Here is a 283473-nt window from a genome sequence, read left to right as displayed (position 1 = left end):
ATGGTGGCACAATAATGTGAATGTACTTAATGCCATTGAGCTGTATACATAAAAATGGTTAAAATGGTAAATTTTATTACACTTGTTTTACCATAAGTTAAAAAAAATTTTTAAATTAATAGGCATGGTAAAAGCAAGAAAATATCACACATAATCAGGAGAAAAACCCATCAACATTATAAGATTCATAAGTGACATAAATGGTGGAATTAATAGACATGACATAGAAATAGGTATCATAAATATGGTCTGCATGCTCAAGAATGTAGAAGGTGAGGAGATAAACAGAAGATACCTTTAAAAGAAAGATTAGATGGAATTAACAGCAGAGTAGGTATTTGTATTAGTTTATTCTCACATTGCTATAAAGAACTACCTAAAACTGGGTAATTTATAAGGAAAAGAGGTTTAGGCCAGGTGCAGTGGCTCTTGCCTATAATCCTAACACTTTGGGAGGCTGAGGTAAGTGGGTCACCTGAGGTCAGGAGTTCGAGATCAGTCTGGCCAACATGGTGAACCTCCATCTCTACTAAAAATACAAAAATTAGCCAGGTGTGATGGCAGATACCTGTAATCCTAGCTACTCAGGAGGCTGAGGCAGGAGAATCACTTGAACCCAGAGGTGGAGGCTACAGTGAGCCTAGATCGCTCCAGTGCACTCCAGCCTGGGCGACAAGAACAAAACTCCATCTTAAATTAAAAAAAAAAAAACAAAAAGAAAAGACATTTAATTGACTCACAGTTCCACAGACTGTACAGGAAGCATGTCTGGGGAGGCCTCAGGAACCTTACAATCATGGCAGAAGGTGAAGGGAAATCAGGCACGTCCTACATGGCTGGAGCAGAAGGAAGAGCATGAAGGGGGAGGTGCCACACACTTTGAAACAACCAGGTCTCATAAGAACTCACTATCATGCGAACAGCAAGGGGGAGTCTGCCCCCATGACCCAATCACTCCCCCCTAGGCCCCTCCTCCAACATTGGGGATTACAATTCAACATGAGATTTGGGCAAGGACACAAATGCAAACCGTATTATTCTGCCCCTGGCCCCTCCCAAATCTTATGTCCTTCTCACATTTCAAAATGCAATCATACCTTCCCAACAGTCCCCCAAAGTCTTAACTCATCCCAGCATTAACTCAAAAGTCCACAATCCAAAGTCTCATCTGAGATAGGACAAGTTCTTCTGCCTATAAGCCTGTAAAATCAAAGCCAGTTAGTTACTTCCAAGATACAGTTGGGTACAGGCATTGGCTAAATACTCCCTCCCATTCCAAATGGGAGAAATTGGCCAAAATAAAGGGGTTACAGGCCCCATGCAAGTCTGAAACCCAATAGAGCAGTCATTAAATCTTAAAGCTCCAAAATAATCTCATTTGACTCCATGTCTCACATTCAGGGAACACCAATGCAAAGCGTGGGCTCCCAAGACCTTGGGCAGCTCTACCCCTGTAGCTCTGCAGGGTACAGCCCCCTCAGCTACTTTCATGGACTGGAGTTGAGTACCTGTGGCACTCCAGGTGCACAGTGGAAGCTGATGGTAAATCTACCATTCTGGGGAGTGGACCTCTTCTCACAGCTCCACTAAGCAGTGCCCCAGTGGGGACTCTGTGTGGGGGCTCCAACCCCACATTTCCCTCCATATTGCCCTAGTAGAGGTCCTCCATCAGGGCTCCTTCCCTGCAGCAGACTTCTTCCTGGACATCCAGGCTTTTCCATATGTCTTCTCTGAAATCTAGGCAGAGGCTCCCAAGTCTCCACTCTTGCTCTCTGTGCATCCGCCAGCTTAACACCACATAGAAGCTCCTAAGGCTTATGGCTTGCACCCTCTGGATCAGTAGCCTGAGATGTATCTGGGTCCCTTTTAGCCGTGGCTGGAGCTGGAGTAGCTGGGATGCAGGGATCAGTGTCCCTAAGTTGTGTAGGAGAGTGGGGCCCTGGGCCTGGCCCAGGAAATTCTTCCCTTCTAGGCCTCCAGGCCTGTGATGGGTGGGACTGTCACGAAGGTCTCTGAAATTCCTTCCAGGCATTTTCCCCATTGTCTTGGCTATTACTATGGCTCCTCTTATGCACATTTCTGTAGCTGGGTTGAATTTTTCCCTGAATATGGGTTTTTATTTTCTACCACATGGCTGGGCTGCAAACTTTCCAAACTTTTACACTCTGCTTCTCTCTTAAAGATAAGTTCCAGTTCCAGCTCATTTATTTGCTCACAAATATAAGCATAGGGTGCTAGAAGTAGCCAGGTCAAGTCTTGAATGTTTTGCAGCTTATAAATTTCTTCTGCCAGATACCCTATATTAATACTCTCAAGTTCAAAGTTCCACAGATCTCTAGGGCAGGGGCACAATGCCTCCAACCTCTTTGCTAACACATAACAAAAGTGACGTTGCTTCAGTTCCCAATAAGTTCTTCATCTCCATCTGAGACCACCTCAGCCTGGACTTCACTGACCATATCACTATCAGCATTTTGGTCACAACAATTTAACAAGTCTCTAGGAAGTTCCAAACTTTCCTTTATCTTCCTGTCTTCTTCTGAGCTCTCCAAACTGTTCTAACCTCTACCCGTTACCCATTTCCAAAGTCACTTCCACATTTTCAGGTATCTTTATAGCAATACTTCACTCCCAGTACCAGTTTTCTGTAGTTGTCCATTCTCACATTGCTATAAAGAACTACCTGAAACTGTGTAATTCATAAAAAAAAAAAAGGAGGTTTAATTGACTCACAGTTTCACAGGCTGTGCAGGAAGCATAGTGGGGAAGCCTCAGGAAACTTACAATCATGGCAGAAAGTATAGGGGAAGCAGGTGCATCTTACGTGGCTGGAGCAGGAGGAAAAGTGTGAAGGGGAAGGTGCTACACACTTTGAAACAACAATATCTCATGAGAACTCACTATCACAAGAACAGCAAGAGGGAAGTCCACCCCCATGATCCATCACCTGCCACCAGGCCCCTCTTCCAACATTGGGGATTACAATTCGACATGAGATTTGTCCAGGGACACAAATCCAAACCATATAGGTATTAAAGAAAAAAGACCAGAGAAGAAAAGATCAGAGAAAGAATGAAGTACAGATGGAAAAAAAAATCAAGGATTTTTGTGATAATATCAAGTAATCTGATGTACATGTCATTGGAATTTTAGAATGAGAAAGTGTAAAGAATAATGTTCTGAAATTTTTCAAAATTGCTGAAAATTATAAACCAACAGATCCAAGAATCTCAATAAACCTTAAACACAGGAAACATAAAGAAATACACATCATTATGGTTTTTCTATTTTATAATGATTAAAAAAAGTAAAAAAGAAAAAACCACATCACTGCACATCATATCATAATTCCTTTAAATACAAATGGTCTAAAGGCTGTGAACAAAGGCAGATATCATCAGAATGAATAAGAAAAGCAAGATCTAAAATATGCTGTCTATAAGAAACCAAGTTTAAATTTAAAGACAGGTAGTTAAGAGTAACAAAATGAAAAAAAGATACACCACAAAGTCACTAAATAAAACAAACATGGAATAGCCATATTAATATCAGACAAAGTAAATTTCAAAAGGACTATGACTTATGTTAAAGAGAAAAATTTCATAATGCTACATGCAAAAGGAAGATGACATTCTTAAATGTCTATACAACTAAATAACATAATTTCAAAATACATGAAGCAAACCTGATAGAACTACAAGGAGAAACAGACAAATCCACAATTATAGTAACAGATTTCAACATTCCTCTCTCAGTAATTGATGACCAAATAGATATCAAATCTAAGGGACATACTTAAGACTTGGCAGTGCTATTAATCACATTGACCTAATTAATACTTTTCAGACTCCACCCAACAGCAATTAGAATTCTTTTTAACTGTTCCTTCTTTTCTGTGGCTCCCATACAGAGAGACCCTCTGAATGAGGAACGACGTATTCTTATTTTCTCCTAATTCTCCTAAAAAATCCACTTGGGAGAGACCTGCTGCACAACTTAAAGACAACTATATTCTGTACTTAGATGAAGTATTTGTCAAGCTCCCTGGAAAAGGGAAGCAAAGGATCCTGACTTGTTTACTCTGCGCCTTCTGGAAGAAAAAAGGGATGAGAGAGAGAGTGGCAGTCTCACACCATGCTGAAAAGCCCTCCGCAACCAACCTAGATCCATGCGTCCCTTTGGGCCCTGAGGAATAATACTGCCGGTTTAATTCAAGATAAAAAACCAACAAAAATGGTTTCCCTAAAGGATATGCCACGATAGCCATATGTGAAACAATATCCTTTGTCCTGAGCTCAGAGAGAATCAAACCCACTATAAAAGAATTTGAAATGCCAGGCGCGGTGGCTCACGCCTGTAATCCCAGCACTTTGGGAGGCCAAGGCGAGCGGATCATGAGGTCAGGAGATCAAGACCATCCTGGCTAACACGGTGAAACCCGTCTCTACTAAAAATACAAAAAAAAAAAAAAAATTAGCCAGACGTGGTCACGGGCGCCTGTAGTCCCAGCTATTCGGGATCAAAAGGTCAGGAGTTCAAGACCAACTTGACCAACATGGTGAAACCACTTCTCTACTAAAAATACAAAAATTATCGGGGCGTGGTGGCATGCGCCTGTAATCCCAGCTACTCAGGAGGCTGAGGCAGGAGAATTGCTTGAACCCAGGAGGCGGAGGTTGCGGTGAGCCGAGATCACGCCACTGCACTCCAGCCTGGGTGACAGAGCAAGACTCAGTCTCAAAAATAATAAAATAATAATAATAATAATAATAGATGTGAGATATACATTGGTTCAGTCCCGAAAGGTGAGACAACTCAAAGAGGGGGCTTCCAGGTCATAGGTAGATTCAGAGATTTTTTCTAATTGGCAACTGGTTGAAAGAGTTATTATCTAAAGACCTGGAATCCACAGAAGGGAATATCTGGGTTAAGATAAGGGGTTGGGGAAATCAAGGTTCTTATTATGCAGATGATGCCTTTAGGTAGCAGACTTCAGAGAGAATAGCTTGTACATGTTTTTTTATCAGACTTAGAAAGGTGCCAGACTCTTAGTTAATTCTCTCCTGCATCAGGAAAAATACCTGGAAAGGGAAAGGGATTCTCTACTGAATGCAGATTTTCTCCACAAGATACAACTTTGCAGGGCCATTTCAAAATATGTCAAATAAATATATTTTGGGGTAAAATATTTCTATTTCTTTTGGGGCCTGCTATCTATCATGTTGGTATCTTATTGCTACAAAGGGTCTATTTAAATACAAAAATTAGCCAGGCATGGTGGCATGTACCTGTAATCCCAGCTACTCGGGAGGCTGAGGTGGGAGAATTGCTTGAATCTGGGAGGCAGATGGAGGTTGCAGTGAGCCAAAATTGTGCCACCGCACTCCAGCATGGGGGACAGAGTGAGACTCTGTCTCAAAAAAAGAAAAAAAGAGTCTATTTCATTAGTGTTAAGGTCTCTTGTTTTAACATTAATTGTGGTCAGTTGCGCCTGAGTTCCAAGGGAAGAAGGTATAATGAGGCAGGTCGAACCACCCGTTCCCATCATGGCCTGAACTAGTGTTTCAGGTTTATTTTGGAATCCCCTTGGCTGAGAAGAGGGGTCCATTCAGTTGGTTAAGGGGCTTAGAATTTTATTTTTGGTTTACAATCCAATATGTAGATGATGTGCTGATAGCCTAAGAAACTAAAGAGCAATGCCAAACTGATACTTTTGGCTTTGTTAGAATTCCTCACTTCAGAGGGGGTTAAGGCCTTACTAGACAAATTGTAATATTGCCAAACTGAGGTAAAATATTTAGGACATTTGTCACCGAAGAACACAAAAGTGCTATAATCTAGGAGTTAGCTAAGTTTTCAGATGAAATGGCCTACAACAGGTAAAATAACTTAGAGACAATTTTGGAGACAAGTAGGATATTTTTCACAGTGGACTCCAAGGTCAAAAGACAAAATTACAACAAATTTAAAGACCTCAATTGACTTTATTATGAGCCTAGAATTGTGCAACACTCCATTCTAGAAAACAGAGTGAGTGTTGCCACGAGCTGAGCAGAAGGCGTTGGCTTTATAGACAGAAGGAATGAAGAAAGCATAAGCAAAGAACAAAGAGCGTATCCCTGGTTTCCAAGCTACTTTTCTGGTAAGGCGGGCACAGGGAGACAGAACAACGGAGAATAACTGACTAGTTAACATCAGGTTGTTTCAGGCTGCTGCTTTTGTGTAAGGATTAAAGCAGAGGGAATTCATTATCATGCTGCTTAAAAATGGAAACTGGCCTGTTTGGGAAAATGGCTGTTAAATCTCTCTCCTGTCAGATAACAACTTAGTTTTGGTTTTGTAACCTGGAACTTTAGCACTGGTGCCTCTATTTTGATTTTTAGTCTGGTCCACTGGGGCCTAGTGTAGGAGCTTCATCCAAAACAATGACCTCTCATAATTTTACTTAAAACCAGCTTTTATGGAGCAGGCAAAAACCTCTGATGGAGCATTACATGACAATATTCCAGACTCTCTGATTTAATCCTTAGAACCTGAAGAGGCTTTTTTGTGTTGTTTTGTTTTTGAGACAGAGTCTTTCTCTGTGGCCCCGGCTGAAGTGCAGTGGCATGATCTCGGCTCACTGCAACCTCCTTCTCCTGGGTTCAAGCGGTTCTCATGTCTCAGCCATCTAAATAGCTGGGACTACAGGCGCCGCCACCACACCTGGCTAATTTTTGTATTTTAAGTAGAGATGGGGTTTCACCATGTTGACCAGGCTGGTCTCAAACTCCTGACCTCAAGTGATCCGCCCACCTCGGCCTCCCAAAGTAATGGGATTACAGGCATGAGCCACCGTGCCCAGCCTGAAGAGCCTTTTGAACAACTGAAATTGGCTATAGTCTCTCTCTGTGCTTCAAGAATTCCAAATTTTGAAAAACCTTTCCAAGTGATTTGCCATGAAAGGCACTGCTGGTAGAGTTCCTGGATCAAGCCAAGGGTCTGGCTGCTTACTTTCATGGCCCACTAAGAAGACGCAGACAAACTGGAAAAGAAGAGAGTTTATTTCTGTAAACGGGTACAGGGAAAAGGCTGGGAAAATATCACCAAACCAACTCAAAATTTCAAAGTTTTCTAGAGCTTATATACCTTCTAAGTTATATATGTCTGCATGTAAGTGTGCATTCATCTAAATACATAAGTGATTAACTTCTAATCTATAACTAAGGTCTGAGTCATGAAGACCTTCTTCTGGAGCCTCAGTAAATTTACTTAATCTAAATGGGTCCAGGTGTCAGGCGTGATTACCCTCATCTTGTCTCCTGCTAAAACATGGAGGTTTGGGGAGATCCTTCAGACTCCCAACAAAACTCGTTTAATCTGGCCGGGCACGGTGGCTTACACCTATAATCCCAGCACTTTGGGAGGCCGAGGCGAGTGGACCACCTGAGGTCTGGAGTTCAAGACCAGCCTGGCCAACATGGTGAAACCCCATCTCTACTAAAAATACAAAAAAATAGCCAGGCACGGTGTCTGGTGCCTGTAATTCCAGCTACTTGGGAGGCTGAGGCAGAAGAATCGCTTGAACTTGGGTGGCGGAGGTTGCAGTGAGCTGAGATCATGCCATTGCACTCCAGCCTGGGTAACAAGAGCAAAACTCCGTCTAAAAATAAAAACACCCAACTTGTTTAATCTTAGCCAGACATGGCAGCTCACGCCTATTGTAAGCCCAGCACTTTGGGAGGCAGGGGTGGGTGGATCATCTGAGGTCAGGAGTTTGTGACCAGCCTGGCCAATATAGTGAAACCCCATCTCTGCTAAAAATACAAAAATTAGGCCGGGCGCGGTGGCTCAAGCCTGTAATCCCAGCACTTTGGGAGGCCGAGGCGGGCGGATCACAAGGTCAGGAGATCGAGACCACAGTGAAACCCCGTCTCTACTGAAAATACAAAAAATTAGCCGGGCGCGGTGGCGGGCGCCTGTAGTCCCAGCTACTCAGGAGGCTGAGGCAGGAGAATGGCGGGAACCCAGGAGGCGGAGCTTGCAGTGAGCCGAGATCGCGCCACTGCACTCCAGCCTGGGCAACAGCGTGAGACTCCGTCTCAAAAAAAAAAAAAAAAAAATACAAAAATTAGCTGGGCATGGTGGCACGTGCCTGTAGTTCCAGCTACTCAGGAAGCTGAGGCAAGAGAATCGCTTGAACCCAGGAGGCGGAGGTTGTGGTGAGCTGAGATTGTGCCACTGCACTCCAGCCTGGGCAACACAGTGAGACTCCATTTAAAAAAATAAAAACTAAAACTTGTTTAATTCTAAACAGGTCCTGTTAAGAATTCCTTCGTTATCTTGTCATGCTTCAAGGTCCAGGAAGGACCTAGGCAAGACTCTTGGTGGGCTTCCGTTACATTCCAGCCTTTGTACAGGGGCACTGAGTCTTTCAGCTTTTATTATTTAACCTAACCACTCAGTGCCGAAACAGTTGGCATGGAGGCCTGCCTGTTCAGCTGTTAGTGAGACCTGGCCTGCCACAGTAGAATTTAATTCAAAAGTTGGTATTAGACGATAGACCAGTAGCATATTTCTCAGTTCTTCTGGGTGCCTGGATGCCTTCGAGCTATGGCAGGAGCTGCTACACTTATTATGGGAGCTCATTAAAGGTCTTATTATTAAGACCCTTACTTTGAGTCTTAATAAGACAGATGAAAAAAACAAACTGCTTTTCCTACTCACACCACTCAACACAACACTTCACTTCTGACATCAGATGTGTGTGGGCTTGTCCTCATACACTAAGCAATTCTGCAGTGGACACCCAATGAGAGTCCTCCCATCCAATTCAACTCTGACACTGTCTACCTGGGCATAGTGTCAGATCCCACAGGTTAAGAGCTTAGTTCTATTTTCACAAGACTGGCCTATTTTCAGACACCAATTGCAAGTAGTAGGTTGTCACCTATGCGCCTCACTGAGCAGCTATAAATTGGGGTTCCCGCAACCCCATTCTAATTTGTTAGGAAGATTCATAGAACGCAAGGAAACATTTACTTGTGTTTACCAGCTTATTGTATTAGTAAGGAATATTATAAAGGATGCAGATGAATAGCCAGGCGGCAGTGATCCATGGGGCAAGGTATGGAAGGGAAGGGGTGATAAGTTTCCAGGTTCTCTCTGCAGCACACCCCCGTGGCATCCTGTAGGCCTGCCACCCTACAGCCAGCTCCATCTATTCAGCCATTCAGAAGCTCTCTGAACCCCATCTTTTTGGAATGTTCTGGAGGCTCATTATGTAGGCACGATTGATCAATCATTGGTCATTGGTAATCAGCTCAAGCTTCAGGCCCTCTCTACTCTCCAGTGTTAGCAGGTGGGGCTGAAAGTGCCGATTCTCCAATTGTATGGTTGGTTTCCCTGACAACCAACTCCATCCGAAGGCTATCTAGGGACCCCCAGCCACTAATCATCTCACTAGCATACAAAAAGACACTTATCACTCCAGACATTCCAAGAGTTTAGGAGCTGGTGTGCCAGGAACCAGGAACAAAAACCAAATAGATATTTCTTTTTTTTTTTTTTTTTTTTTTGAGACGAAGTCTCGCTCTGTTGCCCAGGCCGGAGTGCGGTGGCCGGATCTCAGCTCACTGCAAGCTCCGCCTCCCGGGTTTACGCCATTCTCCTGCCTCAGCCTCCCGAGTAGCTGGGACTACAGGCGCCCACCACCGCGCCCGGCTAGTTTTTTGTATTTTTTAGTAGAGACGGGGTTTCACCATGTTAGCCAGGATGGTCTCAATCTCCTGATCTCGGGATCTGCCCGTCTCGGCCTCCCAAAGTGCTGGGATTATAGGCTTGAGCCACCGTGCCCGGCCAGATATTTCTTATTATAAATTACAATATCAAAGCATCTGAAGGAAATCAAATGATTTTACCCTAAAATAGACTTCCTCGACATAGCTCAAGGCAGATATTCAGAAGGGTTGGAGATACAAAAATAACTAAAAAGCTGCCTTTCGTGGGGGAGATTTGCATCTGTAGAGAAATCTGCACTGATGAAGCCAGGCTGTCTCTGAGGCCCTCTCTCATCCAGATCTGGGAAAGATTAACCGAGAGTCTGACACCTTTAAAGTCTAAAAGAAACACTCACCACCTATTCTCTCTGAGTGTTGCTACCTGTGAGGCTTCATCTACATAACAAGACCCTCTTTGCTAGCCAGGCCTCCTCTTCTTCCCCTCCATAACGTGTGTTGCCGCCATAACCTGATCTAACACTGTAATCTGGTTTTGGCCATGCTCTGAGCCCCCATTGTTTTGTTGTTGTTGTTGTTGTTGTTGTTTTGAGACGGAGTCTCGCTCTGTCGCCCAGGCTGGAGTACAGTGGCCGGATCTCAGCTCACTGCAAGCTCCGCCTCCCGGGTTCACGCCATTCTCCCGCCTCAGCCTCCCGAGTAACTGGGACTACAGGCGCCCACCACCGCGCCCGGCTAGTTTTTTGTATTTTTTAGTAGAGACGGGGTTTCACCATGTTAGCCAGGATGGTCTCGATCTCCTGACCTCGTGATCCACCCGTCTCGGCCTCCCAAAGTGCTGGGATTACAGGCTTGAGCCACCGCGCCCGGCCGAGCCCCCATTGTTAATGTAACCTCAAGATAGTACATAAGCTTCGGAACCCCACTGGAGAGTGGGGGTAATCACTCTGCGATTTTCTTTCTGTGCGTATTAGTTTCTATGTCATTTCTCCTATTAATTTACCTATTGTGAGTTGATTTTGCAGCAGAATTTTCCCTTGCCCTATACAGTTTTGGTGCTGTGAGCAGGATACTATTGACAGAAAGGTTACATAACAGGCACTATAACTTAAAGAAATTTAAAGTTAGTTTTATCCCGAGCGAAGTTTGAGGACTAATTCTCTGGGAAATACAGACTCAGAACAAACCAAAAATGTCTTTCAAGTGGGCTACACAAGATAGTATTTATACATTCTGTTACATGGAAATGGAGAAGCAAAGGTGACATTCCTACAATTCTGATTGGTGCTGAGCGATGTTGTACATAAGATAAAGCAAACACATGGTTAACATATATAGGGTGTGAAAATAAGTAATTCGAAATCTAAGCTTTCAGAACCTTAAAATATTTTGAGCCTTAAGGGAATGCGATTATGGGATCTGAGTCACATAAACTGGCAGCTGTAACCTAGGAAGCTGTAACTTCTGTTTCCCTGATTATACATTAGTCTTTTTTCTTACCTAAATTATTCTGTAAAATGTTGTAAATGAATGAAGGATGCCAGGGAAGACCCCTTCCCTCTCAACTATTGATCTTCATGATAAATGAACCTCCCTCTTTCCTCTCTCACACAAAGATTTCATGAGGATCACATTGTCTAAAATGGAATGTTAAATATGCTTTTTGCGTATTTAACATCTAACAATGGAAAGGAAGTGAAAACATGCTGCAGCTAATTAAATTGTAACTAATAAACCAGCCCTGTGTAGAAAATGTTATAATCCTACTAGATTTTTTTTGTTTTCTGCCAATATAAGTGAGATTTTAACTTGTCTTTTTTTTTTTTTTTTTTTTTTTGAGATGGAGTCTCGCTCTGTTGCCCAGGCTGCAGGGCAGTGGTGCAATCTTGGCTCACTGCAACCTCTGCCTCCCGGGTTCAAGCAATTCCCCTGCCTCAGCCTCCTGAGTAGCTGGGACTACAGGTGTATATGCCACCACGTCTGGCTAATTTTTTTGTATTTTAGTAGAAATGGGGTTTCACCATGTTGACCAGGATGGTCTCGATCTCCTGACCTCGTGATCTGCCTGCCTTAGGCTCCCAAAGTGCTGGAATTACAGACATGAGCCACCGTGCCCGGCCAAGACCTTAACTTTTAATTTTGGAGCACTGGAGTCTGTGTTTTCTGGATGGCAATTGCCAGTTTTTCACTTGAATAAACTCTTTAAAACTGGATGCTGATCCTTTCAATTATTTCAGGTTGACAACGGTAAAAGGTTAATGAGCATGTAGGCATCTTAGGGGATGATTGATTCTATACTGTCTTTGTGCTTCGTGGCATAGGCAAGGTTATAATCAATAATTCAGTGAAATATTTGACAAACTCAAGCCTTGCAGGCGCGAGTTCAGCTTTAGTCCATAGGCCCAGTTTCTATTACCCATATGTCCAACTTGCGGCCATCTTGGGCCACTTTTAAGATTTTCATTTTTCTGACAAAACCAAAGCTCTGCTCTTCTGAAGCCACAGCTCAGGGAACCCAGGACCTCACCAGCCTGTGGAAGGATAAGACATTCTCACCAGCCAGGCTCCCTGCCTCTCTTTTTGCAGAATCCAGTCAAGCAGAAGGTAAAAATCACTGTCTCTATTTTTCTCTGTGAAATCTTGATTAACGGGAGAAAAGGATTTGCGTCTAGTATTGGGTGTAGCGACTCTTGTGTACTTTTTGGTATAAGTATTCATATTGTTTGATCTCTTTCCTCAGATGGATCCTTTAAATTAGAAACATTTCTAATTTTAAAAAAAAAAAGGATTTTAGAGATCCCTTATCCTTATTTGTATTTATGAGAAAGTTAAATTAAAAGAAAGACAGCATCGTGGTGTCATGACTGGATTTAGAAATTCTCTTGAGAAAATTAACAATCAAAAATTTGACCTACCCGGGCATGGTGGCTCATGCCTGTAATCCCAGCATTTGGGAGACCAAGGCAGGTGGATCACTCGAGGCCAGGAGTTTGAGACCAGCCTGGCCAACACTGCGAAACCCTGTCTCTATTAAAAATACAAAAATTAGCTGGGTGTGGTGGTGCACACCTGTAGTTCCAGCTACTCAGGAGGCTGAGGCATGAGAATCACTTGGACCCAGGAGGCGGGGGTTGCAGTGAGCCAAGATGGTGCCACTGCATTCCAGCCTGGGTGACAGAGTGAGACTTCATCTAAAAAAAAAAAAAATTCACCTAAAACAAAGTTAAAATCCTTTGCATGCTCAAACTGCCTGCTTTGGATGCCCTGTAGGATTTAGAATGACTGCATTATATCTTCCAGCTTAGAAGTTAAAATTCCACATTTTAATCACCATAGCCTGGATTCAATGTTCAATTCCCAGTCAGGGAATCAGTCTCATTTGGTTTGACATTTGTGTGACTTTTGACTTTTGGGAGCGACCAATTTTTATTGAGGAAGGTACCTTTGGTAAAAGAGTTCAAAAGCCAGGAGTATTAGCTACGTGTTCTGAATAAAGTCTGATAAGAGATTTGCAAGATTTTCTTAAAGAGCTCTGTGGTCAGAAGTCAGCTTAATTAAAAGCTGATATTCAAGCTACATACATATTTTTTTAAAAGGCCGTTCTGCTTTTTTGGATCCTGTTTTGGGGACTTTTTTTCTCCAGTCAGCTGAAACTCTGTGTGTGTGTGTGTGTGTGTGTGTGTGTGTGTGTGTGCGCGCGCGCGCGCATTGTGTTGTGTGTGTTTCTTTTTTTTTTCTTCTTTTTTGAAACCCCTTTTTGAGTTATGTGCTTGGTCTCTCTGTTTGCTTCCTTTCTTGAGAACTGTTCTCCCATTTACTTCCTTTTTTTTTTTTTTTTTTTTTTTTTTTGATGGCATCTCGCTCTCTTGTCCAGGCTGGAGTGCAATGGTGCAATCTCGGCTCACTGCAACCTCTGCCTCCTGGGTTCAAGCGATTCTCCTGCCTCAGCCTCCCAAGTAACTGGGGTTACAGGCACGCCTGGCTAATTTTTGTATTTTTAGTAGAGACGGGGTTTCACCATGTTGGCCAGGCTGGTTTCAAACTCTTGACCTCAGGTGATATGCCTGCCTCGGCCTCCCAAAGTCCTAGGATTACAGGCATGAGCCACTGTGCCCAGCCTCTCCCATTTACTTCTAATCCTCCCTGCTTCTCCTTGTTTTGTCATCTTCAGTACCACATAAAGGCATCTAGAAGGAACTTCTAATGACTCTGAGTGAGACCCTTGAGGAAAACAGAAAAAGGCTCCACTCACCCTCTTTCTAAGGTCTCCTGTTTTCCTTGAGAAATTCTTCCTCCAAAGAGTTGCGGGCAGGTTCCCCTCAGTCTAAAGCTCTGCTCCCTCTTGCATTGCATTGCATGATCTCTTCGGCTTTGTGGGGGTAGCAGTTCTCTCTGTGCTATGAGAGAACACAGCCTGTGTGTGCGTGAGATAGCTGGCTTGTCACTGGTGAGGGCTGCGGTTTTGGAGGTGGCTGACTGCAGTTGTTTGCAAGGGGCTACTCATTTCTTTGGGTGTTTAGATAAGAAAGGTGCAGTGTGGACACTTGGAGGCTGTGGAAACACTCACCACCAAGGCATAGGACTCTCATGAGAATGAGCTCAGCACAGAATGGGCTGATTGGCATTGGGTCGCTCTTGCAGTAAGGTGCACTGTAGAAGCATGTACAAGACTTGGTCCTGGCCGGGTGCAGTGGCTCACGCCTGTAATCCCAGCACTTTGGGAGGCCGAGGTGGGCAGATCACCTGAGGTCGGGAGTTCGAGACCAGCCTGACCAACATGGAGAAACCCCCGTCTCTACTAAAATTACAAAATTAGCTGGGCATGGTGGTGCATGCCTCTAATCCCAGCTACTTGGGAGGCTGAAGCAAGAAAATCACTTGAACCCAGGAGGCATATGTTGAGGTGAGCCAAGATCGCGCCATTGCACTCTAGCCTTCGCAACAAGAGCGAAACTCTGTGTCAAAGAAAAAAAAAAAAAGACTTGGTCCTATGGAGTGTCCCTCTTTGGGGGGACTTGGGATTCAATGCTAAAATGAGATCCCTGGCTGGGCGCGGTGGCTCACGCCTGTAACCTCAACATTTTGGGAGGATCACTTGAGGTCAGGAGTTTGAGACCTGCCTGGCCAACATAGTGAAACCCCATCTTAACAAACAATAACAAAATTAGCCGGGCATGGTGGCAGGCACCTGTAATCCCAGCTACTCAGCAGGCTGAGGCAGGAGAATCACTTGAACTTGGGAGGCATAGGTTGCAGTGAGCTGAGATCAAGCCACTGCACTCCAGCCTAGGCGATAGAGTGAGTGAGACTCCATCTCAAAAAAAAAAAAAAAAGAGAAATCCTTGATTTTTGGGGATCTAGATGCTTTGCCTTCCAGCTGTGTTTGCTTTTCACATATTTATTTATTCATTTAATTTTATTTTTTTAATCGAGATGGAGTCTTGCTCTGTCACTCAGGCTGGAGTGCAATGGTGCGATCTCAGCTCACTGCAACCTCTGCCACCCGGGTTCAAGCAATTCTCGTGCCTTAGCCTCCCGAGTAGCTGGGACTACAGGCATGCACCACCACGCCCAGCTAATTTTTTTTTTGTATTTTTAGTAGGGAAAGGGTTTCACAATGTTGGCCAGGCTGGTCTTGAAACTTCTGACCTCAGGTCATCTGCCTACTTCGGCCTCCCAAAGTGCTGGGATTACAGCTGTGACCCACTGCGTCTGGCCAGTTTATGGGAATCTTAACTTGTGATGAAAGCTGAGATTGAATGAATGTGTTTGTAAGGTCTTATTAAAATAAGCTCCAGCATTAATAATACATGGATGCAAAGGTAGCATTTAGTTTTTTCTTTTGAGCAGATTTTTGTGTGGTATTAATAAGAGATAGTAGAAGATTTTTGTTTACCTTTTGAGCAAACCGCAAAAAACGGGAAGGGGAGAGGGAGAGACAGATCCACTTCATGTTGTTTTTATTAGGTATCTTCATTAGCTGGGAAACAGTCCCCTCTCTATCACAGAGTAAAGGCTTTTACTTTTTGAAATCTTTTAATTATCACTTTGGCTAAATGAATATAATTTTACAGTGACCTACAATCCTATTTTGATCAAATGCTTTAAACCATTATTATTTTAGTATCAAGTGTTTTGAGCCTTTGTTATATGACAAACTTCCCAAAATCAAATTTCTTTTTTTTTTTTTTTTTTTTTGAGACGGAGTCTCGCTCTGTCGCCCAGGCTGGAGTGCAGTGGCGCGATCTCGGCTCACTGCAAGCTCCGCCTCCTGGGTTTACGCCATTCTCCTGCCTCAGCCTCCTGAGTAGCTGGGACTACAGGCGCCCGCCACCGCGCCCGGCTAATTTTTTGTATTTTCAGTAGAGACGGGGTTTCACCGTGTTAACCAGGATGGTCTCGATCTCCTGACCTTGTGATCCGCCCACCTCGGCCTCCCAAAGTGCTGGGATTACAGGCGTGAGCCACCGCGCCCGGCCCCAAAATCAAATTTCTTTTCTTTTTTTTTTTTCTTTCTGAGACTTGTTCCCACTCTATTGCCTGGCTGGAGTGCAGTGGCGCCATCCCAGCTCACTGCAACCTCCACTGCCTGGTTCAAACAATTCTCCTGCCTCAGCCTCCCGAGTAACTGGGATTACAGGTGCCCACCACCACATAGGGTAATTTTTGTATTTTTAATAGAGATGGGGTTTCACCATTTTGGCCAGGCTGGTCTTGAACTCCTGACCTCAAGTGATCCACTGCCTTGGCCTCCCGAAGTGCTGGGATGACAGGCATGAGCCACCTCGCCCAGTCTTCTTCTTCTTTTTTTTTGAGATAGGGTCTTACTCTCTTGCTTCGGCTGGAGTGTAGTGGCATGATCATGGCTCACTGCAACCTCTGCCTCCTAGGCTCAACTGATCATTTCCCCTCAGTTCCCATCACAGGGACTACAGGGGTACGCCACCACACCTCGCTACTTTTTGTATTTTTAGTAGACGCAGAGTTTCGCCATGTTGCCCAGGCTGGTCTTCAACTCCTGGGCTCAAGGGATCCACCTACCATGGCCTCCCAAATTGCTGGGATTACAGGTGTGAGCCACCACATACAGCCCCAAAAGAAAAAAAAAAAAAGAAACTCTAGAAGTCTAAGACATATTAGCCTTAGTATGTAAAAATCACACAGAAAGCATTTTTAACTTTCTTTGAGTTATATTTTTATAAATGTGTAATTAATCATGTTCCAAAATTGTATGAGATTCTTAAAATTCTATCTTGATACGTTTTGTCAGTCATAAATATGATTATTTTGTTGTATGCCTCAGAAATAACCAAATTTCCTTGTCAAGTATATCTTTAATCATGGCTATTCTAAGTATTTTGCCACTCACAGAAAGCTATTGCTTTACTTTGATTCTTCTCAGAAAGCAGTTTGTAATCAACTGCAGTCCGGTGCTGGGCCTCCAGGCCTGGCGTGAGCCTGCTCTGCAGGGAAGGAGGGGACAGCTGGCTTCGGCCAGACTCGGTGGACACCCTGGCCCTCTCAGGGCAGAGCCGCCAGTCCCCAGTGTTTCTCAGGGATGTGACTGAGGCCCAGGAGGGACCCATGAGGGTCTGTTTACAGAGGCTGGGCAGGGGCTGCTTTGCTTCGGAGTGCGCACTGCCCCAGCACCTGCTTGCCCTCCGTGCTCACCCAGGGCCTCAGCATGCCTGTGGCTCCGCTTCTGGCCAGGAGCCCTGAACACGGGTGTGCAGACCCACCCTAAAGGGTGGCCCAGCGCCCACGCTAGGCAAGGCTAGCGAGAGACTGAAGGCAGCGTGCGAGGCATCCCCTGGGAGTGGGGGCTGTGTTTCCCACAGTGGCCTCAGCTGGGCCCCCACTCAGGTGAGCCCACCGGCGGGAGCTGGGAGGCACTCCTCCCAAACACTCCACTCGGACCATAAAGCACTCCTGTTCTCACTCTGGGAAAAAAAAAAAAATCAACTGCAGTCCAAAATGTCTTCTAGGACATTAATGGTAAGGACCTGACAAGGACTTTTGAATATAGGTTTATGATAACATTGGTCATCATACCATTGGATTAGGCAAAAACTTCTCAAACTCTAGTAAAAAGCTGATGTGCTCATGAGGATTGATATCCCAACATCAAATACAACAAAATTACATGAGATTGAACTAATAGAGTGCTGAAATATATTTTTTTAAAATAACCTATTTAAAAAATAAAACACTGGTGATTCTTTTTATGTTTTGTTTTCCAGAGTTAAAAAAACTTTTTTTCTTTTTAGGTATTTAGCTTACAGCAATTGGGTAAAGTATGTTTTTATGAGCAAAACTGAAATATTTACCTTTCTCTCTACCTGATTTCTCCAGAATTTGGAAACTATTTGTAACTATTCTTAATCTATGGCAATATAGTTATTTACATAAGTTCAGTAAGAATCTGTTTTCTTTTGTAACAGGACACAATTGGATACACTCGTTATTTTACTGAGGCTTTGACTGAAATGGCATATTTTCATTATGACCAGACTACTTTGAGGAATCGAGGTTAACTTTACAGAGCCTATAAAAAGTCCCTTGGAGGCCAGGCGTGGTGGCTCACGCCTGTAATCCCAGTACTTTGGGAGGCTGAGGTGGGCGGATGACTTCAGGTCAGGAGTTCGAGACCAGCCTGACCAACATGGTGAAACCCCATCTCTACTAAAAACACAAATATTAGCCAGGCATGGTGGCACATGCCTGTAGTTCCAGCTACTTGGGAGGCTGAGGGAGGAGAATCACTTGAACCCAGGAGGCGGAGGTTGCAGTGAGCTGAGATCACGCCATTGCACTCCAACCTGGGTGAGAACAGCGAAACTCCATCTCAAAAAAGAAAAAAAAAAAAGAGAAGTCCCTTGGAAAGACTGGCCTAATAACTAAAAGGAAGGTGAGGCAAAATTAATATAGACTTTATTTGGGCTGAAGTTGAGGAATGCAGTCCCGGACACACTTTCAGGTTGCCTTGGGGAGTATTCTAGGAAACAAAGGAGAGGCTCAAGTTTTTAAAGAAAAAATGACAACTCAGGAGAGGGAGTGATTACAAAAGTTGTTCATCAGGAATTCTCATTAGTGTACAGAAATAACATTAGCTAGTGATTGGTATACATTGTTGAAGTGTAGGGTATATGGCATGTTAGGGCTATGTGGTGGCAGTTAGTCCCGAGTATGCACAGCAAGTGGCTTCAGAGTAATTATTTAGATCAAATGGGAGTGAGATGTGACTGCTGTTACTTTTTTTTTTTTTTTTTTTCAGACAGGGTCTCGCTCTGTCACCCAGACTGAAATGCAGTTGTGCGATCGCGATCTTGACTCACTGCAACCTCCACCTCCTGGGCTCAAGCGATCCTCCCACACCAGTAGCTGGGACTACAGGTCTGTGCCACCATGCCCAGGTAATTTTTGTTTTGTTTTGTTGTTTTTGTTGTTGTTTTGTTTTGTTTTGTAGAGAGGAGGTCTTGCCATGTTGCCCAGGTTGGTCTCAAACTCCTAGGCTCAAGTGATCCACCAGCCTTGGCCTCCCAAAGTGCTGAGATTACAGGTGTGAGCCATCATGGCTGACCACATTTTAAATGTCTCTCTGGGCCTGATAATTTATTTAAAGGGGCTCACATTACTCAAATAGAAAGGCCCTTTTTGTCTTTCTCACTCGTCTACATTGTTCCCTTGCAAGGTTCCTGATTTTGCAGTAAGTAAACAATGTCACTTTCTGACAGGCCCAAGAACCTCGTTTGAGGGATTTCAAGAAAAGAGGAGCTCATCCAGTTCGTACAGGTATTGTAAGTATAGTCCGATGGCAAATTCTTAGCTTAGCTTCTCAGCTTCAGGAAGCTTTTAAAAGTCTAATCCAAAATTCTCTATGAAAAGTTCCAAAAGAGCCGATTTGAAAAAAGCCTATATGGCCAATCACTAATCTTGCTGTACTTTGTGCAAATAATCAGGCCAAGTTTTAATAAGACAATAATTTATTTTACAAAATAGATTGGTCCTACTGTGATCTGTCTTTGGTAGAAAAGGGGGACTAGAGACAGAAAAATTATATTTCAGAAGAAAACCGTAGAACACCTGCTATTATTATTATTGGGTTGAATCCTGAAATCTTTCCAGCTATAAGTCTCCAAACTAGTGTTTTTCCATTTTTCTCTCATTTTTCTGACTTGGACTCACTAGAAATTAGAACTGTTTTTCTTGAAGCCCTGCATACTGAAGCTAGACAACTTGATATAAACTTTGGGATAAATCACCAGAGCAAATTAATGTAAATAGCCTTCATGCCTGCTGGTGTATGGGCTACTCAGAAACGTTACTTGAACACCTGGTTTGAACTACAGTCCAGAAAAAACTGTCAGAATGCCACCACAGGTTGGGCGCAGTGGCTCAAGCCTATTGTAATCCCAGCACTTTGGGAGGCTGAGGCAAGTGGATCACCTGAGGTCAGGAGTTTCAGATCAGCCCCGACAACATGGTGAAAACCTGGTCTCTGCTAAAAATACAAAAATTAGCCAGGCATGGTGGTGTACGCTTATAAACCCAGCTACTCAGGGGGCTGAGGCAGAAGAATTGCTTGAACCCGGGAGGTGGAGGTTGCAGTGAGCCAAGATTGTGCCACTGCACTCCAGACCTATCCCATCTGCAATGTCACCTCCTAAAACTGGACAAAGCTGTTTAACCAAACTGACTTATTCTCAGTATGAAGAGTGATTTAAAAGAATATGGGGAAAATGTATATAATTTGCTCTTTTCTTCTTATCTCAATTTGTTTTTCCCCTCCTTTGCCTATTTCTTTTTTTTTTTTTTTTTTTTTTTTTTTGAGACGGAGTCTCACTCTGTCGCCCAGGCTGGAGTGCAGTGGCCGGATCTCAGCTCACTGCAAGCTCCGCCTCCCGGGTTCACGCCATTCTCCTGCCTCAGCCTCCCGAGTAGCTGGGACTACAGGCGCCCGCCACCTCGCCCGGCTAGTTTTTTGTACTTTTTAGTAGAGACGGGGTTTCACCGTGTTAGCCAGGATGGTCTCGATCTCCCGACCTCGTGATCCGCCCGTCTCGGCCTCCCAAAGTGCTGGGATTACAGGCTTGAGCCACCGCGCCCGGCCTGCCTATTTCTTATCTAACGTCTAACTCAAATCTCTCCAAAGCTATCAACTTACCTTTTTTTTTTTTTCTTGAGACACTGTCTTGCTCATCACCCAGGCTAGAGTGCAGAGACATGATCTTGGCTCACTGCAGCCTCCACCTCCTGGACTCAAGTGATCCTCCCACCTCAGCCTCCCAAGTAGCTGGACTATAGGTGCATGCACCATCGTGCTTGGCTAACTTTTGTATTTTTTTTTTTTGAGACGGAGTCTCGCTCTGTCTCCCAGGCTGGAGTGCAGGGGCCGGATCTCAGCTCCGCCTCCCGGGTTCACGCCATTCTCCAGCCTCAGCCTCCTGAGTAGCTGGAACTACAGGCACCCGCCACCTCGCCCGGCTAGTTTTTTGTATTTCTTAGTAGAGACGGGGTTTCACCATGTTAGCCAGGATGATCTCGATCTCCTGACCTCGTGATCCACCCGTCTCGGCCTCCCAAAGTGCTGGGATTACAGGTTTGAGCCACCGCGCCCAGCCACTTTTGTATTTTTTGTAGAGACAGGGCTTCGCCATATTGGCCAGGCTGGTCTCAAACTCCTGAACTCAGGAAATCCACCTGCCTCAGCCTCCCAAAGTGCGGGATTACAGGCGTGAGCCATTGCACCTGGCTTCAACTTGCCTTTCCATATGTGAAATTTTCTGAAGGTAAAAGTCTCAAAGTGGGGACTGAAGAAAATAAAAATATTTCACCCCAAAATATACTTCCTTAATAATAGTTTAAGATGGCTATTCAGAAGGGCTGGAAATACAAAAATAATTTAAAAGCTGCCTTTTGTTGGGGAGATTTGCATCTGTAGAGAAATCTGCGTCTCTGAGATCCTCCCTCATCCAGATCTGGGAAAGATTAACTGAGAGTCTGACATCTTTAAAGTCTAGAAGAAATATTCACCATCTATTCTCTCTGAGGGTTGCTACCTGTGAGGCTTCATCTACATAATATGACCCCCTTTGCTAGTCAGGCCTCCTCTTCTTCCCCTTCATAACTGCCACGATCTGATCTACCACCATAATCTGGTTTTGGTCATGCTCTGAGCCCTGATGCTTTCTGTAACCTCAAGAGGGTAAGGAAGCTTCTGGATCCCATTGAGGGATTGGGATAATCACTCTGCAATTTTCCTTTTGTGCACATTAGTAAATTTCTATGTTATTTCTCATATTAATCTGCCTTTTGTGAGTTGGTCTTAAGGCAAACATTCAGAGGGTGAAGGGGAAGTTTTCCCTCGGCCCCTAGAGTCATTTGACTTATTTTTATGTCCCCCATACCGTGATAGCTGTCTTACCAGTGCATAAGACCTGGCACTTGTAGGTGTGCCATGGGACTAGCTGTGAACAAGCATTCTTATCCGATGCCTATAGTGTGCCTGGGAGATGCACTCTCCTAAACTCTGCTATCTCAACAGACTTTGATCAAATAGATGATCGTGGTTATACAATGTTGATTTAGTTTGGATATTTGTCCTTGCCCAAATCTCATGTTGAATTGTAATCCCCAATGCTGGAGGTGGGGCTTGGTGGAATGTGTTTGGATCTTGGGACTGGATCCCTCATGGCATGGTGCTGTCTTTCTGATAGTGAGTTCTTGAGAGATCTGGTCACTTAAAAGTGTGTGGTACCTCCCCCAAACCCCCTCCACTGCCCGCATGCGCCCCCACCTGCCTCACTTGCTCCTGCTTTTGCCATGTGAGGTCCCTGTTTCCCCTTCACCTTCTACCATGATTGAAAGTTTCCAGACCTCACCAGAGACCAGGCAGATGCCAGTACCATGCTTCCCGTAAAGCCTGCAGAACCATGAGCCAATTAAACCTCTTTTGTTAATAAATTACCCATTCTCAGGTATTTCTTTAGAGTAATGCAAGAACAGCCTAACACAAATGGTAGTAAGACACTGGGCTCCAATGTGATTTTCCTGACTTTTCTGTTAAAAATCCAGCTTTGACCTGTTAAATAAAATTTATAGGATGCAATTAGTCTGGAGTGAGCTTCTGCGCTAGGCCCAACAGATCAAACCAAAATAGAGTTCCTCATACTGAAGTTCCACGCCAACAAGCCAAAACTGAATTGTTTATCTGACCTTCCAGGGAATCAGGACACAGAGGGATAATAGCCAAATCCCCAAACAGGCCAGTTTTAGCCAGCATGATAGGACGTCCCCTCTGCTTTAAACTTTGCAGATGCTCCCAATAAACCCATCCTAAATTAAAAATATTACAAATGAAGTCATTTTCAGTTGGGGACCAACGTACAAGGAAAGTCACTTTGAAACCACTCATCTGCTTTTTGTTCTCTCTTTCTCTTTCCACAGACCTTTTCTCCCTATCAAGCCAAACCTCCTCTGTTCAGCTCATCGGAACACTCATTCTATTTTACGAGAATGAGTTATTGCACAATTCTTGAGTCACAAATAAAAGCCAATTAAGATTTTAAAACTTGTTGTGCTTTTTGTCTTTTGACAGATCAGAGTTTGCTGATGGATCACATACGGGATGCAAACAGCCAACTTAGGCTTCCTGTGCCGTGGTAGCTGCTCATGAAATTGTGGGAGCTTATTTTGCCTGGAATTAAATCAGCACAATTTGAGTTAATGAATAGCTTACATTTACTAGGGCTTGGCTCAGGACTTAAAACGAATGGACGTACTGATAGTAAATGTCTGTTTAGTGTCAGTCATGCAACAGGGAAGATTTTGAAAAATAGGAGATTCTTGACTTTGATAGGAAGTAAACTCTCAGAAAATTAACAGCTGAGGCCAGGCATGCTGGCTCACACTTGTAAGCCTAGCACTTTAGGAGACCAAGGTGGGAGGATTGCTTGAGCCTATTTCAAGTCTACAGCGAGTCATGTTCATGCCAATGCACTCCTGCCTGGGCAACAGAACAAGGAGACTCCATCTTAAAAAAAAAAAAAAAAAAAAAAAAAAAGCTAAAGAAAAGAAAATTAAGAACTGAGTGTTTAGAGGCATTACACTGTAGCATTCACATGGGCAAAATAATCCCACTTCTAAAGGAAATAATTTTACTGAAGAGCTGCAAAGGCCACTCTTCAAATATGGCAGACCCAAACTTAGAAGTCTCACTTTTTTTCTTTCTTTCTTTCTTTTTTGAGACAGGGTCTTGCTCTGTCGCCCAGGCTGAAGTGGAGTGGTGTGATCTCGGCTCACTGCAATCTCCGCCTCCTGGGTCCAAGAGATTCTCCTGCCTCAGCCTCCCAAGTAGCTGGGACCACAGGCATGCGCCACCAAGCCTGGCTACTTTTTGTAGTTTTGGTAGAGATGGGATTTTGCCATGTTGCCCAGGCTGGTCTTGAACTCCTGGACTCAAGTGATCTGCCTGCCCCGGCCTCCCAAAGTGCTGGGATTACCGGTGTGGCCCACCACTCCCAGCCAGGAGTCCCACTTTTAACACAAGTAACTTCTATCTACTTTCAAAACTATGCATCACAAAAGGAAATTGACAAATGGAATAAGAAAGGGGCTAAAAAAATCTGACTGGACTATGGGAATTAGCTAACAAAATAATATTGTACCATGGTTCCCATTTACTTGATTAGTAATGTGTCATCAACAAAACCATCCCCCAGTGAAAAAGGATCTTAAAGGCACTCCACTTCACTATGCCTGCTAAGCAGGTGGTATCATCCAAAACACGCTGATGTGCGGGTTGTGGGCAGGATTCTTTAAGGCCACTCCCAAGGTACATACAGAAGGTTCTTTTCCACCAGCTTCACCAGGGACCTCACAGCAGCTGGATTCTGTAGAACTAAGGCCTTTGGAAGATTAGAGATTTTTGTCGTGTTCTGTTTTCCAGGATGTCCACATAGCCCATAGTCTATTGTGGTTCAGGAATGATGCAAATCATGCTGTCATACTCCCTGTTACCCTCAGTTCTCTGGACAAATAGAGCAGATGAATTGGACTCTAAAGCCTCATTTAGAAATCTGCTGGCCTAAAATGGCCTCATGCTTTAGTGCTAGCCTTGTTAAAAATGAGAGCAACCCTGCAAGCAAGCGCAGTATCACTCCCTTTGAAATTCTGTTTGGCAGGCCTAGGAATTGGGTCTGGGACCATGTCCTGGGCCCAATTTAACTGAATCCTCTCATAATCATGTTCTTTACTTAAAAGGGCTCCTCTCTTCCCTGGAGACATAAAATCAGAAGGATTCAGAAGGATCTGCCAGAGGAAATCTGACACCCCACCAACGATCAGGTGATTTTGTGAACATAAAGGTGTTCTAGAGGAAAGATGCTGTCATCACCCTGTGAGGGACCCTTTCACATGTTCCGAAATGATTATCAAGGTGAAAGAAAAATCCAGCTGGATTCATGCTTTCAACTGGACTTGGGTTCCCATGAGGACTCAAAACTTAAATCTTCTAGAATAACTGATATTGGTACTGAATTCAACTGAAAAGAACTATTTTCGTGAACTTATTATTACTATTATCATAAACAGCCTTGCTGGCCTATTCACAGCAGTGATGATTTCAATTACTTTAAGACTCATAATTGACTAGAAACAAATATGTTATTTGTAACACTACTTTTCCTTCTGTACTCCCAGTAATGGTCCCCACAATTATTTACTTCCCATCTGCTCTATATTGTGTTTTCAGGATAGATATGGCCCAAATTTATAAGACCAACAATCTGATTGTCATCAGAGTGAAGGTGGGACCATCTTCTTTTTTCTTTTTTCTTTTCTTTTTTTTTTTTTTTTTGAGATGAGGCTTTGTTCTTGTCGCCCAGGCTGCAGTGCAATGGCACCATCTTGGCTCACTGCAACCTCTACCTCGGGGGTTCAAGTGATTCTCCTGCCTCAGCCTCCCAAGTAACTGGGATTACAGGCACCTGCCACCACGCCCAGCTAATTTTTTTTTTTTTTTTGAGATGGAGTCTTGCTCTGTTGCCCAGGTTAGAGTGCAGTGGCCCGATCTCAGTTCACTGCAACCACCACCTCCCAGGTTCAAGCGATTCTCCTGCTTCAGCCTCCCAAGTAGCTGGGATTACAGGTGCCTGCCATTGCACCTGGCTAATTTTTGTATTTTTAGTAGAGACAAGGTTTCACCATGTTGGCCAGGATAGTCTCGATCTCTTGACCTCATGATCCACCCGCCTCGGCCTCCCAAAGTGCTGGGATTACAGATGTGAATGTCCGGCTAATTTTTGTATTTTTAGTAGAGACGGGGTTTCAGCATGTTGGCCAGCCTGGTCTCGAACTCCAACTCCTGACCTCAGGTGATCCACCTGCCTCAGCCTCCCAAAGTGCCTTTTTGGTAACACTAACATAACTAATATGCATCACAATATTCAAGCCCTAAGTTTGACACGAAATGTCTGAGGCTAAAGTAGTTTGCATAACCAGAATTTCATCCCCTAGGCTCTCCCACTATGAAATCTGATTATTGGCCGGGCGCGGTGGCTCAAGCCTGTAATCCCAGCACTTTGGGAGGCCGAGACGGGCGAATCACGAGGTCAGGAGATCGAGACCATCCTGGCTAACACAGTGAAACCCCATCTCTACTAAAAAAAATACAAAAAACTAGCCGGGCGTGGTGGCGGGCGCCTGTAGTCCCAGCTACTCAGGAGGCTGAGGCAGGAGAATGGCGTAAACCCGGGAGGCGGAGCTTGCAGTGAGCTGAGATCCGGCCACTGCACTCCAGCCTGGGCGACAGAGCCAGACTCCGTCTCAAAAAAAAAAAAAAGAAATCTGATTATTAAGGGGCTTATTTGAGGTCATACAAGGACAAAAAGAAACACGAAATACAGTCCTTAGAGGAATAGAAATAGACAAGTGTAGCTAAAGCTTGTTGATACTGATACTTTCAATAATAAACTTAACGCTTTGAGACAATTACAAAAACACATGATACAGTTGCAATGGAAATGGCCAAAAATTCAGAATTGGACTATTGAGAAACAACGTAATGCCCAAACAAAAATTCACCACAAGGATCTCAGAGGGACTCAGCAATAAAGCAGCTTAGCAATTAGCTAGAAAAAAGCTCTGAGATTTCATCACTAGTTCAGCATGACATGCTGCTATAATAATATAACTATTGATTGGACTGATGTGGAAAATGGCAGATGGGTGGGTTTGTCCTCAAGACTTAACATAATAAGAGCCATGGACATGACCAGGCATGGTGGCTGACACCTGTAATCCTAGCACTTTGGGAGGCCGAAGTGGGCAGATCACCTGAGGTCAGGAGTTCGAGACCAGCCTGACCAACATGGTGAAAACCCGTCTCTACTAAAAGTATAAAATTAGCTGGGTCTGGTGGCACATGCCTGTAGTTCCAGCTACTCAGGAGGCTAAGGCAGGAGAATTGCTTGAACCTGGGAGGCAGGGGTTGCGGTGAGCCGAGATCGCACCATCGCACTCCAGCCTGGGCAACAAGAGCAAAACTCCGTCTCAAAAAAAAAGAAAAAGTCTTAAAATTTTAGATGGGTGCTGCAGGTAAGCCACTCCTTAGGCTTAGATTGGGTAAGACTTTGTAAGCAACTACAAAATGATACTCAAATAGTTAATTGCATGAAAGGGCAAGTGATAAAGACAGCACAGCAGTTTGTAACATTAATGTGTGCCAAAGGAGAATTTTTGCACATTGCTAATCAAGTTTGCTTTAACCAATCGCCATTAGTATGATGCGTTTAGAGGTTTTTCCCTGAGGTGCGTATTCTACTGACTGTTAAATTCATCCCATGGAGATCCTGATCATTGTTTTTACAACAGGCTGAATGTTTATGTACACCCAAAATTCATATGCTGAAATCCTAACTAATCCCAAGGTGATGGTATCAGGAGGTGGGGTCTTTGGGAGGTGATTCGGTCATAAAGACAGAAACCTCATGAATGGGATTAGTGCCCTTGTAGAAGAGAGTCCAGAGACACCCTCCACTCCTTCCAGCATGTGAGGTGAAAAAGAAGACAGAAGTCTATGAGGAAGCAGGCCCTCACCAGACATCAGATCTGCTGGAGCTTCGTTCTTGGAGTTCCAGCCTCCAGAACCATAAGAAATAAATTTTTCTTGTTTATAAGCCAGCCAGTCTACGATGTTTTGTTCTAACAGCCTGATCAGCTTTACTGTTTTACTGTGGGCTCGCTGAGTATTTTAATGGCTTCAAACTGCCCAGAGAAAGGTTAAAAAAAAGCAATGGAGATCATTAGCAAATTATAGTGTTACTATAAAATAATAACAAAGTGGGGAAACTGTAAAGGTAAATAAAACTAAGATGGCATTTGTCTTGTTTCCAAAAGGAAAAGAAACCCCTTCTCCCCCTCCCTTTTCTTAGAACATTTCCTTGAGAAAGCTTGTATTTGTAAATCCTTCCTCTGTTCCTTCAGATACTTATGCAAGTCTTTTAAAAGTTTAAATAAATCTTTTACCAGAATTAAAACCCAAAACTGTTTTTCTGAAAAGCCTGGGAGCCCCCTCTCACAAGTGTAACATCAAGGACGACAGTGCCTCATGTTGCTGTCACCAAGGGTGTGTCAAGGTGCAACTAGGTGCCTTGACAACCTGCTTTATTTTTTATTTTTATTTTTTTGAGACGGAGTCTCGCACTATTGCCTGGGCTGGAGTACAGTGGCGTGATCTCGGGTCACTGCAACCTCTCCCTCCCGGGTTCCAGCAATTCTCCTGCCTCAGCTTCCCAAGTAGCTGGGATTACAGATGCCCGCCACCACGTCTGGCTAATTTTTTGTATTTTTAGTAGGGACAGGGTTTCACTACATTGGCCAGGCTGGTCTTGAACTCCTGACCTCATGATCTGCCCACCTTGGCCTCCCAAAGTGCTGGGATTACAGACGTGAGCCACTGCCTGGCCAACAACCTACATTTCCTAGAGATTCAAGTTGCTTTATTTTCCCTACAGAAAAAGGCACTAATTAATACAGATGCCACCCCAATCACCAGGTGAATTAGGTAAGCTGTGAGCGCATGTATAGCAAACAACAACGCCGTGGAGCTCTCTCTCACCTGAGTTCAAGTCCTCATACACGACAGCATGTGTGTAATGGGTTGTAGCTGCTTGACTACATACATGGGGGGATTTCTGTCTTTATGATGGTGTTAGCTGATTACACGTAATACATCCATGTGTTTAATGCTTATTCAATCACAGAACTAGTATTTTCTTTATTTTCCACATTTGTGGAGAGAATATTCTGGGTTGGCAGGAGATTTTATTGAAAATAATTTTTTTCTTCAATAGCACAAGGTCTGTCTTCCAAGTTGCCGTAGGCAACAATTTTAGCAAATGTTCTGCTACGACCTAAAATACCTTTCCTTACTGCCCAGCCCCCAACTGGTGATACTTTACCTGTCTGTTAACAGCATCACTCCATTTCAAAGAACCCATTTCTGTGTGTGTTAGAGTAGGGTGGGCAATGGTGTACTAAGTCAACCTAGATGTCGCATCCCCTTCATGCAGTAAAAGTTTATTCCTTGCTCACGGCGTCGTTTGATGAGAGCCAGTGGAGTCGGGGGCTTATTCCTGCTCCAAGCGGTCAGGGGCCTTCAGGATGCAGGCACCTCTTGTCTTGTAGTACTGCCATCTGCAACATGAGGGAGGCCTCAGAAACGGGAACCACACGGCAAGTCACCAAACCTCCAACCCAATCCTGGAACCTACCAATCTTGGAACCTTCAGTGGGTCATAGAAGGGAAAGCAGCCAGACGTCAGCATGCTGCTGAGACCTCGGTCAATGAGTCGCCTGGGCTCTTGTGAATTACAGAATCAATGTTGGAAGCCCAGGAAGCCAACAAATCGGGTTTAGAACCCAGAAGCTTGGTCGTCTTGGAGTCTGGAGAGGTTTGAAGGTTCCACTGAGCCAGGGATTTGGCACCAGAACTCTTGGGGCCGACTCCTGGCCTACCTCTGACTAGTTGTTTCCACTGAGACACATTATTTCTCTCAGTTTCAGTGTCCTCCTCTGTAAAACTGTGTGTTCTACATACTGCTTGAGATGATTTCAAGGCTTAAGGGAGACAATGTTTGAGGAAATGTTTTGAAAGCTACAAGGCACAAGACAAACACCACTTAATATTACTCATCTTGTCTCTGCAGAGACATCCCTCGCAGGGCCAACCTCTTCCCATCTGTGCACAGAGTGGGGAGAGGTAGACACGGAACTGATGTTCCTTCCAGTGCTGCCGGGTGGGATTCCAGCCATGTAACACCCTCCCTCTGTGAGTCTCTGGCCCCTCATCCTGAGCCTCCAAAGTCTGGACGGTTTCATAGCTCATGTGTCCACCAGATGACAGTGGAAGGGCTCAGAGAGATGCTTCCAGAAAGCCTTTCTCCACAAACACTACACAAAGTTAGGACCCTGTTCCCACCCTTGGCTCAGACCCTAAAAGAGAGAGTCACTCTTATTTGTCTTTACCCCACTCAACCCCGCCCTGGCTTTGGGATTTCTCTACATCCTGTATTTTGTACCCAGCCTGTTAACTATAGCTTCACTGCTGAGCCATCTGTTCTAGACCATGTTCCTGCCTCTGCCCACCACACACTTCCCTGGAGCTGGACCTGATCAGCCAGAAGCAGCATCTGAAAAGGAGCATCTCAATTTCAGCACAGTTGACCTTAACAAAATGACTTGGGGAAGAACACCAGCTTGGGAACCAGGACTTCGGGGTTTCCCTGTGTCACTGGCAGCTGCACAGGCTTATCTGAGACTTTCTCTCTCTGGGTGTGCACCTATAAAATGCCAGGATTGGATGCAATGACTGCTGTTGTGATTCTCAGATGGGGAGCTGGGGAGCGGGGCTGGGAGGAGAATCAGTCGGGTGAACTCCTGGCTGGCTGAGCCCTGCAGAAGTGGTCCTGGGCTCCTCCTTCCTTCAAGGCTTGACCAAGTTCTCTCTGCTTATGCCTCCATTCTGTCCTCTCGCTGGGACAGATGCTTGTTGACTGCCTGTTGACAGGATCATGGGAAGCAGTTTCTCAGAGAGGAGACAAGAGGAACAGAACCCCAAGTCCTAGTGGAAGAGCCTACAAAGGTGGCCATAACCACTTGGCCTTGGCCTGAGCCCTCTCGCAGCCACTGAATGGGGACCTCTTACATTCACTTCCTCGGATCTCCTGAATTCCAATCTCCCTCTTCCCATCTGTGCATTCCATCAATGGATCTCATTGGTTCACCTGCTCCCACCATGAAGTCCTCTGAGGGTTAAATTCTGTTTCAATAATATACTGGGAAGCTGACATTCACATACACACATTTTATTTTTCATAAAATAAAGGATAATGTGCCCACCCATACCCTGTAAGTTTCATAGCCTAGAAGTCAGTTTCATATCCTAGAAGTCAGTTTCACAGCCTAGAAGTCTTCCTAGTAGTCAGATTTTCTGTCCCCCAGAGGGAGAACTCCTGCACCCCCAGTTCCCAGGGGACCTGGTGTTTGAGGAGCTGCATCAAGCCGCATCATCTTACAAGCCCAGGGGAGAAAGGATGTGTTTAAGAATAGAAGTTGTTCATTTTGTTCTCCTTTGCAAGATTTTGATAGAATCTAGTAGAAAGGCTGTCTGGCTTAGCTCAAAATGCAAGAAAAGGTGTTATTCTTTGGCATCTGGGCATTTCACAGAGGGCATGGGCACTCCCCCATCTAAACAGGCTTGAAAAAGGGCATACACCCAAGAGAGGTCCTCGGGGAGGCCCAGCACAGAGTGGTTCCGGATGCACAGACAGCCTCCCTGGGGCTGTGGGCCAGGAGGTGGGGAAGCTACCTTACTCGGGCTGGAGCAGATTTGGGAAGAGTCATGGGAGCAAGTTTCTCTGCTCTGGGGTCTGGGCCACAGCCTACCATGTCCCATCTCTCTGGTTCTGCCCAGTGTTCCCTCCTTCCTTTTATCCCCAGCACCTCATCAGTGCTCCCTGCTCCTGAACACCATGGTCAATCATCCTGGGGCTTCTCACATCTGTGAAAGAAAAGGTCTCTTGATCACCCAGGTGTAGACTTCCAGGATGGTGCCTGCTTAACTTTCCTACAATCCAGGGTCATCAGGGAAATGAGCCAGGCGGGGAGGGTAGAGCCTCACTTGCAGCCAGAAACCCTGGGATGTAGCCTATCTGTGACAAGGGCAGATTGGCAACCATCTGCAACCAGAAACAGGCCAGGTATTCTATCCACTGCCCCCAGATGCTGCCTCCCAGGTTCCTAGAGCCACCTTGAGTCCCAGCTCAGCCGCTACCCAGACACTGAGCATTCAACCAGGGCAGTGCAGTACATGGGGGCGCCTTGGAATCCCTGGCATCACCCTCACCCCTCTTGCCTCTCTTCTTCGTCCCCACCTCACATCTCTCCCGTCCTTCAACATCTCCTGGGGCTGTTACTCTTCCTGGAGAAGGGGCTCTCGGTCCCCTTCCAGCACCCTCTCATCCTCCTCCTTCTCCATGCAGCCCACTGTGGCAGCCAACCCAGCGCCCACACCACCCCCAACCACGGCGGCCCCTGTGGCGCCCACGGCAGCTCCAGCAGCCACCATCCCGGCCTCTGCAGCCAGTGCAGCTGCTGCCATGCCAGCACCCACCACGCCCCCTGCCAGACCCATGAGCCCGGCCCCCACAGCACCCCCCACAGCAGCCAGGTGGCCACAGAAGCGCATCGTGTAGGAGTCCATGAAGGCCTTGGCCGTGGCCTGCAGCTCAGCTTCCAGTGCCTCCAAGGTCTGATCTCTCCCCTTGCAGAGTAAGGCCACACCATGGCGGGCCAGAATGGCATCTTTCTGGGTGGAGAGGAGGTTCCGCATGGTGTCTGGCAGGACCCGCAGCGCAGAGAATATGCGCTTGGTGGCTATGTCCTGTGACAGGGAGGGGAAAAGAAGGTGCCCTGACCAGGAGCCCCAGGCATCCTCTCCCTGACCTGGACCCTGCCCGGACCACACCTGCCCCCCGAGCACGCCCCAGGGCTCACCTGCTGCCTCACGTACTCCTCGAACTCCCTCTTGGCAGCTTCCACCTTCCTCAGGTCGTGCAGCTGAGCAGCCATCTGTCCACGGGAAAACCCAGGCTGCCTCCTTCCTTCCTCCTCAGCCAGGGGCGCCGCTTGTTTCCTCATCTCCACTCCCAGGGCACACAGACCCCCACCCCGGAGGCCTCGGCACAGCCCCCACCTCCCTGCCTCCCCTGCCTCCCTGCCTCCCTGCCAGAATTCTGGATCCCCCAGGGGCTCATACCTCATCCGGAGAGGTGAAACCGGGCCCTGTCCTCCCCATCCATCCTGAGAGGTTCTGCGGAGACACCATCGCCGGGGTCAGGGAGAGCAGGGGCCCAGCCGAGTCGCCTGGGTCTCCAGGGAGTTTTCACACCTTGATTTCCTGAGCTAGCTGCTGCCCCGTGAGCAGGCGTCTGTCCCCTCTGGCCACGGCGCGCCCCTCGTTCCAGTACCCCTGGCAGCGGCTCTTAGCGTGCTGAGGGGCCGCGCTCAGCACATCTGAGACGTAGGCCCCCAGAAGGTGGCAGAAGTCATCATCTGTGTCTGAGGGAGAGATTTGCATGCTGAGAGACTGCAGGCTTTGGGAGGAGAAGGGGTGTCAGAGGCCAGGAGAGGCGGGTGCTTCGAGGGGCTCGGTTGCCCAAGGAGGGGAGCTGGGAGCAGCGCAAAAGAGGTCCAGCTCTCGGGGACACTCACCACCAGGGCTTGCATGGCCTTGGTTCATCCACCGCCTCCCTGGGGCAGGCAAGAGGCAGCAGCGGGCTCGCTTCCCTTGCAGCAGCTCCTGCACTTTGGGGTATCTGCCAGACAATCTCTGTGAGGCAGCAAGAGGAGCGCTCTGAGCTAGGAGGTCCACCCTCCCATGCTTGGGTCCCTACTGGGACCCCTCCCAGCCTTCCCCACCTCTGCCCTGTCCATGGCCCCTCCACCCCATCCCCTTGCACCACTCACCTGGAAGATGTTGCCTACATGCCCCTGCCCTGCCTTGTTGGGGTGGGACGAGTCACGAACTAAGAGGTCCAGATGCTGGAAGAGAAGGGGTCCTGACACCAACAACTGGGGGTATGGGGCCTGGGACCAATGAATCCAAAGATAGGTATCTCACCTGGATGGGCACCATCCCATAATGCTTGCCCATCACCTCGGCCACGTGGACAAACATCTGGGGGTGGGACACAGACAGCGTCAGGGCTGCGCCACTTTGAGGACTATGGTGCACCCCAAGCCTGTCTCCCCACCTCCCTATGCCTGCTGTAGGAGCCAGGCTTCCCGCTTCACAGCCTGGGGTTCTCTTGCCTCTCCCCAGACCAGGCATCTCATGCTTTACTCTCCACCCTCCCCCTTCAACCCTGTTCAAGTGTCATAAAACCCTAGGCCAGACCAGGAGGGCACCTAGTTCCTTCGGGTCCAGCCCCTGGCCTAGTGGGCAGGGCAGGGGTGGGGGTGACCCAACATCAGAGGTCTCTGTACCTCCAGATAGTCCAGGTCTGTATCCTTCAGCTCCTGGCAGGTGTTGAGGATCTGGAATCAGAGAGAACATGTACGAGGGATTACAGAGGCCAGGTGACTTCACTGGGGAGGGCCCTGGTGAGTGGGGAGCTTGCAGGCAGCCTGTAGGTCTCCGAGCACGGGAGAGGCCAGTATGGGGGCCTTGAAGGCTGTAGGGCTGGGCTGGCCTCAAGGCTGGAGGCAGACCTGGAGGGTACTGTGATCCATCAGGCCTTCAGCTGCCCCAGGGACCACCAGCCCACCTTTAGGAATAACCCACGTTCCCACCTTCACCAACTAGAAGCACCTTCCCCCTTCCGGGGCAGCCCCAGAACCTGTGAGGACCCCAGACACCAAAGCCTGTGAGATGCTCTGGCCTTGAGGAAACTGAGCTGGAGAAGGGTGTGTGGGGTGGGGATGCCAACATCAGTGTCCCCCATCACCTGGTAGGAGCTCAGCATCGTGGTGAGAGCACAGAGCTTGATCCTTGTTTCCCTGCTCAGCTCAGGGCTCATGGCATCCCCTGTATCCACCAGGAACACCGCCACCTATGCAGGGGGTAGGGGAAGACCCAAGGGGCCAGGCCTGCCTTGTTCTCCCACATTCTTCCCAATCCTGCCCCGTCCCATCCCCATCTATCCTCACCCCAGAGATGCCCTTCTTGATTCCCCTTCCCATCCCTGACCTCCTTCTGCCACTTCCCCCCTCACCTTCTTCCCTTCTTTCCCCAGCAAGAAGGGGTGGCTCCACATCCATATGCCTCTGGCAAGGCCATTGGCACCCCACCTACACCCCTGCAAGGACGCTTCTCCTCCTCTCGGCCAGCCGCCCTCACCAGACTCCTGCAGGGGAGAGAAGGGAGAGCATCAGTTGGTCGGTTCCTTGTCCCCACAGACCAGAATAACAGATCCAGCTTCCCCCAAGCAGGGATTCCCATCCTTGCTCCCCGCCCCCCTCCTGCTCCGCCCTGCCCTCACCAGGCCCGGCAAGCCCTGAAGCAAGTGGTTGAGGAGGAAGGACTTCCCTGAGTGCTGCTCCCCCAGGACAGCGAGGAGGCAGACCGGGGTGTCCCTGGCCAGGGGGTGCTTCAGGCAGCGGTTGATGGCCCCCATCCTAAGGATGAGGCCCCCAGACGCATTGACGCGAACCAGCAGCAGCGGCTCCGCCCTCACAGGACAGGTCTCCTGGGCCAGGAGAAGAAAGGGGCCCCTGAGCATCCAGGACCAGCTCCTGACCCGGGAGTGTGTCCAGCCTGGAGCTCTGGGTGCTGTCCTGATGTTCTAGAATAGGGCCAAAGCCACCCCCTCCTCTTGGGTCTGACTGATTAGGCCCAGTCCCCAGACCTGCAGCGCAGGGGGCAGCGGCCGCTGCGGCAGGAGCTTCATCTTCTCGCCCAGGCTCCGGAGGCCCCTCTTCTGCTTGCATATCTTCCGGCACTCAGGGCAGCAGGGCGGCTCACAGCCCGGGACACGGTGCGTGCTGAAGCACCGTATGCAGAAGTCGTGGCCACATTCTAGCGAGATGGGCTCGCGCAACCTCTCCAGGCAGATGGAGCAGGTGGGGAGCTCCCGGGGTGCCATGGGCCGGGGCCCCAGACCCAGCTCCAACTTGGGGAAAGGTGTGTGGGACCTGTGGGGCAAAACAGGCCACTGAAAAGCAGGATGTCTATTGGGGGCAGGGGGTACCAGCCAGGGTTGTGGTGGAAGACTGATGGCTTGGGAGTGGAGTACCCTTTGTGCCAACCCAGTTTCCATTGGTGCCTCCATGGAAAGGCGGAGCTGCTTCCAGAGAGGCCAAGCTCTGCCAGTTCCTCACTGACGTGTGTCCTAGGACCTGGGGGCCTCAGAGTGGGGGCAGCAGAGCAGTGGTGAGAGAGTCTGAGAGGGAGAAAGTCTGGGTAGAAGGGACTCCACCACATCCCAGCCATGCAAATGTGAGCAAGTTCCTTCCCCTCTCTGGGCCCCAATTTCCTAACTGTCCCAATGGAAAGGATAGCAATACCCCTCATGGGGCCGTTGGGGTGACCATCCGAGAGGAGGCGTGTGCAGCTGTCTGCACAGTGCCTGGTGCAAATGCTTGGGAAGAGCCTCTCCCGGCTTTCTGCAGGGGGCTGCTTCTATGAGGTGCTGACTTCAGCCAGGCCCCCAGGCATGATGCCCTCCACAATACCATGCTGCAGGGACAGTGAGGAGAAGGCAGCAGCCTGTGCTGCAGTTGGGCAGATGGCTCTGGATCTTAGAAGATTCCTTCCGCTCTCTGCTCTGAGCTGGCATCTGCCTCCCTGCAGCACCCACCTGCTTCTTCCTGTCCCTCCCTCCACAGCCTGGCGGATCCAGCCTCAGGCGGACAGCCCTCCTGGCTGGGCTGCCGGGCTCTGTGTTCCGGACCGGCCATTTCAACTGAACTGCCTGGTCTCACTGCACCCATCCCAGCCTGGAAGGCCCCGCTACATACCAACTGTTGCCGCTGTTTCCCATGAAGCTCTGTTTCCTCTCCTTGGAGAAAAAAATAATAATAATAAGATTTAGAACAGAATCCAGACTTCTATCTTCATCCTGGGTTTCCAGGGACTCCTCATGCTCCCCCACCCCGCCCATCACCCACCCCAAGAGGGCTCTTCCCACCCCACTCTCTTTCCCGATCTTAGGACTGAAGACTTGCCCGTTTGCCAAGCCGATGACAAAAGGAAGTGACTGACAAGGCGGGCCTCGGCATGGGAGGCTGGGATGGGGAGAGGGTCCGGATGCAGAGGGGGAGGCCCCGAGACCTTCAACCAGAGGTAAGGATGCCTTTTCTCCCGGAAAGGCTAGCGGGCTGCGGCAGGTGGAAGGTGAGGTTGGGGGATGGTCTCCCCGAGGAGCTGACTCCCGGGCAGAGCTGGAAAAGAAATGTGACAGCCGGGAAAGAGGAGGCTGCTGCTGGACTCACCCCAGGGGGAGGAGACAGGGCTGCGGGTAGCAGGGCTCCGAGGAGGGAGGGATGGAGCCCGGCTCAGAATCCCTGGCAGAGGCTGGGATGCAGGCAAGCCGAGGTGGTGAGTCGCCATGGAGACAGAAGGGAAAGATAAGGACAGGGAGGGGGAGGGGGACAGAGAGGGAGAAGGCGTGCAGTGCACCCACAAACATGGAGGCGCCCTTCGGCGGAACCATGGGCCAGCACTGCCTCTACTGGGCCAGCTGAGGTCTCCCCAGGGCCACAGGACAGGGTGGGCAAAGAGAAGAGGTGTGGGAAACAGGAGAGGGTATGACCAGAGCTGACCCAGAAACAAGGAGCTATTCATCCATTCATTCAATGAACAGTTACTGAGCACCCACTATGTACAGAGCCCCCGAATGCCACCCTACTTCACGTGGCCCTGCACATGCCCCTGCCCTCCCTCAGGTTTATGTCACTGATGCCCGACCCAGCTGCAGCCTTCTTCAGCACCCATGGGCCCTCCATGTCCTCTGGTGTATTTCCCTCTCAGTGGCTTTCACCCTGCCTCAAACTTGAGCAGGGTGAAATCTATGAAAACTATGAGCCACCTCTGGATCTTCTAATGGCCTCTTGACTGGGCTCCTTGACTCCCTTCCACTCCCCAGTACACAGCCAGCATAGACTCCCCCAGCACAGATGACCTCACACTGCTCAAACACCTTCGGTGGCTCCCTACTACCATCAGATCAAAATCTAAACTCTCCAGCCTGCTGTCTGGGCTGAACCTTCCTTCTACTCTTCTCTCTCGCCCCACTCTTCCCTGCCTCTGCACCCTGGCTTGGTTGCGCTGCTCCTTCTCATTCCTCCTGGGACACCCTCCCAGGCCCAGCGCAGGTGCTGTGGCCTCCCTAGAGCCTCCTTCCCTCACCCCTCCCAACTGGGTGCAGTCTTGTTCTCAGGCAGTTCCGGGCTGGGGACGTCTGATATGTGATAAGCTTGGCGCAGCTCAGGCTTCAGAGCCAGGCAGATCCGGGCTTGATTCCCTGCTCAGGGGCTCTGGGACTCCAGTGCACCTCTCTGTGCTCTGAGGAGCCACCATTACCTACCTAAAGCCACTAGTCCAGGCAGCGGAGTCATTTGTACATCTTAGGAGCTAGGACGCAGAAGGGTTGGGGTGAGGTGGGATTCAGAACCTAGAAAAGTTCAGCAGAGACCACCTTCAGCAGGTGGAGACACCCCTGAAGCTGGGGCTGGATCTTGTTCATTTTGGTGTCTGGAGGACCTGAGACTGTGGGCTGAATCCATCAGATTCAGAGAAGCAATGCCATAGACTATATCTCCTCCTGCCCCAGGTGGTACAAGCCCCTGTGTGTTGGCGGCAAAGCCTCACACTCAGGGGATGAGGAAGCAAGCCTGAGCCGTGCCACAGCTCTGCCTTCAGGGCAGAAGGGAGGGTTTTCTCAAGCCCTGTAGCCTTTCATCCCTGCAGGAGAGAAAGCGTGGGCGCTAGACTCAGATTCAAGCTCTAAACCTGCCTCCATCCCAGCATGAAATGCTGGTGAGTCATTGCCCTCTCTGAGCTTCCATTTGCTCATCACCAGGCAAAGATGTGAGGAAGCAGATGGGACAATCAGTCTTCACTTAACGATACTTACTGAGCACCAGGCAGTGTGTCTCACACTGGGGTACAGCTGGAAAAAAGAGAGACAAAGCTCTGTCCTCCCCAAGATCCCAACCGGACAATGAAAAGGCACTGCTATGATCTGGGTGAGAACCGGGATGCGGGGAGGGTGAGGAGGGGTGTCAGGCTGTCCTGATAAGCAAGGAGGTAGAAAAAGGCTGTCCAGGCAGGGCAAACCACATGTACAGGGCCCAGAGGGGAGGGGACACAGAACCCATTCTGGGGAATGAAGGAGGTCTGGCTAGCCTGGCAGGAATATTTGATGCTAAGATGGGTGCACCAAGGTGAAGGGTAGAGAAGGCCTGGGTCATGCAGGCCCTCAGGGGCCAAGGGAGGGGATGGGAACTTCACCAGTCAGTGTCCCAGGAGGGATCCCGCAGGGCAAACATGTATGGTAGAAGCCTCACTCTTAGGGCTGGCTATATAATTTTATTTATTATTATTATTATTATTATTATTGAGATGGAGTTTTGCTCTTGCCCAGGCTGGAGTGCAATAGTGTGATCTCAGCTCACCGCAACCTCTGCTTCCTGGATTCAAGCGATTCTCCTGCCTCAGCCTCCTGAGTAGCTGGGATTATAGGCATGCACCACGATGTCCGGCTAATTTTTGTATTTTTAGTAGAGACGGGGTTTCTTTATGTTAGTCAGAAATTCCCGACCTCAGGTGATCTGCCTGCCTCGGTCTCCCAAAGTGCTGGGATTACGGGCCTCAGCCACCACGCCTGGCCAGTTTGTTTTTTTTTTTTTTTTTTTGAGACAGGGTCTTACTCTGTCACCCAGGCTGGAGTATAGTGGTGTGATCTCAGCTCACTGCAGCCTCCACCTCCTGGGTTCAAGCAATTCTCCAGACTCAGCCTCTCCAGTAGCTGGGACCACAGGTGCACACCACCATGCCTAGATACTTTTTGTATTTTTTAGTAGAGACGGGGTTTCGTCATGTTACCCAGGCTATTCTTAAACTCCTGAGTTCAAAGTGATCTGCCTACCTCGGCCTCCCAAAGTCCTGGGATTACAGGCATAAGCCACAGTGCCTGGCCAGGATAGTTATACAATTTGCGGATTTGGTGAAAAACGTAACTGCAAAGTCCCCATCAGAAGCAAGGAAGTCCACTGCCTCTTCTCACGGCACACTGTCTCCACCCATGGCCAATAGGCAGCCCCTCCAGATTGCCACAGTCATTTTAGGACACGTTCAATACCTGGATTGGGGGTCATGGAGAAGCCTATGCTAAGTTTCAGCCCGGGGAGGGGAAAGTCACCACTTTGTCACATCCTAAGATGCCAGGGGCCAATCCAGCAGTCCCCAGTCCTCCTTGAGCCCACATTCAGGCCTCCAGATGGAGGGGGCCAGCCATGGTGGGGCAGAGGTGGGGACACCGGGAGCCTGGGAGTGGGCAGCCGAGAGCCTGTGCTGGGAAGGCAGTGGGACATGGGACACACACAAACCAGCTTCCAAATTCCCAGTGAAGGCGCTGTTTTCTCATCAGACTTCACTCACAAAGCACAAATTCAATGCTAACATGTTTCAAGATGGTGGCCAGAGCACTGAAGCCCAAGCACATGGCCCTTCTGACCTCTGGTCTTGAGTGGCTGCACTGGATGCATAGCTGTGAAGCTGGCCCCGCCCACTCTGGCTGCTGTATGGACAACAGACTAGAGGGACAAGCGGGGAGGCTGGGGGTGCTGTTGGGGAAGTCAAGGCTACAAGTGGAAATAGAGATCCACCTGGGATCATACTCAGGCACCTAAAAGAGGGCACTCCTCAAGGCACGGTACAGGCCGATCAGGTGGATAGGAGACGGGAGGAACACCAGGTTTGCTCCTGGATAAAGGATGGGCCCTGCTCCTTTGCAGCCAGAGGCCTCTGATGCTATCTAGGGCTCCAAGGGGAACCCCTGGCCCAGGGAGGCCAGCTGTAGTGGTCATGGGTCCATGTCTATGGGCAGCCCCACTTTATCCATTATGCTCCACAAGTCTCTGAGTCTACGGTCTATGAGAATGTTAGAAACCTAATGGAAAAATGAGAGTCTCCAAACCACAAAAAGAAAATTTCAAAATCAAAAGTAACACCCACTTAGTTTAATGTCCCAGTACCCCTTACATGATGTTAGCTGGTAAACCCAGCTTGAGTTATCATCTGTAAAGTCAGATTCAAGTCATGAATGCACTGATTCAACACATGTTTACTGAGCACCTACTAAGTGCTGAGCACAGTGCTAGGTTCTGAGAAGTCAGGGTGACCAAAACAGAGAAAGTAATGGCAGTAAAGTGTTGAGACATCGACCAGGCATGGTGGCTCACACCTGTAATCTCAGCACTTTGAGAGGCCGAGGTGGGTGGATCGCTTCAGCTCAGGAGTTCGAGACCAGTCTGAGCAACATGGTGAAACCCTGTCTCTCTACACACACACACACACGCACACACACACACACACACGCACGCACGCACGCACACACAATCGGCCAGGCATGGTGGTGCACAGCTACTCAGGAGGCTGAAATGGGAGGATCACTTGAGCCTAGGAAGTGGAGGTTGCAGTGAGCCAAGATTGTGCCACTGTACCCAGTCTGGGTGACAGAGTGAGACCCTGTCTCAAAAAAAAAAAAAAAAAAGTGTTCAGACACCAAGATAAATAGTGTGTCTTATCAAAAGATGATCCTATCCTTTGAAAAATATTCATGGCAAAAAACTTCAACTCAACCTGGGCTGTGGATGCCCCATGTTTTAATGTGTTTGCTCTGATTATAGAGAGAGTCCTTCAGACAGTCAAAGGGCCCAGCGCCTGCAAAGTTCTTGAGCCTGGCAGCTGAGGCCCTCATTGGAGGATGACTACCCCACGTGGACTGCAGTGAACCTGAAAAGGAATGGAAGAAACTCCACTCTGCCTAGTTGCTTGCTTTCTAACTATGGTGAGGCTACCACTCAGGCTTCCCATGGTGCCCCTAAGTGGCCTCTGACCTTCCCCAGGGACTCAATGGGACAGGAAGAGCCACACTGAGCCAGGCCTGGTCCTGCAAGGTGGACAGGCCCTCAAGGTGCTGTTGGGGGCTGAGCAGTGACTTGAATGAGAGTGGAGTCCACAGAGAGGGTTGCGGTGGAGGGGAAGTCCTGGGTTTCAGGGGTGGAGCTTGAGCTGTGGGAGGGAGTGAACTGCAGGCCCTAGAGACAGACTTATTTCTCATTTCACCTGTTGTCCATTCATTCACCAACAAATATTGGCCGAGTTGGTGTGAGGTGCTTCTACCCAGCAAAGAAATGCCAGGAATAGGGCCATAACTCACCCAGACAGGATCACTACCTTCAAGACCTTGCACAGACTCAAGGAGTATGGACCTGGGAGTCCCAACGCCCACTGGGCTGGTCCTGCACCATCAACTAGCTCCATGCCGTCCACCCTGTCAGACCTCTGCCCAAATCCAGCCCTTGGCCTCCAGATCCTGAAGCTGAAAGCTCCCAGCACCTGCTCTCCCTCTGCCTCTTCCATCCCTGTGAACCAGGCTCCTGGTGGCCCAGCTCAGGCTGCTGACCTGACTTCCTGACCTCTGGCTCTAGCTTCCAGGCTGGGAGTTGGAGTGGAGGTGGACTCATTTTTTGAATAACCAGCCTCAGGAATCAAAAATACAGTTTTCCAGACTGGGACCCTGTTTGGGGAGGTTTCTGAGTCCCTTGATGTGGGCAAGAACCAGCTTCACACACGAACACACATGCACACACACATGCATGCATGCACACACCTGGTGAGCCCTCCCCCAACATACCCTTCCATGTAAATCCTCACACATACCATATACATATGGTCAAAATATTCCATGTATCCCACACTCTGCTCACACGCTGTGCCACATGCACATCCATGACTCCACCTTGCCTGATACAGACCCACAGTGCTCGCACACACACACAAACACATGTACACAGTTACATCCTCACAACTGCACTTGCACATCCACATCCATTCACATGCTCACTCCTTCATACTCACACACAAATACGTGTGTACCTTCAGGCCTCATGCTCATGCACATTTACACACGGGCTCACTCTTACTGCCTTACATGCACAGGCACACATCATACATCCTTACCCAACAGGTGCTGTTCCAAGCACTTTATGTGATAAACTCACCCCGAGTAACACAACCTATGAGGGAGGTACTATATCACTTCCATTGTATAGATGAGGGAACTGAAGCACAGAGAGGTTAAGCCACTTGTCTAACACCACACAGCTATTAATGGCAGAGCTGGAATCCAAACCCAAGCCATCAGGCTCCCCAGTCCAAGCTCTTAGCCACTACATTCCATGGTCTCTTTGGTGGCAGAAATAAAGTTAGTTATTACAATAAGCCTTAGAAAGAGTTTGTAGTTTTGCTGTGTCTCAGTTTGCAGTTACTTGCCTCAGAGGGGGATAAAAATCAGTCCAGCCTCTGTCTATGCAGAATATTGGAAACAAGCAACTGAGTTCTGACTGGTTCTAACCCCAGCTAGATGTGTGACCTTGGGCAAGGCCCTGATCTTCTCTGGGCCTGTTTCCTGATGTGTAAATGTTGGAGAGAGGGGCAATGAGATCAGAGGTCCCTTTGGGTGGAATGCCCCCAGTCCTCTCCCACCTCTTAGCCTGGAAGCTGGCCTTCATGAAGCCTGGCATTGTGGGCACTGCCCTGGTAAGCACTGGGTCTTAGCCCGTTTCTGCTGCAATAACACGATACCATAGACTGGGTAATTTATAATGAGCAGAAATGTATTTGGCTCAAGGTTCTGGAGGCGGGGAAGTCTAAGAACAAAAGGCTGCATCTGACGAGGGTCTTATTGTTGTGTCACCACATGGCAGAAGCCATCACAGAGACAAGAGAGAGAGGAAAGGAGACCAAACTCATCCTTTTATAAAGGAACCCATTCCCGAGGTGATAGCATTAATCCATTCCTGAGGTGACCTTTTTTTTTTTTTTTTTTTTTTTTCAGACATCACGATGAAAGTTTTATTGGAAAATAGCAAGAATTGCATGACAGTCATTGGTAAATGAGTATCTGTTAAAAATCAAAGAAAAATAAATATAATGCATGATAGGCATTTTACAAGAGGATAATTTATGTATCAAATTATTAGGTAGATGTTTTGAGAAACAGATGAAGCCCTCATAAATATTTTTGCAAAACTGCCTTTTTTATTTTTGTGCCGTGGAATTTAAATGTATAGTGAGGAATATAGTAGAATATCATCTTTTTTTTAAATTTATTTATTATTATTATACTTTAAGTTGTAGGGTACATGTGCATAACGTGCAGGTTTGTTACATATGTATACTTGTGCCATGTTGGTGTGCTGCACCCATCAACTCATCATTTACATCAGGTATAACTCCCAATGCAATCCCTCCCCCCTCCCCCCTCCCCTGAGGTGACCTTTAACCACCTCTTAAAGGTCCTATCTCTCAAACCATTGCACTGGGGACTACGTTTCCAGCACTTGAACTTTGGGGGACACGGTCACCATCTTGTTCATCTACCCACTCACCCATCCATGCATTCATTCATTCTCTATTCCTCCAACCATCTATCCACGCATGCACTGATTATCTACCTATTTATCCATCCACTCAATCACCCATGCACTCATTATCCATCCATTAATTCATTTATGTATCCACCATTCATTTCTCTATCTTTTTTTTTTTTTTTTTTTGAGACAGAGTCTTGCTCTATCACCCAGGCAGGAGTGCAGTAGCACAATCTCGGCTCACTGCAATCTCCATCTCCTGGGTTCAGGCAATTCTCCTGCCTTAGCCTCCTGAGCCCTGGGATTACAAGTGTGCGCCATCACACCCAGCTAATTGTTTTGTATTTTCAGTAGAGACTTTTGTATTTTTAGTAGAGACGGGTTTTCACATGTTGGCCAGGCTGGTCTTGAACTTCTGACCTCAAGTGATCTGCCCACCTCGGCCTCCCAAAGTGCTGGGATGACAGGCATGAGCCACCACACCTGACCTCATTTCTTATATTCTTTCATCCATCCATTCTCCAACTACCAATCCATACATGCACACATGTATGATTTGCTCCATCCATCCACCCAGACATGTACAAATCTTTTCATCCATCACTCCTCCACCATCTGTGTATCTACTCATCCACCATCTACTCTTACTCTTATCTATCCATGCATGGATTCATCCATCTGTCCATGTTACAAACATTTATTGAGCAATACACCAGACATCATACTAGGCTCTGGGAGTAGACTGATGAGTCTTCAGGGTGCTTCCAGTCTACTGGGGAGACAGAAAGGTCAATAAACAAGTACTGGGTGATGAGTTCTCTGATTAGGTAGAGTGAGGGGAGACGCACAAGGCACAAGCAAAGGCACCTTGCTCTGACCTGGGCACTTAGGAAGGCTTCTCACACAGGCTGCATCTGAAGGATGAATATGAGGTGGCCAGGCAAAGGAATGGGGACAGGCAAACAACATGTGCGGCAGAGAGATGAGCTCATGCAACGACCCAGAGCTGCAAGATAAACAGCTCACCTGGAGTGTAGCATGTGAAGTGAGGAGAGGTAAGGGTGACGGGCCAATCACAGAGAGGTGTGTAAGCCCTCCCCTTGGTGTCATCCGTTAGTCCATGCCCGTATATTGCTTTCTTGCAGGGCTTGGGACACCTCCTGTCCTGCTGAACCAATGGCCTCTGGGTGCTGCTGGCTGCGGTGAGCTGGTGTCCATGCCAATATGGCTGCCTTCCCCATCTGGGTCCTGACCCTGGCCCCAAGGTGCAGCAGCATGTGCTCCCTGTGGCTGCCCTCCTCCTGTCCCCCAGGCCCAGTGGCCCTCCTTGCTCTCACCAAGGCTGTGTCTGTGCCAGGTCCCCTTGTGTGAGCATCAGAGGCCAGGCCTTCCCATCAGCAGCTGGAAGGAAGTCAGAGCTCCCCAGCTTTACTTCTGAAGCTCCCCACCATCAATCTGGTACTAGGCATCCTGAAACAATTAATAATAGTACAATTATCCAACATTTGCTTAGCAATTTAGGGTTCACAATGTGTTGTCATGCGCCCTACTACCTCAACTGATTCTCATAATACAGTGACTATTAGCCCTGCTTTCTGAATGAGGAAACTGAGGCTTAGAGAGCTAAGGAAACCTTCCAATGACAGCCCTGGAAGAAATAAAATGCCCTGACTCCCAATCCTGGGCCATCCCCTCCTTTCTGGCCTGCTGCGTGCTGTGGTCTCCCAACATTCACACCTCCACACCTTTGACCCAGCCACTCTCCTTGCCTGGAATGCCCTTGCCAGTCTCTGCCTGCCTACATGAAACCCATCACCCAGGCCCAAGTTGGCTCAGAATTTCTACAGGGAACCCTTCCACATCCTTCTCTCTCCTCCCCTTTGCTCTTCAAACTTTATGAAATGCCTCATATATACCAAGCATGTGCCAAGAGTGATGCCGGATGCAGAGACTACAACAAATAACAAGATTTGGTCTGTTAAATAAGATTTGTAGGAGGGTTATTGGTCTGGACTGAGCTCCTGGATAAGCTCCAACAGACCAAATCAAAATGGATTCACTCATGCTGAAGTTCCATGCTACAAAGCCAAAACTAAATTGTTTATCTGATCTTCCAAGAAATCAGGACACAGAGAGATAATAGCCAAATCCCCAAACAGGCCACTTCTAGCCAGCATGACAGGAAGTCCCCTCTGCTTTAACCATTATAAGGAAAGCAACTTTGAAATCAGTCTGCTTTTTGTTCTGTCTGCTTACTTCAGCCCTTTCTGCCTATAAAGCCAATCTCCTGCCGGGCGCGGTGGCTCAAGCCTGTAATCCCAGCACTTTGGGAGGCCGAGACGGGCGGATCACGAGGTCAGGAGATCGAGACCATCCTGGCTAACACGGTGAAACCCCGTCTCTACTAAAAAATACAAAAAACTAGCCGGGCGCGGTGGCGGGCGCCTGTAGTCCCAACTACTCGGGAGGCTGAGGCAGGAGAATGGCGTGAACCCGGGAGGCGGAGCTTGCAGTGAGCTGAGATCCGGCCACTGCACTCCAGCCTGGGCGACAGAGCGAGACTCCGTCTCAAAAAAAAAAAAAAAGCCAATCTCCTCTGTTCAGCTCGTCAAATGATCATTCTATTTTATAAGAATGAGGTATTGCCCAATTCTAAAATTTCAAATAAAAGCCAATTAGATCTTTAAACTAAATGCATTGTCATTTTGTCTTTTGACAGGTCCCTGCCCCGAGGAGCTCAAAGACTATGTGCAAACAAGGAAGCAGCTGCCTCGCAGCACAGCCCCTGCTATATAGGAGCTGCCCAGGGAACTGTGGGAGCCCGGAGGAAGCCCCTCACTCAGACTTGGGAGTCAGCAAGGCTCAGTCTTGCAGGATAAGGGAGTTAGCAGGGTAAACGTTGTTGGGGGCTGGGACTGCAGACACAGGGCACAGCACATGCAAAGGCCTGGCAGTGAGTTGGCAGGGCAGGTTCAGTGCGGGTGCAGCTGGAGCACAGGGTGAGGGCTGGCAAGAAGGAAGGATAAAGGTAGGGTAAGGGGACCAAGGTCAGTCAGCAGGGAACAGATAGATGATGGAGGGCCACGTGACAGATTTTTGGATTTTCACTGCATGTCAGTGGAGCCATAAACTATTTTAAGCAGGGATACAGGTGAACAGATTTGTGTTCTTGAACCATTACTCTGAGCATCCACTGGGACAGACTGGACGAGACACCTTGCTACTTTCAACAGCCACTTTGTATTAGGCGCCTTTGAGTACTGACCACATCGTCGAGCTAGGCCTCTAGGGATAGACATCTAGAGCATTGCTAACATTTTGCTATAACAAATAGCATTGCAGCACATATTACTATTCTTACCCCGTTTCCACTTGGGTAAGTATAATTGAACGATATCTTGTGAACACAGAGCAAAATCATACATATTGATCTTTGCCAATTTTGGCTATAAATGTTAAAGGATGATTTTTATCTTTTATTCAGGGAGTTTTTGGGTTATCTATCTGCCATGTCAAAAACAGTTTTATTTTATTTTATCTTTTTGAGATGGAGTCTTGCTCTGTCGCCAGGCTGGAGTGCAATGGCACCATCTTGGCTTACTGCAACCTCCGACTCCCGGGTTCAAGCAATTCTCCTGCGTCAGCCTCCCGAGTAGCTGGGATTACAGGCACCTGCCACCAAGCCCAGCTAATTTTTAGTAAAGACGGGGTTTCACCATGTTGGCCAGGCTGGTCTTGAACTCCTGACATCAGGTGATCCACCGACACTGGCCTCCCAAAGCGCTGGAATTACAGGCGTGAGTCACCGTGCCCAGCCTTGTAGAATTTTCAGATGCTCATCGAGCAGTAGGCACAGTAGAGATATCAGAAAGGGGAGAGAGAAGCTGAGGGTGAGGAAGGAGGGGCAGGAGGCACCTGGAGACTGGAGCCCTATCTTTTTAACCCTCACAACCCTTGAGGTGGGTATAAGTTCCCCACTACCCCGCACACACACAATTTTACAGATGAGAAAACAGAGACTTAGAGAAGTTAAATTACTTCCCCAAACCTCATACCATTATCTCATTTGAACCTTCAACAGTGAAAACAGGCCTGGGGTAGCCCCACAAACATTTGCTAGATTTATTGACAAAAGTGGGAAAGATGAAATGCAAATATGGGCTGCCTCTCCAGAGTTATGAAGCGTGGGGCACAAGAGGTGGGGTGGGGGTGGGTGAGGACAAGAAGGTGGGCTTCAGAGGCAGGGTGGAAGCAGGACATACAAGTTGGGAGGCACTAGCTGATGGGGACAACAGGGGAGAAGGAAGTGACAAGAGTCAAGTTAGAAGACACCTTGAGCACCCTTCTGGATGTCCACGCTGGCGAGCAGTCCCTGGCTGCTGGCAGCCAACCTACCATTATGCATCATCTCCTCTCCTCCAAGTCAGAATTGAGACCAGGCTCCAGACCCCTCTCCTCCGCTGTACTACCCCCATTCCAACTTGCATACTGCCCATTAGGATCCTGGGACTGGAGTATCCAGGCAGTCAGCCAGGAAGTTGACAGATGTGGCCAGCTGGCCCCTGTGGAGGAAACTTCCCCCCACAGACTATGCCCAACTGGATCCAGGCCCCATAGACCCCTCTGGAGTGACAGGCAGCCCCTTGCAGCTGGTTTGATAGGCAGAAGGCCAGTCTGAATAGAGCCAGAGGCCCGCTGCAGTCCAGGCCTCTGCATGTAAGCCTCTGGTGGCCCGCTGACCTACGCCATCCTTCAACCTGACTGGCAAGGTTATGTGTGTCCTGGGCAGCACCCAGGCTTTGGCACCAAACAGGCCTTGGTTCAAATACTGGTTCCACTTAACTCACTAGGCAGAGTCACTTTTCTCACTCAAGCTCAGTTTCCTCAGCAGTAAACCTCAGCAGTAAAACTGAAGATATAATTACTCCCATGTAGGGTCAGTGCAGAAAGCTTGGTGAACAGTAGGCGCTCAATAAATGCTAGTCTGCTTTTGTTTTTTGAGATGGAGTCTCGCTCTGTTGCCAGGCTGGAGTGCAGTGGCACCATCTTGGCTCACTGCAACCTCTGACTCCCTGGTTCAAGTGATTCTCCTGCCTCAGCCTCCCAAGTAGCTGGGATTACAGGCACACGCCACCATACCCAGCTAATTTTTGTATTTTTAGTAGAGACGGGGTTTCACCATGTTGGCCAGGATGGTCTCAAACTCCTGACCTCGTGATCTGCCCGCCTCGGCCTCCCAAAGTGTTGGGATTACAAGGCATGAGCCACTGCGCCCGGCCAATGCTAGCCTGTTAATCAGCCTTGGAAGCAAGTCTGGGCCACTTACCTCAGTGTACCCAGATCTCCCCAGGAATCAGCCCTGCCCCAACTTGGATCTCAGACCAACCCCCACAAGGCCTCTCCTCTTTTTTTTTTTGTCAAAGGAAAATCCAAGAGATTCTTACAGAAGGACTTTTTACACAGTAGGCCTGAAGACAGATATTCAACAGATAAAGAAGTACAGTTTTCCATTAGTTTATTACAATGATAATAATGATCATGTCTATTTACTGGGCTCCTACTATATGCTGAGTCCTTCTAACAACAGAATCTCCGATCCTTCCCACATTTCTCTAAAGGTGAAAATATTGGCTCCATTTTACAGATGAGGAAACTGAGGCTATCCAAGTGACCTGCAGCCAAGCCTATCTCCTATCTAGTCTCTAGCATTTCTTTCTCTCTTTCTTTCTCTTGCAGACACACAGTGTTTCTTCTTCCTCTCTCTCTAACCCCATTTGCTCTCCCCATCACAACACCATAATCTAGGGCCACGCAGAGCAAAGCAGCCACAGCAGTCATGTCCTTAGCAATCCATAATACAGCATGTTTGCTGACAAAATGAATGTGGAGTACAGTTAGGCAACAGGAAATTAACACCTGACCCCAGAGGTCAGGAAAGAGGGCATACAAAAGCTGAAATGTGCTTCTGCTTCCTGACACTGAGTCTGATGCCAGAAAGAGCAGAGGTTCCCCACCCACATCAGGCAGCCCTGGACTGCTTGACCCTGACTGATGACCCAGTGCCAAAGAGGAGGGAGGTGACTATGGAGCCCAGGCCACCCCACCCCACCCACAGAGGCCATCAGGGACAGATGATGGTGTCTGACTGAGAACACTCAGGCCATCAGTCCCTCCCCTGCCTCCCACTAATCCATTTTCCAACTGGCAGTCAGCCCGGTTTTTTTAAGATGCAAATAAAAATGTGTCCCTCCTCACAGGAAGCCTGCTGTGGTGCTAGGAATCTGGGTGGTAGTTCCTAGGTACATGTTTGGAAAGACCGGTCTACGTCACTCTATGTAACTTATGCCTCATAATTCTTTTTAAGGAACTTCCACTTGTGGGAAGATGGAGTAGGTATATTTTTTCCTATACTTCCTGCTAAGTACAACTAAAACCCTGGGACATCACATACAAGACAGACATGGGAAGACTCTGAGAGGTGGAGAAAAGAAGGCAAGCAGGGACCTCAGGACTGAGGATGGTGGTGGTGACTCTCCTGGGCTTTCTTTTTGTCTCCTTATCCCAGAATAGGTACTGGAGAAGCTGGCAATCTGGAAATGCCAAACAGCCACTACAAAAAAAAAAAAAAACAAAACCTCAACAAAATCTGCTATCTGAAGGACCAGGAAAAGGGTGGCCTGGCAAGACAGAAAATTCCTAGGCAATAAATACCCTACTGCAGCCAAACGCCACAGGAAAGCATGCAGCCCCACCCACCCATGCCACAAAGGCTGAATGGGGAGCCTAGACCTCCCCCTCACAAGGCAGTAACGAGGGGTCCCAACATCCCCAGCTGGGTGGTATCAGAGAAGGCCAAGTAGGGAGCCAGAACTTGTATCCCAGCCATTACAGGTGCTCCCCCTGACCTTACAGTGTTAGTGGAGACCACGTGGGGAGCTGAAACTTGCACCCTGTCTAGCAGTAACAGGGAATCCCCCTCTTAAGTGTCAACAGAAGCAAAGTGAGGAACTTGGACTTCTACCCCCACCTGGTGGTACTGAGGCAGTGCCACCCCTCTCCCGGCCAGAGGGGTGTCAGAGGAGGCCAGCTAAAACAAGTTTAGGCCGGGTGTGGTGGCTCACACCTGTAATCCCAACACTTAGGGAAGTCAAGGCAGATGAATCACTTGAGGCCAGGAGTTCCAGACCAGCCTGGGCAACATGGTGAAAGCCCGTCTCTACTATTAGGTTGACGCAAAAGTAACTGGTTTTTGCCATTAATGGCAAAGCTGCAATTACTTTTGCATCAACCTAATAAAAATACAAAAATTAGCCAGGCATGGTAGCATGCCCCTGTAGTCCCAACTACTCCGGAGGCTGAGGCAGGAGAATGGTTTGAACCCGGGAGGTGGAGGTTGCAGTGAGCCGAGATCACGCCACTGCACTCCAGCCTGGGTGATAGAGCAAGACTCTGTCTCAAACAAACAAACAAACAAAAAACAGGTTTCAATCAGACCCAGCATTTCATAACATAATACAAAACGTCCAGGTTTCAATAAAAAAGTATTAATCATATAAAGAACCAGCAAATCTCAAACTGAATGACAAAGGATAACTGATAGATGCCAACACTGAGATGACTGGGATGTCAGGATTAGCTGACAAAGATTTAAAATGGCTGTAATAAAATGCTTCAATGAGCAACTGCAAACACACCTGAAACAAATGGAAACATAGACAGCCTCAGCAAAAAATAAATGAATGAATGAATGAATAAATAAATAAAAATAAAAAAAGAAAAATTAAAAAAAGGAGCTACAAAGAACCAAATGGAAATTTTAAAACCAAAAAATACAATACTCAAAATAAAAAACCTCAGTGGATGGGCTCAAGAGCAGAATGGAGAGGACAGAGGGAACAATCAGTGAATTCCAAGACAAAACAATAGAACTACCTAATCTGACAACAGAGAGAAAAAAGACTGGAAAAAATATGAACAGACTCATGGACCTGGGCAACTATTGTACCACAAAGATCTAACATTTGTGTCACTGGAGTCCCTAGAGGAAAGAAGGAGGGTGAGGCAAAAAGAAGTACTCAAAGCAATAATGGCTGAAAACTCCCCAAATTTGACAAGAGACATAAGCCAACAACAGATTAAAAAGGTGAGCAGGCCGGGCGCGGTGGCTCATGCCTGTAATCCCAGCACTTTGGGAGGCCAAGGCAGGCGGATCACGAGGTCAGGAGATTGAGACCATTCTTTCTAACACGGTGAAACCCGGTCTCTACTAAAAATAAAAAATTAGCCGGGTGTGGTGGCAGATGCCTGTAGTCCTGGCTACTCAGGAGGCTGAGGCAGGAGTATGGCATGAACCCAGGAAGCAGAGCTTGCAGTGAGCCGAGACTGTGCCACTGCACTCCAGCCTGGGCGACAGAGCAAGACTGTCTCAAAACAACAAACAAACAAACAAAAAAAAAGTGAGCAAATCCCAATCAGGATAACTCCCAAAAATTCATAGCAAAACACATTATAAATTTCTGAAAACTAAAAACTAAGAAAAAATATATAAAGCACCTAGACAAAAATGCTTTATTTATAGGAGGAAAGCAATTTAAATGACAACAAACATCTCTTCAAAACCCATGGAGGCCTAAAAGATGTATCACAATATTTCTCAGGGAAAAAAAAAAAATTCTCCAGGCCCAAGTGATTTCCCTGAAGAATTCTACCAAACTTTTACAGAAGAATTAACACAGGGCCAGGCTCAGTGGCTCGTGCCGATAATCCCAGAACTTTGGGAGGCTGAGGACAGAGGATCGTTTGAGTCCAGGAGGTTGAGGCTGCAGGGAGCCATGATCACACCACTGCACTCCAGTCTGGGTGACAGAGTAAGATCGTGTCTCAAAAAAAAAAAAAAAAAAAGAATTAAAACTAGTTACATACAATATCTTTCAGAAAATAGAAGGAAAGAGAAGGAAGTGCTTCCCAATTCATTACAAGGCTATTATGACCCTGTATCACAACCAAAGATGGTACTAGAAAGATAAATATCCAGACCAATATCCCTCATGAATAGGTGCAAGAATTCTTAACAAAATATTACCAAATAGAATTCAGCAATATAAAAATAATTCTACACTATGACCAAGTGTAATTTATTCTAGAAATGAAAGGTTGGTTTGACATTTGAAAATCAATCAATATAACCCACCAAGTGAATAGGCTAAAGAAGAAAACCCATAGGATCATATCAATTAATGTGGAAAAAGTATTTGAAAAAATTCAACACCTCATGAATGATAAATTGTCAGAAAAGTAGGAATACAGGGGAAATTTCTCAACCTGATAAAGAGCCTCTACAAAAAAACTACAGGTAACATTATACCTAACAGTGAAAGACTGAATTCTTGCTTTCTTTTTTTTTTTTTTTTTTTTTTGAGACAGGGTCTGACTCTTACCCAGGCTGGAGTGTGGTGGTGCGATCACAGTTCACTGCAGCCTCCACCTCCTGGGTTAAAGTGATCCTCCCACCGTGGCCCCCCAAAGTATTGGGATGACAGGCATGAGCCACCACACCTAGCCTTGGATGCTTTCTTGCTAAAATCAGGAACTAGGCAATGATATCTGCTCTCATCATCCTTATTCAACATAGGACTAGAAATTCTAGCCAGTGCAATAAGAACAGAAAAGGAGATAACAGGTACACAGATAGGAAAGGATGAAATAAACTTCCCCCTATTTGCAGATGACCTAATTATCTATGTAGAAAATCCTAAGGAATCTACAAAAAGAAGGGGGAAAAAAAGAACTTGACTTCTATAAATATTAACTTAAAGTGGATCACCAACTTAAATGTAAAATTATAAAACTAGAAAAAAATAGATCTTTGGGACCTAGGACTAGGCAAAAAGTTGCTAGATATAACACCAAAAACGCAAAGTTGATTAATTCAACTTAATCAAAATTTAAAACGTTTGCTCTATAAAAGACTGGCCCTGTTAAGAGGATAAAAAGACGAGCCACAGAATGGGTAAAAATATTTGCAAACCACATAGCTGACAACGCACTAGTATCTAAAATACATAAAGGTCTCTCAAAACTCCAGCAGAAAAAAGCAAATGGTCCAATTAGAATATGGGTGTGGGGAGTGGGTGCAGTGGCTCATGCCTGTAATCCCAGCGTGTTGGGAGGCTGAGGTCAGAGGATTGCTTGAGTCCAGGAGTTAGAGAGCAGTCTGGGCAACATGGCAAAACCACGTCTCTAAAAAAAATACAAAAATTAGCCAAGCGTGGTGGCACATGCCTGTAGTCCCAGCTACTTAGGAAGCTGAGGTGGGAAGATAGTCTGAACCTACGAGGTTGAGGCTGTAGTGAGCTGAGATTGCACCACTACACCCAGCCTGGATGACCGAGCAAGCCCCTGTCTCAAAAAAAAAAGAACATGGGAAAAGAAACGAACAGATTTTTCACTGAAAAAGGTATACAGATGGCAAACAAGCACATGAAAAGATGTTCAACATCATTTGCTATTAAATGATTCAAATTAAAATCACAAGATATCATTACATACCTATAAGACTAGCTAAAGTAAAAAATAACGACAATACTAAATTCTGGCAAGGATATGGAACAGCAATCATTCATTGCTGGTAGGAATACAAAATGGTACAGACACTTTGGAAGATAGTTTAGCAGTTTTTTTACAAAACTAAACAAAGTCTTAACCATATGACCCAGCAATCATGCTCCTTGTTATTTACCCGAGTTGAAAATGTACGTCCACACAAAACCTGCACACAGATGTTTATAGCAGCTTTATTCATAATCACCCAAACTTGGAAGCAACCAAGATGTCCTTTATTAAGTGAATGGATAAATAAACTGGGGTACATCTAGACAACTGCATAGTATTCAGTGTTGAAAACAAGTGAGCTATCACACCATGAGAAGACATGGAAGAACCTTAAATGCATACCATTAAGTGAAAGAAGCCAATCTGAAAAGGCTGCAAATTATTATATGATGCCAGCTATATGACATCCTGGAAAAGATAAAATTATGGAGACAATAAAAAGTTCAGTAGTTGCCAGGGGTTTAGGGGGAGGAAGAGATGGTTGGCAGAGCACAGAGGATTTTTCGGGCAATATATAACATAGGATCAACTTAAGAGATCCAATATCCAACTAATAAAATTATCACAAAGAGAACAGAGAAAATGGAGGAAAGAAATAGCCAAAGACGTAATAGAAAATAATTTTCTCAGAACTGAGGGAAACAAACCTCCACTTGCTGGCCAGCACAATGAAAGAGAAAAGACTCAACCCCAGGACTCATCAAACACAGGGCTAGGGACTGCTGTTTCTCCATATATGGCCTCCAAGTACCCCTTTTATCCCAATTATACACATGCATTTGTTTATTTAACAACAAAAAGACCTCTAATCTGTATGCTTTCTCCCCAGTTATATAGCATCTACACATCAAAGTAAAATCAGGAACCTAAGTTACATATCTCAATATACCCTAATCCCAAAGGCCCTTGGGATCAAGTTCAAATGTTTTAGCCTACATTCAACACCTCTCCATCTCTAATCTGCCTCTTCTCTCTGCCACACCCTGAACTCCATCAACTGATCTTGTCCCAAACTATAAAAAGGTGGGGAGAGATACCAAATCCCTCCTAAAACCTTCCCCCATGTTAGAGAAATAAGATACAGTGTTCCCCACCACAACATGTCTGTGTCTGCCCTTGGACCCAGAGTTCGCCATTACCATCTCCACACTACGGCCTTCTGGACATGCCCTGTCCCAAACTTTGGCCCCACTCCTGCCACCTTCCTGCTTCATTTTTCATAGTACTTATCATCATTTCACTTACTTTTCTTTCTCTTCCGTAGCTCCAGGAGGGCTGGAGATTCTGTCTTGTGCACGGATGCCTACAAAGGGTTAAAGAGTGCCTGGTGCTTTGAAGATGCTTGTTATGGGATGCATCGTGTCCCCCAACATTCATACTGAAGCTGTACCATGCAGTACCTTGGAATGCGACTATATTTGGAGATACAGCCTTTAAAGAGGTAGTTAAGGTAAAAGAGGTTACGAGGATGGGCCTGATTCCAATCTGACCTCATATTCCACAGCACCCACTCAGAATACCACATCCGTGTCCTGCCAAACGATGACTGTGCGAGCCCCTGCCCTCTCTCTTCTCTCCACTTCGGGCAGCCCCAGGCTTCACCCCCCGGTCTTCCAAACAGTTGTTCTCACTTTGCTGCAGCAGCGGCCTCTGGGAAAGGGCCCTTGGGTTTGGGCAGCTCAGGGAAAGTCTGTCCTTCTGGCAGACAGCTCCTCTCTCGGAGCTGCTTTGCTTGGCCTGGGTTGGGGGGACCCACCGTCTCTTCTCCCTAGGTGTTCTCTGCTTTGATGAGTTTCCTTCAAACCTCTCCTCAGGCTTCTCTAGCTCCGGATACAGGAGGGTAGATAAAGGAGCAGTCTAGCTGCCTGCCAGCAAGACACACAGGGAGGTGTCTGCACCCGCAGAGAGAATAGAGGTCTTGTCCTTAGCTGTTGTCCGAAACAACAGAAAAAGCTCCACTCCACAGGCTGCTGTGCTTTTAGAGGAAACCAAAGTAAGACCTTGAGTCAGTCAGGGTCCTCTCAGGAAACAAAGGGTGAACTCAGCCTTTTGGGTTTTGTTTTGTTTTGTTTTGTTTTTCTTCAGAGAATTTAATGAAGGGACTATTTACTTGGGTGTGAACATTAAGAAAACCAACATGGGGCATTGAGGCATCCTGGGACTAGCAAGGATGAGAGCCCTCATCATCCCAGCCTGAGGGGCAAGGGGAGGAAACTGGGTTACTGGAGACAGTGAGGGAGGTTGTGGCAGGAGATGTCATCAGGAGGTGGGGGGTGGAGGACAGCAGGCACAGCTACAGCCAAAACTGCAGTGCCTATCAGGACAGGAGCTGGGGAGAAATACTTCAACCTCTCTCTTCTCCCATCTCCTGTTGGTGTCTCCCATTAGTCAAACCCAGCTGGAAGCCAGGGGCCATGGAAACCCAGTGATGCCTTCCCTACAGGGCAGCCACCCGGGCATAGAGGAGGATGTGGGTGGATCAGGCAACGCGGAGAACAACAAGCACAGGCCTAACTCAGGGGCAGGAGCCACACCAACTTGAGCAAATGTCCTACCAAAATGACATCGAGGAAGCACAGGGGGTCATCCGTTTTTACTGAGCCATCTGGGTTTGACAGTATTACAGCGTACCTTACAATGACTATGACAGAGGGAGATTTTTTTGTGCACCTGCAGCCACTTCCCCTCCTAATCTCACACTCGTTTTCTGTATTATCATCAGGGATGCCTCTCTCCCCGAATCAGTCCAATTTCCATCAAGTAACACTCAGATTAGGACAATTTGAGTAGCAATTAATAAAAGGACTATTTGCTGAGGTGTGAGCAGGAGATGGCCTCCTATCTCTGGGCTGGTAACACCAGGGCTATCAACACCCCTAGACCTGAAGGGGGCAGAGGAAGAAGGAGTCGCCCACAGTGAGTCAGGGGGCTGTTATGGAGATGGCTGCCTGGCAGGACTTGAGACTGTTGGCTGAGAAACAAAGCCAGTCTGTGGGGACTCTACAAGGAGGAGAATGAATATTCCTACTTCATTCTCCTTTTCACTGAATCCTCCTAGGCTCCTCATTGGCTGGACCCAATCAGAAACCAGAGGGTGAGGCTGGCCTCCCGGGGCCCAGGGCAGTACGGAGAAAGGTGGGGAGGCAAATGAAAGGCGTCCAACTGCAACCCCCTTTCCAAGGGATGTGTAAAACAACCCAAGCAAGGCCGGTGGGATGGGTCTTCCCCACTCCTGGAATCTGGCAGACAGACAAAGCCATAGCCCTGTGCACTGAGCAGCATCAACCCGACATTGTCCCACCACAGGACCCCCACTGAGGGCCTGCTTTCCAGAGCCCAGGGCAGCCTCAGCTCCCACCCACCCCTAGTCTAGACTCTCAGCAAAGCCTCCCAACAAAGTCAGAGTTAGCGTGTGTTGTTGGCAATGACAGAATCCAGACACAAACATCTTCATGCATGTGAGTTGGGGGTCTCTTTCAAAAACATTAGTAGGCAGAGCAAACTGATCACTGGGAGGGCTGAGAACCAAGCTCTGGGCTTTGCAGCCCGAGACTAAGCCAGTGTCACTCAGCATTGCGCTTGCCAAGCCACCACCAACCACCCAGAGAAACTAGGACCCAGACAGCACTGGGGTCACCATCACCCCAGGAATGGATTGTTCCTGCTCCTGCTTCTCAAATCACTTTCTCCCAAAATGAAGCCCAGGACCGTGCATTTTATCAGCTAAACCAAGGCCATGTGCCTTCAATCAAACTGCAAGGAACCCTGGGAATGTGAACACCCAGCATTCTAATTAGGAGAGGAACACCCTAAACGTGGGAAGAGGTTTCCCATGCTGGGCAGCCAACAAGTAATGGCCCCTAACTGTATCTGTAGCCTCTTCAACATGTCAGAGTATTTCCTCCAGACAACATCTTAGAAGGATTACCGACTCTGGGTATATTATTACCAAATTTCTTTCCTGCAAAAGTTAAACTAATTTCCAGCCACATCCAGTGAACACAGTGCCTGCTTTGCTGCACCCACACACATGATTACATTTTTTAAGTAGAAACTAATTGGCAAAATGCAATTGATACCTCATATCTTAATTCTCTCTTTTTGAGGAGGAAGGGGAGTTTCTAGGTTTGCTCATTAGTGATATTCTCCAAAAGCCTTCAATACTTGACTTTGGACCATTTTATTATTTGCTTTGATGACTGATTTTTTTTTTTCATTATTTTCCCTTTTATAGACTTGTGTTAAAATTAGCTGGCATTTGCTGAAAGAAGAAATCAGGATTAGATTCAGCTGTGTGTAACAGAAAAAAAAAACCCACAAAGACTTAAAGTACACAGAAGTTTCTTTCTCTCTTGCATAAAAAAGGCCTAGAGGAGGGCAGTCCAGGGCTGTTTTTGGACCCACTCCACAAAGTCGTGAGAGGCTTTCCCAGTTCCTCCTCTGCCATCCGCTGATGAGGCCTCATCCTCCTCATCCCCACTGTCCAAGGTGGCAGCTAGAGCTCCAGCCATCACATTCAGTAGGACAGAGTGCAGGATGAAGAGGGACAAGCCACCTACCTTTACAACAATAAGTTGGCATCTTATTGGCCAAAATTCAGATGTGTGATGTCATCTAGCTACAAGGGAGGCTGGACAATGAGCCCAGATAAAAATCAGATCTTACTACTGAGGACTAAGGGAAGAACGAGTATTGAGAGCCAGCTAACTGTCTCTTCCACAGGCAAGAATACAAGCTGTGTTGAAGACAACCCATTCATATGAGAATCATGATGTTTATTATGACGATGAAGATAGCTAATATTTACTAAATAGTTGCCAATTTTAGCACTGTTCTAGGAACTTGATATGTATTACTTAATCCTTACCACACCCCTATGAAGTAGATACTATGACTATCCTCATTTTACAGAGGAGGAAACCAAGGCACAGAGAGACTAGGTAATTTGTGCAAGGTCACCCAGCTAACAGGCAACAGAACTTAGATTTGAACTGAGGCAGCCTGACACAAGACACAACTATGAACAGAGGCAATCACAGAACCAAGTCAGGGAGGCCAGCTGGGGCTTTTCCAAGGGGCTTATCTATTGACTCAGGAGTGGAGAGATGGGACCTAAGCCAGAGCTGCCTCATCACTTTGCCTTTGAATCTTTCATCTGTTTATCCATTCAATACAAATGTCCTTTTGTAACACACCTTACATTTGCAATTCACTGTCCAAAACCCGTGCTTGCCACTCCGCAGGGCAGATACTGTATCCTCAGCAGCCAGCATAGCCTATGGCACACAGGGCTCAAAACATACCTGTGAGCCAGGTGTGGTGGCCCTATAGTCCCAGCTTCTTGGGAGACTAAGGTGGGAGGAACACTGGAGGCCAGTTCAAGACCAGCCTGGGCAACATAGGGAGACTGCCCCCCCCCCCATCCTCTACAAAAAAATTTAAAAATTAGCTGGGTGTGGTGGCACACCTGTAGTCCTAGCTCCTTAGGAGGCTGAGGTGGGAGGATCACTTCAGCCCAGGAGCTTGAGGCTGCAGTGAGCTATGATTGCAACTGGACAACAGAGCAAGGCCCCGACTCTAGTATCTTACCTATATATAAAAATATATGAGTGACTGTGCATGTACATATCAAGCCTACCTTGTGCCAGGCTCTGTGATGGGCACTGAGCATGCAGAAATGAGACCCAGACCCTGCTCACTGGCCCTTATGGCCAAGAAAAGGAGGCAGATGAGTGGGCATCACGGGGGGCAGCACAAAGGAGTGGGGACCTCCATGGTGAGAAGTCTGGGGTGGCTGCACTGTAGTTTGAGTCACAGTAATAAGGGACAAGGTCCTCAAGGTAGGCCGGAGACAGACTTGAAATTCCTTTCATGTCCAAGGTGAAAAACCTAGCCTCAGCCCTGAGGCAATAGGGAGCCATGAGGCTTAAGCAGGGTGACATAATCTGAGAGGCCATCTAGAACAACTCTCCTGGTAGTGTGCCAGGGATGGGAGGAGAGAGCCCAGAAGCAGGGAGATTCAGATGAAGTAGAGTCTGGGAGGTGTGGGAGCCAAAGTGAAGGGTCTGGAAGAAAGAAGGAGGGGTGGAGTGAGGAAAAACAAAAGAGGTCCCATACTCTGTGCATGTGAGCCAGAGAGATGGGCCAGGGAACTGTGGGAGGGGAAAAGAGCGGGCCTGAGGTGGCCAGAGTGAGGAGGTGCTGGCGAGGGGGTGCTGGAGAGGGGCCCTGCCTGGCCTGAGCTGGGGCAGACAGAGCAGTTGGACGCCAGCAGCCTTGTGCTCATGGCTCAGAAATGTCCCAGGCCTGCCAGGAGACTGCTGCCTCTGTCCCCCCACCAGCCCCAGCCAGGCTCCCACATCAGGAGCTCTGAAGCTGTCCCCTCAGCCTTCTGCTCCCCCAGAGCAGGCCTCCCCTCCCCAGAAGCCAGGCATATGACACCCCCTCAGCCCTCCCCCTCAATGGCTGATGAAACGCAGGCCAGGGAAGGAGGGGGAAAGAATAAACAGACATCTGCAGGGGGGCCCATCAGGAAGCAGGGGACAGGCTGCGGCAGGCTGGGGCTGCCTGGGGGTGCCAGGGGGCCCACAGATCTAGCGGGGCGGGTGCCGGATGGCGGATGGAGTGGGATCCAGGGAACAGTTGGAGCCAGCAGGGAGTTAACGTCTGCAGTACTTTGCCCGACAGGCCTAATGAGACACAGGTGGTCCCCTGGCTCTGGCCCCACCTCCCAGCCCCCTGATAGTGTAAACTGATGCTGGTTGTCTGGGGTGGGGAGAGGGGGGTTCTGCAGCTACGGGAAGGGGGGCGGGGCTGGAGCGGCTGGCGGGGGCCCAGCACATAACTCTGGGCGGTTGCAGTCTGGGGCCGCAGACACCCAGCCACTCTGAGCAGAACTGACAGCATGAAGGTACGGGGCCCAGGGTAGGGGGACTCATAGCACTGGGGAACTGAGCCCACTCCAGAGGCCCCTGGCCACAGAGGGGACTATGAAGGCACAAGGAGTTCTCTTGAAACTTGTAAGCGATGAGGGTATATAGCCTGTCCCAGAGAGTGGGGTGGTTACTTGGCCGGAGGGGGGGTAGGGTGGGGAAAGAGGGGCCAAATGGCAGGAGAGGGATTCAGGCAAGGGCAGCATATGCACGCATGGTGGGGGCAAATACAAAGAGAACAGGGGGTCTCGAGCTGGGAAGGGGCTGCGCTGACCCTGTCTGCCCATCGCCAGGCCCTCCTGGCCCTGCCGCTGCTGCTGCTTCTCTCCACGCCCCCGTGTGCCCCCCAGGTCTCCGGGATCCGAGGAGATGGTAAGCAGCCCCACACTCACAGACGCGGCCTGGCCCACAGGTTGGGCAAGGAGAGGCTGGACTGTCAGAACAGACTGTCAGGGCTGAGCCCCAGCTCTGCAGGACTCAGGTTCCTCCTTTACTAAATGGGGCAGATGGATGACATGAGCATTGCTCATCTCCCTTGAAGAAACCTTCCATGACTCCTTGTGTCAAATTCCCCCAGTCCCAGGGACTAAGGCAAGTCTTGGGGTGCTGAGGTGTCAGTGATGCCATAGTCCCACTCTCCTCACTGTCCCCATGTCCCCACCCCCAGCTCTGGAGAGGTTTTGCCTTCAGCAACCCCTGGACTGTGACGACATCTATGCCCAGGGCTACCAGTCAGACGGCGTGTACCTCATCTACCCCTTGGGCCCCAGTGTGCCTGTGCCCGTCTTCTGTGACATGACCACCGAGGGCGGGAAGTGGACGGTGAGTGGGAGGAGGGAACAGAGGCCAGAGCTGGTTCTAATCCCAGCCCTGTGACCCTGGGCTTCACATCTGTGAACCTCAGTTTCTTCATCTTTAAAATGGGGATAATGATACCCACAGCACAGCTTCTGAGCAGCTGCCAACACTTAAATTCTAAGTGCCTGAGGTAGGTGTTTGTCTGTTTGCTTTGAGGCGGAGTCTTGCTCTGTCATCCAGGCTCAAGTGCAGTGGCTCCATCCAGCTCACTGCTGCAACCTCCACCTCCCAGGTTCAAACAATTCTCCTGCCTCAGCTTCCCAAGTAGCTGGGATTACAGGCATGTGCCACCACGCCCAGCTAATTTTTTTATTTTTAGTAGAGATGGGGTTTCACCATGTTGGCCAAACTGGCCTCGAACTCCTGACCTCAGGTGATCCGCCCACCTCAGCCTCCCAAAGTGCTGGGATAACAGGCGTGAGCCACTGCGCCCGGCTGAGGTAGGTTAATGCATATAAGCCTCACAATAACCCTGGGAAGTACTGAGGAACTAAAGCCTCAGAGAAGTGAAGGAACTTGCCCAGGTCCCACAGCTAGGCACTCGAACTCTAGAGCGCCCCCCTCTTAGCCTCTTTCCTGCCTCTATACGAAACTGGGTATGAAGAGCCCAGGTGGGTGCTGGCAGCTGCTCCACAGGGGGCCTGGTGCCAATGTGGACCTTGTTTTAGCAACCCCACTCCCACTACCCCCCACAACTCAGTCCTTTAACAAGCTGGCCACAGCATCACAGGGTCCATGCTTGAGGTGGGCAGGGCAGGCCCAGAACCCTGCCCACTGGACCCTTGATGGTCCAGTCTCATCTTCTCTGCTCCAGGTTTTCCAGAAGAGATTCAATGGCTCAGTGAGTTTCTTCCGGGGCTGGAATGACTACAAGCTGGGCTTCGGCCGTGCCGATGGAGAGTACTGGCTGGGTAAGGCGGGGACCAGGTGGGCTGAGGGGCTGCCCCAGGGCCAGGTCCTTGTTGACCAACTGCCCCTCCTCCCCAGGGCTGCAGAACATGCACCTCCTGACGCTGAAGCAGAAGTACGAGCTGCGAGTGGACTTGGAGGACTTTGAGAACAACACGGCCTACGCCAAGTACGCTGACTTCTCCATCTCCCCGAACGCGGTCAGTGCAGAGGAAGACGGCTACACCCTCTATGTGGCAGGCTTCGAGGACGGCGGGGCAGGTATACCCCGCCGTTAGCTTTAGGAGGGGCTGTGAGGGGAAAGAAGGCAGGGCTGGCCCTGCCCAGTCATCCCCAACCTCCTTCAGGCCCCTCCTTCAACCCTCCTGGGTCTGGAAGGGCCAGAGCTGGCTCCAAACCAGCTCAAACCAGCTTGGGCCTCAGCCCTGGGGAGCAGCCATCCTGGCCCTGCTCCAGGCAACTCTGTGGCGGAGCAGCTGTTTCTCTTCATTGCAGAAGCACATCTACCCAACATCTGGCTCAGGGAGGGTGCCCCCATCCCGCCAGGCTGCCACGTGATCTCTCTCACAGTCGTCATTGTCACCCTCTCCCGGCCAGCTCGGAGCTCAGTTCCCTGCTTCAGCAGCCCCAACCCTTCTCCCCTCTGCCAGGTGACTCCCTGTCCTACCACAGTGGCCAGAAGTTCTCTACCTTTGACCGGGACCAGGACCTCTTTGTGCAGAACTGCGCGGCTCTCTCCTCAGGAGCCTTCTGGTTCCGCAGCTGCCACTTCGCCAACCTCAATGGCTTCTACCTAGGTGGCTCCCACCTCTCCTATGCCAATGGCATCAACTGGGCCCAGTGGAAGGGCTTCTACTACTCCCTCAAGCGCACTGAGATGAAAATCCGTCGGGCCTGAGGGGCTGGCCCCCTCAGGCCCCTTTCCTCCCCTGGACACGCATGGTCTCCACGAGTGCTCCCTCTGCTGCCCCTGATGCATGCTTCTGCTGATTCCCGAGCACCAACTCCTTACAAGGGGGCCTGTGGCTCTCAGCCATGCCTCATCCCTGTCATACACCCAGGGCATCCATTCCTAAGCCAGACCCGGCTCCCCTACACCTGAAGTTACGCTGCCAGCAGCTCCCCAGGCCTTTTCCGAGAGGCACATGGTTCTAGCCTGGACCTGGCTGGGCTCCATGAGAATGAGTTGCCTCCACCCTGTCCCAACAGCTGACAGCCAGGAGCCATCCTCCCAGCTGCAGGCCTTTGTGTGCCATCTTGTCCTGCTTCCTCACTGTGGACCCCTGTCTGGGCCACCCTAGTGTGCTAGGCTGAGCAGTACAGTGTGAACAGGGCCATGGTGTATTCTAGGCCACAGCCCAGCACTCCTCTGGCTGCTCTCAAACCATGTTTCATCCTCAGCCTTCCTCCCACCAACTTAATCCCCTGTGGTGAGTACCGTGGAACCCCAGCCCATCTCACTATCATACTCAGCTTTCCCTGATGACCCATCCCAGCCCCCGAAGCTCTATACCAAGACCACAGCTACTGCACACCACCCTGAAACAGCCACAGCCAAGGTAGGCATGCATATATGAGGTCTTCCCCATACTCTCCAGGGGTTGAGAGGTTTGGCCACATGAGGGAGCAGAGGACAATCTCTGAAGGGCTGGGAGTGGGTAGGGACTGAAGGTCTCAATAAACCTTCAGAACCTGAATGAACTGGCTTCACACACACAAACATATTTGCTTATTTCCCCAAATGTAGGCACCTGGCTCCTCCTTGCTCCCCTACTGATGGTGTCCTACCCCGAACTCCAAAAATTACACCTGGAGTCAGGTGCAGAAGGGAACCTTGTATTTCACAGGCCTCATTTTGATGGCAAAAAGACAGTGTAATAATAACATAATAATAATAAAAATATAATACTGAAAAGGATTGTACAGGGGGAGTCAGAGTCTCCCAATCCTGTCATGGCTCGGTGGTGGCTCAGGTGGCTGCTTAAGGCTGAAAGGTGGGTCTGAGATGAACCTGCAGAATAATCCAAGCCGAGCCTCACCTGCTGGGTCCAGGGCTAAAGCCTTTGAGAATGTTCCCATGGATCTTGGAACTAGGTCTACCGTGGCAGCAAGGCACAGGCTGTGGGCCTCAGGGGTCCTGGAGGTCAGGCAGGTCAGCCAGCAGCATTGGGGAGTCCATCTGGATCTCACGCTGCAGGGACTCAATATCGGCAGGGTTCATGCCATGGCCTTCAAGCCAGTCAGCAAGCAGGGAGGCTGAGAGTGAGGCTGAATCTGACTGGCTGCAGGGGAAGGGAAGGGAGGGGTGCTATTAGCGTAGGCTGGACTCTCACCCATCCCACAGGTGCATGCTTCCTGCACCAGGAACCTCTCCCCACAGCCCCAGTCTAGGAGCTCAGTCCAGCCACCTTACCCATCCTGTGGCCCATCAGCCACGCCCATGTCGAAAGACTGGTTTAAGAATTCCTCCAGGTCAAAGCCAACACCGTAGCCAGCCCCACTGCCCTTTGGTGTGCCTGAGAACACAGGGGGCAGGGGGTCCTCCACCTGCAGAGAATGACAGATTACAATGCAGGCAGACTGAGGTCTGCAGGGCACCCTGTCCCAATGCTGCTGACTACTCCGCCTGGATACCTGGGAGTGCTAACACCAGTTTTGGCCATCAGTGAGTGCTAGCTGGCCCCGCCTCTGGGCCAGGCACTTTCCAATATCTAACTTGTCTCCTAACAACCTCTTCATCGCCATTATGCTCCTTCTGTGAGCAAGGAGACATGTTCAGAGACAAAGCCCCATCTGCTGCTCGGTTTTTGTGGAACAGGGACCACTCCTGAACCCATTTTCCTTTGGCCCGGACCCAGGTGTCCCCATGGCCTGGGCCTCCCTCTCACCTGTGACTTAGATAGCTGCTGGGTCACTAGGTTGACATCAGGTGACTCTGACATGGAAGACTGAGGGGCTCCCCCGGTGTCTGTAGGTGGCAGGCCAGGTGGGAAGTAAGGCAAAACTCCTGGGGTGTTGGAGCCAGGCAACCCAGGGGGTGGCACAAGTGACTGGGGAGCCAGGAGGCTGGTAGAGGTGGCAATCTGGGGTGGCGCAGGGACAGGGATGGGCCTAGGAGGGCCGGTGGGGTGGGCTGCAGGGCCAGGGGGTGGGCAGGCAGGCTGGGGTACAGGGCCAGATGTGGAGCCCACAGGTTGTGGTTGTGGTTGTGGGCCAGTGGGCTGGGCTACAGGGCCAGGAGGAGGACTGGCAGGTTGGGCTGGGGTTGGCGTTGGCACTGGGGCAGGGGCTGGCACAGAGGTCGGGGCTGGGGCTGGGGGTCGGGCCATTCGAGTCCAGCGTTCCAAAAGGCTTCTGTCATTGTCGCTGAGCACTAGTCCAGCCAAAGGGTCAGTGGAGGGGCCCCCAGAGGCCCCGGCCCCCCGTTCCTTTCGCTCCCGCTCCTGCCGCCGTTTCTCCCGCTCCTTGGCTCGCTCTTGCCGCCGCCGCCGCTTCTCCTCCCGCTCCCGCTGGCGCTCCTGGGCTGTCACCGGCTTCCGAGGCTCAGAAGCCTCCAGGGGTGCGCTGGGGCCATCTGTTGGGCAGGGGAGAAGGTAAAAGGCTGAAGCCTTGTCCAAGTCCAAGTCTCCCCTCTGCCCACCCGACCTGCCCACAAGGCACCTCTGAGCCGGCTTCTCAAAGACTTGAGCAGGGCAGCTTTAAGGGCAGCCTTAGTGTTGTCTGAGATGGCACCCTCTTTCTTCGGTGGGGCAGGCTCACTGGCTGGTGGGGGTGGCTGCAGGGTCAGATCAATGGTGTCAGGTGCAGGGCCAGGGCACGGTGGTGGGGCTGGTGGGGGAGACTCCATGGCACAGTCCCCACTGGGAGCCCAGGGACTGGGCATTTCAACATCTGGACAGCCAGGTTCACTAGCCACAGGCTGGAGAGAAGGCTGGAAGCGGATCTGCTGGCGGATGCCCTCGCGCCTTGCATGGAAGTCCTCAATCTCAGCCACGATGGCCTCCTTAATGCGCTCCCGAGTGAGGGCTTCACGATCAAAGGCAAAGTCAAAGGGCGGGGCACAGTCAGGCTCATCATCAGGATCATGGTACTTGGCCAGGAAAGGGTGGCGAAGGGCAGCAGCTGCTGAGATGCGGGCGCTGGGCTCAAAACGCAGCATGCGACCCAGGAGTGATAGGGCCTGACGGTCGGCACCTGGGTACACTGTCTCCCAGGGCACAGGCTGGCGTGGTGGCAAGCTCTGGATATAGGCCCGCACCCTCTCAGCCCCCACAGCCTGAATTACGGCTGGTGATGGGGTACCCAGCACCATCATGATGAGCTGTAGCTGGTGTACATAGTTTTTGCCCGGGAAGAGCTGGCGCCGGGCCAGCATCTCACCAAAGATGCAGCCCACAGACCAAAGGTCAATAGCCTGTGTATACTCATGCAAAGAGAGCATGAGCTCAGGGGCACGGTACCAGCGCGTGGCCACATACTCGGTCATGAAGTACTGATGTTCAGCGGGCGAGGTGCACAGGCCACGAGCCATACCAAAGTCACCAATCTTGAGCTCACAGTTCTCATTCACCAATAGGTTGGAGGGCTTGAGGTCACGGTGGATGACCTGAGCCGAGTGCATGTACTTCAGGCCCCGCAGCAGTTGGTACAGGAAGTAGCGCACGTGTTCCAGTGTGAGGGGCTGTGAGGAGTGGATGATCTGGTGCAGGTCACTTTCCATCAGGTCCAGGACCACGTAGCTGGAAGGGGAAAGAAGGAGAGAAGCATGGGTTGGCCTGATCACACTCCAGGGACAAGCCCCATCCTCACCACACCCTTCCGATTCCAGACAGGTAACAGCCTTACCCTGGGACCCCGTAGGGGCTGACGGCATGGTATGGAAGAAGAGCATCACGTTTTAGATTCTCTACGACTTTTCCATGAACTTGGTTAAATCACTTTTGTCTCCAGACCTAGTTTCCCCATCAGATAAAAGATGGGGTTGGACTACACCAGGGCTGGCCAATAGGTTTCCTTTTGGGGCTATCTCCATTGTTTGGTAGTGGCAGCTTGAAGAACTATGATGAAAATTGATCAGGCTTGTCCACTGTCTGTAGGAAAGTGTTCTGTGATTGATTAGTGAAGTCTGCTATGGGAATAGGAGGGTGTGGTCATAGTAGGAATGTCCTACATTTGACATCCTACATACTAAGATTCTATAAAACTGTAAAATCATCTGTACATTTCTTGAGGAATAACAGTTGTCCCTGGCAAAACTCTAAAGGAGAACTGGTCCTAGGACTGCGGGAATTTTCCCAGCCTGCTTCAGATTAGATTCAGCTGCCCTTCCAGAACTTCAGCAATATGAGTGCAGCCTTCAGAAAAGTCCCAAGTCTGGCTCCCTCTCCCATCCCGCTTCTTACACAGATTTGAATTCGCCATAGGGCACAGTGGGCCTCAGGATGTCCTTGATGGCGATGATGTTGTCGTGCTTAAAGTGCTTGAGGATCTTCAGCTCCCTGAGGGTTCGCTTGGCATTGGTCACCACATCAAAAGCATTAGGGATCTTCTTGATGGCCACCTGCTGGCCTGAGGAGCAGGGAACAGGGACACACCAGAGGATACCTTGGAGAAACTGCAGAGTCGACCCAGCCCCTATCAACACCTCCCTTCTAGGATGCAAATGACAACAGCTACCAAGTACTGGGTACCTACTATGTGCCAAGCATGTTACCTACATTATTAAATGTGACCTTCACAACTCCCCTACAGGGCAGGTCCCAATAGGTCAATGTTAAAGAGAAGGAAATATGGCTTAGTAACTTGTTGGAGGTTGCACGGCTGCCCAGTGGTGGAGTTCAGTCTCTAATGCCTACACCCTCTGCATCTCAGACCTCACCCATCCCACCACCAGTTCCTTGTGCCAGTGTCTGGCTCCAGAACACATTTGTCTCTTAGACACGAAGGAATGGCTCTCCATTCTGGTCTAACTGGGACTGTCATTTTTCTAAGGAGGAAGTAGGCAGGCAGGATGGCAAAACCCCCAGGCCAGAGTTTCAGAGAACCGAGCCTCCCCGGAGCCTGGCAGGCAGAGGGTCCTGGTCAGCGTGTGTTGACTGGAGCCAGAACTCGCACCCCGCTTTCCTTCCCAGCTGTCTGGGACGGGCCGGTTTCCCACTCCCTGCGACGCTGCCACATCTGGGAGGCGACGGCTCAGGAAGCTCACCGGTGAGGCGGCGGCGGGCGGAGGACACCACTCCGTAGGCCCCGTTGCCTATGGTCTCGATGATCTCGTACTCGTCGCCCACGTCAAAGGTCACATCGAAGGAGCGGGCTTTAAGCAGGGCCAGGTTCTTGGCCGCTACAGAGGCAGCGGTGTGGGCGGGTTCGGCCTTCACGGGCCCGGGGGGTTCCGCAGAGCCGTCCTCGCCGTCTTCCTCCTTCAGGGGCTCGGCCATGGTGTCTGCGTGGAGACTCGGGTGAGGAGGGGACCGCCTCCCGTGGGCCTCAGCGTCCCCTCTGCGGGCTGGGGAGCAGGACCAGGGAACTTCCCAGTTCCCTAAACCGACAAGGGCCAGAAGCGCGCGGTTGGTTCGGGGAAAACACGCTACCCCAGGGGTCGGGGCCCAGCAGGGGCCAGGCCAGGGTCGGGGGATGGGGAGGCGAGGCGCGGGCCAGGAAGAAAGGGAGGGGCGGGGCACCTGGGTTTCCCCCGGGCCGCACTCACCCCCGCGCCTCCTCAAGGCTTTCAGAGGTCCCGAGGCTCACCGGCCTCCCGTCCCCAGCGCGGGAGTCTCCGAGGGTGGCTCACTTACTTATTCAAGGGCCGCGGCCACCACCTCAGCGTCGTGAGCTGCCCTGTCCGTCCCCCTCCGCCCCGCCTCCCAACACCACGCTCCCTCCAGCTCCTGGCCAATCGCTGAGCTATTTCTGCGAAGGGTCCTGCCCCTTCTACCTGCTGCGCCCAATCCTAGCCCACCGGCCGAGGAAGCCACGCCTGGCGCGCGCCGCTGTCCAGCTAGCCGGCGGGAGCCGCCCAAAGGGTGCCCGGCACTTCACAGGGGTGTGCTCCCCGCCCGGCACCGCCTTCAAACGCATGCGCACTGGCAGTCGGGCGCCAAGTGAATGGAAGGCAACGCCCATGCACGTAGCGCGCGCGTCCCCATCTAGCGCTCGACCTCGTCCGGCCAATCACAGCTAGTCCCATGAGCTCGGGCAACTGTCCGGACTGAGATGCCCGGGACTGGGACTGTTATCTTGGCTACTGGGTCCCGAAGTCCCCCTCCGCCCCGGGAATTGTGCCCACCATTTTCTCGGTCCCAGGAGCTCTGGGAATGTGTCATCCCCGGTAGAGGGTGCCCGTCACGGCCAACCACAGAGATCCCGGTCCTCCAGGATTCTAGAGCGGCCGGCCGAACCCTCCACTGACTTCCGGTGGCTGAGTCTCTCCGCAGGTTCCGGCCAAGTTGGACCGCACCTGGGGGTTTCCTGGCCTGCAGGTGTGTTACCTCCGCTCGTTTGTTTGTCCCGCGTTTCCCGTGCTTTGGGCTGCAGCGGAGTTAACCGAGGCGGCCGCCCGGCCTCTGTCCCTCTGCGGAGCCCGCTGGTAGGCGGAGCCCTCGCTGGAACCGAGCTGCGCCGACCCACCCCAAAATCCGATGGTTGATTCGTTCATTCATGTAGCAAATGTTTCTGGAGCACCGCCCCTCTAAGGCTCAGTGCCAGGAGGCGAAGATGGATATGGTGGATAGTGTGAGCTGGAAGGAAAGGTTTTTTAAAGGGAACGGGGTAGGGCTGAAAGAAGTGAAGAATTTTGGTTTCACTCCTAGGCGGCTTATAGAAAAAAGCAATACAAATACATATTCGTACCCACCTTCCCTTTCGTGTACAAAATGTAACATATTCTCTTTTCCTGAAGATCATTCCGTATCAATAACTGGAGGGGTCCCTCACTTTTAAACAACTTTTAATAACATACCATATATAGTGTACAATTGAGTGTTTTTTGGTGTATTCACAGTTGAGCAGCCATCAGCACTACCTAATTTTAGGTAGAGTGGTTTATGGAACATTTTCATCGCCCCTAAAAGAAACTTATGTGAACCAAGTATCTGAGACAAGTCTCAAGTCAATTTAGAAAGTTTATTTTAGCAAGGTTAAGGACATGGTGGTGACATAGCCTCCAGAAGTCCTACAACATGTGCCCAAGATGGGGCACAGCCAGCCTTTATACATTTTAGGAAGACATAATACATAAATCAATACGTGCAAGATTGACATTGATTTTATGTGCTTATTGGCCATTTGTCTCCTTTGGGGAAATGTCTGTTCAATGTCTATTCTGAAAGGGCAGGACAACTCGAAGAGGAGGGGCTTCCAAGTCACAGGTAGATTTAAACATATCCTGATTGGCAGTTGGTTACAAGAGTTATTATCTATAGAAAGGAATATCTGGATTATGATAAGGGGTTGTGGAGACCTAGGGTTTTTTGGGTTTTTTAAGTATATTATTATTATTTTGAGAATGAGTCTTGCTCTGTTGCCCAGGCTGGAGTGCAGTGGAACGATCTTGGCTTGCTGCAACCTCCCCCTCCTGGATTCAAGCAATTCTTCTGCCTCAGCCTCCAGAGCAGCTGGGATTACAGGCGTGAGCCACCAAGCCCAGCTCTTTTTTTTTTTTTTTTTTTGTATTTTAGTAGAGACGGGGTTTTACCATGTTGGCCAGGATGGTCTTGAACTCCTCACCTCAAGTGATCCACTGCCCTCCCCTGGCCTCCCAAAGTGCTAGGATTACAGGCGTGAGCCACTGCGCCCGGCCGGGAGACCTACGTTTTATTATGCAGTTGAAGCCTACCAGTAGCCAGCTATAGAGAGAATAGACATGTTTCTTATCAGACTTATGGTCTGTGTTGATGTTAATGTTGGAGGGGTATAATGAGGCATGTCCAACTCCCATCTCCCACTGTGGCCTGAACTGGTCTTTCAGGTTAAATTTTAGGGTGTGCTGGCCAAGGAGGGAGTCCATTTAGATGGTTGCAAAGGGCATTCTAATTTTATTTTTGGTTTATACCCATTAACAGTCACTCCTCATTCCTCTTTCACCTGAGCCCTTGCAACCTCTGAACTACTTTCTGTCTCTATGGACTTGCGCATTGTGGACACTCTATACTAATGGAATCACACACTGTGTAGTCTTTTGTGTTTGACTTATTTCACTTAGCATAAAGTTCATGTTGTCATATTAGCACTAATTTTTATGGCCAAATAGATTGCATTGTTTAGATAAAACATTTTGTTTGTCCATCAGTTTATGAATATTTGGGTTGTTTCCACTTTTTGGCTATTATGAATAATGCTTCTGAGAACATTTGGGTACGAGTTTTTTTGTGGATATGTTTTCATTTCTCTTGGGAGTGGGATTGCTGGGTCACATGGTAAATTATAAACTTCTTGAGAAAGAGCCAAGCTGTTTTCTCCAGCAGTTGCACTATTTTACAAACTCATCAGCAATATTTAAGAATTCTGATTTCTCCACATCCTCACCAACACTTCCTTTCTTTTTTTGATACTGAGTCTCACTCTGTCGCCCAGGCTGGAGTGCAGTGGCGCGATCTCGGCTCACTGCAACCTCTGCCCCCCAGGTTCAACCAATTCTTCTGCCTCAGCTTCCCGAGTAGTTAGGATTACAGGTCCCCACCATCATGCCCGGCTAATTTTTGTATTTTTAAATAGAGATGAGATTTGACCATGTTGGACAGGCTGATCTCAAACTCCTGACCTCAAGTGATCCATCTGCCTCAGCCTCCCAAAGTTCTGGGATTACAGGCATGAGCCACGGTACCCAGCCTTATTATTATTATTATTTTTAAATTATAGCCATCCTAGTGGGTGTGAAGTGATAGGTCATTGTAGTTTTGATTTGCATTTCCGTAATGACTAAGGATGTTTTCACGGCTTATTGGCCATTTGTCTCCTTTGGGGAAATGTCTGTTCAATATCTATTCAAATCCTTTGCCTTTTTTTTTTTTTTCTTTTTTCTTTTTGAGACAGGGTTTCACTCCAGCCCAGGCTGGAGTGCAGTGGCAGGATCTCGGCTCACTACAACCTCCGCCTCCCAAGCTCAAGTGATTCTCCTGCCTCAGCCTCCCAAGTAACTAGCACTACAGGTGCACATCGTTGCACCCAGCTAATTTTTGTATTTTTGGCAGAGACAGGGTCTCACTACATTGGCCAGGCTAGTCTTGAACTCCTGAGCTCAAGTGATCCGCCCACATCAGCCTCCCAAAGTGCTGGGATTACAGGCATGAGCCACCGCACTCAGCCCTTTGTCCATTTTTAATTGGGTTATTTGCCTTTTTATTGTTGAGTTGTCAAAGTTCTTTATATATTCTAAATAAAAGTCCCTTATCAGATGATTTACAGATACAGATATTATCTTATTAGATGATTTATAGATATTTACTTACCATGATTTACAGATATTTACTTCCATTTCTCAGGTTGTCTTTTCACTTTCTATGTCTATCACTTGATAACATCCTCTTTTCCACAAAAGTTTTAATTTTGATGGAGTCCAGTTATGTTTTGTCTTTTGTCACTTGTGCTATTGTCATATCTTAAAAAAAAAAGCACTCATTTTTATAGCTGCATAATATTCCTTTACAAATGTAATCTATTTAACCAGGACCCTCTAGATAGACATTTAGATTAGTTCAGTTTTTTCACTATTGCAAACAATGCAGCAGTAAATTTTCTTGAACATATCATTTTGCACACAGCAAGTATATGTGCAGGAAGAATACCAGAAGTGGGAGTGTCAAGTTAAAGAGTATTGCTCTTACAATTTTAGTAGCTAATGTCAAATTTCTATCCTTAGAGATTATACTGATTTAGACACCCACCAGTGGTATGAGAGAATGACTCACACGGTGCTTTTTAAAAGCTTGGAATTATTTGCCTGTCAAAAATGGGGGGATATGCCATAAGAATCCTGATTTTTGCTTTCTTTTGGAAAATCAGGTCAGCATTTCTGCATAGCCATCGAGCTGTGACCCCACCATTGAAAGATCATGTGCTCTAATTCACCACAGTCCCTGCCACTCCCTAACAGCCTCCCCAGCATAGGCCGAGGGTCAGATGCCACTTAGCATTGTGCTTTCACAACTGTTTTCTGCATCTTATTAAAAGCAGGAAAACAAAAGAGGCTGAGATGACATGTGTTTCAGGAAAAGAAAGACCAAGTATATCTCTTTGTGGGAACAAAGACAATCTCATGTGTTATATACAGATACTCCACTCACTTGGCTCACGTTTCCTGCGTGGCCACGGTGGGCATTTGAGTTCAAGATTTCTGGTTTAGGTTACCGAAAGCCTCTGAACTAATCTAAATGTCTACCTAGGATTTTTGAGTAGGCAAATGCCCTTCAGAGCTGCCTTCCTGAAAGGTATTTCTGGCAGACATCATGGAGGGTGTACTTGAAGGCAGAGCATGCCTTGATTAAAAAATAGATGTGGGATTGGGTGCGGTGACTCACGCCTGTAATCCCAGCACCTTGGGAGGCTGAGGCTGGTGGATCACCTGAGGTCACCAGCCTGGCCAACATGATGAAACCCCGCCTCTACTAAAAATGCAAAAATTAGGCTGGGCGCAGTGGCTCAATCCCAGCACTTGGGGAGTCTGAGGCAGGTGGATGACCTGAGGTCAGGACTTCGAGACCAGCCTGACCAACATGGTGAAACCCTATCTCTACTAAAAATACAAAATACAAAAATTAGCCGGGCGTGTTGGCAGGTGCCTGTAATACCAGCTACTCAGGAGGCTGAGGCAGGAGAATTGCTTGAACCCAGGAGGTGGAGGTTGCAGTGAGCCGAGATTGTGCCACTGTACTCCAGCCTGGGTGACAGAGAGAGACTCTGTCTGAAAAAAAAAAGTTTAAAGAGAGGTACATAAAGAGGTAAATGCAGGACATGTGATGGTGTCCGTTTCTAGTAGACAGTGGAGATGTCACCAAGATGAGGAACCAGGAAGCAGAACAGGTTGGGGGGTGCTAATGTGCTTTGAGGCTCTTTTAGTCATCTGTGACATGGTAATTATTATCTCTAATCCAGGCCCTGGAGACCTTCCTGAGCCCCAGAACCTTACCCTCATTCAGGGAGGTCCATCACGGCAGTCGGCCTCCCTTTTTGTCAGTCCCAGCATGGGTTCCAGGGTAGCCTCCCATTGGACAGGCTCAGCATGGGGGAGAGGGGTATGCTGATTGGCCAGACCCGAATCACCTGTCCACCTCTGGAAGTGAGGCAGGGAATCCAGCTCAGCCAAACTCCTCAGACCAAGTGTGGATGAGGGCCATTTCCCCACAGGAAACCTGAGCTTTCGGGAAGGTGGATGGATGTGGGTCAGCAGAAATAACAGATGTGCCCGACTGTTTGCGCCCCTCTGCCACAAGAGCAGGTGTGGTTAAAAACTTTGAGGAGCGTCCACAGGCACGGTGGCTCACGCCTGTAATCCCAACACTTTGGGAGGCCGAGGCGGGCAGATCACGAGGTCAGGAGATCGAGACCATCCTGGCTAACACGGTGAAACCCTGTCTCTACTAAAAATACAAAAAAAAAAAAAAAAAGTTAGCCAGGCGTGGTGGCGAGCACCTGTAGTCCCAGCTACTCGGGAGGCTGAGGCAGGAGAATAGTGTGAATCCAGGAGGCGGAGCTTGCAATAAGCCAAGATTGCGCCACTGCACTCCAGCCTGGGCGACAGAGGGAGACTCCATCTCAAAACAAACAAAAAAAAACTTTGAGGAGTGCAGTTGGATTGTCCAAGTGGAGTGCCGCTCTGCTGATGTTACTGCCTCCCTTCCAATCCCTTGCTCCTACGTTTTACAGAGCCGCACTTTGGTTTCAGAAACACCTGGGTTTGAATCCAGCTCTGTCACATGGAGGCCAGGGCATCCTTTCTTGTCTGTGCTGTGTGCTGGGGTCAGAGCCATGAGCACGAGTCCCAGCCTTCTCTGATGAGGGAAATCTGTGACAGGCACCGAGATGGGGGGCCAGCCCTGGGGAGCTAAGAATGGGCCCTTTGCCCAGCACAGGAAGTCGGGAAGGGGCCCTGGAAGTGACATTTAAGTCGGGACCTAATGGACGAGCATGTGGCAGCAGAGGGACCGTGGGGGCAAAGGACACAAAGCTGATGCAGGTGAGAGTGTGGCACATCTGAGGGCCACGAGAAGGCCAGAGGGAAGTGGCAGGAGGGAGGGGGTCACATGGAGACATGGAGACTAGAAAGTTAGGCAGGGGTGAGACCATGCAGGGCCCCAAGGCCATGGAGGTAGCCAAGACCGACAGCCCTGACCCCGAAGTTCCTCATCTGTGAAGTGGGGATGTTCAGACTCACCTGGTTGCATTGTTTTGTGGACTTGAGGAATTTTACCTGCAGGGGCACCTGACACAGGGTCTAGCCCTTCACCGGCGCTGCAGCAGCTGCCCTTGTTAACGCTGCCGCTGCTCCGCCCAGCCCCTGCGGTGTTCCAGCAGCATCTTCAGTGTGTGAGCGTTTCTACCTTCATCTTGCTCCAAGGGGGACTCAGGTCCCTGGTTACATCATTGTCCCTGGTTACAGGTGACAAAATGGGCTCAGCTGTGGGAGGGGCCTCTGTTTGTAGGACTCCCTGCACCAGGTTGTCCTTTACACACATTCAGCTCTCTGATTAGTGCCAGCAGCCACGAGTAATCCAGTTCAGTCACCCAGTGCGTGGCTGGGGCATCCAGGAGGAAGCCCGAGTGGTGAAACCACAGCCCACGCCCACGTCTGCGGCAGCCTCTCCCACAGCCCACACTCTCAAGGGCAGGCAGTTGTCTTTCTGTAGGACCCCCACCCCTTCCCCTTCCCTGCCTTCCTTGGCAGACCCTCCTGCTCCAGGTGTCATCTTACCTGCTAGGACGGTCTTGGAAAGGATGGATTGTCCCTGTCTCATGAAGGAAGGCCAGTTTAACAGATGAATCTGCCAAGGACACGCTGTCACTTCCCAACAGGGGTATTGCAGGCACCAATGGGACAGGTTGGGGAGGAGAGTTTGGGACCAAGAACTCCCATGAGCCCTTAGAAGCCACCATAGAGGTGAGAACTGAATTGTCATCCCATCGGCTGGTGACCTTAGGCAAGCCTCAGCCCTCTCTGAGCCTCAGTATCACTTCTGCAAAATGGAGTAGTGATCTGTTCCCCTGTCGTGCAGGAAGGAATCTCCCCAAGGCTGAAAGTGGGATGTTGATCTAAATCATGACTGGTTGCAGGCACCTGTACACGCACATTCACACAGAGACAACACTCTTAGGTACACGTTTACATTGACACACAAAGATCTGCACAAACACGCACAGAGATTTGCACAAGCACACACCCAGGGCACAGGTACGCACAAGCTACTGGAACATACACCCTAGGTACACACACGGGGACTTGCACACTCAAACAAATCCACACACAGGATGCACAGACACACACACACTCCTCCCTCCCTCCCTCCAGTGCTGCTGCCTGTTCGCTCTGCCTCAGCACACAGAGTGGCCAGGGCCACGTGCCTTCCTCTCCCTGTATCAGGAAAATCGGAAGGGATGGTCGCTGCCTGAAAGTGCCTTCCATGCAGGGACTCAGCTCACCCAGAGAGGCGAAGGCACCAAAGCAGGGGAAAGCAGTGGGGCTTGATGGGCAGGATGGGCTTTGTTGTAGCTGACCTGCCCAGAGGACGTGGAGGATCCAGGCCTCCAGCATTGACCCCTGCCTTGGCTCAGCCCAGTGTGGCATTTGCATGCGGCCCTCCCCTTGGGAAAGGGACTGCCCCTGAGGCCAGCCTATGAGTTGAGTGTGGTTTTGGTGGAGGAAAGGGCCGGAAGCCGCATCTGGGAAGTGGCTTCCCATGGCTTCCAGAGGCCTGGCTGAGTGGCTGACCTCATGGCCAGATGGCTCCAGACACCTCGCGGGGCCTCACCCCTGCTTCCACCATTCAGCACAGCCAGGCTAACCACAGACCTGGGTGGGGGAACCTGGTCACCTCCTGTCACCATGCCTGGAGTTCCACCATTGGTGCTGCAGTCCTCGGTGGTCCCAAGAGAGCCCAGCAGCTGAGCAAACACACTGAGGCTGACATCACCCATCCCAGAACATTCCCCAAGGCCTGTGTTTACCTGCCAGAAAGATCCCAAGTCTGTGAGGGACACACATAGCACATGTCATCGAGATGTCAACCACACGGCCACACGCCCTTCCTCCTGGCCCTCTGCTCTTCTCTGGTACGGTGGCATCTCCAGGCTCAGCCCGGGGCCCTCTCCTCTGCGGGTTGTTCTCCCTGAGCTCCAGATCCAACACCCAGGTGTCCTAGACATCTCCCCGCTGGGCACCCTGAGAAGCCACTCTGCACAGTAGCCAGAGCAATCTTTCAAAAAACTTCAAATCGTGTTCCTGCTGTAGCTGACCCATCTCATGGAATAAAATCCATCACCAAGGCTTACAAGGCCCTGCCCAGGAAGAATGAAAGGGAGATGGGAGGTGGCCGTCGGTGAAGTGCCCAAGTTCTCTGAGTCCAGGGCGTGGTGACAGCTCTAGCTTGTCTGGTTTCCTGTGAGATCATCATTTCACCCATCAGTGATGTGCTCCCTGCCCAGTTTCCTCTCTCAATCTGCAGGAAAAGCCTATAGGAAATGACTGAGGGGCAGGTGTGGTCCAGGGTGAGTTGGGGTGTGGGCCATGTTTGGCGGGGCACGAGGTAGGGATCCTGCTCCGAACATCCCAGGAGGAGGGATTGGCCACGGGGTGGGTAGAATCACACAGCGAGTCTTCCAGAAGCAATCATGAATCTCCATCTTCTCCCACCTGCCACCTGGATTGCTAGCTAAAACACAGGATACCCAGTGTTTTAAATTGGAATTTCAGATAAACAACAAGCAATTCTTTAGTTAGGTATGTCCCAAGTAGTGCATGCATCCTGTATTTTTCTTTTCTAAGTCTGGCAAAACTACCCGGATGACCACATCTGCCTGCTCCTCAGCCTCTCAGCTTTCCCCCCACGTGCACACAGAGGAATCCTGTAAAAACCCAAGTCACTTCACCTCCAGCCACTCAGGCCCTGGGTGATCTGGGCCTGGCAAGTTCTCTGACCTCATCTCCTACCCCCAGTGATGTGCTGGTAAAGTGGCACATCCCGTTTTCTGAGAAAAAATAAAATATAAAATAGTAAAGCCCTGACTGTAGCACTGGCCAATTTCCTTGGTTTAAATATTCCTTCCGTGGCTGATTGCAAGCTACCAGCATTGACACGCCGAACGCAGAGTTGGGAAGAGGTGCACAGTTGTCTCAGTGCAGGCAGGCTCCAGACTGCCCCTCCCTCCACGCAGGGCCTTTGCACTGACTGTGCTCTTTGCCTGGATGTGCGCACCCCCAGATCCGTGCATGACTCAACCCTTCACTTCTTTCTGGACTTTGCTCCACTGTCTTCTCATGAAAGGAGAATTGCTTGTCTACTATAACCCTGTATGCCCCCCATCCCTCGCTATCTCGCTATCTCTTTGCCATGCTTCATGTTTTTTCTTCGTAGCAGTTCTCAAAAACAAAAAAGGCATGTCACCCACTTCACTGTTTCTCAGAGGGGGAAAATGTAGCTCTTAGAAACAAGCATCCTAGAACTGTCAGAGGTGCTTATATTCAGCAACATCCAATGTAAGAAACAGAACTCATGGATCTGGGTTTGTTTTTGTTTTGTAAGAGCTGGGGTCTTGCTCTGGCACCAAGGCTGAAATACAGTGGCGCCATCAGTTCACTGCATCCTTGAACACTGGCTCAAGTGCTCCTCCCGCCTCAGCCTCCCAAGTAGCTGGGGTCACAGGCCCACACCACCACGCCTGGCTAATTTATTTATTGTATTTTTCTTAGAGTCGGGGTCTCGCTATTTGCCCAGGCTGATCTTGAACTCCTGGAGGCTCAAACGATCCTCCTGCCCCAGCCTCCCGAAGTGCTAGGATTACAGGCATGAGTCACTGTGCCCGGCCCCAAAATGAATGATTTTTAAAGACCTACAATTTTTTTTTTTCAGAATTTGGCCAGCAATTCAACTTGTCTGTCTACAAGTAAACTGGACTCCAATCATGTCATCATCTTCCCTGTGGAGACCATTGCTGACATTTACTGAGCCCTACTAGTAGGGACCTTATGATCCTCATTTTCCCAGAAGCTGAGACTCAGAGAGGTTAAGCAAACAGCCCAAGGTCACACAGCCAGTGAGAGGGAGAGTTTGGATTGGAACTCAGCTCTGTCTGCTGACTAACTCCTAGAAGAAGCTACTCCAAGCACTTTCTCCCGTGAGCTTCAGGGGTAAGCGGGGCGTGCCTAGCCCCTGAGTCATGGTTTAGAGAGGCCAGGGATTCCCGCAGCCCTTCAAATGACTTAACAAGAGAGTGAGATAGTCCAGGCAATGCCCTCTTCTCATCAATGAAGATTTTGAGGCCCAGAATACAGCAATGACTGGCCTGGGCTCATAGTGCAAGTTGAGGAAAGGCTCTGCTTGCTATCCCGCCTCGGACTCTGCCTCAGACCCAGACTGGGTTATTCTGTTATGCTGCAGGAGGTGGATCCGAGTTGTCTCTCCCCATGTCAGACTCTAGGCCCTCCCTGTGGCTGGAACCCCAGGGCCCTCCAGAGTGCTCCCCAAAGACCTCCACTCACACATTCACTCAACAAGCATTTAGTACATGATCCCAGGGCACCCACCCTCCACTGCATATGCTGGGACTTTGAGTCTGGCTAGGGAGACCAAGTCAGACCACTAGTGTGGAAGTGCTGTGACCAAGGGGCTGAGGAAGCCCAGGGTGAGCCCTAGACCAAGTTGGGGATCCGAAGAAAGACATCCCAGAGGAAGGGGCATTTATCTGGCTCTTGAAGTTAACAGGAAGCTTCCAGGCAGAAATGGCAGGAAGGACTTTCTAGAACAAAGGAACAGCATTTGCATTTGCAAATGTGATATACAGAATGCTCCTGAATTAGACACATAAAAAACGGTTGATTGGCTGGATGTAGTGGCTCACGCCTGTAATCCCAGCACTTTGGGAGGCCAAGGCAGGTGGATCACTTGAGGTCAGGAGTTTGAGACCAGCCTGGCCAACATGGGGAAACCCTGTCTCTACCAAAAATACAAAAATTAGCTGGGCCTGGTGGCGAGCACCTATAGTCCCAGCTACTCGGGAGGCGGAGGCAGGAGAATCGCTTGAACCCAGGAGGCAGAGGTTGCAGTGAGCCGAGATGGCGCCACTGCACTCTAGCCTGGGCAACAAGAGCGAAACTCTGTCTCAAAAAAAAAAAAAAAAGATTGATTTTAGGTTATGTGAACTTCCCCTCAAAAAACAAACACACAACATTGTTGAGAACGTCATGTGCAGGTGCAGAGGCCAAAGCGGCTCCGTCTCAGAGGCGAATCCGCCATGCTGGCTTCTGATTGACCCCAGTTCCAGAAAGGCCTCTAAGATTTCTCCTTTATGTACTGTCACTGGCAATGCCGATCAATTGTCCTCCACACCCCTTCTGAAGCACGTATGTCCTTTCCCTATGCTATACATGCCCTGACTCTGGGTGTCACAGTGTGGAGACCTACGTGTCTCATGACTGCCCAAGACATAGCTTCTGTTCGTATGCCTCTATAAAATGCTTCTTTCTGAGAAACCGGATTTGTCTGCCTCTTTCTTTGGCCTCTCAGCCCACGTGGCTTCCGGTTTGCATAGACCTGCCCACCGTAGAACCGCAGGCATACAGTACTTCAAGACAGAGGGGAAGGGTGAGGTGAGGCCTAAGGAATCGTCAGGGACAGGCCACAAAGGGTATTGACTTAGCACCATTTGTGAAATTCAGCCGAATTCATTTCAAGCAACAGGCATTCCAAGCGTGGCCCCTCCACTGAAGAGCCGAGAGGCAAAGACAGAAGAAAAGACCTACAAGGCCTTTGAGAGAAATGATTTGAGGTCTCGGAGTTACAGGGACCCTGATTTGAATCCCAACTCTGCTTCCAACTCACTGTGATCTTGGGAAGTCAGTTTGTCTCTGAGCCTCGACTTCCCCATCTGTAAAAGGGGGCTAGGAGGCCGGGCGCGGTGGCTCACTCCTGTAATCCCAGCACTTTGGGAGGCCGAGGTGGGGTGGATCATGAGGTCAGGAGATCGAGACCACGGTGAAACCCCATCTCTACTAAAAATACAAAAAATTAGCAGGGAACGGTGGCAGGCGCCTGTAATCCCAGCTACTCAGGAGGCTGAGGCAGGAAAATGGTGTGAACCTGGGAGGCGGCGCTTGCAGTGAGCCGAGATCGCGTCACTGCACTCCAGCCCAGGCGACAGGGCGAGACTCTGTCTCAAAAAAAAAGGGGGGTGGGCTAGGAGCACTGGTCTGGGGGGGTCACTGTGAGGAGCCCAGAGCCACAGGTGCTCAGGACTTCAAGAGGTGTAAAGAGAGGGCACGTGGGATTATCATTACTGTTGGTCTCAGCCGGCCGCCCTCTCTGCCTCTTACCTGAGACAGGAGGCAGAGTAGGACTCTGAGAATTCCCCTGCCCCAGGACCCAGGACGAGCTCCTGGGAGGAGGATCTGGAGACCCCAGCGCCGAGTCTGTATGCAGGATGCCTGCCCCTAGTGTGCACCCCAGGACTGCCCATCCCGAGTCTCAGGTCAGGCCCTGCTGGGCAGCTTCCTGTACTCCAGGCCGCTTCCCCTTTGCCCAGTGACACGAGCCTTATGGGGGTGGTAGGGAGGGGCACCGGAGAGGTTAAATCTCCTCCACCGACAGGGCAGAGGCCAAACCCAGCCGGGGACAAGGTCCAGGCCTGCTCTGCAGATGTGATCACTGCTGCTGCTGCTGCTGCTGCTGCTGTTTGATAAAGAGTGGTGGGTTAAGACCGGGCATGGTGGCTCACGCCTGTAATCCTAGCACTTTGGGAGGCCAAGGTGGGTGGATTGCCTAAGCTCAGGAGTTCGTGACCAGCCTGAGCAACATGGTGAAACCCAGTCTCTACTAAAATACAAAAGAAATTAGTCGGGCATGGTGGCGTGCGCCTGTAGTCCCAGCTACTCAGGAGGCTGAGGCAGGAGAATTGCTTGAACTCGGGAGGCGGAGGTTGCAGTGAGCCGAGATCACGCCATTACACTCCATTCTGGGCAACAGAGCGAGACTCCATCTCTACAGAAAAAAAAAAAAATGCTGCAGGTAGAGGACTTGGAGAATAGAGAGGAAGGGGGGCTGCCTTCCATCCCTAGAAGGCCAAGGGTCAGGGCCCCAGTTCTCTTAAAACCGGTAACCCAGTCCTGGGTTTGAGCAACAGGAACATGGGTCCGACACAGAGAAGGCGACAGGCAGCAAGGGTCTCGGTCTTCAGCCTGCAGGGAGGAGCTCCATGCAGATCAGACAGGACCCTGGAAGGCGCTGAGGGTGGACCCCGATGACCAGGGCAGAGCAGATGGAGGGCTGTCCTCAAGGAGGCCCAGCTTCCTTAGAGATGAGTGAGCTCCCTGTCTAGAGAGAAAAGCAAGCACAGCCAGACACCCACTTATAATGAGCGTGTGGGTGGGAAGTGGGGAGCAGACTGTGGGGCCAAGGGGAGAGGCGTTCAAGGAAGACTTCACAAGAGTGGGCTCTGAAGGCTACATAGGAGTTCTCTGGGCGGATAGGTAGATGATGAGCTAGGTAGAAGGAACGGCCTGTGCAAACCAGGAGGCATGAAAAAGCAGGAGCATCCCAAGAACTACTTTAGCAACAAGAATTGCTGCAATGTGGCCGGGCGCGGTGGCTCAAGCCTGTAATCCCAGCACTTTGGGAGGCTGAGACGGGCAGATCACGAGGTCAGGAGATCGAGACCATCCTGGCTAACACGGTGAAACCCCGTCTCTACTAAAAAATACAAAAAAAATCGCCGGGCGAGGTGGCGGGCGCCTGTAGTCCCAGCTACTCGGGAGGCTGAGGCAGGAGAATGGTGTGAACCCGGGAGGCGGAGCTTGCAGTGAGCTGAGATCCGGCCACTGCACTCCAGCCTGGGCGACAGAGCAAGACTCTGTCTCAAAAAAAAAAAAAAAAAAAGAATTGCTGCAAAGTATACACCTACTATGTGCCCACAAACTTTTTAATTAAAAAAAAAAAAAGAATAGCTACAAATATATGGAACTTTGACATATATTATCACATTTAATCCTCACAACAACCCCCTGGGTGTGATGAGGAAACTGAGACTCCGAGAGGTTAAAGGATTTTCCCAGAGTCACATAGGATTCCACTGCAGGCAGTCTGATTTTGAGCTGGAGGGGCGAGGGGTGGAAGCTGGGCTGCAGAGGTCACAGGGGATGGATGGAAAGAGATGCATGGCAGACCTGCAAGGCCTTGGGACCCGGAGCTGAGCTCTGAGGCCTCAGTCTCCTGAGGTGCAGGGTCCAGGCTGGCTGAGGCCTCCAGCAAGAAGGGCCCAGACAAATGGCTTTGCCAGGCCAGCATCTTCCTGGACACCGGGTGCTGCTGTGAGGGGGCCTTCATCTTCCAAGAGTGGGTGCTCACAGGCGCCAACTGCTTTGACAGGTGGGTGCATAGCTAGGAGGGGTGGTGGAGAGGGGCTCCAGGAGGGTGGCCCCCCAGCTTCTCCACCTCTCCAGCCTCTTCACTTCCCCTTTGCCTCTTCTCTCCACAGTTGGCCTTGGTCCCGCTTCAGTGTGACCTTGGGTCCAGCTTGACTGCAGATGGACTCTTGTGAGATCAAGTCACCATGGGGGAGCTGCTCTTGTCCTCAGCAGGGCCCGAGGGCTCTGGGTTTGGTAGCCTGGCCCTGGCACAACTGGCAAGGCCTCTGTCGCTCACCAGTGCTGTAGAGCCTGTCCCCCCGGCCACCCAGTCCCACTGTTTCCTCTTCCTGAGACAATTCTGCTGAGGCCAGGGATTTAAACCCCATTTCAGTAAGGGCGGGAGCAGAAGCCTGGGATGGTTGAGAGACTGGGGGAGGCAGATGGCCAGGGTGCTTGGGACCCTGCAGGAGTTCTGGCCAGCTGCCTGGCAGCACCATGGCCATAGGCACATGCAGGGAAGAGGGCTGGCGCTGACACCTGCTCTGTTCGAGCCAGCTTCCAGCCTCACCCCTGCCCAGTGGCTGACAGCCCTGCCTGCCCAATGCGCTGGAAGCTTCCCTGAGGGGACTGTGTGGGAGTGCACCAGAGGACAGAGCTGTACTGAGAGTGAGGTGGGAGCAAGGAATGTCTAGGAGCCCAGGAAGGCATCTGGGGGTGGAGAGACTTGGCACAGGCACAGGCAGGGAAGCTTGGCAATATATGTTCACAACCAGCATGGCTGGACTGGTGCAGACCTGCTGGTGTCAGCCGGGCTGAGGGTCGGCCCCACCCCATTGCAGATCCCTACATCCCCAAGAGCTGCGGAGTGTCCTGCTGAGATCGCTGCATGTCAGCATCGGCAGACTACCTTCTCCTCCAACCTGACTGTCCTGACCGGAAGGACAGCCTGCCCAAGGACTTCTAGTGCACCAGGCTCTCCACTGGGCCCCCTGAACTGGTGGTCAGGATTCCAGCAGGCCCTATGCAAGTCCCTGAGACCCCCTCCCCTGAAGTCCCTTCTAATGCCACTAGACTTGTTAAAGTTAGGCCTGGTCACCCTCCCATCCTATCCTGGAGTCTTTCATTCCCCAAGAACCAGGGTTTGGGCTTATTTGCACCCCTGAAGGCCACCCTAGAACTTCCTACCCCTTGGGGAGACTCCCCCATTGTGTCCTATTCGAATGTGGGGCAGTCTTTGGTATAGCCAGGTCTTAAACTACTGGGAGCCCCTCCAGTTATTCGATAACTACAAGCATTTTGCTGAAAACTAACTTTTGAGCAATATCAAGCCTCAAAGGCCAAAGGGAGGAAAGAATTGAGTGAGACTGATAGAATGTGTGGGAGAAAGCACTTTAACCAGAGAGTGAAAGCACTTTAACCAGGGGTGGAAGAAGGGAGTATGACCCCCCTCTCTAGGAGGGGAAATGGGCCCTGTCTTGAGCTTTGGGTGCAGCACTTGGGCCATCAGCCCACCCGCACCCTCCCCCAGCTGCTCTTGTCAGATGTGTGAACCTGGTTACCCACCGCCCCCCGTCCCCTGATCAAATATCTTTGCTCACCAGGCAGGGGATGGTTCGGTGAGTGCAGGCTGGGCTGAGACTGCTCCTTCTCTCCCTCGTGCAGACGGCTGATGGGACTCCCCTAGTCTGCTCCCAAGCTGGCAGCTGCAGGGTGTGATGACCTGAGGTCCCTGCTTGGAGCCTGGCCTCCCGGGAGTCTACACACCTGTGAATCCCTTCATTTCCTGGATCTGAGATAATGTCTCCAACATCTCCTTTGACATCTGTGCCAACAGATGCTCTTGGGCTGGCCCAGGACAAGACAGAGGCGGTGGGGGTTGTTAGCCTCCGGAGTCCTGGGTTTGAATCCTGACTTAGCTACTTACCTGCCTTTGCCATCTGAATCTGTTTCCTCCTCTGTAAAATGGAGATGTCTTCAGTTACTCATTTATCAACAAGTTAGCAGTTACCAAGTGCTTACTATGTGACAGGCCACGAAGATTCAAGACTGTATCTTGACAGATTTCGTGAATTCTAGCTAGCAACTCCCCTGAACGCTAGCTGATTGGAGTGCCAGGCGCCGCCCACTGCGGGCCTCAGTTTCCCCAGCTTCAAACTAAAGCGATGGCTTGGATGTAAGGATTCCTTTTTTTTTTTTTTCTTTTTTTGAGACGGAGCCTTGCTCTGTCGCCCAGGCTGGAGTGCAGTGGCGCAATCTCGGCTCACTGCAAGCTCCGTCTCCCGGGTTCACGCCATTCTCCTGTCTCAGCCTCTAGAGTAGCTGGGACTACAGGCGTGCACCACCACGCCTGGCTAAATTTTTTTGTATTTTTAGTAGAGACGGTGTTTCACCGTGTTAGCCAGGATGGTCTCGATCTCCTGACCTCGTGATCCGCCCGTCTCGGCCTCCCAAAGTGCTGGGATTACAGGCGTGAGCCACAGCGCCCCGCAGGATGTAAGGATTCTTGAGGTCCCTCCCAAGTTTGTTTAATAAACTTTTTCGAGGGCGAGGGTCTCCAAGCCACAAGAGCGCGTCCCTTTCACCTGCTTGGACGCTGCTTGGCCCCAGTTGGGGAGCCTGGTCCGAGCACCCGGCTTTCCAGCCTTAGCCGGGACAGCTGTGGTCACGCCGCCGCGCTCCGCAGCACCTCCCTCCGCGTCCTCGCGGTGGGGCCACAGCGACATCTAGTGGCTGAATGCATTTTAAACACTCGGCTTGCCGCGGGCGAGTCGGGGCGCTGCTCCCCAGGACTCAGCTCTCATTTGCCTCCGCGCTTCGGCGGGGAGGTGGAGACGGGCCGAGTCAGAGTGAACACACACTCCCTGAGGGTGCAATTGAGTAGAGCGGTAGGGCTGGCTTTACCCCACAGGTCAACGCTCCCGCCCCAGGTCTCGGTCATATCTGCCCCAGGAGGGGTGGAGCCTCGGTGTGGAGCCCCGCCCCCTTGTACCCCGCCCCGCAAAAGCCTCGCCCCCTTATGACGGCGCCTGCTCACTGCGCCTGCGCTTGCCACACACCGACACCCACACCCACACACACACACGCGCGTGGCCTTCGCGAAGGTGTCGCTGCCAAGAAACGTGTCCTGCGCGCTACGCCGTCTGTTTCTAGGGCAACGCCGGCGTCTCTTAGCAACCGCGCGCGGCCTAGGTGGGTCCCCCCGGAACCCCCAGCCCTGCCATGGCGACCGCGAGTCCTAGCGTCTTTCTACTCATGGTCAACGGGCAGGTGGAGAGCGCCCAGGTGAGCGGCCGTGGACCCCGCTGGGGCCCGTCCCCCAGCGTCCCCCGGGGCCCTTCCCGCAACCCCCCGGGTTGCCCCGTGGCCCCCGGAGAGCCACGTCATTCCTCTGAGCCTCTCGATTAGGCGGGGGAGGGGAGCCAGCATTGGAGGGCTTGGCGCGAGGCTGCCGGGATCCTGAGTCCCGATGGGCAGGAATAGAAGCAGACCTCGAGATGTTGAGCTAGTACGGAGGTCACACTCGGCCAAGCCTGTGGACCCTCGCACGGATCATGCCCACTTGGTTGGATCACTGGCAGGAGCCTCCCAGGGTGTAACGCGAGGAGCCTAGGCTTGGCTGAGTTTCCAGCATTTGTGCCGTGTCCGATGTGGAGCTACTGTCCTACGTTCTGAATCCCTAGATCCTTGGACTCGGGTTCGAATCCAACCATCCAACAATGGTGGTGGCCTGGAATAACCCAAGGAAGGTGTGCCTGCCAGGCCTGAGGGACGCTACTCTCCATCCCCCTACACTTTAGAGGAATCATTTATTGTAAATATAAACCAACGCTCACCAAGTCCTCAATATGTCCCAAAGTTGGTGCTCGGCACTGGTCCATCCTTACAATCTTGCCAGACAGTCACTACTAACACCCCCATTTTACAGCCGGGGAAACATACCAAAGGAACTATTCTATCTGGAAATTGAACCCACGCCTATCTGACCTCAAAGCTTCACTACACTGTCCTTCCAGGCTGTTGGAGGTGGTGTTTACTATTATTTTATTATATTATTGTGAGGATTGACTGAGACGGTTTGGGTAAGGCTCTGACAGGGCCTGATGCTTTGTAGGTGTCTCCTGCCTTCCTGTTTCATCAGGGATACTACTCCGTGCTCCCACCCTGTCCGCCTCTGCCTCAGCCTAGTGCCTAAGACCGTCTTTCCACACTCTCCTGTTCTATCCCATTAGGGGCTCTCGGCTGGGCTGAGTCACATGTGTCTGTGCTCTCAGCATCATTGACCCCCCCCACACACACATACTCACAGTCACACTGTTCCTCCCTCCTCTGCTCTCAGCACCTCCCTCTCTTCGGGCCTCAGCTCCAGTCTTGCATATGATGGCTTCTCAGACCTTTCTATTCAGCACCATTCCCTTACACCAGTGGTCCTCAACCTTTTTGGCACCAATTGTTTCGTGGAAAACAATTTTTCCATGGACAGGAGGTGGCGAGGGATGGTTTTGGGATGATTTGGGGACGTTACATTTATTGTGCACTTTATTTCTATTATTATTACATTGTAAATAATAATGAAATAATTATACAACTCACCATAATGTAGAATCAGTGGGAGCCCTGAGCTTGCTTTCCTGCAACTAGATGGTCCCATCTGGGTGTGATGGGAGAGAGTGACAGATCATCATGCGTTAGATTCTCATAAGGAACATGCAACCTAGATCCCTCACATGTGCAGTTCACAGTAGGGTTCGCGCTCCTATGGGAATCTAATGCTGCCAGTGGTCTGATAAGGAGGTGGAGCTCCCATGGTCATGCGAGCAACGGGGAGCAGCTGTAAGTACAGATGAAGCTTTGCTTGCTCGCCTCTTGCCCACCTCTTGCTGTGTGGGCCCGTTCCTAACAGGCCACGGACTGGTACCGGTTGGGGATCCCTGCCTTAGACCTTATCTGTGCCCAGCCCTGTGTCAGGCAGTGGGGACACAGAAAGGCATTAAATCTGTGCTCTGCTCATGGTCTAGAGGAACTGACAGACTTAGACACAGGCAATCATTGCTTTTATGGAGGGAAGCACAGGGCTAAGGGAGCCAAGAGGAGACCTTAAACCAGCCTGAGAGTTAGGGCAGGCTCCCTGAAGGGTAAGTTTTGAAGGGTGAGCAAGAGTTTCCCAGATGAAGAAGTAGGAAGGACAAATCAGACAGAAGGCAGAGCCTGAGCAAAAGCCAGGGGCTGTGGCACTTGGGAGTCTCCCATGGACTCCCGCATCTTGGTCCTCAGCCTCTCCTCTGAACGCCACGTGCACATCTCCAGCTGTCGCTTAGACCCACTCCCAGGTGTCTGACATTCAGAATTCCTCTTGGCTGCACCTGCCTAGCAAATGCGTTGGCCTTAGCATGAATACCACCAGTCGACAGAATCTGTCTGTGCTTTTTTCAGTTTCCAGAGTATGATGACCTCTACTGCAAGTACTGCTTTGTGTACGGCCAGGACTGGGCCCCCACAGCGGTAAGCTGGACTCTTGGGCTTCCCTTACTGCCTTCATGACCTTTGGGGTTTCTGAAGGTGTCATACCCTTCCCCTCCCGATTCAGAACCAGTTGAGAGGTAGACATTGAGTTCAGGGGAACCCAAACACGAGTGTTCCTGGTAAAGCAGGAGCAGAGGACATAGCCACGGTTGGACTCCCTGATCCAGCCACCAAGACTGCACTCACACGCCCTACCCTGTGAGCTTGCCTGGAGCAGCAAAGAGCAACGCCTGCAGCAGGAGGCAGGCCCCAGTAAGCCAGCCTGGCTGTGGCTGAGCTGTGGACACTGGCCAGTCTGCTCACCATTTGGCCCCTCCTCAGCCAGTGGGGAGGACCTGGAGTCAGAAGACAGAGTAGGAGCTTTCCTTCCAGGACTTTCCAAGGCGTAGCTCGCCTCCACCAGGTGAGGGACTATGGTGACGACTTCAGCCCACTGTGCACTCTGCTGTTTGCAGAGCGCTTGTTTCACCTTCATCGCAGTTTAAGAAAAGGAGGCTGGCCGGGCACGGTGGCTCACACCTGTAATCCCAGCACTTTGGGAGGCCGAGACGGGCGGATCACGAGGTCAGGAGATCGAGACCATCCTGGCTAACACGGTGAAACCCCGTCTCTACTTAAAAATACAAAAAACTAGCCGGGCGAGGTGGCGGGCGCCTGTAGTCCCAGCTACTCGGGAGGCTGAGGCAGGAGAATAGCGTAAACCCAGGAGGCGGAGCTTGCAGTGAGTGGAGATCGCGCCACTGCACTCCAGCCTGGACGACAGAGTGAGACTCTGCCTCAAAAAAAAAAAAAAAAAAAAAGAAAAGAAAAGGAGGCTGAACTTATTTAAGCCCTCTGAGCTTCAGTTTCCTTGTTTGTACAACTGAGATGATAATCCATCTTTTCCCTTCACTGATTGTCTTCTGGGTGCCGGGGATGCAGGGGTGAGCAAAGCCAAACCGGAAGCCCCTGCCTTTCCGGAGTGCATGTTCTTGCTGGGGGTCAGATAATAAGGAGTGCATATTCTAGGATGTTAGTAAGCCAGAAGTGCCAAAGGGAGACCAAGCCAGGAAGTGACAGGGATGAGTGATGAGAGGGAGGCTGCGATCTTGCTAAGGCTGCCAGGGAGGGCCTTGCCGAGAAAGTAACTTTCGAGTAAAGACCTGAAGGAGGTGAGGGAACAAGCCATGTGGAAACCCGTAAGAACTGTCCAGGCAGAAAGAGCAGAGAGTGCAAAGGCCCTGGGGCAGGAGCTTGCCAGGCATGTTTGAGGACCAGAAAGGAGGCTGTGTGGCCACTGGAGAGCAAGCCAGCAGGAGAGTGGCTGGAGCTGGAGCAGAGGGGCACCTGGGCAGGTCTTGTAGAACTTAGAAGGTCAGAGTAAGGACTGTGACCTTTACTCAGAGGGAGATGGGATCCCATTGGAGAGCTTTCAGCAGAGAAGAAAGTGATCTGACTTATATTTTTAGAAGATTCCCTGGCTTCTACGACAAGAATAGACTCGGGGAAAGGGCAAGAGCGGGCAACCCAGTTGGCTCTGAGAGCAGTGGAGATGGGAGAGTAGGGCAGCAGCAGTGGGGTGGCGGGAGGGGCTGGACTGCAAGTATACTCTGAAGATAGAGCCGCTGGCTTCTTCTGATAGATGTGAGGTCTGAGAGAAGGAGCAGTTAGGATTCACAGCAGGGCTTTTAGCCTGAGCACTTAGAAGTGGGCAGCTGCCTTTCAGTGAGAAGAACAGATTGGGGAGAGCTACCTGGAGCTCAGCCTGGTGTGGGTTAAGGTTGAGGCACCCACTGGATATCCAAGAGGAGGTGCTGATCCAGAGTGCAGAGGCGAGGACCAGGCTGGAGACCTGAATTTGGGAATCATCGACATCTAGAACACATTGAAAGCCATGGGACAGATGAGATCACCAAGTACAGGTAGACAAGCTGGCCAAAGATGCAGCCTTAGGACGGCAACACTGAGAAGGAACCAGCAAGAGCCACAGAGCAGGGGGCACCCTGTGCGGTGGAGAGACCCAGAAGCCAAGGGAAGACAGTGTATCAAGGAGTAAGCAGCTGCACCAGGTGCCGCCGATGAGTCAAGTAACACGAGGACAGAGAAAGGACCATTGGATCTAGCACTGTTGGTCACAGGCGTTATTGGAGAAGACCCTTTGGTAGCGTGCTGGAGCCAGCAGTCACATTGGAGTGGGGTCACAAAAGAATAGCAGGGGAGGAATTGGAGCCGGTAATTGTGGCAGCTCTTTGAAGCAGTTTTGCTATAAAGGGAGCAGAGAATGGATTGGTGGGTGGAAGAAGCAGCGGAATTGAAAAAGGACTGTTTTTGATGGAGAAAATACATCTATATTTACCGATGGGGATACTCGGGTGAGGGTGGGGATGCAGGAGAGTGCAAGCACTGCTGGACCATTTCCTTCAGGGGGGCAAGAGCTTGGGAACTGATCTAGTGCCCTTGGGCCCAGGAGAGTGGCTGGCCTCCCAGGGTTGTCATGCTACGGCATTGTCATAGAACAGGCTTAAAAGGTACTCCATCATCTCTTAGCCCCCTTTGTTTGGAAGTTAGTGTATTGGGAGAAGATAGCTGAGGAAACAGCCCTCCCAACTGCCTGCTGAAGATAAGGGGAGGAGGCGCAGCAGCTTGGCTCTGCTCCGAATCCAGCCGTCTCTGTCACTGTCCCCACAGGGTCTGGAGGAGGGGATCTCACAGATCACGTCCAAGAGCCAAGATGTGCGGCAAGCACTGGTGTGGAACTTCCCCATTGATGTCACCTTTAAAAGCACCAACCCCTACGGCTGTGAGTCTGCAGGGGCCCTGCGGGGTAGGGTGGCAGAGCTTTCACACAGCACCCCCAAGACAGCCTCTGCCTCATCCAGCCCTTGACTGTTCACATTCAGATTGTCACCTGGGCTCCTGAAGCAGCCCTCAACGTTCTCTCTCGCCATCTGTCCCTTTGCCTCCTATTCTTCCTCATCCCCGCTCACCCCCTTCATCTGCTACGGGCTGTGCAGCTGGCCTTCTGTAAGTTCAGAGTGCATCAGGCCTAGTGGCCACGCCTGTAAAAGGCAGGCTCCCCACCCTGGCATGCAGGGCTGCGGCTGTCTGGCCTGGAGGCCTGACTCTGTGCCTGCTGACTTCCCATGGTGTGTTGTGTTCCGGCCAGACCCTGGCACTTGCTGCTTCTGTGCTAGTCCCTCAAGTTCCTTCATCTGAGCTTTATTCACGCTGATCCATCTGTCTGGATACCGTTCCCGCGTCCTGTATCTAACCTCTTTCCCAAGGGCTTCCTGGCTGGCATTGCTTACTTTCTACCTTGGCTGGTGGTTATTAACCATTCTGATCGTTCACTTGCACTTCATAAGTGCCTACTGTGCACAAAGCCTGGGCTTAGTCTCCATGGGGACTATGAATACTTTCACTGTGTGGACTCATCCGAGCTTCCCAATCATACCCGCTGGAGAGATTTCTCTCCATTTCTTTTCCCATATGAGGAAACTGACACTCAAAAATGACATCATTTGCCTTCTGCTTTCCATCTAGTGGCCAAGTGTAGATTTTAATTCAGGCCCATCTGATTTCACAGTCTAGGCCTTTCTACTGCACGTGGCCTGGGCCTAGGCTCACCACGGTGTAGAGGGTCTGGAGCAGAAAATGCCTAGTGGTCCTCCTGAGCAGGGAATTCCATCCTGCTGTCATCATCCATGAGCAGGAAGCTGCAATCGACTTCCTAGAACAGTGCAATAGGTACTGTAGGTACTGGACCAGTCTTCTCCTGCCGAGGACAGGTAGGAGAGGTAAATGAAATACACAAAAGCAAAAACAAAAAGCAACTACCTCAAAGGCATCAGAGAGCTAGCAAAGTAGAAGAGATTTACCAGGCAAGATCCAGGAGAACAGAAATCCAGAGAGGTTACCCCAATCCTGTCTCCTCTGGGAGTGTTTGCTGATTTCAATAGAGGTGATTGAGAGACTGATCAAGACTTTTGACAGCCTCCCTGGGCCCAGGACACAAGAAAAACTGATGTTCAGAGCCTTCCAAGGGGTTGGGAGGAGGGCCTCAGATAAATCTCTCCAAACTGGGTTAAGACCTCAAAGAGCTGCCCTAGGAATAAGGGAGAGATAGAAGCAGAGCAGCCTCACAGGGCTTTCAGCTCGGCCCCTGATGATTTCAACCTCCTGATTTTTCTATTCAGCTCCAAGATTGTTACAGCCAAGGCACCTGACAAAAGCAAATAAGAAACCTCTTTGGGCTGGGCATGGTGACTCATGCCTGTAATTCCAGCACTTTGGGAGGCTGAGGCAGGCAGATCGCCTCAGCTCAGGAGTTTAAGACCAGCCTGGGCAATATGGTGAAAATCTGTCTCTACTAAAAATACGAAAATTAGCCTGGAATGGGAGTGGGCGCCTGTAATCTTAGCTACTTGGGGGGCTGAGGCAGAAGGATCGCTTGAGCCCAGGAGGTCGAGGCTGCAGTGAGCAGAGATTATGCCACTGCACTCCAGGCTGGGTGACAAAGTGAGACCCTGTCTCAAAAAAAAAAAAAAAAGAAAGAAAGAAAACTCTTTGGAGAAAGATAACATCTCATAGACATGAAATTATTTCTATATATTTTTTCAAATGTAATATCTGGCATATAATAAGGCACACAAGAATCAAGACAACATAAATGATAACCAGCAAACATAAGGCAATAAGGCAACAGAGATAAACAATCTCCAGACACTGAAATTGTCAGATACATTTTTACTATGATCAAAAGAGATAAAACACACTGAGAATTATGGCAGAGAACTAGGAAGCCTGACTTTTTTTTTTTTTTTTTGAGACAGAGTCTCACTCTGTTGCCCAGGCTGGAGTGCAGTGGCAAGACCTCGGCTCACTACAAGCTCTACCTCAGCCTCAGCCTCCTGAGTAGCTGGGACTACAGGCGCCTGCCACCGTGCCCAGCTAATTTTTTTTTTTTTTTTTTTTTTTTTTTGTATTTTTAGTAGAGACAGGTTTTCACTGTGTTAGCCAGGATGGTCTCGATCTCCTGACCTGGTGATCTGGCCGCCGCGGCCTCCCAAAGTGCTGGGATTACAGGCATGAGCCACCACGCCCAGCCGATTTTTTCTTTTTTTTTTTTAATTGCAGACAGAGTCTTGCTCTGTCTGTCTGAGTGAAGTGGCGCCATGTCAGCTCATTGCAACCTCTACCTCCTGGATTCAAGCGATTCTCATGCCTCAGCCTCTAGAGTAGCTAGGACTACAGGCACTCACCATCATGTCCGACTAATTTTTTGTATTTTTGGTAGATACGGGGTTTCACCATGTTGGCCAGGCTGGTCTTGAACTCCTGAACTCAGGCAATCCTTCCACCTCGGCCTAAGAAAGTTCTGGTGTTACAGGCTTGAGCCCCATGCCTGGCCCTATTTTTTAAACATTGTAATAGAAATTCTAGAATTGAAAAATATGATAACCAAAAGCAGGAATTCAGCAGATTAAACACAACTGAAGAGATAATTATATACTGAAAGCTAGGTCAAAGGAAAATATCTACAATGAAACCCAAGAATAGAAAATATAGACGAGAAGGTAGGAGACAGAGAATACTGAAAGTCGGCCGTATGGAATTGGCATCCTGGAAGAAGAGAGAGGACAAAATAGAGATAATATTGGAAGGGATAAATAGCTACAATTTTTTTCAAAAATGATGAGAGACATCAAGCCACAAATTCAAGAAGACAAACCTCAAGCAGGATAAATGGAAGAAACCCACCCCTAGGTGCATGATAATAAAACAGTTGAAAACCAAAGACAAAAAGAAAATCTTTTTTTTTTTTTTGAGACAGAGTCTCGCTCTGTCGCCCAGGCTGTAGTGCAGTAGTGGGATCTCGGCTCACTGCAACATCTGCCTCTCAGATTCAAGCAATTCTCTGCTTCAGCCTCCCGAGTAGCTGGGATTACAGGTGCCCGCCACCACGTCCGGCTAATTTTTGTGTCTTTAGTAGAGATGGGGTTTCACTATCTTGGCCACGCTGGTCTTGAACTCCTGACCTCACCTCAGCCTCCCAAAGTGCTGGGATTACAGGCATGAGCCACCGTGCCTGGCCAAAAAGAAAATCTTGAAAGCAGCTAGATTTGGGTTACACAGATGTATGAATTTGTCAAAATCCATTGAATAGTACCCTTAAGATTTATATTTCATTATGCATACATTTTATCTCGAAAGAACTGTGAACAAATATTGAGCTCTATTTGCTGACACACATAGTGAACTATTTTGGGGAAGGTGTCCAGAGATCTGTAATTTACTTTGAAATTCCTCACAAGTAGAATGAGTCGACTGAGGCATGGGGAGAGGCAATAAAGCAAGTAGACTCAGCTGTCAGTGGTGATCCGGTAGTGAGTCAGAGCCAGTTCACTGGAACTCTTTTAACTTTTCAGGGGGAGTGGAGTATTTTCTTTGACCACAGTGAACTTAAGCTAGGAACCAATAACAAGGATCATGAGAAAAATCTCCATATGTTTGAAAAATAAGAAAACAACTTCTAAAAATAACCCATATGTCAAAGAAGAAATACTAATGGAATAATGGAATTTTTAATTGAATGATAATAAAAATACTGAGCTATTTAAATTTACAGGGGGCAGTTAAAGTCATGGACAAAAGGAAATTCTATAATTTTATTTTATTTTTAAATTGTATTTATTTAATTTTTTGAGACAGAGTTTTGCTCTTGTTGCCCAGGCTGGAGTGCAATGGTGCGATCTCAGCTCACCGCAACCTCCTCCTCCTGGGTTCAACCGATTCTCATGCCTCAGCCTCCTTAGTAGCTGGGATTACAGGCATGAGTCACCACGCCCAGCTAATTTTGTATTTTTAGTAGACACAGGGTTTCTCCATGTTGGTCAGGCTGGTCTCAAACTCCTGACTTCAAGTGATCCGCCCGCCTCGGCCTCCCAAAGTGCTGTGATTACATGAGCTGCCATGCCTAGCCTTATTTATTTATTTTTTGAAATGAAGGTTTGTTCTTGTTGCCCACGCTGGAGTGCAATGACATGCGGTCTTGGCTGACTGCAAACTCTGCCTCCCAGGTTCAAACGATTCTCCTGCCTCACCCTTCCGAGTAGCTGGGATTACAGGCACTCGCCACCACGCCCAGCTAATTTTTTTGTATTTTTATTAGAGACGGGGGTTTCACCATGTTGGCCAGGCTGGCCTCGAACTCCTGACATCAGGTGATACGCCCACCTCAGCCTCCCAAAGTGCTGGGATTACAGACGTGAGACACTGCACCCGACCAATTTTGTAATTTTAAATGCATGTTAGAGAAGAAAATAGGCTGAAAAATTAATGATTTAAGCATCCATCTTAAGACATTAGTGGCTGGGTGCGGTGGCTCACGCCTATAATCCCAGCGTTTTGGAATGCTGAGGTGGGTGGATCACGAGGTCAGGAGTTCAAGACCAGCCTGGCCAACACGGTGAAACACCATCTCTACTAAAATACAAAAAAATTAGCTGGATGTGGTGGTGCGTTCCTGTAGCCCCAGCTACTTGGGAGGCTACGGCAGGGGAATCGCTTGAAACCAGGAGGTGGAGATTGCAGCGAGCTGAGATCACATCACTACACTCCAGCCTGGCGACAGAGCAAGACTCCATCTCAAAAAAAAGAAGCTAGTAAAAGAAGGCTGTGTGCAGTGGCTCACGCCTGTAATCCCAGCACTTTGGGAGGCCGAGGTGGGTGGATTACCTGAGGTCAGGAATTCGAGACCAGCCTGGCCAACATGGTGAAACCCCATCTCTACTAAAAATATCAAAAATTAGCCCGGCGTAGGCTGGGTGTGGTGGCTCACGCCTGTAATCCCAGTACTTTGGGAGGCTGAGGCGGGCAGATCACCTGAGGTTGGGAGTTCGAGATCAACCTGGCCAACGTGGAGAAACCCTGTCTCTACTAAAAATACAAAATTAGCCGGGCGTGGTGGCACATACCTGTAATTCCGGCTACTCGGGAGGCTGAGGCAGGAGAATCACTTGAACCTGGGAGGCAGAGGTTGTGGTGAACCAATATCATGCCATTGCACTCCAGCCTAGCAAAACTCCCTCTCAAAAAAAAAAAAAAAAAAAAAAATTTGCCAGGCGTGGTGGCGGGCGCTTATAATCCCAGCTACTCAGGAGGCTGAGGCAGGAGAATCGCTTGATCCTGGAGGGTGGAGGTTGCAGTGAGCCGAGATTGCGCCACTTCACTCCAGTCTGGGCGAAAGAGTGAAAGTCAAATCTAAAAAAAAAAAAAAAGGCCGGGCGCGGTGGCTCAAGCCTGTAATCCCAGCACTTTGGGAGGCCGAGACGGGCGGATCATGAGGTCAGGAGATCAAGACCATCTTGGCGAACACGGTGAAACCCCGTCTCTACTAAAAAATACAAAAACTAGCCGGGCGAGGTGGCGGGCGCCTGTAGTCCCAGCTACTCGGGAGACTGAGGCAGGAGAATGGCGTAAACCCGGGAGGCGGAGCTTGCAGTGAGCTGAGATCCGGCCACTGCACTCCAGCCTGGGCGGCAGAGCGAGACTCCGTCTCAAAAAAAAAAAAAAAAAAAAAAAAATTAGTAAAAGAATAGCAAGTTAAACCCAAAGAAATCAGAAGAATAGAATGAGAAAGAGCAGAAATTAATTCATTAAACAGAAAGCACATTTACAACAGAAGAGATGAAAGAGGCAAAAGTTGGTTTTTAAAACTGAAAACCCCAAGTTAAGACAATGAAAGAGAAAACAGCCTAAGCGTGGTTGCTCACACCTATAATCCTGACACTTTGGGAGGCTGAGGCGGTAGGATTGCTTGAGCCCAGGAGTTTGAGACTAACCTGGGCAACATGGTGAGACCCTGTCTCTACAAAAAATCCAAAAATTGGCCAGGCACAGTGGCTCACACCTGTAGTCCCAGCTTCTTGGGAGGCTGAGGTGGGAGGATTGCTTGAGCCTAGGAGTTTGGTGGTGTAGCGAGCTATGATCATGCCACTGCACTCCAGCCTGGGTGCCAGTGCTAGACCCTATTTCTAAAAATGAAGAAGAAGAAAACAGGACAGAAATGGCAGGAATGAAAAAGGAACATGTTACAGATCTTGCAGACAGTAAAAAGATAAAAATATATAAAGAAAAGCTATTTGCTATCACTTTGGCAAGGTAGATGAAATGGTCAAATTCCTAGAAAAAGATAACTACCAAAACTGCAAAAAAGGAATACGAATCCGAGTAGTCCTATATCTATTAAATTGAATCTATAATCAAAAATTTCTCAGAAAGTTCCAAGTCTGAATGTCTTCATTACTGAGTTCCACCAGGCATTTAAAGAATGACACCTTCCATGGCAGAAGTGCAAGAAAAAAAAGAAGAGGAAGTAACAGCAGACTTACACAAACTCCTACAATTGAAAAGATTAAACATCCCCAACTTTTTTAGGTCGGGATAGTTTTGATTCCAAAGCCTACTGAGGACATTAAAAAGAAGAAACTCACTCATGAACATAGTTGCAAAACTCCCAAGCAAAATATTCAGAAACTGAATTCAAAACTCAAAAATGAAGTATTCAGAAACTAGCAAGATAAAAAAAAAAAAAAGGATAATATAATACGTCATGAGATGTAGGGTTTATTCCAAAAATACAAAGGTTTTATGACATTTAAAGTTGGCCAGGCACAGTGGCTCATATGGAGGCTGAGGTGGGAGGATTGCTTGAGGCCAGGAGTTTGAGACCAACCTGGGAAACATAGCAAGACCCTGTCTCTAAAAAAAAAAAAAAAAAAATCTAAAATTGATCAGTGTCATTCATCACATTAAAAAGAAGAAAAGGCCGGGCGCGGTGGCTCAAGCCTGTAATCCCAGCACTTTGGGAGGCCGAGACGGGTGGATCACGAGGTCAGGAGATCGAGACCATCCTGGCTAACACGGTGAAACCCCGTCTCTACTAAAAAATACAAAAAACTAGCCGGGCGTGGTGGCGGGCGCCTGTAGTCCCAGCTACTTGTGAGGCTGAGGCAGGAGAATGGCGTGAACCCGGGAGGCAGAGCTTGCAGTGAGCTGAGATCCGGCCACTGCACTCCAGCCTGGACGACAGAGCGAGACTCCGTCTCAAAAAAAAAAAAAAAAAAAAGTCAGAGTCAGGCCGGGCATCGTGGCTCACACCTGTAATCCCAGCACTTTGGGAGGGCAAGGCGGGCAGATCATTTGAGGTCAGGAGTTTGAGCTTGGCCAACATGATGGAACTCCATCTCTACTAAAAATACAGAATACAAAAATTAGCCAGGTTTGGTGGTGCATGCCTGTAATCCCAGCTACACAGGAAGCTGAGGCAGGAAAGTCGCTTGAACCTGGGAGGCAGAGGTTCCCATGAGCCGAGATTGCACCACTGCACTCCAGCCTGGGCGACAGAGCGAGATTCCATCTCAAAAACAAAGAAAAGAAAAGAAAAGAAAAATCATGATCATCCCCATAAATGGAGAAAACACATGGTAAAATTCAACTCCCATTCATGATAAAAGCTTAGTGAACTAGGAATAGAAGGAAACTTCTCTAACCTGATCCAGATTATCTACGAAAAGCTTAGAGCAAACATCACTTTCACTAGTGAAATGTTGAAAGATTTTTCTGAGATCAGCATGCTTGTTATCACCATCAATGCTGTACAAATAAAGGGTATAAGAATTAGAAAGGAAGAACAAAATATTCATAGACAACATGATTATGTAGAATTTCAAAATAATCTATAGATGAATTGTTAGAATTAATAGATTAGCGTGATTCTGGATATAAGATCAATGTATCTTGACAGAAAGTTGCTTTCTGTGTGCCAACAGTAAATAGAAAATGATATTTTAAAAATATATTCTTGGCCGGGTGCGGTGGCTCAAGCCTGTAATCCCAGCACTTTGGGAAGCCAAGGTGGGCGGATCATGAGGTCAGGAGATCGAGACCATCTTGGCTAACACGGTGAAACCCATCTCTACTAAAAATACAAAAAATTAGCCGGGCATGGTGACGGGCGCCTGTAGTCCCAGCTACTCGGGAGACTGAGGCAGGAGAATGGCATAAACCCGGGAGGCGGAGCTTGCAGTGAGCTGAGATCCGGCCACTGCACTCCAGCCTGGGCGACAGAGCGAGACTCCATCTCAAAAAAAAAAAGCTCCGCCTCCCGGGTTCACGCCATTCTCCTGCCTCAGCCTCCTGAGTAGCTGGGAATACAGGCGCCCGCCACCACGCCCGGCTAATTTTTTGTATTTTTTAGTAGAGACGGGGTTTCACCGTGTTAGCCAAGATGGTCTCAATCTCCTGACCTCGTGATCCGCCCACCTCGGCCTCCCAAAGTGCTGGGATTACAGGCATGAGCCACCATGCCCAGCCAAATATATTCTTTATAATAATATCAAAATAAAACTTGTTCTACCAGATAGCAAACTTCAATTATAAAGCACAATACTTAAGACAATGTAATTTTGGGACAAGGAGAGACAGATTCATAGAGATCCCCAAGACTGACTTAAGCACATGTAGACCATCAATTCAGACAAAGGTGGCACTGCAGAGTAGGAGGGGAAAGAGGGGCCTTTCTTTCTTTTTTTTTTTTTGAGACAGAGTCTCCCTCTCTTACCCAGGCTGCAGTGCAGTGGCGCGATCTTGGCTCACTGCAACCTCTGCCTCCTGGGTTCAAGCGATTCTGGTGCCTCAGCCTTCCAAGTAGCTGGGATTACAGGCATGCGCCACCATGCCTGGCTAATTTTTGTTTCTGTTTTTGTTTTTGTTTTTCTTTTTGAAATGGAGTCCTGCTCTGTCTCCCAGGCTGGAGTGTAGTGGCACGATCTCAGCTCACTGCAACCTCTGCCTCCTGGGTTCAAGCAATTCTGCCTTAGCCTCCCGAGTAGCTGAGACTACAGGGACATGTCACCACACCCAGCCAATTTGTGTATTTTTAGTAGAGATGGGGTTTCACCATGTTGGCCAGGCTGGTCTTGAACTTCCATCTTCAGATGATCCGCCCGCCCCAGCCTCCCAAAGTGTTGGGATTACAGGCATGAGCCACTGCTCCCAGCCTGTTCTTTTTAATAAATGGTGCTGGGACAATTTGATACACATAGAAAAAAACTTCAGCCTGTCCTCATACACACAAGTCCATTTCAGATGGATATGTAGCATAGAGGACTATAGCCATGATATCAGGGGAAGAGAAGATTTTCTGGGAGGACTCCTTAAAGGAGAAGATCAATGACGTTGACTACATTAAAATTAAGGGCTTATGTTCATCCAAAGACATCACTAAAAGTGAAAAGATAAGTACCAGGATACACACACACATACACGCTATAAATCAATAAGAAAAATTGGAAATAAGAAAATAAGAAAAAGGAATAAGAAATAAGAATAAGAAAAATAAGAAAAAGGCCAGGCCAGGCAAGGCGACTCACGTCTGTAATCCCTGTACTTACAGGAGGCTGAGGCTGGAAGATCGCTTGAGCCCAAGAGTTTGAGACTAGCCTGGGCAACACAGTAAGACCCCATCTCTACAAAAAATTTAAAAATTAGTCAGGTGTGGTGGCATACGCCTGTAGTCCTAGCTACTTGCGAGGCTGAGGCGGGAGGATCACTTCAGCCCAAGAGGCTGAGGTTGCAGTGAGCCCGTGATTGCACCACTGCACTCCAGCCTGAGCAACAGAGCAGGACCCTGTCTCAAAAAACATGTTTTTAATGAAGAAAAAAGAAAAAGACCATCCAGTAGAAAACCGGGCAAGAAACTTGAGTAGGTTCTTCACAAAAGAGAACATCCAAGTGACCAAGAAACAGGTACAGGTCTCAACCTTATTTCAGTAAGAAAAATTTAAAATGAAGGAAAATGTAATTTAAAGCTACAGTGAGCTACCACTGTTCACTCACTAGGATGGCCCAAATTTAAAAGATTGGTAATGTCATGTTTTGGTGAGGTGTAGAGGGGCAGGCATCAGACACCACTGCTGGGGGAGTGCTGGCTGATAGGGCCATGCTGGCAGCTTGCTGTTACCTTTTGGGAGGGAACATACATGGGCCCTGTGCAGTGTCCTTCTTGGGTGTGTGCGCAACAGAGATGTGTGCACGCAAGTACCGAGAGCCTGCACCATGGTGCTCAGCACTGTGTGCGTGGCCCCCACAGGAAGGGCAGCCCACGTGTCCCTCAGCACTGGAATGAACGGCCATTGTGGCAGATTCCCACGCAGAATGTTACCTGGTATGGAACATGAACACACCCCTTTACAGGAAACCATTTGAGAAAATCTCGTGGACATAATTTTGGATTAGAGGCTGGGCACAAAAATCAACATACTGTATAATTCCTTTTGTATAAAGTTTCAAAAAAAATTGGTAAAAGTAAAGATGCATTCTTTGGGATGCATTCTTTGGCAGTGAAGTCTTAAAGAAAAATAAAGAGGTAGTTTCATAAAATTCAGAATGATGGTTAACTTTGGTGGAAGGTAGTAATGGTAAGGGCACAAACCTCTCCCTCACATTTACTGAGCAGTTACTATGCATTAGGTTCTATTTCGTGTGTTTTAGAGATGACGAAACGGGGCAGAGAGGTTGGCCAACTTGCCTCAGCCGCAGCTGCAGGATCAGAGCCTGGCAGGCTGGTGCCTCACCTGAAACTGGCGAGGTGAAAGCACCTCATGCACCTCGATGGCAACACAAAGCGGTGTTTCGATGGTGAAAACAACCACACCTATTATAATACCTCTAATATTTTAAAGGAGAATGCCCAGAAGGTTTTTGTTTTCTCTCTGACTTCTCCTAGACACCCCCAAAATGAGCCCCCGCCACCCCAGTCCCATGAGCCTGCCTCCACCAGGAAGGGAGCACCCAGAGAGCAGAGGCCCTTAGTCAGCCCTGATCATAGCTGGGGCCCTGGGCCCACAATAAGGCCTCCGGAAGTGCCTCCTTGTACACGGAGTGACTGAGTGGGCCCTGACTCCACAGTGGTGAGAAGGGGTATGGGCCAGGCGTGGTGGCTCAGCCTGTAATCCCAGCACTTTGGGAGGCCGAGGCGGGCGGATCACGAGGTCAGGAGATCAAGACCATCCTGGTGAACACGGTGAAACCCCGTCTCTACTAAAAAACTACAAAAAAATTAGCCAGGCGTGGTGGCGGACGCCTGTAGTCCCAGCTACTAGGGAGGCTGAGGCAGGAGAATGGTGTGAACCCGGGAGGCGGTGGAGCTTGCAGTGAGCACCACTGCACTCCAGCCTGGGTGACAGAGCAAGACTCCGTCTCAACAAAAAAAAAAAAAAAAAAAAAAAAAAAAGACGGGGTGTGGAGCGCATGCCCAGGCCTCAGTGGAGACAGAGGAAGTACCAGGGTGAGCAGAAGTCTTTGGCAGAGTCTGGGTTCCCATGCCTGCTCCTGTCCCCTCTCAAGCCTGCCGTCCCAGGACTTTGAGCTCCATCCTTTGAGCCCCCTCAGCTGGACACACCCTGTTGTCTGCCCTGTACCTCCCCTGTGTGTCTTCACGTGCCCACCCCCTGCCTTGTCCTTCCCAAGGGCCACAGATCGTGCTCAGCGTGTATGGACCAGATGTGTTCGGGAACGATGTGGTTCGAGGCTATGGGGCCGTGCACGTGCCCTTCTCACCTGGCCGGTAGGTCCTCACTCTGACCTGGGCCCTGGGCAGGGCTTGTCCTAGGACAGACCTCACCTCGTTTTCTGTCTTAGGTTCAGGCTGGGAATGCTCTGGGGTCCCCAGGGGCCTGGGCAGCTCAGTCTAGTGGCTGGGGGGGGTGTAGCCTGTATTTGGGAGGAGAACCTTTCGGATGGCTGGTGCCAGCCACACACCAGGTGGGGTGGGGAGGTCATGGGCCCCAGAAAAGAAAAGACCCCGAGGGACTCTGTTCTCCATGAGGCTGTCTCCCGGCGCTCAGCACCTGGCCCAGACACAGCGGTGCTCAGCACAGGTTGGATTCATTGGCATTGGCCCTGACTTGGCCCACACTGCAGCTGCACTGGCCTGATGTGAGTGTTTCTTCTCCCTGGAGGCTCAGAAAGGTCTGTTACTCAGCACGTCTGTCTGCAAAAACATTTGTTTCAGGCACAAAAGGACCATCCCCATGTTTGTCCCAGAGTCTACATCCAAACTGCAGAAGTTTACAAGGTGAGTCTTACACCCATCACCCCAGCCCCTCCTTCTGATCTACTGGATGAACGGATGTCCCATCCTACCCCTCAGTTTGTGCCTGGTCGCCTCCTCAGATCTGCAAGCTGCTCCACCCACTGGGGACAAATAGAAACAGGTCCCCTGGGAGTGCTGAGTCACGGGGCTCCCTTCAGCCCTGTTCTAGCAGCAGGAGGCCGGGCAATTTTAACCTGTGCCCTGTGAAAAATCTGTGTGTCAGATGGAGCAGAGGAAAAACTCTTGTCAGATGGGAAAATACTCATGACATAATGTGACATTAAAAGGTGGGAAACAAGAGGATATAGCAGTATGAGTCAGACACCTTGGAACAGTAATCATGATCAACGGCTTTACATGTGGGAGTCTCTGGCTGGGGCTGACATTTGTGCAGAGGCTTAGTGTGGAGGGAAGAGCCGGGGAAGAACACCAGGCACAGGGAACAGTGCCTGCCAGGCTGAGGACAGCATGAGCTTAGCATGCTAGGAGAAGCCAGGATGGCGGTGTGGCCAGGATGGCAGTGTGGCCAGGATGGCAGTGTGGCCAGTAAGTGGTAAGCCAGGCAGAATGAGGGAGACATCAGGGAGGCGGGCAGGGACCAGGACACAAGGGCCTGCAGGGAGGGGCCAGGACACAAGGGCCTGCAAAGAGGGCCCAGGGGATGCCGGGATGCAGCCCCAGCAGGAAGGCCTCTTACTCCTGCCCACATCCAAGTGGGAGCTTAGAGGGCCAGCTGGGCCCTGGCCTTCTGACTCGAGGCCCATTAGCACAGTTGGGCAGCAAGCCTCTGCCGCCCCCCAGCAGATCAGTGAGGCACAAGGGGAACATGGAGGACTCCCTGGGTTCCAGGGCAGCAGCCAGCAAGCAGCCCCTGCGAGCCTGGCCACTACTGGGCGTGAGACCAGGCCAGAGCCCTGCTGGGTGGAGGGACAGCATCATGCCTCAGGGCCGAGAATGCCTCACTGAGCTCTGAGAGCCGTGGAGGGGAGGAACGGCAGGGTCTCCACTGACCTCAGCCTGAGAATTTGTGTGCCCACTGCCCCAGGAGTCCTTCTGGGAGGCCACCCTGTGGCAAAGGACTTCTTTCCCAGATGACCTGGGCCAGTATCACCTGGAGGTGACAATCCCCATGCCACAGGCTGTCAGGGAGGCAGCGAGACAGTGCCTATCAGTGGGTTGGGAAGGCCTAAGGGATTAGGGACCCACACAGCCATCCGGGCTGGGTTGTTAACCCTGTTCCACCGCCCACAGCTCCAAGGAGGACTTTGGGCCTTCAGGGAACAGCTCACTGAGGAAAGGGTTTCAGAGCCCCTGTGGAGGGGCTCACAACTGGGCAAGGCAGTATGTGCTTGGATTACAAAAACGGGGGAAAGGGTCTATTAGTGAAGGCAGTTTGATTGGCATAATCTTCCCAAATGTGGAGGCTCCTTGCTCAGACTGAGGCCTCGGTCATCCCCACCCCTCTCCCAGCCTCTCCCCACATCCTCCAGCGCTGGCCCAGGGCCTGCCTCAAACACTCTTGACCCCTGTATTCGTTTCCCACGGTGGCTGCTGCAACAAAACACACAAATGTGATGGCTGAAAACAGCAGAAATGTATGTCCTCACAGTGCTGAAGGCCAGAGTTCAAAATCCAGGTCACTGGGCCCAGAAAGGCGCCCCCGGGCTGTGCTCCCTCCTTAGGCTCTAGTGGAGACTCTGTTTATTGCCCTTTCAGCTTCTGGGGGCCCCACCCTTCCTTGGCTTATGGCCTCACCACTCGAGTCCCTGCCTTTACGGTCACAGGGCCACCTCCTCTGTCTCCCTCTCTGATAAGGATACTTGTGATGGCCTTTAGGGTCCACCTGGATAGTTGCCTCAAGATCCTTAGCCTAATCATATCTGCAAAGTGCACGTGACCCTGTTTCTCAATAAGGTCACGTGCACGGTTTCCCAGGACTAGGATCTGCTGTCTTTGAGGGGCCGCCATTCAGCCTGCTGCAACCCCTCCAGTCTAGTCTTCACACAGCAAGAAAAACGGTGTTCCTAAAACACAATTGGGGTTGCACCCCTCGCCTGCTAGAACCCGCCCAGGCTGTGCCTCTGTCAGGATGAACTTCAACCAGAATGCTGCCAGGCTGGTAGTCGGGCCCTGCCCACGCCATGGCCTCTGCCCACTTGCTTCCCATCCGCCTCAGTTCCTCCAGCCTGAGGGGTCCTTCCCTGCCTCAGGTCCTTGCCTGGAATGCCCTCCCAGAACAGTCTGTCTTGTCTCTCCCACCCCAGCCAGCTAAGCAGACCACCCAGGTGGACCCCAGGAAAGAAATTCAGTGGGAACGGGAGCTCCATGTGAGCGCCGGGCTGGGATCTGCTGGGCACAGTGGGGACGCTTCCAGGCCCCTGTCCTCACACACAGCCTCCTGTGAGGTGGGTGCTGTGACAGCCTCACTCTCCCGAAGGAGAAACTGGCGCAGGGGTTGTGGCTGCCCATCCCTTCCCCCTGGGGAGCGCCCGCTGGCTTTCACTCCCTGGCTTCCTCCTTGGGGTTGGGGGCTGGTGGGCAGTGCTCCCTGGCTGTGGTCTCCACAGGCCAACTCTGCAGCAGCCGGGAGCCCCTTCCTGCCCTGGGCCCCTCTGCAGCAGCCCCAGGTGAGCGCTGGTGCCCACCTCAGAGACAGGAGGGCGGTGTGTGGGCTGTTGCGTCGCCACGGTTGCCAGTGACCCTCGGGGGCTGGGTGTGTCCTTGCGGGGGGCCCTGGGAGCTGTGGTGCAGGGGAGGCGGGGCCGCGAGTCCCGGCGGGGCGAAGCCCGCGGCTGCCGGACCCACCCGGCCGGGAATAGTGCTCCTGGTTGTTTCCGGCTCGCGTGGGTGTGTCGGCGGCGGGGCCTGACACCCCCGGCCTCCTGGCCTCCCGCCCGGCCCGACTGGGGTCTGGGGCTAGGGAGGGCACATGCTCAGCCTGGTGGCTGTGGGCCACCCCTGGCAGGGCCTGCGGTGGGTGCCAAGATGGGAAGTGACATGTCCTGGACCCCACACTAGTGGGAGGCAAGGCTGAGGAGGCCAGTTCGGGCCCTTCTGCCCACCCCACAGACTCTCTGGGGTAGGGTCCCCCCTTCCAGGAAGGCTGGAGGGTCACACTGTCCCCGCCCCTCCCCCACCTCAGCTGCTGTCACTTTTCTGGGATTTCTGGGGGTTCAGGCAGCACCCCCACCCCAGAATCTCCCTGAGCTCTCATTCCCAGTGAACCAAACCCATGGAAGCCAGAGACGGAAAAGCCTAACCGGCCAGCGGAGGCAGCGTGGCCCACAGAGCGCCTGAGGCCTGGCTAGGCTGTGTGACCCCGGCAAGGGACAGCACCACGCTGGAGCCCGGCCACCAGGAAGGCTCTGCTTAGGGCCTGACTCCTGGTGGGGGTGGGGTGCAGCTGGAGCAGGAGTACTGGTTTCTGAACAGAGAGCCTACATCCAGCGTTGTCCAAGGCCAAGAATGCCCGGGTGGGGCCCTGCTCACCTGTGTTCTTCTGTGTTCCCAGCTGGTTCATGGGGCGGCGACCCGAGTACACAGACCCCAAGGTGGTGGCTCAGGGTGAAGGCCGGGAAGGTAAAGCTCCCTCCCCTCCTCTACCCTCAGCCCCCAGACAGGTTAGAACCTGGGAGTAGATGGGCCCAGGGTTGGGGTGAATGCCGGGGACCTGCCAGGCACATGGGAGCTAGCCCACAGATGTTCCCAGATGAGGGCCTGGTTGGAGCACAGAGGGTTTGTCATGTCTGCCTGTCCTGGCAGCCCCTTTACCTCCCAGTGAGGGACATGGGTCAGGCGCTGTTGTCCCCATTTTACAGATGAGAACACTGAGGCTGAGAGATTCCCAGATCAACCTGGGTCTGTCTCTGCCCCATCCCAGCCTGACTGATGCTGTCCTTCTGTCCCCAGTGACCCGTGTCCGTTCTCAGGGCTTTGTCACCCTCCTCTTCAACGTGGTGACCAAGGACATGAGGAAGCTGGGCTACGACACTGGGCCTTTGGACACACAGGGTGTGTCGCGGCCCAGCCCACCCCAGGGCTTCCCCCAGTGAAGGCTCCCCAGGCTGCAGAGTTTCTGATAATGAAGGGCTGCCTTCCCGGAGTCAGGCGGCTGGCCATCAGCCTGAAGGGCAGCCTGGTGGTGGGAGCTGGGGGCACACAGAATAGTTTTATATAATAAAGTCTCATTTTCAGAGAGCCTAGGCCTGGGGCTGCCTTCTCTCCTGTTTAGCCCCTCCCCCACAGGAGCTGGGAGCTCTTGGGCCTTTCCTGGCCCCACCTCCAGGGCCCTCCCTGTCCCTACCCCTTGTGCCATGGAAGCTGCCAGAAGACCAGACCGTGCAGCAGGATGGCATCTGGGATGGGAGCTTTGACATCACCAGGTTCTGCCACTCACAGCTGTGGCCTTTTCTATACCTCAACACATTGTTCCTTGAACTGGGCATGGCACCCTCCTTGGAGGCTTGGGGGTTAAGTAGAATCACCCACTCAGCCATGCTCCTGGCCACCAGCCTCCCTTGGCAAGGAGAGAACCCTGTTATCGGGAGCTGGATGGTGAGGTACCTGGGGGACAGCAGACCCTCAGGCTGCCCACTCCCCTCTCTGCTCCTCCCTACCCACAGTCCAAGGATGGGGGCTCGAAATCTCCCAGAGGTGGGAGGCTGCTGGCTGGGGTCGCAGGAGAGGAAGGTGAGCCCCCTGGCTCAACACCCTGACCTCTAAGGTTGTCCGGGCCCTTCTGGAAGCAGAACCCCTTTAGCATTACTTTGGGGGCCCTGGCCCTGGGCCTCCCTACCTTCCCAAGAATCCCTGGCACCTCACGAGGCAGCCCTGGGCCCTCTCTGTCCTGCCACTGAGCTTTAGGCAGACATGGTGCCCCAGCCTGGATACTGCCCTCAGCGGGATCCAAAAGAAACCACAGGCTCCTGGCACACCCCCACCTCCCAGCCTCGCCCATGTTGCCCTGGACTGTCATGGGCACTTGCCCTGAGACCATCTGGGCTGACCCTCTTCTGCTCTTTGTCTCACAAACACTCCCGTGCCCTCCCCAGAACTCACTGTGCGTTCTGGAACTCACGGTCTGTTGGCAGCAAAATTCCTGTGATTCCCACCATCTTCTCGGAACAGGAAGTTCCCTCTGCCTTCTGGCCTTACTGAAGCCCGCTCAGTCCCCTGCAGCCCTCTTAAGTGGAATCTTTTTCCTCCCACTCCCCATGTGCAGTGAGCCTAGAGCAGGGGTGTGTCCTTGCCTCTTCCTCAGCCTCCTCACTTGGAACGATCTTCACCTCTACCCCTCACAGCCAGGCATATCTCCTGTTACTGGTGAAGGCACTGCCTCCGAGGTCTAGATCGAGGCATCCCTCCCTCAGGCCGGGCCCTTCCCCATGTGGCACTTCCCTGTGCTCTTCAAACCACCAGGCCCTCCAAGCCCCGGGACCAGCCCCTTTTTCCTTGCTTTCCTCCCAACCCAGTTTAGAACTCCTGGTCATCTGCATGCACTGCCCCATAGTGGCCTCCATCCTTCGTTTATGCTCACCCGGCAGAGTCTCCACCCTGGTGACAGCCAGCTGTTCCTTCGCCTGCCCTGCACCTGCCTGAGCCCCTAGAGCCACAACGGCCCACGTTCCATCCATGGCCCAGGTCTATGTTTCCTTAGACAACTCCCTCATGCATTCTCTGAGGAAACTTACAGCCTTTGTCTCTTCAGACCTCCAGCACCCTCCCTGCCAGCTTAGCTGAGGCGCTCCCTCCCGTTCCCACAACGACCCCACATTAGCTGCCTTCCTGACCCTACCTGAGGACAAGGCTCGGGTATATGGGAGATGCAGCGCTCTCAAGGGTCTTCTCCCCATCTCCCTCCATCGTGAGTTTTCCTGCACAGGCTCCTGCACACCAGCCTCTACATGTGCCCCATACGTGTCACGGGATGACACAGAGCAAAAGCCCAGCACCCCCAGCTGCTCCTGTCCTCTGCCCCATTTTATCACAGCTCTCCAGAAAGCTGTTTTCTCTGTCCATGGCCTCACCTCACCCAGGCCACTGGCCTTGGTCCACATAAAGGGGACCTGAAACTTCTTCCCTGAAGCCTCTAGCCTGTGGCGTGCCTGTTCAAGCGTCAGGCCCATTTGTCCAGCCTGTCAGCAGCTGGGAAATACTAAGTCACCCTCTTCTAGTTATGTTTAATTTTCCAGTTTTTCTCAACATTACTGAAATGTCTAAACCTGGAAAAGTTGACATCATTTTACAGTGAACACCACATACCCACCACCTAGATTCTACCATTACCAATTTCCTGTTCCGTACTTTCATATTCACATCTATCCAACTATTCATCCCTGCTTCAATCCATCCTACTTTTATTGCATTTCAAAATAAACCATGACATCAGGACTCCACCTTCCGTATGTTTTAGCACACTTACCATTAACCAGAATCCAGTGTCTGGCTTTAGTGTGTTCTTCTGAGAGGACATTTACATATAACAAAATGCATAACTTTTTTTGTGTGTGTGTGAGACAGGGTCTTACTCTCTTGCCCAGGCTGGAGTGCAGTGGCACAATCCTGGCTCACTGAAACCTCTGCCTCCCGGGTTCAAGTGATTCTCCTGCCTCAGCCTTCTGAGTAGCTTAAAATTACAGGCATGTGCCACTGCAACTGGCTAATTTTTGTAGAGACAGGGTTTCACCATGTTGGCCAGGCTGGTCTTCCACTCCTGACCTCAGGTGATCTGCCTGCATCAGCTTCCCAAAGTGTTGGGATTACAGGCGTGAGCCACCACGCCTGGCCCAGAATACTTTAAGAATGCACAACCAGGCCGGGCGTGGTGGTTCACGCCTGTAATCCCAGCACTTTGGGAGGCTGATGCAGGCGGATCACCTGAGGTAGGACTGTAAGACCAGCCTGGCCAACATGGTGAAACCCCATCTCTACTAAAAATACAAAAAGTTAGCCAGGCGTTACAGGTAGCAGGCGCCTGTAATCCTAGCTACTGGGGAGGCTGAGGCAGGAGAATCGCTTGAACCCCGGAGGCGGAGGTTGCAGTGAGCCAAGACTGCACCACTGCACTCCAGCCTGGGCAACAGAGGGAGACTCCGTCTCAAAAAAGAAAAAGAATGAACAACCCAGCCCCAAAGGCACAGAAATGTCACTGTCACTTCACAAAGCTCCTTGCATCCCTGCCCAGTCAAGGCAAGAGATGATGCAGTGAGATTTAGAGGCTGAAGGCGTGAGTGCCTGGGAAGCTGGGGTTGGGGGGTGGTTGGGCATGTGGGACCCCCTCCATTAGGACAGTCGAGGCATACGGCCCGCAGGTCCGCGCTCACTTGCTGTCCGTGCTGTCAGCCACTGTCACAAAGCTGCATGTTCACCAGACTATCTCCCTTTTCTCCTGGCACACCCGAAGACTACATTTCCCAGGCCCGTTGCATCAACGTGGGTCCATGTGAGTAGTTCTAGCCAAAGCAAAGTATGAAAAGGATGTTCACCACTGAGAGGTCTGACCCACTTCAGTGTCGCACGAGCACTTCTCCTCGTTCTTGTCCATGGCACCCTTTGAGGCACACGTTGAAGACAGCAGCATCGTAAGGGAGGAGCCTGGGTCTGGGCACCCCAGCTTGCAGAGCACTGCCAGGAACATCTCCATCAGGCTTTTTGTGAGTGAGAAATATTCATAAGATACTGTGCTCAGCCAATGAGAGCTTGGGGTTATTTGATCCTGCATAGCCTATTCTATTGCAAATGATATGGAAATAAGGAGTGGGTTTCTGCTGCAGCCAAAAAACAGAAAAAACAAACAGTGTCATTGGCTAAGCAGCTGCGTGGCAGGCAAAAAGAATACAGCTCATAAGCTGGACAGCAGGAGATCCGTATTATGCAAATACAAGACATTTGCTAAGACTCTCTTGCTAACTTGGGAGGCAGGTTATGTGCCCCAGAGCCAGCAGCTCTAGGGGAAAGGGACAGACCAGAGAGGATGTGCAGTGTGAGTTGGCTACTGTTGACTGCATTTTGGAATGCTATCACAGTAAGGAGGAAAGAACTGGCTAGTTTGCAAGCAGAAATGAAAGGCCACAAAGAATCTAAAAAAAAAAATTAGCATCAAAACATTGCAAAAGGAGACTTTCTAGAACTCTAATGAGATAAGATTGAAAATTGCTTTGAACAATAAAGGCGTAATAAAACTTATCATCTGAACAAAATAACTTGGTCTTTTGGTAAATATGGAATTAAGGGGGTGGCTCTCCCGTCATGATCCCAGATGGCCTCATGGTAGCTACCATTGAGAAGCATGGAGGTAAGGCAGCAAGGAAATAAGACAGCTTATGTCTAGGAAATAATTTTGTGTGCTTGAGTTGTCTATTGCTGTGTAACAAATTACCCCAAAACTGTCATTTAAAACCACTATCATTTATCACTTATGATCCTATAGGGGACTGGGCTCAGCTGGGCAGCTGTGCTACACTTGATTCTAGCTGGAGCTGTTCCACTGAGCTGACCGACATGATTACTCACCTGGTGGGCTGTTGTCTGGGGCTCATGGGGGCTACTGACAGAACACCTCCGTTCTCCCCCATGTCGCCTCTGCCACATGTGTTTGAACTTCTCATAGTACGACAGGTGGGCTGCCAGCGGAACATGCCAGGACGTCGAGCTCCGTGTGCAGGCGTTTATCAAACCCCTGCTGCCATCATGCCACCGGCCCCATCTAGTCATATGGCCATGCCCATCAGGTAAGGGAGACCACACTGGGAGACAAGGTCCATCGGGGGCCACCAAATAACACTCTGACCAAAATAATGCAGTTATTTGCACATGGAACTGATGAGAAGCACAAAGACTGTCACATTTTTGAGGGAACTGTGCCTCTACAAGGCCCATGAGCCTGGACTGAAGCCTCTGGCTCACTCAAAACAGGTCCTGGCCCGGAACCATCCACCCACAGGCAGCAGGTGAGAAAGCTGAGCTTGGCCCAAGAGCTGCAGCCAAGGGAATACAAAAAAGGCCAGCTCCCCACCAGGGGGCAGAGCCCAGAGCAGGGCACCATTAGGTCCTTTCCCTCCTCACCACAAGGCGACCTCCGTCTGCTGCAGCTTCCAGCACTGTGGGGCCTCTCCCATTCTCTGCTCCTCCAAATGGAGTTGGACTGTGGGGACCGACCCCTGCCCGGCTTTGTTGTTATTGTTGGGGGAAGGGCACAGATCATAGGTCTTTCTAGTTTATAGGCTGTGTCTGCCTTGCTGGAGAAGGCTCTATACCCCACAGAGCCCAGGACACAGGACCTTATGGTCTGTTTGAGAAGAAGACTGAAATAACTCTCTGGGAGCCAGAGTCCGCTGTGACCCGGACTGGCAATGTTAACCAAGCCCATTTCCCCCACTCCTGCCCTCCGCCACAAAGAAAGCCTGCACTTGCCCATCCCCCCACATCTGGATGGGGGCCGAGGGCCTAATTCTGGCACTGGTGTGGGTGGCAGTGCGGCAATTCCAGGGCTGGCTGTAAGAAATCTATGCTTGGCCCTTGTCCATTTTTCCCTTCATAGCTACCTTCAGGGCTGTCTGTCAAAGCAGTGTCTCAACATGAAAGAGGCTTGAGTCCCTGAGTCACTGACTTCTGTGAAAAACTTGTGGGAAGCCGCTGAGACCTGGAGATGTGTTACTGCAGCGTAAACAAGAGCATCCCACACACCCTTCTCTCTCTCCTGTCCCCTGCACTGAACGGGCACCCCCTGCCACCAGCTCCTAGCCTCCTAGCTCTCAGTCAAGCTTGTCCGTTTGTCCTTGCGTGGACACTGGGAGCCAGGCACTCACACAGAGAGCAGAGGGCTGCAGGGCAGTCCCTGGTCTCCCTCCAGGTTCGTCTCAGGGCCTCTCCAACCCTTCCCATCAGCGTCTCCCAGCCGCCTCTGCCTCGGCCTTGCCTCCTCCCATGACCGGAGCACCTCTTCCACCTCTGCTGCCTGGAGGTGCATGTGTCCTCTCGCCGCTGCCCTCCTCTGGTCAGTGGCTCTGAGGCACAGGCCCTCTGTGTCGGTCAGCTGTTGCACAGCAAGCCACCTAAGAACCAGTGGCTCCAACAGGCCCCTTCCTCTCAGGAACACACAGTTGGCTGGGCAGCTCCACGCACTCCCTCCCTCCGCTGCCCCGGCTGACAGGTGGTGGCTTCCCAGAGCAGCTCTTCTGCAGCATGGACACGAGAGGATGTAGAGCACAGGAAGCCTCTGGGGACCTGGCACACTGTCACTTCCACCTCATCCAAAGCAGTCTCCACCAGTGACCAGGCCACATTAGGAGGGCGGATGCAGGAAGGGTAAGGGGCAGTGGCTAGGACTTCCCCCAGCACACCCGTGCAGGCCACCAGTCTCAGCACCTCACCAAGGGCAGGCCTCCCGCCCCCTTTCCCTGAGGTTCAGGGGCAACCAAATGCCTGGCTCACACGGGTACTAGGACCAGGCTGGTGGCCTCATTGACTGCAGACCAAGCTCCACAGGAATCGGCTCCCTTACCTCCCACCCCCCTCCAGTGGAACAGGACTGATGAAGATAAGGTGGGAGAAGGACACAGCCAGAAACCGCATCATGGTACAAATGATAAATTATATTTATACAGTAAATAAGTATCAACAGTCAACACAAGTTCAAAACCAGCCACCGGCCTCTGGGACTGAGAAACAGCTGGGTGACTTCCTCCACCACAGTGCCCATCAGGAGGGAGCATGATGGCACAGGCGCCAACACGCGTGGCAGTGGCCGGTGGCTTCATGATCAGTGCAGTGGGCAACAGGGACATGCACTCGGGATGGCCTGTGCCAGAAGATGGGGTGGGGGGCTGTCTTCTTGGGTCCTGGTGGCCCAGTGGCTGTCATGTTGGGGCCTCAAAGTCGTGTCATGAAGGGCTCTTCTGTTACAAAAGAATCACTGACCCCAAGTAGTCGAGTCTGGTCTACTGACCTGTAAGGCTGGCCCAGACCCTGCACCATCTGAAGGAAAGCACCTTTCTGGGCAAGCATCCCGCCTCCCATCCCACTGCACCTCCCCACCCACCCTTCCCCCGGCAGAAGAGACCAGCCACCGGCTTACCCGAATGGCAGCGGGAGCCTAAGGCCCAGCCCCAGGCCTGCAGTTCTGGCAGAGGGTGGCTGGTCAGGAACTCTCTACATGGCTCCTGGGACTGGAGAGGTCGGCCTCAGGAACAGCATGAGTGGGTGCAGTCCTCACTCACAGCCTGCATGTCCCAGCAGCCCGGAGACCATTTAAGATCTCTCCTACACTAGTGCGAAGGGTTAGATCTTCTGGAACCAGAGAGGGGCTGGCAGGTGGTCGGCTGCCCTTAGAACTGGAGGTGAGAAATTCCCATGGTGGAAAAGGGGCCAGAAACGTCCACCAGGCAAGCTGCCCAGACACAGGATTGGGGGAATGTCTCTTCCCTGGGTAAAAGCAAGTTTTTTCTGGTCTTTAATGCATGACGTAATACTTTTACAGTGGTGGGTGAGGTGAGGACAGCAGGAGTTTAGAAGAGGGAGGTAATATTAACGCATGTTTGTTAAAAATCTGTCCCGGGTGAATGACTTTTTTCTTCATCTCCAAAATACAAGAGAATTATTTTTAGGTCTCCAACTTAAAAATAATGTCTGGAGTTAGCAGGTAGGTGGATCAGGGCCAGCCCTGGTCCCTTAGGCCCCCACTCCCGTCTTAGCCTAGGGACTATTGCCCAGGGACCCGTGGGCACAGAAACACCCCCACCCCCATGCCCTCAGGACAACTGCCATTTCCACATTATCCCCATCTTTAGCCTGAGCGTGGATTAAGACAGAGGAGATCACAGACAAACAAGGTTAAAGATGTTTCTTCCATTTCAGATTTCCATTGTAAACAGAAGTCCTTGTTAATCCCTGCATGCCTTTAATTAAAAAAAGGAATTAGTTGATAAAAACTGGTGAGTCACATTCATACATTAGGTTTTTTTCTTTAACTTTCAGGATGTTGGTATATCAGTAAGAAAAATAGCCTCTCGCTCAGGATCTACCCAAAAAGGCTGAAAGTCAATCAGTTTAGTAATTCACCAAAAACAGGAGTTAAAGAAAGGAAAAGGCAACTGGAGGCTAGGATTTTTTGTTGCTGTTGTAGTTTTTTTTTTTTTTTTTTAAATAAACATCATCTATGTGTAATCAAATTCCCATATTTTCTTCCTATAAAGAATTTGCTTTAGTTTTTCAATAAGGCATTTTTTTTTGTCATCCAAACATCTCTTCCTTTTAAAATTTTCTTAGAGTTAAAACCATAAATAAGAGGATTTAAACCACTAAAATAACACGTGCCAATATCTTCAATCAGCCAGACCTGGTAAATTCTATCAAAACTAGACAGTTAAATAAGAACCACGTTATAAAAATATTAGCCAAAAAAAGACTATTAGATAATTCTGCAAACTCAAATATGAAACTGTACTAAACAAAATATGTGCAAAGGTACACAAGCATAGAGCCACGTTGGGGGTTATGCTCAGATTAGTTTTAAAGCTCGCTCTAGTGGATTTAATTCAAGAGTTGTCCACGGTGGTGGTGTTTACTTTGAACTCACACGAGTCAAAGAAAAATAAAATATGCACAACCACTTCCCCAAAAGGTCAGTGTCTTATGGAGCAGGTGCTTCATTGTGTCCACACCCAGGACTGCCTGGGGTGTCCCTAGGGCTAGGGGGTGGGGAGGACAAAGATGAGGCCACCGTCCCAAGTCCTGGGACAGGCAACGTCCTGGAGACCCTCTGGCTGAGGCTGGGGGCAAGGGCAACACTGATGACTCCACCTCCTCATCCAAGGCCTCAGAGGGGCCCTGCCAGGGCCTGAGTACTTGGGAGGAGGTGGTGAGAGCAGGCCAGGCCAAGTGGGCCCGCCTTGGAAGGCGAGGGTCTGAGGGTCGGGGCTGTAAAGGCAGCCCTTTCACCAGGAAGCTGGAGCTGAAAAGCCCTAATACCCCTAATCCCCAAACTCTTGGATCCCGTCCCACAGACGAGAGTCCCTGCTCGGCATCCTCCAGCACAGGTGCTCTGGGTGGGTCCCAAGCCAGGCACTAGAGAAGGAAAGGGTTGGTTGTGCCGGTGGCCTGGGCTGCAGATGGGGGGATACCCACACTGCCCACCATGTTCATCGTTGCAGGGCCCAGTGGGGTCAGAGAGGAACCAGTGGCCCCCAGAGCTGGGTGTGGGGCCGTGGAGGTCATCGAGGCCACAGCCATGGACTCCACTCCTGGGCCAGGCCCAAAGGATGTGCTGGTCCCCAGGACTGGGCTCCCCCGAAGCTGGTTCAGCGTCAGCGGCTGGGGCTGGTTCACCTGGAAGGGGTTAACAGGGGCCGAGGTGGCGGGTGCACCTGGGGAGACAGAAGAAGGGGCAGAGGCTGAGCCGTCAGGGTGCGGCCTTCTGAGCTCTCAGGTCAGGGACTGCATGCGGGTGTTCTGGTCCCTGCTGTGCCCTCAGAGCCCGTGACGGTGCCAGCCGAGTCCATGGCAGACATTAGCAAATATCTGCTGACTGCATGAATCTGCACTTTAAGGATGAGGAGATAGAGGCTGTGAGAAGCCAAGTGATTTGTCCAGCATTACAAAGCTGAACAAGGCCGTGCCAGGAACACAGCCATCTCGGGGCACCCTGGCTCCTCTGCAGGGCTGGCACCCAGGACACCTTCACCAGCCATCAGCTGCCACTGCTCCCTCATTCTGTTTGCTGAGGGGGACATGGGACTGGCAGTGTGTGGCTCGTGTGGCAGTGCCCACACTGCACCCAGGGACCCACATACGACATCGCGAAGGCTAGAAGTCCTGCATTCAAGAAGCTGATGCAGCCTTGTCTTTCCCAGTGTCTCCAGAATTTACCTCACACTAGAAAGCCTTTTCTTTGCAAAAGTGTGTGTGCTGCCGGCACCAACTCTTCCAGGCAGCCTGGCCCTACCCTGAGTGGCCTGGAGAATGGCCCTGTATGTCCAGAAGAGCTGCCCAAACCTCCTCCATCTTGGCTGCAGCCCCCAGGGACCATGACTGGTGTGCAGCCAACAAAGCTGTCTCAGGCCTCCAGCCAGGCGCCTACCAAGAGCTGATGGACACAGATGACCACTAGAGCTCCTGCAGGGCCTTCAAGGGCTCTCTGGGCAGAAGAGGCATAAGGCCTCCTGGGGCAGACACAGACTCCTGGCTGGCTGAGGAGCCTGGAAGCTAATCTAGTTCCACCCGGGGAACCACCTCCTCTAAGGGCAGTCATGTCCTCACCCATCGCAGGACCTCGGGGTTGGCCAGGACCCAGGAACTCCAGACACCTCACTTCTGTCCAAGGGTCCCCAACCTCAGCCTCTGTAAGTTCAGTGGTCATTCTCCTCTGCAAGATACTGTCAGGGACGGTGGCCCAAGATCCTCAGATCCCTACATGGTGGGGCCAGTCAGGGGCTGAACACTTGAGGGTGACACATTCCTGCCCTGGGGGACACCCAAGGCCTTGGGAAACATGTGAGGAAGGGGGCTGGGGGGACTTCCTAGAAGGGGGGTCATCTAACTGGGTGTCGAAGGAGGAGTAAGATGCTTTCATTGGGGAAGAGGAGGGAGGACATTCCAGGCAGGGGAAACTGAGTGTGTAACAGCCTGGGTTTGAGGAAGGGCTCTATAGGTTGAGGGGTGCCAAGGGGCTGGGTGTCACAAGGGTTTCATGCACACAGGCAGGGAAGAGGAGAGTGGGGCCAGGCCATAATGGCCCTGGATACCCAATTGAACAGCTGGGGGCTTGTCCAGCAGCCAACGTGGAGCCTTGAGGGCAGGAGGCAGACTCTGGCACCAGGAGTGTAAGCGAGGGACCTGGAGGAAGGCTTGTACCCAAGGGCTAAGTTACATTTTTCCCAAGAGAGGTGTGCTACACGTCAAACCCTGGCTCTTCCTCACCCCTAGCAGCCCACCCAACTCCACCTGCCTTAGAACTGACACTCCCTGAGGGTCTCACAACCGGGGGGCACCAAGTCAGGGACAGCTTCTGCTTGGCAGTCTCAACTGAGAGGAAAGGAGCTATTTCCCACCCATACCCTCCCCACATAACTGACAACGGCTTCCACACCCCACCCCAGGCGGCCCCGGCAAGGGCATGTGTGCTAATCTAGAGTTTCCAGCTAGTCCCACCCCTTCCCTGTCACACAGTGGGAAGAGCCCCCGAGAGGCCTGCTGCACACCCATTCTCAGGCACAGCAGGCAGCCGGATGAAGCCTGGGATGAGAGCCTACCTGGTGCCAGGAAAGGGTTGAGGGACTGGGCTGGTGGGGCGGGCCTGGTCACCAGTGAGTCCAGGTTCACCAGGGCTGCGTTGGGGCCCAGGAAGGACTCAGGTGTTTTCCGGGCACTGCTGGGCTTGCTTGAGGCAACGGTCAGGGGTTGAGACTCAAAGGGGTCAGGGCTGGTAGTTCCATTGTTTTGGGATGGCAGAGAGGTCACAGATTCGGCTGCAAGACAAGGACACATATGGCAGGGTGAGTGTGGCAGGGAGAGCCTAAGACTGTGTACTTAACACAAAACATGGCCTCCTGGGAACATGCCTGCCTGACAGTGCCACGTGACGACACACAGCCAGTCATGGGCTGGGTTAGATAAATCAAGTGTCCATATAACCAAACACCAGAATGCAGGGACAGAAGAATACCTAATGATGAGCAAAGAAAGCTTATCAAAATACTAAGTGGAAAAAAACAGGTTACAAAAGAGTGTGTACAGCTCATTCCTCCGGAATACCAAGATGTCATTTTGGGTTGGAGGCTAGGCATGGGCAATTTACTTTTTTGTTTTTTTTAAACATTTTCCATTTACTAAATTTTCCACAATAAACATGAACTTCTTGATAGTAAAAAGAAAGCAAATTGTTTTTTTTTTTTTTTAAATTCAGCCCATAGAGGTGACACAGGCCAATAGAAAAGCGATTGCCATGACAGGATGCTTCATGGTACAGGAGTTCTTAACAACAGTCATTCTCTCCCTCAGTAACCCCATTTCTAGGAATCTGGTCTAAGCAAATAATGTAAAATGTGAACAGGGTTGTAAGCACAAAGAGCTTCACAACAGCATCACTTACAGTAGCAAAACTTGAAATCAACCTAAAGTGTCCTCCCCCAAATGAATGAATTATTGCTGAGCCATACAAAGATTATATAGCAACAAAGTATTTTTAACAAATTTTAAAGTCATGAGAAAATGTTTTCAAACTGTTAATCCATAAAAGTTGAGGCAAGGGGAAGGACAACTCTATCTGACAACGTGAACTGAGCAAAGAAGACTCAAAAACAAACAAACAAAACAAAAAACAACCAATAACGCCAGTGCACTCCAGCCTGGGCGATCAAGGCTCACTGCAGTCTCGATCTCCTGGGCTCAGGGGATCCTCCCGCCTTAGTCTCTTGAGTAGCTGGGACCACAGGCAGGTGCACACGACCACATTTGGCTAATTTTTAAATTTTTTTGTAGAGACGGGGGTCTCACTATGTTGCCTAGGCTAGTCTGAAACTCCTGGGCTCAAGCAATCCTCCCACGCTGGCCCTCCCAAAGTGCCAGGATTGCAGGCATGAGCCACTGCACCAACAGGGGATGAATGTTTCAAAAGCTGACATGTAACAATGGCCAAGCTGCCTTCTCACTGAGGCACGGAGTGGGAGGCAAGGACAAGTTAGGCTATACTTTGGCCTGCAGAGAAGACACATGGAATCTTATTAACTCAGCAAAGACCCAGAAAAGCAGCACATTCTCAAAGCTGCCTCCATCTCCTGGCGGGGAGCTCCTCAACTGAGAGGCGTTGGAGGAGGTCAAGGGGGTCAAGTGGGGTCATGGGTGCCAGGTTGCTTGTACCTCACACCAGGGCCTAGCCAGCCTTGTGGCTGCAGTTGGTAGAGAGGGCTAAAAAAGAAGGGAGAGAAGGAAGAGACTGGGAGAGAGGTGGGAGGGAAATTGGGGGGGGCAAGCAGCAGAAGCCGACAGGAAAGAAAAAAGAGAGACATTGCCATGCATGGCTGGGAGATGTGGCCCAGAGATGGACAGAGGCTGCCACACCGCAGGCCAAATAGGGTGTGTGAAGAATGCATCCCAGGCCTTCTCCCTCCAGCCTCCAGGCCCACCTTGGCCCACACGCCCCTTCCTTCTGCATTCACCTGATACCCTTCCATCCCAGGGGCACACAGGGAAGGAAAACAGGTCTGGAGACTGGACTCTGGGTCTGCTGGGCTGGAGCTGTCACCTGAGAGGTGACAACACAGGGCAGAGGCGGGCCCCACTGATGCCCAAAGGTTGCTGTCTGGGAAAAGGAGGCCCTCTGAGGACTGGAAGTTAGCAGGAGGAAGGTGAATGGAAGTGCTGGATCAGGCCGGACGTGAGGCCCACTGTGAGCTGGGGAGGCTGGGGCTGTGGAATCTGCACGAAGTCTTGGGGCTTCCTAACCTGGAGACACAGTCCTGGGGGACTCCACCTTGTGATTTTTAACTATTGATGTACGACTTCTTAGAATGAGAAGCTTCAGACTCCCAAGATCAAAATACAAAGAACATGCAGAAAGTTGAAGGGTTTTGAAAACTATTATTTCTGCAATAACTGAGCTGGTCAAATGCACGGAGGATCACAGAAACCACCATCACCTGTACATACCTGTTCTTTTTGAAGTCCGAAGGTTGTCAAATTCAGAAAAGTCATCTTTAATTGTACCATTCAGATTACTGAAGAGCTCAAAGGACCCTGGGTGGACATAGAGGCCAGTGACTGGGAGCACCTCACAGGACTTCGTGGCAACTCCACTGCCCAGTGCACACCCTCAGGATGGGCTGGCAACAGGGGCCTCTCCCCGCTTACCCTGCCTCATGGAGGAGAATTCTGAGAGCCAAAAAGGCAAGACAGGATCGGGTCACCAGTGCGCTGGGAGGGAAGACAGGGAGCCCGGCCTCCCAGGATAGGGTGTGGGATGCTCACCTGCTAGTGCTTCTACCACCCCCACCCCAAAAGGGAAAGGGGTGCTGGCAGTGGTGGAGGCGCATCAAGCTGGGTCTGGTTGCTTGGATAAGGGTCTGTAGGAAGGCACCAGAAGGACTGCCCAGAGGCCAGCCTGCCCAGTCCCCCAGGGGTAAGGACAGGACCCACAGGCTGTGGACCCAGGGCAGTCTCCTCTCTCAACACCCCATCAGAAGCCCCCTCAATTTGGAGGGAGGTACCAGTGCACAAAACCTGGGAACTCGCTCGCACTCACTGTCACACTGGGGTGCCTGGGATCTGGGGATCAGGAACAAAGGTTAAGGGGGAGGAGGGGAGCAAATGCAAGCAAAGCAACAGGGCTGATGCCTAGGAGCCAGGAGCGGCTGCAGGGCCCATGGGCTCTCAGAGGCCAGGCAGAAAAGTGGGTGAGTGAGGGGCTCACCAGAGGCAGACACGGGCTTGGTGGAGGAGACTGCACCCCATGCGTCAGAAGCTGTTTTCCCGGCACTGGAGGCAGGCTGCTGTGAAGCTGCCCAGGGGTCCGAGTTCTTGGGGACAGACTGTGTGCTGGCTCCAGCGGGCACCCCCCATGGGTCAACAGAGGCAGCTGGCTTGGTACCTGTTGGAAGGCAAGGTCAGGGCTCAGAAATGCCTGCAGAGGGTCTGGGCAGCTGGGGTGAGGAGGGAAAAGGATACTGCCGGCCACACCAGGGTCTGTGCCCTGTGCCAGGAGAGACAACCATCGAAAGGGTACTGTCCCATGCCAGCAAAGAGGGACACAGCTGGGGCCCAGGGCCAACAACCCTGGGAAGGGAGCATGCTAGGTCAGGATGTCCCAGGATAGCCTCTCCCTGTCCTCCAGTACTGATCAGAGGAAGCAGCTGAAAGAGGTCTTCTCCAAGGTCCCCACCATACAGGGCGCTTGCAAAGGGCTCCTGAGTTCAACCCCACTTCAATGGACTACCTGAAACAAACCTATCTCCCCACAGAATCCAGGCTCCCTCCCCAGACAAGGGACCCCAGGCAGCCCTCCCAGCTCAGCCCAGGCTCTCTAGAGGCACAGAGGCATCCTCTCCCCACGTGCTTTGAGTGGTTTCTGCTTTCTGACAGAAGCGTACATAAAATGGATGAGTCCTGTATAAAAAGCAATAAAACAAACAGCTACGTACTTACCACTCAACTTAAGCAATAAAACACTTTCAAACAGGGAGTGACAAAATCAATTTAGTGGGTCACAACTGGCTTTAAAAAAAAGAACAGAGAAAAAAATTTAAAAAAAAACCTACAAAACACACACACACACACACAGACTCTAAAACATCTGAGTGCATCTAATGTTAAGTGTCAGTGCTGTGACGTGCATCTTTCATTTATGTGTAGACAGATCTGTGTATATATGAGTACATATAAAATAAAACCCACATCTCCTTCCTTCTTGTGGAGCACTGCAAGTGTTCAGACACCACTGCTGCCTCACAGGGACCAGAAAGTGCCTCCCCAATGACATTCCTACCCCAAACATTGTGAACTATTAGCCTTTCTCTTGCTTTTCCTTCTAGTTTATCTCGTAGGAATACCTTTAGCTAGTTGTGCCTATTTTCTGAATACACACACACCACACATGTATATTATGTGTATGTATGTGTGTGTTTTCATTTATCAGATAGGGTCTGATAAATAAATGTCACCCAGGCCGGAGTGCAGTGGCACAAGCACAGTTCACTGTGCCTCCATCTCACTGCGCCTCCACCTCCCATGCTCAAGTGATCCTCCCACCGCCGCCTCCCAAGCAGCTGGGTCTATAGGCATGTCACCACGCCCGGCAAATTTTTTTTCTAATTTTTGTTGAGATGGGGTATCACTGTGTTGCCCAGTCTGGTCTCAAACTCCTGGGCTCAAGCGAGCCTGCTGCCTCAGTCTTCCAAAATGCTAGGATTACAGGTGTAAGCCACCATGCCAGGTCCCTATTTTCTTAACTTAATATGAATAGAAGCATATTGTACACATTCCTTTGTGGCTGGCTTTGTTCACTCCACATTTTGAGAGTCATCTGTGTTGAGGTGGAGCTGGAATTTGTTTTGTTCCATTCTATGAAAAAAAAAAAGTCATGATTCCTGTTGAAGGATACTCATTTGGTTTTGCTGCTTGTTCTTGTTCACATGTATACACAAGTTGCTGGGTCATGGGTACCTCTGCCTTCACTGAGGAATGCTACAAGTATTTCCACATGGTGGCACAAGTTTATGTTCCGTCCAGCAGTGGGTACCAGTCTTGCTGCCCCAGGAGTTGTCTCATAACCTCTCTGATGCTTAGTATTAGCTTACTTTCCCATGTGTGCCAATCTGGTGGGCTGAAAAGTTATTTGATTGTGGTTTTGATTTGCATTTCCCTGTTCTTTAATGAGGCTGTGCATCTTTTCATATACTCATGGGTCACTCATGATTCCTCTCCTATGAGGTGCCAATTTGAGTCTTTTACCGATTGTCCCTTATGATTATTTTCTTCTTGACTCATCCCGGCAGCATGGACTAGAGTCCATCCACTCCTCATGTCATGGTATGCAGGGCCTCCTCTGTCGTAGGTCAAGTCTTCGTGGGCTTATTACTGGGCTCCCTACATTTATCTATTTCCATCCTTGCACATTTTTTTTTTTTGAGACAGTCTTGCTCTGTTGCCCAGGCTGGAGTGCAGTGGCGTGATCTCGGCTCACTGCAAGTTCCGCCTCCCGGGTTCACGCCATTCTCCTGCCTCAGCCTTGGCCAACTTTTGTTTTTTAACTTGGTAAGATTTTAAGATGACTAGAGCAGAGCAGAGGGCCAAGAATAGCCAAAACAAGATTGTGATTTGCTGTATCAGATATCAAGAATTCTCATCAGTGTTTGTGAGGATAATTAAGAATGTGCAAGGGGCCAGGTGCAGTGGCTCATGTCTGTAATTCCAGCACTTTGGGAGGCCAAGGAGGGTGGATCACGAGGTCAGGAGATCGAGACCATCCTGGAGAACACAGTGAAACCCCGTCTCTACTAAAAATACAAAAAAATTAGCCAGGCGTGGTGGCAGGCACCTATAGTCCCAGCTTCTAGGGAGGCTGAGGCAGGAGAATGGCGTGAACCTGGGAGGTGGCGGAGCTTGCAGTGAGTGGAGATCATGCCACTGCACTCCAGCCTGGGCAACAGAGCGAGACTCTGTCACATACACACACACACAAAAAGTTAAGAAACAAGAAAAATTAAATATTTTGGGGATTTTGGCCAGAACTGCATTGCATTCCAGATCAATTTGGGGAGAAGTGTTATTACAATAGCGAGTTTTCCAAACCAAGACCACATGATATCTCTGCATTTACTTAAGTTTTAGTATCTTTTGGTGGAATTTAATCTTTTTCATTTTTACCCTTTATCTCCCATAGAGATTTGTACGATTTTTGTAAGATTTATTCCTAGGAACTAAGTATTATTCCTAGGAAGTAGTATCTTTTAAACTTTTCATAATCTATTTTTATGCAGAGAAACAACTGTGTATACTCATTTACACCCAACAATCTTGCTAAACTGTTAATTAGAAGTCATTCCAATTATTGATTCTAATAATAATTCAAATAACTCTTAATTCTAATAACTTATCTGTAGAAATTTTTTCATATTCTATGTACAGTCCCATCACCTGCAAATGATGACTGTTTAGTGTCTTCTTTCTAGTCTTTTATACTTTTTCTTTTTCTTGTCTTACTGCATTGGCTAGGATCACCAGTTACACCATCAAATAGAAGTGCTGGTAGTCGGTATCCTTGTCTTGCTCTTGATGTTACAGGATCAATTTTCAATATTTTACCATAAAGTTCAGTGTTAGCTATAGGCTTTTTTCCTTTCAGAAGCCCTTTATCAGGTTATGGAAGTTCCCTATTATTCCAAGTTTGCTAGAATTTGGAAATGAATGGCTAATGAATTTTATCAAATGGTCTCTGCCTCTAAGATAACCAAATTTTTTGTTTTAATCTGTTAATATGGTACATTCGTAAATTTTCTAATGAGTTGGTTCTTGCAAACAAAGTTTTTTTGGTTTTTTTTTGTTTGTTTGTTTTTCTGAGACGGAGTCTCGCTCTGTCGCCCAGGCTGGAGTGCAGTGGCCGGATCTCAGCTCACTGCAAGCTCCGCCTCCCGGGTTTACGCCATTCTCCTGCCTCAGCCTCCCGAGTAGCTGGGACTACAGGCGCCCGCCACCTTGCCCGGCTAGTTTTTTGTATTTTTAGTAGAGATGGGGTTTCACCATGTTAGCCAGGATGGTCTCGATCTCCTGACCTTGTGATCCGCCTGTCTCGGCCTCCCAAAGTGCTGGGATTACAGGCTTGAGCCACTGCGCCCGGCCACAAACAAAGTTCTTCATGAGGTACTACAACTTTTAAAATATTTCCCTGGCTTGGGTTTTGTAATAGTTTCTTATCCTTAAGATTTTTACATCTATATTCATAACCAGATTGGCCTGAAATGTTTGTTCTCACACTGCACTGCCCTTGTCTGGTGTTGCCGTTAGGCTTATGCTAGTCTCATACAATGAGTAGGAATATTCTCTATTTTCCTGTTCCCTTAAGGAGTTTGTGTGAAGGTAGGATTGTTTCTTGAATGTTGTTAGTATTTACCAGCAAAGCCCTCTGGGTGGATTTGCAGAAGGGGAGGATTTTAAAATACTGATTCCATACCTTCCATGATTACAGATTTCTATTTATAGGTTTTCTTCAGTTAGTTTTGCTGTTTCCTTTTTAATTTTATCCATTTTATCTAAGGTTTTGGATTTTTAAGCACAGAGCTGATCAAAGAGCCAGCCTCTCACCCGACGTGAAATCCTGAGCGTGCCGCCAGTTATGCTGTTTCATTCCTAATGCTATTTGTGCCCTTCCTCTTAAAAAAAATTGCTTGCCAGAAATTTGTCTATTACTCTTTTCAATTACTGACTTGTCTTTATGGATACTATTATGTGTTTATGTTCTTTTCATTAATTTCTATCTTTATCCTTATAATTTCCTTTTACTTTATGTCAGTGTAATGCTATTCTAACCTCATTGTATCTTTCTTCTTTACTAATGTGAACATTTAAAGCTATACATTTATTTTACTATTGCTTCAGTTGTCCCACAAATTCTTATGTAAAAATATATTACTGGCCAGGCACAGTGGCTCACACCTGTAATCCCAGCACTTTGGGAGGCCGAGGCGGGTGGATCACCTGAGGTTGGGAGTTCCTAGACCAGCCTGATCAACATTGAGAAACCTCATCTCTACTAAAAATACAATATTAGCTGGGCCCACGTGGTGGCACACGCCTGTAATCCCAGCTACTCAGGAAGCTGAGGCAGGAGAATTGCTTGAACCCAGGAGGCAGAGGTTGCGGTGAGCCAAGATAGCACCATCGCACTCCAGCCTGGGCAACAAGAGCAAAACTCCGTCTCTAAAATTTAAAAAAAAAAAAAAATATATATATATATATATATAAAATATATATATTTAATTTGGTTTTAAATATATTTGATTTTCCTTATAATTTTTTCTGTGATTCAAGAATTTAGAAGTGTTCTTAAAATTTTAGATGTATGAAGTTTTTTTGTTTTTTTTTTTTTTTTGAGACGGAGTCTCGCTCTGTCGCCCAGGTTGGAGTGCAGTGGCCGGATCTCAGCTCACTGCAAGCTCCACCTCCCAGGTTTACGCCATTCTCCTGCCTCAGCCTCCTGAGTAGCTGGGACTACAGGCGCTCGCCACCTCGCCCGGCTAGTTTTTTGTATTTTTAGTAGAGACGGGGTTTCACCGTGTTAGCCAGGATGGTCTCGATCTCCTGACCTCGTGATCCGCCCGTCTCGGCCTCCCAAAGTGCTGGGATTACAGGCTTGAGCCACCGCGCCCAGCCAAGTTTTTCTACTTATCCTTTTGTTAACTGATTTTTTACTGTGATCAGAAATTCTGTTATATGTGATACCAATTTTTTGAAATTTGTTGAGACTAGCTTTTCTGTCTAGGACATCATCAATTTTTTCCAAGTACTCTCCATGTGACTACAAAGGATGTGTATTCTCCAATTGCTGGGAACAACAAATTCACAAGCTTGTGGCCTATGCTGCTCAAATTTTCTTAAATCCTTATTACTTCTGAAATGCTCCCCCACATTATTTCCCATTTCCGACACTCTTCATTCTGTCCTGAAGATCTGAGTTTCCATCTGGTTTTCCCTCCTATCAGCCTGAAGAACTTCTTTTAGCATTTCTGTGGTACAGATGTGCTGGCAACGATTTCTCTTAGTGTTTTACTACCAGATGTCATCCTTTCACCTTTATTCTTCAAGAACACCTTCACTGAATACAGAATTCTGGGGGTTGGCAGTTTTTGTTGTTGTATCCAAACTTAAAATCTGTTTTTAAAAAAAATTATCAATTCTTGGAAGAAAGATGATTTTGCTAGCAATGGCTTTCCAGGTTGACCATGTTTTTCTTGTAGCACACTGACGACTCTATGCCACTCAGACATCTACTGTTGCTGTCAAGAAGTTAGCTATCCATTTAGTTGCCATTTTTTTGTAATGAATGGCCTGTTCTCTGTAGGTTTATTTAAGTTATTTTCTTTTCTTTTTTTTTTTTTTTTTGAGACGGAGTCCCGCTCTGTCGCCCAGGCTGGAGTGCAGTGGCGCGATCTCGGCTCACTGCAAGCTCCGCCTCCTGGGTTTACGCCATTCTCCTGCCTCAGCCTCCCGAGTAGCTGGGACTACAGGCGCCCGCCACCTCGCCCGGCTAGTTTTTTGTACTTTTTAGTAGAGACGGGGTTTCACCGTGTTAGCCAGGATGGTCTCGATCTCCTGACCTCGTGATCCGCCCGTCTCGGCCTCCCAAAGTGCTGGGATTACAGGCTTGAGCCACCGCGCCCGGCCTATTTAAGTTATTTTCTTCCTCTGTCGTTCTGCAGTTTCCTGATGGATACGTCTCGGTGGGGATTTCTTTGATTTATCTTGCTTAGGATTCACCAGGCTTCCTGGATCGGAGAAGTAGCATCTTTCCAAAATTCTTGAAAATCCTCAGTCATTTTTCAAATATTAGCTCTTCTGAAACTCCAAACAGATACATGTTAGATATCCTCACTCTGCTCCCATGTTTACCCCCAGCCACCCTGATTCCCAACTGCTTCCCAAATGCCTGGCACCTTCTGGGCCTCTCCGGCCCTCGTATTTTCTCTTCCCACCTTCTCTGACTCCTCTGGAATCCTCCCCTTGACTTTCTTTTAGATCATTTATCATATAGCACCATAACTATTATTTAACTACAAGTCTCTCATGGACTGTAAACTCCCTGGGGTGAGCGCTACCTTCAGCCCTGGCATCAGACATGAGGGTGGCACCCAGCAAGCTTGTGACAGCCTGGCTGAGCTCTGAGGCTTAGAGAAAGGCAGCAGAAGGTGGCAGCGATGTGTCAATCTCGGAAGACTAGGGAATGCTCCCCTGAGCCTCCGAGACAACTAGTCTCTCTCCTCATTCCTACTCTCATTCCTACAAATGCTTCTCTTAAAAGCCCCAGCTCTACTGCTCAAGGATGGACAGGTGAAAAGGAGACTCCTTGGCTTTCAAAAAGATGAACCAACTGCTAGCCATTCTACACGTAGCTTCATGCCTTCTAGTCTCTGAAATGCTGAATAGCCTTAGGAAGGGACTATTAAGCCATACCAGTCACTATCTTTTTCTTTTTTCTTTTTTTTTTTTTTTTTTAGAGACAGGTTGTTGCTCTGTCACCCAGGCTGGAGTGCAGTAGTGCAATCACAGTTCACTGCAGCTTCAACCTCCTAGGTTCAAGTGATCCTCCCACTTCAGCCTCCCAAGTAGCTGGGACCACAGGCACACCACCATGCTTGGCTGATTTTTTATTTTTTTGTAAAGATGGGGTCTCCTTATGTTGCCCAGGCTGGTCTCACAGGCATGAGCCACTGCACCTGGCCCACCAGCCACTATCTTGGTGGCCTTTTTCACTTTTGGCCAGGATCAGCTACTGGCTAGCTGTAGCAGCACAGGGAAGGAGAGGAGGAGAGTGCTGCCTTCACTCCTTCCCAAGCTTGCCCCGGCGATAGGGGCCATGCCAGGCCAAAGCAGACGTCAATCTGCAAGCTTCATTCCCAACATCCCATGGACACCAGTGCCTTTTGTTTCCTTGTGGCCTGTCCACTCCTGTTTGGACTCAGGGCTTCTCCTGCTGCTGCCCCGGAACCCACAACATTCTAGAGGCTCCAGAAATAACTGTTTCTATCCAGAAGCTCCTTCTGACACTTCACTCCTCATCTTCCAGCGTCTCATGCAGATCGCCCTCCTCCGGGACTGAAGCTGCCCTTGCCAGGTCCACCTCTGCTCGACATGGGGAAGGGGCTATCAGGAAGCTGAACCTGCCCCCTGCTGGAATCACACTGTAGAGAGAAGCCCTCACTCTAACCCCCTGCAACAGGACACCTTGTGGGTCCTCAGCTCTCTGTCCCAGCTGGAGGTAAGTGGTATGGTGGAAATGATGAATCAGGGAGAGAGCTGATTGCAAGCTGAAGAGCTGTGGTGTGACTTCAGGACTGCCATGACACAACATAGAGGACACGGGAGGCCTGAGGCTCGGTGCTAGGCTGATTGTGGCCCCTGTGGAGCCTGGGGGAGTCAACATCCCTTCCTCACTGCCGATGTTCAGCAGCCCAGCTGTGCCTGGATGACACAGACTGGAGCCTCGTTTCCCCTGCAGCCCTGACCGTGCATCGTCTCCCCTTCACACTATTCCACTCCCCAGCTACTATCTCTTCCCACTTGCCTCTGTCAGGGGACATGCCACGGTTACTTCCAGCCCCCACTCCTGCTTTCTCCTGCAAGGATGCCCTGGTCCTCCTTGGAAGAATTCTCCCCTCACCCACTTCCAGTCAGTCTTGAAAGGGACAGACCCTCCCCTGGCAACAGAGAAGGGTTCTCACTGGTTAAAGTCAATCTGCAAATTGTCCCCAACTCCAATCCCCCATCCCCAAATCCCAGAAATGGTACTGGAGCTACAGAGAAATCTGTTCTCTATCCCCCAGGCTGTATTAACTGGGACTATGAGGTGGGCACCCGAGGCAGCCATTATACTTGCCAGAGCAAAGGCTTGAGCTTCTGAGGTGAACAGCACAGCAAAGGGGGTCTGAGTCTTGGTGGTCACCTCCTAGCCACTGGGTCAAGCTGAGGGCATCCTGACCAAACTGGCTCCCCTGACACACTGTGGGGGGGGGGGCACTTGCTGGGAAGGCCCGGCCCCCACCCTGCAGCCTCCATGCCAGCCTGCCATGCAGTTCCCACTCTAAACCCAGCTCAAAACCCTTCTCAGGGCACTCATGCTGCTTGTGTGCATGTAAGACTGCATCTATCCCCCTTGCCAAAGCATGTGCTCCATGAGAACATGGGCTGGGTATGCTTTGCTCCCTGTCCCTGAGAACCAAGCCTGACACACGGAGGGCGCGCTCCATCACTAACTAGTGATTGAAGAGAGGTCACAAGGATCAAGGGAACCACAGGACTTCAGGCTGGCAGGGACTTTGTAGTTTATCTGCATTTCTGCACACTGGAGTTCAGTGACCACTTCTAACAGGTTCTGGATAAATGTCCACTTCAGGGGCTCAGAAACACAACCAGATTAGAGTGGCCCATAATCTCCATCCTGATGATCTAAGACATGGAGATCTCAAGTGTCTTAGACTAAGTGGTATTCAGGCACCCTGGGCCAGGGGGCACCAGACTAGTGGTTCTCAACCACGGCTCTTCTTGAGAAGCTCTTAGGGATTTTAGTAAAATACTGATGCTGTCCTCTTCATACACACAGATTCTGGGGTGGGCCCAAGCATTTGGGTTTTTAGAAGCTCCTGAGATGACTCAAATGGGCAGCCAGGATGCATAAGAAACACTGAGCTCTGGGTGCACCCAGACCTCTCACCAAGCCCTCCCCACAAGTGAGGCCCCATCTGAGGGCCCAGCTCAGACTCACAGGCCTGAGTGGGCAGATGGGTGGTGGAGACAAGCTCTGGCCTCCCACAGTCACCTTGTTCTATCCAAACAACATTTGGTCAGCAGTATCCAGGCCTGGCCCCAGGATGGCCCCTCCCTCTGAGATAAACAGACAGCCACTACAGCCAGTATGCAGGTCACAGGCAGCCATCAATGGCGAGAGACAGGGCAAAAGGCAGGCCTGAGGAGAGGGTGACCACATCCCCAAGTAGAGATGTCTGAGCCATGATTTCAAAAATACGTAAGAGTTTGCCAGGCAGACAATGAGACACAATATAAAGATTAGGCATTTAAGGGAATCCAGGATGCCTGAGCCCCTGCAAAGGCCCTCACCAGAGAGGAGTCTGAGCTCTGCTCCGAGCCCCAAGTCCCTCAGGCTTTGCCTTTCTGACTTCAGCCGCTGCACACCCAGGCTGCCTACAAAAGTAGAATCTGTCCCCAGGCACGGTGGCTCATGCCTGTAATCCCAACACTTGGGGAGGTCGAGACGGGTGGATCACAAGGTCAGGAGTTCGAGACCAGCCTGGCCAATATGGTGAAACCCCGTCTCTATTAAAAATACAAAAAAATTAGCTGGGCATAGTGGTACACGCCCGTAATCTCAGCTACTTGGGAGGCTGAGGCAGGAGAATCGCTTGAACCTGGGAGGCAGAGGTTGCAGTGAGCCAAGATTGCGCCACTGCACTCCAGCCTGGGTGACAGAACGAGACTCCGTCTAAAAAAAAAAAAAAAAAAAAAAAATTTTTTTTAAAAGTAGAATCTGTCCTTCCATCTACACGTACTCTCAGACAGTGAGGTTCTAGACACCTTTTAAACTAACAGGTTTGTATCTTTAAGAGTTAACACAAGGCATTTTAACATTTCTGGAAAAACTTTTTTTTTTTTTTTTTTTTTTTGAGACAGCGTCTCACTGTTGCCCAGGCTGGAGTGCAGTGGCGTGAGTGCAGTGGCGTGGTCTTGGCTCACTGCAACCTCTGCCTCCCCGGTTCAAGTGATTCTCATGCCTCAGTCTCCCAAGTAGCTGGGATTACAGGCACACACCACCCCACCTGGCTAATTTTTTGCATTTTTAGTAGAGACGGGGTTTCAGCACATTAGCCAAGGTCTCGAACTCTCGGCCTCATTTCTGCCATAACTGGCCTCCTAAAGTGCTGTGATTACAGGCGTGAGCCACCATAGCTGGCCATTTCTGGAAGAATTCTTTCTACCGTGAGCTCTGCAACATGTGCAATGTCTCCACTACATGAGTTCTGAAGCACTCTCCATGAGCCAGCAGCACGCTGACCCACTATCCAGGACTCAGGGACCAGGTTGCCACGTGAGAACCACACACTCCAGTGGAATGCCACCTGAAACTATTCCAGAGACTCTTCTGACACCTCCAGTTAGTTCTTATGGGCCCTGCTTCCCCTTTAGAATCTGCTATTAAAATAACAAACAAAAGCACTGCTAAGAATTTTAAAACTCAGCAACTGTATCATGCCCAATGTTGAAACTAACAAGTTTTGGCTGAGAAAGACTCTTTTTTCTCTTTTTTTTTTTTTTTGAGACAGAGTCTTGCTCTGTCGCCCAGGCTGGAGTGCAATGGCGCGATCTCGGCTCACCGCAACCTCCACCTCCCAGGTTCAAGCGATTCTCCTGCCTCAGCCTCCCAAGTAGCTGGGATTACAAGTGCATACCACCATGCCCAGCTAATTTTTGTATTTTTAGTAGCGATGGGGTTTCACTATGTTGGTCAAGGATGATCTCGATCTCTTGACCTCATGATCCACCCGCCTCAGCCTCCCAAAATACTGGGATTGCAGGCATGAGCCACTGCACCCAGTCAAGAACCTCTTACTCTTATAGCCTGCATAGACAAAGTTGGTCACAGCTCAGATAGCTTTGAACACAGAGTGAAGTATGTGCTTGGATCAAACCCTGACCACCTCCAAATCATCCAGGTAATCATGGACAAGCTGTTTGGCGTGGGTGGGCTCTGTGTAGTTTGCATTCTGCAAGTGACACTGGGGACCCATGTGTGTACAGGACACCGCAAACTGCTGGGCTAAATTCAGACTATACAAATGGGCAAAGCCCCCCAGACACATACACAGTCCCATGGCCAGTGTGACCTTCTTTGCTGTGTACAGGGGAGTCGTGGAAGGCCACACACTGTGGCACCTTGCTTTCTTCAAATGTGACTTGGGACAAAGTCACAAAGTCATCAGCGTTCCCTGAGGGCCAGCTGTGCCCTCAGGGAACGCTTGCTGGCTCGGGGAGGCGCTGGACATGCTCCTCCTCTATGAATGGATAGTAGATCCGCTGCAAGGCTTCTCTCTGTGCTCTCCCTCTCCACGTCCTTGGCAGGGTCCAGGCCATGCCACATACCCAATCAATAAATGCTTGTTGAAAGCTCAAGTGAATGAGAGGAAACGAAGATGGAACCAAGGTTTGAAAGATCAAGCAGTTTCCGGCCTCTTCCTCTGTGGGGCCCATTCACAGGGAGCCTGTGTCCCGGTCGCCTCCCACCCGCCAGCCTGGCTCATCCCGAGCCTCACAGATGCATATTCATGTGCACAGGGAGGCAGTCACAACTGGAGGGTCACAGAAGAACTGAGCTGTGCAGAGGTCACCAACAAGCCAGCAGCACCACCTGCTGCTGCCAGGGCGGAAGACAGTCTCTGTCCCAGCCCAGGCAGTGGGCGGGAGTGCAGAGAGAGGGCTCCAGCCAGCCACGGTCTTCTGAATCAGCAGGCTGTGAGCCCTCCTCAGACCAGGTGGCTGCTTTGTGGGTCTGGAACAGAGGAGGAAGTGCCCCACTGACCTGGCAGGCTCCAATCTCCCTCCTTTCAGCCCTGAGCATTTCCTCCCAAGGCCACTTGGCCAAGCTGCTTCTAGTGCTGCTTGGAAAAAACTGGTAATGATGGTAATGATGGGGTTCACTACAAATGGTGGCTTTCAAAACAGTGTTTCTTTCATCCAGAGGGCACAGCTGACAGTGTTATGGGAAGGGACTCCAATCTTTCTAATTTATGAATGCGTCTCAGGATGGAGGGGTGACCCTGAAAATGTGCACTATTGGATTTAACTAGATGCTAAACAATAAATCCGATACCACACTCTTGCTCTGAGGCTATGCTGACGAATGTGGAAGCAGAGGGTGTGCTAACATGCTTCAGTGAATGCAGGAGCTAGCGGAGGGCCATTCTCCTGCAGAGCTGGTCAACACTACCACTGAGAATTACAAGAATCTCAGAATTAAATCACTGTGATTTTAATGTATTTTTCTACTGAAAGTAGAGCGCTAGAACTGCAAAACACCCCTATGAACATCACTAGGCTGCTTAGTAAATGACGGTACAGCATGGTACTGCTTAGAATTCCTAATGATGCCTAAAAATGCTCATGACACTACAAATTGAAATATACACATACACACACACACACATAATTATATATACAATATAGCTTCAACTAAGTAAAAACATAATGCCCATAAAAAAGACAGGAAGCAGACAAGCTAACATTTTAACAGTGGCTATCTCTCCATATTGGAATTTGTGGTGACTTTTCCAGGACATGCCAGGGCCACAGAAGGGCCTCGCAGCAGTCCAGGATGGTGTGACAAGTACAGGACATGGTGCCATAAGCACTGAGCCTGCCCCAAACCTACTAACAATGTCTCTGGGCTTTAGTGGCCTGTCTCCTCCCCAAGTCACTGGTAATAACGCCAAGTGCATCAGAACCAAGAAGGTCCTAGGTTGGGCAAGTGGCAAGAGATGGCAAACTGGCAGTCAACAAGCCACATGTGCCCATCCTCAGATAGCTTTTAATTAGCTCCAACCATATTCTTAATTTTTAAAATTCACAGCCAACATTTAAACACTAATAGATTTCAAACATCTAGGTTTCTATCTGTTCTTTAAAAAAACTGGATTCATAACAGCCAAAATGTGGAAACAGCCCAAATATCCATCAATTGCTGAATGGTTAAACAAAGTGTTACATATCCATGCAATGGAATATTACTTATCCACAGAAAGTCATGAAGGACTGACACATGGTATAACATCGATGAACCTCGAAAACATGATGCTAAACGAAATAAGCCAGGCACAAAAGCCCACATAGTGCATGACTCCATTTCTACGAAATGTCCAGAGAGGTGAATCCCTGGAGATAGAAAGCACATCAGTGGTTGCCAGGGGCTGGGTATGCGGTTTCTTTCTGGGGTGATGGAAATGTTCTGGAATTAAACATCTGATGGTGGCTGCACAACATTGTGAATGTGCTGAAAACCAGTCAAGTGTCCACTTTAAAATGGTTGCAATGGGCCAGGCGTGGTGCCTCATGCCTGTAATCCCAGCACTTTGGGAGACCGAGGCAGGCGGATCACTTAAGGTCAGGAGTTTGAGACCAGCTCGGCCAACGTGGTGAAACCACGTCTCTACTAAAAATAAAAAAACTAGCCGGGTGTGGTGGTGGGCGCCTGTAATCCCAGCTACTCAGGAGGATGAGGCAGGAGAATTGCTTGAACCTGGGAGGCAAAGGTTACAATGAGCTAAGATGGTGCCACTGCACTCCAGCCTGGGTGACAGTGAGACTCTGTCTCAAAAAAGAAAAAAAAAAAGGTTGAAATGGTGAATTTTATCTCAAGTTCTTAAAATTTGGGAGGGCAGATTCATGTGGGCAGCATTCTTAGGTGAAGCAGCAGCCCACCAGGCCCACCAAGCTGCCCCCATTCATTAGGGGAGACTCCCCCGCTCACACTCCCTGGACTCCTGTACCGAGTCTCATCCCAGGGTGCTCTCAACACAGTATTGCTATTACACTGTGTTCTTAGAGGGTCAGGTCAGGTCCTTGGCTCAGCCCAGGACACTTGGGTCCAGGGCACAGCCCTGTCCACCAGCCAAAAGAAGGGCTGGGCATAACTTGGTCATTTAAAGATATTTCGAGATTTTTTTTTTTTTTTTTTTTTGAGACGGAGTCTCGCTCCGTCACCCAGGCTGGAGTGCAGTGGCCGGATCTCAGCTCACTGCAAGCACCGCCTCCCGGGTTCACGCCATTGTCCAGCCTCAGCCTCCCGAGTAGCTGGGACTACAGGCGCCCGCCGCCTCGCCCGGCTAGTTTTTTTGTATTTCTTAATAGAGACGGGGTTTCACCGTGTTAGCCAGGATGGTCTCGATCTCCTGACCTCGTGATCCGCCCGTCTCGGCCTCCCAAAGTGCTGGGATTACAGGCTTGAGCCACCGCGCCCGGCCAAGATATTTCGAGATTTTTGTCTCTCCTGACTGGGAAAAACTTACCCCTGGTAAACAAGTCAAACAATATAAAAAGGTAAAGTGTGAAAACTAAGCCTCCTTCCCACCACTCTGATCCCCAATCCCCTCCCCAGAATTTAACTCTATTAAACCCACCTGGCTCCTGGTGTGACCACTTTCTTTTTTTTTTTTTTTTTTTTTTTGAGACGGAGTCTCACGCTGTTGCCCAGGCTGGAGTGCAGTGGCACGATCTCGGCTCACTGCAAGCTCCGCCTCCCAGGTTCCCGCCATTCTCCTGCCTCAGCCTCCTGAGTAGCTGGGACTACAGGCGCCCGCCACCGCGCCCGGCTAATTTTTTGTATTTTTAGTAGAGACGGGGTTTCACTGTGGTCTCGATCTCCTGACCTTGTGATCCGCCCGCCTTGGCCTCCCAAAGTGCTGGGATTACAGGCTTGAGCCACCGCGCCCGGCCGACCACTTTCTTTACAGGGCACTAAGATAACTATCCAACAGTTTAATGAACAGTCTTTCCTGAAAACACCCTAACCGTAACTTCCAGTGGCCATCACTTCACAGACTACTCATTCTTCAGATTTAAAAATAAAGCCAAAGCCACTGTCTGAAAGGGTCTGCCAGCCCTGGGGCACCACAGTCCCCATGTGTGGTGGTAAAACCTTACCACAGGCTCCCTGGGGGTACCACACACAGGTGACAAACCCTGTGAACCAACCTCTTGAGCTGCCCTGGAACTGGCCTTCAGTGAATGAAAGCTGTGGGCAATTTTGCCTGGGGCTTTTCCCAAGGCCCAGAGGGCTCCTGCCAAAGGGGGTATGAGGCCCTGCCTGGGTTGCAGAGGCCACCATCAAGCTATCAGAACTCACCACATGCTAAAGGGCATCTGGGGCTGACAGTGTCTTCTGGACCAAGTCCAAGCACTTTGTAAGGCTGAGTGCAGGCCCTGAGTGATCTGGGCCCTTCTCCCCTGCTTTCCGGTTCACATAGGCTGGTTGCATCTGCACCCACTCCACCACTCCGTACCCCTCTGCTTCTCACACTCTGAGTCTTCTGCAGGGAACTCCCTGCCTCTTGTTGCCTGGCCACCTTCTCTTCCCTGGGGACTCGACAGAAATAGCCTTCCTCCAAAATGCTTGCCTCACACTCCCTGGACTCCTGTACTGAGTCTCATCTCATCCCAGCATGCTTTCAAACACCCTCCATCGAGGCCTGGACTACGCAGTACTGCTATTACACTGTGTTCCTGTCCTGCCTGCTCCTGAGCAGGGCCTTGACAACAGACAACAGGGACAATAATCATCTGTTGTCTCAGGGGTCATGCACAGCAGAACACAGCCTGTCGTTTGGTACATTTTAGTAAACATCTAAGGAACCAAGTTGAACATGAGACGGTTCTGAAAGAAACAAGAGACTCCAGGAGATACAGGCAAGATGCCACAACATATACAAAGTTCCCAAACAAAAAGCCCACAGGTCAGCCATGCCCAGTAGGGTTTAGTGCACCAGGAGGGGCCCCCCAGGGCACCAGACCAGGAAGCCTTCACAAAGCCTGCTGGGCCATGCTCCTGCCCAGTGATTAAGAAACTCGTGGGCCCATATCAAACCAGTTGTGTCATGCTCACATTTTGAACTTCCCACCACAATTCCTCTTACATCTCATGTTAAGCAAAACTTTAAAATATTCATTTAGCCTATTAAACGGATTTTCTACTGCTTTAAGTAACAAGCAGAATTATAGCACATGTATCCCCTTTTCATCAGCAGTGGCGGTAAGCACATCATAATTTCCAGCTAATTACAGCAGCTTGATTTGGATGCTCCGCGCTGTGTATTATGGTTCCTTCAGCTGGGGCACTGGGTGCAATGCTGAGGTTGAAAGAGTTGAAACGTGTCCCAGAGAAGGCACAAGGCATTCCTGATGCAAGTGGGAGGCTGAGGTGAAGTCGACTTTCCTTCTCCCAAAGCAGAAAACCACTCAAAGAGAGAACACCATGCCACCATCCTCACGGAGGAGGGCGAGGGCCAGTTGGATGTAATTGACGAGGGCTAGAGGAGCCTGGACACCCACTACAATCGACCAGATCCAAGTGAGTGAGAGACAGCAAGAAGCACTACCCTGCCCCTCACCCATCCAGCAGGCAAGCACGGGAGACCAGTAATGGGGTCTTTACCAAATGATGGCCAGGGGTCTGAAGCACTCGCAGGAGCTGCTGGCCTGCCCCAGGGGTTGGTCTGGTTAGTGGAGGCCGACGGGCCCCAGGGCTCCGCTTTCTGGGCCGGAAGGCCTGAGCTGGGGAGAGCATCCATTAAATCCAACAGCGTAGTCTGCTGTGGGAGAGAGCCGTGCTTTTAAGACAAAGAGAAGGGGATAGGTTTTACTATGCTACAGTTACAGCAAATACCCATGAACTAGCCATAAATATCAACCACCCATGCCTCGTCCTCCAGTGAAGCCCTCTAGGAGAGGCTGAGAAGAACTTCGAAACTGAGCTGTCCCATCTTCCTCCTCATCCGGCCAGCTCTCCAGTCACAACAAGCTATTTACTGTTTGCCAAACCCCCCACCAGACTTCACAGACCTCAGGGCTCCACAGACTTTTCCAGGCTAACCCTAGCTTCTGCCTGGGCTGTGGACATCCTCTAAAACGCCATCCCTCCCACCTGCCAGCCACTATCGAGGACCAGCCTGAGGGCCCTCCTCCTGGGGTCGCCCGCATGCTCCCTACTCTCAAGACCACCCCATGTGTCATCAGGGATCATCACCATCATCCAGTCAGGAGCCAGGGGCTCCACAGGCCTCAGCAGCACTGTAAGAGGGGAGGCCAATGGAGCCCCGGGGCCTGTGGGGTGAGGAGGGGTCTGGGTCTCGACAGGATGATGATGAGTTTGTCAAAAGCACAGCCATGTCCTGGTCACCTCTACATCAAAGCAGGAAGCCTGGCACAGTGATGACGAGGCAACCAGCACTACTGGAGGCACACCCTGCTGCAGGAAAGCGTTTCGCAGCCCCTGGCATGTAGCTCACTTGACAGCTGCCACAGCCACAGAAGCAGGAGGCAAGCGCTATCATCACCTTCATTTTACAAACGAGCAGACTGAGGCACTGGGATGTTAAGTGTCTCCTGGTTAGTTCAGGTATGTTTTCAGTCGCCTGCTCACCTAGCCCTCGCCCACTACAGGCATGAGCGTTATTTGCTGAGGTTGGAGAACTCACTGTGCATCATGCCAACAAGGGAGGTTGGGTGGGGGACACTGAGGCAACAACTACAGGACAGGGTGAAACATCTGCCCTCCCAGCAAGCTCTTACCTCTTTCTTTTTTGGAATTTTAACTGTGTCCCTTCGGCTTTCTTCCAGGGCCATCTGTAATCTGAGGTCATCACCCCGCCTGAGGCGTTCTTCCTGTAGAGGGACAATGCAAACTGGTAATTGTAATAACATCACTGGACAGAACAAAGCCACACTGGCCAGAAACAGGAAATGCACATTGTATGATGTAGTATTTCAAAGGAAGATTTCAAAACTACTTGTAAAACACAATTACTTTCAAATTCCAAATGTGTGTGTACCCAGAAGGCTCCTCCCTCATTGCAACTCCTGTGACTTTGACCCCCTTGGGGTCACACCAGGGAGACCATGGCTCAGGTACCACCAAACTGGGGAAAAGGAATGCTTAATCTAAAATTTTTTTTCTCGAAATGAAAGTGGCTTTATAAATTCTTTCTACTTATAGAAGCAATACGTGTCCTTATAAAACACAAATCTGACAACCCAAAATGGAATTAGAAAGAAGATAAATATCACGTATCATTCCACCTCCACTGTGTATGCTTCCGGAAAATGGTTGCATATTTCTATGATTCCTAACAGAAATGATTCACTATCTTTATTTAAGGCAAAGTCACCATATGCAAAAGACAGGGTTATCCTAAGCTTTTATGTAATATAATAATTAAATATAAATAATATATTCCTTGTATTTTTTTCTTTTCTTGTTTTTAAGAGACAGGGTCTCATGGTATTACCCAGACTGGCACACAGTAGCTATTCAAAGGGACAATCCCACTACTGACCAGCATGGGAGTTTGAACTTGCTCCCTTATATTTTATTATAAATATTAACTAAAATGGGCTCAAACTGTCCGTCTGTCCCTGTGTTTCTCAGTGGATGCTACCATGCACCTTCTTCCTGGGCTGCCGGCCATGGAGCCTCATGCATCCACGTGGGCAGTTACTGGCGGCCTGTTTCCCACTGCAGGGAAAGAGAGGCCACAACTGAGACTGCCCGCTGTTACTGAGCTTTAGAATGTTGCCAATTATAGACACACAAACAATGCCAGGACAAACCTGTCTGTTCTCAAATCTACGTATCCCTAGTATTCCTCGCTGAACATCAACTTCTAACAGAGGAGAGGAATCCCTGTGCTGCCCCGGTCCCATCTACCTTTTTTAACCAAAGGTCAGTGGACACAGCCCTGATAACTGCAACCAAAGGCATGACAATTTGTAAGGCCACTCTAATTGCTCCTTTCCCTCCTCCCTATTGTAAAGTAATGCATGCTTACTAAAGAAAAATGGGGGACAGGCGCGGTGGCCCACGACTGTACTCTCAGCACTTTGGGAGGCCGAGGTGGGCAGATCACTTGAGGTCAGAAGTTCAAGACCAGCCTGACCAACATGGTGAAACCCTACCTCTACTAAAAATACAAAAATAAGCCTGGCATGGTGGGACGCGCCTGAAATCCCAGCTACTCGGGACGCTGAGGCACGAGAATCACTTGAACCCAGGAGGCGGAGGTCGCCGTAAGCCAAGATTGCACCACTGCACTCCCGCCTGGGTGACAGAGCAAGACTGTCAAAAAAAAAAAAAAGAAAAAGAAAAAAAGAAAAGGAGAAGAGAGAAAAGAAAAGGAGAAGAAAGAAAAAAGAAAAAAAGAAAAGAGAAAAATGGGACCTGAAAAAATTAAAACTATACATACTTCTGTCATCGAAACACAAGCACTCTCATTTTGCGAGCATTTTTTCCAGTCTTTGTTTTTCTGCAAATCTCTTGCTACAGGTCACCAAAGTGCTTGGGAAGGGCTAGGCTGGCTCCTGCCCCTCAGGCCTGCATCCCTGTGCCCACCTTGCATGCCACCCTTCAAGGAGCCTGGGCAGGCTCAGCTCACTCAGGGAAAGCCCAGACATGGCTGTGTCTGCACAAGTGTTTCTGGGAAGCATTTTTAACTGGTTTCTCTCCTTGGCAATGACTTCCTAGAAAATCTTTCCTAAATGTAACTTTGCATGGGATCCCTCCCTGACTGGGAGGGACATAGGGTGACAAGGATACACACTGATGGCAGCACAAAATGCCATCTCAGCAAGCATATCTGAAATGTTTTGGAGACAGGGCTGTGTCTGCCATCATCCTCCCAGTGAGCCACACTCCACCCCGAGCACGGGCAGTCAATGCAGTGCAGACCTGCCTGGGGCACTGACCTGCTCAGCCACTTCTCTGCTCATGGCAAGTGCCAGCTGCAGCTGAAGCTCCTCTTCTCCACTAGTCTGGGGCCGGGCTTGCTCCAGCTCGGAGGACACTCGTGGGGAGGTGGCTGTTGAGGAAGAACAAGTCATCACATGCAAAAGACAAGGCTGATACAGCTCCTGCATAGCGGTTTCCTGGGCAGACCACATCCCATTCCCATCTCAAACCCATAAAGTCCAGCAGTAGCCCAACAATGCAGGCAGAGGAAAGGAAAGGCTTACAAATATTTGAATGTTAAAATAAGTGACAGCCAAATGTAGCTTCCCAAATACAGAAGCCCCCTAGTACCAACCAAGAGAAAATGCCTTTGGGTGTGCAAGCCCCAGCCATCAGACCTCACAAGGATCAGAACCTCAGTCTTCACTGCAGATCTGCAGTGCTCCAAAAATGGAACTAACTCAAGCTGGACCAAAGAGCATCCTTCAAACAAGTGCAGGGCATATGGAGACCAAAGACTCCACTCCAGGCACACCAACGCTCAAGAGTTGACTTTTGAGACCAGGCACGCTGGCTCACGCCTATAATCCCTGCACTTTGGGAGGCCAAGGCGGGCAGATCACAAGGTCAAGAGATTGAAACCATCCTGGCCAACATGGTGAAATGCTGTCTCTACTAAAACTGCAAAAATTAGCTGGGTGTGGTGGCGTGTGCCTGTAATCCCAGCTAGCAGGAGAATCGCTTAGAGACCCGGGAGGCAGAGGTTGTAGTGAGCCGAGATCTCACTACTGCACTCCAGCCTGGTGACAGAGTGAGACTCTGTCTCAAAAAAAAAAAAAAAAAAAAAAAAAAAAAAAAGAGTTGACCTTTGCCTCTAACAGTGTTACTACAAGATCATAGAAAATGAAGCCTGCCCATTTCTGCAGTGACCCCAGACATTTTCATTTTGTAAGCAGCTTTGTACACTGATTAGAAAGAAATAGAGATAAAAATGCAGACACACATGCAGACACTTTTGCTGTGCACTTAGCTAGTTTAAATACTTCTAAGCAGCTCCTGGAAAGACAGTTTTTACTGAATGAATGAGATGTGAAGTCGTAGCCGATGTAACAAACCCCACTGGAGTCTTGACATTCACACCATAAACCATGGTGCTGGGTGCTGGGACTTACACAGTCATTAGGATGTCTCATGGATCAGAAAATCTAAATGCCTCCAGAAATTATTGTAGAGTTTTGGAAGTATGCGCCAACCTCTGCCCCGTTTCAGGAAGGATCCATAGCTTCTCTAAAACTCTCAGAGCAAGATCTGCCCACTGAGAGATTTGGAGCTACTGCTTTAGATGGTTCTTCGCCCTGTCCTTCTCCTGGGTCTCTGTGCATGCAGTTCCCCCAGCGCACCCACCTCCTCTTTCATATTCAGAGCTCAGCTTCCCCGACTTGGTCCTTCCCATCCATCCTGATGCTGTATCAGACTCTGCACCTCTGCACCTCTCCCGTGTAGCACTCACCCCTGGCTGACAAACACCTCTTGGGTGGAGGCTTACATGCAAGAATGGACAGGTGCATGCACAGGTCGATAGATGGACAGATGGACAACTACAGAATTCAATTTCATGGTTAACGGGTCATTTTAAAATGTTCTAATTTGCCGGGCATGGCGGCTTATGCCTGTAATCCTAGCACTTTGGGAGGCTGAGGCGGATCACCTGAGGCCAGGAGTTCTAGACAAGCCTGGCCAAAATGGTAAAACCCGGTCTCTACTGAAAATACAAAAATTAGCTGGGTGTGGTGGCGGGTGCCAGTAATCCGAACTACTTGGGAGGCTGAGGCAGGAGAACTGCTTGAACACAGGAGGCAGAGGTTGCAGTGGGCCAAGATCAAGCTACTGCACTCCAGCCTGGGCAAAAGAGCAAGATTCCATCTCAAAAAATAAATAAGTGTTCTAATTGTGTATTAGTTTACTTCCTTCTTTCATTACATCTATTTTAGGAAACCTAACTAGCAGGATTCACTCACCTAGGTGTTGCTTCTGCCTTACTTTCCAGTCTATATTTGATTCTTATGGTTTTCTTCTTTGAAAGAAACTAAAAGGTTGGGAATAATTCTTGGCAAAGGAGGCTTTCAGATGGCTGGGCCACAGCTATGTTGAATAAAACAGGGGAAGAGGCCTAAATGCAATTCAGGCCACAGATGTGATCCACAGAAGAACCAGGGCAGGTAGAAAGAGGCTGCTTCTGGGCAGAGGGCTGAGGTGGGGCCGGGCAGGAGACTGGGAATTTCTCTACCACGTGAGGTTGCCAAGCAGAGGCATCACCCTGTCTTGAAATTCCTAAAGACACACAAAACATATAGCAATAAATTTACTTTGGAACAGACCGGGCGCAGTGGCTCACGCCTGTAATCCCAGCACTTTGGGAGGCCGAGGCAGGTGGATCACGAGGTCAGGAGATCGAGACCATCCTAGCTACAAGGTCAGGAGATTGAGAACATCCTAGCTAACATGGTGAAACCCCATCTCCACTAAAAATACAAAATAAATTAGCCAGGCGTGATAGTGGGCGCCTGTAGTCCCAGCTACTCAGGAGGCTGAGGCAGGAAAATGGTGTGAACCCGGGAGACAGAGCTTGCAGTGAGCCGAGATCGCGCCACCGCACTCCAGCCTGGGCGACAGAGCGAGACTCTGTCTCAAAAAAAAAACAAAAAGAAAGAAAAAGAAAATTGCAGCTATAAAAACACAAATGTATTTTTCTAAATAAAATCAAGTCAAATCCCATCTTAGTGTTATCACCCAATTATATTTCCCAAAGTATCTCTTCAGAAATAAAGTTAGAGGGTGATAAAAAGTCCTCAATCCACCTTAACAACTTGATTTCTTAATAATACACCAAAACAAAAAGTATATTTTTTTGTGGGCTTTGTTCTTAAACTTCACCTACGCCAATCAGAACTCTCAAGTTTGGGCTTTTCTATGTTCAAAAAGATGTCACCATCCACATGGAAGAGAATAAAGGAAGCCAGACAGTTCCAGGGGACTCTTCTCAGTTGAACAGGGCACTCCCATCCAAATCATTAACCACTCCAGCCACCTGTTCCCAGCCTCTTTCCTGATAAGGAATCTCTGAGGGTTGGTTCACAAAACCCTTGCTTTATAATATTGCACTTCTGACGCATCTCATTTACTACCAAATGGAAACCACAAATGAATCAAGTAGAAGGCTCGTATCTCACCCCACCCCGAAAAACGTGCTCTGGAAAACAAGCCCCATCCTGGCAGGGAAGCTGGTACTGGGTTGCACAGCTACAGTGACTGATACAGCCAGGTTGGAGGGGGAGAGTGGGTGCGGGAATCTGAACTGGACCTGCTGGAGAAGTGAGGCCTCCTTTGTCCTCTGAGCTTTCTAGCACATCTGCAAGGCCAGACTAGCTTCAAATGCAAACGTACATGTTTATGTCTACCATAACTGACACTGTTACAATAATGCACAGCTGGCACATACCGGCTCACCACATCATAGCTCACCACATCAATGTGGAAATTAAAGACAAAGGGTATTCCCCTGAATGTTGTGGTTTTCATAAACGGATGTACAGCTTTCAGTTCTGCAGATGGCAGAATTCTTGGCCACCAACCACTGAACATCAGCTGAGCTACACACAGCGGGTCTGAACTTCGAGGGAGGATTCCAGCAGAGATATTCTTGCCTTGGTGACAGCAGCTCAGCTCCACAAAGGGCCTCTTGTGCCCATGCACATGACAGTGAACACAGTTGTCGTTGTGAGACAGGCCTGAATGGGCCCTTCTGACCACCTGAGCCTGGCTTTGGCTCAGCTCTGAGGATCTGAAGGTTCAGAACTCACAGGGACCGAGGGAAAAAGCAAGTGCTGGAGGATGTGCCACTCACTCATTGTTGCAGGTTGCTTTCTTCCCAGACACTCACTGGAAGGAAGAACGGGAATTGTTCGTTTAAGCTCATCACTAAAGTTGCACCAAATGCATGGCCCTTCTTCCGTGAAGGCGGCCTTTTGCATTATGAATCCCACTGGAAGAGCTCCAAGTCTTCACTTGCTGTGGCCAAGAACTGTAACCACAGGTAGGCCTTATTTCTATCCTTTCCAGTCTGTCACACTGGCTGAGAAAAAGCCTAAGCGGGAGAGGCTCAGTAGGAAAGCTAGAAAAGCCCAACATTTCCGTCAAAATACAATCTAAAAAGAAGATCAAGAAAACTCTCCCAACTCAGACAGACAAGGGTCTCTCCCGCTCAAGTCTGCCCTGTCTGCTCCAGGGGCCGCCCCGCAGAGCCTGGGTGCCTGAACTCTGCGTAAGGGAGGGACATCCTTTCCCAAAAGTGCTCCTAAAACAAAGGGTGAAAGATTTTCTAATAAAGATGCTTCAGCGGGCCACTTTCAGGTAACTGTGGAAGAAGGCAATCGAGTTGGTAGAAAAACAGGAAATTGATTCTTATCAACTACATTTTGCAATTTTCCTAGAAAGTACAGAAGCAGCATCTGCCAGCCACACAGTGCTGATTAAAGAGCCTCCTCTAATCTACATGGATAGGTCAAAGAGAAAGAAAGCGGCAGTTGCAAAAAATCCAAATGTAGGCTAGGCGTGGTGGTTCATGCCTGTAATGATGTCACAGCACTTTGGGAGACCAAGGTGGGTGGATCACTTGAGGCCAGGAGTTCGAGATCAGCCTGGCCAACCAGGGCAAAACCCTGTCTCTACTAAACATACAAAATTTAGCCAGGTGTGGTGGCACGTGCCTGTAGTCCCAGCTACTCAGGAGGTTAATGCATGAGAATCACTTGAACTAGGCAAGTGGAGGTTGCAGCGAGCCAAGATCGCACCACTGCACTCCAGTCTGGGCAACAGAGCAAGACTGTCACAAAAAAACAAAAACAAAAACAAAACAAAACAAAAAAACCAAAAACCCCACAAGTGTATTTTTACATTTTACAGCACGTGGGACAGGATTCTACCATCAAATGGCTCTGTGCAGTGGGCAGCATGACTGTACAGGTACGTGAGCGTCACAGACCCTGTGGGGAAGGCAGGGTGAGGTCCTGGTCTTCGTATGTCCCTGGGCCTAGTCTGGTAATGCTGGGTACACAGGCATGTATGACAACTCAGCAAAAACGAAAGGTGGCCAGGCTTGGGGGGTGTGAGAAGACCCCACATGGGCCCAAGCGCTGTCACCACTCCTCACACCCTGTGCATGTCAGCCAAGAGAAGACCAGATAGTGGAAAGAGCACTGGACGGACGAACCTTGTCTCCACCACTGACCAGCAGTGGGAGTCCATGTGATAGCCTGACCTCTTTGAGCTTCTGCTCCCACATCAGTGAAATGAAGACAGTGGGGCCTGTGGGAGGAGGTAAGCAACTGACCTACAAAGGGGTCAGGAGTGCCGGGATGCAGGTGGCTCTTCCCTGTAGATTCCAGCCCTGTCCTGAGCTGGTGCTCTGTCCTCCATCCATGGAGACCAGACCACCTGAGGGTTAAGCTCTGTCAGGCACCCAACCCTCCACCTCACACACAGAAAGCATGGCCCTTCCCAGGCCTCCAAGGAACAGGCCTGGGGCTGCTTTCTGCTGGGCTGGCCTACTTCGAGGGAGGGGCTAGGGAGCCAGCGCTGAGCCCAGGGTCAGCGTCTACTGTCCAATGGTCAGTTCTCCAGTCCAGCTAAGTTCCTTCCTCGTTATTGAACAGCAGCAAAGTGCTTCCTCAATGTAATGACAGCATCCTGTGGTTCCAGGGGCCACTTCCTGAATCAGCAATTATCTTGGCTACTGAGGACATTCCCACCACTTCTCAACACAGGAGAGCCTCCAGTGCCCTCACTTTACCTCCCTGCAGGGAGGGGCTGGGAAGGCTGCTTTTAGTCTAATGAGGTAAATCATAAAAAAGTTAAGTTCAGATTATACCAGGTAATTTTTTTTTTTTTTTTTGAGATGGAGTCTCATTCTGTCACCCAGGCTGGAGTGCGATGGAGTGGTCTCGGCTCACTGCAACCTCCGCCTCAGCCTCCTGAGTAGCTGGGACTACAGGCACGAACCACAACACCCAGCTAATTTTTGTATTTTTAGGAGAGACGGGATTTCACTATGTTGGCCAGGTTGGTCTTGAACTCCTAACCTCATGATCTACCCGCCTCAGCCTCCTGTGTAGCTGGGACTACAGGCACGAACCACAACACCCAGCTAATTTTTGTATTTTTAGGAGAGACGGGATTTCACTATGTTGGCCAGGTTGGTCTTGAACTCCTAACCTCATGATCTACCCGCCTCAGCCTCCCAAAGTGCTGGGATTACAGGCGTAAGCCACCCCACCCGGCCTACACCAGGTAATATTTAACAGGAATATAAATACGTGGTGCAAAAGCCAAAAAGGTGTATAATGAAAAATGCAATGAAGCATGACCACAGCCAGATCACTGTCCAGCCACAAGGGGGACGTGACTTTACAACACAGGGACAAATCACAAAGTCATTTTGTGCTGTGGCCAACGCTGGCACTATCAGTGGTGGGAGGGCTGCCTATCAGGTGACATCATATCCCCACCCACGACAGTCCCAGCAAAACGCTGATATGCACAGAATCCAGACTCTAGCCGTGATTCCGATTCGCAGGAAGCTCAGGTTGAGGGCCAGGCTGAGCACTGTGAGAGGCAGCAGACGGGCAGATCCAAGCCAGGGACAGACACCCCAAAGGAAGGCTAGCCCCGAGGAATAGAGAACGTGCTGCCATGACACAGACTGCAGGGACAGGATGGCTAGACTCAGCCTGAGGTCCTGGGGTGGCCTCACATTAGGCTGATCAGCAGCAAGACACTTCCAGACAACTGGAAAAATATGACCATGACACCTCAGTGTGAGATGATGCTGCTAATTTCCGACTTTGCGAGGTGTGTGAGTGTGTGTGTGACAGTGGCTGTGTGTATGACTCTCCAGGAAAAGATGTGTACTGAAGTATTTAGGGTAGGAATGTGAGGATACCCACGACTTACTCTTAAATATTTCAGCATAAAAGGAAGTGAGAGCCACTCCTCTCATCCTGCCCCACTGCTCTCCCTGGAGGAGACAGCTGTTCACATTTTCTTGTGCTTCCACCCAGAAAAGCTTCTGAATGCACACTGTGTGTGTAGAAAACTGAAGCGCACTTCCCTCTCTGACACTGGCCCAGAAGGAACCCCTCCTCCCTGCCCTATGTGCTTCTCCCACCTGGGCCTGACCCCAGGCAGAGCGACATCAGCCTGAGAGGGCAGCCCAGTGTGGCAGACAAGAGCATGGGCCCTTGAGTCCATGCCTGGGCTCAGATCTGGGCTCTGCCACTTCTTAATGCGTGACCTTGGCCTAGGTCAGCTGTCCACAACCTTTCTGGCACCAGAGACTGGTTTAGTGGAAGACAGTTTTTCCACGGCCAGGAGTGGGGAGGGGGATGGTTTCAGGATGGTTCCAGCACATTACATTTATTGTGGACTTTATTTCCGTTATTATTACATTGTAATATAGAATGAAATAATTCTACAACTCACCATAATATACAATCAGTGGGAGCCCTGAGCTTGTTTCCCTGCAACTACACAGTTCCATCTGGGGGTGATGGGAAACACTGACAGACCATCAGGCATTAGATTCTCATAAGGAGCATATAACCTACGTCCCTCACATGTGCAGTTCACGATAGGCTTTGTGCTCCTATGAGAATCTAATGCCACTGCTGATCTGATAGGAGGTGGAGCTCAGACAGTAATGTAAGTGATGGGGAATGGCTATAAATACAGGTGAAGCTTTGGGTCTGTGGCCCGGAGGTTGGGGACCTCTGGCCTAGGTGATTACCTTCTCAGTGCCTGTTTTCTCATCTGCAGAATGGGGATGGAGAACCGTCTCCCAGGGTTGTTGTGGGGAACAAACAAGAAGTAATATGAAAATCACCCACTGCCTCTGCAATACTGTCTCTTGAGGAACCCTCCATCCATAAAGGGGTGCTGCCCTGCTTACAGTCCAGGCTGAGGCCAGGGGTGCAGTGACTGTCCCAACTCCACCCAGCTGGGGCAGGTGGAGTCTGACCCTGAAGGTCTGGCTCTTCATTACCAACCCTTCCCACTGATGGGGACACCGGGGCCCAGAGAGGGTAAATGGCTGCGGCTCACAGCCATCCAGGGGCAGGATGAGAACTCAGAGCCAAGACTCAGGACCTATGCCCCATGCTTGCTCCTAGCACCCTAAAGGGGCTTTGCCCCCTCAGTCAGTTACATGTGCACACCCACACCGAGCACAGCCTCCTCTAGGACTGAGGAAAGTCTCTGCTCCCATGAGTTTGTGTTCCAATAAGGAAAGACCATAAACAAATCTAAACCGGAGGGACAGGGCAGGGCAGGGTGGAGAAGAGGAGAGCCTGCTCGGCTATGCTCTGACAGGAGGCGCTGGCACAGAGCCCTGGAAGGGCTGGCAAAAGGGCACGGGCACTTCTGAGAGCAGGTGACAGGCTCTGAGGCTAGTGTCAGCAGAGGGCACCCAAGGGCACATGACCAAAGAGTGGTGGGGGTTCAGAAGCCCTCAGAGGTGCTCTGGAGAGTCTAAGTGGGGCAGTGATGCCACTTGACTGGTCTAGGGAACATGGGCCAGAAAAGTAGCTATGAAGGGTATGAGAAGTGGCTGGAGTCTGGACACATTTAATTGGGATCCTATGTATGATACCTGGTTCCTGAACCAGCTGGTACAAGGTGCTGCCACATGATGTGGACTCAGCACTTCCAGTGCCTTCTTCTGACCAGGGGCTAAGGGCAGAACTGGGTGCCCATAGGAAGTAGGATGAAGAACATGACCTTATTTGTAAACAGGATAGCTACAGATGTAATTAGTGAAGATGTAATTAGTGAAGATGAGGTCATACTGGAGCAGGATGGGCCCTAGAGTCAATAGAACTAGTGTCCTTAGAAGAGACAGAAGCACAGACACACCAGGGGAGACTGCCATGGGACCCTGGAGGTAGAGACTGGGGTGACACAGCAGCTAGCCAAGTAACACGGGCGTCTGCTTGCTTCCCACCCTCCCCGGGCACCTGCCATGCAGGCTCCTTCCTGCCTCGAGCCTTTGCCTGACTGCTGCTCCCTCACACTGTGTGTGCTGCTCATGGTCCTCAAATGGGAAGGAGAACCACATCCTCACCCCTAAGTAGCAGCTCTAAGGCAACCTTCTCACTGCAGGGGAGCCTGGCTTTGTTTCTCATCAGACTGGGAGTTCAACAGAGCAGGGGGGCCATTCATTTTATTTGCTATTGGTACCTGGAGCTGGCCTTGGCGCACAGAGAGCACTCAGTGGATGTGGAGGCCAAAGCAGCTCCATCTTAGAGGCTAATTCACCAGGCTGGCTTCTGATTAATCCCAGTTCCAGGAAGGCCTCCAAGACTGACAGTTTGCCAAGCGCGGTGACTCACGCCTATAATCCCAGCACTTTGGGAGGCCGAGGCGGATGGATCACCTGAGGTCAGGAGTTTGAGACCCGCCTGACCAACGTGGAGAAACCCCGTCTCTACTAAAAATACAAAATTAGCCAGGCATGGTGGTGAGCGCCTGTAATCCCAGCTACTTGGGAGGCTGAGGGAGGAGAATTGCTTGAACCCGGGAGGCAGAGGTTGCAGTGAGCCGAGACTGCACCATTGCACTCTAGCGTGGGCAACAACAGCAAAACTCTGTCTCAAAAAAAAAAAAAAAAAAAAGATTTACAGTGTTTATTGTTTTTATGTAAGAGCACATACTTACCTTAAATCCTGTCTTTAGGTCAAACTACCTTAATGTTATCGTACTTCAAATGTTCTATACATTCCTTCTGAACCACCCCTTCCCTATGGTATATAAGCCCTAGCTCTGGGGGGTAATGGCGTGGGATCTGACATGTTGTCTCACCACTGCCTGAGAAAGACGTGGCTTCTGCTCATAAGTCCCTGTTTGTTTGTTTGTTTGTTTCTTTCTTTCTTTCTTTTTTTTTTTTTTGAGATGGAGTCTCGCTTTGTCGCCCAGGCTGGAGTGCAGTGGCCGGATCTCAGCTCACTGCAAGCTCCGCCTCCCGGGTTTACGCCATTCTCCTGCCTCAGCCTCCCGAGTAGCTGGGACTACAGGCGCCTGCCACCTCGCCTGGCTAGTTTTTTTTGTAGTTTTTAGTAGAAACGGGGTTTCACCCGGTTAGCCAGGATGGTCTCGATCTCCTGACCTCGTGATCCGCCTGTCTCAGCCTCCCAAAGTGCTGGGATTAGAGGCTTGAGCCACCGCGCCCGGCCTGTTTCTTTCTAAGAAACTGAATTTGTCAGCCTCCTTCCTTGGCCCCTGGACACTGGGGGTAGATGTGCATAGACCTGCCCACCACAGAACCGTAGGGCAGCTGGGCGGCACCTAGACTGCAGCCCTGATGCCCTGTAGCTGCATGTTCTAGTCTGTTCAACTACTTCCAGCCGGCCATCTGCCCTAGCGGGCAGAAAGCAGGCGCTACATCAGCTTTGCTTCTGGCACAGAGTAGGTGCTCAAACATCCATCAGATAATGGTCAAGTTTAGTTTCTGGTGAAAACGAATAATGGCTATAACTTCTCCACTACCACTCTGCAACACTGGTACTGCTACCTCAGTTTACAGACAAGGAAGCTGAAATCCCGGGTGAAAAAAGGCAGAGCCCCAACAATGACCATGTTGAGGCCCCAATGCAGGGCTGGTGAAAGACGGGGGAGGGTAAAGCAGAGACAAAAGGCAGTCCATCCATTTGTCTGCATGAGCCAAATTCCATCCTCAGTCAGAAATAAAAAAGCAAGTTGTGCCATTATCTTTGGGCTATTAAACCCTCTCCTACAATAAGAGCACCAACTTGTTGGGTGGGAAAGGAAGGGTTTAGTCAAAACACTAAGCAGCTTTTTCTCACTGCCATTTACCTCAGGAGTCCCTGAGGTTCCTGCTGCTTCTGTCCACAGTGAAAGTAACAAAGCTACAGCCTGTCCTTCTCTAGGCGGAGTGCGGGGGCAGGGGTCTCATAATCGCTGGGGACCAGCAGTAAGGAGAAGAGGACCTGTAGCCTCACCCTGAGCCACCCTCAGCTCTCCAGGGATGAGCTAGAGTGGGAGGAGGGGTGCTGAAGCCCAGGCAGTGCCAGCTGAGGTGAGCGGGCACTTCAACAAAGATAATCATTTATCTCTTTTTTAATTCAATCATGAACTTCAAAGAAGTTAAATGCCTGCAACAGTTTCTTAGAGTAATACTTATAAACAGGAAACTCATTTTTAAAATGAGTATTCTGATAATTTTCATCTATTCAATTGGAAATAATCAATTATAAAAGTATAGCACCTGCTGTGGGCTCAGGGCCTACCAACTGGGCACCCTCCCCTACTGCTGGGGGTAAAGCATTTGTTTGGAAACAGTCTGTTTGGAAAACATTGTCATGCTTCAAGAAACAGAATGTTCATACACTTTTCCCACTAATCTCACCTCTGGGAATTCTATATTGAAGAAATAATCCAAAGAATCCTTAAAAACAGAAAAAAACAAGCTTTCTGTTCAAAGAAGTTTACCACAGCATTATTTACACTGGTGAAAATCTGAAGCAAGTCTGATCATAAGAATTACAGTGACAGAGTCACTTCTGGAGCATTTCCTGTGTGCAAGGTGGTATGTGAAGTGCATACATTATTAGCATATGTAATTTACACAAAAACCCAGGACAGAAGCACTATGGTTATGCCCATTTTACAAGTAAGCTGCCCAAGGTTTAACCTTTAAAACTAAGTGTTGCTAGGCTTGGTGGCAGGTGTCTGTAGTCCCAAACTACTCAAGAGGCTGAGATGGGAGGATCCCTTGTGCCCAGGAGTTCAAAGATACAGTGAGGTAGAATCACAACACTGCTCCAGCCAGCCTGGGTGACATAGCAAGACCCCAACTCTAAAAAAAAACATAAATAGGCAGGGCGCAGTGGCTCACACTTGTAATCCCAACACTTTGGGAGGCTGAGGTGGGCAGGATCACCTGAGGTCTTGAGTTCGAGACCAGCCTAGCCAAAATGGCGAAATCCCGTCTCTACTGAAAATATAAAAAATTAATTGGGCATGGTGGCGCACACCTATAATCCCAACTACTCGGGAGGCTGAGGCAGGAGAATCGCTTGAACCTGGGAAGTGGAGGTTACAGTAAGCAGAAATCACACCATTGCACTCCAGCCTGGACGACAGAGCAAGACTCCGTCTCAAAAAATAAATAAATACATACATACATACATAAATGAATTGATAAATAAAACTAAGTATCTAGCAACATGGAAAATGCATAGAGTTAGACTTTTTCAAAAAAATCAGACTGCATAATTGTCCTATTTCTCACGGAAATGAGAGGCACCCTCTGTGGCCGAGCACAACAAGGTCACTGCTACTGCCCTCCTAGTTTAGGCCCCCCCAGTGGCTTGCCCTCGGCCTCATGCTGTCTCACAAACTGAGATGACGACAAGTGAAGGGCTAGAGCAGCTCCATAGTTTACAACTACTCCACACTGCCTGCCTGAACACCACCTTCCCCCACATCCAGCGCCACATGGTGTCGGTATGTCTGCCTCTCTTAAAAGGGGCCTGCCAAAAACAAGATCTTAGCTACCAGCTGCAAGCCCCTGGAAGCTTAGGGCTGGCCCTCACACACAAGCGCAGAAAGTGAGCACATGAATACACTTTTTGGAAAATATGCTTTGAAAATGTCACATGGTTGTGAATGACATGTCCATAATACTGTTGTACTATCTGTATAATATAAAATGTTAGATCAGCTTTGTTTTCAGACCTATGATTCAGATCTGTCAGCACAACTGCCTTTTGGGGATGTGGGTCTTGCCCTGGCCTTCAGTTCCTCTCCAGATTAAGAACCTGCATGCTTTGCCCCCAGACAGATGGCTACAAGAAAACTGCACAACTTGGTGGATCCCAATTGCCAGTGGTCAGTCTATGCAGCCAGGGCCCTGTCACTAAAATCTGTGGGCTGTTCAGTGTGAACATGAGGAGTGACTGACAGTCCAACATCAGGGCAAGGATGACTTAGGGATCTTCACCCAGAGGAGTACTATGTGCAGCTGTTAAAGTGTTTATAGGGCTGTGCAGGAACCACAGAAAATGCTTCTGTTTCAATGTCACAAGACAGAAAGCAGGAATGCAAAGTTGCATTCACAGTGTGAAAAAGAAAATCCTTGGGAAAAAGTCCAGAAGGAACTACACCAACACGTGGCCAGGCATGATGGCTCAGTCCTGTAACCCCAGCACTTTGCTAGGCCACAGCAGGAGAATCACTTGAGGCCAGGAGTTCCAGATCAGCCTGGCCAACATAGGAAGATCTCGTCTCTACTAAAAATCAAACACTTGGCTGGGTGTGGTGTGTGCCTGTACTTCCAGCTACTAGGCGAGGCTGAGATGGAAGGATTGTTTGAACCTGGGAGTTCGAGGTTGTGTAGGCCATGATTGTGCCACAATGTTCCAGCCTGGGCAACAGCAAGACACTGTCTCCAAAAATAAAAATAAAAATAAATAGACCAACATGTGAACAACAGTTGTCTTTGTATGTTATAGTTAAGATTGCAGCATTTTTTTTTTTTTTTTTTTTTTTTGAGAAGGAGTCTGGCTCTGTGGCCTGGGCTGGAGTGCATTGGCCGGATCTCAGCTCACTGCAAGCTCCGCCTCCCGGGTTCACACCATTCTCCTGCCTCAGCCTCCCGAGTAACTGGGAACACAGACGCCCGCCACCCCGCCCGGCTAGTTTTTTGTATTTTTTAGTAGAGACGGGGTTTCACCGTGTTAGCCAGGATGGTCTCGATCTCCTGACCTCGTGATCCGCCCGTCTCGGCCTCCCAAAGTGCTGGGATTACAGGCTTGAGCCACCTCGCCCGGCCCATTTTTTTCTTCTTTTACTATTTCTATTTTTTGCATTTTCCCAACTATCATGAATGGACATACATTACTTTTGTACCAAAAATCTAGCAGGAGTCGGGCGCGGTGGCTCACATCTGTAATCCCTGCACTTTGGGAGGCAGAGGTGAGTAGATCACCTGAGGTCAGGAGTTCGAGACCAGCCTGGCCAACATGATGAAACCCCATCTCTACTAAAAATACAAAAATTAGCTGAGTGTGGTGGCGCGCACCTGTAGTCGCAGCTACTCAGGAGGCTGAGACAGGAGAATTGCTTGAACCCGGGAGGCAGAGGCTGTAGTGAGCCGAGATCACGCCACTGCACTCCAGCCTGGGTGATAGGGTGAGACCCTGTCTCAATTTAAAAAAAAAAAAAAAAAATAGCAGAATGAATGACTTCATGCCCTCACTGTACTTGGAGAAGTAGGTCGTGGAGTGGACTGGCGGGAGGGGCTCTGGTTATCCCACTGTAAGCTGGACTAAGCTTTCCATTAGAAGTCAGCAGGAGATTAATTTGATGTGTAATATCAATCTCCAAGGTGCTCCAAGTTGTAGTGTCACATGGCTGCCTGTAACTCAGTGAAAAGACACTGCTATGGGCCATGAGTTGAGGAGAGAGTGGAGGAAGAGCCCTTCAACTGATTAAAGCCTGACAGGGAACCAGCAGCTCCCAGCACACTGCTGTCAGTGCCACCTCGGCACCTGAGGCCCTCCCAGAGATTCTAATTTGAGAGGTATGGCAGAGGTGTGGCCTGGGATTTGGGACATTTTGGGAGATTTAAAAGCTTGAGAGCTAATGATTTAGGGAAAAAAGAAAAGGCAACTGTCAAAATGAGGAACTGCCTTGTATCAATAAACAAAAACTAACAACTATGAATCATACTGTTGACAAATTCAACCTCAAAGCATCGAGAAACCACACAAATATATAAGGCATTTCTATATTTCTGGAATTGACCTCAAATGTATTTTTTTTCTTTTTTTTTGAGAGGTAGTTTCGCTCTTGTTGCCCAGACTGGAGTCCAAAGGCACGATCTCTGCTCACTGCAACCTCCGCCTCCTAGGTTCAAGTGATTCTCCTGACTCAGTCTCCCAAATAGCTGGGACTACAGGTGTGTGCCACTACACCCGGCGTTTTTTTTGGGTTTTTTTTTTTTTTGGTTTTTTTGTAGTTTTAATAGAGACGGGGTTTCACTGTGTCGGGCAGGCTAGTCTGGAACTCCTGACCTCAGGTGGGGAGACAGGAGAAGAGAGGTTTATTTAGCACTCACGCATGAAGAATGTTCTGAGCACCTTTCCTGGTTCAGGTGTTGTGCTAGGGACACTAGGGATACAGCACGGGGCATGAACGGGGCTCCTGTTCTAACAGCTCGTTTTAGTGCAGGTAGACAAAACAAAGTAAGAGAATTTCAGGTAGTGAAAAGGACTCTGAAGACAGTAAAAAAGGATATGATACAGAGAGAGATTTAAATTATATGGCCTACTTTCCCATGTGAAGAGAAATCTATCTGTATGCCTTCCCTCCTGTTTCTAGTCATATAATTTTTTTAATGCCTCCTGGAAGTTGGCTATATGAAACTAGCAACTGCTGTACTGCACATCCATGAATAAAGACACCTTCGGCAGCTGTGACTATGCCAGCCAATCTGACTTAAAACACCTCCCTTTTCCCTCCTACACTTATTGACAGTTTACAAACAATAGTTTGTTTACCTATACTACAAAGGATCCTTTAAAAACAGGTCAATATTGTATTGACCCATTTTCTATGGTACACATCAATGTCAACCATTTAATCAATAATGGGTTTTTTGCTTTTCCTGAGAAAGGGTCTCACTTTGTCACCCAGGCTAGGATGCAGTGACACAATCTTGGTTCACTGCAGCCTCAACTTCCTGAGCTCAGGCGATTCCTCCCACCCCAGCCCCCCAAAGTAGGTGGGACTACAGGTCCCTCCCTCCCTCTGTCCCTCCCTCCCTCCCTCCCTTCGACAGAGTCTTGCTCTGTCGCCCAGGCTGGAGTGCAGTGGTGCAATTTCGGCTCACTGCAACCTCTGCCTCCCAGACTCAAGCAATTCTCCTGCCTCGGCCTCCTGGGTAGCTGGGATACAGGCGCTCACCACCACACCCAACTAATTTTTTGTATTTTTAGTAGAGACAGGGGTTTCACCATGTTGGCCAGGCTGGTCTCAAACTCCTAACCTCAAGTGATCCACCCGCCTCGGTCTCCCAAAGTGCTGGGATTGTAGGAGTGAGCCACCACACCCGGCCTTGATAGCACTGTTTCAATTCCAAGAACAATCCCATACTCTGACAATCAGAGGAGCTCTTTAAGATCTGGGACCCAATAAAATAATGGTTTAATTAGGTATTCCTGGCTGAGTGTGGTGGCTTGCGCCTGCATACCTGTAATCCCAACACTTTGAGAGGCCGAGGCCAGAGGATAGCTTGAGCCCAGGAGTTCTAGATCAGCCTGGGCAACATGGCAAAACCCCATCTCTACAAAATACAGAAAATTTAAAAAAAAAAAAAGGCTGGGCATAGTGGCATGTACCTGTAGTCTCAGCAACCCAGGAAGTTGAGGTGGGAGGATCACTTGAGCCCTGGGAGCCTGGGAGGCAGAGGCTGCAGTGAGCCACAATCACACCACCGCACTCCAGCCTGAGCAACAGAGCAAGACCCTTTTTTTTTTTGAGACAGAGTTTCGCTCTTGTCACCCAGGCTGGAGTACAGTGGCACGATCTCGGCTCACTGCAACCTCTGCCTCCCAGGTTCAAGCGAATCTCCCGCCTCAGCCTCCTGAGTAACTGGGATTACAGGTGCCTACCACCATGCCTGGCCAATTTTTTTGAATTTTTAGTAGAGATGGGTTTCACCATGTTGGCCAAGCTGGTCTCGAACTCCTGACCTCAAGAGATCCACCTGTCTCGACCTCCCAATGTGTCGAGATTGGGATTATAAGCATGAGCCACCATGCCTGCCCGACCCTATCTTAAAAAGAAAAAAATAATAATAATAAAGCACTATATAAGATGAACCATATAATCTTGAAATTGTAATAGGTATATACTGCATTTGTCTATTTTGCAGAAAAAATTTTAAAGCAATTTCAAAAACTGTCAAGTAGAGGAAAGAGAACCAGAGTTCTTCAAAATCCCAGTTCAAATTCTAGCTTCTTCACTTACAAATGAGAGGATTTAGGGGAGCAAGTTCATGTCAGTTTCCTTACTAACCTCATCTGCCCTGCCTACCTTCTTCACAAGTGTGAGAAGCAAATGGACTCCTTCTACGTGAAGGCAAAGGCCCGGGAGAGGTGATCCAGATGCCTTCTGGTTGTGCTGGGCAACTGCCTGACTTCAGCAGCTCAGCCATTCAACAGCCTTCATGAACCACATTCAAATCCCACTTAAAACCCAAGCCCTTGTGGCAAGAATGAGCATCTTTTATACCTGACACTTGGATAGATGTGTCAATAAATCTGCCACCTCTGAGGGTGTGTTCATGTTACTAATCAGCTTCTTCGTGACTCAATTTTCCACTTGAAGAGATTAACTCTCTCTAGAGTAAGCTAGCGCTGACAGCCCTGCTGTGCCTCTGCCCCCAGGACTGACCGCCAGCCAAAGATACAGGGCTCCCCTGACTTACAGAACACATTTATTCCACCAAAACAAGATGCCAAATGAATCTCATCTCCCACCAAATTCCTGGTCCATCCCCAAAACCCAATGGAAGGCCCCTGAGGGCTGGACACACTCCCCATAGGTAGCTATCCCTGGCCTTTCTGACACTAGGAAATACCTGGCTGGCGGCCACCAATCACCTTCTCAGACCCAGGCGTGCCCTGTTGCCCCCCTAGTTCCTGACAGCATCACTCAGCCCCGTACCTCGGAGCTTCATCACCTCCTACACTCTCAGGAGACCTCAGCTGGCCCAGGAGCCTTCCAAGGTCCACCTCAGAAGCACTTCTGACATGCTGGCTTGTTTGGCTTTTCTTTTTTTAACAATATATTTTCCCACATCTTTGAGTTTTCAGAAGTAGACCTGTGTAGGACTCCCTTTTCAGATGCCTACATCTTATCAAAACACTCTCCTTCATGTGTGTACATGTCTGGTGTAAGTGCACATGTGTCTGTGTGTGTGCATACTCCAGCTCTACTCCCAGAGTCGGGCAAGCAGGGCTGAGGCCATGACAACTCTGGTTCACCCCTGAGGTTCCCTTGCTATGAAGACAGCTTCCGTAGAGTCCTCTGAGGGCCCACTGTGCCTGGGGACTTCCTGGACATACTCATGAAACGCACAAGAAAGCTTGCAAATTCTACCAAGTCCCTACTGGGTTTAAGAATGAATGGCTGATAACCGTGGATAGCCCTGCCACTCTACTCCCTGAGAAATCCTATTTCCCCTTAGATTCTTACCAGGCCACTAGAGAGTGGAGGCACGGCCCGAAGGCCTGGAGGAGAGCAGCAGCAGCTGTTGGGGTGATGCCACAGGACAATGATCATGGCCACTGCTCCATGAAGTCCCGGGCAGGCTGCTTGACACTCTGGCCTTCCCAGCTGCACAGTACCAAACCAAATTTGGATTCATCTCTAGCCACTGTCTGCAATCCTGGCTTTTCTTTCTCACCTCTATTTTCCTTTTGCCCCAATTTCTTCTGGTATCTATTTAATCCTGTGGCAATGCATGTGTTTTACAAGCCAACTCAAATCCTTTCTAGAGTGAAGCAGGGCAAATACATTAAATGGTCATAATCTCTAGTAATCACTTGGCAAACCCTTGCTGGGTGGGGTGTGAGAGGAGCAGCCTCAGCACAAGGGGCTCTCAGACCAGAGGACCAGAGGACCAGTGACCCAAAGGAATTCCTGCCATTTCTCTGGGAGCAAACCTGAAGCATACCACAGCCAGGGCCAACGGCGTCAGCAAGACAGGAGGGGCCATGACGAGAGACAAGAAGACCCAGCTGCAGGCAGCAGCCCCCACCTGGTATAAAGCCCACCACTGCTTACTCTGGTTTCAGGACCCAAGTTGGTTCTGATTCACTTTAGTGAATCAGAAGGCAATGAAGATTTCTATTCTGTCTGCCTTCCTTTTTCTTTTTTTTTTTTTAAGAACAGGAATGCTGGGCAGTTAAACTCCCACCAAGAACTTCAAGGTACCAGGCAACTCGGGACTTGCTCAGGGAGCATCAAGACAGCTGTAGCTTTGGCTCCACAGATTGTACTTCACGGAGCTCAGCAAGGGGGCTGAGAACACCAAGGTGGGCAATCCTTCCTTCCTTTACCAGCCCTCAACAAAGGCCAGCCAGGGCAAAAGATCTGGCCCCTGGCCTTAGAGTGTCCTCGGTGAGAGGACAGCAGCAATCTTTCTTTCCAGACCTCCACCTTGACTCAGGAATGCTTTTCCCATCCCCATCTGCCTTCCTTTGATGTAGGGGTTCCCTCTACCCCAAGAACTTCTGTAATTTCTCCAAAGCCTTTTGACACCGTGGCCAGTCCTGCAGAACAGAACAGGAAATGATTCAAAGAGTCCTGGGGGTGGGTAACAAGTGGGCTGCTCACCTCCACCAAGTTGCAGTTCAGGCCAGCAGCCATCTCTGTGTGATCTTAGGCAAATCTCTCAACTCCCTGGGCCTGAGGGTCCTCATTTGGGCTGCGCAGCTTCTACCCACACACAACAGTCCTGAGCCCTGACTACAGGCAAGGATCATGTGAGGGTAGCCAACACGGGTAAGCCTTAAGAGGCCCAGCCTCGGGAGGGCAGCTGGTGTGTCAGAAATTACAAGACCACGAAGTAAACATGAGCGCCAGAGGCTAGGTGTGGTGGCTCACGCCTGTAATCCCAGAACTTTGGGAGGCTGAGCTAGTCAGATCACTTGAGGTCAGGGGTTTGAGACCTGGCCAACATGATGAAACCCCATCTCTACTAAAAACACAAAAATTAGCCAGACATGGTGGCATGTGCCTGTAATCCCAGCTACCCAGGTGGCTAAGGAAGGAGAATCGCTTGAAGCCAGCTAGGCAGAGGTTGCAGTGAGCCCAGATCACACCACCGCACTCACTCCAGCCTGGCCAACAGAGTGAGACTCCATCTCAAAAAAAAAAAAAAAAATCATGAGCACCAGGTGAGGCCGAACAGCGGACGGTCATAAGCACTGTCCATGCCCTGACAACTCCCAAAGCATGTCTGCAGCCCAGAATTCTCTCCCCAACTCCAGACTTCTCAGATCTTCTTGACACCTCCACTTGTGTGTCTAGGAGACACTTCTTTGTGTCCTGAACTCAACCCCTCTGCTAACCTGCTGCACCTACAGCCGCCCTCACTTCAGATGATGGCAGCTCCGCCTCCAGCTGCTCCACTCACAGACCTCAGAGTCATCCTCAGCTCCCCTCTCACTCTGCCCAGTCCTCTAGCAAGGCCTGTCGGGTCATCTTTTAAACATACCCAGAAACCGGCCAGGTGCGGTGGCTCACAAGGTCAGGAGATCGAGACCATCCTGACTAACACAGTGAAACTCCGTCTCTATTTAAAAAAAATACAAAAACATTAGCTGGGCGTGGCAGCGGGCACCTGTAGTCCCAGCTACTCAGGAGGCTGAGGCAGGAGAATGGCGTGAACCCAGGAGGCAGAGCTTGCAGTGAGCCGAGATCGTGCCACTGCACTTCAGCATGGGCGACAGAGCGAGACTCTATCTCAAAAAAAAAGAACCAGCCAGGTGCAGTGGCTCACACCTGTAATCCCAGCACTTTGGGAGGCTAAGGCAGGCAGATCATGAGGTCAGGAGATCGAGACCATCCTGGTTAACACGGTGAAACCCCGTCTCTACTAAAAATACAAAAAATTAGCCAGGCGTGGTGGCGGGCGCCTGTAGTCCCAGCTACTCATGAGGCTGAGGCAGGAGAATAGCGTGAACCCGGGAGGTGGAGCTGGCAGTGAACCGAGATCATGCCACTGCACTCCAGCCTGGGCGACAATGCGAGACTCCGTCTCAAAAAACAAAAAAAAACAACCAAAAAAAACCCATACCCAGAACCTAGCCACTGCCCAGACCTCTACAGCCCTGCTGGGTCCAGACCCCTACTATCTTCCACCTGGATGGGGACAGTGGCCTCCTGACCCAGCTCCCTGCTCCCACCCTGCCCACACACAGCCCAAGGGATCCTCCCAACCCTCGTGTTCCCCTACCTCGCTGTGGGTGAGTGTCAAGAAAATTTCTGACATAAACCCAGAAGGCCCAGCACCGGGCCACTGAGTGCATGGTCTGCAAGGTAAGCACAGTGAAAGTGTTTCAAAAGCTCCTGGCAATGACATCGGCACAACATCTAAACATGGACACAAAAGTACCCGTCTGGATGGACTAGGAATTCAAAGCATGCTCTCAGCCAGATAGAGTTGAGAGGCCCTGCCCCACACCTCCTCCAGGCCCACCTCTGCCACGCTCCACCCCCATGCACCAGCCATGCTCAGTCACTCATCGCCACCTCACTGGCTGCCTTTTCTCAAACACCTTGAGTACACTCCCACTTCAGGGCCTTTGCACAGCTGCCCTTCTGCCTGGAAGGCTCTTTCCAACCTCCACACGGCTCACCTCCATGCTCATTCAATGCTTGATCCATTCATACTACAAGCCACCCTCCCTTACCTCTCCAAAGACACTCAGCAGGACTTTTTGTCTTGCTGTTTTCCAGAGCACTCGTTACATAACATGCTGAATAATTTAAATTGTGTTTTTCTTTCCCATTACCATGTAAGCTCCATGAGGGTAGAGGGCTCTGTTCTGTGCTCAGTGCCTGGTGCCCCATGGGAACTCAATAAATACAGAGCAAAGGGCAGGTAGGGCAGGCTTCAAAAGGAAAGCCCAGAGCTGCACCTGCAGGCGGATGTCAGCAGGCCTGGGAAGGTCTGGAATGCTTCTGTGGGAACAGGAGGACCCCCAGACTGAGGGCAGGGGACACAGCTGGTGGAAGCAACTGAGGTCTGCAACGTCAAAGGTTCTGGGATGGCAGGGCCTGACATCTAAAGGGGCTTTCTGAGACTCAGGACCAGGGCATCCTTTATAAAGACGGACGGTGGGTGAGACTGGGAGAGGCTGACAGCAGGAAATTGGTCAGAAGGCAAGCACTGAATTGAGGCCATGGAACACGATGGACAATTCGAGAGACTTCCAAGGTCAGATCTACAGATCTATGTGGGAGGTGAGAGAGAGGGAGGGGCACAGGGAGAATGAGATGAAATATGGCACATGAAAGAAAGCTCTCCTCAAACATCCTCAGATTATTGCCAGTCACACAAGAGGCCTTCCTGGCTGTGGCTGCTCTCACGTGAAGAGGGCTTCCGAGCAGTCTGCCTCCTCTGCCTCTGTGGGGTCTGCGGTCTCAAATGTACCCCTCACAAACACCTCTCCTGAATCACAGCCTGCATCTCACCTGACAGTTTTCTGAATGGCTGGCATCATTCTGACTTTTCCACTGCCGATTTCCAAGAAGGTGTGCTCAAAACAAATCCACTGGTGTGCATAGATTAAGCACTTACCTTATACTCAACGCTTTGTGAAGCATCAAGAAAGAACAGAGAAGAAACATGGCCAAGGTCTTTGCCCCCCACTCCGACAGCCCCCTACCCTCTGACGGGGAGGGAGTGAGATGTGAAGAGGATGCCACACCCAACAGTTAAAGGAAGAAAATGCAACCCATATAACACTTGCTTGCTCAAAACTCATCTGGGGCATGAGAAATCTTCGAAGAAAAAAATACTCATTTTTATCTTCAACTCCTATCAGGGCTCAAGGACAAGAGAAATCCACATGGGGTGGATACCTTAAGCAACTTGTCAGGTTGGAGGAACAGGGGGCAGGTGGTAGGAGCGATATCCAAGCAGAGAGAACTGAATGGCACAGGCAAAGGTGCAGAGGCAGGGCCAGAGACAGCTGTAGCAGGGGGCAACGGCTAGCCTGCAGGCCTGCCAGGCCGTATTTAACACGCCAGGAAAGCCAGTTTACCAGCAGGAGAGCTAGAGGGCCAGGGGAACACAGAATTAGCCACCAAGGCTCAAAACAGACCTTGTCAGTTACCAAATGGGTAGAACACAGGAAAAACAAAAAGGGAACTCCATGGAGGGTTCTGCGGGACCTGCTGAGAACAGCAGCCCCTGACTGTCCGGGTGGGGTGAAATGGGCATGTAACTCCAATGCCTCTGGGTGACCCTTTAACGCATGGTTTTATCATTTACATTCTTTACAGTGCAGAGCTGGCCTTCCTTACATTTTCTAATGTCAGTTTAGAAGAAGCCAAAATCCTGTATAAACTGTTAGGGGAAAACAGGGGCATGAAGGGAAATATCCTAGAGTTAAATATAGTTATCACACAAATACCCAAGTCAAACAAGCTGTAATATTAATGAGGCATGAATGAACAGTAACTGTTTCCAGGGCTGAATAAAGGCTGGCCACCTTATCAGGGAAGTCGCACAAAAGCTCTCTGTCGTGCCCCTTCTTGTAAGAAGAGTAGAAGAGAACAGACACCTTTCTTCTCTGTAGCAGAGACCCCACTTGGGACCAAAGGTAGATTAGACTGAGAGCATTTTCTTGTAGGCAACAGTGAAAATCTGTTTTCAGTTTAACCTGCTACAGTTGTAGGGCTCTGATCAGGATGCATTATTAATTAGTAGAAAGAGAAGCCCCATTTTTAGTTACCCATTGAATTAGGTATCTTCAAACACCATGACCTAGAATTGACAGTACAGCTAACTCTCTGTTTTCCATGGTAACGGGGATTTCAGGAAGAAAAGCAGTTAATTGGGAAGCAAAAAAAAATCCCATTTTATTCAGGGCAAGGCATACATTACTGCATTAAGGATGATGGCTTCCAATGACCATCCAGTGAGGATCTTACATTGGTCTGGCGTTGTGAGGTTTAAATCACACATTTCCGGTCCAACAAGCCAAGGTGTCTGACCCACCACCATGGGTGGGCCAGACAGGTAGCAGAACCCCCTCCAGTTTGTCAGGGAATGGGAGCATGGGGAGAGCATGGGCCATCACCCCATGCCTTACCCAAAGAACAGCTCCCCGCTAAACCTTTGACAGAACTTCCAGCAAGTGACATGTGATCCTGGGAAGGGAGCACAACCAGGCCACAAGCTCCCAGGAGAGGGGAAGAAAGGGCTCCTGGGCCTGCTGGAGGCCAAATTGCCAGGCCCAGAGGAGACAGGGAGAGAGTTGGCTGTACTGGCATGGCAAGCACACCCCCAGCAAGCTGCCCAGCATTTCTAGTAAGGAAAAAAGCAAACCGCCGTCCCACCTCGGGCTGCGCGGTCACAAGTGAGGCAGGGCTGGGACCAGTCACCATTTGGGCGGGAGGCTAGCCCCAGGTGCGGCAGGAAGGGGTGGCGCTGGCTCAGTGGCTGCAGCTCCTCACTCTGACCCAGCGGGGCCCCTGTGCGGTGCTGGGGGCACAGCGAGGCCTCAGGCGCTGTGGGGCAGGGACACACACACACACACACAGAGAGAGACACGCCATTAGAGGGTGCGCAGCAGCCCCTGCAGGAGGTGCAGGCCAAGGTTGCTCGGGGTCAACCCCGCAGCCCACTGCGGTGGAAGCTGTGAAAAGCCCGCTGACCACATTCTGACCCTGAACATGCAGCTCAAGCGTAAGGTCTGAGGGAACCAAAAACGTCAGAGCTGGAACTGTGGCAGTATCATTTAGCCCAGCAGGACCTATGGCTACAGGCCCTGGACTCAGTATGAGGAGGAGGGGTGGATCAAACCAGGTTCCTACACCCCCACTGTCCCACCCCTGCATCTGCAATGTTCCACAAATTGTTCATGGAACATGAAGCTGTTTCAGCTCCTTGCTTAGCATCCTCTGGATTCTTGAGAATAATGACTGTGAAAAACACATAAAAAGAATGGCAGCTCCCCTTGGCCTGCATCAAAGCCACAGTCACAGCCATAGGAACAGAGGAAGTCAAGACAGTTTGGGACCAATTCAAGCCACAGGGAGCCTCTCTGGGGGTTTGTGAGAGGGTCCTTGAGAGAAATAAAACAATTTCACTTCTTAAAAGACAATCTTCATTTTTTTGGTGCAACTTAACCCTACGTTGAGGCTTCTGGAGATTAAGGTTAAATTGTTTTCAAGAGGTTTAACCAAGGTCACAACTTTTGCTTAAGCAAAGCAGTTCAAACTAAGAAGGAAAAATGACAACTACATATGGGACACGAATATGTTAACCTGCTCCGAGCTCGGTAATAATTCAGAATTCCTAGAAGCAGGAAATCTGACTTTAATATGCAAATCTCTCATTTAACACATTTCTCAAAATGCTAGTGGTGGCAGTACAATGTCAAATCGAAACCTGCAAAAGCAGGAAATGTTAGTAAATGGTCTGGTAACAGAACACTGACTAAGCAAGGGTTGACTGAGGTCTGTCAAACTACAAACAACTTCCTCTAAAAAAAAGTTTTCTGCTATGCTGACATAGCGTTACTAGGGATCTGCACTTTTGTTTCAGCAGCCAGAAGATATAATTTCTACAACCCCCACCTCCATCCTCACCCTGTCCCCCAAAGGCCACTAGGGCCACCTGTCTCTTTGAGTGTGGGGTCCACACTGTGGCTGGCACAGCACTGTGAAAATGGAGAAACACTTGCTGGGGGACCACTTCCAATGAACCACCAGGACGCCAATGTGGCTCACAGAGACCAGCTTCCATCAGGCCCTGAACTCCACTCTGTTCCCTGAAACCTCTTCTGACCATAGGACAAAGACCCGTATTAATCCAACATGCAAAACTAGAACTAGACCAGCCCCACTCAATGCAGACCCAGCCATGCAACCAAATCACCAGGAACTCTCATTTGCATGTTTGGAAGGGAGGACTTGTTCACACTAGCAACCTGTACAAGTTTTTTGCTGAAGTAGAATAATACTGAGCCATTCAAGAAACCTGTAGCTCAGTCGGTAGAAAAACATTTAATATGAGATTAAAGAAACAAGATTATCAAGAAAGAGCATTTGTTTCCTCCTGGCTACCAGAGTCAACTCCCCATTGTATGTGCAGCAGGACAACCCTCTTTGCTGCCAGACCCATTCTGACAAGGAAGCAGAAAAGACCTGCCTCTGCCCACCTTCTGCCCAGATGTACAGAATGAGACCCACAGAGCAGCAAAGGGTGTTAGAGACCCCTGAACCAGAGCAGCCAAGGGACTAAAATAAAAGTCCCTTTATAACCAAAACTCAATCCAGACCAAGAACAATTTGCCTGGGCCACCAAAAGCTGGGTACTCAGGACAGGTTCAAGCTCTGCAGTGGTCATCACTCCCTAAGCCCAGGGACACCCACCCCACCTGTCACCCATTGCTGCTGCTCTGGCAAAGGGTGAGAAGCACTTCCATTACTCACAGCCATGGTAGGAGGCCGGGGAACCCCCAGCCTTGCCATACTCCTGCTCCGAGTGGCTGGTGGAGAGGTTGGGCTGGCTGGAGCCTCGCCCAAAGGTGATCTGGTTGCTGCCCATGCCAGTGGCAACCTGGGCCATGCGCTCTTTGGTTTTGAGAGCCTGGGCCCTCTCAGCCTTCAGCCGTTCCTCATCCTTGAGGAGGGCCACCAGTTGCTTTGACTTCTCACGCACATTGATGCCCTGGTCCTTGCCATCTCGGTCAATGTACTGGAAGTCCTTCAGGGTCTGGATGGCGAAGATGTTCTCACGGCACTGCTGGGCCACACGTTCGGAGCCTGTCTTGATGAGGTAGTCCAGCAGGGTCAGCGCCTTGTACACATGCCGCCAGTTCTTGCCATGGTCATTGAGCCGCTTCCACACCATGCTCATGATCTCCGAGAAGGCCACCACATTGTAGGTCAGGTCGGCGATCTCGGTCATCAGAGAACTGGATGGGCCCCACGGGTCATTGGAGGTGGCTTCCCGGACTTTGATTTCTGCCTCCGAGTAATTGTTCACAATGTTTTTCATCTGCCGTCTGATAGACGAAGTCGTCATTTTTATTTTCTTTGTTACAAGTTTAAAGCCCTTCAAAGAGAGAAACTTTCCTGTCCTTGGTAAGTGCGCACCCTATGAAGGTTCAGTTTCCGTAATCAAGCTGCAGTAAGATCCCTGAATGGTCATTTCCTCCTTTGGAGCGTCAGATTCGAAAAGCTGGAAGCCATGACCTAGAGAAAGAGAAAACCCACTCCACTGCGACGTAAGCCCCCTGTGAGGGTGGGAGACTGGTCCAGCAGCAGGTACTGGGTAAAACTGGGGAGCTGAGTGGACATACCCAGCCTCCTCAGGATGAACCCAAGATAAAATCAATATTACCAGTTAACAATGAATAAAATTTACACTCAAGTTTAAGCCTTTAGGAGAAAGGAAGTAAACATCATGACTATTGCTCTATTTTCAAAACACTTCCACTGGAATGGCTATTTTATGGGTTGTCTTTTCACTGCCTGGCAAAAGTCAGTTGGGGAAGAATCGGAAATGCTGGGGGAAGCTGATCTTGGCAGATTTAAAATTATGTGTGAGACCAGATATGGTGGCTCACACCTGTAATCCCAGCACTTTGCGAAACTGAAATGGGAGGATTACTTGAGGCTAGCCTGGTCAAAACAGCAATACCCCCATCTCTATTTTTTTTTAAGTTTATTTAAATTAAAAAAAAAATACACATTATGACAAGAAAGAGACTAATTTCAGGTCTATCTTAACTCAAAAATGCCTGTCAATACCTTCAAAACTGCTTTGGTCCATTGTGCTTCCAAATGTCCAGAAAATTCTCCTTGACAATCACTTTTCGCCTGACCTTCCCTGCTCAAGAATTTATAAAGATTCCTAACAGCTCTTCTAGAAAAAGGATAAAGACCTCCACTTGGCTTTCAGAAGCCTCCAGCATCTGGCCCAAGCTAATACAGCCTGAAAACTAATCTGGTTATAGCCCAGCCCCTCATTCACAAAGAAAACTGAGACCCCTGGCTAGCCTTTAACTCGCTCCAACCAAACACATCATCTATCCCCTCTCTTTCTCCAGATAACACTCACTTACCAGGCTACAGTGAGGTCCACGTCTGTGACATGAGGCTCCTGTTCACAAGTTTGGTAACCTTCATCTGCCTCATCACCAGCGAGCACCCAGCACTTAGCACTGTGCCCGACACAGAAACGAACACTGTTAAATAAATAAATGTTACAGGTTAAAAACAGAGTCCCTGCCCTCAAGAAGGCCACAGTCTGGCAGGGGATGAAAGTTCCTTACCTATAAAATGGGAAAACTGAGTCCCTAGAAGTCTCCAGGGATTGCCCCAGGTAGATTAGGACAGCTGGGGCCCAGATAGGAAGCAAGGCGCTCCACCCACCATCCTGACCACCTGCTTGGCTGTCCCCGCAAACCCTCAGGGGAAGGATTATTTTTCCCACTATACAAGTGAGGAACCTGAGGCCTGGAATCACACGGTCAGCTGACTAAGGTCACTCCAGGCCCAGAACCTGCACCTCCCTTTCCTCCTGTGGTGGTCTTTACTCTCAAGATGTTTCTGCCACAGAAACAACAGGTAGCTCCTACCTTCCTCATCTAAAGCCTCAGATGGGTAAGGGGCACATAAAAAAAAAAAACAAAAAACAAGTAAACAAAAGGTGGCAGAAGCAAGGAAAAGCCACAGGAAATGCAATGACTACTCATCACAATCACACAAAAAGGAGGGTTTGCTATTGTGAAATATGTACTTGGTCTTCATCCCTGTCACTTGGCAGGGATTCCAAACCTAAAATCCTCAGAATCTCCACAGTGATGTCTTTTTGCATGTGAATGATTGACTGAGGGCTGGCAGTCCCTAGGCAACTTCAGGATGGGGCTGGTCACCAGAAAGACCAAGGCAAGATCAGTCCCGGGAAGGGGAGAGGGACTGAAGATTATCACCAATGGCCAATCATTTAGTCAATCATGTCTCCATAATGAAGCCTCCATAAAAAGACATAAGGACAGGCTCAGGAAGCTTCTGGATGGCTGAACACATGAAGGTTCCTAAAGGGTGACACCGAGGTATGGCATGGAAGCTCTGCATCCTTCTCCTCCACCTGGCCTATGCATCTCTTCATCTGTATCCTTTCTAATATCCTTTATAATAAATAGGTAAATACAAGTCTATTTCCCTGAGTTATGTGAGCCACTCTACCGAATTAACTGAACCCAAAGAAGGGGTCTCAACTTGAAGCTGGTTGGTCAGAAGTTCCAGAGGCCTGGACTTGCACTGCTGGGAAGGAGGGAGTGGTCTTGTGGGACCCGAAGCTACCTCCAAGTAAATATCAGAGTAGAACTGAAGGATACCTAGCTGGTGTCCTGCAAAACTGACTGCTTGCTTGTTACGTGGGGAGAAAGTTACAGAAGTCTTCTGTACTGATTGCTGTTTAGTGTTAAATGAGAAAATAGGAAAAAGTACTTTGTATGATCTTCCACACACAATAAGGGGGCAGGTCGTAAAATTTCACACTGGTAATAACCCATACATCTGCTCTGGCCAAGGAGACCTTCTCTCCACCCTCAAATATGTCAAGGAATCTGACTCTATCTGAAGTCACAGAACAGGGCTTCAGCTAAAACCAGGCATATTCTGCAAAGGCTGTGAAAGGACCAGGGATAAAAACTTTTTCACGGTGGCCTGCACATTTGACGTAATTAGGTTTTTCATTCATGATCCAACATTTGCTGCTGGCAAAGATACAACGGGCCTCACAAAGAAAAAAACAAAAGGGCCGGGCGCGGTGGCTCAAGCCTGTAATCCCAGCACTTTGGGAGGCCAAGACGGGCGGATCACGAGGTCAGGAGATCGAGACCATCCTGGCTAACACGGTGAAACCCCGTCTCTACTAAAACATACAAAAAACTAGCCGGGCGAGGTGGCGGGCGCCTGTAGTCCCAGCTACTCGGGAGGCTGAGGCAGGAGAATGGCGTAAACTCGGGAGGCGGAGCTTGCAGTGAGCTGAGATCCGGCCACTGCACTCCAGCCTGGGAGACAGAGCGAGACTCCGTCTCAAAAAAAAAAAAAGAAAAAAACAAAAGAACATTTTAATTTTTAATGAATATTTCCCAGCTTAAAGGGCAAATATGTGTCAAAATCAGTAGTAGTAGTAATGATCAGAGGTACTTAATATTCAGGAGCCTTACAATGTGCCAGGGACCACCAGGCCCTTCTATTTGTTGTTCCATTTGATGTAGAGCAGGTATGACTCTTCAGCTTCTCAGAGAAGTGGGCAGAGCTAGGATTCACCACTGACGAAGACTTTGGCTGGGCATGGTGGCTCACACCTGTAATCCTAGCACTTTGGGAGGCCCAGGCAGGCAGACTGCCTGAGCTCAGGAGTTCAAGACCAGCCTGGGCAATGTGGCGATACCCTGTGGTGATACACATCTGTAATCCCAGCTCACTCAGGAGGCTGAGGCACAAGAACTGCTTGAGCCTGAGAGGCGGAGGTTGTAGTGAGCCAAGAGCATACCGCTGCACTCCAGCCTGGGCAACAGAGTGAGACCCCGTCTCAAAAAAAAAAAAAAAAAAAGAAAAAGAAAGAAAAAAAAGAGGACTTCGGCCACATCCTTCCCAGTAAAATGGTATCAAATGGTTGAGAATGTCCTAAGGAAAAAAAAAAAGAACACTTTCCTAAGTGAGAAACAATGCCCTGGGCTCTGCTGCCCTCCCCTATCTGGTGACTTTGTAGGTGGAAGCGGAAGACCTCCAGCTGGGCCCAGTTCCCAGGGATGCTGTGAGGCCCAGTCAGGGCTCCCAATGAGCCTCCTAGACCTTTGGCAGCAAAGAAAAGGCAGTGATTCCTGTGAGCAAGGGCCGAAGTGTCGCTGCCCTCCCAGACACAAGCTGGGAAAGGAACTCCAAACGGGCTGTTGACCAAGGCAGGGGTTTTCTCTAACAGACTAACTTACAAGGACATCTGTTGATGGTCTCTGAAATACTTAAACTTCAAGACAAATGAAAAAGCTAATAAAATAATAAAATACTAGTTATAGTCAAAAAAACAAAATAAGGCCTATATAATTTGTGTGGCTGCCTGTTATTTTCTTAAAGCTGATAGACAGGAACAGCTTTCAGCACAGGCGGATGGTGAGAAGTGAGAGGTATGGAGCTAAGAAATCCTCACTAGGGCCTGGCGCGGCGGCTCACGCCTGTAATCCCAGCACTTTGGGAAGCCGATGCAGGAGGATCACTTGAGGCCAGGAGTTCAGCAACAGCCTGGCCAACATGGCAAAATCCTGTTTTTACTAAAAATACAAAAATTAGCCAGGTGTGGTGGTGCACACCTGGAATCCCAGCTACTTGGGTGGCTGAGGCATGAGAATCACTTGAACCCAGGAGGCAGAGGTTGTAGTGAGCTGAGATGGCGCCACTGCGCTCCAGCCTGGGTGACAGAGCAAGACTCTGCCTCAAAAGAGAAAAACAAAAAGAAATCTTCATGATATGGTTTGGCTGAGTCCCCACCCAAATCTCAACTTGAATTGTGTCTCCCAGAATTCCCATGTGTTGTGGAAGGGACCCAGGGGAAGTAACTGAATTATGGGGACCAGTCTTCTCCATGCTATTCCTGTGATAGCAAATAAGTCTCACAAGATCTGATGGGTTTATCAGGGGTTTCCACTTTTGCTTCTTCCTCATTTTTCTCTTGCTGCTGCCAGGTAAGAAGTGCCTTTCACCTCCTGCCATGATTCTGAGGCCTCCTCAACCATGTGGAACTATAAGTCCAATTAAACCTCCTTTTCTTCCCAGTCTCGGGTATGTCTTTATTAGCAGTGTGAAAACAGACTAATACACCTCACAAGGGCCAGGTGTGGTGGCTCATGTCTGTAATCCCAGCACTTTGGGAAGCCGAAGCAGGCAGATCGCTTGAGCTCAGGAGTTCAAGACCAACCTGGGCAACATGGCGAGATCCCGTCTCTAAAAAATATAAATAAATAAACAAACAAATAAATAATTCTCACTAGGAGAAAAGTCACTGGAGGCTTTTTTTTTTTTTTTTTTTTTTTTTTTGAGATAGTCTTGCTCTGTCGCCCAGGCTGGAGTGCAGAGGCGCAATCTCGACTCGACTCACTGCAAGCTCCGCCTCTCTGGTCCACACCATTCTCCTGTCTCAGCCTGTAGCTGGGACTACAGGCGCCCACCACCATACCCAGCTGATTTTTTGTATTTTTAGTTGAGACGGGGTTTTACCATGTTAGCCAGGATGGTCTCAATCTCCTGACCTCGTGACCTGCCCGCCTCAGCCTCCCAGAGTGCTGGGATTACAGGCGTGAGCCACCGTGCCCAGCCGAGGCTTTTCATTTTCCAGGCCAACTGGGCTACGTACCTCACCTAAGCAAGACTTTGGAGGCCGAAACTAATGATTCCAACCATAAGACAGTCCATGATGCGTGGGCTATGAGGCAGGACTCTAGCAGTGCCAGTGGGCACAAAGCTCTAGCTATTCCAGCTGAACATCTGGACTTCCATTACTTTGCCACACTTGGCCTTGGATACCTCAGGTCCCCATTTTTCACTGTTTCCCCTCAACCACAGGATTGGCTGTAAACATTTAAACATCTCCCAGCAAACATCTGCCATGAGTCCATCCCAGGAGCAAGCTCCAAGCTCCAAACATCATATACCACCCTCCACAGCACAACCTGTTATTTATGTCAGTTTCTTTTTTTTTTTTTTTTTTTTTGAGACAGAGTTTCGCCCTGTTGCCCAGGCTGGAGTGCAGTGGCGCAATCTCGGCTCACTGCAACCTCTGCCTCTCAGGTTCATGTAATCCTGGTGCCCCAGCCACCCAAGTAGCTGGGATTATAGGTGCCTGCCACCACACCCAGCTAAGTTTTGTGTTTTTAGTAGAGACAGGGTTTCACCATGTTGGCCAGGCTGGCCTTGAACTCCTGACCTCAAGTGATCCACCTGTCTCGGCCTCCCAAAGTGCTGAGATGACAGGCGTGAGCCAACCGCGCCTGGCCACGTTCTATTATTTCTAGAATCTGAGTTTTGATTTGTTCTCACTCTTTTTCGCACAGTTCGCACGCTCCACTTTCCAAACTTTCCTTCTCAATTTTCCAATTTTCTTGCTTCCAGCTTGTTGAGACTGAACTAATGCACATGCAAATGCAACTAAAACAGGATCATTTGTTACCTTCTGGGATCCTCACTCAAACCTGAGGAAGTGTGTGATTAGCTCACAATCACTTCTTAAGAACCTCCAGGCCAGATATGGATGTTAGAGGTGGAGGTGGGAGGGTTGTCAAAACAAGGAAAAACAACATTAAACTCTGTTAAAAGTTTAGACTCAATACAGCAAAAAACAAAACAAAACAAAACAAAAACTTATTCTCATAAATTACATACTGACAATTGAAAGGATCCTCAGTAACTAGATATGCCTTTAGAAATCCAGTTCTATCATCATATCAGGTATTACCTAGAACTATTTGATGCTAACTGATAAATGAAGTACATGAACTTATACAATTCTGTCAAAACTTTAAATATTTTTGAATGAAGACAGCAAGATGTAAAGTGGGATTCATTATTCAAGGCAAACAAACCTTTCTGTGCCTTCCAAGAGAGCTGTCACAGGGATAGGGCCAGGTGGAGTGGCTCACGCCTATAATCCCAGCACTTTGGGAGGCCAAGGCAGGAGGATCCCTTGAGCCCAGGAGTTCAAGACCAGCCTGGACAACATGGTGAGACCTCATCTCTACAAAAATTAAAAAAAAGGCCGGGCACAGTGGCTCAAGCCTGTAATCCCAGCACTTTGGGAGGCCGAGACGGGCGGATCACGAGGTCAGGAAATCGAGACCATCCTGGCTAATACGGTGAAACCCAATCTCTACTAAAAAATACAAAAAACTAGCCGGGCGAGGTGGCGGGCGCCTGTAGTCCCAGCTACTCGGGAGGCTGAGGCAGGAGAATGGTGTAAACCCGGGAAGCGGAGCTTGCTGTGAGCTGAGATCCGGCCACTGCACTCCAGCCTGGGCGACAGAGCAAGACTCCGTCTCAAAAAAAAAAAAAAAAAAAAAATTAAAAAAAAAAATTTTTTTTTAATTAGCTGGGCATGGTGGCGCACGTCTGCAGTCCCAGCTACTCAGGAGACTGAGATGGGAGAATTGCTTAAGCCCAGGAGACGGAGGCTACAGTGGACCATGATAATGCCACTGCACTCCAGCCTGGGTGACAGAGCAACTTTGTCTCAAAACAAACAAAAAAACAGGCTGAGCAGGCCCACAGAATAGGCCACTTTATTCGTGGGATGAGATGACCAGGCAGACGCTCCTGGTCACCACCACACCAGCCACACCTTCCTCACTCCAGCCCTAGCCCTAAAAACTTGTTTTGAAATTATATTAATTAATAATTCATTTTACTAAGAAATAAGGGTGCGGATGCACGTTAGATAACAATTGTTAACCACACAGAGTCAATAAAATTCCAACAAACAGCCAAGAAACTAGGCCGGGCGCAGTGGCTCACGCCTGTAATCCCAGCACTTTGGGAGGCTGAGGTGGGTGGATCACAAGGTCAGGAGATCGAGACCACGGTGAAACCCTGTCTCTACTAATAATACAAAAAATTAGCCGGGCGCGGTGGCGGCCGCCTGTAGTCCCAGCTACTCAGGAAGCTGATGCAGGAGAATGGCGTGAAACCGGGAGGCGGAGCTTGCAGTGAGCCGAGATCACGCCACTGCACTCCAGCCTGGGCGACAGAGCGAGACTCCGTCTCAAAAAAAAAAAAAAAAACAGCCAAGAAACTAAATGCTTGAGGTGGCTTGGGGAAGTAGCACCGTGAGCAATGCAGAAATTGTCAGGCCTTCTGAAATGCCCTGGGAGCTTCAGAGCCTCCACATTAAAAGCCGTATCTACTCAATATGAAAGGGAATACTCATTTTTCTACAGTTAGTCCCCAGAACTAGGTAAAGTTCTTTAAACCAAATATTTTATTTCCATTCTGAAAACTGAATCGTTGATTTTGCCTATGCAACAACCATAATCCTCCTCTTCTTGGAAAGAGTACTTCAGTCATCCTTGCGGAACTGGCCAGGAGTAGGCCCAGGACTGAGATCAAGCCAATTAAAGCCCCACAGTTTCCCCCACCCAGTAGCTAGATCAGTGATATGTTAAGAATCTAGACTGGACCACTTGTAGACCCCTCAGGATGGTTCCTAATACTTCTGGGAAACCAGCAGGGTTGCTAAGCTGCTGGAACACACCCCAGGGGCAGAGTCAGAGTTTACCTATGATTGAAGTAGCCATAGAAGAAAGCAAGAAGCCAGGACAGAAGAAGGCATAAGACATAACAGCATGTGGTCTGCACCTCTAGGTCCACCTGTGCATGAAGCCATTTATCCCCTGGAATTCTCATGCTGTAACCTACAGCAATGTGTGCTTTTGACACCTCCAACTGCAAACCCTGTGCACGAAGCACCTGAGAGAACCAGAGGTAGAAAGGCAGCAACAGCCAAACAACAAAAGGACAGAGAATAGGCCCTTCCCTGAACCTCCAATAGGGCCTCAAGTAGGAGTGCAAAGACATCAGCCAGGCTCTCCCCAGCCACAGGTGACCCACAGCCCCAGACCAACCAAGGAAGAACCGCATCCTTCCCAGGAGGGCTCGGCACTCCCTGTGAATGAGGCACCCCCAACCAACGTCTGGGATCATCTGCTCTTTTTTGAGAGTGACTCATGATAGGAATGATAAAATAACAGCTGGATCATCATACATGCAGGGGACAAGCTGGGGGAAAAATTTCTGGCATAGTTGAAAACACAGAATTCAAATCAGAGTAGAGACTGGAAAGAAACTAAACAAAACAGCAAACAGAACAAAACTGGAAAAAAAAAAATTCCAAGGCTAGGGTTATGCCCCAGGAGGTAAGAAGTATTCCATAAAAATGTGCTCCAACGGCTTGAGGAGCTGGGTGGGGAAATTCTTTGCAAATCTAGAGTTCCCTATCATGAGAGACAGAGGCTTTTCGCAGTTTCAAACAGCACAGGTGGGTCTGTGGTGAAGGCACACATCTCTGTACCCCGTGCCTCTGTGCCACCAAGGTGTGGCTGATCGTGTGCTGACAGAAAGATGCTCACCTTTCAGTTGGGGTCTATATCAAGTCCCTAAGGAAACTATGGGGAGTGGCTTTTCACCAGCCATCACTGAAGATCAAGCTCGGCTGTCAGGGAGCTGTCTCTCCACTGCCCTCCCCAAACCTAACGATCACAGGTCAATCAACATTGTGAAAACCCAGTCCCAGGCCAGGCGCGGTGGCTCACGCCTGTAATCCCAGCACTTTGGGAGGCCGAGGCGGGCGGATCACGAGGTCAGGAGATCGAGACCATCTTGGCTAACACGGTGAAACCCCGTCTCTACTAAAAACACAAAAAAACTAGCCAGGCGTGGTGGCGGGCGCCTGTAGTCCCAGCTACTCGGGAGACTGAGGCAGGAGAATGGCGTGAACCCAGGAGGAGGAGCTTGCAGTGAGCCGAGATCACGCCACTGAACTCCAGCCTGGGCGGGCAGAGCGAGACTCCATCTCAAAAAAAAAAAAAAAAAAAAAAGAAAAGAAAAAAGAAAACCCAGTCCCAATCAATAAATATGGGTGAATTAATTGACCTGAACATCTTCACTTCAGATGGCAGCTCCACCTATGTATGTCTGGCAGCCTCCTATGTTTCTACATGTACTTTATTTTTTTAAAAGCAGATGACAGAGAATGCTTGGGAAAGGGGTACACCCCACCTTTCCCACAGTGTTCCATCAGTGTGGTCCATCAACCAGATATATCAGAACTTCCTGGGAGTCTGTTCAAAAACCCAGTCATTCTGGGGGCAGAGCTGAGGGGCTGCCACTCTCTTAACAAGCCCCCATGGTGATTTCTAGGCATGCTGAAGTCAGTGTCATGGTGTCCACTGCAGGACACTTGAACGTGTGCAATACTCCACAATCCTCAATTCACTGGCTTTATCTTTCCTGAGGTACAGTCCATGAGTGAGGATACATCTCCATCTTCCTACCGGACAAAAGGGTACAACGATCATTACAAGGAGGCCCAGTTGGGGTAGCTGAGACCACAGATCACTTAACCAAACCACACGGGCTCTCCGGAAGACAACAGGCCAGTTAGGACAATATGGACAGTGCCACATTCTTTTCAACAGTCATCATTTCAGCCAAAAGAGAAAAGACTATTATAACTCCGTTTCAGCCATGCTAACAATAACTTAAAGTCTAATAACTGTTGCTCATCCCGTAGAAAAATGAAAAGAAAAAAATCCTTTATTTCCCTCATACCAGAAAAACAGTAAGACATCATCTTCATCATCTTCACTAACTGAAGGTGGCTTCCTGTTGGTTAGAGAAATCAAATTTTATATCAGCTGGGCAGGGTGCTACACTCTTGTAGACCCAGCTACTCAGAAGGCTGAGGCAGGAGGATCACTTGAGCCCAGGAGTTCAAATCTAGCCTAGGCAACCTAGCAAGACCCTGTCTATAAAATGAAGTTTTTTTTTTAATAAAAAATTTATCAGTCTCCAAAAAGTGGGCTAAAAAAACCTTTATACTCATATACTTAAAGAATTTTGAAGAAAAACAAACATTTCAGACTTGACTTCTAGATGGTAGACCAGGAAAAGGTAAACTGCCCATGTGCTTACTTGTCTCCCCTGGCACTTTCTTCTAAGGAAGAAAGATCCCTGCAGGTGTCAGTTAACCTGCTGCCAGGAGGGAGCCAGGAAGGGCTGACTGCATAGGAAGAACCAACCCCTAAGCTGGTCCACGCCACCCTCCCGGGGAGTAGGAGGTCCCCCCTCAGGAAGTCACCTAGGCAGCTTCTCCCAGGATCTGACAGTCACTGAAACAGATACAGCAGAGCTCAAATTAAATGTCACTTGGCCTCCTAGAACTTGATATGTACTTAATTTTCTTTTTTTTTTTTTTTTTTTTTTTTTTTTTTTTTTTTTTGTTGAGACAGAGTCTCGCTTTGTCGCCCAGACTGGAGTGCAGTGGCCGGATCTCAGCTCACTGCAAGCTCTGCCTCCCAGGTTCACGCCATTCTCCTGCCTCAGCCTCCCGAGTAGCTGGGACTACAGACGTCCGCCACCTCGCCCGGCTAGGTTTTTGTATTTTTTAGTAGAGACGGGGTTTCACCGTGTTAGCCAGGATGGTCTGGATCTCCTGACCTTGTGATCCGCCCGTCTCGGCCTCCCAAAGTGCTGGGATTACAGGCTTGAGCCACCGCGCCCGGCCCTGTACTTAATTTTCTAAAAGCAGAAGTCAAGTATCAAAACATACACAAGGGATTTAATTTGTTATCAACATGCCCCTACTATTTAGTCTCTGGGAGGAGCAGCTTGTGAGTGCAGACTGCACAGGCAGGTGGGGAAATGCAGTCTTTCTAAAGACTGAGTGAAGAAAAGATGGGGTCTGGAGACCTGGTTTTGGCTGTTCCTGCCAATACAGGAAAACAGGGGTATGGCAAGGAGCTGCACCTCCCCCTCAGTGTACAGGATCAAACACTGTGACTGCACAAAGGGCAGGCAGCAACACTTCATAAAGGCATATGAGAATTCTTGAATGCTCCCCTACCTCTCCTATTCCTCAAAGCAGTCTTACAAATGACCAAATTATGAACAGCATTCTTTTAAAAATCATGCCAAAATGCAAATAACGTGATGTGGCAGAGAGAGGAGATGGGAATCCAGGGACCAGGGTCAATGCTGTGACCGCTCTATGGCACCAAGAAGCCAGTACCCAGGGTCCTTGCTTCTAAAACCAGATGCTTACTCCAAACCCTTCAGTCCCAAAGGCCCCCATTCTGACCAGTGATTCAATTCCTTGCCATCTCCATGGTGTTATGAGAAACCCAAGCTTCCGATCAGCCCAGCCACAGGTCACCAACTGAGGGAGTGAATCCCAGCCACAGCCAAGCAGCAGATGTTTTTGTTAGCCTGTGGGGCTTCATGGTGGGCAAAAAAGTAGCACTTCCCTTCAGGCTTTGGAAATGTGAAAAGCAGCCTTCAGAACCCTTCCCTCCTCTGAGGATGGCCGCTGTGATCCTTAGGCAGAGATTCCCCGTTTCTAACACACTGTGGCTCTGCTAGAGAAAACACTGGCTGATGGGAGACGACGAAGTCAACCGGAGACTGGACACAGCAAACGGGAGCCTTTAATGGCTACTCACCCCCACCGCACAGGACAGGCCGAGCTATGAATTACCATTTGATCAGTATAATTTTCCAGCTTGAGACATCTGAAAAACATGCAGAGCTGCATGGGAAAATCTACATTCCCATGATCTCGTGCTTAATTTAGACCTGGCTGGTGGATGTGGTGGTGCTAACTGCTAGGCTGTAGCCATCTCGCGAGGAGCCTGCAAGAGTGTGGAAGGAGGGGCAGTGGATCCCCTCAGGCAGGGCCTGCTGACTTCTGGTTTCAGGCACAGTAGTGACATAACATATTTTCTCAAAGAGAGCTCCAGAGGCTGGCCAAAGAACAAGTATTTTTACACTGTGCATGTACAAGTGCAAGACCACAGCTGCAAGAAAAACAAGTGGTTTGCTCACCTCTGCCCTCCCATCTGTGCCTCCAGGAGGTCACATCTGACTTCCCACAGCAGCTTGGGAGGAACAAGGCAGATGTCGGAGGTAGTTACTTGCAGAGACTGGTAGCAGTGATGGTTGATGTCCGCTGAGCCTCATCTGAGCAGTACTGTGGGATGGGTGGTGAGCCAGGGTCTTAAGAGACCACAAGAGCAGGCTCACCTCAGCTGAAGCTCAAAGGATGAGCCCCTGCATCCCAGAGGTGGGCCCTGAGGGGTTAACTCTTTATGTGTCACTCACATGCTGCACTCTCGTTTCCAATCACTTTCCCTATGACCGGAACCGGCTCCTGCCTTGCACTCTACCCACCTGCCATTTCCCCCACCTAGCATCCTTCCTCTATCTGTCACTAGACTGGCTCCTTGTCACTCAGATCGCATGGCCTCCTCAGAACCCATCAGGCACTCTCTATCAATGTCACCAGCTGTCTTCTGGAACAGGGCTCCTCCTCTATCTGACATTTCTTACATGCCTGTTTTATCTGTTTCTCTCCTGCCCCCACACCACCCCTCTGAGAGCAGGGCCCAGCCTGCCTCTTTGCCACTGTCTAGAACAGTGCCTGGCACACACTGAACCCTCAACAAACACCTTCCATGTGACACACAAGCAAAAAATAAGAACACTGTTAAAGATACCCATTATCTCGCCACTCAGAGACTGCCAGAGTTCACACCTTGAGGCTGTTCTCCCAGTTCCTGTTTCCCTTTTGGTCTCCATCTCTTGAGTTAAAGGGCAGCTGCTGTATTGTCTGCCTAACAATAAACTGCCTGGGAACAGGAACAGCCCTACCAGTGCTTAACACATGCTCCACATGAACCAGCACCTGCCGAAGCCCAGGCACCACAGGGCCTGAGAATCCACTGGATGCCTCTTACAGCTGGACTCAGGAGCAACACCAGGAGCCTGGGCAGCAGCCTAGGGCTGAAATATGTGGTTCTCACTCCGGCCACAGGGATTATGTCCTGCCTTTCCAGCTGCATGGTCTGAGGCAAGCTGAGCTTTCCTGAGCCTCTGTTTCCACACCTCTCAAATGGAGGTAACAGGTGCTGCTCAGCCTGGCTGTGAGGGTTGGTAAGAGTAGGACTGGCAAATAAGAGGTGTCCAAATACCTGCCTCCTTTCCTATGTCCTGCCAAGGTGCATATGTCTACAGGGATGTTTCTCAGCAGGTTACTGAGGACAGCTCGGCAGCAGATGAAAGCCCACAGAAGTATCCCTATGAGAACACACTGGGTGGGAATCACCTACCAGAGGAGTGGGTGGCATTGTCTACTACAAGCATCTCTCTCCAGACTATACACACAACCTGTTTAAAACCATCACCAATCTTGCTTGTTCTTCTCCTCTACAGCTGGCATTTCCAAGCAAAGTTTCAGATGTGCTCTTTGATACTAGTAACAGAACAGAATTAAAACAGCAGTAAGAAACAGAAGAGGCTCTCTAAGCAGAGGCTGGTGAATACTAATTAGCAGGTCACATGTGTCCACTGATTGAATCTTCGTAACAGTCCTATGGAGGAGTGATTCTTCTTATTCATATCTTACAGAGGAGGAAAGTAAGGTAAAGAGAGGCTAAGTAACTGACCCAAGGCCGCACTACCAGCAACTGGTGTGACTAGGATTTGCTCTCAGACTCTGACTTCTGATCCCATCCTCTTCATCCCTATTCTTATTCTCATTCTTTGTAGCTTTAGACAAATTCAGTGCTCAAAATCGTGAGAACAAGGAACTTTCCTTTGCTGAATCTGCAGGCCTAGAAAGGTACCTCTTGTCTAGATGTTTGAGGCCAAAAGATGGCATGGAAACAACTGTTTTCCGACCTCACGTTCTGTGAGCCATAAGAGATTCTTTCCCCAGCCTCTCACCAAGTCAAGCAAGCAGGAGCAAAGATGCTACAGCTAGAAGGGCTTGGAAGTCAACCACGTGCAGATGCCAGGACCCAGAGCGGTTCAGTGCTAAGCCAGGATAGAACCTGACATTCCCAGCTCCCTTCAGTGCAGTCAGCAAAAAGGAAGAGGCTTTAACGCTATTCAAACAAACTTTTACCTTGAAATGTGGAAAGTTCTACACACTGGCAATAAAATGGAGTCAGTCAGGGTCAAGGTCCAAAATAACAACACAGAGACTCTAAAACTATTCTTAAAAACGTGTTCTTCAGAACTCACATCCTTAAGAAATGATGCCTCTTTGGCTATTAACAGTGTCTTCTACTAAATCAGTCACACTGACTTTAACACCCTGAGAAACCTGCACTGTTCCTTTGAAATAGCTGTTGTCATCTGAAATACCAATCAGGAAAAAAAGTCTCTTCATGTTGAAAGGTAAACTTCCTTTTTTGGTGCAGAGTAAAAATACTACTTCCCTCTTTCCTCCTCTGCTGGAGACATTCCCAGTGTTTTATTTACTGTGCAACACTGACTGGATACATTAGGAGGAAATGTTCCTTCCTAACTCTTAAATGTCAGAGTCTACCCCACAAAAGGAACGAGCCAGCCCTAATGTTTTCTTGTTGTTCCTCTGTCTTCTTAAATGTTTTATTAGGTAACATTAGGTATATATAAGAGAATATGTGCAAACCACATGTGAGGACAAACAAAATGAGTCCCCATGACTCCACAGCTCCCTCAAGGCCTGGAACATGACCACCATGTCCAGCCACCTGGCCCCTCCTCACTTCCCTCTCCCCACCTCCTTGACCCCCAAGGCAAACAGCCCTGGTACTGGGTTTTCAGTCCCTCACTTTAAAAAAAAAAACATAACTGTATTGCACACTAGTAAAACTGAACAGTATGCCGTCTTCCCCGGGCTGCCTGTGGCATTCTATACTGCTTCTGAAGTTCTCTCTATTGCTATGCACAGCTAGCTGCCACTCACCCACTGTCACCACTGAGTGCCATGTGATCATGCCAATACTGAACAATGTGCTTACCCGTGTTTCTGTCCATGGACATCTGGGTTATTTCCAGATTTCTGCTACTGTGAAAAGTGCTTCTATAGCCGTGCATGTCTCCTGGGATACATGGGCCAGTTTTTCTAGAGTCTGTTCCTAGAACAGCTCATTCACAGGATATACAAATTCTCTCTGCAATACATTTTTAAAATATTTTTGCCTGATTTATAACATCGTTTTGTCATCACAAAGATGTATTAAGGCCAGGTGTGGTGGTTCATGCCTATAATCCCAACACTTCTGGGAGTGGGAGAAGGAGATGGAGGATCGCTTGAGCCCAGGAGTTTGAGGCTGCAGTGAGCCATGATCATGCCACTTCAACATGGACAACAGAGCAAGACTCTGCCTCAAAAAAAAAGATGTATTCATAGTTTAGTTGACACCGGTTTGACAAGTACTTTTCACACACTCACTGTGTGTCCAGATCCCCATGCCAGCAGCCACAGGGGATCTGGACAAGCACAGATGTGGCATCCTGTCTGGACTGGGGGAGCAATAAAACGACTCCAAACTGGGTGCTCCAGGCAGCTCCTGAGAAGACGAGGACAAAACTGGGGGCCATCAAGGGCACTGCAATGAAGAATGAGAGGGATGAGTGCCTGAGTATGGAAGAGGAGGCCTCTGCGGGCAGAGTGAGAGCTCTCAGCGGGAGTTGTCTGCCACTAAGGTAGCTGGGAACGCAGAGGCTGCAGCAGGCTGAGGCTGCACCAACAGGGCCTCACTAGGCACACAAGAAATCTGCACTTGCCAACTTGGGTTGTCCACCTTCAAAATTTTTGCCAGCTCCTCCCAATAGTAACAATGACTAACACAGAGCACCCACTATGTGCAAGCACTGTCCCGGGAATTAGTCCATTCATTCAATTCTTACTATAAAAGCTTCTCAGTCGGGCACGGTGGCTCATGCCTGTAATCCCAGCACTTTGGGAGGCTGAGGTGGGCGGATCACGAGGTCAGGAGTTTGAGACCAGCCTGACCAACATGGTGAAACCCCGTCTCTACTAAAAATACAAAAATTAGCCAGGCATGGTAGTGCGCGCCTGTAATCCCAGCTACTCAGGAGGCTAAGGCAGGAGAATCGCTTGAATCCGGGAGGCGGAGGTTGTAGTGAGCCGAGACTGCGCCACTGCACTCCAGCCTGGGCGACAGAGTGGAACTCAGTCTTAAAAAAAAAAAAAAAAAAAGCTGCTCTACTGTTTGCTTCCTATTTTTCTTCATATCAATTTACTTTTAAATTCAAATACTCACTTTCAGTAACATATATAAAATCAGGTATTACTGCTATGGCATATGGGAGGATTTTTTGTTTTGTTTCTATTGAGATATAATTCACATAGCATTAAATTCACCATCTTAAAGTATACAACTCAGCGGGGTTTTTTTTAGTACATTCACAATGTTGTGCAATCATCACTATTTCACTATTATTCTAAAACATTTTCAACACTCCAAAAATAAGCCCCATATCCATTAGTGGTCACTACCCATGTCCTCACCCCCAGCCCCTGGCAATGATAAATCTACTCTCTATAGATTTGCCTACTCTGGACATTTCATATAAATGAAACCATATAATATATGAACTTTTGTGTCTGGCTTCTTTCACTTACGTGAAAGGTTCAGTCTTTTCTTTTTTTCTTTTTTGAGACAGAGTCTTGCTCTGTTGCCCAGGTTGGAGTGCAGTGGCACGATCTCAGCTCACTGCAACCTCCGCCTCCTGGGTTTATGCCATTCTCCTGCCTCAGCCTCCCGAGTAGCTGGGACTACAGGCAACCGCCACCACGCCTGGCTAATTTTTTTGTATTTTTAGTAGAGACAGGGTTTCACTGTGTTAGCCAGGATGGTTTCGATCTCCTGACCTCGTGATCCACCTGCCTCAGCCTCCCAAAGTGCTGAGATTACAGGCTTGAGCCACCACGCCCAGCAGGTTCAGTGTTTTCAAGGTTCATCCATGTTGCATTATGCACCCAGTATTCTATTACTTTTTATGGCTAAATAATATTCCATTGTATAGATGGACCACATTTTGTTTACCCATTCATTAGTTGATGGATATTCCGGTTGTTTCTAATTTTTTACTATCGTGCCATGAAGATATTAATATATTCATATTCATAATGCTGAGATGTCCATCTATGTAGTGTTTGTGTGGATAAGTTTTCAGTTCTCCTGGGTAAATACTGAGGAGTGAAGCTGATAGGTCATATGGTAACTACACATTTAACCTTTTCAGGAACTGCCAAAATACTATGGCATTTCTAAGACAAAGATTAAAACTAAGAACATTCAGCTGTATGCCACTTAAAATTATTTTGGGAAATACTGGGGAAGGCAAAGTTACTAAAGTTGATTTTTTATTTTTGTTTGGAGCAGGGAACTCACATTGTCAGGATGGTATTTTTGAATCTTGATCAAGCAGCAGTGGGAGAAAGGATTAGGGCAGAGGCGGGAGAAGGAAGATAGAAAGATGACTGAGAAGCTATACAACATGATGAGCAGAGTCCAGAGCCTGAATCCAGCTGCAGGGGAATGGGAAAGGCAGGCGATGGACATAAACACAGAGTGGGAACATGAACCCTGACAAGCAAATGTCAGTGTGGGTGGGGTAGAAGGGGCTGAATAGCCAGGAGGATGGACGCACCCTTAACAGAAAGGGAAGGTGGAGAGGTTCCAAACGAAGGCAGGAGGCAGCATACTCAGTTTTACTTCAAACAAACATGGCTGGAGGTGCTGACAGGACAGGCCTGGAGAATGAAAACGGCCTAGTGGCAGCTGGTGCCTAGGTCCAGGGCTCAGGAGGGGCACCGTGGCGAACATGTTCATCTCAGAGGAGCATGTGAGAGGACCAAGGGAGAGAGAGAGCAGAGGAAGATGGGGACAAGAATGCAATTAAGGAGGAGGCAAATAGCCATCGGCCAAGTCCAAGAAAGGGCCAAGAGCAGTAGGGGACACAAGAGAACCATCCAGTGCCAGGGAAGCAGAGAATGAAGAGGTCATGCTTTTCTGCCCCATGCAGAGCAGTGCATGCTTGGGAAGTGCCTTCTCCTTCTGATGACCACCAACAAATAGTTCAGACCTTTGTGTGAGACCACATATAACTTCCTAGACATTCTTTTTTTTTTTTTTCTCCTGAGACAGGGTCTTGCTGTCACCCATGATGGAGTACAGTAGCACAGTCATAGCTGATTACAGCCTGGACCTCCCAGGCACAAGTGATTCTCTTACCTCAGTCTCCTAAGTACAGGTGTGCACCACCAAGCCCGGCTTATTATTTTTTGCAGAGATGGGGTCTCCCTATGTTGGCCAGGCTGGTCTCAAACTCCTGGGCTCAAGCAATCCTCCTGTCTTGGCCTCCCAAAGTGCTGAGATTGCAAGTGTGAGCCACCATGCCTGGCCACTATACCTTCTTGGTCACTGGTACACACCTCTGCACCATGCCACCCACATTCCCCTCCAGTTTCAGGACAAAACTGAACCCACTGTCCCCAACTCCACACCTGCCCCCTTCTCCTTCCCTCCAGGGATGCTCTGCCCAGGATCCACCACCTGCTGCCCAGCTGACTGAGCCAGAAGCCTTGGAGCTCGCCTGGGCTTCCGGCTTTCCCTCCACCCTCCTTCCTTCCTCCCACGACCTCTGGACTACAGGCTCTCAAGGGACAGAGACCCTGACTGTCTCCTTGCTGCTGCATGCTGGGCCTGGCACAGTGCCTGGCACACATCTGCTGCAAGAATGAATGACTCCACAGGGCACCGAGTCCAGCCCCACCTGCTCACACACTCCCCGCTTTCTCTCTCCCTTCCTCCAAGCTTTCTGATCCTCTCTATACCCCTACCAAACCACAAATGCCCTCACTGAACATAAAACATGGCCTATGAATATTGGTAAGTTTTAAAAGAACTACCTGGAAGAATGAAAAGATCACTGCTCTACCCAGCACCTTTTAGTCACCTCACTGAATCTCAGTTCAGTTTCCTCATTTGTAAAATGGAAATGGCAGCCTGCGAGGATCAGCAAGATAAGGAACATGAGAGGAAATAAGGCCGCACTTTCTGCTTTACTACAGGTTTCCCCACACGCCTCACATGCTTTTGATGGGCCTTCTTCAGGTCCCACTAGTCCTTTGACCATGCCTCTCCAAGAAAAACAAAAATGGGAGCAAGCTGACATCCCAACAGGAGGGGAATTTTTGAGTCTACTTCGCACTAAATTTAACAGCATAAACAAACTGGAGTTCACATACCATATAATTTTTTTAATTCCTAAAAGATTAGAAGTATGTTACCAAATGTCAAAACACAAAAACCAAAAGGAAATCAAAGTTATTATTTTCCTTTTGGTTTTATCTCCATTGGCCAAATGCTTTTTGTTCAAACAATGTTTATACTGCCATTGTCCTGCTTTGTTTAGAAAAATAATAATAAAGGGGCCCGTTTCCAGCACTGACAACTGAGTGCGTGTGCAGATCTCCCCAGCTACTCCTATACTCAGAAATTGCTCTACTTTAGAAACTTGTGCCGAGGCCAAGGAAGAACTGTTTACTTGCCCTCCAAATATACACTGGCTACAACTGTGCCCCTAACCCCACTCCTCGCTCCAGCCCCCTCTTTCCTTCAGCCACCACACGGATGACCAGGCCAAGAAAACAGGGATGTTCTTAAGCACATTTATGCCTCATAAGGAAAACAAGCCCAAGGCCTCAGGAAGGCCAGGTCTGGTGACTCAGTGACTGCAGACTCAGCTGCTGTTGGTCAAATGCACCAAGGTGACAGCTGTAATTTACTGAGTGCCTACCATGTGCCAGGCACTGACCCAGGGGTTTCAGAGCACTGATCTTGCTGCACTTTTGCAACGGAGGCATTGCACAAGAGAGAGGGTAACATATAGCAAATCACAGAGCTGGGATGAAGCTCTGGGCCACAGTGCCTCCTGTGAAACTCAGAAGTGCTCAATCCTAAGCCTCCGTTCTACTTAATATTACTTCTATGTGGTTGCCCTTCTCTGTTCCAATATCATCATATCCATCTAAGACACTCCTTGGAAGATATGAGGTTTTTCCACCAACCAGCTTTCAAGGCCAACCCATGTAATTTCTATCCTGGAACTCCCTCCTTATTAATGGACGCTTTCCAGAGTGACTTATCCAGACAAAACCACTCTCCTGGGCCCCAGGGATGTCCATTTCTCTTCTCTTCTATAGTACTGATTCCAGCCACCAAGTATTTCCAGTTCACCCACTTCTAGACCTACGACAGAAGGTCATTTTCCCACCTCCTCTGAAGTCAGCCATGGCACTGCAATGAGATGAGATAGAAATGATGTGTGTCACTCTCTGCTGAACAGTAAGACAGGTGCCATATTCCCTGTGGCGGTGACAGTGGGTGCCTATGTCAGGATGGAGCCTCCGTATCTATCCAGACACAGGAAAGCATGTCTACACAGGGACTCGTGTACCATGTTCACAGCTGTGTTACTCACGACCGCCAAAGACTGGAAACAACTTTATCTAATTGATGAATGAATCAACAACATGTGATCTATCCACACAATGGAATATTATTCAGCCTTAAAAAGGAAGTTCTGGTCCATTCTACTACATGGATGAACCTTGACAACATTACACTGAATGTAAGAAGCCAAACACAAAAGCCCACATACTGTGTGACTCTATTTATGTGGAATGTCCAGAACAGGCAAATCCATAAAGACAGAAAGTAGACTGATAGTTGCCAGGGTCTGGGAAGAATGGGAGCGGAAATGATTGCTTAATGGGTACAGGGTTGCTTTTGGGGGTAATAAAATGTTCTAAAATAAGATTACGCTGATGGTGAACTTTATTGCATAGCAAATAAATTATATATCAACAAAACTGCTTTTGTTTTGTTTTGTTTTGTTTTGTTTTTGAGATGGAGTTTAAACGTGCCTGTTGCCCAGCTGGAGTGCAATGGCATGATCTTGGCTCATGGCAACCTCCACCTCCTGGGTCCAAGTGATTCTCCTGCTTCAGCCTCCTGAGTAGCTGGGATTACAGGCATGCACCACCATGCCCAGCTAATTTTTTATTTTTAGTAGAGACAGGGTTTCTTCATGTTGGTCAGGCTGGTCTTGAACTCCCAACCTCAGGTGATCCGCCCGCCTCGGCCTCCCAAAGTGCTGGGATGGCAGGCATGAGCCACTGCGCCTAGTCTATTTTGTTTGAGACAGAGTCTCACTCTGTCGCTCAGGCTGGAGTGCAGTGGCGCCATCTCAGCTCACTGCAACCTCCGCCTCCTGGGTTCAAGCAACTCTCCTGCCTCAGCCTCCCAAACAGCCTGGACTACAGGCATGCACCACCATGCTCAGCTAATTTTTGTATTTTTCATAGAGATGGGTTTCACCATGCTGGCCAGGCTGGTCTCGAACTCCTGACTTCAAGTGATCCACCCACCTTGGCCTCCCAAAGTCCTGGGATTATAGGCATAAGCCACCACGCCCGGCCAATAAAACTGTTAACAAAACAAAATAAAACAAAAGTCTTGTGCCACCATCATCCTGGGTTCATGAGTGGCTATGATGAGTGAAGTCTCCTGACCACATACACTGGACATGCAGCATGAAAAAGAAATGAGCCTCTGCTGTTAGGCCACTGAGGTGAGAGGGGATGGCTGTTCTCACATCATGTAGCCCACCCTGATACAGCTCAAATACATCTACACTATCGTAAGTTCATACTGAAAATGTGTCTAAGGCCAATTAACTTAAATCCTGGAAGTAAGCCAAAGGTGTGGTTCTGTCCCAAAGCCACTGCCCGAATCTTTAAACTTCAGGAGATGGGGCAGAGGGAAGGGGAGGAATGGAATTATTTAAAGACTCTGCCTAGATCAGAATAATTCCTAGCCTGAAAACAATTTATAACTCATAAGACAACGAACTAACCTTCCAAAAATATAAAATACAGCTCACAGAAATTGAGAAAAAACCAATAACCCAAGAGAAAAACCAAAGAACTGTCCACAGAAAACTATAAATGGTCCTTAAACATACGACAACATGATCAACTCCTCTTCAGAAAAATACAAATTAAAACTATACTGAGATATTACTTACAAACGTCAGGCTGGCAAAACTCCAAGCATCTGACTACACCTTGTGTTGGCAAGGCCGTGTGGAATCAGGCATCAACACTGCTGGTGGGAGTGCAACATGGAACAACCCCTGTAGAGGGCAACTGGGCAAAATCTGTCAAAGTTACAACTGTGTTTCTTCTTTGACTCAGGAATGTCCCTGTGGGATGCCACCCTGCAGGACCACTGCAATGTGGGAAACGATGTGCATGTGAGACAACTGTTGCCGGCATGTCATGAAACAGCAAGCTGGAAACAGCCAGGCGCCTTTCCTCAGGGGTAAGCATTCAAACAGGGACAACTTCACAGTACAACACAGCTGAAAGAGAATGACAACCATTCTCTATGCACTGATACAGAAAAATCTCTACAATAAGTTAAAAAAAAGCACAAGGTGAAGAACAGTACACACAGAATGCTACCCTTCATTTACTGAAAAGGGAGAAATAATACTATACAATTTGTGTTTGTTGTACTTGCATTAAGAAAAACTAGAAGGGTATTCAAACTGCTACAGGTGGTTATCAGGGAGTAGGGAGAACAGAGATGAGATCAGGAGTGAGGGGCAAAATTTCTTAAAATATATTTTAACATTTTCATTTTAGAAATGACTGTATTGCCTATTCAAAAGAGCATTTCATTTAAAAAAAAAAAGTTCCATTCTCATAAAAAAGAAAAAATAACACAGCCACACCAAAGCCTTTGGCCAACAGGTCTCAGATGGCAGTGCCAAGAGCAGCCCAGGAGTGACCACCAGCCCAGGTCCACCTGTGTCCTTCTGCCACCAACCCGTGTAAGAGCCCAGTACTAAGACCTGTGAAGCCAGAGGGCAGGGACCCTGGACCCTACCACGTCTGTTCCTTCCTTTCTGTGACTCTCTTCCAGGCCCCTCCAGCTTCACACTTGGAAGGATGTAAATGGCCTTTAATGCTTCCCCCACTGTCAAAGCCCCCCATCCAGCCTGCTACTCACTCTGTCTGGGTTTCCTTCATCCTGGCCCTCTCCCATGGGCTGCCCAAAGCATCGTGCACAAATCCAGCACAGCCCGGTGTCCCTCCCATCATAAGGTAGTAGATTCAAGGAGGGAAGAACCAGAGCTCCTGGCATCCACTTGTGCAGCAAGCCTTTCCTCAGCTCCTGCTTTCCTGCTGCCAGGCACTGGGCTGGTGCTGAAGGATGGAGGTCAACCAGACATGGTCCCTGTCTGCAAACAGCTCCAGTGGCACAGTCCACAAGGAGTGTGGAAACAGATGATAATGCTACAGTGGAAGTCTAAAGGGCACAGGACAGCAGACTGGGCTTTCAGGCCAGCCATGGAGTGTGCAAGTGGGCAGACAAGGTGGGTACGCAACAGGCGAAGCACATTCCAAGCAAAATGAGGAAAAGCAAGTGAAGAAAGGCCATAGACCAAAGCAGTAAGGCGGAATGCCCATGATAAAGAAGTCCGTCCCTTCCTCTGGGGATTTAGGAGCAAAGGGTCGCTCTCTCAAGGACCATCTGCAAACAAAGTCCCATCCACCTTGCTCTAGGCACCCTTGGCCTTTTCCCTGGAACCAGGCAAGCCTGGCCATTTAATCAGGGAACAGGGAGAGTGTAAAAGAGAAAAAAACAAAAACTGCAAGCAAAGATCAAAAGTTTTGACCCCTAAAGACCCAATACTCGGCCTGGCGCGGTGGCCCGTGCCTGTAAACCCAGCACTTTGGGAGGCCAAGGTGGGCAGATCACAAGGTCAGGAGATCGAGACCATCCTGGCTGACACGGTGAAACCCCGTCTCTACTAAAAATACAAAAAATTAGCCGGGCGTGGTGGTGGGCGCCTGTAGTCCCAGCTACTCGGGAGGCTGAGGCAGGAGAATGGCACAAACCTGGGAGGCAGAGCTTGCAGTGAGCCAAGACCGTGCTACTGCACTCCAGCCTGGGTGACAGAGCAAGACTCCATCTCAAAAAAAAAAAAGGCCCAACACTCAAAAGATGCCAGATCAATGAGCTACGACTCTCACATTTGACAAAAACAGCAGCAAAAACCATGTTTCCCTATCACCAAAAGGAGAAACACCTGAAGCTAATGGATTCCAAACTATATTTCCATGAGCTTTACAGGGCGGTTTTCAAAAATCACAAATTTCCAAGATCTTGATTCAGTAGCCACTATGTTATATAATGAATTTTTTCTTTTAAGGCAGGTAACATTTGTTTCCCCATTCCAAATTATAAACTGATTTTTTTTTCCAAATGGAAAAAAAATGCCTTCACAGTAGCCTTTTAATTCTATCAATTAGATTTCTTAGATATCCACCAGTTGGTAATATGATGTGGCACACACATACAGACTTCCAGTGTGTATGGGCCACACATGTGGCGGGCCCTCAGTTAGACTCACTGACACAGCGGTCTCACCTCCATGGCTGCAGTCTTGTGGGAAGGCTGGGGTTGGCTCTGCGACCAGTCAGGTGGGCCTAACACCACTGGACAGAGAACCAGAGACCTTTCCCTCTGTGGGAACCCTGCTCACAGGGTCTCACAAACCATTCTGTCCACATGTAGCATTGATGCCAAGGGCTCCCAGTAGGAAATTACTAGACACTGGCTAGACCCACAGCCTGGACTAGCTCTCTAGGTTAAATCACAGTTAGCTGTTGAGTCTCAGGCAAACACATTTCCTGAGGAATTGGCCTGTTTTCCCTTCTGAAAACTCCTGACAAGAGAGGCAATAAACTGTGTGGAAAGAATATGCTGACACCCACTGCCAATTTCCCATTGTCAACCCAACCCAGTGTCACCAAAGGGAGAAGAATACGCTCAGAAACAACCAAATAGCTGCCAACAGGAATGCGACTCTCACCCAGGATGGCAGAGTCTTAAAAGACAGAATCAAAGCATGCTGGCATTGGGAAGGACCTGGCAACCACTTAGTCCCACTCTCTCATTTATATCATAGATGGGGAGAATGAAGTCCAGAGAGCATTAAGTGTCTCTGCCCCATTCTGGAAGCCTCTGAAGTGCACACAGGGCTAGCAGTTTTTGGTCCCATTGTCCAGCCCTGAAATCATCTTCCTCACCAAACCAATTTTCTCCTCCATACTGTCTCAGCATCAGCACCAGCACCAGCAGCCACCTGAGTCAGTGTTTATTGCTCTTCCCTCACCCACATCTAACTGGTTAACACACCCTATCAGTGCAGCAAAGCCTCTCCCCTACCAGACAGATCGCTCCCGGCCTCCCAAAGCCTCTGACAGGCTGCGGACACCTACCACCTGGAACATGGGAGACTGGGACCAAAAGCTTCCTTGAATAGAAAACAAATCGCAGGGTATAGCTGACCTCTTCCCAGCATAGCCAGTCAAGGGAAAGCTCTGAGCCATCCTAATCCCATGATGGCTATAGAGACCATAAAGACCCCTGAGGACTAAACAAACACAATCTACTTAGAGAAAATAAACCAGGCTAGGTGTGGTGGCTCACACCTGTAATCTCAGCACTTTGGGAGGCTAAGGAAGGTGGATCACCTGAGGTCAAGAATTTGAGACCAGCCTGGCCAACGTGCAAAACCCTGTCTCTACTAAAAATACAAAACATTAGCCAGGCATGGTGGTGCATGCCTGTAGTTCCAGCTACTCAGGAGGTGGAGGCAGGAGAATTACTTGAACCTGGGAGGCGGCGGTTGCAGTGAGCCAAGATCACGCCATTGCATTCCAGCCTCAGTGACAGTGAGACCCCGTGTCATAAAAAAAGAGAGAGAGAGAGAGAAAATAAATCAAAATATTAACAGTGATTACAAATCAAACTAGGACTTGACCTATAGGTCCTAAGGCTATAGGTCAAGTTCTAGTTTGGTCCATCCTACTTAGAGATATTTTCCGAATTTTCTCTGATGACCATTAAAACAGGCATTCTACGCCGGGCGCGGTGGCTCAAGCCTGTAATCCCAGCACTTTGGGAGGCTGAGACGGGCGGATCACGAGGTCAGGAGATCGAGACCATCCTGGCTAACACCGTGAAACCCCGTCTCTACTAAAAAAACACAAAAAACTAGCCGGGCGTGGTGGTGGGCGCCTGTAGTCCCAGCTACTCAGGAGGCTGAGGCAGGAGAATGGCATAAACCCGGGAGGCAGAGCTTGCAGGGAGCTGAGATCCGGCCACTGCACTCCAGCCTGGGCGACACAGCGAGACTCCGTCTCAAAAAAAAAACAAAAACAAACAAACAAAAAAAACAAAACAGGCATTCTAAACAATCTCCATGGGACCTAGTACAAAAAAGAAATGCAGCCTGCAAACACCATGTTGCATATACTCTGTTTTGCTAGACCTGACTTTTACACAGTCTTTGGAAACTACTGATTATCAGAGGGCAAAGGCAAAGAACGGGGAAAAAGCAAGATTTTTGTTCAAAGACAAAATAGCTAAGTGAAAATCTAGGGGGTTTTTTGGAGAGGGAAGGGAGAAATTAGGGTTTCATTTGTTTAAAGAAACATTTTTCTTCAAATGTTAAAATCTACCCAACACTTTGCAGTCAGATTACATAGCAATTTCTTGTCCTACTTGCTATTTTCTTCTACCAATAAAATATATTCTTTTAAATCAACAAAGTGTGTGTTTTCTTTTGTAATTTGTTTCTCTTTAAAGCAGGGACAGTGGGAATTTTTTTCTTTTTTAAAGCACAGGAAGGACCAGATTAGTTGCAAAGACCATGTTTTAAATGTTCTCTTTATTTGTCAAGTCTTCTCTATAACCACAATATACAGTAAATGATATTAAGCATAAATCAGGTTCCAAGTGTGGGACCTGGGTCCTGAAAGGCCCAGAAGACCCTGTTACAAAGCTGTGCCACCATTAGACAGGCCCACGGACTTCACAGCTAAATTTTAAGTTGCTCAGCTCCTGGTCCAGGGAGCTGAGCCTCTTTCCTGTGGTTCTTTCTAGACAAGGAGAGGAGCCCCTCAGAGCTTTCCCACTGGGTGCCACCAGCCAAAAACCACTGGACACTATATAATCCCCTTTACAAGTATTCTCTGAGCTCATACCACTAGGCTTTGGTCCCGCTATCCTCCCAGACTCCATCCTTTTTGATTACTTATCCCTGCCTTGAAGCTAAAAAGACATGAAATGGCCTAAAGCAGCATTTCGCAAACCTGGCCACACATTCAAATCTTTAAGGAACTTCTTTCTTTTTTGAGACAGGGTCCTGCTATGTTGCCCAGACAGGCCTCAAACTTCTAGTCTCAAACAATTCTCCCCTCTCAGCCTCCTGAGTAGCTGGGATAATGGGTGCAGGCCATCACGCCCAGCTTTTGGAGAACTCTGGAAACATTTTTGCTCAGGCCCCATCCCAGAACAATTAAAACAGGAGGGATTGGGGCCAGGCACGGTGGCTCATGCCTATAATCCCAGAACTTTGGGAGGCAGAGGTAGGCAAATCACGAGGTCAGGAGATCGAGATCATCCTGGCTAACATGGTGAAACGCTGTCTCGACTAAAAATACAAAAAATTAGCCGGGCATGGTGGCGGGCGCCTGTAGTCCCAGCTACTCGGGAGGCTGAGGCAGGAGAATGACGTGAACCCAGGAGGCAAAGCTTGTAGTGAGCCGAGATCGCACCACTGCACTCCAGCCTGGGCAACAGAGCAAGACTCCATCTCAAAAAAAAAAAAAAATTAAAAAAAAAAACCAAAAAAAAAACAGGCGGGATTGGGTTTAGTGGCTCATGTCTGTAATACCAACATTTTGGGAGGCCAAGACAGAAGGATTGCTTAAAGCTAGGAGTTCAAGATCAGCCTGGGCAACAAAATGAGACTCCGTCTCTACAAATAAATAAATAATTAGCCACATGTGGTTGAACATGCCTGTAATCCCAACTACTCAGGAGGCTGAGGAGGGAGAACTGTTGGAGTCCAGGAGCTGGAGGCAGCAGTGAGCTATGAGTGAGCCACTACACTCCAGCTGGGCAACAGAGCAAGACTGTCTCAAAAAACATCAATCCAATCAATCAAACAGAAGGGGTGGGGGCCAAGCACAGGCACTTTAAAAAAAAAACAAGAACAACTCTCCCTAGAGGATGCTGATTAAAGTACAAAGTTGAGACTCACTGGGTTAAAGAAATCAGGGAACAGGCCGGGCGCGGTGGCTCCAGCCTGTAATCCCAGCACTTTGGGAGGCCGAGACGGGCGGATCACGAGGTCAGGAGATCGAGACCACCCTGGCTAACACCGTGAAACCCCGTCTCTACTAAAAAATACAAAAAACTAGCCGGGCGAGGTGGCGGGCGCCTGTAGTCCCAGCTACTCGGGAGGCTGAGGCAGGAGAATGGCGTAAACCTGGGAGGCGGAGCTTGCAGTGAGCTGAGATCCAGCCACTGCACTCCAGCCCAGGCGACAGAGCGAGACTCCGTCTCAAAAAAAAAAAAAAAAAAAAAAAAAAAAAAAAGAAATCCAGGGAACATAAGAAAAAAAAAAGTAAATGAAGAAACTCAAGCAATAAGGAAATAGGGGGTGGAGGAGTTGAGCCAGAAGGCCAGGTTAGAACCCAAAGTGCAGGTCACATTACAGCTGGGAAATGATGGCTATGAACTGAGCTTCCTAGTGGCCAGAGAATTCATACTGTCCACAAGATAAAAAACAAACCAGATTCACTAGAGAAGATTCTCCTTGCCTTGCACCCTCCAAAAGAAGACATACAGCATGATGCAGCGGAGTATGCGCCCCAACACTGGGACCATATCTACCAAAGACGTGGCACAGGCCACTTTTTACTGTATCTCTCAAAGCACGGTTCCACAGAAGTAGCCCTTGAGAAGGGTGCCCACCAGTCAGCACTTGGCCACTCATTAGGGGCTGCCCTCTTAACTCCTAGCTGGAAACAAACTCTTAACTAAAACCAGTGCCCTGTACACGAAACACACCACCAAATCCACTTCACTTTCCACACTGACAACCACGCCGTGAGGACAATGCAAACGTAAGACAGGCACTCTATGCCTATGTCACTAAGGTACATACACAAAGGCACTGACTTGGTATATAGGAAAACAAGCTCCTCTGTCAATGACTCTCATGAAAACAGAAGTCTGTCCCTGTAACTCAGGAGTGGAGCAAAGTCCCAGAGGCTATTGATCACCCACCTCCATTCCAGTGCTCAGAAAGGCCACTACTTATCCTCAAACCTGGAGCAGCGCCCTCTCAAGACTAAGAAGGGTCGGGTTTGCCCATCAGACTACCAGTCTGTTAAGCAGGCCTAATGGTTACCAGAAACAATCAGAAGAGGTCTCTAAGCCCCTTATGTACTAACATTATATATAGTACACTTTTGTTATGTTTATTTTATTTTTTGAGACAGAGTCTCACTCTGTCTCCCAGGCTGGAGTGCAGTGGTGCGATCTCAGCTCACTGCAGCCTCCGCCTCCTGGGTTCGAGCGATTCTCCTGCCTCAGCCTCCCAAGTAACTGGAATTACAAGCGTGCATCATCACGCCTGGCTAATTTTTGTATTTTTAGTAGAGACAGGGTTTCACCATGTTGGCTAGGCTGGTCTCGAACTCCTGACTTCAAGTAATCCACCGGCCTTGGCTTTCCAAAGTGCTGGGATTACAGGCGTGAGCTCTGTTACATTTATTATACTTCAGTTATAAGTTCTCCTTTCTCCCTCCCTCTTCTCTCTCTCTCTCTTTCTCTTTCTCTCTCTCTCTCTCTCTCTCTCTCCAGGCTGGTCTCAAACTCCTGACCTCAAGTGATCCTGCCTCGGCCTCCCAAAGTGCTGAGACTACATGTATGAGCCACCATGACTGTTACATGTTACAAGTTCTTTTAAAATGTGTTTACTGCAATAAACAGAGTAAAGAGTCACTATCTTGCCCTCTCACATGTGACATTTTCTTTTTGATCCAGGCAGCACATCACCATATTTCAAATTAAGCAATGACAAGTTAAATTAAAATGGCAACTATTGGCCAGGCACAGTGGCTCATACCTATAATCTCAGCACTGTGGGAGGCTGAGGCAGGACAATCACCTGAACCTAGAAGTTCAAGACTAGCCTGGGCAACACTAAAACATTGCCTCTACAAAAAATACAATTAGCCAGGCCTGTAGCCCCAGCTACTCAGGAGGCTGAGGTGGGAAGATCCCCTGAGCCCAGGAAGTCAAGGCTACAGTGAGCCATGGTCACACCACTGCACTCCAGCCTGGGTGACAGAGTGAAATCCTGTCTCAAAAAAAAAAAAAAGCAACTATTTACAACAGTCAAATGACGTGGAAACAACCCAAGTGTCCACCACTAAATAAATAAATTGTGGTATATCCATACAATGGAATACAATTTGGTCATAAAAAGGAATGAAGTTTGGATCCATGCTACAACATGGATGAACTTGGAAAACATGCTAGGTGAAAGAAGCCAATACAAAAAGCCAGATATTGTATAACTGCATTTATATGAAATGTCCAGAATAGGCAAACCCCATATAGACAGAAAGTAGGTTAATGGATACCAGGGGCTGGGGAAATTGAGGAGCAACTACCTAATGAGTGTGGATTTTCTTTTGGAATGATGAAAAAGTTCTGAAACTAGATAGTGGCACAACACTATAAATGTACCATATGCCACAGAACTGTTCACTTTTAAATCCTTAGCATGGTGACTGGGTGTGGTGGCTCATGCCTCTTGCACTCAGGAGTTCAAGACCAGTCTGGAGCTAGGCAACATGGTGAAACCCCATCTCTACAAAAAATACATAAAATTAGCCAGCGATGGTGACACGCACCTGTAGCCCCAGCTGCTCAGGAGGCTGAGGTGGGAGGATGGCTTGAGCCTAGGAGGTGGAGGTTGCAGTGAACTGAGATCACGCAACTGTACTCCAGCCTGGGCGCCAAAGCAAGACCCTGTCTCAGTCAATCAATCAAGATTTTGTGTAAATATAATCATTATTCCACAACTAAAAAAAATCAGCTTCAAACACAGAAATACGAAAATCAGAATTAGGAGAGCTGGTGGTCAGTCTTCACTTAAAAATAAGTTTATAAAGAGTCCATTATCTGTTAGAGATATATATTGAAGCATTTGCCAATAAAGTGAAGACTGGGATTTGCTTTAAAATCATCTAAGGTGCAGGAGCCTAGAATTAACTGTTGAAGCTAAGTGATGGGAGTTCACTAAACCATTCTACTTTTCTGTTTGAAATCCTCCATCATGAAATGTTTCATTTTGCTTTTAAGTAAGTTTCCAAAGATCTTTATCATGTTAATATACTCTGCAGATAAAAGGACAGGCTGCCCTTAAGCTGTTAAACTCTGGTGGCTCAACCAGGTATGCTCCACCCTGAGCCCAACAGTGCAGACTCACTCAATGCAAGCCCCTTCAAAGAAGGCAAATAAAATGCCCCTCAGAAAATAATCAGAGCCCCAGTTCAGACCACCAAGCAGCAGTGCAGAGAACTGTGTGGCCTAGTCTGTCTCACATTAGGTATCCCTAACGTGAAAATCCAAAATCCAAAATGTTCCAAAATCAGAAACTTCTTAAGCAGCAACATGATGCCTCAAGTGGAAAACTGCACACCTGACTTCATGCAACAGGTCACCATCAAAATGCAGTCAAATCTTTGTTTTGTACACAAACTTACTTAAAATATTATATAAAATTATCTTCAAGCTATATGTGTAAGGTATACACAAAACATAAACGAATTTCACGTTTAGACTTGAGTTCCATCCCCAAGATATCTCATTATACATATGCAAACATTCCAAAATCCAAAAAAATCTAGTATCTAAAACATTTCTAGTTCCAAGCAGTTCAGACAAGGGATCCTCAACCTGTATGATATCCAAGCCTCCAAGTTGCCTGCTCCAAACTCAACTATCTGGCCAGGTGCAGTGGCTCACACCTGTAATCCCAGCACTTTAGGAGGCCAAGACAGGCAGATCACCTGAGGTCAGGAGTTCGAAACCAGCCTGGCCAATATGGTAAAACCCCATCTCTACTAAAAATACAAAAATTAGCCAGAAGTGGCGGCGTACACCTCTAATCCTAGCTATTCAGGAGGCTGAGGCAAGATGATCGCTTGAACCCAGGAGGCGGAGGAGGTTGCAGTGAGCTCAGATTATACCACTGCACTTCTCAAAAAAACAAAATTCAACTACAAGCTGGGGGTCCAAGTGATGTCTGCAAACTCAGGGATCTTCCACTGAAATGCTTTTAACAGAGCCCCACAAACAACCCCACCTAACACACAATGCAAAGAGAGCTCACCTCCAGGCTTGGGGCCTGAAGGAAGCAAGATCCTGCCTCTCCAGATGCAGTAAGACGCTGCCATGTGATTGCCTACCCATTTGTTTCCCCTATCTCTCTTCTAGAACTAGAGGCAGGACAGGAGTCCCCATGGCATTTCCAATGTCTAGGAGAGTGCAAGGCACACAGATGTTCAACTACATGCTTGTTGTGTGATCCTGGTTTTTAACGGGTATTGCTCTAAAGGTACATTATAAAGACTTGATTTTCACCAACACCAATGCAAGACATAAAAGGGAAGGCATCAGAATGTACTAGTGTTGGGTGCCAGAAAAGGAGGGGAAAAGAGACAAGGAATCATGGCACAAACAATCCCACCTAAAATAGCACCAGAGATGCTGTGGAATGTAGAGCCCTGGGTCAGAGAGAGAAGGGCACAGAGAGGAGGAGGGACAGTGTGTGCCAGACAGAGCCAGAAGAGGCTTCAGGGAAAGGGTATAGAGGCAGCGAGGGGGGAGGGGCAGAGGGGCAAGGAGCAGGGCATGAACAGAGAGGCAGACAAACCCAGCCACCCTGCATTGGGGATTCTGCCCTGACTGGACTCTGTGTAAGCCCCTGTGTCCCCAAAGCAGGGACCAGACAACCAGGGGAAATGAGCAGGCACCATGGGGAGGGTGGAGGTCTGTGGAGAACTGGCACCCGCAAGCCCCAACTAGAGATGGCGCCGACACTGGCTCTGACCCACTGTTGCCAGGCAACAGTACAGGCCCCAGGCTGCCAAGTGTTCTGATTTGTCAATGAAGCTGCAAGACTGGGAGGCTATGTAAGATCTCCTGATTTTAATGTTGGCAACTATGACCAGCAAATAGTGGCCTCCCAAAGATAACCACATCTTAATCCCAGAACCTGTGAATATGTTAGGTTTTGTGGCAAAGGAGAATTAAGGTAGCAGTTAGAATTTAAGTTTCTAGGCAAGGCATGGTGGTTCACGCCTGTAATCCCAGCACTTTGGGAGGCTGAGACAGGTGGATCATTCGAGGTTAGGAGTTGGAGACCAGCCTGGCCATCATGGCGAAATCCCATTTTCTACTAAAAAATACAAAAATTAGCTGGGCATGGTGCTGCACACCTGTAATCCCAGCTACTCGGGGGGCTGAGGCAGGAGAATCCCTTGAACCTGGGAGGCGGAGGTTGCAGTGTGCCAAGATGGCGCCACCGCACTCCAGACTAGGTGACAGAGCAAGACTCCATCACAAAAAAAAAAGAAGAGGAATTTAAGTTTCTAATCAGCTGATTTTAAAACACAGCATCCTGGATTATTCAGTGTGCCCAATGTAATCACAAGGATCCTTAAAAGTAGAAGTGGGAGGCAGAAGAGTCAGGGTCAGAGAGAAACCACGTGGGAAAGAGTGGAAAACCGAATTTGGCTTTAAAGATGGAAGGAGCATGAGCCAAGGAACACACAAAGGCCTCAAGAAGCTGGAAAGGCAGGGAAACGGGTTCCCCCCAACAGCCTCCAGCAGGAACCAGTCCTAACTACACCATGACCTCAGCCCATTAAGACCTGTGTTGGACTTCCTGCCTATACAACTGTATTGTTTTAAGTCACCGCATTTGTGGCAATTTGTCACAGCAGCCATACGAAACTGACAGAGCAACCAATTTTAATGTTTAGAAAGGCACAAACAAAACAGATCTGTGAGCGCAATCCACCCAAGGACCACTTTTCTAGTCCAGATTGGGCAGAGTCAAGGGCGAGGACCATTTCCTGGGTACCCAGAGCCTAGCACACAGCAGCTCTCTGACATTCATCTGAAGTTAATGCAAGGTCCCTTACCTTTACCACATGGTCATAAAATTATCCAGGGATTTCTGGAAAACAGAGCTGCTTAACTAAAAGTTCTATTCCTAAGGGACTGTTAGGAATCACATATATGTTACCCAGAGGCCTTCAGAAACTGGTCTGGAGTAGAGGAGGGAACAGGAACACTTTTCATCTCCATTCATCTCATTGCAAACAGAAAAAAGTGAGGGCTCTTCAGGTCCTCTGGAAGAAACCTCTAATCTCTCCCTCCCAGCCACCCTCGGGGTACCAGTTTGCTCACTGCAGCTCCAGATAACTTTGGTTGTTCTTCAACGGCAGAGGAACACTTCTCAAGCAGACTCTTTTTAGCTCCCCACTTTCACCAGCACAGAGGTGCTCTGATTAGAGGTGGGGTGCAAGTCCCACAGTCCTGCCCACTCACCGCCAAAAGGCTATGTGAAAACCACAGCTCATGAGTCAAACCTCACCAAGCTCTCGTCTGTCCTGCCTGGAGAGTCTGGTCAGCAGGCAGCTGGGCCTCTGCCACATGTCCAGCTTTTCCTCCTCCACACCCTCCTTGCTCAGCTCAGGCCTCTGCATAATGCAGCTCCCTCAGCCAGGGATCCTCTCATCTCTGTCCCTGAGAACTCCCACTTTTCCTTCAAGACTCGACTTACATACTATTTCCTCTAAGCCTTCTCTGGTTCCCAGGTTCCATTCTAATGTTTGACACCACTTTCTAAACTTCCCTCCCCCAGCTATCTCCCAAAACTAATATTACTTGTTACTGAGGCAAAAGCCACCATCTGCAGACCAAAAACTATTTTGAAATGTAAGAGGAACTTAAATTTTATTCACTCATGTGTTCCCAGCCAACAGCACATAATACATATGTGCTCAATAAGCATTAAGAATAAATGAAGTGGGCCGGGCGCGGTGGCTCAAGCCTGTAATCCCAGCACTTTGGGAGGCCGAGACGGGCGGATCACAAGGTCAGGAGATCGAGACCATCCTGGCTAACACGGTGAAACCCCGCCTCTACTAAAAAATACAAAAAAACTAGCCGGGCGAGGTGGCGGGCGCCTGTAGTCCCAGCTACTCGGGAGGCTGAGGCAGGAGAATGGCGTGAACCCGGGAGGCGGAGCTTGCAGTGAGCTGAGATCCGGCCACTGCACTCCAGCCTGGGCGGCAGAGCGAGGCTCCATGTCAAAAAAAAAAAAAAGAATAAATGAAGTGAACTATAAACTCATTTTTTGACTGAAATGCCATATATTACAATGACACTGTGACATGCATTAACTGTACCATGTAAAATCTCACTTCTAGACTTTGAATAAAGTGAATCTATCTAAATTAGTAACTCTACATTACAACTATCTTTAATAAAATTAAAGAAATGCCATTTAAAATTTTACATGTACCATCTGCTGCAGTCATTACAATTTAGGGTGTGGGGAGGAACTTGGCTAGCAAGCTTGAGAGAACAGATAAGAACCTGCTGTGCCTGCTCTGTGGCTAAAATGCAGGTTGAAAGGAGGCTCGCCAAATAGGTGGATCACAGTCTCTTCTGCCCGTCCCCTGTTTAAACTTTCTGCTAAGCTGTCCTTTTCCAAGGTAGCTTAGAGGCGTATTTCAGCCAGGGTGATCATTTCTGCCAGTTCCTCTCCAGCCCTGATTCCACCAGTCCATCCACAGTCATTCTACAATTGCTCAGGAATCCAGTCCCCACACCACATTACTTCAAAGGCTTCTTCTGGCTCCAGTTTTCCCCTTCCAATCCCTGACACTCCCAGCAGCTCCTCCGAGCACACAGCTCAGCTTCTCCACCCACACAGACTATGAGAATTATCTGGGGGCCCTTCGAAAAATTACTGGTTCCCCTTTGATTGGTCTGGGGTGGGGCCCCATCATGGGCATTTTTCTAGCTTTCCAGGCCACATGATTTGCAGGCTCCCGGGGTGTCGAATCCAAACTTCCGAGCCAGCACCGAGGCCCCCTTTACTCCCTAAACACAACTCAACTCTGGCCTCTCTTCACTCTCCATCTCTAGAACTGCTATCTAGCCCGTCTTAGGAAGCCAGTCTGAGCCAGGCCCCTACCCACAGAGATTACTCTACAGGGCCCCCTTCTCAAACACTTGAGGTGGCACCTACTCCTCAAGACCTACCCTGCTCTCTACTACCCAGAAAACCAAACCCCAAGGCTGCTGCCTCATCAGAGCCAGTGGCCATCTGGCCACCTGGGAGCTCACTGCTCCCAGCAGGCATCCACCCAGCGCCAGCTGCAGGAGTCTGCACACACTCAAGGCACCTACCCCATCCCATCTCAAGCTTTAACTCCTGCCGTTCCTGAGATCCAAAATACTTTCCCATCTGCCTTCCATTTAGGGATACCATTCGTTGTTCTTCAAGGTCCAGCTCAAATCCTACCTGCTCCTGATGCCTTCCCTGACTCTTCTAAATTTTTTCTCCATTCTTGACCCTCTGACAAAGAATCAAAATCATGGCTCAACAAACTGCTAGCTTCTGTCTCACAGATATTAACTTTGTCTTCTCAATTAGACTAAGTTCTTGGTGGCATTTCATTTATAACCATTATTTGCCTCTAGATCACGTATTCCATATTTTTCCGGTTGACACTGGCCTCAGTCATTAAACTGTCCTTGAAATGCCCATACTTCTACATCTCCTAGTTGCTTCTCATAAAGTGACATACAAATTCTTTCCCCAATCAGATGTTTCCCAAATTTTGTCATCCATAGTATAGTCATTATATCCCAGGACAGCTCTGAGTATCAAAAAGGCACACAGGGGCCCGGTGGCTCATGCCTGTAATCCCAGCACTTTGGAAAGCTGAGGCGGGCAGATCACGAGGTCAGGAGATCGAGACCATCCTGGCTAACACGGTGAAACCCCGCCTCTACCATAAATACAAAAAGAAATTAGCCAGGCGTGGTGGCGGGCACCTGTAGGCCCAGCTACTCAGGAGGCTGAGGCAGGAGAATGGTGTGAACCCGGGGGCAGAGCTTGCAGTGAGCCGAGATGGCGTCACTGCACTACAGCCTGGATGACAGAGCGAGACTCTGTCTCAAAAAAAAAAAAAAAAAAAAAAAAAAAAGCACACAAGGAGGACTTGCTTTCAGGAAAAAAAAAAAAAAACTGAATGTGTCCCTTTACTGCTAGGACTTTTTTTTTTTTTTGGAGGTGGGGGAAGGGGTCTTTTAATACAACTTATTGCTTACATTGATTTATTCACCTCAGAGTCTTAAAGAGTTCACAAAACACACTCAAGTCCAAGCCTCCAGGGCCTCCCACAAGTGCAGGGCAGGCACCAACACATAGCTGTTTACCATTCCTTGGCTGGGGAGCTGCGAGCAGTGCTCTAACCTTGGGAAAGTGCTCACACCCCAGCCTCCCCAGGACATTTTAAGACCAGAGAGAAAATTACCCATTGGCTAGAACCCAGGTGTTAATTGCCTGCTGGGGAAGGAGATACTTCACATGGAATTTTTTTTTTTTTTTTTTTTTTTTTTTTGAGACAGTCTCGCTCTGTCGCCAGGCTGGAGTACAGTGGCACAATCTCAGCTTACTGCAACCTCCGCCTCCCGGTTCAAGCGATCCTCCTTCCTCAGCCTTCCGAGTAGCTGGGACTATAGGCGTGTGCCACCACACCCGGCTAATTTTTGTATTTTTAGTAGAGACAGGGTTTCATCACATTGGCCAGAATAGTCTTGATCTCTTGACCTCTTAATTTACCTGCCTCAGCTTCCCAAAGTGCTGGGATTACAGGCATGAGCCACCATGCCCAGCCACAGGTATTTTTTTTTTTTTTTTTTTTGTGAGACGGGGTCTCGCTCTGTCGCCCAGGCTGGAGTGCAGTGGCTGGATCTCAGCTTACTGCAAGCTCCGCCTCCCGGGTTCACGCCATTCTCCTGCCTCAGCCTCCCGAGTAGCTGGGACTACAGACGCCCACCACCTCGCCCAGCTAGTTTTTTGTATTTTTTAGTAGAGACGGGGTTTCACCGTGTTAGCCAGGATGGTCTCCATCTCCTGACCTCGTGATCGGCCTGTCTCGGCCTCCCAAAGTGCTGGGATTACAGGCTTGAGCCACCGCGCCCGGTGTAATTTTTTAAGACTACCAAATTCCAGCTGGGTGTGGTAGCTCATGCCTGTAATCCCAGCACTTTGGGAGGCCGAGGCTGGCGGATCACCTGAGGTCAGGGGTTCGAGACCAGCCTGGCCAACATGGTAAAACCCCATCTCTACTAAAAATACAAAATCATTAGCCAGGCGTGGTGGCACGTGCCTGTAGTTCCAGCTACTCAGGAGGCTGAGACAGGAGAATCGCTTGTGCCCAGCAGATGGAGGTTGTAGTGAGCCGAGATAGCGCCACTACACTCAAGCTTGGGCGACAAGAGCGAAACTCCATCTTAAAAAAAAAAAAAAAAAAAAAAGGAGAGATCAAGACCATCCTGGCCAACATGGTGAAACCCCGTCTCTACTAAAACTACAAAAATTTGCTGGGTGTGGTGGCACATGCCTGTAGTCCCAGCTACTCAGGAGGCTGAGGCAGGAGGATTGCTTAAACCTGGGAGGCGGAGGTTGCAGTGAGCTGAGATGCCGCCACTGCACTCCAGCCTGGCGACAGAGATTCCAACTCAAAAAAAAAGACTATCAAATTCCATATGAATTTGACCCCCTTTTAACAAAATAGCATTAGTAAAGGGTTCTCAGTCCTTAGCACCCACACCAGTGTGCAGAGCTGCAGGATCACAAAGTAAAATGTCCCCTTTGCTCAAAGAGCAATTTGGCCAATTATTTTAACACAGCTCTGCAAACACAAAAACCCTTACCAGCCCACACAGACTTCCTTGGGGTCAAGCCAGCTAGGGTAGCCCTAGGTCCCTGTTGTACACATCCAGGCAGCTTAGGGTCACATGACAGAGAGGTAAGCTGTTGTCAAAGAAACAACTTCATAAAGCTCTAAAATCAGACAGGCGTGGGACTGAATTCAGGTCCAGCCAGCCACTGGCCAGGTGCCCATGACCAACCTTGACTCTTCCGAGCCTCAGCTTGCTTAGCCTACCTCTTGGGGCTGTTGTGAGGGTACAGTGAGGTAATGGGCGCACCTGGCACAGCTGCAAATCAGGTCGTGGAAATAAAGCAGTTCTGAGTTTGACACAGGTGGCAGCAAATACCAGCTGGGGCACTTACTAGCTGTATGGCCTGGGGCAGGTTACTGAACCCCTCTTAGCTTTTTAAAATGCAAAATGAGAAATGGTGATAGGGCTTGCAGGACCATGAAAATTAAACACAGCACATAAAATTAGTAACATAAGGCCTGGCACACAGGAAATATTCAAAAACCATCAGAGTTCACACACACGTCCCTGCACATTCGGTCTCGATGGACAAGTTGTTTAATTACCAATGAAGAAAAAAATTCGAACTGTAAACATGAAAGAATATTAAATATGAATTGCTGTAGGGAGGAGAAGCAACTTCCATTAACACAGTGGTCCATCCCAAATGGCCCTGTGGGAATTGAGGACCCAACAACATTACTCCCTCAACCTTTCCAAGTTACAATTTTTTTTTTTTTTTTTTTGAGAAAAGTCACACTCCCTCACACAGGCTGGAGTCTAGTGGCATAATCTCAGCTCACTGCAACCTCCGCCTCCCGGGTTCAATCAATTCTCGTGCCTCAGCCTCCCAAGTAGTTGGGACTACAGGCCCACACCACCACACCTGGTTCATTTTTGTATTTTTAGTAGAGATGGGGTTTCGCCATGTTGGCCATACTGGTCTCCAACTCCTGGTCTCAAGTGATCCACCAGCCTCAGCCTCCCAAAGTGCTGGGATTACAAGCATGAGCCACCACACCCAGCCCCCAAGTTACAATTCTAAAAGGCCTAGACAACAAACTTCTTGCGTGATGTGTGAGAATGATGAACCTGCTTTTTCAACAGAATCCAAGATTTACAGCCTTTTTTAAAGGACAATGACATCTTCTGTCCCCTTCATTAAGGAAAGCACCTCAATTAACCCAAGAGTGATAATCCCTGTGACCACAGTCCAACTTACAATCATAAGAGAATGAAGTGAAAACACTCTCTGAGAACCCACATTTCCTTTCCAAATGTCATGCCATCCATCATCTTCAGAGCAATATTTTAGAAACATTTCAGTGTCATTTTTTAGTTCCTACTGCACAGCCAGCAGGTGCTAGACATCTTACACACCTTCTCATTCAGTCCTGTGGGCCAAGGTTCCCAAATTTGGTCCCTAGACCGGCAGCATCAGTAGCACTTGGAAGCTGGCTAAAAATACACATTCTCAGGCCGGGCGCGGTGGCTCAAGCCTGTAATCCCAGCACTTTGGGAGGCCGAGACGGGCGGATCACGAGGTCAGGAGATCGAGACCATCCTGGCTCACATGGTGAAACCCTGTCTCTACTAAAAAGTAAAAAAACTAGCCGGGCGAGGTGGCGGGCGCCTGTAGTCCCAGCTACTCGGGAGGCTGAGGCAGGAGAATGGCATAAACCCGGGAGGCGGCGCTTGCAGTGAGCTGAGATCTGGCCACTGCACTCCAGCCTGGGCGACAGAGCGACACTCCGTCTCAAAAAAAAAAAAAAAAATACACATTCTCTGCCAGGCACGGTGGCTCACACCTGTAATACCAGCACTTTGGGAGGCCAAGACAGGCAGATCACTTGAGGTCAGGAGTTTGAGACCAGTCTGGCCAACATGGTAAAACCCCATCTCTACTAAAAATACAAAAAATTAGCCGGGCATGGTGGCGGCAGCCTGTAGTCCCAGCTACTCGGGAGGCTGAGGCAGGAGAATGGCGTGAACCCGGAAGGCGGAGCTTGGAATGAGCTGAGATTGCGCCACTGCACTCCAGCCTGGGAGACAGCGAGACTCCGTCTCAAAAAAAAAAAAATTAGCTGGGCATGGTGGCATGCGCCTGTAATCCCAGCTACTTAGGAAGCTGAGGCAGAAAAATCGCTTTAACCTGGGAAGTGGAGGTTGCAGTGAACCAAGATCGCGCCACTGCACTCCAGCCTGGTCAACAGAACAAGACTCTATCTTAATAAAAAAAAAAAGACACATTCTCAGGCCTCCCCTCCCTAATGAGAAACAATGGGGTGGAGCCCCGGCCACATGTTCAGCAAGCCCTCTGGGTGCTTCTGCTGCACACTGGAGTTTGAGAAAAAAGGCTAGTCTATTCCATGAAGTAGTGATTATGAGCCCCCCTTTGGAGATGAGGAAACCAAAGCTCAGTGATTAAAGTGCCCAAAGCCACCCAGCCAGGAGGCCGGTAAGTACCTACACCTCATTCCAAAGCTATCTGCCACATGGCCTTTGAAGCCAAATTAACTGTACCACTTGGTGTTCTCAGCTATTGAGCTGCTGCAACGTGCAACTACCTAAGAGGGTCGGGACCCAGAGGAAGAAGCCTGCACTCAGAAGTGATTAATTATAAATGCTTTTAAATCCATATCATCCATTAGCCCTAAACGATCAGCCATCCCCCAGGATGAGCCTACTTTTCCTTGTTCTATGTATCAGCAGGGTTACCATGAAGAGAAGATGGGGAGTTCCTCTATTTACAGCCCTTTCCACGTCCAATTCCTTATATTGCTTTGAACAGAAAGAGAATTAAGATACCTGTTCTGTCTCTAGAGGGCCTGAAAGTGAAGCACACACTGACTAGACCAGGACCAAGAGGAAACTGAATCAGGAAAAGGACTTTCTGTGCCCAGGAACAAAGCAGGCTCCAGCACCTAGGTAATAGGGGAATGAGTCACAGAAAGAATCCAATGCATGGATAGGGAGCATTTTAACAATGTTGCAGATCTGGTTCAAAAGAAGGCAGGTTTTTTGTTTTTGTTTTTTGACACACAGTCTTGCTCTGTTACCCAGGCTGGAGTTTCACTGCAACCTCCCCTTCCCAGTTGAAGTGATTTTCCTGCCTCAGCCTCCTGAGTAGCTGGGATGACAGGTGCATGCCACTATGCCCGACTAATTTTTGTATTTTTTTGGTTGACACAGGGCTTTGCCACACTGGCTAGGCTGGTCTCAAAAACTCTAGGCCTCAAGTGATCCGCCCACCTCAGCCTCCCAAAATGCTGGGATTACCGGCATGAGCCACCGTGGCTGGCCTAGGCTTTTTTTCTTTTTTAATCAAACACCGAATCTAGCGTCTCTCAGCTAAAATAAAATGATCCATTAATTACTGACATTCAAACCACAGTGTTTTCAAAGGTTCTAAGGTTAGGAAAGACCCAGAAATCTCGTTATTCACAATTCCCAACCTTCTAAATAAACTTGGTGGTGAGTTTCACACAACAAATTTATGCTGTAATTTAAATGAATACCTATTATTTTGTGGGGCCTTCTATAGGGGCCAGTGGAGCAGAAGGGAACCAAGCCTGGGAATTACACAGATTCACTCTGAATCCTGGCTGTGCCAGTTCCTCACAGCTTACTTAACCTCTCTGGGCCTCAGTTTTTCTACTCACAAATGGGTGGTAATCCCTATGTTAAGTGTTGATGTGAAATTATGGTGGTTTAAAAAAAAAGCTGCTGAAACGGCTTTCAACATATGCTTATTTCACTGTATTTGTTTTTCTAAGTTTCTATTTTTAGTTAACTTGAATGAACTAATTAAGCCATAAAGTTCCATTGATGAACTTATCAGAAAGTTTGTCAATTTTTTTTTCCTTTTAATTACATTTATTTTAACGCTGAATTTACTCCCGTGCCATAAGTTTTTGTTTCTTCAGTTTCTTCTGGGATATCTTTTTCTTCTGGGCAACTTCCTCTTCTGGTTTAGGAACAATCTGTTCCTTTTCAGTAAGGATCATCTCAATGTGGCAGGGAGAGCTCATGTATGGGTTAATGCGACCATGAGCTCTGTAGGTTCGTCGGCGCATCTTAGGTGCTTTGTTCACTTGGATATGCTCGATGACCAGAGAATCTACATCTAAACCCTTAAGTTCAGCATTACTCTCTGCATTTTTAAGCATGTGCAGCAAAAATTCAGCACTCTTCTTGGGCCACCGACCCTGTGTCCAGCCCCACTGCTTGGCCTGGGCACACCTGCCAACTCCACCATTGTAACGTCGGAATGGTACGCACTGTTTCTGTAAAGTGACATCTTTCAGATACTTCGTGGCTTTTCGAATATGCATACCCTTGATGGCCTGGGCAGTTTCACGAGTGTTCTTAAAGTGAACACGAAGATTGGAACCTCTTGATTTGCATGATTTCGTGGGGTTCTCCGGGTCAAGTGAATAGCGAACCATTTTCACAGATTACCTCAGGCCGCTTAGGGAAAGAGGAAGAGCGGTGGCTTCTGGGAGAACTCTGTCAATTTTTTTTGAGACAGAGTCTTGCTCTGTCACCAAGCTGGAGTGCAGTGGCGCGATCTCGGCTCACTGCAACCTCCGCCTCCCAGGTTCAAGCGATTATCCTGCCTGAGCCTCCTGAGTAGCTGGGACTACAGGCATGTGCCACCACGGCCAGCTAATTTTTGTATTTTTAGTAGAGATGGGGTTTCACCATGTTGGCCAGAATGGTCTGGATCCCTTGACCTCAGGGTGATCCGCCTGCCTCAGCCTCCTAAAGTGCTGGAATTACAGGTGTGAGCCACCATGCCCGGCAAGTTTGTCAATTTTCAAAAACTCAATAGATGGACATAAACATTCTTTTCACAATGCATCTGACAAAAAACAAATGTGCTCTTCCCATCCTCAACCACCTTAATCATATCACCCCACCTCCCTCAGTCCACTGTTAACTTGCAGTGTGTCTCTTCATCCCCGTGAGACCCGGTCCTCGAAGTCGGTAACAGTTATAATAATATTTTGGTGTACAACAGATCTGTTCAAATCATTTACTGGCTGTGCAACCTCAAGCATGTACCTTAAACTCCCTAGGCCTCAGTTTCCTCACCTGCAGATGAGGTGGATAAACCTATGCAACTGACACACAATTGCTGGACCAACAGTAGTGATTTCAACAACGGCGCGACAGAACAGTAGAGCCTGCAGTAACCGAGGCATAAAAATGTGCTCCCCTACCTCGAGGAATACTGATGACAGACCTTTACTGAGCACCTACTATCTATCAGAGACTGAGCCTGGTACTGGAGAAGTAAAGACAAGGTGACCACCGGCCTCCAAGATGTCACAGTGTCACAAGAGCCCCAGATACATGGACAATGTCGTGTTAAGTGCATCAACAGACTGTGTGGGGTGGTGAAGGTAGCATGGGAGAAAAACGGGCCAAACATCGGGGAGCTGCCCGGCAAAGTATTCACAGAAGATGTCTGTTTACACCGAATATGTGAGTCAAAAGCTCAGCAGACAAAAAGGGATACAAACTACATAATTCCTCACATCTTTTCCAGCCTCAACTTCCCCTAATCCAAGGCCAGCCATGGTGGCTGATGCCTGTAATCCCAGCACTTTGGGAGGCCAAGAAAGGTGGATCACTTGAAGTCAGGAGTTCAAGATCAGCCTGACCAGCATGGCAAAACCCCATCTATACTAAAAATACAAAAATTAGCCGGGCATGGTGGCACACACCTGTAGGCCCAGCTACTCGGGAGGCTGAGGCAGGAGAACCGCTTGAACCCGGGAGGCAGAGGTTTGCAGTGAGCCGAGATTGCGCCACTGTCACTGGGTGACAGGGTGAGACTCTATCTCAAAAAAAAAAAAAATTCCCCAAATCCAGCCCTCTGACTTCTCCAAGTCTCAGGGTCACCAGGTATACATGCCATAAAATGACAAAAATTGTGGTCCTTCACACCCTATAAGCCAGACAGAAAGGTTATGGGGAACAGTGAGAACTGCCAGAAAACTTAGAAAATTTTAATGCACGCCTGTAATCCCAGCACTTTGGGAGGCCGAGACGGGCGGATCACGAGGTCAGGAGTTCGAGACCATCCTGGCTAACACGGTGAAACCCCGTCTCTACTAAAAAATACAAAAAACTAGCCGGGCGAGGTGGCGGGCGCCTGTAGTCCCGGCTACTCAGGAGGCTGAGGCAGGAGAATGGCGTAAAAACCCGGGAGGCAGAGCTTGCAGTGAGCTGAGATCCGGCCACTGCACTCCAGCCTGGGCGACACAGCGAGACTCCGTCTCAAAAAAAAAAAAAAAAAAAAAAAAAGAAAATTTTAATGCACTTTCCAAAAGTATGACAAGGACAATTCCATGCATAAAAATCTCTTAGTACTTCAGTTCACAACTGAAAGTTGCCGCTCCTCCTAATTAAAGTTAAAAAAAAAAAAAGTCCCAAAACTTTTCAACTTTTGCAGGACTCTTATCAGAATCCCAATTCTTGGGAAATATTCCGCTCATTATGGAAGAGGGTTAGTGATACAGAGAATTTCTACAAAGGTTGGGTCATTATTCAAGGCTACATACACAAAGCTAGATATTATCACTTGAAAGTTTTACATTTCTTCACACCTCGAGCGCTTGGCCCAACACACACTGCTGGACGAGTTTTCCACAGAGCTCTCCATCTGGCCAGCTCAGGCTTCAGAGAGGCAAAAAGCCTCTGTAAACCACGGGAACTTAGTACATCCCACAAGACAATCCCAACTGGCTCCTGGTCCAGGGACTTGTGGGACGCAGTCCTGAATCATGCCTTAGAGTAACTTACACTTTACCAAAATCTTTAATAATCAGTATCTCAATTCCATGCTTACAAAAGAATAGCCCAGTGAGACTGGTAAAGATGACTAGCCCAATTTTAAAACTAGGGAAACAAGCTTTTAAAATGTAAAAGCAAAAATAGAGATAAATAAAACATTTAGGCCGGATGAGCTAGCCCACGCCTGTAATCCCAGCACTTTGGGAGGCCAAGGTGGGCGGATAACCTGAGGTCAGGAGTTCAAGACCAGCCTGGCCAACATGGTGAAACCCCGTCTCTACTAAAAATACAAAAATTAGCTGGGCGTGGTGGCTGGCGTGCGCCTGTAATCCCAGGTACGCCGGAGGCTGAGGCAGGAGAATCACTTGAACCTAGGAAGCGGAGGTTGCGGTGAGCCGAGATCGTGCCACTGCACTCTAGTCTGGGTGACAGAGTGTGACTCTGCCTCAAAAAAATAAATAAAAGATTTAAAAGTCTAGGTGCGCTTCCCCAACACAATCACTTGCCCCGAAAACAAGCACCGAACAAGTACCATTCAGAAGCAAATTGTAGTCCCTTTTGATATTGTATGTTGATTTAAATACAGATGAAAACTTAATTATCAGTGCTAACTCAATTACTGCTGTGCCAGATTCAGCAGATTTTGTCAGCACCTAGCAATCTGTATCTAGAACTACAAGAAGCACGTTTTCTGCCAAATCTTCATTATATTACATAATGAGAGGAAGCTGGGATTCTTAAAATTCACCTTTTCCCATCATTTTAACACCCTGTTCCAATCCGTTCTTTCACAGGGTATTTTCTGGAGGTGAAAAGGAAGAACTCATTACTTCTCATATTTTCCTGCCCACTTTCTTGTGTAAATGTTAAAAATAAAGGGGAAGGTAGGGTCCTGAACATCTCCCTAAAAAAAAAAAAGTTATTAAATGTGGTAAACAGAGCCCTGGAGCCCTAGCTTCCAGTTCTGCACTGACACAGTATCACTGAGTGACCTTGGGCAAATAACTGCAGTTCTGGGCCTCAGTTTCCCTCATCTAAACCCTAATAATGGTTAAGCCCTCTCCGCTCTTAAAGCGCACATTTTAGATACGTCCCCAGGGCAGCACAACTGTGAAGGAGTTGCCCAGACGGAGTCCTTGGGCGGAGAAATGGCCTTCCACAAGCTCCTGCCGGGGGGTTCACAGCGAGCTCAAGCTGCCCCAGGCAAAGCCACTGGGCAAACTTCAGGTCGCAAACAAAAACCTGTTGGCAACGACTCCTTTAGCAAAGGCCAGCCTCCCAACGCGCTCGACTCTGGGGGAGCCGCCCCATAGGGAGAGAGAGGAAGAGTCTCCTGGAAGAGGCCAGCCAGCCCCCACGCACCCATTCACCCACCCGGATCAGCCGAGCAGGACGGCCGGGCCGGGTGGGTCTCTGCCATCCCACGCGGAACAAAAGGCAGCTGGAGCCTGGCTCTTCCGCCCCCGTCCCCGCTGTTCCGTGGGGGTGGGGGCTGGGGAGTGGGGAGCTTGGTCCCCGAGGACGGAAGGGGGCCCCGCTACAGCCCCCAGGAAAGGTGAGACGGGCGGGATCCCGGACAGAGAAAATGACCCCTCCCCGGATTCCCGGAGGGCGCCCGGGCCGGGCTCTGCACGGGGGCGGGCGGGAGACCAGGCTGGGATCAGGAGGAAGGGGCGCCGGGCCCGGGGAGAGGAGGAACGTGCTCTGGGGAGGGGGGCGGGGTTGTTCCAATATGAAGGGGGCTCCAGGATCTGAGGAGGGAGTAAGGGGCGCCCTGGACTCTGGGGACATAAAAGGAGGTGCTCAGTGATAGGGACGGGTAAGGGGGGGAGATCCTTGCAGCGGAAAGCTGGATCCAGATGGGGAGGGGGTCATGCTCCAGTCCGTGGGGCGGGGCCTGGTTGGAAAGAAGGGAATCCCCCAGAGCCTAGCGTAGGGACCAGTGGGGTGGCAGGGGTGCATACCCTGGCGGGGCTGGTGAGGTAAGAGAGCCTGTGCTCTGGGGGCGTCCGCGCCCTGGAGAGGGGGAGGGTCCTCGCCCTGGTGACTCGCTCTGGCCCCGGAGCCCCACGGGCTCTGGCTCACCTCTGCTCCTCCGGGCCGGCGTGGGTGCGCCGCTGCGGCCGCCGGCAGCGCTGGGGAGGCGGGAGCGACCGGAGCCCGCGGAGCCGCCGCCACCGCCGCGTCTGGCTCCGTTTGACACCCACACACCAGCCAACATGGCGGCCGGGAGGGGGCGCGCCGGACGCGTGCGCGCGCCCGCAGACCCCGCCCCCGAGCCCGCCTAGGCCCCGCCCCACGCCCGCAGGCCACGCCCCTGCGACCCCGCCAGGGCCCCGCCCTTGTGGTCCACGCACTTCCCCCCGCCCCCGGCCTCCTGCGCTCCAGGACCCCACGCAGACGGCCCACCCTTCCGCAGCGTCCCACAGTCGACGCTCGCGCCCCCAAACAACCCCCAATCCCGGGCGCCACACAAGCCCTGACAAATTAATACCCGAACGCGCGCACTCTGAGCCCCCTCAGGCCCCTCCACCCGGTGCACACTCACGGCCCCCTACACTGACGGCCGGGCAGCACGCGCGGGCCCCGCCCCGTCAAGCAGAAACTCACGCTCCGGCCCGCCGGTTTCACTCAAAAATCTTGTTCAGTAGGAGAGACTGGAAAGGGGCCAGGGCCTGCCGGGAGCTGGTAGGGTTGGGTTCTTAGGCTACAAGTGTGTTCACTTTATGAAGATGCGCGGAAGTACACTTTGGATTTGTGCGCTTTTCCGTGCGTGTATTTCACGTCAATAAAATATACTCAAAAACGACTCGGAGAAGTCTATAGGCTTCTTTAGGCTGCTCAAGGGGTTACCTAAAGGCACGAATGGCAAGTGGTTACCTAAATGGCTCGAAAACGGAAACCCTTGACGGGCAGGCACCCACAAGGCACCTCCTGTGTGCCAAGCCCTGTGCTGGGCACAGAAATGAGACAACCCCAAATGCCTCGAATGAGAATCCCGGAACTGGAGGGGCCAGAACTGGAGGCTGCACCTCAAAGCTGAGTAACCTGCTCCAATCAGGGTGGGAGTCAGCAGAGACCTCTCACAGCAGGGGCGCGGAGCATGAGTCAGGGCTTGCTAGGTGGGCAGAGGACACCATCCCTGTTGGCTGGGTGACATCAACACTGTGCCTAGCCCTGGCTTCAGGGAAGCTGTGACTAGAAGTCTTCCTCTGCCGTAACTCACTGAGGGACCTTAAACAAGTAACCGTACTTCTCTGAGCCTCAGATTCCTCCTCCCTGTAGAGGAACCAGGGAATGAAAGTATCCCTTGAGGTTCTAACAACCTGGAATCTGGAATCTCATTCTCTGGCAAAAAAAAAAAAAAAAAAAATACAATAAAAATGGAGAGAGCTTGTAACACGTTTGCAAAACCACATGGCCACTTTTCCTTTGAAAAGTCAAACACTGGTAGTTCTAGATGCTAGAAACACTCTCCAGTTAACCACCCTTCCCACTGCTTGGTGTCCCTTCTCCACCGACAAAGGGAATCATGCTCTATATGCCTGCCTTGCAGCAGAAGCTGGAGCTCCCCGTTTTGAACTTGGTCCACCCTCATCCCAGAGAATGCCCTGGACCAGTCCATCATTCCTTGTGAGCCTCACCTCTTTACCACATCTGTAAGGAAAGCAGAACTTTACACTGCAATCGTGCTTCTGCCCTGAGTTGACAATGTCAGATGAGTTATAGCACATAGCTGATGCACAGTAGAGGCGTGATGCTTCTAAACCAGCACTGTTCAGCAGAATTTCCCTCCACGATGGAAATGTTCTTTCTGCGTGCTGTCCAGTAGGATAGCCATGAGTCACAGGAGGCCAGTGAGCACTTGAAATGTGGCTAGTGAGACTGAGGGGCTGAATTTTTTAAACTTTATTAAACTTTCATTAATTTAAATGTAAATAGCCACATGTGGCTAGATGCTACCATGCTGACCAGTGCTGGCCTAAAACTTTACCACAATTCCACAAGTGCTCTTTCTTTCTTTCTTTCTTTCTTTCTTTCTTTCTTTCTTTTTCTTTCTTTCTTTCTTTCTTTCCTTCCTTCCTTCCTTCCTTCCTTCCTTCCTTCCTTCCTTCCTTCCTTCCTTCTTTCTTTCTTTCTTTCTTTCTCTCTCTCTCTCTCTTTCTTTCTTTTGAGACAGAGTCTCACTCTATTCCCCAGGCTGGAATGCAATGGCGCAATATCAGCTCACTGCAACCTCCACCTCCCAGGTTCAAGTGATTCTCCTGCCTCAGCCTCCCAAGTAACTACGATTACAGGCACGCACCACCACACCTGGCTAATTTTTGTATTTTAGTAGAGACAGGGTTTCACCATGTTGGCCAGGCTGGTCTCAAACTCCTGACCTCACGATCCACCCGCCTCAGCCTCCCAAAGTGTTGGGATTTCAGGCGTGAGCCACTGCACCCGGCAAGGTGCACATTCTTACTGTTCACATTTTACAGACAAGAAATTGAGGTTTGGAGAGATGCTGGGGCTTGGCCACCCAGGCCCACTTTTCCATATGCAAAGCCTAATACTCCCCTTCACCACCCACCTAGCAAGTGTGTGTACCGGCACAGATAATATGCAAGCTTAGAAAGAGAACTGGATACAGATAATGAGATGATGAGCTAACCTACAGGACAAGAAGTGAGTTGGAGAATACTAGATTAGGCCAGGCTTGGGAGGTGGCAGAGAGTGTCCTGAGGCTGGAAGACCACCACCCATATGCAAGGTCAGAGGGGACATTCTTGCATTCCTCAAAGTCATTTCTCTTTCCTGGATACCCTCCTTGAAGCCTATCAGCCCCCTAGCATTCCTCTCTCAATTCACATGCTCATGATGATCCCTTGATATCATCAGCCTTATTCCTATTTTAGATGCGGAAACTGAGGCAGCATGTGGCAGGGCTAGGATTCAATTCCAGGTTCTATGAGTCTAGAGCACGTAAGCAGTCTTGCAGAGGAACTTGCAGGATAAGCTGAACATTTCATCCGTGACCAAAGCAGTCCATGGAAAACAGGGCTGGAGGAGACATTCTCATCTGCCCTTGCAGAGGTTTGGACGTTGGTTCCAGGTGGATAATGGGGCAGACCGATGGGGCTGGTTGGAGAGGTATATTTCAGAAGAAAGAGCTGGCAGTGCAGGCCAGGGGTGTCTCTGGGGTTAGGGAAGGAGGGTTTCAAGCAGGAAGGGACTTTGGGGAAAAGACTGGCAGGCAGCAGACAGGGACAGACTGCATGCTGAGTGAAAAGAATCACTTAGGCCGGGCGCGGTGGCTCAAGCCTGTAATCCCAGCACTTTGGGAGGCCGAGACGGGCGGATCACGAGGTCAGGAGTTCGAGACCATCCTGGCTAACACGGTGAAACCCCGTCTCTACTAAAAAATACAAAAAACTAGCCGGGCGAGGTGGTGGGCGCCTGTAGTCCCAGCTACTCGGGAGGCTGAGGCAGGAGAACAGCGTAAAAACCCGGGAGGCGGAGCTTGCAATGAGCTGAGATCCGGCCACTGCACTCCAGCCTGGGCGACACAGCAAGACTCCGTCTCAAAAAAAAAAAAAAAGAAAAAAAGAAAAGAATCACTTAGCACAGGTGCAGAACAGGCCCCCCCGGGGTCTTCACCAAAGGCTTGAAATCTATATTCAAAACTATTTGTCCCACAAAAAGAAACTTGTGTTGGCAATCCAGAAACACCTCATTTCTTGTCCACCAACTTGCTGCTTGACCTTGACCACGTCACTGCCCCTCCCTGGGCCTCAGTTTCTCCATCTGTGAAGTGGAAATAATAACTCCTCCCTTCCCCTAGGATTGCATTCTGGCTCAGGTGAAAAGGCAGAGGAGGAAATGCTTTGGAAACTGTAAATGCACTGGATGGGTGTTGATGGCAGTTCTTCTATTAAGGACATTGAAATGAATGGAGTCATCCTTTCCCCTCTAGGGGCTGGAATTCTAGAAGGACAGAGAAATTATGAGCTTGAGCAGCATGAACATGAGCAGAAACCAAATGCCACATAGACAATCAAGAGAAAGAGCTATGACAGCTCTCACAAGAGGAAGTTTCCTTCTAGCTCATGGGGAAGGAAGGACCTGTGCCGACATCCTGGAAGTGCAGGTGCTGGAGAAAGGAAATAGTAATAATAATGACAACAAAGTAGTGAGCATTGTGCAAATGCTTCGCATGAAGTATCTCATTTCCTCCTCATAAAAACCCTAAGAACTTGAGACCACCGTTATCCTCATTTTACCAATGCGGTTCAGAAAGCTTCCATTATTTGCCCAAGATAACACAGCTAAAAAGTGGTAACCCTGGAAAACCCAAGCCTAAACTCCAAACCTAAACTATTTTTTTTGAGACAAAGTTTCATTCTTGTTACCCAGGCTGGAGTGCAGTGGCGCGGAGCTCACCGCAGCCTCCGCCTCCCAGATTCAAGCAATTTTCCTGCCTCAGCCTCCCGAGTAGCTGGAATTACAGACATGTGCCACCACACCTGGCTAATTTCTGTATTTTTAAATTCACTCACTTATTTATTTATTTATTTATTTATTTATTTATTTATTTATTTGAGATGGAGTCACACTCTGTCGCCCAGGCTGGAGTGCAGTGGCGCAATCTCGGCTCGTTGCACCCTCCGCCTCCCAGGTTCAAGCAATTCTCCTGAGTAGCTGTGATTACCTGCATGCGCCTCCATGCCCAGCTAATTTTGGTATTTTTTTTAGTAGACACGGGTTTCACCATGTTGGTCAGCCTGGTCTCGAACTCCTGACCTCAGGTGATCCACCTGCCTTGGCCTCCCAAAGTGATAGGATTACAGGTATGAGCCACCACATCCGTTCCTTCTATTTTTTTTAGAGACAGGGTTTCGCCCATGTTGGCCAGGCTGGTCTTGAATACCTGAATTCAGGTGATCTGTCCACCTTGGCCTCCCAAAGTGCTGGGATTACAGGAGTGAGCCACCATGCCTTTTTTTTTTTTTTTTTTTTTTTTTTTTTTAATTTTGGTGACAGGGTCTTGTTCTGTCACCCAGGCTAGAGTGCAGTGGCACAATCATGGTTCACTGCATCCTCAATCTCCTAGGCTCAAACAATCCTCGTACCTCAGGCTCCCAAGTAGCTGGGACTACACCACACTTGGCTATTTTTTCTAATTTTTTTGTAGAGACAGGGTCACACAATGTTGCCCAGGCTGTTCTCAAACTCCTGGAGTTGACCCCCTGCCTCAGCCATCCACTCAAAGTGCTGAGATTACAGGGATGAGCCACCATGCCTAAAACTAAGAATCTGAATAGGCTGAAGGGAGTGATTCCTCCTCCCTTCCAGCTCTGCGCCTGAGTCAATTAGAGCTTTCTCTCCCTGGTCAGTGACTGCTTCAGGAATGGGCACCTGACTCATGGCAGACCAATGAGTCTCAAGCCAAGCCCAGGACTTCTACAGAAAGCATTGAAAAAAGAAGCTTCTAGGGGCTGGGATGTGGTGGCTCATGTCTGTAATCCCAGCACTTTGGGAGGTTGAGGCAGGCGGATCACCTGAGGTCAGGAGTTTGAAACCAGCCTGGCCAATATGGTGAAACCCCATCTCAACTAAAGGTACAAAATTAGCCGGGTGTGGTGGCATGCATCTGTAATCCCAGCTACTCGGGAGGCTTATACAGGAGTATCGCTTGAATCCTGGGAGGCGGAGGCTGCAGTGAGCTGAGATCATGCCACTGCACCCCAGCCTGGGGAACGAGAGCAAAACTTCGTCTCAAAAAAAAAAAAAAAAAAAAGGCCGGGCGTGGTGGCTCATGCCTGTAATCCCAGCACTCTGGGAGGCCAAGGCGGGCGGATCAGGAGGTCAGGAGATCGAGACCATCCTCGCCAAAATGGTGAAATGCTATCTCTACTAAAAATACAAAAAATTAGCTGGGCATGTTGGCGCGTGCCTGTAATCCCAACTACTCAGGATGCTGAGGCAGGAGAATTGCTTGAACCAGGGAGTCAGAGGTTGTAGTGAGCCCAGATTGCGCCACTGCACTCCAGCCTGGCAAGAATGAGACTCCTTCTCAAAAAAAAAAAAACCCAACCCAGGCCAGGTGAAGTGGCTCATAGTTATAATCCTAGCACTTTTGGTGCTCCACACAGGAGGATCACTTGAGCTTAGGAGTAGGAGGCCAGCCTGGGCAACATAGTGGGACCTCGTCTCTACGAAAAAAAAAAAAATTTGTTTTAATTAGTTGGATGTGGTGGTGCTCACTTGTAGTCCCAGCTACTCGGGAGGCTGAGGCAGGAGGATCCCTTAAGCCTAGCAGGTTGAGGCTGCAATGAGCCGTGATTGTACCACTGTACTCCAGCCTGGACAACAGAGCAAGACCCTGACTCAAAAAAAAGAAAAAAGAAAAAAAAAAAAAGAAAGAAAGAAAAACAAAAACCCCACTCAAATTGGCTTAAATGATAATTGGAATCAATTGGCTCATTTAACCAAAATTTCCAGAGCTAGGGTTCAAGTGCAGTGCGATCAAGGCTCTAGCTCCATTCTTTGACGTATGCCTCTTGGACATGTGGCCATTTTCCTCGGCTGGTGTTTTGACTAGCTGCAAATTGGCTGTGGCACATCCATGCCTCAGATCTGTGATCACGCCATGGAAAACAGCAGGCTGGGTGCGGTGGTTCACGCCCATAATCCCAGCACTTTGGGTGGCCAAGGCAGGCAGATCACGAGGTCAGGAGGTTGAGACTAGCCTGGCCAATATGGTGAAACCCCATCTCTACTAAAAATACAAAAATCAGCCGGGTGTGGTGGCGCGTGCCTGTAGTGCCAGCTACTCGGGAGACTGAGGAAGGAGAATCGCTTGAACCCGGGAGGTGGAGGTTGCAGTGAGCCGAGATCACGCCATTGCACTACAGCCTGGGTGACAGAGTGAGACTCCATCTCAGAAAAGAAGAAGGAGGGAAGGAAGGAAGGAAAGAAGGAAGGAAGGGAGGGAGGGAGGGAGGGAGGGAGGGAGGAAGGAAGGAAGGAAGGAAGGAAGGAAGGAAGGAAGGAAGGAAGGAAGGAAGGAAGGAAGGAGGGAAGGAAGGAAGGAAACAAAACAACAACAACAACAAAAAAAAAAAAAACAGAGAGCATCTCTTTCTCCTAGCTCAGCAAACTAAAATCCTAGGCTTGCTCTGAATGGAAGAACTTGGATCATGGAAGGGTGATGTGGGGAATTAAGGGTAATTGGCTTAGTCAAATCAAGGCTCACTCCCAGAGTTGGGAGAAGAACAAATGCTGGCAGGTGACCAGGAGTATCCACCACACTAATGAATTCCCTTTTCTCCTTCACGCGGTCCACCTGCATTTTCATTAGTCAGTATCCAGATTCATGATAGTAACACCATTTTCTGGTTTTTTTTTTTTTTGGGGGGGGGTTGGTTTGTTTTGTTTTGTTTTTTGAGACCAAGTTTCAAAAGAGACTCCATCCCAGGCTGGAGTGCAGTGGCTCAATCTTGGCTCACTGCAAGCTCCGCCTCCCGAGTTCAAGCGATTCTCCTGCCTCAGCCTCCTAAGTAGCTGGGATTACAGGCATGCGCCACCACACCCAGCTAATTTTGTATTTTTAGTGGAGAGAGGGTTTCACCATGTTGGTCAGGCTGGTCTCGAACTCCTGACCTCAGGTTATTCTCCCACCTCAGCCTCCCAGAGTGCTAAGATTAACCCCATTTTCAGGCCGGGCGCGGTGGCTCACGCCTGTAATCCCAGCACTTTGGGAGGCCGAGACGGGCGGATCACGAAGTCGGGAGATCGAGACCATCCTGACTAACACGGTGAAACCCCGTCTCTACTAAAAATACAAAAATTAGCCGGGCGGGGTGGCGGGCGCCTGTAGTCCCAGCTACTCGGGAGGCTGAGGCAGGAGAATGGCGGGAACCCGGGAAGGCGGAGCTTGCAGTGAGTGGAGATCGCGCCACTGCACTCCAGTCTGGGCGACAGAGCGAGACTCCGTCTCAAAAAAAAAAAAAAAAAAAAAAAAGATTAACCCCATTTTCAAATGGTTTCCATTTAGCTTTTTTGATAGTTCCAAACTTTCATACTTTCAGTCTTCATTAAATCAATTAATAAACTGATCATTCTGCTTCAATGACCCTCATCATTTTTTCTCCCTAGAGCATGATGTGTAACTATAAAAATAGCATCCACTCAATATCTAGTCTCTGATCTTATGGCACATTTCTCTTCCATTAATTTTTAGGTTTTTTCCCAAAGTGGTGAAGATTCCAAACAAGATGGGCCATTTAAAAAATGTTTTCGGGCCAGTCGCGGTGGCTTACGCCTGTAATCCTAGCACTTTGGGAGGCCGAGGTGGCTGGATCACAAGGTCAGGAGTTCAAGACCAGCCTGGCCAACATTGTGAAAACCCATCTCTACTAAAGATACAAAAAATTGCCTGGGCGTGGTGACACACGCCTGTAATCCCAGCTACTTGGGAGGCTGAGGCAGGAGAATCACTTGAACCCAGGAGGCAGAGGTTGCAGTGAGCCAAGATCATACCATTGCACTCCAGCCTGGGGGACAGGGTGAGACTCCATCTCAAAAGAAAAAAAAAAAATGTTTTTGACTAGACACAGTGACTCACACCTGTAATCTCAATCTCAGCACTTTGGGAGGCTGACCAAGGTGGAGGGACCACTTGAGGTCAGGAGTTTGAGACCATCCTGGCCAATGTGGCAAAACCCCATCTCTACTAAAAATACAAAAATTAGCCAGGCATGGTGGTGCATGCCTATAATCCCAGCTACTCGGGAAGCTGAAGCAGGAGAATCCCATGAACCCAGGAGGTGGAAGTTGGAGTGAGCCAAGATCATGCCACTGCACTCCAGCCTGGGCAACAGAGCAAGACTCCGTCTCAAAAAAAAAAAAAGTTTTCTTCAACTTGTCAAATTCTGACTTGAAATAGTTATCATAGGCTGAGCCTGGTGGTTCACACCTGTAATCCCAGCACTTTGGGAGACAGGTGGGAGAATCGCTTGGGTCTAGTAGCGAGACCTTGTCTCAAAAACAAATCAGCCAGGCACGGTGGCTCGCGCCTGTAATCCCAGCACTCTTTTGGGAGGCCGAGGCGGGCGGATCATGAGGTCAGGAGATTGAGACCATCCTGGCCAACATGGCGAAACCCCGTCTGTACTAAAAATACAAAAATTAGCTGGGTGTGGTGGTGGGCACCTGTAATCTCAGCTACTCAGGAGGCTGAGGCAGGAGAATGGCTTGAACCTGGGAGGCACAGGTTACAGTGAGCCAAGATCACGCCACTGCACTCCAGCCTGGTAACAGAGGAAGACTCTGTCTCAAAAAAAAAAAAAAAAAAAAAAAAAAAAAAAAAAAGACTGGGCGCGGTGGCTCATGCCTGTAATCCCAGCACTTTGGGAGGCCAAGGTAGGCAGATCACAAGGTCAGGAGTTCGAGACCAGCCTGACCAACACAGTGAAACCCCCATCTCTACAAAAAAAAAAAAAAAAATAGAAAAATTAGCCGGGCGTGGTGGTGTGTGCCTGTAATCCCAGCTACTTGGGAGGCTGAGGCAGGAGAACGGCGTGAACCCAGGAGGCGGAGCTTACAGTGAGCCAAGATCACATCACTGTACTCCAGCCTGGGCGATAGAGCAAGACTCTGACTCAAAAAAAAAAAAAGAAAGAAAGAAAAACAAAACAAACAAAATACAAAAACACAACAACAAAAACCAAACAACACCCCCCCGCCGCCACCAAAGAAAATAAATAGTAACTACTTGGACTAAACATTTCACGTGCATTGTTTTAGTAAACAGACACAACCTTGGCTTCATGTCTTTTTTGTTTTCTGTCACCCAGGCTGGAGTGCAGTGGTGAGATCTCGGCTCACTGCAACCTCCACCTCCCAGGTTCAAGTGATTCTCCTGCCTCAGCCTCCACAGTACCTGAAATTACAGGTGCAGGCCACCATGCCCAGCTAATTTTTGTATTTTTAGTAGACACAGTTTTACCATGTTGGCCAGGCTGGTCTTGAATTCCTGACCTCAAGTGATCCGCCTGCTTTGGCCTCCCAAAGTGCTAAGATTACAGGTGTAAGCCATGATACCGGGTCTTGGCTCGTTTCTTGACAGATCCTTGCAACAGGGTAGGACAGGCACACTTATCACTGTTTAACAGATGAGCAAAGTAAACTAAGGTGCAGAGAGGGGCAATCGCTGGTGGCCCAGCTGATAGGCTGAGATTTTCACATGTCAGTCAGAGCCAGGGACCAGCATCTATCCACTATTCTCTGCTGTCCTCTCAGAGCGCCCCTTCTTTGGAAATGTGCACAGCACCTTTCTACAAGAGACTCTTGGTGTGGTCTGAAAAAGCTGTAGCCCCTCTCCTGCCTCAGAAGGGCATTGTGCTTGCTTCTTCAGAAAATTTACAGACAAGTTTCACACACTTAAAACTTTCAGCTTGGTTTGAGAGTTAAAACATAACCACTTCAAACTGTAATGCAAAGAAGTCTGCTCAAAAGAGTAGCATTTAACCAGCCTGGGCAACATAGGGAAACCCCATCTCTACAAAAAAATACAAAAATTAGCCAGACACGGTGGCACATGCCTATAATCTCAGCTATTCAGGAGGCTGAGGCAGGAGAATGGCTTGAACCCGGGAGGCGGAGGTTGCAGTGAGCTGACAACGCATCACTGCACTCCAGCATGGGTGACAAAGCAATACTCCATCTCGAAGAAAAAGAAAAAAAACATGCATAGAAAAAAGTTCAATCAGTGCATAAGGACATATGATGAAAAACAAGTCTATCTCCTGCTGTTTCCCCTGATTTGCAGGCCCCCTCCCTAAAGGCAATCACTGTTACAGTGTAACAGAGATTTTGACACAATTTTATTGTATGTATCTCCTTCACCCCCACACATGCAAACAGTAACTCCCTCCACACACAGCCTCCTGCTTTTATCATTAACAGTGTAACGCTTGGAGATTGCTGCACATCCACCAGAAGAGAACTGCCTTATTCTGTTTGTTTGTTTGTTTTTGTTTTGAGACGGAGTCTCACTCTGTTGCCCAGACTGGAGTGCAGTGGCACGATGTCAGCTCACTGCAATTTACACCTCCTGGGTTCAAGCAATTCTCCTGTCTCAGTCTCCCGAGTAGCTGGGATTACAGGCATGCACCACCATGCCCAGCTAATTTTTTTGTATTTTTAGTAGAGACTGGGTTTCACCATATTGGCCAGGCTGGTCTTGAACTTCTGATCTCAGGTGATCCACCCGCCTTAGCCTCCCAAAGTGCTGGGATTACAGGTATGAGCCACCTGTAATCCGGCCTCTTTTTTTTTTTTTTTTTTTTGAGTCGGAGAATCTTGCTGTGTTGCCCAGGCTGGAGTGCAGTGGCACAATCTCAGCTCACTGCAACCTCCGCATCCTGGGTTCAAGTGGTTGTCCTGCCTCAGTCTCCTGAGTAGCTGGGACTACAGACATGCACCTCCACACCCAGCTAATTTTTGTATTTTTAGGAGAGATGGGGTTTCATTATGTTGACCAGGCTGGTCTTGAACTCCCGACCTCTGGTGATCCACTGCAGCTGGCCTAAATTTTTTTGTTGTTGTTTCTGAGACGGAGTCTCACTCTGTCACCCAGTCTGGAGTGCAGTGGTGCAATCTCAGCTCACTGCAAGCTCCACCTCCTGGGTTAACGCCATTCTCCTGCCTCAGCCTCCCGACTAGCTGGGACTACAGGCGCCCACCACCATGCCCAGCTAGTTTTTTTGTATTTTTAGTAGAGACAGGGTTTTGCCATGTTAGCCAGGATGGTCTCGATCTCCTGACCTCGGGATCCACCCGCCTTGGCCTCACAAAGTGCTGGGATTACAGGCGTGAGCCACCACGCCCAGCTTTTTTTTTTTTTTTTTTGAGATGGAGTATCACTCTGTTGCCTAGGGTGGAGTGCAGTGGTGTGACCTGCAACCTCACTGCAACCTCAGCTCACTGCAACCTCTCCCTCCCAGGTTCAGCGATTCTCCTGCCTCAGCCTCCCGAGTAATTGAGATTACAGGCATGTGCCACCATGCCCAGCTTTTTTGTATTTTTAGTGGAGATGGGGTTTCACCATGTTGGCCAGGCTGGTCTCAAACTCCCGACCTCAAGTGATCTACCCACCTCGGCCTCCCAAAGTGCTGGGATTACAGGCGTGAGCCATCACTCCTGGCCCCTACTTTTTTTATTTTTAGTAGAGATGGGGTTTCGCCACATTGGCCATGCTGGTCTCGAACTCCTGACCTCAGGTGATCTACCCACCTCAGTCTCCCAAAGTGCTGGGATTACAGGCATGAGCCCCTGCGCCCAATCTTCATTCTTTTTTTTTTTTTGAGACAGAGTCTCACTGTGTTGCCCAGGCTGGAGTGCAGTGGTGTGATCTCAGCTCACTGCAACCTCCGCCTCCCAGGTTCATGCCATTCTCCTGCCTCAGCCTCTCAAGTAGCTGGGACTACAGGCATCCACCACCTCGCCCGGCTAATTTTTTGTATTTTTTGTATTTTTTTTTTTTTTTTTTTTTTTAGTAGAGACGGGGTTTCACTGTGTTAGCCAGGATGGTCTCAATCTCCTGATGTCGTGATCCACCCGCCTTGGCCTCCCAAAGCGCCGGGATTACAGGCATGAGCCACCATGCCCGGCCTCCAACCTCATTCTTAAAGCCTTCCTATATTTAACCAGTCCCCAGCAGATGAAGTACATTATACCCTGCATTCTGTTTCTCATATATATTTTTGCATTCCTGCACAAATTTATCTGCAGGGTAAGTTTCTAAAAGGGAAATTCCATAGTCTAGACTAAAGGTTACTGGTAGCCCAGGTATCTCAGCCTATATTTGGTTCTCAGATCCAAAGGTAGGATTTAAAGAACAAAATTGCTTCATGTTCAGTGGAGTTTCACATGCCAGCCGCAGGTGAGAGCTCTGGGGATTTGCATGTTGTCAGCCAACACCCTAGCCACCTGGAGAGGTCCTCCATTGAATTAACTGCCCAGCATCTATCCACCCTGTGGACCACCCACAGCAGTGTTGCCTTCAAAAACTTGCCTGTTGGTCAGGCACGGTAACTCATGCCTGTAATCCCAGCACTTTGGGAGGCTGAGGCAGGCGGATCACCTGAGGTCAGGAGTTCAAGACCAGCTTGGCAAACATGGTGAAACCCTGTCTCTACTAAAAATACAAAAATTAGCAGGGCATGGTGGTGCACGCCTGTAGTCCCAGCTTCTCAGGAGGCTAAGGAAGGAGAATCCATTGAATGTGGGAGGCAGATGTTGCAGTGAGCCGAGATCGCACCACTATACTCCAGCCTGGGTGACAGAGTGAGACTCCACCTCAAAAAACAAACAAAAAACTTGCCTGTTAATTCTCATTTCTGAGATCCTGGAGCTACCTTGGGTGGTGGCCTGTCCAAGCCTGGCCTTTGTTTTGTTTTGTTTATTTGTTTTGAGACAGTCTTGTTCTGTTACCCAGGCTGGAGCACCGTGGCATGATCATGGCTCACTGCAGCCTCAAACTCCTGGGCTCAAGTGATCCTCCCATCTCAGCCTCCCAAGTATTTGGGATTATAGGTGTGAGCCACCGTGCTGGCTTGCCTTTGATTCTCTGAGCTACTCCACTTCTTTCCACTAAATCTACCCCGCTCTTTTTTCCCCTTTGGTGAATCAGAATCCATTTCTTTTGCTCTAGATCAAAGAACCCTACCCGATGATCCTTTCTCCATTCACAAAATCAATAACATACTCAAAATCGATAAACAGCTGACCAAGCACAGTGGCTCATGCCTGTAATCCCAGCATTTTGGGAGGCCAAGGTGGGCGGATCATGAAGTCAGGAGTTTGAGTCCAGCCTGACCAACATGGTGAAACCCCATCTCTACCAAAAAAAAATACAAAAATTAGCTGGGCATGGTGGTAGGCGCCTGTAATCCCAGCTACTCGGGAGGCTGAGGCAGGAGAATTGCTTGTACCCGGGAGCCCGAGATTGCAGTGAGATGAGATCGTGCCACTGCACTCCAGCCTGGGCAACAGAACGAGACTCCGTCTCAAAAAAAAAAAACAGAAAAAAAAGAATGTGGCCGGGTGCGGTGGCTCACGCCTGTCATCCCAGCACTTTGGGAGGCCGACGAGGGTGGATCACCAGGTCAGGAGTTTGAGACCAGCCTGGCCAATTTGGTGAAACCCCATCTTTACTAAAAAATACAAAAATTAGCCAGATGTGGTGGTGGGCACCTGTCCCAGGCTGCTTTTTATATTATGTGGGAATGAGGCACTGACCCTATGGGCCGGGATCTCTTCAGGGACCCTTCCCTTGCTTTGTGTACATGCTCCTTAATGCAAGCTACTTGGGGGGCTGAGGCAGAAGAACCACTTGAACCCAGGAGGCGGAGGTTACAGCGAGCCAAGATCGCACCACTGCGCTCCAGCCTAGGCAACAGGGCAAGAATCCGTCTCAAAAAAAAAAAAAAAAGTAACAAGACTCTTACAGCTGTGGAGATCTGTACTTATTCTGAGTGCTTCTCCACTACTTCCTGATACTGATTTAGCTCTGTGTATATATTTGTTGAAATAATGCTTAAATCTTAGTTGTATTCATCCAGTGCCCTCCCAATCATGTTTTGTGTGTAATAGCATGCTTGTATTCCAAAAATGTTGCAGAAAGAAGACTTGCCACCATGCTGGGGACTGTCCCTGCCCCCTGACCACTTCTGGCCTGCATTACACTCGATCGTTTTGGGCAAAAACTACAAATCAAGACTGAGATGTCAGGCCAGGTGCAGTGGCTCATGCCTGTAATCCCAACACTTCGGGAGTCAGTGGATCACTCAAGCCTGGGAGTTCAAGACCAGCCAGAGTAACACAGCGAAAAAAAACCTGTCTTTACAAAAAATAAAATAATTAGTGAGGGGTGATGGCATGGTGCACACCTGTAGTCTCAGCTACTAGGGATAGTCAGTTACTCAGGAGGCTGGGGTGGGAGGATCGCCTGAGATCAGGGAGACAGGGACATCAAGGCTGCAGTAAGCTGTGATCACACCACTGCACTCCAGCCTGAGTAACAGAGAAAGACCCTGTTTCAATATAATCCAGGACTTTCTATGAAGGGAGAGGGAAACAGGACTGTCTGACGTGTGGGAAGATTGTTTGAATTCTCCAGCCTTCCCATTTGGATGTTTTTCTCTTTGTGTGAACGTAGCCATAAGCTGGCTCCTTATAGAGGCATAGGCAGTAGTTGAAAATACAGGTCCTAGAGACAAGGAAGTCTGGGTTTGAATCCAGACTCAGCCACTTTCCAGCTGTGTAAACTGGGACAAGTCCCTGTTCCTCTCTGAGCCTGGAGCTACCTGCTTCACTACCCTGAACTGATGAATGGAAAGCACTTGGTACAAAACCCAGCACAGACTTGGCACACATAACTCATAGCTCAGTGTCATTAGAAGAATGCCAGGAGGGCTGGCCTCCATGCTGGAAGGGGCTCTAGACAAGGCTGACCATGTGAGGCATCAGGATCCACTGGCTGGTCTAGAGATCTCGGAACACCTCTCCAGACTGGTTCTCCCCGCCACTTCTGCCTCTCACTCACTTCTGCTCTTTCATACAACTGTAGTTTTCTTAGCCCCTACAACTGGGGTGGGGCTGCCGCAGGGGCCATCAGGCTGTGAGGGAGGTTGACGCAGACACAGTAGGTAAGAGGCCAAGATGTACAGTCCTGAAAGAGGGCAGGAGGCTGGTGACTCAGTGGGTGAGAAAATGCAAAGACTGGGGCTATCTTAGCCCAGAAAAGGACAATTTTTTCCCCCGAATTATTTTCCTTCTTTTGTTTCTTTCTCCCCTCCCTCTCTCCCTCTCTCACTCCTTCCTGCTGTTCTTCCTTTCCCTCCATTACTTTCTTTACTCCAAAGGAAATTTAAGTGGAGGATGTAAAAGCATATGTTATTATTAATTTTTGCAAATGTGCTTAACTGAGAGGCACTGAGCAGAAAGAAGAACACAATTGTATCTCCATTATCTTCATCTGGACCACTAGATACCAGTCACCCACTCACTCAGACAATGGCGGAAAGGACAAGCCAGCCCCCAGGGACCTGACCCTGACAGCTCACCTGTCGGCACACCTCCCCTGAGCACTGCATCCTCACCAACTGCCTGGGGTCCCTGAGACTGCCTGCTCACACTCACCTCTGAGCCTTCCAGTCTGCTGTTCCCTCTGCCTGGAACATCCTCTCCACTCCCCCATAGACACCCTCTAGCAGCTCTCCTGGCTGACTGCTAATTGGCTTTAGGATTCAGGGAGGCATCCTGCCTTGGGTGCCTTCTCTGATGGCCACAGATCAAGTTAGGGGTCTTCTCTGGCTGCTTATCCTCATAGCATCTGCTCCCGGATGTGACAGACAACTTGTTTTGCCACCCTGTGGTCCAGCAGCTTTCTAAGGGAGGGCTGGGACCAGCTCTCATTTCCCTGTGTCTCTCACCCCTGCAAGGTTCTGGCCACAGACAGCAAAGCCTAAGCACATATTTGTAGAATAAAGGGATAAAAGATAAGGCATCCCAGATGGGAGTAGTGGGTCAATCTTAGCACTTGGGGAGTCTGAGATGGGGGGATCACTTGAGGGCAGGAGTTTCAGACCAGCCTGGGCAACCCAATGAGATCCCATCTCTACAAAAAAAAGAAAAAAATTGTTCTTTAATTAGCCAGACGTGTTCGTGTGCATCTGTAACCTCAGCTGCTTGAGAGGCTGAGGTGGGAGGATCAGTTAAGCCCAGGAGGTTGAGGTTGCAGTGAGTTACCATCGCACCGCTGCACTTCAGCCTGGGCAATGGAGAAACACCCTGTCTCAAAAAAAAAAAAAAAAGAAGAAGAAGAAGGCAAGGCATCCCTGGTGGAAGTCACTCTGTAGACCACAGGCTAACAGAGCGTGGTGGTTGGGCAGGGAGGAGTTGGGAGCTGCACCCGGCACCTCACACAATGTTATCACGGAGCTGAGGACAAAACAGCTTCCAGAGTTGGGTTTGAGTCCCAGCTCCTCCAATGATGATATGACACCCTAGACATGTGCTGGGATGTCCTCTGAGCCTCAGCTTCCTCACTGCAATTTGGAGCTCTGTCTCTTTCTGGCAGAGGGTTATTGGGAAGACCAAATGAGATCATGTCCCCCTCCCAAACCCTGCAAGTCCTTTGTGTCGCAGTTAGAATGAAGTCTATAGCCCTGTCCACTCACAGCCTGTCCCCCTTCCCCACTGGCACCCTTGCACACGGAGCCCCCTCCAACCTCACCCCTCCACACACACACTGAGCCCTGTGCTGTTCCCTCTGCCTAAATGGCCCTTCCCTCAGACATCTAGATGTCCTTCCTCTTTCCCTCAGTCTGCCTCTCAGAGCAGTCTTCCTGACCACTACAACGGTGCCTCCCCAACAGCAGCCTGCGTCACTCCCCACCCCCGCCCTGCTTAGCAGCATCGCTCCCTGGCTGACATTACATCATGAATTTATTTATTTGTTTATTGTCTCCCTCCCCTCCATGAGGGCAGGAACCTTCATCTGTCTTGTTGACAGTAGCATCCCTAGAACCTAGCTCAGGCCTGACTCACAGTGTGTGCTCAGTCCACATTTGGGAAACCAATGGAGAGAAGAATGGCCCAGAGATGTGCTCAGGAACCCAGTTCCCTGACCTCCCATCCAGGCTGCACCCCTCAGGAGTCTAGGTTCCTGCTGATTGGTGGAGTCCAGGACCCAGGGCTGGAAAGTGTCCACCCACAGGGCAGATGGGCCAAGGCCATGTGCTTGAGGTGTGCAGGGCTGGGAGAGGGGGTCAGCCCCAGCTCCCATATGAGGGACATGTGCCTTGTCTTGCCCCTGCTTTGGCTAGAGGGTACCCTGTTCACCAGACATGAGCCCAGGTGGCCTAGGCTCTCCCCTGGCTTGGCTCTGGCTTTACCCCAGAGCCCTCCAACTCGCAGACCTCCAGGCAAGGAGGGCTGGGGACCCACCTGTCCCAGCCACTTGTCTTTTCTCCAGTAACAGAGCCCAGAGGGGTCCCTGCCTGGGCCCAAAATCACACAGCAGATTGGGGTAGAGTCAGAGAGGACCCGAGACTCCTGTACCAGCCTGGGCATCCCCTCCACTGCCAGGGAAGGACTGTACCCAAGTCACATCTGTACCCAGGCTGAGGTGTCCGAAGCCCAGGCTGAAATCCGGTTGCTGCTGCAGAGACCAAAAGTTTCCAAGGCCTTGTCAAGTGGGCTGTGTCAGACGATCCCCAGGCCTGTCACTGGCTGCTCTTCGGCTCAGACACCTCAAACCTCACCAAGCACTTCCATTTCTGAGGGAATAGAGGTCGTGGCTTCCCTCAAGCACCCATTTACCCCACCCTCCTCCTCCTCTTCCTGCAAACTTGAGTCACAGCTGCCGTGCTAGGCGCAGGCCCTAGGGATGTCTGAGTCAGCCTGGCTGGGGTTCCAGTCCCGACACCGCCCTTACCAGCTGGGAGACTCCGGTAACCTCCAACCCTGCCGAGCCTCCACTTCGACATCTGTGAAACAGCCATGAACAAGCAGGCCTCAAAGGTCAACTCCTGTATGCAGGCACATAGCATGCAGTAGGTACCCAATAATAACAGCAGCACCCACATGGAACCCCTTATGGTAGCCCTTCTCCTCTGCACTTTCACGTGGCATCTCATTTACCCTTCACAACAACCCAACCAGGAAGGCACCATTGTTATCCCATTTTACTGATGAAGAAATTGAGGCACAGGGAGGTGAATTTACCAGCCAGCTCACAAATGGACTAGTAGATGGCAGTTTGGGGATTGGAGCCCAGAGTCTGTGCTCCTGTCCACCCACTCCCAAATGGGGGCTATAAAACAACATTCTTCCTACGTGCCTGGCAGTGTACTGAGAATTTGAGTCTTCAGTACGTGCAATCTTCACAACAGCCCTATGAGGTGGGGGTTATGAGGAGCCACCATTTTACAGATGGGTAAGGCAAGACACAGAGAGAGGATGTGGCTTGCTACAGACCACATGGCTAGTGAGCATAGGCGCCAAGATTCCAACCCGTTTCCCATCCTGGCCAAGAATAACACTCCTGCTTCTTCATATCTCCGAAAGAAGCCACGCTGTCTCCGTCCCTGGCTGTGACTTGGGCTGCTTGTCCCTTCTCTGCCCACCCACCCATCCCCAGGGCTGTGCTGGGGAGAGAAGGTGGTTCCTGGAGCCCTCCAGCCTCTGAAAACCATGGCAGTGGGGCAACGTAGAGGATGGGCTTAAAGCCAAAGAAACACAGCTGCTTCTTCTTCTTCTTGTTTTTTTGTTTGTTTGTGGTTTTTTGTTTTTTTTTTTTTGAGACGGAGTCTCACTCTGTCCCCCGAGATTGCAGTGACGTGATCTCAGTTCACAGAAAGCTCCACCTCCTGGGTTCATACCATTCTCCTGCCTCAGCCTCCCGAGTAGCTGTGACTACAGGCACCCGCCACCATGCCCAGCTAATTTTTTGTATTTTTAGTAGAGACAGGGTTTCACCGTGTTAGCCAGGATGGTCTCAATCTTCTGACCTCGTGATCCGCCCACCTTGGCCTCCCAAAATGCTGGGATTACAGGCATGAGCCACCGCGCCCAGCTTTTTTTTTTTTTTTAAAGACATTTTAAAGATTTTTTAAGAATCTTGCTCTGTTGCCCAGGCTAGATGCAGTGGCATGATCTCGGCTCACTGCAACCTCTGCCTCCTGGGTTCAAGCAATTCTCCTGCCTCAGCCTCCCGAGTAGCTTGGATTACAGCCATGTGCCACCACGCCTGGCTAATTTTTGTATGTTTAGTAGAGATAAGGTTTGCCATCTTAGTCAGGCCAGTCTTGAACTCCTGACTTCAGGTGATCTGCTCACCTCGGCCTCCCAAAGTGCTGAGATTTACAGGCGTGAGCCAACGTGCCTGTCCCTGCTTCCTAGCTATGGGACCTTGATTCAGTTCCTGTACCGTGCATCAGTTTCCCCACTTATAAAAAGAGGTTACTAAAAAGGATGCCTCACTCAAGGGTGTGAAGACCCAGTGAATGAAGTGTTAATAAGAGCTCCACATACAGCGATGCTGCAGTTCAGCTGCACCAGGGTGGCCTCCCTTGACTTGCTGGGAGTTACAATGAGGAAGGAAGGACATTAAACCTGCAGGTCTTTTCAGAGAAAGTGCGTTTCCTAAAACCAAATCCTGCCCTTGCTCCAAAACTTTCAGTGGTGGTTTCCCATTACCATGCCACAGTCCCAGGGTCTCCCCTGGCCTTCAAGTCTGGCACGGTCTGACCCTGCCAACATCCCTAGTGCCACCATCTGTCAGCCCCTCCTTGCTCCTGCTCCTGGTCTGCACGTGCTGTTCTCTTTGCCAATAATGCCATTTCCTTAGCCCCCTGGTCCCGCTGGGGAACGCCTCCTCATCCTTCAAAGCCAAGCGGGAGGGGAACATCTTTGGAGAAGCCGCTTGACCTCCCAGGCAGAAGGGGTCACTCTCCCTGGAGATGATGTGATAATGTCATTAACCACACTGGATTAGAATCATCAGAAGCCGTTCCTGCCTCTCCCACCAAGCAAAGGGCTCTGGAGGCCAGGAAACGCCGATGAATCTTGCCCACATCCCCAGAGCCCAGCATGGGGGCGGGCTCAGGTTACGTCAATCGTGTTTGAAGACTGAATAAATGAATGTCTTCGTTTGCTACCCTCAGAAGCCCAGTCTGGAACAAAAATTCCAGTGCAAGGTTTTTGGTTTGAATGCGATCCCAAGAATCACGTTTAGGTTGTCAGGGAAATGACACAGGAAAGGGAAGAAGCCAATAAAGGGTATGGGAATTAGCACATAACACTACGGACAGCTGGAGAACCTTGGGTGATGATGCGGAACTGTTTTTCACTAACTCTCACCAGGTCAGTCATGCATCAAGGCTACTGGTGGGATAGCACTTTACAGCCTACCCTAGCACTACGGCGGCCTTCTGGGGCAGGTGCCAGCAGGCTGCAGCTGCTGGATGAAGCCCCCAGGCACAGTCACTGGTCCTCGGGTGCTCAAGCTTAGCTGGAAGGCTTCAGGTTGCTGTGCAAGGGAATAGTCAGTACCCAAAGGATATGTGCACGTGTTACAGTGAATGAATGAATGAATGAATGGAGTATCAAGAAAAGAGCCGCATATCTTCAGTCATTGAGCAGACACAGCCCTTCTGCTGTGTGGCCCTGGACCAGCCATCATGCCTTTCTGACCCTGGTTTCCTCTTCTATAAGGCAGAAATGCTAGCCCAGCCTCCCAGGAGATAAAGAGTGGGAGTTCCCCGGAGAGTGAGAAGGGTTCCACCTGGGCTCCCAGACTCAATCTCAGCTCCAGGAAGCAGGACATGGCCCCAGTGAGGGTTCTCTGTGGGTGAAGAAGCCACAGGAGGCAGGCACAGTGCCCCGGTTGGAACCACAGGGCCCCTGAAGCAACCACATCATGGCCACCACAGCCTCCACCATCCCACAGCAATTTCCGCTGCTGCCTCTCCCCAGGGCAAGGTCTCCCACCAATGGCTGTCTGTCCCCTCTGCCAGCACCTGCCCCCCGGTGGGGCCTGCAGCATGGCTATGGCTGCTGCAGGGCAGGCTGGCAGCTGCTCCTGTGTGCAGCAGCGTGTTTGTTTTGAAAAGCCACAGAGATTCCTGTGGTTAGGGGCTCATGTTCCATGTAGCACAGGTTCGAATCCCAGTTCTACCACTTGTGACTGTGGGCAAGTCATTTCATCCCAGTCCTCTCTGGTCTCATTGATCAGATGGAACTAACATTCTATTGTCCCCTCTGGTGGTCTCAGCTCCAGCAGTTTGTGAGATGGTTGCCTCCACTGTTTTCCCTACTGCAAAACCTATGAGGACACAGTTATCTTGCCTCCTGCCCCAACCCCAGGGTCTTGAACACAATAAGTGCCCAATAAATGCTTGGTAAATACATGAATTATTGTCTGACCCGCCTTGCTCTTCCAGTCCAAACTTAAATGTCGCCTCCTCCAGGCAGCCTTCCCTGATTCCTTTTCTGGGTTCCCAGAATCTCTTCCAACTCCTTTGGCCTCTTTCCTGCAGCTGATTGGCCTACTGGGTGTGGCTGCCCATTATCGGACACAGCCCCCTCAACCTACCTTTCCCCACGTTTGCGCGGGGCCTGCGGGCCTGCCCGCAGTGAGGGAATGAAGGGCTGGAAGGAAGGGGAGGGAGAGAGTAGGCGGCGCAGATACATCTAGAAGGCTCGGGAAGGCGGCGGGAGATTCTCAAAGGCCGGGCCAAGCCCTGCAGCCTCAGCAGGCCAAGATGAGAGCAGGGGCCCGGCCGGAAGGAGGCGGGGGAGGGGCGGCCAGGGAGCTGGACGCGAGCGGGCGGACGGGCGGGGGCGGGGGCGGGGGCGGGGGCGGGGGCGGGGGCGGGGGCGGGGGCGGGGGCCTGGTATTTCCTGAGGTCCTTCAGGAAATGCTCGGGGCCACCCCTGGGCGGGATCGGCAGTGGGATGGGCCTGGGAGGGAGCCGCAGGCGCCTTCCTCGCGCTGCCCTGGGCTCTCTGGCGCGCTGTCCCTGCGAGCCCTCTTCCCCGTCGCGGAGGCGCTACTCAAGCCCCATTTTACGGAGGAAGTAACCAAGGCTCAGAGAGGGCCATCGGGGTCACAGTCCCTCCGGCACAGTTCTGCGGCTGCGCCAGCACCGGCCCACTCCCTCCACGCCCCGTCCCCTGCCAGGGCTGCGGCATCAGCAGGACTCCGCATCCCCGCCGGTAGCCGAGGGCCCGGGCCGGGCTCCCTTTGGCAGGGCCAGGGCAGAGGACTGGGAGACGGGGCAGGAAGGCGAGGCGGAGCCCGGCGTACCCCTCGCACAGACCGCGCAGCGCGCAGCCCCGGCCCTCAGGGAGAGCAGTGCCGGCCACCCTGCCCCGGATCGTCGTCCTCTGCCTTGGCCCTCCCGGAGACCCGGACACGGCCAGGCAGGACCCCGCGACACATCAGACGCCCCATCTTACACTCGGGACCCTGAGACACTCATTGTTCACCAGGCGACTCGCTCCCTCCGCTGTCGGAGGAGTCAGAGTCCATCGGGACTGGATGGGCACCGTGTGCTTGAGTTCAAATCCTGCCTGACCACCGGCTGGCTGGCGCTTTTCTTGTCTAAGCCACAGTTCCCTCTGTGTGGTGAAGATAACAGCACAGCCTGCCTCAGAAAGTTGCAGTGAGAACTAAATGCGTTCTGCTGGGCGCGGTGACTCAGGCCTTAATCCTAGCACTTTGGGAGACCTGGACCTGAGGATGGCTTGAGGTGAGGAGTCCGAGACTAGCCTGGTCAACATCGTGAGACCTCCGTCTCTACTTTTTTTTTGAACTGGAGTCTCGCTGTGTCGCCAGGCTGGAGTGCAGTGGCGCGATCTCAAGTGAGCGATCTCAGCTCACTGCGACCTCCGTCTCCCAAGTTCAAGCGATTCTCCTGCCTCAGCCTCTGCAGTAGCTGGGACTACAGGAGCCCGCCACCACGCCTGGCTAATTTTTTGTATTTTTGGTAGAGACGGGGTTTCACCTTATTAGCCAGGATGGTCTCGATCTCCTGACCTTGTGATCCGCCCGCCTCGGCCTCCCAAAGTGCTGGGATTACAGGAGTGAACCACCGCGCCCGGCCTACAAAATTTTTTTTTTTTTTTTTTTTTTTTGAGACGGAGTCTCGCTCTGTCACCCAGGCTGGAGTGCAATGGCCGGATCTCAGCTCACTGCAAGCTCCGCCTCCCGGGTTCACGCCATTCTCCTGCCTCAGCCTCCCAAGTAGCTGGGACTACAGGCGCCTGCCACCTCGCCCGGCTAAGTTTTTTTTGTATTTTTAGTAGAGACGGGGTTTCACCGTGTTAGCCAGGATGGTCTCGATCTCCTGACCTCGTGATCCACCCGTCTCGGCCTCCCAAAGTGCTGGGATTACAGGCTTGAGCCACCGCGCCCGGCCCCTACAAAATATTTTTTAAAACACGTTGATCAGTATAAAGCCCTGTGCCTGTGCTCAATCTGCTATTGTGACAAAATCGTGCTCAGGCCCCTCCCACCTGCAAACAAATTCTTTGACATTTACCCACCACGGTTTCCTGCGCAGTCTCTCCTTTCCCTCCCCTTCTGAATTTTAACAAATATCCCTCTTCTGTAAAGTGTTTGGCTGAAAAAAAAAAAAAAAAAAGGAAAACAGATCACAATGGCTTAGACAAATAAGGGTTTATTTCCCCTATCACTGTGAACCTGGAGACCAGCCATGGTTGGCATTGTTTCCCCAGCCCGGTGATGGCAGGGCTGACGTCCTCTGTAAAGCCCTTGGCGTTTCCCTCTTGTTTACAGCGCGGCTGATGCTGCTCCTGGCGTTGCATCTCCCTCCGCATTTAAGACAGAAGGGAAAAGGAATGATAACTTTCAGGGTTAATTGAAAGCATTTGTCAATTTTGTCAATAATTTCCCAGGCACCCCACCCCCTCACCCCCCACGCCCACCCCCGACCCACACAATGAGATCTAATGAGACTCCTTAGATGTCATTGGCCAAAACCGTGTCACATGGTCACTCCTAGCTGCAACAAAGGCTGAGAAGGTAATTAGTTTATCTTTTCCAACCTCCACAGTGGAAAGCAGCAAGGAAGAGGGGAATTGGGAATGGCACACATGGGTCAGTCAGCTATTATAATAGTGTCTGCCACACCTTACCCCTCCGTCTTCTTCCAGCCCCTCCATTCCCCAGGACCTGCCCTCCAGCCACCCCTGACCTCCTCCTTCATCCAGGGGCCACCTGTTTCCATTTCTTTTGGGATGTCAGAAGCTCACAACTCTGGGGCTGCACTTCTGCAGGATAGCAATCAGATGACACTGAGTAGAACTGCATCTTTTCTTCTTCTTCTTCTTTTTTTTTTTTTTTTTGAGACAGAGTCTCACTCCATCACTCCAGTCTGCACACTAGCCTGGAGTGCAGTGGTGCGAACACTGTAGCCTCAACCCCCTGGGCCCAAGTGATCCTCCTACCTCAGCCTCCCGAGTGGCTGGGACTATAGGTGCATGCCACCATGCTCAGCTACTTTTTTTTGTTTATTTTTTTGTAGGAACAGTGTCTCTTGCCAGGCGTGGTGGCTCACGCCTGTAATTCCAGCACTTTGGGAGGCCAAGGCAGGTGGATCACAAGGTCAGGAGTTCGAGACCAGCCTGGCCAATATGGTGAAACCCCATCTCTTCTAAAAATACAAAAATTAGCCAGGTCTGGTGGTGGGCACCTGTAGTCCCAGCTACTTGGGAGACTGAGACAGGAGAATCATTTGAACTCAGGAGGTGGAGGTTGCAGTGAGCTGAGATCGCACCACTGCACTCCAGCCTGAGTGACAGAGTGAGACTGTGTCTCAAAAAAAAAAAAAAGAAAAAGAAAAAAGAAAAAGAAACAGCGTCTCTTACTTTGTTGCCCAGGCTGGTCTCAAACTACTGGTCTCAAGTGATCCACACACCTTGGCCCCCCAAAGTGCTGAGATTACAGGTTTGAGCAGTGCACCTGACTTTCTATACTCAGATTCTAAAACACAAATCTCATCATGTTCTGGCTCAAAATCACCCTTAATAATTGGCTCTCCTGGAGCCCCATTTCCCTATACTGCCTGCCTTTGAATATCTCACTGTTGTAACACTGAAACACTTAAAGAGTCTGCTGTCCTTTCTCTCTGGTTGCTTCTAGGGTCTCTTCTTTGACTTCGGTGTTCTATATTTTCACTACAATATGTCCAGGCATGAATTTCTTCCTACCTATCTTGCTTGGTTGGGATTCACTGGATCTCTAGAATCTATGCATTTGGTGGTGCTTATTAGATATGGAGAAAAAATGTCAGACTTTATGTTTTCAAATACTGCATTTGTCTCGTTTTCTCTTCTCTGTCTGGAACTGCTACCTATGTTGTTAGATCTTCCTGTTGTATTCTCCCTGGCTCCTAACCACTTTTTTTGTTTGTTTTCTCCTCCTCCTCCTTCTCCTCCTCCTCATTCTTCTTCTTCTCTTTTTTCTTCTCCTTCTCCTTGCTACTGCTGCTGCTGCCACCTCCTCCTGCTCCTCCTCCTTCTTCAGTTTCTCAGAATTATTCTTTTTTCCCCCTATTTTCCATTTATTTTTCTTTCTGGGTTGAATTCTGGATAATTTCTTCAAATCCATCTTCCAGATTATGAATTCTTTATTCAGCTTTGTCTAAACTCTCGTTTAAACTCTCCATTGAGTTGTTAATATGTTACAAGGTGTCAAATTTCTAGAAGCTCCATTTATTTCTCCTTCGCATTTGCTTAGTTCTCATTCCTCACCCTTTGCTCGTGTTGCTCCATCTTCTCCCACCTCTTCCCCTGGCAAATTCCTATACAACCCATTTCTTTCCATCCCCAGGGAGCTTTCCCTGACCTCCATGATGGACTGGGGCTTTCTTGGGCCCTTCAGTCCCTGGGACTCCTTTGTTACAGCACTGATCACCTTCAGCGATGATTGGCTGGGTCTGGATCTGCCTCCCCCCTCAGACCTGTGCTTCTCATAAGCAGGGGCCATATCTGCATCCTCTCTCAGGGATAAGTGCAGGAGGTTTTCAATAAACTTGTATAAAATAAAAGCAATTTCCATAGCCCATCCATCACTCCTTAGTCTTACTTGTTTCATTTACTTATTTTATGTTTTTTCTGTAAAGTATATTACTTACTGCCAGCTACATGCAATCAATTATAAAATACTTTCAATAACTAAAAATTGAATAATGGTAAAAAAGAAAAAACAACACATCAACTTTCAGTATAATTTGCTTAAGTTGTTCTAGAAAACACTGCTAATTTTTTGTTTCTGCAGAGTGAAGTACAGAAGTGAGCAAATTGATAATTTTTTTTTTTTTTTTTGAGACGGAGGCTCGCTCTGTCACCCAGGCTGGAGTGCAGTGGCCGGATCTCAGCTCACTGCAAGCTCCGCCTCCCGGGTTCACGCCATTCTCCTGCCTCAGCCTCCCGAGTAGCTGGGACTACAGGCGCCCGCCACCTCGCCCGGCTAGTTTTTTGTATTTTTTAGTAGAGACGGGGTTTCACCGTGTTGATAATTTTTTTTCTTTTTTTTGGAGACAGGGTCTCACACTGTTGCCCAGGCTGGAGTGCAGTGGTGCCATCACAGCTCACTGCAGCCTTGATCTCCTGGTATCAAGGGATCCTCCTGCTTCAGCCTTCTGGGTAGCAGGGACTATAGGTGTGTGCCACCATGCCTGGCTAATTAAAAATAATTTTTTTTTTTTTTGGTAGAGACAGCGTCTCACTATGTTGCCCAGGCTGTTCTCAAACTCAAGTGATCCTCTGGCCTCAGCATCCCAAAGTGGTGAGATTACAGGTGTAAGCCACTGTACCCAGCCCAGATTGATAAATTTATAAACATCATGGAAAGAATGATAGAAAGGAACTGGAGCCACTTGAATGCCATTTGGATTCCACTTATCATAAACCACTCCTCTTTTTTCTACCTCTTGGAAAACATCTTTCTTTGGAACAGAAAAATGTTAATGTCATCTGGCAGCCCTGATCCTCCACATGGGATGGAGTAATGGTATTCACCATTGGCTTCTTAGATTCTGCCTTATTTTTGCCATAGCAGTGCTAGATCAGGTATTCCGGATAACCAGTTAGCAGAATAGATTTCCTCCACAATGCTTTAATCGCTGCCTGCCTAAAGATCTCTAAACTAGTGTGTAAGAAACAGACCAGCAAAATGGAAGGATTTGAAATTTGGAATCCGGCTGGGCGCGGTGGCTCACGCCTGTAATTCCAGCACTTTGGGAAGCAGAGGCAGGCAGATCACGAGGTCAGGCGATTGAGACCATCTCGGCTAACGCGGTGAAACCCCGTCTACTAAAACTCCAAAAAAGTAGCGGGGCGTGGTGGTGGGCTCCTGTAGTCCCAGCTACTTGGGAGGCTGAGGCAGGAGAATGGCATGAACCTGGGAGGTGGAGCTTGCAGTGAGCCGAGATCAAGCCACTGCTCTCCAGCATGGGCGACAACGCGAGACTCCATCTCGGAAAAAAAAAGAAAAAAAAAAGAAATTTGGAATCCACTGACCCCAGGGATTAACTGCAGTTGGTTATCTATCTCAAATCTGGTGCTGAGTTCACAGCCAAACCAGCCCACCAGCACAGCTTTAATCATATGGGCATGCTTTTCATGGAAAAAGCGCCTGCAAGACCTCCTGCTCCTGCATTTAAATTACTGTGGGAACACCAGTGGGCAAAGTCAACTCTGCCGTCATGTAAGTGGAGTTCAGTATTTCCAACTGTACGTGCTAGATCAAGCCAGCAAAATATCTCTTCACTTGTCCAGCTTTCGTGGTAGCAGGTATATTAAAGAGCTGCCCAGGGCTGGGCACGGTGGCTCACGCCTGTAATCCCAGCACTTTGGGAGGCCGAGGTGGGCGGATCACGAGGTCAGGAGATCGAGACCATCCTTGCGAACATGGTGAAACCCCGTCTCTACTGAAAATACAAAAAAATTAGCTGGGCATGGTGGCGGGTGCCTGTAGTCCCAGCTTCTAGGGAGGCTGAGGCAGGAGAATGGTGTTAACCCGGGAGGCGGTGGAGCTTGCAGTGAGCCAAGATCGTGCCACTGCACTCCAGCCTGGGCAACAGAGCGAGACTCCGTCTCAAAAAAAAAAAAAAAAAAAGAGCTGCCCAGTATAAAAATGCAGCCCACTCAACAGGATTGCTATAATCGAGCCTCCTCCCTTCTCAGTTGCTTCAGGGATATCCTTTATTCTTTTTTTTCTGAGATGGAGTCTTGCTCTGTCACCCAGGCTGGAGTACAGTGATGCGATCTTGACTAACTGCAACCTCCACCTCCTGGGTTCAAGTGATTCTCCTGTCTCAGCCTTCTGAGTGGCTGAGATTACAGGCACACATCACCACACCCAGCTAATTTTTTTGTATTTTTAGCAGAGATGGGGTTTCACCATGTTGGCCAGGTTGGTCTCAAACTCCTGACCTCAAGTGACCCGCCCACCTTGGCCTCCCAAAGTGCCTCGATTATAGGTTTGAGCCACCAGAGTCACCACGCCCAGCTGATATCCTTTATTCTTTTTTTTTTTGGGGGGGGGGATGAAGTCTTGCTCTTGTCCCCCAGGCTAGAGTGCAATGGCACAATCTCAGCTCACTGCAACTTCTGCCTCCCAGGTTCAAGCGATTCTCTTGCCTCAACCTCCAGAGTAGCTGGGATTACAGGCGCCTGCAACCATGCCCGGCTAATTTTTGTATTTTTAGTAGAGACGGGGTTTCACGGTGTTGGCCAGGCTGGTCTCAAACTCCTGACCTCTGTTGATCTGCCCGCCTTGGCTTCTAAAGTGCTGGGATTACAGGCTTGAGCCACTGTGCCTGGCCAATATCCTTTATTCTTAAGGTTTCTTCTCCTCTCTTGGCTTTATAACCCCCACTTTCCTCAATGTTAACTCCATGGAGTTGTAGCTGTGACTCAATAGTCTAATGATTAAAAGAGAAAGCTTTGGCTTCTATAAGAATTTTATACCATTTGGTATAGGCTGAAACAATAACTGGACTAAGGCTGGGCGCGGTGACTCACACCTGTAATCCAAGGAGTTCAAGACTAGCCTGTGCAACATGGCAAGACCCCATCTTTATTAAAAAAATTACAAAAATTAGTCTGGCGTGGTGGTGTGTGCCTGTAGTCCCAGCTACCTGGGAGGCTAAGATGGGAGGATCACCTGAGCCAGGGAAGTTGAGGCTGCAGTGAGCTGTGATTGTGCCACTGCACTCCAGCCTGGACAACAGAGTGAGACCCTGGATAACAGTAGAAGATGTAGATTAACAGCACATTCACTAGGGCTCTTTCTTTCTTGTGGGCTCCTACAGTCCTTCTGTAGGCCTACAATACTCTCATCTCTGTATCCCAAGGACGCTCCCTTCTTCATGACCACAGGCTCCCATTTTGCCCCACTTAACTAGCTCTTCTTCAAGATCTGTTTTAACCATTTTTGGTTGAAGGCCAAGAGAATGTTCCAGGAAATAGATGGCATTTTCATCCTTATTCACTAAAGATAAATCAACTGGAGGCAGATCCTGCATTTGGGGACATAAAAATACTCCCCACCTGGGCACGGTGGTTCATGCCTGTAATCAGAGCACTTTAGGAGGCCGAGGTGGAAGGACTGCTTAAGGCCAGGAGTTTGAGAGCAGCCTGGGCAACAAAGCGAGACCCTCTCTCTAGAAAAAATTTTAAAATTAGCTGGGCATAGTGGGGCAAGCCTGTGATCCCAGCTACTCAGGAGGCTGAGGTAGGAGAATCCCTTGAGCCTAGGAGTTCCAGGCTGCAATGAGTCAAGATCACATCACTGCAGTCAGCCTGGGTGACGGAGTGAGGCCCTGTCTCAAAAAAATTAAAAACAAACAAACAAAAGCTCCCTGAAGTGCCTTAGCCTATGTTCCTGAACTAGGTGGAAAGTGTCCCTGTCATCTGCTGGGCGGCATTTGAGTTCAACCACCATGCTTTGCACTGCGACAGCTGACAAATTGTTCTCAGCTAGAATTCTGGTGTGGTCCTCAGCTCCCAGAACCTCTCAAGAAACTTCTCAAGCATTCTTTACAAATGTATAGGCCAGACCACCTCAAACGCCCGTGCCTCCACTTAGGGCTCTTTCCCCTAAGTAACTCTGCTCTTCAGACTCAGGTAAACAAACACTTGCTTCCATGTACTTGCTTTTAACTTCATTAATTCACTTCCCCATCTGTAAATTCATTTCTTTATTAACTCATTTATTCATTATTCACTCGATACATCTTTTCTTTTCTTTTTTTTCTTTTTATTTTTTTAGAGATGGAGTTTTGCTCTGTCACCCAGGCTGGAATGCAGGGATGTGATCTTGGCTCACTGCAACCTCTGCCTCCTGGGTTCAAGCCATTCTCCTGCCTCAGCCTCCCAAGTAGCTGGGACTACAGGTGGACGCCGCCATGCCTAGCTAATTTCTTTTGTATTTTAGTAGAGACGGGAGTTTCACCGTGTTGCCCAGACTGGTCTTGAACTCCTGAGCTCAGGCAATCCATCCGCCTTGGTCTCCCAAAGTGCTAGGATTACAGGCATGAGCCACAGTGCCCAGCCTCTCGCTCTGTCGCCAGGCTGGAGTGCAGTGGCACAATCTCGGCTCACTGCAAGCTCTGCCTCCGGGTTCAAGTGATTCTCCTGCCTCAGCCTCCCAAGTAGCTGGAACTACCGGCACTCACTACCACGCCCAGCTAATTTTGTTGTATTTTTTTAGTAGATACGGGGTTTCACCATGTTGGCCAGGATGGTCTTGATCTCTTGATCTCATGATACACCTGCCTTGGCCTCACAAAGTGCTGGGATTACAGGCATGAGCCACCACGCCTGGCCTTGATACGTCTTTTCTAAGTATAACATAGGTTGATGCCAGTAGATACGGGATGAACTAATGAGTGACTGAGGCAATCTGCTGTGAGAAATTCTAACAGCCAGGAAGGCTTCAAGTTGGGGTAACACTGGAGTAGGGTCTGGAAGGAGGAAAGCTGGGGAAAAGATTATGTGGGTATCCCATAGCAATGTGAAGAGGGCCCCAGTGGGGAGGTCACCAGCCCGTGGGATGCAGCCCGTGGGACCTGGATGCTCCCCAGCATATGACTAGTGCATCTACTTCCTCTCTTTGCCATGCCTGTCAGGAAGCTCAGAGTTCAGCTTGGTGCAAAGGTAGCAACTGTTGTTCGCCAGAGATTTTGTAGTTATCTCTGTTTTGTTGCCCAAAATTTTTGACCTTTACATTATCTATGTCTCTTATGGAAAACTTGAAATTGATGGAGTAAAATTAATAATAATAATAAAGACCTGATTCTCAGTAAGTGATGGATTCAGGACGTAAATGCAGCTCAGAGTCCAAGTGTTGTACAGTGATGTCAGGCTTGTGTTAGCTATCACTGCAGTAATGCCACATAACAAACAACCCCAAAACTCAAGTGGCTTAGAACAATCATTGAATTCCCCCTTATGCATCTACAGGTTAGCTGAGGGTCAGTTGGTCTTGGCTGGGTGGCTCTGCCTCAGGCTAGGCTGGGATACAGGCTCTAGGCTGGGCTCCAGCTGTTCCATGTGTCTCTTGGTGGGGCGAGGCTGAAGGACCGGCAGCCATGCGGGGGGACGATCTTCTCATAGCAGAAGCACAAGAAGACAGCCCCACTGTGAAAGTGCACCTCAAGCCTTCGGTCTTGTTATATCCGCTGCCATCCCTTTGACCAAAGCAAGTTACATGGCTGAGCCCAGAGTCCAGAGACAGGGAGTGCACTCTGCCCACCTGGAGGCCGTGGCCAGGGTGAGGGTCAATGCCACATGCCATTTGCATCATCCAGTCTGGTCCCCACCCCTGTTTCTCAGATGGGTACCCCAGGTGGATCAGCATGGGACCAGGCAGGGTGCCTTGACTTCCCATTCCCTTTCTTTTTTTTTTTTTTTCTGAGACGGAGTCTCGCTCTGATGCCCAGGCTAGAGTGCAGTGGCCGGATCTCGGCTCACTGCAAGCTCCGCCTCCCGGGTTTACGCCATTCTCCTGCCTCAGCCTCCCAAGTAGCTGGGACTACAGGCGCCCGCCACCTCACCCAGCTAGTTTTTTGTATTTTTTTAGTAGAGACGGGGTTTCACCGTGTTAGCCAGGATGGTCTCGATCTCCTGACCTCGTGATCCGCCCGTCTCGGCCTCCCAAAGTGCTGGGATTACAGGCTTCAGCCACCGCGCCCGGCCCCCATTCCCTTTCCACATCCCCGAGCAGGATCTCACATCACCTGACTGATCCCCCTGGGGTGGGACCAATTCTGGAAATGGCAGTTGCTGATGGAAGAACCTAGACTTCAGAATCACAAAGACCTGAGTTCTCTCTGTGCTCCCCAAAGCCAGCAGTGAGTCCTCGAGCAAGTCCCACACTACAAAGGAGGAAACTGAGGTTCAGAAGGGTTTAGCGACACATAGTAAGTGCTCCATCAAAAGCGGCCATTCAGGCTGGGCATGTTGGCTCATGCCTGTAATCTCAGTACTTTGGGAGGCCGAGGTGGGTGGATCACTTGAGCTTAGGAGTTCAAGACCATGGTAACATGGTGAAACCCCATCTCTACAAAATAAAAAACTAGGCAGGCATGGCAGTGTGCACCTGTAGTCCCAGCTACTCAGGAGGCTGAAGTGGGAGGATCACTTGAGCCCAGGAGATTGAGGCTGCAATGAGCTATGATAGCACCACTGCACTCTAGTCTGGGTGACAGAGTGAGACCCTGTATCAAAAAACAAACACCCGGGCGTGGTGGCTCAGGCCTGTAATCTTACCACTTTGGGAGGCTGAAGCGGGTGGATTACTCAAGGTCAGGAGTTTGAAACCAGCCTGGCCAGCATGGTGAAACCCTGTCTCTAGTAAAAAAAAATACAAAAATATTAACCGGGTGAGATGGCTGGTGCCTGTAATGCCAGCTACTCAGGAGGCTGAGGCAGGAGAATCGATTGAACCCGGGAGGCAGAGGTTGTAGTGAGCCGAGATAGCCCCACTGCTCTCCAGCCCGGGTGACAGAGCGAGACTCTGTCTCAAAAACACCCAGTCCCTATTCACCCAGTATCCATCTACCCAGTCTCCATCCACCCAGTCCCCATCCACCCAGTTTCCATTCACCCAGTCTCCATCCACCTAGTCTCCATCCACCTAGTCCCCATCCACCCAGCATCCATCTACCCAGTCCCCATCCACCCAGTCTCCATTCACCCAGTCTCCATCCACCCAGTTTCCATCCACCCAGTCCCCATCCACCTAGTCTCCATCCACCTAGTCCCCATCCACCCGGTATCCATCTGCCCAGTCCCCATCCACCCAATATCCATTCACTCAGTCCCCATCCACCCGTCCTCATCCACCCAGTACCCATCTACCCAGTCCCCATCCACCCAGTCTCCATCCACCCAATATCCATCTACCCAGTCCCCATCCACCCAGTATCCATCCACCCAGTCCCCATTCACCCAGTCTCCATCCACCCAGTCTCCATCCACCCAGTTTCCATCCACCCAGTCCCCACCCACCCAGTTCCCATGCACCCTCACCCAGCCATGGTCTCCAGTCTCTCAGACTGAGGTCACCTCAGCTTCTCTGCACTGCAGTGGCCAGTGCAGGCAGTTCCCCCCCCAGCCCCCCAGCTTGACCTCTGACCTTCCAGGACTCCAGGTTCCAACTCCAGCGGGTTAACAGTGCCGGTAATTGTGCTATCATTGCGCCTCCATGGGGTGCGGGGAGCGGGCTATGTGGGCCCTTGAAACCTCCCTAGGAAAGGATGAACCCCATAGTCCAGGGTCCTCTGCACAGCGCTCAGAGCAGGATGGAGGAACATTGGGGGAAGAAGATGGGCAGGCCCCAGTGTAGAAGACACCAACATCCCCCACCCATGTCCTGTTCTGAGGCTGGGAAGAGGCCTGACCTACCCCTCCTCCTCCAGTGAGCCTTTCCTGGCTGACCAGGAGGCAGCTCTGTACAAGGGCTCCAGCCCAAAGCTGTGAGCAAGGGAGACCATGGGCCGACCCCACCCCTTCTGGGTCTCTTGTTCCCTTCGTAACTGGAGGACAGATGGCAGCAGCACTCTGGAAAGGCTCGGTGCGGATGCACCCGGGAAGTGCTGTGCTGCATAGGCCCAGTGACTGGACAGGACTGTGGGAGCCCACCCAGCCCCTTCCTCCCTGTCTTAGTGTCTTAGTGTGTTTCATGTTGCTCTAACAGAATATCTGAGACTAGGGGATTTACTTGTTTGTTTGTTTTTTAGACACGGTCTTGCTCTGTCACCCAGGCTGGAGTGCAGTGGCTGCTTCAGCTCACTGCAGCCTCCACTTCTTGTGCTCACATGATCCTTCCACCTCAGCCTCCAGAGTAGCTGGGACTACAAGTGTATGCCACCACATCTGGCTAATTTTTTTTTTTTTTTTTTTTTTTTTTGAGATGGAGTCTCGCTGTGTCTCCCAGGCTGGAGTGCAGTGGTGTGATCTCGGCTCACTGCAAGCTCCGCCTCTCGGGTTCACGCCATTCTCCCGCCTCAGCCTCCCAAGTAGCTGGGACTACAGGCGCCCGCCACCACACCCTGCTAGTTTTTTGTATTTTTAGTAGAGACGGGGTTTCACCATGTTAGCCAGGATAGTCTCGATCTCCTGACCTCGTGATCCACCCGCCTCGGCCTCCCAAAGTGCTGGGATTACAGGCTTGAGCCACCGCGCCCGGCCCATCTGGCTAATTTTTAAACTTTTTGTAGAGATCGCATCTCACTATGTTGCCCAGGCTGGTCTCGAACTCCTGGCCTCAAGCAATCCTCTCACCTTGGTCTCCCAAGGTGCTGGGATACCACGCCTGGGTGTAATTAAAGTTCGGCAGGAGTACCTCCTTTACCCCTCCATCTGTGCCCGAAGACTCACCAAGGCCAGTGCTGCAGCACTCCAGGCAGCCATGCACATGCCCTGGCCGACCATCGTCCCCTGACCAAGATGCATACTGAAAAGATCCGGAGGCCGGCTCTGGGCCTTCGCACATGCTGCTCCCTCCACCTGGAACACATTTCGCTATCTCAAAGGCCACCTCCCATTTATTTTTCAGCATACAGTTAAAAAAATAAACTCCTGGGAAACCTGCTTTCATCCAGCTGGAAAAGTTCTCCTGCAGGTTCCCACAGCCCCCCTGCCTCAGTCTCCTCCCCATCCTGTCGCCCCACCACCCCACCACCCCACCACCCCACTACCCGCCGCTCCCTCTTTCTCCCCCGGCTCAGCCCTACTGGTGCCTCCTTGCGCCTGGACACGTGTAGACAGCGCTCTCTGCTGGCGACTCTCAGCTAGCAGCTCAGCCTCGCCCGCCTGGGTCCCAGCTCTGCCCCAGGCTCAGGTCGAGGGCCCTGGGGGTCCAAATGAGGCCAGAATCCAGGAAAGAGTCACCCAGAGAGGAGCCTCGGTCTCGGAGCCACAGACCCTGCTCAAATCCCTGTCCTGATTTCTAATTTTCATGTGACCTCGAGCAAATCATCCTCCTTCCCTGAGATTCAGTTTCCCCTTCTGCAAAATGTATACTCCACAACTCTTTCCTGAGTACTTACGGTGTGCTACATACTGAGTTGGGCACCGGAGATATAGCAGGGACAAGGATGAGCAAAATCACTGCCTCAGGAAGCTGACACAGAGGGATAGGCAGTAAACAATAAACACAACGCGGAAAGTCCATTGTCTAGCACAGGGTGAGTGCCTATTAAAGAGATGAAGCCAAACCTGGCGCGGTGGCTCACGCCTGTAATCCCAGCACTTTGGGAGGTCGAGACAGTCGGATCACCTGAGGTCAGGAGTTTGAGACCAGCCTGACCAACACTGAGAAACTCCGTCTCTACCAAAAACACAAAATGAGTCAGGCATGGTGGTGCATGCCTGCAATCCCAGCTCCTCGGGAGGCTGAGGCAGGAGAATCACTTGAACCCGGGAAGCAGAGGTTGTGGTGAGCTGAGATCATGCCATTGCACTCCAGCCTGGGCAACAAGAGCGAAACTCCGCAAAAAAAAAAAAAAAAAAGCCGGGCGTGGTGGCTCACATTTGTAATCCCAGCACTTTGGGAGGCCGAGGCGGGTGGCTCACCTGAGGTCAGGAGTTGGAGACCAGCCAGGCCAACATGTTGAAACCGCGTCTCTACTAAAAATACAAAAAATAACCAGGCATGGTGGTGGGCGCCTGTAATCCCAGCTACTTGGGAGGCTGAGGTAGGAGAATGGCTTGAACCCGGGAGGCAGAGGTTGCAGTGAGTCAAGATGGTGCCACTGCACTCTAGTCTGGGTGACAGACCAATACTTCATCTCAAAAAACAAAACAAAACAGAACAAAAAGAAGTGAAGCTGGAGGGGCCGGTGTGTGTTGCAAGAGGCTAGGGGAGGCCTCATGGGGAGGTGGGAACATCGATGCCCCCACAGCATGCTCTTGTGGCCATGCAAACGACATGAATGCCCAGCACCCTCCCTCGTGTGCTCTCCTTGGACCACCTCCATCCTACTTACTGTGTTTATCATCTGCCTGCCCAGGAGAAAGTTGGCCTGTTAGTGCAGGGATTTTTGTCTGTTTACTTCCATGGGTAGCCCCAGCACTGAGAACAGTGCCTTGCATACAGTAGGTGCCCACTGGGTGCTGGTTTATCGATTTTTGAGCTAACCATGAGGCAGGACGGTGCCTCTTACTCAGTCACCCACTCCTCATGGTGCCTCTCACTCGGCCGCCCACTCCTCTATCAACTCCTCCAAAGCCCGCGCTTGTGATCAAATAGGGGACACCTGGGAGGCCATGGGAACCTGGAGGAGCCTGACAGACTCTGGGGTGTGTGCCGAGAGGCTTCCTGAAGGAGGCAGTGCACACCGATGTGAGACTTGAAAAGTGGGAATGACAAGGAGCGAGGGTGTTCAAGGCAGAAGGAGCAGCAATGAAAGGCGTGAGGCCTGGAGATTCTTCAAGTGATTCAAGGTAGTTGGAGAAGGAAGGGCAGGTGGCAGGGATGACCAGGTCAGAGAAAGACTTGAGGACCAGACCAAGGGGCTTGGATATCATTCTGGGGCTTGGAGAGGCACTGCGGCCTAATGTGAACACGTGGGCCCTGAGTGGTGTCCACCTGCTACTCAGGAGGCTGAGGTGAGAGGATCACTTGAGCCCAAGAGTTCGAGGTTGAAGTGAGCCATGATTGCACCACTGCACTCCAGCCTGGGTAACAGAGTGACACCCTGTCTCAAGAATAAAATGAATAAGTACATTAATTGACATTTCAAAATTCATTCTATTTTTCTTTTTTTTTTTTTTTGAGATGGAGTCTCACTCAGTCGCCCGAGCTGGAGTGCAGTGGTGCCATCTTGGCTCACTGCAAGCTCCGCCTCCCGGATTCACGCCATTCTCCTGCCTCAGCCTCCCGAGTAGCTGGGACTACAGGCATCTGCCACCTCGCCCGGCTAATTTTTTGCATTTTTAGTAGAGACGGGGTTTCACCGTGTTAGCCAGGATGGTCTCGATCTCCTGACCTCGTGATGCGCCCACCTCGGCCTCCCAAAGTGCTGGGATTACAGGCGTGAGCCAGCGCGCCCGGCTATTTTTCTTTTTAATAACACTTTATCTATTTATAGAACAATTTTACATTTTATTAAGCCCCACTTTCTAGGTGTGAATTCTGCTCTGTTGCTTGTTGGCAATGAGATGTTAAGTTGCTCAGGCTCTCTGTGCCTTGGTTTTCCCATGTGTAAAATGGACCTAAAGATATTTCAGAGGGTTGTTGTTGAGAAGTGAGTTAGTACATCTGGAACATGTATCATATCCAGTAGGCGCTTAATTAATGTTAGCTGTGATTATTACATTCCTGTTTATTTTCCTCTACAGTAAGAGGAAATGTGAGTGAATAATTGGAATAATGGCCATCATTAAAGTTAGTGTTTACCCAGCTCTTCCTGTTTTAGTTTGAGTTCTTCTAAAATAGGCCAGGCACGGTGGCTCACGCCTGTAATCCCAGCACTTTGGGAGGCCGAGGTGGGCAGATCACGAGGTCAGGAGTTTGAGACCAGCCTGGCCAATATGGTGAAACCCCGTCTCTACTAAAAATATAAAAATTATCCGGGAGTGGTGGTGCTCACCTGTAGTCTCAGCTACCTGGGAGGCTCAGGCAGGAGAATTGCTTGAACCCAGGAGGTAGAGGTAGCAGTGCACCAAGATTGTGCCACTGCACTCCAGCCAGGGTGACAGAGCCAGACTCCATCTCAAAATCAAAATCAAAATGACAGTGATAATAATTTTTCACTATTTTTTCAAAAATCAATTTTAACTGGGCATCCTGTTTTTGTTTGTTTGTTTTGAGACAGAGTCTCGCTCTGTTGCCCAGGCTGGAGTGCAGTGGCGTGATCTCGGCTCACTGAAAGTTCTACCTCCCCCCGAGCTCATGCCATTTTTCTGCCTCAGCCTCCCAAGCAGCTGGGACTACAGGTGCCTGCCACCACACCCGGCTAATTATTTATTTATTTATTTATTTATTTTATTTTATTATTTTTTTTTTTTTTGAGACGGAGTCTCACGCTGTTGCCCAGGCTGGAGTGCAGTGGCGCGATCTCGGCTCACTGCAAGCTCCGCCTCCCGGGTTCCCGCCATTCTCCTGCCTCAGCCTCCTGAGTAGCTGGGACTACAGGCGCCCGCCACCGCGCCCGGCTAATTTTTTTTTTGTATTTTTAGTAGAGACGGGGTTTCACTGTGGTCTCGATCTCCTGACCTTGTGATCCGCCCGCCTCGGCCTCCCAAAGTGCTGGGATTACAGGCTTGAGCCACCGCGCCCGGCCCCGGCTAATTTTTTGTATTTTTAGTAGAGACAGGGTTTCACCGTGTTAGCCAGGATGGTCTCCATCTCCTGACCTCGTGATCCGCCTGCCTCAGCCTCCCAAAGTGCTGGGATTACAGGCGTGAGCCACCGCGCCCAGCCATCCTGTGTTTTTGAGGTGTGAAGCCGTAGGCATGGATAGGAAGTATGTGGCCGGCAGTTGCTGCTGGCTGCCAGCTAGAAGCTTAGCTGGGGCTGTTAGCCCAGGGCCTCAGTTCTCTGCATGGGTCTTTCTGTGTTGCTTCTTGAGCTTCCTCCCAACATGGTGGGTCATTTCCAGAAGGAGCATCCCAAATGATAGCAATCAGAAGCTGCTAGTCCTCTTGAGGTCTTAACTTGGAAGTCCCAGAACATTGCTTCTGGTGCATTCTAGTCGGGGTGCATTCCAGAGGTGAAAAGAGCCACAGGGCAAGGCCAGATGCAAGGGGAGGGGAAATAGGCTTCACCTCCGGATGTGGGGGTGGTGGAGTGTACAGGGCGGGAAGAAGTTCTTGGTGGCCACCTCAGTAGATAATCAACTATAGTGGGAAGGCAATTTCCTTCTTCATTCACTTTCATTCTGTGGATTATGCCCAGATAAAATATCTGTACAGTGTTAGGGCTTTCTGTATTTTGCACTCAGTTTTTCCAATTAGTGAGCTATAAAGTTAGTATACTGAATCCAAACTAGTTTTTTTTTTAAACTTCTTTTTAAGGCAAGGCACGGTGGCTCAGGCCTGTAATCCCAGCACTTTGGGAGGCTGTGGCGGGCAGATCACGAGGTCAGGAGATCGAGACCATTCTGGCTAACATGGTGAAACCCCATCTTTACTAAAAACACAAAAAATTAGTCGGGCGTGGTCACGGGCACCTTCAGTCCCAGCTACTAGGGAGGCTGAGGCAGGAGAATGGCGTGAACCCAGGAGGCGGAGCTTGCAGCGAGCCGAGATTGCGCCACTGCACTCCAGCCTGGGCGACAGAGCGAAACTCCATCTCAAAAACAAAAACAAAAAACAACTTCTTTTTAATTTGCAAATTAAATGTGAACATGCACAAAAGTGGAAGGTATGAGCCCCCACTACCACCACTCAGCCTCGATCCCCACCTGTTTTTATACTTCTTGCCTCTACCCACATTTGCGTGCTTTAAAACATAAAACGAAATAGATGGAATAACATAGAATAGAAAATATCAGAAAAGGAAGAATGTTACTTTGTGAAAAATTGTGTCTACTGAGTTGGAATATGAAACATGTTTGCAAAACTGTCCTCACACTTTGCTAAAACTCCTTTTTGAACAAAGCACTCATCCTGCACAGCCTCTGTGGGGAAGCATCCAACAGCATTTAATAACGTTGTTTTGTTTTCATTCTATTCACTTTCATTGTTATTGGCTATGAAAGTGACACAAAATTTCCACTTAAGAGTAGCAATAGATAAGGTCCCCCTTTAAGTACAAGTATTGACCAGGTGTGGCCGCTCACGCCTGTAATCCCAGGAACTCTGGGAGGCTGAGGCAGGAGGATGGCTTGAGTCCAAAAGTTTAAGACCAGCCTCCGCAACATACCAAGACCCCGTGTCTCTACAAAAAATACATCAATTAGCTGGGAGTGGTGGCACAAGCCTGTGGTCCCAGCTACTCGGGAGGCCGAGGCAGAGGATTGCTTGAGCCCACGAGGCGGAGGTTGCAGTGAACCGAGATTGCACCACTGCAGTCCAGCCTGGGGGACAGAGCGAGACCCTATCTCAACAAACAAACAAACACCCCCCCCATCTATTTATAGAACAATTTTAAGTTTTATTAGGTAGTTATAGTTGAGGGAGGGTGTGGTGAAAACAGGAGAGTGGCCTCAGCCCAGTCCTACCACAGTCTGCGGAGCCGCTGTCTGTCCCGGCTCCTGGCCGATCTGCGGCAGATCCCGTCATTTCTGCCTCGGTCTCTGCGTCTATGGGTACCGGTGCGTGGGTGGGTCAGTCTCTCTCCTGCGTTCTGTGTCTGTGTGGCCTGGGCGCTGGCGGGTGTGGAGTGGCCCTGCCTCAGGCCGTCCTTAGCACATCCCCCGCGAGGACCCCTCATTCGCTTCTGGGACCGGAAGGCGACTGTAGTTCCGGGAGCCGCCGCAAGAGGGCAGAGGGGGGGGCATAGGATGGGGCTCTGCCCGTTGGGGCTGCCTTGGGATGAGACTAAGAAACCCGGCAGCCCTGGGAGGAACCGCACTCCCAGCGCCCCAGACTCAAATTCGAACCCGGGCTCCATTCCTAGGTTAAGGCTCTTAATCCTACCACCTTCAAAATGCGTTGCTGTAAGCATTAAAGAATGTGAATATAAGGTACCTAGTTTGTGAACCTGTTTTTCCCGTTTGGTTGGGGAACTGTGGACCTCCCACAGGGGCTGCGACCATTTAATAAGTCATACAATTTCAGGAATTTTTATTTCCCTAGTGCCTGGTACTGAGAGCAGTGAGCAAGGGAATGACATGATTACAAAATGAAATAGAAGGAAAAGGAGGAGGGGGAGTGGAAGAGGAGGGGGAAGAGGAAAAAGAATATGATAAAATGCACTTAAAAAAATCCAGGGGCTTAATCCCAGCACTTTGGGAGGCCGAGACGGGCGGATCACGAGGTCAGGAGATCGAGACCATCCTGGCTAACACGGTGAAACCCCGTCTCTACTAAAAATACAAAAAATTAGCCGGGCGAGGTGGCGGGCGCCTGTAGTCCCAGCTACTCGGGAGGCTGAGGCAGGAGAATGGCGTGAACCCGGGAGGCGGAGCTTGCAGTGAGCTGAGATCCGGCCATTGCACTCCAGCCTGGGCGGCAGAGCGAGACTCCGTCTCAAAAAAAAAAAAAAAAAAAAAAAAAAAAAAAATCCAGGGGCCAGACATGGTGGCTCACACCTGTAATTCCAGCGCTTCGGGATGCTGAGGTGGAAGGATTACTTGAAGCCAGGAGATCAAGACCAGCCTGGGCAACATAGTGAAATCCTGCCTCTACGATAAATAAATAAATAAGTAAATAAATAAATAAGTCAGGTATGGTGGCGAGCACCTCTGGTCTCAGCTACTTGGGAGGCTGAGGTGGGAGGATGACTCGAGCCCAGGAGTTTGAGGCTGCAGCAGGCAGTGATCATGCCACTGCACTCCAGCCTGGGTGACAGAGCAAGACTCTTATCTCTGAAAATACAAACAAATGAACAAACAAACAATTATCCTACCTCTCATTAATAACTACACTGGGTTTTTGGGTGTTCATATATGGATTTGTGGTCTTTTTCTCACAACAAACTCAAACATCCAAATATAAATTTATGAATATTTGCTCACAAACTCAGAAGTGCAAGAAATGTCACACTACTTCATTAAATTAAAAAAAAAATTTTTTTAAAGTACTTGTTTCATAAACATGCTGAACAGAAAAATTCCAAGCCACTTAGAAAGTATACAGAAAAGGCCAGGCGCGGTGGCTCACGCCTGTAATCCCAGCACTTCGGCAGGCTGAGGTGGGCGGATCACGAGGTCAGGAGATCGAGACCATCCTGGCTAACACAGTGAAACCTCGTCTCTACTAAAAATACAAAAAAATTAGCCGGGCGTGGTGGTGAGCGCCTGTAGTCGCAGCTTCTCTAGAGGCTGAGGCAGGAGAATGGCGTGAACCCGGGAGGCGGAGCTTGCAGTGAGCCGAGATCGCGCCACTGCACTCCAGCCTGGGTGACAAAGTGAAACTCCATCTCAAAAAAAAAAAAAAAAGTATACAGAAAACAAATAAATCTCCCCCATCTGTGCGGTTTTATATTTCATGAATATCATCATAGAATTCTCTCCACACAGCCTCAATCTATCTATCTATCTATATAGGATGAACGAATGGATGGACAGGTAAGTTTTTCGGTTTTTTGAGACTGAGTCTGGCTCTGTTACCCAGGCTGGGAGGCAGTGGTATGATCTCGGCTTAGTGCAACCTCCACCTCCTGGGCTCAAGCCATTTTCCCACCTCAGCTTCCCAAGTAGCTGGGACTACAGATGCGTGCCACCATGCTTGGCTAATTGCTTTGTATTTTTTGTAGAGATGCAGTTTCATCCTGTTGCCGAAGGTGATCTTGAACTACTGAGCACAAGATATCCGCCTAACTTGGCCTCCCAAAGTGCTGGGATTATAGGCGTGGACCACCGCGTCCAGCTGACAGATAAGATTTTTTTTTTTGAGACGGAGTCTCGCTCTGTTGCCCAGGCTGGAGTGCAGTGGGTGATCTCGGCTCACTGCAAGCTCCGCCTCCTGGGTTCACGCCATTCTCCTGCCTCAGCCTTCCGAGTAGCTGGGACTACAAGCGCCCACAACCACGCCCGGCTAATTTTTGTATTTTTAGTAGAGAGGGTTTTGCTGTGTTAGCCAGGATGGTCTCAATCTCCTGACCTCGTGATCTGCCCGCCTCAGCCTCCCAAAGTGCTGGGATTACAGGCGTGAGCCACTGCGCCCAGCAAGATTTTTTAAGACTGGGATCATAATCCATGCTATTCTGTTTGTGTGTGTACAGCCAGTGACTTGTCATTATGCCAGTGTATTTTAAAAAATTTAGTAGAGTTCAGGCACAGTGGCTCATGCCTGTAATCCTAGCACTTTGGGAGGCCAAGGTGGACAGATCACCTCAAGTCAGGAATTCAAGACCAGCCTGGCCAACACAGTGAAACCCCGTCTCTACTAAAAATACAAAAATTAGCCAGGCATGGTGGTGTATGTCTGTAATCCTAGCTACTTGGGAGGCTGAGGCAGGAGAACCTCTTGATTCAGTGAGACAAGATCGCACCACCGCACTCCAGCTGGGACACAGAGCAAGACTCTGTCTTTAAAAAAAAAAAAAAAAATTAGTTAGTAGACTTTTCTGGGAGGAGCGGTTATAGGTTTACAGAAGAATTGAGCGCAAAGAACAGAATCCCCATACATCCTCTCTCCCACACCCCTACACTCATTTCCCTATTGGTAACATTTTGCATTATAGCGTGATACTTCTGTTACAACTGATGCGCCAATGTGCACATGGAGTTGTTAAATAAGGTCCATAGTTCACATTACAGCTCATTCCTGGTGTTGTACATTCTGTGGGTTTGGACAAATGTGTAATGCTGTATCCACCATTGTCACGTCATAGAGAGTAGTTTCGTGGCCCTGAAAGTCCCCTATGCTCTGCCTGTTCATCCCTCCCTCCCCCAACCCCTGCCAACCACTGAGCCCTTTACCGTCTCCATAGTTTTGCTTTTCCAGAATGTCATGTGTATGGAATCATACAGTATATGGCCTTTTCACAGTGGCTTCTTTTGCTTAGTAATATGCATTTAAGGTTCTTGAATGTTTTTTCATGGCTTGATAGCTCATTTGTTTTTAGCACTGAATAATATCTAATTCTGTGGATGTACCACAGTTTATTTACCCATTCATCTATGTAGGACAATTTTTTTTTTCTTTTTTTTCTTTTTCTTTTTTTTTTGAGACAGAGTCTCGCTCTTTCCCCCAGCCTGGAGTGCAGTGGCCAGATCTCGGCTCACTGCAAGCTCCGCCTCCCGGGTTCACGCCATTCTCCTGCCTCAGCCTCCCGAGTAGCCGGGACTACAGACCCCGCCACCTCGCCCGGCTAGTTTTTTGTATTTTTTTTAGTAGAGACGGGGTTTCACCGTGTTAGCCAGAATGGTCTCGACCTCCTGACCTCGTGATCCGCCCGTCTCGGCCTCCCAAAGTGCTGGGATTACAGGCTTGAGCCACCGCGCCCGGCCGACATTTTTTTTTTTTTTTTTGAGATGGAGTCTCACTCTGTCTCCCAGGCTGGAGTGCAGTGGCGCAATCTCAGCTCACTGCAACATCTGCCTCTCAGGTTTAAGCGATTCTCCTACCTCAGCCTCCTGAGTCGCTGCGATTACAGGCGCGCGCCACCGTGCCCGGCTAATTTTTGTTGTTGTTGTTGTTGTTGTTTTCTGAAATGGAGTCTCCTGTCACCCAGGCTGGAGTGCAGTGGCGCCATCTTGGCTCACTGCAAGCTCCACCTCCCAGGTTCACGCCATTCTCCTGCCTCAGTCTCCCGAGTAGCTGGGACTACAGGCGCCTGCCACCACGCCCGGCTAATTTTTTGTATTTTTTCTTTTTTTTAGTAAAGATGGCGTTTCACCGTGTTAGCCAGGATGGTCTCGATCTCCTGACCTCGTGATCCGCCCCCTTCGGGCCTCCCAAAGTGCTGGGATGACAGGCATGAGCCGCTGCGCCCAGCCTAATTTTTGTATTTTTAGTAGAGATGGGGTTTTGCCATGTTGGCCAGGCTGGTCCTGAACTCCTGACCTCAGGAGATCCACCTGCCTCAGCCTCCCAAAGTGAACACATATTTTTTATTTTATTTTATTTTATTTTTTTAGAGACAGGGTCTCCCTCTGTTGCCCAGGAAGCTATTAAACCCCTGATCTCAAGTGACTGCCTGCCTCAGCTGCCCAAGTAGCAGGGATTACAGACACAAGCCACCTCTCCCGGCTCTATTTAGCAACATCTTAGTTCCAAGTTTTGGCAATTATGGGTAAAGCTGCTATAAACATATGTGTGCAGGCTTGTGTGGACATACGTTTTCAACTCATTTGGGTAGACACCAAGAGCTGCGTTCCAGCCTGGGCAACAAGAGTGAAACTCCATCTCAAAAAAAAAAAAAAAAGAAAAACAGAAATGTAGGCCGGGCATGATGGCTTGCACCTATAATCCCCGAACTTTGGGAGGCCAAGGCAGGCAGATCACTTGAGGTCAGGAGTTCAAGACCAGCCTGCCTAACATGGAGAAACCCCGTCTCTACTAAAAATACAAAAGTCAGCCACGCGTGGTGGCGCAGCCTGTAATCCCAGCTACTCAGGAGGCTGCGGCACAAGAATCACTTGAACCCAGGAAGCAGAGGTTGCAGTGAGCCCAGATTGTGCCACTGCACTCCAGCCTGGGTGATGAAGTGAAACTCTACCAAAACAGAAATTACTCTCTTGCAGTTCTGAAGGCTCAAAGTCAGGAATCAAAGTGTTGAAGCCTCGAAAGGGGATCCTTCCTCGACTTCTCCAGCGTCTGGAGGCTACTGGCCATCCCGGTGTTACCAAAACACCAGGGGTTCCATCTAGGGCCTGCTGCTCACCTCACAGAAAGCCAATCACTGAGACAAACGATTATTGTCAAGGACGAAGGCTTTAATCAGGTGCTGCAGCTGAGGGGATGGGAGGGATTTACCCCAGGAATGCAGGGGGTGGTTCAACATAAGAAAATCAATTAAAGTCATATACCGTATTAGTAGAACAAAGGGAAAAACAGTCATTCCAGCTGACACAGAAAAACCATCTAAGAAATTTTAACATTTCATGATTGGCCGGGCGCGGTGGCTCAAGCCTGTAATCCCAGCACTTTGGGAGGCCGAGACGGGCGGATCACAAGGTCAGGAGATCGAGACCATCCTGGCTAACACGGCGAAACCCCGTCTCTACTAAAAACACAAAAAATTAGCCGGGCGAGGTGGCGGCGCCTGTGGTCCCAGCTACTCGGGAGGCTGAGGCAGGAGAATGGCGGGAACCCGGGAGGCGGAGCTTGCAGTGAGCTGAGATCTGGCCACTGCACTCCAGCCTGGGCGACAGAACGAGACTCCGTCTCAAAAAAAAAAAAAAAAAAAATTTCATGATTAAAACATAGAGAAAACTATGAAACAAGGGGATTTGCCCCAACATGATAAAAGATATTTGTGAAAAACCCACAGTTATCATCATACTTAATGGTGAAAGACTAAAAGCTTTTCCTCTAAGTCCAGGAACAAGACACAGATGTTCATCTTTACCACTGCTACTCAATGTTTTGTTTTGTTTTGTTTTGTTTTGAGAGGGAGTCTTGCTCTGTCGCCCAGGCTGGAATGCAGTGGCGCGATCTTGGCTCACTGCAGCCTCTGCCTCCTGGGTTCAAGCCATTCTCCTGCCTCAGCCTCCCCAGTAGCTGGAACTACAGGTGCACACTGCCACGCCTGGCTAATTTTTGTATTTTTAGTAGAGACGGGGTTTCACCATGTTGGCCAGGATGGTCTTGATCTCCTGACCTCGTGATCCACCCGCCTCGGCCTCCCAAAGTGCTGGGATGACAGGCGTGAGCCACTGCGCCTGGTCCAGTTGTGTTTTTATACACTAGCAAGGAGCAATTCAAAAATGTAATTAAGAAAACTGCTGGGCGTGGTAGCTCACACCTCTAGTCCCACACTTTGAGAGGCCTAGGCGGGTGGATCCCTTGAGCCCAGAAGTTCAAGACCATCCTGGGCAATGTGTTGAAACCCCCTCCCTACAAAAAATACAAAAATTAGCCGAGCGTGATGGCATGTGCCTATAATCCCAGCTACTCAGGAGGCTGACGTGGGAGGATCACCTGAGCCCTGGAGATCAAGGCTGCAGTGAGCCATCACATCATGCATCATTGCACTCCAGCCTGAAAAAGGAGTGACATTCTGCAACATGTTACAACGTGAATGAACCTTGAAAACAAATATAAGTGAAATAAGCCAGACACAAAAAGACAATATTGCATATTTCCACTTACAGAGGTACCTACAAGAATCAAATTCATAGAGACGGAAAGTAGAAGAGTGCTTACAAGGGTCTGGGCAGAGGGAGGAAAGGGAAGTTTGTTTTATGGGTAGAGTTTCAGTTTGGGATGTCGAAAAAGTTCTGGAGATAAATAATGCTGATGGTTACATACCAATGGCTACATGAATGTACTTAATGCCCCTGAATTGTATGTGTGAGAAATGGTTAAGATGGTACGTTTTACGTCTATTTTATACCATCCCCCCTAAAAAAATTGTTTTTAAGAGTCAAGATCTCACTCTGTCTCCCAGGCTGGGGTGCAGTGGAGCAATCAAAGCTCACTGCAGCTTCGAACTCAGCCAGCTTCCCTGGCGCAAGCGATCATCCCGCTTCAGCGTCCGGAGTAGCTGGGTCTACAGGCGGTGCCACCACAGCCAGCTCATTTTTAATTTATTTCATTTTATTTATTTATTTATTTATTTATTGAGGTGGAGTTTTGCTCTTATTGCCCAGACTGGAGTGCAATGGCGCAGTCTCGGCTCAGGCAACCTCTGCCTCCTGGCTTCAAGCGATTCTCCTGCCTCAGCCTCCTAAGTAGCTGAGATTACAGACATGCACCACAGCGCCCAGCTAATTTTGTATTTTTAGCAGAGAGGATGTTTCTCCACTTTGGGCTGGTGGAACTCCCGACCTCAGGTGATCCGCCCGCCTTGGCCTTCCAAAGTGCTGGGATGACAGGCGTGAGCCATCGCGCCCAGCCTGATTTTTACTTTTATTATTATTTTTGTTTTCCCCTTGGTAGGGACCGGATTCCGCTATGTTGCCTGAGCTGGTCTCCAATTCATAGAACAAAGGATCCTCCCGCCTGGGCCTGGGCGTGGGAGCCCAGAACGCTGAGATTACCGGATTACAGGCGGGCACAGCACACCAGGAACAAACACGTCCCACTTTAAAACTTCAGGTTGTGATTGGCTGTCATTCAGTATTATGCTAATTAAGCATTCCTTAAATTAAATTAATTTAGTTTAATTTAAATACATTTTTAAAACAAGTTTTAAAAATTACGTTTCCACCTAAAACGTTAATTTAACTTTTAAAAGTTTTTTAAAATTACGTTTCCACCTGAAACGTTAATATGATGTCATTAAGTCATGATATTGGAAAAGATGTTACTGCCAAACGATTTTCCTATTTATTTCCTAATGGAATCGGAAATAGCGAAAGTATCTCGCCATCAGTTAAAAGTGTGTGGCGGATGTGGACCCAGCAGAGGCTGGGCGTAAAAGCTTAAGACTGGAGTTCCAGGGGTCGTTTCTACAGTTTATTATTACGGAAGTTTCTCTCAACATGTAGAGCAGCGGAAAACCGGGAGGAAGAGGCGTAGTGTTCTGTTCTGAGTGCGAAGCGGTGTTTTGGCGTGGCTTCGGTGCGCCGGCTGTCTGCGGTAGATGGTCGTTCTTCTCTCCACTTTGGAGAGCAAAAGGGAGAGGACGCGGTCTGAGCGGTTTCCTTTCTTAATGGTCTGACGACAGATAATAATTTAGTAGCTGTTGGTTGGTTTATTTCACCTCATTAATGAGCTCATTTCATCTATGGGCAAGTTCTGTTCCCTTTTTTTGCATTGGTAAACCTGGTGTTTCGTCTCGGTGATTTTTCAATTTTAATCTTGACAGAGGTGATGCTGTGGTATGTTCTACCTATGTTTTCGTTTCTTCCCGCCCGCTACCTCCTCTGCCCTCGCTTTTTTTTTTTTTTTTTTTAAGTTGAACTTTTTCTTCTCTGCCACCAACCCTGGACGGAGTCTCGCTGTGGCGTTCAGGCTTCAAGTGCAGTGGTGCGATCTCGGCTCACTGCAACTTCTGCCTCCCGGTTTCAAGGCGAGTTTCCTACCTCAGCCTCCTGCGTAGCTGGGATTACAGGCGCGCACCACCACACCCGGCTACTTTTTTGTATTTTTAGTAGAGACGGGATTTCACCATATTGGCCAAACTGGTCTCCAACTCCTGACATCGTGATCCTCCCGCCTCGGCCTCCGAAAGTGCTGGGATTACAGGCATGAGCCACCGTGCCCGACGTGCTCCCGTTTTTTTTTTTTTTTTTTTTTTTAAACTTACCACTTTTGGAATCGGTAGCATTTGATAGTAGTAGGAGTCTGAGTTTCCCTAATTCGAAACATCTGCTGTTCCTGTGTTTTGAGCAATGCGATACAGCCAACAGTGTAGTTGGCTCTCTTTAAAGAGAGTTACAAAGGAAAGCAATTTAGTGTTCTCCTAATCACTCTTGGGTGCTATACGTACTTCTTTTATGTTTCTTTAGTAAAATTAAAAATCAGCTTTTTTTTTTTTTTCAGACGGAGTCTCGCTTGGTCCCCCAGGCTGGAGTGCAGTGGTGCCATCTTGGCTCACTGCAACCACCGCCTCGCGGGTTCAAGCGATTCTCCTGCCTTACCCTCCCGAGTAGCTGGGACTATAGGCGCATGCCCACCACTCCCAGCTGATTTTTGTATTTTTGGAAGAGATGGGTTTCACCACATTGGGCAGGCTGGTCTCAAACTCCTGACCTCAAGTGATCCACCTGTCTCGGCTTCCCACAGTGCTGGGATTACAGGCATGAGCCACCATGCCCAGCCTACAGATACTTTAAAAAACATTTTATTTGTCACGCCTGTAATCCCATCACTTTGGGAGGCCAAGGCGGGCGAATCACGAGGTCAGGAGATCAAGACTTTCCTGGCCAACACAGTGAAACCCCGTCTCTACTAAAAATACAAAAACTTAGCCGGGCATGTTGGCACCCGCCTGTGGTCCCAGCTACTTGGAGACTGAGGCAGGAGAATCGCTTGAACTCAGGAGACAGAGATTGCAGTGAGCCCAGATCACGCCACTGCACTCCAGCCTGGGCTACAGAGCAAGACTGTGTCTCAAAAAAAAAAAAAAAAAGAAAGAAAGAAAGAAACACACACACACACACACACACACACACACACACACACACACACACAGAGAGAGAGAGAGAGAGAGAGAGAGAACATTTTATTTGGGCCGGGCTGGGTGGCTCACACCTGTAATCCCAGCACTTTGGGAAGCCAAGGCGGGTGGATCACCTGAGGTCAGGAGTTGGAGACCAGCCTCGCCAACATGGAGAAACCCCATCTCTACTAAAAATACAAAATTAGCCAGGCATGGTGGCGCATGCCTGTAATCCCAGCTACTCGGGAAGCTGAGGCAGGAGAATCGCTTGAACCTGGGAGGCAGACGTTGCGGTGAGCTGAGATCGTGCCATTACACTCTAGCCTGGGCGACGAGAGCGAAACTCCGTCTCAAACAATAAAAAAAAATTTGTGTTTGGGCATGGTGACTCAGGCTCACACCTGTAATCCTAGAACTTTGGGAGGCCCAGGTAGGAGGATTGCTTGAGGCCAGGAGTTCAAGACTAGCCTGGGCAACATAGCAAGATTCCCATCTCTACAGAAAAGTAAATTAAAAAAAAATTATGACATTTTGAGGTCCATCCATGATGAAAAAAATTTTAAAAAAAGAAAGAAAATTGGCCAGGTGCACACCTGTAGTCCCAACTAGTCAGGGTGCTGAGGTGGGAGTATCTCCTGAGCCCAGGAGTTCAAGGCTGCAGTGAGCTGTGATCGTGCCACTGCTCTCCAGCTTAAGATACGGGAAAAACCAAAGTGTTTTTCTTTTCTTTTTTTTTTCTGCTGTCATTGTATGAAATAGTCTATAGGTTTCCATTATATCCAGTTATAGAGGGTGCTACTGAGTTACGGATTTTCTGCCTGCTGGATCTGTCCATTTCTGATAGAGGGACACTGAAGTCGCCAGCTATAATAGTTTCTCCTTGCAGTGCTATCGCTTTCTGCCTCACATATTTTGATGTCCTGTTGTTAGGATCATACATGTTAAGGATTGTTATGTCTTCTTTGAGCATTGACTCCTTAATAATTGTGTAATGCCCTGTACTTATCCCTGATGACTTTTCTTTTTCCTTTTCTTTTCTTTTTGAGACAGGGTCTCTGTCAACCAGGCTGGAGTGCAATGATCTCGGCTCAATGCAACCTCTGCCTCCCACGCTCAAGTGATTCCCGTGCCTCAGCCTGCAGAGTAGCTGGGATTACAGGCGAGCGCCACCACGCCCCGCTAATTTTTGTATTTTAGTAAAGACAGGGTTTCGTCGTGTTGGCCAGGCTGGTCTCGAACTCCCGGCCTCAGGTGATCTGCCCGCCTTGGCCTCCCAGAGTGCTGGGATTACTGGTGTGAGCCACTGTGCCTGGCCTATTCCTGATGACTTTCCTTTCTTGAAGTTTGTACTGTCTGAAATTCATATAGAGACTTCTGCTTTCTTTTGATTAGTGTTGGCATAGTAGATCTTTCTTTATCCATTAATACATACATCTTTAAAGTGTAGTTCTTGCTGGGCGCGGTGGCTGATGCCTGTAATCCCAGCACTTTGGGAGGCCGAGGTGGGCGGATTGTGAGGTCAGGAGATCGAGACCACCCTGGCTAACAAGGTGAAACCCTGTCTCTACTAAAAATACAAAAAAATAGCCGGGCGTGGTGGCGGGCACCTGTAGTCCCAGCTACTCGGGAGGCTGAGGCAGAAGAATGGTGTGAACCCGGGAGGCGGAGCTTGCAGTGAGCTGTGATCGTGCCACTGCATTCCAGCCTGGGTGACAGAGGGAGACTCCATCTCAAAAAAAAAAAAAAAAAAAAAAAATCTCCCAAGGCCACAGGCAGTGGCTGACACCTGTAATCCCAGCACTTTGAGAGGCCGAGGCGGGCAGGTCATGAGGTCAAGAGATCCAGACCATCCTGGATTTACCAGCATGGTAAAGCCCCATCTCTACTAAAAATACAAAAATTAGCCACGCGTGTTTGCGCATGCCTGTAGTCCCAGCTACTCAGGAGGCTGAGGCACGAGAATCACTTGAACCCAGGAGGCAGAGGTTGCAGTGAGCCCAGATTGTGCCACTGCACACCAGCCTGGGTGATGAAGTGAAACTCTGTCAAAACAGAAATTACTCTCCCGCAGTTCTGGAGGCTCAAAGTCAGGAATCAAAGTGTTGAAGTCTCGAAGGGGGATCCTTCCTCGACTCCTCCAGTGTCTGGAGGCTACTGGCCGTCCTAGTGTTACTAAAACACCAGGGGTTCCATCTAGGGCCTGCTGCTCACCTCACAGAAAGCCAACCACTGAGACAATGATTATTGCCAAGGAAGAAGGTTTTAATCAGGTGCTGCAGCTGAGGGGATGGGAGGGATTTACCCCAGGAATGCAGGGGATGGTTTAATATAAGAAAATTGATTAGGCCGGGCGCGGTGGCTCAAGCCTGTAATCCCAGCACTTTGGGAGGCCGAGACGGGCGGATCACAAGGTCAGGAGATCGAGACCAGCCTGGCTAATACGGTGAAACCCCGTCTCTACTAAAAAATACAAAAAAAAACTAGCCGGGTGAGGTGGCGGGCGCCTGTAGTCCCAGCTACTCGGGAGGCTGAGGCAGGAGAATGGCGTAGACCCGGAAGGCGGAGCTTGCAGTGAGCTGAGATGCGGCCACTGCACTCCAGCCTGGGCGACAGAGCGAGACTCCGTCTCAAAAAAAAAAAAAAAAAAAAAAAAAAAATTGATTAAAGTCTTATACCGCATTAGTAGAACAAAGGGAAAAACACAGTCATTCCAGCTGACACAGAAAAAGCATCTAGGCCGGGCGCGGTGGCTCAAGCCTGTAATCCCAGCACTTTGGGAGGCCGAGACGGGCGGATCACGAGGTCAGGAGATCGAGACCATGCTGGTTAACACAGTGAAACCCCGTCTCTACTAAAAAATACAAAAAATTAGCCGGGTGAGGTGGCGGGCGCCTGTAGTCCCAGCTACTCGGGAGGCTGAGGCAGGAGAATGGCGTGAACCCGGGAGGCGGAGCTTGCAGTGAGCTGAGATCCGGCCACTGCACTCCAGCCTGGGTGACAGCGCGAGACTCCGTCTCAAAAAAAAAAAAAAAAAAAAAAAAAAAAAAAAAAAAAAAGAAAGAAAAAGCATCTAAGAAATTCTAACATTTCATGATTAAAACACAGAGAAAACTGTGAAACGAGGGGATATGTCTCAACATGATAAAAGGTATTTGTGAAAAACCCATAGTTATCATCACACTTAATGGCGAAAGACTAAAAGCTTCCCCCTAAGATCAGGAACAAGACACAGAGGTTCACTTTTACCACTGCTAGTCAATGTTTTTTTCTTTTTTTTTTTAGACAGAGACTTCCTCCGTCGCCCAGGGTGGAGTGCAGTGGCACAATCTTGGCTCACTGCAGCCTCTGCCTCCCGGGTTCAAGCAATTCTCCTGCCTCAGCCTCCCCAGTAGCTGGGATTACAGGCGTGCGCCACCACACCTGGCCAATTTTTGTATTTTTAGTAGAAACGGGGCTTTCACCATGTTGGCCAGGATGGTCTCGATCTCCTGACCTCGTGATCCACCCGTGTCGGCCTCCCAAAGTGCTGGGATGACAGGCATGAGCCACCGCGCCCGGTCCAGTTGTGTTTTTATACACTAGCGAGGAACAATTCAAAAATGTAATTAAGAAAACCGGCCTGGCTGGGCGCGGTGGCTCAAGCCTGTCATCCCAGCACTTTGGGAGGCCGAGACGGGTGGATCACGAGGTCAGGAGATCGAGACCATCCTGGCCAACATGGTGAAAGCCCCATTTCTACTAAAAATACAAAAATTGGCCAGGTGTGGTGGCGCACGCCTGTAATCCCAGCTACTGGGGAGGCTGAGGCAGGAGAATTGCTTGAACCCGGGATGCAGAGGCTGCAGTGAGCCAAGATTGTGCCACTGCACTCCAGCCTGGGCGGCAGAGCCAGACTCCGTCTCAAAAAAAAAAAAAAAAGAAAAGAAAAGAAAACCGCTGGGCGTGGTAGCTCACACCTGTAGTCCCACGCTTTGAGAGGCCTAGGCAGGTGGATCCCTTGAGCCCAGAAGTTCAAGACCATCCTGGGCAATGTGTTGAAACCCCCTCCCTACAAAAATTACAAAAAATTATCCGAGCGTGATGGCATGTACCTGTAATCCCAGCTACTCAGGAGGCTGACGTGGGAGGATCACCTGAGCCCTGGAAGTCAAGGATGCAGTGAGCGGTCACGTCATGCATCATTGCACTCCAGCCTGAAAAAGGAGTGACATTCTGCAACATGTTACAACGTGAATGAACCTTGAAAACAAATATAAGTGAAATAAGCCAGACACAAAAAGACAATATTGCATATTTCCACTTACAGAGGTACCTACAAGAATCAAATTCATAGAGACGGAAAGTAGAAGAGTGCTTACAAGGGTCTGGGCAGAGGGAGGAAAGGGAAGTTTGTTTTATGGGTAGAGTTTCAGTTTGGGATGTCGAAAAAGTTCTGGAGATAAATAATGGCGATGGTTACATACCAATGGCTACAGGAATGTACTTAATGCCCCTGAACTGTATGTGTGAGAAATGGTTAAGATGGTACGTTTTACGTCTATTTTATACCATCCCCCCTAAAAAAAATTGTTTTTAAGAGTCAAGATCTCACTCTGTCTCCCAGGCTGGGGTGCAGTGGGGTGACCAAAGTTCACTGCGGCTTCCAACTCAGCCAGCTTCCCTGGCTCAAACGATCATCCCGCTTCAGCCTCCCGAGTAGCTGGGACTACAGACGGTGCCATCACGCCCAGCTCATTGTTGATTCCCCCCGCCCCTTGGTAGAGAAGGGATTCTGCTATATTGCCTAGGCTGGTGTCGAACTCGTGGAACAACGGATCCTCCCTCCTGGGCCTGGGCGTGGGCTCGCAAAACGCTGGGATTCCCGGATTACAGGCGGGCGCACCACGCCAGGAGCAAACACTTCCCGGTTTAAAAATTCAGTTTGTGATTGGCTGCCATTCAGCATTATGCTAATTAAGCATGCCTGTTTTTTAAACTTCTTAAAACAATTTTTTAAAATTCCGTTTCCACCTAAAACGTTAAAATTTGTCAAGTGATAATATTCGAGAAGATGTTGCCAAACTATTTTTCTATTTGTTTCCTAATGGCATCGGAAATAGCGAAAGTATCTCGCCATTACTTAAAAGTGAGCAGCAGATGTAGACCCAGCAGAGGCTGGCACCAGAGCGTCAAGACTATACTTTCAGGGATCATTTCTATAGTTTGTGACTAGAGAAGTTTCTCTGAACGTGTAGAGCACCGAAAACCACGAGGAAGAGACGTGGTGTTCTCTTCTGAGCGTGAAACAGGCGTTTGGTGTTGTTTCCGTGCAACCGCCATCAGCCATTGATGATCGTTCTTCTCTCCGCTTTGGAGAGTAAGAGGGAGAGAACACTGTCTGAGTGGTTTTTCTTTATTGCTGGTTTCAAAGACAGACCGCAGAGTCATTGCTTTCAGGCGTTTGTGGGTGGTGGCATAGGTCTGGTGTCGCAACCAAGTTGTTTGCTTTCGTTTTACGAGCGACAGAACCTGTGTGCATCGTCTGTCTGGGTGGTTTTTCAATCTCAGCCTTGGTTGGAGAGGATTCTGCTGTACGTCCTGTTGTCTCTCCATTTTTTCGCCTTCTCGTTGCCTCTTTTGACGTCGTGTCCCGCCTGCCACTCCACCCCCAGACGGGGTCTCGGGGTCTCTTGTTCTGCCTGTCGTCCAGGCAGGAGTGCAATGGCGCGATCTCGGCTCATAGCCAACGTCCGCCTTCCGGGCTCAAGGGATCCTCCTAAGTCCTCCCGAGTAGCCGGGGTTACAGGCCAGGCTTTGATTTGCTTTGCTTTTTTTTTGTAGAAACGGGGTGTCACCATGTTGTTCAGGCTGGTCTCCAACTTCTGACCTCAGGTGAGACTTCTGCGCCCTGCCGAGAGTCTATTCCAGCTGCTAGAAGGCACCTGAGGCTGGGCGCGGTGGCTCACGCCTGTAATCCCCAGCAGTTTAGGAGGCCGAGGTGTTCGAGACCAGCCTGGCCAACATGTAGAAACCCTGTCTCTAATAAAAATATAAAATTACCTGGGCGTTGTCGCACATGCCTGTAATCCCAGCTACTCGCGAGGCTGAGGCAAGAGAATCGCTTGGACCCGGAAGGCGTAGGTTGCGGTGAGTCCAGGTTGTGCCATTGAACTCCAGACTTTTTTTTTTTTTTTTTTTTTTTTTTTTTTTTTTTTTTTTTTTGAGACGGAGTCTCGCTCTGTCGCCCAGGCTGGAGTGCAGTGGCCGGATCTCAGCTCACTGCAAGCTCCGCATCCCGGGTTTACGCCATTCTCCTGCCTCGGCCTCCCGAGTAGCTGGGACTACAGGCGCCCACCACCTCGCCCGGCTAGTTTTTTGTATTTTTTAGTAGAGAGGGGGTTTCACCGTGTTAGCCAGGATGGTCTCGATCTCCTGACCTCGTGATTCGCCCGTCTCGGCCTCCCAAAGTGCTGGGATTACACCGCGCCCGGCCGAACTCCAGCCTTCTTGAACCCCAGAGGCGGAGGCTGCAGTGAACCGAGATCGCGTCACTGCATTCCAGCCTGGGCAACAGAGCGAGACTCCGTCTCAAAAAAAAAAAAAAAAAAGTGCTGGGATTACAGTGCATGACCCAACGCGTGGCTGGGCGTGGTTGGGTCACGCCTGCAATCCCAGCACTTTCGGAGGCCGAGGCGGCGGATCACCTGAGGTCAGAAGTTGGAGACCAGCCTGAACAACATGGTGACACCCCGTTTCTACAAAAAAAAAGCAAAGCAAATCAAAGCCTGGCCTGTAACCCCGGCTACTCGGGAGGACTTAGGAGGATCCCTTGAGCCCGGAAGGCGGACGTTGGCTATGAGCCGAGATCGCGCCATTGCACTCCTGCCTGGACGACAGGCAGAACAAGAGACCCCGAGACCCCGTCTGGGGGTGGAGTGGCAGGCGGGACACGACGTCAAAAGAGGCAACGAGAAGGCGAAAAAATGGAGAGACAACAGGACGTACAGCAGAATCCTCTCCAACCAAGGCTGAGATTGAAAAACCACCCAGACAGACGATGCACACAGGTTCTGTCGCTCGTAAAACGAAAGCAAACAACTTGGTTGCGACACCAGACCTATGCCACCACCCACAAACGCCTGAAAGCAATGACTCTGCGGTCTGTCTTTGAAACCAGCAATAAAGAAAAACCACTCAGACAGTGTTCTCTCCCTCTTACTCTCCAAAGCGGAGAGAAGAACGATCATCAATGGCTGATGGCGGTTGCACGGAAACAACACCAAACGCCTGTTTCACGCTCAGAAGAGAACACCACGTCTCTTCCTCGTGGTTTTCGGTGCTCTACACGTTCAGAGAAACTTCTCTAGTCACAAACTATAGAAATGATCCCTGAAAGTATAGTCTTGACGCTCTGGTGCCAGCCTCTGCTGGGTCTACATCTGCTGCTCACTTTTAAGTAATGGCGAGATACTTTCGCTATTTCCGATGCCATTAGGAAACAAATAGAAAAATAGTTTGGCAACATCTTCTCGAATATTATCACTTGACAAATTTTAACGTTTTAGGTGGAAACGGAATTTTAAAAAATTGTTTTAAGAAGTTTAAAAAACAGGCATGCTTAATTAGCATAATGCTGAATGGCAGCCAATCACAAACTGAATTTTTAAACCGGGAAGTGTTTGCTCCTGGCGTGGTGCGCCCGCCTGTAATCCGGGAATCCCAGCGTTTTGCGAGCCCACGCCCAGGCCCAGGAGGGAGGATCCGTTGTTCCACGAGTTCGACACCAGCCTAGGCAATATAGCAGAATCCCTTCTCTACCAAGGGGCGGGGGGAATCAACAATGAGCTGGGCGTGATGGCACCGTCTGTAGTCCCAGCTACTCGGGAGGCTGAAGCGGGATGATCGTTTGAGCCAGGGAAGCTGGCTGAGTTGGAAGCCGCAGTGAACTTTGGTCACCCCACTGCACCTCAGCCTGGGAGACAGAGTGAGATCTTGACTCTTAAAAACAATTTTTTTTAGGGGGGATGGTATAAAATAGACGTAAAACGTACCATCTTAACCATTTCTCACACATACAGTTCAGGGGCATTAAGTACATTCCTGTAGCCATTGGTATGTAACCATCGCCATTATTTATCTCCAGAACTTTTTCGACATCCCAAACTGAAACTCTACCCATAAAACAAACTTCCCTTTCCTCCCTCTGCCCAGACCCTTGTAAGCACTCTTCTACTTTCCGTCTCTATGTGTTAGGCAGGAATCTAGACCCAACATGGCGGCATTACCCGGCGTAGCAGGCCTTTTGTTAAAGACTCCCTTCACCCTTGTACACACCCGAAGACTTACATGCATCAGTTCTGGCTGGGCAACCACACTCCCCCATGACCTGCAGCTCACCTGCATTCCACAAGTTCGTGAACAGCAATTTCAGTTGACAGTTTCCAAAGACCCCTTCCTCAGGACCCTTACTTGACTCCTGCCCTAGTAGTTTCAAGACCCCCCAGGCCCTGTTTGCCTGTAGCTGTGATTACAGACGCTTCCCTACCTCTCGTGCTATAAGAAGCCCCTACCCTCCGCCCTCAGCGCGACTTCCTCTGCCTGCACCTTTGGACGGAGGAACCTCGCCCGCGAGTCCTAATAAAGGCTATTCTCACTGCCATTTGCCTTGTGTCTTCGTTCCCGGTTCGGCTCCAGCCTCAGATTACCTTTACACTACGAATTTGATTCTTGTAGATATCTCTATAAGTGGAAACATGCAATATTGTCCTTTTGTATCTGGCTTATTTCACTTAGAATGACGTTTTCAAGGTTTGTTCATGTTGTAACATGTTGCATCACTCCTTTTTCAGGCTGGAGTGCAATGATGCATGACATGACGGCTCACTGCAGCCTTGACTTCCAGGGCTCAGGTGATCCTCCCACGTCAGCCTCCTGAGTAGCTGGAATTACAGGCACATGCCATCACGCTCGGCTAATTTTTGTATTTTTTGTAGGGAGGGGGTTTCACCACATTGCCCAGGAAAGTCTTGAACTTCTGGGCTCAAGGGATCCACCCGCCTAGGCCTCTCAAAGTGTGGGACTAGAGGTGTGAGCTACCACGCCCAGCGGTTTTCTTAATTACATTTTTGAGTTGCTCCTCGCTAGTGTATAACAACACAACTGGACTGGGTGCAGTGGCACACACCTGTCATCCCACCCCTTTGGGAGGCCAAGGCGGGTGGATCACGAGGTCAGGAGATCAAGACCATCCTGGCCAACATGGTGAAACCCCGTCTCTACTAAAAATACAAAAATTGACTGGGTGTGGTGGCGCGTGCCTGTAGTCCCAGCTACTGGGGAGGCTGAGGCAGGAGAATGGCTTGAACCCGGGAAGCAGAGGCTGCAGTGAGCCAAGATCGTGCCATTGCACTCAGGCCTGGGTGACAAGAGCGTAACTCCTCAAAAAAACAAACAAGAAACCACACAACTGGTTTTTGTGAGTTGATCTTGTGTCCTGAAACTTTCCTGAATTTGCTTATTAGCTCTAGTAATTTGTGCGTTTGTATTCTTTGGGATTTTCTGTATTTATACAGATGGTTTTATTTCTTCCTTCTCAATTTGGTGCCTCTTAGTGCTTTTTCTTACCTAAAGGCACTGGCTATAACTTCTAGTAAAATATTGACTAGGCCGGGCGCGGTGGCTCACACCTGTAATCCCAGCATTTTGGGAGACCGAGGCAGGCAGATCACAAGGTCAGGAGATCAAGACCATCCTGGCCAACATGGTGAAACCCCGTCTCTACTAAAAACACAAAAATTAGCCAGGCGTGGCAGTGTGCACCTGTAGTTCCAGCTACTGGGGAGGCTGAGGCAGGAGAATGGCTTGAACCCGGGAGGCAGAGGCTGCAGTGAGCCAAGATCGCGCCACCGCATTCCAGCCTGGGCGACAGAGCAAGACTCCCTCTCAAAAACAAAACAAAACAAAACATTGAGTAGCAGTGGTAAAGATGAACATCTGTGTCTTGTTCCTGGACTTAGAGGAAAAGCTTTTAGTCTTTCACCATTAAGTATGATGATAACTGTGGGTTTTTCACAAATATCTTTTATTATGTTGAGACAAATCCCCTCGTTTCATAGTTTTCTCTATGTTTTAATCATGAAATGTTAAAATTTCTTAGATGCTTTTTCTGTGTCAGCTAGAATACCTGTTTTTCCCTTTGTTCTACTAATGCGGTATAAGACTTTAATTGATTTTCTTATGTTGAACCACCCCCTGCATTCCTGGGGTAAATCCCTCCCATCCCCTCAGCTGCAGCACCTGTTTAAAGCTTTCTTCCTTGACAATAATCGTTTGTCTCAGTGATTGGCTTTCTGTGAGGTGAGCAGCAGGCCCTAGATGGAACCCCTGGTGTTTTGGTAACACCGGGATGGCCAGTAGCCTCCAGACGCTGGAGGAGTCCAGGAAAGATCCCCCTTCGAGGCTTCAACACTTTGATTCCTGACTTGGAGCCTTCAGAACTGCAAGAGAGTAATTTCTGTTTTGGTAGAGTTTCACTTCATCACCCAGGCTGGCGTGCAGTGCCACAATCTGGGCTCACTGCAACCTCTGCCTCCTGGGTTCAAGTGATTCTTGTGCCGCAGCCTCCTGAGTAGCTGGGATTACAGGCTGCGCCACCACGCGTGGCTGATTTTTGTATTTTTAGTAGAGACGGGGTTTCTCCATGTTAGGCAGGCTGGTCTTGAACTCCTGACCTCAAGTGATCTGCCTGCCTTGGCCTCCCAAAGTTCGGGGATTATAGGTGCAAGCCATCATGCCCGGCCTACATTTCTGTTTTTCTTTTTTTTTTTTTTTTTTCAGATGGAGTTTCACTCTTGTTGCCCAGGCTGGAATGCAGCTCTTGGTGTCTACCCAAATGAGTTGAAAACGTATGTCCACACAAGCCTGCACACATATGTTTATAGCAGCTTTACCCATAATTGCCAAAACTTGGAACTAAGATGTTGCTAAATAGAGCCGGGGGAGGTGGCTTGTGTCTGTAATCCCTGCTACTTGGGCAGCTGAGGCAGGCAGTCACTTGAGATCAGGGGTTTAATAGCTTCCTGGGCAACAGAGGGAGACCCTGTCTCTAAAAAAATAAAATAAAATAAAATAAAATAAAATAAAATAAAATAAAATAAAATAAAATAAAAAATATGTGTTCCCTTTGGGAGTCTGAGGCAGGTGGATCTCCTGAGGTCAGGAGTTCAGGACCAGCCTGGCCAACATGGCAAAACCCCATCTCTACTAAAAATACAAAAATTAGGCCGGGCGCAGTGGCTCACGCCTGTCATCCCAGCACTTCGGGAGGCCGAAGCGAGCAGATCATGAGGTCAGGAGATCGAGACCATCCTGGCTAACACGGTGAAATGCCGTCTCTACTAAAAAAAATTAAAAATACAAAAAATTAGCCGGGCGTGGTGGCAGGCGCCTGTAGTCCCAGCTACTCGGGAGGCTGAGGCAGGAGAATGGCGTGAACCCTGGAGGTGGAGCTTGCAGTGAGCCAAGATGGCGCCACTGCACTCCAGCCTGGGTGACAGGAGACCCCATTTCAGAAAACAACAACAACAACAACAACAAAAATTAGCCGGGCACGGTGGCGCGCGCCTGTAATCGCAGCAACTCAGGAGGCTGAGGTAGGAGAATCGCTTAAACCTGGGAGGCAGAGGTTGCAGTGAGCTGAGATTGCGCCACTGCACTCCAGCCTGGGAGACAGAGTGAGACTCCATCTCAAAAAAAAAAAAAAAAAAAAAATGTCCTACATAGATGAATGGATAAATAAACTGTACATCCAGAGAATTAGATATTATTCAGCGCTAAAAACAAATGAGCTATCAAGCCATGAAAAAACATTCAAGAACCTTAAATGCATATTACTAAGCAAAAGAAGCCAATGTGAAAAGGCCATATACTGTATGATTCCATACACATGACATTCTGGAAAAGCAAAACTATGGAGACAGTAAAAGGCTCAGTGGTTGGCAGGGGTTGGGGGAGGGAGGGATGAACCGGCAGAGCACAGGGGACTTTCAGGGCCACGAAACTACTCTCTATGACATGACAATGGTGGATACGGCATTACGCATTTGTCCAAACCCACAGAATGTACAACACCAGGAATGAGCTGTAATGTGAACTATGGAACTCCTTGTGCACATTGGCGCATCAGTTGTAACAGAAGTATCACGCTATAATGCAAAATGTTACTAATAGGGAAATGAGTGTAGGGGTGTGAGAGAGAGGATGTATGGGGATTCTGTTCTTTGGGCTCAATTCTTCTGTAAACCTATAACCGCTCCTCCCAGAAAATTCTACTAATTAATTTTTTTTTTTTTCTCTTAAAGACAGAGTCTTGCTCTGTGTCCCGGCTGGAGTGCAGTGGTGCGATCTTGTCTCACTGAATCAAGAGCTTCTCCTGCCTCAGCCTCCCAAGTAGCTAGGATTACAGACATGCACCACCATGCCTGGCTAATTTTTGTATTTTTAGTAGAGACGGGGTTTCACCGTGTTGGTCAGGCTGGTCTTGAACTCCTGACTTGAGGTGATCTGTCCACCTCGGCCTCCCAAAATGCTAGGATTACAGGCATGAGCCACTGTGCCTGAACTCTACTAATTTTTTAAAATACACTGGCATAATGACAAGTCACTGGCTGTACACACACAAACAGAATAGCATGGATTATGATCCCAGTCTTAAAAAATCTTCCTGGGCGCGGTGGCTCACGCCTGTAATCCCA

The 283473-nt window shown here is 49.4% G+C and overlaps 6 protein-coding genes, 3 long non-coding RNA genes and 4 other non-coding genes across 43 annotated transcripts in view; 7 read left to right on the top strand and 6 right to left on the bottom strand.

Moving 5' to 3' along the window:
* Positions 1-4247, top strand: part of LOC144335363 (uncharacterized) — a 20500-nt gene extending 16253 nt beyond the window's left edge. Inside the window, exon 3 of the long non-coding RNA XR_013406170.1 lies at positions 3911-4247. This is a non-coding gene — a long non-coding RNA (uncharacterized LOC144335363). The remainder of the gene's footprint in view (positions 1-3910) is intronic.
* A 1764-nt stretch (positions 4248-6011) lies between these two features.
* Positions 6012-23286, top strand: LOC114673074 (uncharacterized). Its single transcript, XR_003723653.2, has 4 exons — positions 6012-6142; positions 18991-19129; positions 19451-19508; positions 23163-23286. It is a non-coding gene; the product is annotated as an uncharacterized LOC114673074 (long non-coding RNA).
* Positions 23287-31065: 7779 nt separating this feature from the next.
* Positions 31066-37345, bottom strand: RNF112 (ring finger protein 112). Of its 3 annotated transcripts, none has more exons than XM_015118786.3 (14): positions 37209-37345; positions 36735-36775; positions 35624-35909; positions 35258-35464; positions 34991-35122; positions 34724-34828; positions 34263-34313; positions 33898-33954; positions 33744-33818; positions 33489-33606; positions 33166-33335; positions 33034-33087; positions 32772-32846; positions 31066-32658 (listed from the first exon to the last, which is right to left on the bottom strand). In XM_015118786.3, the coding sequence occupies exons 2-14, from the start codon at positions 36755-36757 to the stop codon at positions 32188-32190; spliced, it is 1824 nt and encodes a 607-aa protein (XP_014974272.2). In that variant the 5' UTR covers positions 36758-36775; positions 37209-37345; the 3' UTR covers positions 31066-32187. The 3 variants fall into 3 exon arrangements, with proteins under 3 accessions (XP_014974272.2, XP_014974274.1, XP_014974273.2); XM_015118788.3 differs by lacking the exon at positions 37209-37345 and adding an exon at positions 36942-37172; XM_015118787.3 differs by lacking the exon at positions 37209-37345 and adding an exon at positions 36942-37172 and having other exon boundaries at positions 35258-35461.
* Positions 37346-49875: 12530 nt separating this feature from the next.
* MAPK7 (mitogen-activated protein kinase 7) lies at positions 49876-71348 on the bottom strand. 15 transcript variants are annotated; one of them, XR_013406160.1, is made up of 9 exons: positions 70971-71348; positions 69891-70127; positions 69088-69253; positions 68531-68548; positions 67346-68424; positions 66574-67259; positions 66099-66232; positions 65725-65967; positions 49876-50985 (listed from the first exon to the last, which is right to left on the bottom strand). XR_013406160.1 is itself a non-coding variant. In XM_015118782.3 (8 exons), the coding sequence occupies exons 1-8, from the start codon at positions 71005-71007 to the stop codon at positions 65814-65816; spliced, it is 2511 nt and encodes an 836-aa protein (XP_014974268.3). In that variant the 5' UTR covers positions 71008-71348; the 3' UTR covers positions 65501-65813. The 15 variants fall into 15 exon arrangements, 11 of the variants coding, with proteins under 11 accessions (XP_014974268.3, XP_077826637.1, XP_028691929.2 ...); XR_013406161.1 differs by lacking the exon at positions 68531-68548; XR_013406162.1 differs by lacking the exons at positions 68531-68548; positions 70971-71348 and adding an exon at positions 70392-70742.
* Positions 61856-65608, top strand: MFAP4 (microfibril associated protein 4). 2 transcript variants are annotated; one of them, XM_015118785.3, is made up of 6 exons: positions 61856-61896; positions 62212-62290; positions 62586-62740; positions 63591-63687; positions 63764-63946; positions 64336-65608. In XM_015118785.3, the coding sequence occupies exons 1-6, from the start codon at positions 61891-61893 to the stop codon at positions 64581-64583; spliced, it is 768 nt and encodes a 255-aa protein (XP_014974271.1). In that variant the 5' UTR covers positions 61856-61890; the 3' UTR covers positions 64584-65608. The 2 variants fall into 2 exon arrangements, with proteins under 2 accessions (XP_014974271.1, XP_028691932.1); XM_028836099.2 differs by having other exon boundaries at positions 61856-62005.
* B9D1 (B9 domain containing 1) lies at positions 70070-111966 on the top strand. Of its 4 annotated transcripts, XM_077968759.1 has the most exons (8): positions 70070-70074; positions 88439-88508; positions 90657-90725; positions 93414-93525; positions 105258-105354; positions 105802-105864; positions 109394-109461; positions 109792-110079. In XM_077968759.1, the coding sequence occupies exons 2-8, from the start codon at positions 88446-88448 to the stop codon at positions 109932-109934; spliced, it is 615 nt and encodes a 204-aa protein (XP_077824885.1). In that variant the 5' UTR covers positions 70070-70074; positions 88439-88445; the 3' UTR covers positions 109935-110079.
* On the top strand, positions 108680-108735 carry MIR1180 (microRNA mir-1180). The gene has a single exon (NR_128341.1). It is a non-coding gene; the product is annotated as a microRNA mir-1180 (primary transcript).
* A 4487-nt stretch (positions 111967-116453) lies between the features above and the next one.
* On the bottom strand, positions 116454-220040 carry EPN2 (epsin 2). 11 transcript variants are annotated; one of them, XM_001098498.5, is made up of 11 exons: positions 219907-220040; positions 172525-172647; positions 170888-171652; positions 168788-168958; positions 144595-144707; positions 142426-142518; positions 141290-141464; positions 124283-124459; positions 123523-123609; positions 121128-121343; positions 116454-119243 (listed from the first exon to the last, which is right to left on the bottom strand). In XM_001098498.5, the coding sequence occupies exons 3-11, from the start codon at positions 171480-171482 to the stop codon at positions 118945-118947; spliced, it is 1926 nt and encodes a 641-aa protein (XP_001098498.1). In that variant the 5' UTR covers positions 171483-171652; positions 172525-172647; positions 219907-220040; the 3' UTR covers positions 116454-118944. The 11 variants fall into 11 exon arrangements, with proteins under 11 accessions (XP_001098498.1, XP_077826641.1, XP_028691925.1 ...); XM_077970515.1 differs by having other exon boundaries at positions 141290-141446; XM_028836092.2 differs by lacking the exon at positions 219907-220040 and adding an exon at positions 174640-175104.
* On the bottom strand, positions 214871-215500 carry LOC702723 (large ribosomal subunit protein uL22). Its single transcript, XM_015118781.3, has one exon. It carries the CDS (start codon positions 215463-215465, stop codon positions 214911-214913), a length of 555 nt encoding a protein of 184 aa, XP_014974267.2. The 5' UTR covers positions 215466-215500; the 3' UTR covers positions 214871-214910.
* A 15206-nt stretch (positions 220041-235246) lies between the features above and the next one.
* LOC106993918 (uncharacterized) lies at positions 235247-242171 on the bottom strand. Its single transcript, XR_003723650.2, has 4 exons — positions 241973-242171; positions 238313-238406; positions 237994-238154; positions 235247-235543 (listed from the first exon to the last, which is right to left on the bottom strand). It is a non-coding gene; the product is annotated as an uncharacterized LOC106993918 (long non-coding RNA).
* Positions 242172-269062: 26891 nt separating this feature from the next.
* Positions 269063-269279, top strand: LOC114673358 (small nucleolar RNA U3). Its single transcript, XR_003724066.2, has one exon. It is a non-coding gene; the product is annotated as a small nucleolar RNA U3 (small nucleolar RNA).
* A 6633-nt stretch (positions 269280-275912) lies between these two features.
* Positions 275913-276128, top strand: LOC114673351 (small nucleolar RNA U3). Its single transcript, XR_003724059.2, has one exon. It is a non-coding gene; the product is annotated as a small nucleolar RNA U3 (small nucleolar RNA).
* Positions 276129-277910: 1782 nt separating this feature from the next.
* LOC114675698 (small nucleolar RNA U3) lies at positions 277911-278126 on the bottom strand. Its single transcript, XR_003726594.2, has one exon. It is a non-coding gene; the product is annotated as a small nucleolar RNA U3 (small nucleolar RNA).
* Positions 278127-283473: the final 5347 nt, after the last annotated feature.

Source organism: Macaca mulatta, chromosome 16 (genome assembly GCF_049350105.2).
Source record: "Macaca mulatta isolate MMU2019108-1 chromosome 16, T2T-MMU8v2.0, whole genome shotgun sequence".
In the NCBI taxonomy this organism is placed as follows: domain Eukaryota; kingdom Metazoa; phylum Chordata; class Mammalia; order Primates; family Cercopithecidae; genus Macaca; species Macaca mulatta.
The sequence above is the reverse complement of the archived record's forward strand: the minus strand, read 5'-3'. Positions and strand labels throughout refer to the sequence as shown.

Bases quoted from the DNA above. Each gene is read 5' to 3' on its own strand.
- RNF112 (XM_015118788.3), bottom strand. From the start codon at position 36,995: ATGCCGAGGCCCGCCTTGTCAGTCACTTCCTTTTGTCATCGGCTTGGC. The intron at 35,465-35,623 runs GTCTGGGGACTG...CTCCTGGCCCAG, and splicing joins CGCTGCCCCCTGCGCTGCAG to GAGACCTGTCCTGTGAGGGC. The intron at 35,123-35,257 runs GTGAGGGCAGGG...TCTCCCCTGCAG, and splicing joins TTCAGGGCTTGCCGGGCCTG to GAGTCTGGTGAGGGCGGCTG.
- MFAP4 (XM_028836099.2), top strand. From the start codon at position 61,976: ATGAAGGCACAAGGAGTTCTCTTGAAACTT. The intron at 62,291-62,585 runs GTAAGCAGCCCC...CCCCACCCCCAG, and splicing joins CTCCGGGATCCGAGGAGATG to CTCTGGAGAGGTTTTGCCTT. The intron at 63,688-63,763 runs GTAAGGCGGGGA...CCTCCTCCCCAG, and splicing joins CGATGGAGAGTACTGGCTGG to GGCTGCAGAACATGCACCTC.
- MAPK7 (XM_015118782.3), bottom strand. From the start codon at position 71,007: ATGACACATTCCCAGAGCTCCTGGGACCGAGAAAATG. The intron at 69,254-69,890 runs GTGAGCTTCCTG...CCTGCTCCTCAG, and splicing joins CGCCCGCCGCCGCCTCACCG to GCCAGCAGGTGGCCATCAAG. The intron at 67,260-67,345 runs GTGCCTTGTGGG...CCTGCCCAACAG, and splicing joins TTTGAGAAGCCGGCTCAGAG to ATGGCCCCAGCGCACCCCTG.
- B9D1 (XM_077968759.1), top strand. From the start codon at position 88,446: ATGGCGACCGCGAGTCCTAGCGTCTTTCTACTCATGGTCAACGGGCAG. The intron at 90,726-93,413 runs GTAAGCTGGACT...CTGTCCCCACAG, and splicing joins AGGACTGGGCCCCCACAGCG to GGTCTGGAGGAGGGGATCTC. The intron at 105,355-105,801 runs GTAGGTCCTCAC...CATTTGTTTCAG, and splicing joins GTGCCCTTCTCACCTGGCCG to GCACAAAAGGACCATCCCCA.
- EPN2 (XM_001098498.5), bottom strand. From the start codon at position 171,482: ATGACGACTTCGTCTATCAGACGGCAGATGAAAAACATTGTGAACAAT. The intron at 142,519-144,594 runs GTCAGTGCCCCA...GTCCCTCTACAG, and splicing joins GCAGAGAAGTGGCTGAGCAG to GAAGAACGCCTCAGGCGGGG. The intron at 141,465-142,425 runs GTAAGAGCTTGC...TTGTCTTAAAAG, and splicing joins AAATTCCAAAAAAGAAAGAG to CACGGCTCTCTCCCACAGCA.
- LOC702723 (XM_015118781.3), bottom strand. From the start codon at position 215,465: ATGGTTCGCTATTCACTTGACCCGGAGAACCCCACGAAATCATGCAAA.